Here is a 288,358-nt window from a genome sequence, read left to right as displayed (position 1 = left end):
GCAAGAAAGAGGACGCAGGGAACTACAAGCCGGTCAGCCTCACCTCCATCCTGGGAAAGGTGATGGAGCAGCTTATCCTGGAGGCCATCATCAAGCAAGTGGAAGAAAAGAAGGTTATCAGGAGTAGTCAGCATGGATTCACCAAGGGGAAATCATGCCTGACCAATCTAATAGATTTCTATGATGACATGACTGGCTGGGCAGATGAAGGGAGAGCCATGGTTGTTGTCTACCTAGACTTCAGCAAGGCTTTCGACACAGTCTCCCATAACATCCTCCTAGGGAAGCTCAGGAAGTGCGGGCTGCATGAGTGGTTAGTGAGATGGATTGAGAACTTGGCTGAATGGCAGAGCTCAGAGGGTTGTCATCAGCGGCGCTGAGTCTAGTTGGAGGCCGGTAGCTAGTGGTGTTCCCCCGGGGTCAGTACTGGGCCCAGTCTTGTTCAACTTCTTCATCAACGACCTGGATGAAGAGTTAGAGTGTACCCTCAGCAAGTTTGCTGATGACACCAAACTGGGAGGTGTGGTAGATACACCAGAAGGCTGTGCTGCCATTCAGCGTGACCTGGGCAGGCTGGAAAGTTGGGCAGAGAGGAACCTGATGAGGTTCAACAAAGCCAAATGCAGGGTCCTGCACCTGGGGAGGAACAACTCCATGCATCAGTACAGGCTTGGGGTGGACCTGCTGGAGAGCAGCTCTGCGGAGAGGGACCTGGGTGTCCTGGTGGACGACAGGTTAACCATGAGCCAGCAGTGTGCCCTGGCTGCCAAGAAAGCCAATGGAATCCTGGGGTGCATTAGGAGGAGTGTGACCAGCAGGACGAGGGAGGTTCTCCTTCCCATCTACACTGCCCTGGTGAGGCCTCATCTGCAGTACTGTGTCCAGTTCTGGGCTCCCCACTTCAAGAAAGATGAGGAGCTACTGGAGAGAGTCCAGTGGAGGGCTGCAAGGATGGTGAGGGGACTGGAGCATCTCTCCTACGAGGAGAGGCTGAGGGAGCTGGCCTTGCTCAGCCTGAAGAAGAGAAGGCTGCGAGGGGACCTTATAAATGCTTACAAATATCTGAAGGGTGGGTGTAACGAGGATGGGGCCAAGCTCTTTTCAGTGGTGCCCAGTGACAGGACAAGGGGCAATGGGCACAAACTGAGGCACAGGAAGTTCCGTCTGAACATGAGGAAGAACTTCTTCCCTCTGAGGGTGACGGAGCACTGGAACAGGCTGCCCAGGGAGGTTGTGGAGTCTCCTTCTCTGGAGCCCTCAAAAAAGCAGCGCTCTCATCACACGGCAGACCAGACCCTCCATCGTATCAGTTGCTATTTCCACATCTGTACCATTCATTCTGCTTTACTGGGATGCAGAGAAAGCAATGCTAACTCAAAGTAACCACAAGCTGTCATTCATGCCATTAACAAAGTGCGAGACAGGGGAGTCACCGAGGGCCATGGAGAGTCCCTCACAGGCGGAGAGCCTGAGGCGGGGGCTCAGCGCACTCCGTCCGTCCGGCTGACAGCGAGAGTATTGCCTGTCACCACCCCCAGCTGCTGCGTGGACAAAGTTCAGTAACTACTGACAGACCACGACGCCCTCCTGACAGCTCCTTGTTCCCAGAGCAGTCCCGAATCCGACGGCCCTTTCAGGGAGAGGTGGACTCTCCACCGCAGCCCTCCCTGCTCACAGGGCTCTTCGCCACCGCTGACTTTGTGTGAGCTGTGGCGCAGCTCAGCCGGCGCGCTCCGACAGCATTGGTTCTGGATGTTCTCAAGCAGGGATCTGAGCACAGCATCAACCCTTGTCAGTCACACATGACTTGACAGAGACGTGAGTGGGCATTCATCACAGGGAATTGTCCCAGTTAGGGGATAGTTTCATTTGCATGCACACACACACAGACACCCACAGGACTGTATTATGTCATGGTTTTGTGTGTCCAGCACACCCAACACTCAGTCCGGCCATTTCAATGGCAGGGCTCTTCCCACTGAGAAAATGCAGAACATAGTGTCGTTGTCTGCCATTACACTTTTGAACATTTTTCACAAAGGCATAAGATCTTTACCGACTATTTCCATTCCAGTCAAAAAAACAGATACATTTTTCTTTATCTTCCTTTGTCCGACGGTGACCCTGAAATGGATCTTAGAGAGTCCCATGAGTCAGAATAGCCAAACGATTAGCTTTCGTGCCCAGGGAAAAACTGACTAAGTGGTGCTCAGCTGGGAACCTGTTCAAAGCATTCTGGATCCGTCTATTGCTTATACTTGTTTGATTCTGTTAGACAGACACCACATCTCACCCACAGACACTGCCCCTCACTATCTTAAGCTTCTTGCTTAAAACTGTGTTTTCACTTTATTCTCATTAACGACCACATTTTCCACGGCACATACATTTTTCCATGTATTTGAAGTGTCATCTTGCTTTCAGCAACAACATGATGCATCATTTCTTCAGTTCTCACTAAAGGCCCCTGTAAATCAGGAAGGTCAATTTAACATTTTGTCACGTCCCTTTAGGCCATTCTCATTTCATTCTCTAAACGGTTCAAGTCTCTTGCATCATCAGCCTGTTCTTCAATTGAAGAGGGTAAAACACTTCCCAATTCACCACTCCATACTGGAAGATCTCTTCCCATCAGATTCACAAGCATAACAGCCTTGTTGAAAGGTCTCATTCAGCATTTCTGATTGGCAGGCTTGGAGCTTTCCCACATACAGTTAATCTGCAGCAGTGCTGTCTCAGGAGTAGACTGTAGAGAAAAATGTGGCTGCGTTTCTCTCACTTCCATACTCTACATCCTCTCCCAGGATGCTGCCGTGCCCACACCTGATGAATGGGAGTGATGAAGGGATACATCATCCATCCCGTGCTCTGCTTGTATGCCTGGAAGGCAAAGTCAGGGTCCTGTCCTGGTTCATTCTTCATCTGCACTGAAATCTGAAGAGTGTAGCATCTCCAGGTCGACCTCTGGACGAGCGACAGTGGGTGCTTCACTCACTCTTTTCCATCAAAGCCCAGAAAGCTAGTGACACCCTACATTAAAAAGGCTACAGATAGGACAATTGCCTCATAGAAGCCACAATTCACATTCCTAGGTGTCCTCCAAAACCAGAGTACAGTATCTGGGTCACAGCACTGTCTCAAGCACTTGTTCACAACAGCGGGTTCTTCACGGTTGCCACTCCCTGGTGTAACTGTGGCCTGTGGCAGACAGCACCATCCCAGGCACCAGCCAGGCTTTGTTCCAACGGCGAGGGCAGGGCAGCAGTTTGGAGACAGTCACCACGATCTGCAGGGGAGGGGGGTTCGGGTCAGCAGGGCTCAGCGGCACTGCTCTGCCTAGTGATGTTTTACCGGGTTTATTTATTTGCGTGCGGGGCCAGACTACCTCCCAGAAGGCACAAGCTCCTGCCTTGAACAAGACAGGACACCTAATCTTGCAGAACTAAAATTAGCATTCTCAGTGACTACAGCTATCGACTGAGAAAGAAACGCCACCACCACAATCCCATGCAGTAACATCGCACCGCACGGCAAAGTGGAGAAAGAGGCTTAAAGTGCTTGTGAAAGGCGGTCACCGAGGAAAAACGACGCTGGAAACGCTGGGATGTGCATGCACATTGTGATGATGAGACTTTCACACATATTTATCAGATCCTCTAAGAAAGGAGACAGAAACAACATCCAGAATAATTAACAAAGCAGCCATAACACTCCATATGCCAAGCAAGGGGGTGTAACCACTGCGATATTCTCCTCCTTTCAAGGAGAAGCAAAGATGCTCTAAAATGTTTCCATTTCCAGTGCACATAGGGAAAGAACACGTTGGATTTCAACCCAGTCTACGGTAAAAGTCCCATGCAAAAGAAAGTTCCCTTCCATTAAGCAATATTCAGAGAATCCAGCCTTAAGGTAGGTAACACTCTCTGATAGATGCAGCAATTAACTGAGATACAAAGGGGTGGTGGAGATAACACTGTGCTCTGAAAAAGCTTGGCTGATACAACAGAAATTCAAAATATGAGAGAATGGCTGGCCAAGAACATACACTGTAAAGAAACAGAGCTCTGCAAAGCAAAAGGTAAATTTGCACCTGAATGCGTACTTATATACATACCTAGAACACGACTGAGATATGAGAATGAATGGAAAAAAAGGCTTTGAAGAAAAAAAAGGTGCAAGACAGACAATTGCAAATATCTCATTTACTAGGTATCAATGAAACCTTTAGCCACAGGTGACAGAAGAAACAAGAGATCTACAAAACAACCAACTAAGTTAAACCCAAATTTGAAAGTGGAGTGAACGCATGAGTGTTTCTAAAGATGAATGGAAAACGCACACCACAAAGAATCCACAGGAATTATACCAAAGAGATTATATACACCCATAGGAACCCCTTACAGCCTCCCCTTCTGCAACACCACCATGGCCAGGAGCCCTGGGGCACTACTCTCCATATTTTCAATCAGTTTCCAAAATGAAATAATGCATTCCGAGTTCTGTCAACAGATACGGATATAAGCAGCACAGCCACGAACCATTTACCATATGTAGCCTTATAACAGTCAAAGAAATAAAGAAAAAAACAATTAGCTAACTAATACCTCTGCTTCAGGATGTCTGCTGCAAGAAGCTGCTCACAGGAGTATCACTGGATTATTTATTTGTTTATTCCCTCTCTTACTAATAAGCTACTGCTACCCATTTTACGTTTCCAGGAGCTCTAGTGTTATGTGACACTGAGGATCTTTAGTGGATAGTCCCTAGAAACGAGCTGAGTATCATCATAACCAAGGCTCCATTGCAGAAATTACAAAAAAGGTACACTGTTTTCTCTACTTTCTCTCCTCTGGGAGAGGGAGCATTTCTGCTTTCCATTGTGACCAACATCTCAGACGATAACATCAAAAAGAGTGTTCATAATTAGTGTTTTGCCCCCAAACAACTTCATATAAAATGTTCTAAGAGCCTCCTCAAACTATACTAAACTTAATTTTTGCAATGGTAAAAATAGATTTCATTTTTTAAGTCTCAAAATTTTTGTTTTGTTGCAATTGGAAGAAAGCCCGTGACCATTTCAGAAAGTCAGATGCCACTGCCCTGTCTTCTCCTCATTGCTAAATCAGTGCCAAGAAATTTAAGAAGATACTGATTTGGGATAGAGATGTGAAAATCTATTTTCCTGGAAACTTCTTTTTATACTGGCATGCAGTACTTTCAATCATCACTAGCATATTACAGTATCTCAGCTGAGTTCTGACAGCAATACCTTTTTCATGGCCAGATGTTAATTTACAGAAAAGTAAATGCAGGAAACGTTGAGCTGACCTCCTAAAGGATTGACTGTCATGACTGGGAAATGTGTCATGCGGCTGCAAATCTTTAATGGACAGTCACTTTAATTATTCAGACAGAAGTGTCAGCTGAGCAGGCCACACGGTGCCTGCTCCCAGTTTGAAGATAGAAATGTTCCCAGAATTATCTCACAGAATCAGATGAGACAAGAGCAAACAAGGAAGAAATGTAGGAGGGGAAGGATCAATAAACATGGAGACAGAACCCCAAATTTCAACCCCGGACTCCACACGTTTTGCTCCATGTTCCATTGTATCACACTGAGGATGGGTAACCAGATTTCACCAAAAGGTGGATTAAATCCTTTAGGAAAGTCTCTCTAAATATCAGACAATGGGAATACACTGAAGGAGACTATGGTGCCTAGCGTATTTGTTAATATCATTCACATTCTCCCTCTATCACTTTCTAAAAGCACTTGCTGTGGAACAAATAGGTTCAATCTCCAAGGTCCGGTAAGGACCCACACCAAAACAAACAAGGAAGAAAACAATGTATCCATATCTGGAAACATTGTAGCTGTTCTCAATTAGTTGTGTTAGGAACCTGCAGGTTCTCCCTTTCCCCGGATCCAAGCAGAAACCCTAATGCCCAGGCACAACTCGGCTATCAACCGAGTAAACCTGAATTTTATCTGGCATCGTTTCACTGCGCAGGTACACAGTGGCCATGGCACTGGCGGGTCTGACAAGCAAAATGTTGTTGGAGGGCTGTTCTAGCTGTTCATCTCCTGTCTTTTTTTCCAAGGGTGACCATTTAAAGTTCATTTTCACGCTTTCCCGGCTAGAAAGCCTCTGCCGTGCTGCAGACCCAGCCGGCGGCACAGAACCCCGTTGCTGCCCTCCCGCTCCTCCCGCCCTGCTGGGATGGGGAGGAGAGCTGGAAGAACATGGCAGAACGCTGGGGCTGGGACAAGGACAGCTTAACAGAGCAGCAGAGGATGAGAAAAGCACCAGCAGCAACACTGACAAAGGGAACACCCAAGCGTGGGGGACACACGGCGCACCTCCCTCTCTGCCGGATGCCCGCCTGCCCAGTGCCAGGTTCCCCTGCCAGCCGCGAGCACCACGGCCGGGCACCCCGCACCCTGCACCGGACGAACCCGGGACGCCTTCCTGCGCTGCCGGAGAAGAGCGGTACCCCCTGCCGCAGCGCCTGCCAACGCTGGTCTGCTTCCTGGGGTTGGCAGGGAGAACCCGTTATTCAGTTTGATCCACTCGGTGCTACAGCTCCCAAACTGAAAACACGAAGAGGATCAGGCGGGGAGTTACATTTTCTCTCCTCTCCTCTTCCTTTCTCTGTATTTCTTGCTCTTTACCCAGATGTGACGCAAACATATGAAGATGTGCAGGAGTTTATCCTCACCACGTGGCAGCTCAAAGCACAGAATTCCAAACCACGCAACACACCTCACCACCACCAGCAGGATTAGAACTTGCTACCTGAATTACAGATACTTGAATGGATATAATCTTTCAATACTTCGGATAAAATTCAATGAAAAATTCAGTTTGCTTAACATGGAGTTTAGTTTGAAATCTGAATTTTGTTACAGCAGATCTGATTGCCAGATGTCAGATACACAAAACTTTTTTAACTAGCTCCCCCCCTTTTCTTTTTTTAATTGCGTGTATCACAAATGCAGTTTAGGAAGGATGGATGAAATGTGTAAAGTTGTCATTCTCAGATAGTGGGATCCACACAGGGAACACGCACAAGATTTCAGCTTTTCTTGGTTCCTCTAGGCTGAACTGCAATCAAGGATTTTTCACATTTTAGTTTGTTTTGAGGGAGGTTCTTAGGAATAATTAATTCTGTAAAAGGCATGGGGTTTGCTGCTGTTAGAAATATAATAAAGTTTTGAGAAATTAAATCACATAAACAAAAAGGAAAACATATTTCCACTGCTTCTCCCACTCCCTGAGTTTCCAGTAAATTGTCTATTAAGACAGTTTTTAATGACCTTTTTATGCTGCTTTGTTAGCATTTTCTACACTTAACTTCATCATACCCCCTAATTTTACTGCAGCAACATCAAAATATAATGATCTTATTGCCATAAAGCAAAGTATTATCACAAAGACATCTCCTCACAATCCAAACATGTTTAAGTAGGGCAAGCCAAAAGGAGAAGCTTCCTTACCACTCAAAGGCAAGGCACAAACACGAAACGCACCAGCATAGCTAACAGCTTATACGTGACTGACCAAAACAGGGTGAAAAATTCAAAGGACTTACTTCTTTTCCCCCCTTTCCTTTATCTCCTTCTTCCCCCTTTTCCTAGACATCCAGGACATCTCTGTTTTCATAAAAATGAGTTGTAAGTCACAAATTAACATTAGAATTCACATTTCTGTTTCCCACAGTGGCCACGTACCTCACAGCAAATACAAAATAAAATGCTATGATAAAAACCTTTAAGTCTTGCATATTTGAAGTGGGAAGCAGAGTTAAAAATAAAACAGCCTTCTCACCACCATCATCACGAAAATAATGCGGAAAAGAAACGTGAATCTTTTAAATTCTACTTGCAACTGCGAGAAACTGCTGCTAATGTTGTGAAACCAAGAACCTTCCTTCCTGCTGTGATACCATACAAAGCATAAGACACATGAGAAACTGTGGTAAATTCAGTTTTGTTTCTTTTCCTTTTCTTTTTAAGGAAAAAATAGTTGTACAAGGATAAGCAATATCACCAGAAATTGCATTCTCTATATGACTTGCCAGTCAATCTAGACAAACCAAAAAGAGGAAAAAAGAATAAAAAAAAAGCTATGATTATCTGACAGTACTTCAGCCTGTGGCTTACTGTGTACTTCTTTCCAGAAACAATCACCAGCTGGTACCACATTAAGAACAACCTTCTCCTAAGGCGGTCCGGCAGGCTCCTCCCAGCTCTCTAACAGAACAATCCCAACACCAAATGAGTCTCTACCCTGGATCTCACCCCAGCCAGAAGAGACTCTGGATACAAGCCAGCCAGTGCCCAGTGGTGACCTCGTGCTCTCCCAGTCTTCGCTTTTCGTGAAGCACTACCAAGCACCAGCAGGAACAGCGGTACAGAAAGGCAGCCGCAGCAGCTTGGCAGCTCAGTCCCCAGCGCCCTGCTGGTGCACGTCTCTACAAACAGCTGTCTAGCTCTTTTGTTACTTGCTTTTGCTTAGCTTTGTATAGTTGTGTTATATATAGACTTCTCGAACTAACAGAAAATAATAACAGAGAATAAAATGCATCACACGAGGCTACAAGCACGCAATGACAGCAGATAACTTGAAAGTACAGCCACAGGATGATGCTGGGGGCCCCAGCACTATAAAAACTCATCACTGGTCACCACAGAAACACAGACTCCGGAGCTACATAAAACCAGCTTTAGGCGTAACAAAGTGACCAAAGAACAAGTCTCCAAAATCTGTAAATCACACTATGTAGTAAACTCCGACATACCACGGAACGGCAAACCAAGAGCAAGTAGCAGGTCTGCATTAGCAGCTGCGTAACAATTAACACCAGTGGACCCAAAAAGGCAGCGTAGGAAACACTCACCACCAGCAGGACACACCTCTGGCAAAGGACATCGGACGCTGGCAACTCACTGTAGCTCTCCAGTCCCCGGCTAAAACCATCAACCGCCGGAGTCACAGGGGCACTGAAAAGAGGAGCGTAACATCAGAGAAAGGGGTAAAGAAGTCATCTATCAGCTTTAATCATACATAAAGTGAACTTTCAGCGTTAGCTTCATCGCAACAATAACTCTTTGATTAGACTGTTAAGACTTCAATTAAGCTAACAGTAAATTGTTGGCTTTGTATATAAGGGGTATTCCTTCGGGCCACATTAACTTCCCAGGCAGTAATGCAAGAAATTGATGGAGAATTTGGGAAATCTAGTCTGTGAACTGGAGCAACGAGCTGGTAACAGGTTGGTAGACAATGCACCATTAACACAGTGTTATAGTTTGGCTGCGGCCAGCAACTAAAGCGCCACGCGGCCGCCCCTCCCTCCGCCGGGGTGCGGAGGAGAATAGAAAGAAACAGGCAGAAACTGGTTGGTCGGGATAAGGGCAGTTTAACAGAACAGCAAACAAAGGGAACAGGAACAACAATGATACTGATAAGGAGAATACACAACACAAACAGCAGGAACAGACAGAGCCACTCTCACCACCCGCCGCCACTGCGTGCTCCTGAGCCGCAACTGAGTTCCCGCCGTCTGCTCCCCCCCACCGGAACCCAGCGTGACGGCACATGGTATGGAATACCCTGCTCTGTTTGGCCAGGTGGGGTCAGCCCGCCCGGCTGTGTCCCTTCCTGGATGCTGGTGAAAATTAACCCTGTCCTGGCCGAACCCAGGACACAAAGACTGTTAAAATCAAAAACAACAAATTGGTAGAAGCAGATTTTCCTCCTTCCACACTGTCCCCTCATAGGTAAGACCCCATCCATGTCCTGAGCAGCAGTACAGAAGGTCCAGAAGGATGGTGAATTTACTGCTCATCCGGACTGAAATCCCAATGCAAGTAACTTCTTCAGTGAACCAGGGTCACCTCGGCCTCTACAAGGTTCAGTAACGAGATGGTTTCAGTTCTAGTCTAATATTAAGCACAAGCCTTCCTGAGCTGTTTTGGAATGGCCTTTGAAACTGTGCAAGATGGAGTTAAACTGGGGCATATTCTTCATTCTTCCTTTTCGGTTATGCTTTCACTTGACATCTAGCTACTTCTCCAGCTGCTTTCTAACTATGTACTGGATCTCCCAACAGCTTCTTTGGCTCTATTCATGCATATTTTTCTTCATTCTGTTATTAGAATAACCGAATTAAACTGTTTGCATTGTGTATGCTTCATGGTTTTGTGGGGTTTTTTGAGATAAGAGTGACAAACAGAGATGTTTAATGTTCTCAACTGAGAAGGACAACAAGAGTGGAAAATCACTTGTTCATACGTTGACCTTTACTCATTGTGATTTGTCACACTGAACAGGACTTTGGATGCTTTGCATTCTCTTCCTTCATTCAGACAATGCCTTTTACCGCAAGTTACAACACAACACAACTCCTTAGGGGTGAGGGGACTTCTTCCTTCCTTGTAGGGAATGATCAATTGCTTATACTCTGAAAGCAAAGACACGCCTCTTCCAAGACTCTGTATCACGTTACAGTACTTTTAAAATCAAGCAGCTTATTAACTTAATGACTGAAGTTATTTTTGTTGCTTTTTACCTATATTTCTAATCTTTTATTCTGAATCTCCCTGGGCACCCAAAATACTGATGATCAACAAGTTCTTCTTTTGCTTTCCATGTCATCTTCTGTGGTTGCTTCTGTAGGGCAAGGCGTTTCCTTCCCTCTCCCCACAACAGCCACCCTTCCAGGTCACCAGGCCATCCACACTTTTCCTTTGGTCAGAAGGGGTAACATCCGCACTTGCGTCTCGCTGTCTTCACTACCACCCGTATTTGTGCCATGCTCTTCTTCACTTGTCACTTGTGCCGCTCCTTATAAAGCAAGGAGTCTTCATCAAAAAACAAAGCAACGATCTTGCTTCACACGGCAGTTTCATACGCTCCTAATCAGTCGGAAAGATCTCACTGACAAGCGGGGAAGTTACAGGTCAGCAAAGCTAATGGTCTACTTTAAACTGCCGCCTGTGTTGTCAGTTGGCTGATTCGCGAGCATCTGAGCTGTCCGCGCACAGTCGGCACTACAGACAGACAGAGGTGATAACTTTGTCAGTCAGACAATATTATTCCATCTCTGTGTGTCAAGCAGAGCCCTGATTCATATCTCTAAATGTCTTTTACATCTCTTGACCAGTTTTGAGATGGAGAGGCCTGAACTGAATATAGCCATCCTAGGGCAGGCATACTTTTTATAACATTATTATAATACTATCATCTATACCACTTTTAATCCCATTTATTAAGGAGCTCAGCTTTGTGTCTGATTTTTAATCACAGCTGAAAAATTAGTAGATACCTTCAGAGATATCTCCACAAATGACTCTCTTGATTGCTTCCTGAATCTGGTCTCTGCACGCATGCTTGATGTCCGGAGTTTCATATCAGAGACAATTCGTCTCAGAACAAAGAGCAAATTTAGAAGCTACAAGTTCCATTTTTCCTTTCCCAAGCACACCAAGGTGGCGTTGGGTGAAGACTTCAGACATTTGATAAGGATCTCCGTTACCTCAGGAAGTCTGTAACCGACCACGAGAGACAAACAGCTTCCTACTGCCTGGCAGCGCGCTCGTTCCCCAGAACAGAGCTTCACCCTTCTCAGGCTGAAGCATCACTAATTGGGACGCTTCTGAAAGGCCACACAAAACCCTGAGGATAATTACTGCTGCGCTGATGGCATCTTCAGCAGCAACCTCTGGCAAGGCAGCAGTGCTACCCAGCTGGCTTTTTGAAATTGTAGATCCCTACTATAAGCCCTGTGTGATAAAGGGTGTAGCCTGAGTAGACTCACAGAACTGCTCTATTCTGAGGTTTAAAAATGGGCATTTAAAAAAAAAAAAAAATCACTAAATCCAGGAAGTGTCAGTTTCTTCTTCTTGGGCAAAGTCCAACTGGGTTAATTTCCAGTACTCAAAAAGATTACCTTAAAATGACTGAAATTGTATCTACCTATTTTAAAATATCATTATATTTTATTTTATTAATAATAATAGAAATAAAGATCTCATTTTATGCTGATAGATGTGCAAGCAGTTTCTTGCCTAAATACTTTTTTATAGAAAGTTTTGAGAATAAGGACTGCTACCTAGAAAGTGACAAGTCACACAAGATTACTGTAGCTGACAAAAAAAAAAAACCCTGGAATATCCCCCCCCTAAATTGAGTTAAAATTAATTTCACCTGAGAGCTGTGTATCTGAAAGCACAGAAAGTTGTTGTCAAAATATGCAAGACCCCCTCGCTCTGCCCCATTAGGCACAAAAACAGTTGTGGGTTTTTTTTTTCCTCCAGCTACTATAGAGTAGAATAATAGTCCTCACTGGGAAACTATTTATTTAAAAACACTTTTAAAGCACATTTGGAGTGGAGAAGGTATTTTCTCAGGGTTGATTTTTTTCATGATGAACGCATCAATATTCAGTCATTAGTAGTGTCAATACACATAAGTAGATCTTTAAGTTCTTGATAGTCATAGGGCTATTAAACGCTAAATAAGCATTAACTGTTACTTATTTCTTCAAGAGATCAAAAAAAATGCTTTAACTATGTGAGATTAACACTAGCACTCCCCTCTCCCCCCTTTCCCCCAAAAAAACTTACTGTTTTCTTATCACCCTTTCTTCAGAGAAAAAACTGATTAAAATGATGCCAGTAGGATGGTGTAAGAACTTAGTGTAGTATTCAAGGAAGTACTTTTCAAACTTGCAGAACTGTTTCCTTACAACGGATATCTGAATTCTGAATTTTGGTTTGCTATATTCAATTATTTAGAATAGATCGAATATTCAAGAAAAAAAAACCCAAAACAGTAAACACCTGTATCCAGTAAATTCCCTAAGATTATCTCACATAAATATTCACTTCACTAATAAACCCCATCATTAACTGTTTCACCCCAGCCGTATTCCCCTCTGAGACCACTGTGATGGGTATACAACTTACTGTAAAACTTTGTTCTGAAGGTCGGGATTGTTCCATTGGTAGCATCAGTGGAAGTTTGTCTTCTGCAAAATGCTTTCCTGCAAGAGAAGAGAAGCAAGTACAATATTTTATTTTTCAAGAAGCTTAAAATACAAAGTTGAAACAAAAGTAAAGCAGAAAACATTTATTATATGCAAAAAACTGCAAGAAAAGTCAAGACGTCAAAAGTCAAGACGTTCTGCTTTCCATGACCTAGCGTGCCTAGGAAGTGACAGCAGCCTTCAGAGAATTCAGCTCCCTGAAACGAATGGCTGTTGCAATGTAATTACTCCTCAAGCTCTTACAACAGAGACAAACAGCACACGCAACTCAAGAACCAGCGGTCTACTACTGTTCCCTTCTATGCCAGGAGTACACCAAGAACTGAAAATGAATACAGTGAAGATCTTGACATCAAATGTTCCATTACAGTTTAAATCGCTATCTCCGAGCCGTTTATGAAACTTTTTTCCCCCAGAAGTATTGTGCTAATATTCTTCTTCAGTTTCTGTCTCGAGCTAGATGCTGAAACGGGGTGGGTTACGTGTGGATAACGGCTCTGCAAAGAGAATGAGGGCAGGAACAGTCACTTTCTCAGGCTGACTTTTGGTCTACTTTTTCCCAGTTTATTCTGCCACTAGCGCTACCAGTGTTTCACCTGCATTCCATCAGATGGAGCCACAGTATTTTTTAGTCACGAAACAGCACAGCGCTGGCAGGCTCCAAGCTGTTTACTTGCTAAGGACAGGCATCAGCCAGCAGCTCTGGGGAGGAATGCACATGCTGCAAGGACCGAGCTGGATTTCCCTCCTGGTGACAACCGCTGGGTATTGCATCTCTCTCTCCTTTCTAACTCCCCAAACTTCAGCCCACACCCATGTCAGCTGCGGGAGACCTGGAAATACTGCAGGGCTTTACGCTACTTTCTGGACAAAAATACACTTTCCACCTCTTCTGGCAAGACCACCACAGAGCCCAGCACCTTCATCACCAGCCAACGCTGACTGGCACTTCACAGGCTCAGGTCATCAGACACTTCCTAGACATTAGAGCATGAAGTACACTAGTGAAATAATTAAAATAGAACATTTTGCTTCTCGTAATGCAAAAGCAAGCTTGGCTTTAGAAGGAGGAGTATTTTAATTATTTTTTATCGGTTACATCAGTAGCACTGTAAAATTTCAGTTTTCCCAGCAACAGAATCAATGGAGTATTACGTCTAAAATCTTTTCACAGAATCACAGAATGACACGGGCTGGAAGGGACCTCTGTGGGTCATCTAGTCCAACCCTCCTGCCGAAGCAGGGTCGCCTACAGCAGGCTGAACAGGACCTTGTCCAGGCGGGTCTTGAATATCTCCAGAGAAGGAGACTCCACAGCCTTCCTGGGCAGCCTGTTCCAGTGCTCCGTCACCCTCAGAGGGAAGAAGTTCTTCCTCATGTTCAGACGGAACTTCCTCTGCTTCAGTTTGTGCCCATTGCCCCTCGTCCTGTCGCTGGGCACTACTGAAAAGAGCTTGGCCCCATCCTCCTGACACCCACCCTTCAGATATTTGTAAGTATATATAAGGTCCCCTCGCAGCCTTCTCTTCTTCAGGCTGAACAAGCCCAGCTCCCTCAGCCTCTCCTCATAGGGCAGATGTTCCAGTCCCCTCACCATCCTTGTAGCCCTCCGCTGGACTCTCTCCAGTAGCTCTTCATCTTTCTTGAAGTGGGGAGCCCAGAACTGGACACAGTACTCCAGATGAGGCCTCACCAGGGCAGTGCAGAGGGGAAGGAGAACCTCCCTCGACCTGCTGGCCACACTCCTCCTAATGCACCCCAGAATACCATTGGCCTTCTTGGCAGCCAGGGCACACTGCTGGCTCATGGTTAACCTGTCATCCACCAGGACACCCAGGTCCCTCTCCGCAGAGCTGCTCTCCAGCAGGTCCACCCCAAGACTGTACTGATGCATGGGGTTGTTCCTCCCCAGGTGCAGGACCCTGCATTTGGCTTTATTGAACCTCATCAGGTTCCTCTCTGCCCAACTTTCGAGCCTGTCCAGGTCACGCTGAATGGCAGCACAGCCTTCTGGTGTATCTACCACTCCTCCCAGTTTGGTGTCGTCAGCAAACTTGCTGAGGGTACACTCTAACTCTTCATCCAGGTCACTGGTGAAGAAGTTGAACAAGACTGGGCCCAGTACTGACCCCTGGGGAATACCACTAGTTACCGGCCTCCAACTAGACTCAGCGCTGACTACATGCTGACTACTCCTGATAACCTTCTTTTCTTCCACTCGCTTGATGATGACCTCCAGGATAAGCTGCTCCATCACCTTTCCCGGGATGGAGGTGAGGCTGACCGGCCTGTAGTTCCCTGCGTCCTCTTTCTTGCCCTTTTTGAAGATTGGAGTGACATTGGCCTTTCTCCAGTCCTCGGGCACCTCTCCTGTCCTCCAGGACCTCTCAAAGATGATGGAGAGTGGCTCAACAATGACATCCACCAGCTCTCTCAGCACTCGTGGGTGCATTCCATCGGGGCCCATGGATTTGTGGACGTCCAGATCGCTTAAGCGATCCCTCACACAGTCCTCCTCGACCAAGGGAAAGTCATCCTCTCTGTGGGCTTCTTCTCTTACCTCCACGGCCTGGGATTCCTGAGGGCCTGCCTTGGCACTGAAGACTGAAGCAAAGAAGGCATTCAGTAGCTTTGCCTTCTCTGTATCCTCCGTCACCAGGACACTCGCCTCATTCAGCAGCAGCCCCACATTGTCCCTAGCCTTCCTTTTGCTGCTGATGTAGTTGAAGAAGCCCTTCTTGTTGTTTTTGACATCCCTTGCCAGCTTCAATTCCAGGTGGGCTTGGGCCTTCCTCGTCGCATCCCTGCATGCTCTGACCACATTCCTGTACTCTTCCCAAGTGGTCTGCCCCTCTTTCCACTTTCCATGGACCTTTCCCTTCCACCTGAGCTCTGCTAGAAGGTCCTTGTTTAACCATGCAGGTCTCCTGCCTCCTTTGCTCGATTTCTTTCTCAGGGGCATGCACCGCTCCTGAGCATGGAGGAAGTGACGTTTAAAGAGCGACCAGCACTCTTGGACCCTCCTGCCTTTGACAGCCCTGGCCACGGGATTCCTCCCAGTAGCTCCTTGAAGAGGCCAAAGTTAGCCCTCCTTAGGTCCAAGGTTTTGATCTTGCTTATCGCCCTGCTTCCTTAGGGGTGACTCTGTTCAGAAGGCGCAGCCACTAATCCTATCACTCTAATCCGTAATCCTATTAACCCTCAGGCTTTCTCGCTGTTTTGTAATTCTGCTTTTTGGTTTGGGAGTTTCAGTTTTTAAAATATATTATGAAGGCCCTGAACATTATTGCTTCTGCTGCTGTTACTGTTCTTATTCTGAGCTGGTTTTCCGCGGTGACTGTGGTGTGCAAATACAGACCAAAAATACTCCTGCTTTTCTGAATGCATCCTTTAAAGGATGTGCTTTATTCTTCTCTCTGCTCTTATTTTCTTTAAGTCTTGCCTTTACCCCCGCTAAACAGTAATTTTTAAAATTACACAGCTCCATGCCATCTCAGACACAAGGATTTTGACCCATTAATTTGGTTCTCACGGCTGCAAGAACTGTCCCTTTGATCTCATTAGTATACAAAGTACACCAGTGATCACAGTGACTGCAGGTAATTCTCTGTTTGTGTTTGAGAAATTTGCTACACCATTAATCATCGTCCATCAGTTTGTTTGCCCACTTTTGTTCTTTGGAACAATTCTGCTTTGCATAACCAGAGTTCTGGCAAAAGGGAAGCGTTCAGTGTAACAACAGCAGAGACTGCACTCAGGCAGATTCCAGCATGTTACTGCAAGTCTGAAAAGACACTTCAGTATCCAGATCAGTTGAAGCCTCCTGGGTGGCGTGTAACTTCCCAGTTTATGTCTGTCGAGGCACTGGACAGCGTACTTAAGAGTAGAACATGGCTCACTCTTGACCAAGTTGGGCTTAGCCAAAGAGAAATGGTGAAAAAAATTAGCAGAGACTTTGCACTGCCACAGAATTTTCAGGCTTCAAACCATTCTTGTGGGGAATGTCAGCCATCAGTCCATGCTTCTTTGTCAACTGATAGCATATTTTGATGATGCTAATGACAAAGCACGGTGACATCCATTTGAAGTTCAGGTTTATCTGATGTACAATACACCACAGCAGTATTTGTTCACAAAGCAAAACAGGCGTTGTTAGAACACCCAAACAGCATCGACAAAGCAAACAAACACACAAAATGACAAGAATGCTTCCACCCCCAGAGCAGAAGTACCATTTTTCTACACCCATGACCAACATCAGTGAAATACCACCCCATCTTGCTACATTTTTCATGACTTGCTTCTGGCTAGTGATTTCTTCTGACACACCATCCAGAAACAGGGAGGGAAAACAAATCAATATTCTAGCTAATCTGAGTTGCTGAAGGCAGTTTGCTTTTTCCACATCATTTTAATTCTCTCTTGATAATCCATACAGCAGATTAAAATATAAAATAAAAATCTAAAATCCCTAACAGCAAGAAAGGGAACATTTTGCCATCAAAAATTTTTCCTGGACTGAAAGAAGTGTTACCTATGCTACTGCAGGATTAGAAAAGTTTCCAGTTTGTTTACCACGAATATTAAAGTCTTCTAGAAAAGTGTGACAGCAGGAGCGACACCGCATACAATGATAACCCATTAAGCATGTAATTTCTTCCCTCTATTTTTAATTCTATCCAGCCATGAGCTGTCCACTGTTCAGTGCAAGATTAATGAATCACACTCTAATTGCTTTTCACATGTCAAGCTCTACTCCAAGTCTTAGGGTTTCAAGAACCTAATGTCAAAACACTTTTTCCTTTGGCTATATCACAGGAAGCTAACTCCATCAAATGTAGTGATGCATTAGGAATAATATTAATTACATAGTTTCTGAAGATTTCAGTCTGTTCTACAGTTTGAGTAGATTGCAACACTTCGCCAGTAGTTTGAACAACACAAACTGATTCAGCCTTGTGAAGCAGGAATGGTAGCACAACAGTAACGCTTCCTCGGATGAGACCAGTACGATCACCGTCTAATTGCCAAATCAGCTAACTTCTTGCATTAATCACTTCTGTTCAGCAGACAGGCTTCTGGTGCATGATCGCTCAGACCCAGTGTGTTGGGTCCCTGCACGCACAGTACCTGGGAGAGCTTGTTTTATGGGGTTGGATTGAATTCCAGGACTTTGCTACTCTTAATCTGAGAAAGTTTCCCCTGTTCCTCCCTCGTACTGACAATGAGCCAAGTCAGGAAGGAGGACGGGAGCTCGGTATCTTTATCATACTGATACCAACACGGGGTTTTGACGCTTTGCAGATGACAGCCAATCCTCTAAACCAAACCAGCTTTTTACATCTTTTACCATCCTTGCTTGCTGCACTGTCTAAATGCAAAGCCGAGCTGTCTGCCGCATCAGCACAGCCCTTCTGCTCCCGCCTTTCATACTTCTTCTCTGCATGTGCTATACAGCTAGAGACTTTAGAGAGGAATATGAAGCCAAAAAGGTGGAGGCTTTTTAGAATCCTTTTCCCATTTTGTAGGGGTGACCATACAGTACAGCCACATTCTAGTGACTGCATTTTGTCTTACAGGCAAATGCTATGGCAGTGACATAAACACGAAAAAGTGATGGCTAGTTTGTGGTGTATCAATTATATTAATTTGACCAGAAGACTATGGAGAGGGACTTGCACTGCCCACTCATCAATAATTTACTCTTTTTTCACTACAGCCTAGAATTAGACAAGTCCCTTAAAGAGCTTGTAATAAATGCACCTCAGGCTTCCAGAGACTCATTCCTGCCCAGGAGTTTGAAAATAACTATCTTCAACTCAATTAAAAATTTGTCTCAATACATCATGCCGTTCCAAAATATTGAGCTAATTCAGATATGCTTCTACAGTTACACGGCCCTGAATAACTCTTTTTGTCTAAAGGGTCTTCTAAGTTTATAGCAGGCTAATAATTTCAGCGTCAGAGCCATTAAAATATTAGCAGTATTTGTTCTGTAGAAAAGGAAATGCAGAGGTACGTCCTACTGAACTAACATCTCGCCGACATTTTTGCTGTGGCAAAGGAATGTGTATCGGGCTAACGAGCAGACGCTGCACGCCGTGTTGCGACAGGTAACGCTCTGTCAGTGCAAACCAGACACAGCAGAGACGCGGCAGCAGCCTGACCGCTGCCTGCACAAATGGGAGTCCCTTGTTCCCGCTACCTGACTCTCTGCTGTCTCCTTTCAAAGAGCTTCAAGCAATCAAATTATATCAAAAATGAGTGAAAATTGGGCAGTTATTCCACCACTTGTCTGGAAACCAAGGGCTTGTGCCTTGCACAATGCAGCAGAAGAGCATGTAAGCACTATGTGTGGTGCTCAAAGTACTGCAGTTCACACAAGAAAACATTTTGGCTGAGCTCAGGGTCCCAGAGTTTCTTTTCTTTCCACTTTCTAGGGCAATCTTGCAAGTGACAGGGTCAGCCGCTAGGATCTGCGAAGTACAATCTCATTCCATCAGCACACAATTTCCCTTCACTTTTCTCCTTGTCACACTGATTCACTAAATCCACATATGGATTCTAGCTGTTAACTTTGAATAAAACCATCTGTGATACATCTTGAGGTGTTGCACGATTTTCACGAGCACATGCAGCAATCACAGCAATCACTGGGTTCATTACACCACATCATTGATTCTTGTACCACACCACAGTAATTTATCACAGAAGCAAAAAGAAACAAACCTAGATCAATCTGTCTGACACAGTTTTAAACAAAAATGATGTCTTCTTACAGTAACTGCTCTTAGGATCATAACGTAGAAGGAATGACAAAAACATCTGGAGGAAACAAGGGCTGTACAGTTCAACAACCACTCAAAACACGGAACATACTATAAACAGAGTTCATTAGTTCACATTGCGACAGATTTTTCCCCGTCTCAAAAAAAATAATCTCTTAAAGTCTGTTACAGATGTATTGTTTACGGTTTTTATTGCTTTGATAACAGGGAGGATTCAACCGCTGCTGTGACTCACGCCTGTGGTATGCAACAGCATCTGAAATACCAACACTCCATCCCCAGCACCTACTGCCTGACCTGCTTCAAGGGTCTCCCTCTCCCCGCCACGTCACATCTCATCAGGCAGTCCCTGAGAAAATGGGAATTTGGTAACTGCAGTATGTATTTAATACCTGAGGCAGGTTTGAAAAGCAGATTAGTCAGGTAAAGTGATAAGAAGCAGAAAGAAAAGGTAGGCAGGGGTAAGACTATTTCAACATTAATGAAGGTAAAACCCAAGACACAACCTTATTAGCGAAAATCACTGCCCTACACCAAAATTCAGTTATTAAATAGAAGTGACCTCATCATCAGTTATTCCAGTATCAGCCCCGTTATCTCCTTTGAATGACACACCTCCAGTGAACTAAAAGGGACATCACCTTCATGCTTACTCCTCCATGCACATGCTGCTCAGATTACCAGTCTCAATGAAAGCAGCCCTCAGACCACTCCGTGGCTCTGCAGGTTTATTACAGTCGCCAGTGGTCTCTTCATCGTAGCCATACCCTCACATGAATTTGTTGCACATGTCATTCTCTGGCTGTTATAGGCCTGTTAAATGTAAGTAATTTCTTAATATTGGCTTTCAAGTTTTTGGCTACTTCTTCAAGCTCCTTCTTAATCCTGATAATTCCAGTTAGCATTCATATTCCCTAGTTTATGCTTCTCTTACTGTCTTCATTAATTTTATGACTTTGGTTTTGAAGCAACTACAAAATACTAATCAATTAAATATTTCATCACTTGTTTTCCCAAGAAATTATCCTCTCTTACTTTTTAAGACGAGAATGCTGTCTATGGAAAAATGATTTCTGATGTATAAAAGACAACTAACCTTTAACTTGGTACAAAACCTGGACTCTTTCTTTAGAGGAGTCCAGCATAATTGCCTGAACAGTGACTTAAGAGCTCAGACAATGAAATGGAGAGTACCGTGTAGGCGTGCAAAAAGCTCTCTGAAGAGTTGTAAAAATATATTGCCATTTGAGTGTCACTTGATCACAAAAACATTAAAGCAATTAGATGCCACTGAGTTGCACAAAAATGGATACAGGTAAAATATAACACACAGTTTAATTCCTCAATAAATTCTACTATTGTTTATTAAAGGCACTTTCAGACACAAAAAGTGACAATGTTTCTGGAATCTACGAAGACAGCGTTTGGTGACTGTCCACAAAGACATACCTAGGACAGCCTACTTGACTCAAAACAGCCCCTCCTTCAGCCTGTGGCTACTGAAGAGAGAGGAAGAGTCCAGGTTCTCGCTGACCTGTGGGACATAAGTCCGTCCAACGGCTTTAATACGCATAGCACGACAGCCAGAAGGAAGCACAAGCTTTTGCTAAGTCACCCCAGTTTTCTCGCAGTCCTGAGCTTCCTAGGGACCAAAGGGTGGAAAGGAAATTCTTTAAGACCTTGTTAAGGACAAAACGTGCAAGTTTCTATCACCCAATTTTTCTGTGTTTACCCTTCTTCTAGTTATTTCTATCAAATCAATAATCCTAAGATAAACATTATTTCATAAGCTTCTTAGGAAGGTTCAACATTACGCGGCCTGAAATACAAGCTTACAATTAATCTGTAGTGTCAGCTACCTTGTTTTTATCAGTAAGCATCCAGAAAAGTGATTGTATTTTTACTTCAGCTTTTTACAAAACACATGGTATTTTCTCTTCACTATTTTTCACTCATTGATTAAGCTGACACTTCCAAAACTAGTGTTAATTTAACTGTAATTTGAGAACTCATCTGTTCAGCTCGCCTATTTTAAATTAAGGTGACTAGACACCAAAGTAGCTTTCTACTTCTAGCAGAAAATGGAGTTTTCCCCTATGTACCACATGCAAAACATCACCCTTATGCAGAAATGTTCAGATTTGTTCACGGAAAGAAGTCTTTGCCCTCAAAACAACATTTGTGAGTCAAACACCAAGAAATCTTTATATCAGCTTCTGGCTTTGAGGGTTTTTTACTGTTGTTGGGTGCTGGTTTTTTAATAAAACCCAAGTATTTTCTACAAGGACACAAAAAAATGTCCAGGTAAAATAATTAGAAAGCGTTTAGGCTCAGATTATACCATGGTGTAAAAACAATCTACAAATGCAGGATACGGAACACGTATGTGGTGATTTTACCTTTGCTTTAGAGAAGTGTTACAGACTTGGACTCAATCTAACCAAGTCCCAGCTTGTTCTCCGCAAAGTTTTGAAACGCAGTTTTCATTAGGATCAGTTTGTATTTGCACCATCACATTTCATAGTTTTAGGACTCAATCTCCAGCTGGGATTGTCTCATGGTAGATATGTTTTACAGAAAACGGAAAGGCTACACAAGTCTCGGTTTGGTTATTTTCCTCCCACGAACACGTTTGAAGAAGAGTGAGGAGAGGAACGGGTTTGGGGTTTTGTTTTGGTTTTTTGCTTTGTTATTTTTGTGTGTTTGATCACCTGAGAAGCAACTCCAAAAGAAACTTGAATTGTTTTCCAGGCCAACAGACCTGTGAGCTGCACAGAAATCTAGCACATGGCAATGAAATCGATATATGCAATGGTGCTCATTTTTAGCTATAACGCACAAAGCTTCTTGGGAAATGAATCATGCTGAAGTACAGGTCTAATTTTAGCAGACTTGAGGAAATAAAGTAGTCCATTTGCTTTAGAACCATGCTGGGTGAAAGCAAGAAGTCATTGAAGTCGAAATTGTTATCTAAGTACTTTTATGGTGAAAAAACAAATCAAACAAAGAAGCGTGACAAAAACTGTCACCACAAAAAACGACCAGATTTTTTTTTTTTCAGTCAGCCTAGTTTCACACATATCTGTTTGGACACAAATGTATGCGTGTTGTACATGGAAGAGAAAAAAAGACAGGAGCGCAAGACGGACAGGTAGTTCTTCCTAATTAAGTTTCTAACCGGCAGCGCAACAGGCGCAAGCAGAGAGCTGCCATCAGCACGCCCTGGCAGTGCCCGCAGTCCTGCGGCAGTGGCTGACGTCAGGCATGCCAAGCTCCAAGCCTGACAACACACTCCCACACCCCAGTGCTAACGCAGGGACATGGCCCCTGCCAAAGCTCTCTACTCCATCAGATTAAGCAAACAAACAAGCAAAACAGTCTGATGAGCAGGTCCAGACTTGGGATTTTTCCTTAAATACTTCATCAAACCAAAGGGGATGCTTGCAAATTCTCTAGCATTTCAATACTGGGATGCCAATCAGAATTGAGGTTTATGCAGTGAAAAAGTATCTAAATCCCTTCATTACAAAGTCAATCTTAATATGGAAAAGTGCGAGTGCTCCATGTTAGACAGGGTTATAACAGTTCAGTTCCTATCATCATTAATGAGAATGTCATGGCTAAATGCCACCACACCGTTTTGGATCTCCTACAGCCTAACTCAATTCCCACTGAAAACAGCAGCGATCAGATCATTCCATTAACTTCTGTGGCCTTTGGACTGGACTTCAGACTCTACTCGCAACGAGATGAAGTTCTCCATCAAGAGACCAAGCACTCCCACCTCCTGTTGCTTTTGGCACCTGCTTCCTAAAGCTAAGTATCCAAAAAGAGAGTAGGAGGGCCTGCCTCTTCTACACTTCAAAGCAAATTGTGGACTTTCAAAGGACTCTAGGAGATTTTGCCACCTAACTGCAATCATTTCCTTTGAAATTCTTGAGTAAATGCTTTAAGTGAAAAAAAAATTAGCTTCTTTCTTAAAATGCAAGAAATTAATGGTTATTATAGACAGAATATAATACAACACACATGGTTTTCTATTCAGATTTTGCCTTTTTTCATGTAGCACCCTGGGAAAAATTAACAGGTTTTTTCTGTGGTTGTAATATTACGCAGGACAACAATATTACAAGTTAACTGTTACAATCCAAGTAATAGTTCCCAGCAAAAGTATGCTTTTTCCATACATTTCATGCTTGTTTATAGTTATGTAGTTAGTCCTAAAAAGGACATAATTCTGCTGTCATCTTCAGAGTTGTGGGAAACCAAGTAATTTGAGACAGAACAGCACCGTCTCGTGACCTGAAGGATCAGGGCATCCTGTGTCTCCCTTCTCTCTTCTCATGAGAGAAGCCGTTTTCACACATCCAGCTGTAAAAGACCCTGGAAAACAGCAACCGTGAACTGGCATTCGCAAAGCCACGAATCCAAAACTGATTGGCTCTAGTAACTGTTTTATTAGTATATAAGGTATTCACTTGAGCAACAAAATGATTCTGATCGACCACAAGATTGGGGTCCATGAAATCATTCACCACAAATGGAGCCCGAACGTGGGTATTCGGACATGAAGATATTCGGACATGAAGGTATTCAGAGTTGGAGATTATTACCGGTGGTGAACCGCAGCTGGGACCAAGAGGAGAGACATATGCACACGTGTGCACACACAAGAGGAGACATCACCCTTCACTGGAACGACCGAGGTGAGCAGCTGCGGATTTATAAGATGGGAGAGTCAGCTACAAAGGAGCAAAAGCTCCATCAAGAGATTTTACAGAGAATTTTGAAAGAACACGGGTTTGCAGTATCAGTTACAACGTCGGTTAAATTGTTAGTTTGGATAAGAGACTATTGCTCATGGTACCCTTCCTCAGGTTCGTATGACAGCTCGTTGTGGGCAAAGTTGGGGGAGGAACTGCAGACAAAAAAGGACTTGCAGCTCGAAGTCCCTGACGAAATCATTACAACTTGGAAAACAGTGTATACAGCTTTAAATGCTCTAAAACCCACAGAAACTATCTTACAAGCATCGGGTGCCCCTCCTCCGTTCTCGCAAAAGCAGGAACAGACCGAGCTGCAGTCTTCTGAAATATGTAGTCCTACGTACGACGAAACCCCTAACTCAACACAGGGAATGCGGGGGACAGATCCACCAGAATCTGACGACCCTTTTCATCCCAGAGAAATAGACACCTCACAGTCACAGGCCCTGGTTCTCATGGGGGACTTCAACCACCCTGACATCAGGTGGGAAGACCATACAGCTAGGCAGGCGCAATCCAGGAGGTTCCTACAGAGCATCGATGATAACTTTCTGATGCAAGTGGTGGAGGAACCAACAAGGAAAGGCGCGCTGCTGGACCTTGTGTTAACAAACAAGGAGGGACTGGTGGAGGATGTGAAGGCTGGAGGTAGACTCGGCTGCAGTGATCATGAAATGGTCGAGTTCAGGATCCTGCGTGGAGGAAGCAGGGCGATAAGCAGGATCAAAACCTTGGACCTCAGGAGGGCTGACTTTGGCCTCTTCAAGGAGCTACTGGGAGGAATCCCGTGGGCCAGGGCTCTCGAAGGCAGGGGGTCCATGAGTGCTGGTCGCTCTTTAAATGACACTTCTTCCATGCACAGGAGCAATGCATCCCCCTGAGAAAGAAATCGAGCAAAGGAGGCAGGAGACCTGCATGGTTAAACAAGGAGCTTCTAGCAGAGATCAGGCAGAAGAGAAAGGTCCATGGAATGTGGAAAGAGGGGCAGGCCACTTGGGAAGAGTACAGAAACGTGGTCAGAGCATGCAGGGATGTGACGAGGAAGGCCAAGGCCCACCTGGAATTGAAGCTGGCAAGGGATGTCAAAAACAACAAGAAGGGCTTCTTCAACTACATCAGCAGCAAAAGGAAGGCTAGGGACAATGTGGGGCCGCTGCTGAATGAGGCGGGTGTCGTGGTGACGGAGGATGCGGAGAAGGCAGAGCTACTGAATGCCTTCTTTGCTTCAGTCTTCAGTGCCAAGAAAGGCCCTCAGGAATCCCAGGCACCGGAGGTAAGAGAAGAAGCCCACAGAGAGGATGACTTTCCCTTGGTCAAGGAGGACTGTGTGAGGGATCGCTTAAGCGATCTGGACGTCCACAAATCCATGGGCCCCACTGGAATGCACCCACGAGTGCTAAGAGAGCTGGCGGATGTCATTGCTGAGCCACTCTCCATCATCTTTGAGAGGTCCTGGAGGACAGGAGAGGTGCCCGAGGACTGGAGAAAGGCCAATGTCACTCCAATCTTCAAAAAGGGCAAGAAGGAGGACCCAGGGAACTACAGGCTGGTCATCCTCACCTCCATCCTGGGAAAGGTGATGGAGCAGCTTATCCTGGAGGCCATCATCAAGCAAGTGGAAGAAAAGAAGGTTATCAGGAGTAGTCAGCATGGATTCACCAAGGGGAAATCATGCCTGACCAATCTAATAGATTTCTACGATGACATGACTGGCTGGGTAGATGAAGGGAGAGCCGTGGATGTTGTCTACCTAGACTTCAGCAAGGCTTTCGACACTGTCTCCCATAATATCCTCCTAGGGAAGCTCAGGAAGTGTGGGCTGCATGAGTGGTCGGTGAAGTGGATAGAGAACTGGCTGAATGGCAGAACTCAGAGGGTTGTCATCAGCGGCGCTGAGTCTAGTTGGAGGCCGGTAACTACTGGTGTCCCTCAGGGGTCAGTACTGGGCCCAGTCTTGTTTAACTTCTTCATCAACGACCTGGATGAAGAGTTAGAATGTACCCTCAGCAAGTTTGCTGATGACACCAAACTGGGAGGTGTGGTAGATACACCAGAAGGCTGTGCTGCCATGCAGCGTGACCTGGATAGGCTGAGAAGCTGGACAGAGAGGAACCTGATGAGGTTCAACAAAGCCAAATGCAGGGTCCTGCACCTGGGGAGGAACAACCCCATGCATCAGTACAGTCTTGGGGTGGACCTGCTGGAGAGCAGCTCTGCGGAGAGGGACCTGGGTGTCCTGGTGGATGACAGGTTGACCGTGAGCCAGCAGTGTGCCCTGGCTGCCAAGAAGGCCAGTGGGATCCTGGGATGCATTAGGAGGAGTTTGGCCAGCAGGTCAAGGGAGGTTCTCCTTCCCCTCTACACTGCCCTAGTGAGGCCTCATCTGGAGTACTGTGTCCAGTTCTGGGCTCCCCACTTCAAGAAAGATGAAGAGCTACTGGAGAGAGTCCAGCGGAGGGCTACAAGGATGGTGAGGGGACTGGAACATCTGCCCTATGAGGAGAGGCTGAGGGAGCTGGGCTTGTTCAGCCTGAAGAAGAGAAGGCTGCGAGGGGACCTAATAAATGCTTATAAATATCTGAAGGGTGGGTGTCAGGAGGATGGGGCCAAGCTCTTTTCAGTGGTGCCCAGTGACAGGACAAGGGGCAATGGGCACAAACTGAGGCACAGGAAGTTCCATCTGAACATGAGGAAGAACTTCTTCCCTCTGAGGGTGACGGAGCACTGGAACAGGCTGCCCAGGGAGGCTGTGGAGTCTCCTTCTCTGGAGATATTCAAGACCCGCCTGGACAACGTCCTCTGCAGCCTGCTGTAGGTGACCCTGCTTCGGCAGGAGGGTTGGACTAGATGACCCACAGAGGTCCCCTCCAACCCCTACTATTCTGTGATTCTGTGATTCTGTGAGGATGGACCTGATTTATACCCACCGCTAACTCCGGTGAAGGTTATGGCAACCCCCACCCCCACAGCAGATGAAATTTTACAGCCACAATGACAAAAATCAGTATCGCATATGTCACTTCTTAAACCCCCCCTTTTGCTCCTAATCCGCTCCCTTCTGCTCCTACACCCCTCCTCTGGCTCCTACACAGCCTCTAACTCGTACGGGACCACTGAATGCTGTCGGACAGCTGAACATATTGTTAGATAAATGGAGGATTAATGCACTCAACAAAGGAGATGTTTCTATCCTTCAAGCTATGCCTGTAGTATATAAGCCTAACCAAGCCCCAGAGTATGCTTATTTACCATACAAGGTTATTAAGGAAGTTCGGAAATCCATACGAGAATATGGTCTCCAGTCTTCGTTTACTGTGAACCTTATACAGGCGACAGGAGAATTATCTGTCATGACCCCTTCTGACTGGCGATCAGTACTTAGCATGGTTCTATCATCTGCACAATATACCATCTGGGCATCAGAATATAAGGAACTTGTAATTGTACAAGTTCTGGAGAAAATTTCTGCTGAACTAGGTATTGGAGAAAACAAGTTGCTGGGTCAAGAAAATTACGCCACGGGGGGAGTGCAAGCGGTGCTACCAAGAGCAGTATTTATGCAAACCGTGGATTTAACTCTCCAGGCCTTGCAAAAGGTGCCAGATCTTGGCCGGCGAGAAACGTCTTTCGTATCAATTCGACAGGGATCTCAGGAACCCTCTGTTCATTTTTTAGATCGGCTACAAACTGCTATTATGAGGCAAATTGAACAAGAAGAAGTCGCTGAGATCTTGCAATTTCAGCTTGCAACCGCAAAAGTACAACAGGGTCCCTCTACAACAGTTGACATATCCAACCTGAGATCAAAGCAAGGTGAATTCCAGCCTAAAACCGCGCAGTCCCTCCGACACAGCACAGCCTGCAGCACCAGCAGTCACCGCACCAGACGGGTCAGCAAACCTCACACCTGCTGGGGCACATGGCCCCCCACGCGTCGCCCCTTCCCACTGAGCTGGTGAGCTCCCCTTGATCAGCAACCAGCGGCACGGCCCAGCCCAGCCCCCCCTTCACTGCCCCCGGCGTGCCCGCCAGGCCCGGCCCGACCCAGAAACGGCACGGCCAGAACCGTTTTCCTTGCATCCAAGCCCTTGGTTGGAAAAAGTGTGTACAGTATCGTTGCTGCAGCAGAATTCCTTGTGGACAAAGAGCTGGCATTAGGTCACCTGGTACCATCTACTGGCCCACGGAACACCTCTGGATTTGTCATTCCAAAAAAGTCTGGTAAATGGAGATTATTACAAGATCTACGGGCTATAAATGCAGTAATGAGCACAATGCAGCCACTACAGCCTGGTGTCCCTAACCCGGCTATGATTCCAGAAGATTGGCCTCTTTTTGTTGTTGATTTAAAGGACTGGTTTTTTACAATTTTTTTACACCCTGATGATTGTGCTCATTTTGCATTTTCTGTGCCTTCAATTAACAACAGCAAACCTACACAGTGACACCATTGGGTCGTTCTGCCCCAAGGCACGATGAATAGCCCCACGATTTTCCAGATAGTCGTGGATGCAGCGCTAAAAGAAGTACGGCAATCTTTCAATCAGATCTACTTATACCATTATATGGATGACATCCTCCTTGCTGCTGAAACACAAAATGTGCTGCTCACTGCTTTTGCCAAATTAGAATCGTCATTAAAGATCTACAGGTTACAGACAGCCCCAGAAAAGGTGCAGAGCAGCCCTGGAAGTATCTAGGACAGAAACTTTTTACTTCACAAGTGTTCCCACAACCATTGCGTTTTGTTCATCAGGTCACCACTCTTCATGATTTACTGAAATTATTAGAAATAGCTAATTGGGTACGACCCCTTTTAGGCATCACAAATGAAGAGATGTCCACTCTATTTACCTTGTTGAAAGGGGACTCAGATTTGTTAGCTTCCAGGAGATTGACACCAGAAGCAAAAACTGTCTTGCAGAGTTTCGGATAAAATCGCAACTTCATTTGGCTCCAGAATCAATGTCACCTTACCAATACATTTGTATATAATTTATGCTTTTTTCCAGCCTTATGCTCTTTTAGGTCAGTGGTATGTTAACACGCAGGAGTTGAAGACTCTGGAACGGATCTTTTTGTCTCATACGCCCATGAAAACATTAACCACAAAGGCAGACACGATAGTGTCCTTAATTGCACAAGGTCGGAATCGTTGTCAGCTATTGACAGGACATGACCCTGCTACTATTTATCTGTCGCTGGCTAAAGATGACTTTGTGGTATTAAACAGGGAATCCTTATCGCTGCAAGCCGCTCTAGCTAATTATTTAAATAAGATACGTTACACCCTTCCACAACATAAGCTGTTACATTCCCTCTCTCAAATTCTATTGCAGCCAAAAAAACGATGTGTTCCTGTTCCTATTAAAGGAGCACAAACAGTGTTTCTGGACCGATCAGGGAAAACACATAAGGCTGTAGTTGTGTGGAAACAAACTGATTTGTCAGATTGGCAAACATCTATTTTAATCGTTGAAGGATCAACACAAATAGTTGTACTATCAGTGGCCTTGCATGCCTTTGAATTGTTTTAGACTGAACCACTCAATGTTGTCACAGATTCTGCATATATTGTGGGTATTGTTCAATGCACTGAAGATGCAATGATAAAAGAGGTCAGTAACAAACAACTTTTTTCCTCGCTATTGAAATTAGCTACACTACTTAAAAATCATGTACATGTATATTTCATAATGCATATACGGTCACACACTACTCTACCAGGACCAGTAACTGAAGGAAATGCTGTAGCAGACAAACTGACAATGGCAGCAGTACTGCCGCACAGTTTTGAGCAAGCCCGATTATCTCACGACTTCCTTCATCAAAATGCCTCTTCCTTGCGCAAACTATTTGCTTCGTCCCGAGGGCAAGCCACAGAAATTGTTCGTGCATGCCCTGATTGCCAACGTATTACACTCGTATCATCATATACAGGAGTGAACCCTCGTGGTTTACAAGCCAATGAGTTGTGGCAGAGTGATGTTACACATATATCAACATTTGGTCGATCGCGTTATGTACATGTTAGTGTGGATACTTTCTCAGGATTTCTGATAGCGACGGCACATACGGGAGAAAAGGCATGCAACGTGAAACGCCACTGGCTAAGATGTTTTGCCACTATGGGCATTCCAAAAACAATTAAAACTGATAGTAGTCCTGCTTATGTTTCACGGGCAATTTCTATCTTCCTACAAGACTGGGGTATACAACATGTTACAGGTATACCACATTCTCCCACTGCACAAGCCATTGTTGAACATGTCCATGGGACCCTCAAAGCTACGGTAAACAAAAAAAGGGGAATCCTATGGGCAGTGCTACCCCACAGGAACAGTTAGACAAAGCATTATATGTACTTAATTTTTTTAATTGTGCTGATCAACAGTTATTTACAACAGCAATTGACCACGAATTCGGGATGGTCCCTCCATTTGTGGCTCAGCCAAAAGTACTGTATAAAGAATTTGGGGAATCGCAATGGACAGGTCCTGTACAACTAATAACATGGGGAAGAGGGTACGCCTGCGTTCTTTCAACAGGCCCTCGATGGTTACCAGCAAAATATGTGAAAGCATATCATGAGCTGTAAGAACGTAGCACAGAATCTGATGCCAGAGATGACCACACTCAATTTCAAGAAGCAACCTCTGACGTGGAAGCAGAAGAGATCCACTCCGGATGATCCTATTACACGGGGAAAACTGAAAAAATTACAGCAAATGCAAGTACTCTGAAGGCTGCAGTGGGTGCACCACCCACTCCGATTAATACATTTCTTCTATGTTTGGCAATTATCTCCCACAACAGCTCTTCGTATAACGAAGCAATCTTGGAGGACACGGTATATGTGATTTTAGAACTGAGTTTGCGCAGAAGAAAAGGTCAACTAGCAGACACCATGAGGAAAAGTATGAACCTTCATCTGAGGGCTCCCAACAACTGCCCAGAGGTGCCAATCGACATGTACAAAGGATATTAATATATGAAAAAAAAAGAAGAAAAAAAAAGGGGGGGGGAAATGATAAGCACTTCTCGGAAATGTAACGATTATGTATGTTAACATGGCATAAATATCTCGTAGTTGTGTCTTTTTGGTACGCACATTTGGGTGGAACTATCCCCTGTGCGTCCAGCACTGCAGTAAAGAATGCCTGCTCTCTAGAACTCCAAAATTCAGTTTTAGAGAGTCAATTATTTTGCCGCTTTCCAGTAACAGATTTTGGCACCACAGATTGGACCCTGCTCCTGAACCTCCGTGATCCGAGGGATCGCAGGACCTCCAGCTGGCACCAAGGGATTCTTGGGGAGAACCTCCGATCCCTGGACCGAGAAGTTCTGAGCAAGGACCATCAATAAGGTAAAGGCATTCTTCTAGTATTATTTCTCGCTGCCTGCCTGCTAGTCGTAGTGAAAGCTTCACAGCATTGGGCTATATCCCTGGGGAGAAGCAAACGTACCCTTCCCAAAACAGAACTGAAACGAAAGTACTCTTCCTGAAACCGAGGCTCGGCAATTTGTCTTGTTAAATGTTGAATATTATTGTAAGTCTCTGTCTATTTGTAATACCTGGATTTATGCTGAAACTTGGTGTGCTTGTACGTGTCCAGTCCTGACTATGATTGTGTGTTTTCATGTGTTTGTTGTCATAGTGTTTGTATTTATGTGATCTGATGGATTTATTTAGTTTCTGCGATCTAACGGACTTGTCTGGACTGAGTAACTGCCTTTGCATCTTCTGGTTTGGTCAGTTCTGCAGGTATTGATTATTTCTGGTTCTTGACTTTAGATTGTTGTATCTGGATTCTGATTTCTCAGGCTTGCGGAAGCATTTGGTGCAGCAGGGAACAGATGGGGTGAACTCTGCAGATTTATGCTTTTATGTACACTGATTTTAGCTTATATAGTTAATGAGTTATGCCCTTAGATACATTGATCTTAGCCTAGGTGATTAATATGAATACCCAATACTAATTGTTATGGATGTTTGTATGTGTGATGAGTATACCTATAACCCAAACGCAAATTTACTGAGCTTATGTCATTGATCCACCATTATTTCAACTCCTGACATGGTGGGATGCATACCCTCCAATCGGCAATAATGATATGTTGTGGTCAGGCAGTGCTTGGATCCCACCATCCACACAGAAAGAAAACTGGATGCAAGTAAACCAATCTACGCCCATATGTTAGATAACAGATTTGCCATCAATATCACAGAATCACAGAATGGTAGGGGTTGGAAGGGACCTCTGTGAGTCATCTAGTCCAACCCTCCTGCCCAAACAGGGTCACCTACAGCAGCCTGCACAGGACCTTGTCCAGGCGGGTCTTGAATATCTCCAGAGAAGGAGACTCCACAACCTCCCTGGGCAGCCTGTCCCAGTGCTCCATCACGCTCAGAGTGAGGAAGTTCTTCCTCATGTTCAGGTGGAACTTCCTATGCTTCAGTTTGTACCCGTTGGCCCTTGTCCTGTTGCTGGGCACCACTGAAAAGAGCTTGGCCCCACCCTCCTGACACCCACCCTTAAGATATATACGTACCAGCCTCAGGCTAATTTGATCCTTCTTTACACCCAGCAGGTTATGGTGTGCACTTCACATCTCTATGTCTTTTTATTAGCATTTGTGTTCTTACGTCTGTTTTTAGTATTGGAGTTTGTGTGGGCCTCAATGAGAAGACTGTAGAAAGCTGAAGGCCGAACTATGTCAGCTCTTACTGTCAGCAGTGTCTGGCTAAACAAAAAAGGGGCAAATGTGGGAAACCATAGAACTTGAGACAGAACAGCACGGCCCCATCACCCTGAAGGATCAGCGCATCCTGTGTCTCCCTTCTCTCTTCTCATGAGAGAAGCTGTTTTCACACATCCAGCTGCAAAAGATCCTAGAAAACAGCAACCGTGAACTGGCATTCGCAAAGCCACGAGTCCAAAGCTGACTGGCCCTAGTAACTACTGCATTAGTTTATAAGGTATTCACTTGAGCAACAAAATGATTCTGGTCGAGCATAAGATTGGGGTCCACAAAGTCATTCACCACAATTGTGGCAGGTGTTACTTAAGGAAAGACACTAAAAATAATAAAAGGAAATGCTGTAAGGTACAACTATTTCGTGAAACTATTTTGTTAAGGTGTTGCTAGCAGCACTGTAACACCCTGGTCACTCAGACACCTTGATATAGATAAACTGAAAATACGCTTCACTAGGGATGTGGACTACTGGTCTGTGAGCAGCTCAAAGAATAAATGAAATACTGATGCATTTTTAGTTCAAAGTAACCCAAAATTTAATGGAACAAGAGAGCAGCTGTTCCTTCAAATCAAAACGAACTATGGACCCTCAGAGTCATTCCCTCTTTGAGCTTGACCACAAAATCTTTCCCATTTCCCAAGAACTATTTCCATAGTCAACAAAAGGACATTAAAGAAACCAGTCCCAAACAATCATGGACCAGAAAAAAAAAGTTCACAGATGGTAATATCAGTATTAAAAACACAAGAATTAATATTAATGAAAGTCCTGACTTTCTTTTTCCATTTAGCCCACATTTTAGAGCAGTTTACAATAGGCCATGACCTCCCTCCCAACTAGAATGGACAAGAAGCAAGAAGGAGAAAAGAAATCAACCAGCCAACAAGCTACTCACCAGATCCTCTGACAGGACACATCTCCAGAACAGACCCGAGGGCCCAGCACCGGTCAGACTCACAGCAGGACTGCCTTCTGGTGAACCTATCGAGAAGCTCCTGTGCACAGCTGCCATTCACTATGTTGGAGAAACACGTCCTTGCCCTCTGATCTGAAAGTCAATTGAAAAAGAAAACAAAAAACAGTAACACTGTAATAAACCAAAGCATATAAGATTTGTTCTCAACCCGGTTGGAAGGTGAAGGAGGCCCCCCCCTTCCCTCTTACCTTGGTATTTGCTGTATTGTTAATGTACAACCCTTGCATAACCACTTCCTTAATCATTGTCGAAAGAATAAAGCGGGGATTTCTATGTATTGGGTCAACATGACCAAATAAGGAAAGGAACTGATCCACAACGCGGAGGAAGACTACGGCCTTCATCCTCACGACCACCAGAGGGACCAGAGCGACCCCCTAGCAACAGCATGCGCAGCCACAGAAAGAGACCAGGATGTGCTACGTGGAACCGGAACTACTGAACTATAAAAAGGGACTCTGGGGGAGGTGCGGTGCGGACCGTTGGCGGAGCAAGAGACTCCCCGGCCGCCCAGCGCTGTTTTGCCTGCTTCATCGCTTGCTTAAATACATTCTATTGCTAATAAATTCACACTTGATTAATTAACAATTGGCTCCTCAATTTGGATTCATCACGGGAGGCGAGCATCTATAACAACACGAACTCTCAAAATTGCTTTCCCCTGTTCAACTCCTGTAACAACTAAAATGTTTAAGAAGTTGTAGTAAAAAAAAACCCTAAACAAACCCCAAAATATCCCAAAACACATCCAATAATTCTCTGAGGTGACCAGCACACACGCATTCCGCATTTGGTTTACTGCAGGATCACATATTTGCAGTGACACCAGCCTTGCATCAATCCAGCAGGCAATCTTCAAGTCTGCTCAAGCTAACAGGAAAGAAATACGGATGATACAAAAGATACAAAGCAATGTCAATAGAAACTAAATACAAATCTATCAATAGCCTACTACCGCAAAACCTGAGACATTTCATGTAATAGCTGCAACATCACTAAATTCATTTAATTCATTCTGCCTTGGTGTAGATGTATCTGACTGAAGAAACGCTATCCAGCCTGCTCTGCTCGGTAGACTGAATGTACAACAGTACTGTTAGTAGTGCCATGTGAAAACTACTCTACATAAATACGTCAGTGTTCATTACATTCTAGTTCCTTCAAGGACGCATCCTAGATCTTTTGTTGTTACACTCCTGAATGCTGACAAGGAGAAAAGCTCAATGAATTTGGAAAGACATGGGACTATGCACATCCTCATACTTGGATTAAAAGCAAATATTTATCTTAAACTGTGAAGAATAACGTAACTTGTATTCATACAAGGATTACATTCTTCACTCTTCTTCCTAGTAAAGGAGACATGATAATTCCAGAGTACACAAATTATACTCCAGTGCTATGAACATCTCAGAGCACAAAAACTTTCAGGCACATCTTCATTTCAGGGAAGGACACTCTGTGGCATAAGAGCCTGCCTCGGCAAACTAGGGCACGTGATTTGTGTGCAATTGGTTTGGGGACCTGACTTTACAAACCAGACTCTAAAACACGCCCAAAATCCATAGAAATACTGATCCTGTTGGAGATGATAGGTTCTCAGTACTCCTGAGGATAGCCACAACATATTTCAGGTTTGGCACTCCTCAGATGAACCTGGGTAACAAAAGCTGGCTACTTTCTGCAAAAAATTATCCATGTGAAATCACTTGTAGGTCTTGTGGTGCTACTGGCTTACATCATTTATCTGTAATTCCAAAATCCCTTTAGAATTCCCATCCCCTTCCCAACATGACAACACAGTGCTTCGAGATGTCTGAAATAAGAACCACGACAAGAAATCTACAAAACATACTATTCTTAGCAATTGTTAACGATTTTACACATGGTATGCAGGTATTTTTTAGTTAATTCCTCAGAATGGATTATGCCATCTATTTGGCATGTGCCGCTGCACAAAAGAAATTACCACATGTGAAAATGAGCATACACCTTTTTTAATACTATAGAAACAGGTTTGAAATAAGTTGTCCTGTAAAAGTTGCAATCTACTGAAATCTAATATTTGGTTTGTTTTATTATCTGCTCCAGTCAAACTAGCGGCACCTCAGCATACATTACTCAGTGCCTTCGCAGTTTGTATATGTGCCTTACATTGGTCTCCACAGGGTGAATTAACCTATGTGAGATGGAACTTGAAATACCAAGTAAGGATGTTTGCTCCTTTAGAACCAAAGACAGCTTAGCTTTTGGTTTCATCAGATGTGGATTAGAGAAACAAATATACTTAACACTTCCTATATTTGCCTAGACAACAAGGAGATATTCATTGCTTATTTCCTAACAAGATCCAGATCTCAGGCAGGAGTTCTCAGACTACAATAAACTCGACACAGAGGAATCCCCTCTCTCCACGAAGATGGCTGCACTGCCAATCATCATCGGAGGAGGATGTTATGAAGTTTAAGTAGCTGGATCAGAGACACGAGTGACTTAGCACATAGTGAGGTCCTGCGACGGGGCAGGGAGTGCTAGATGGCTGGGACAGGAGGTCTGCTGCCGCTGTGTGTAAATTGCCCTAGTAGCCTGGAGAGCTCTAAAAGCCTGCAGGGTGGAATACCTGCCAATACAGCGGGAGCCATCCACGGAGGTGACATAACCCTGCACGCAGACGCAGAAATAACTTCCCACGCTGTTGGAGCATTCGCTGCCTTCACAGGCTCCTGGATGCTGGTGCATTCATCAACACCTACCCAAAAAGGAAAGCACGTCAGATAATGAGCGCAGCACTTGAACACATTGTATTAAAAAGAGGAACAGACAGCTTCTCTGAAATAAAGCTATTACTCAACTCAGATTAAATAACATTTTGCTGGTATTTGCATACTGCAGATAATTTTGTTTCACATCTAATGGAGGCTTTCCTTATCCACTCAAGGGGTGCACCACTTCAAGTCACAGAGTACGTCAGAGCAGTTTCGGAATTGCTCTAAATGACACATACTGAGTGCCATCTCTAGGAAGCACACAACAGCAACAAGGCAATCTATAACAATCTGACTACTAAAACCAGCACGCACTTGAAAACTGGAAGTTTCCCATTGTTAAAAATTTTATCCTCACACGAGTGGGTTACACTAGGTTTTGCTTTATTCACAACTCAAGAGTTGGGCCATCACCTCAGTGAGTGGCAAAACTTAACTCGCTAGACCAGTTTATATACATTTATTAAACCGATTACATCAAGGCTAGAATCTTCATAAGTTTCCTAAGCAACCGTTCCGTTCCTTTGAGTACATCATTTATTAAGTTCTTTCTGTTCTTCTGTCTTCATAGAATTCTCCCTCGCTGGTTTCAGGGTCATCTTGGCTTCTTTAATTAATTCTATTAGATACAATCCATACAATTAATTTCTATCCCAATTGTAAGATACCAATTGTATGGTTTCTTAACACAGTTGTGTCTACACAGCTGAGTGTACGTTCTAGTTCTACGATTTTATTCTATTCTATAATCAATCTTTATAATCAATCTCTAACACCCTTCACTCCATTTGCCACAGGTACCTGCTACTTCAAAGGCAGTAATCTTAATTACAAGAACACAACACCTGGTCTTCTACCAAAGGAAATCAAATTCCAAACCAGCTGGTCAGACAGTAAAAAGCCCACTGAGGTCATGAGTAGCTGGAGTTTGTAGCTCTGGCAAGTGAAAGACAGAGGAAGGAAGTAGTCAGACGCTTCTGCAAAGCTGCAGGACATAGACCATCCTTCTCACCTGGCTACACGCACAGGAGTTTAACACTGTCTAAGACTCTTGTCCAAGAATGACAGGGAGATGGGAAGGGAGGAAGGACCTTCCCAAAATCCGGGCAGTGACCAGAGTGGAAGGAAGACTCCTCAGTCTTCTCCACGCGGATAGAAAACCATGGTTTTAACCAACTAATATGGAGAACCCTTGTGGAAGAATAATTTTCTTACTTACTGGAGCAGTATCAAGTCAGAGGCTTTTTTCTTCCGCTAGTTTTTCAGCTAAATCTCTGTCTCGCCTTCCCTCTCCCTGGTTCTTGCATGCGCAATTCTTTCAGCAAGATCTCTGTTCCCTCTCAATGGGAGTTCTGAGACTTTCCCTCAGGAGGAGCTATTTTTAGGACAGCTGACTGAAAAAGGTACTCAATTTCCTCCCTTCTCCCTCCCAAAATACATAAATTCAATGCTCCCGGGGAAAATGCTCCAGAGACAGGACGAGCAGATGCTGTCTTAAGGGTGAAGAAGACCGGGGGCATGAACGGCTGTAGTTCCAACCTTGCACACAAGATGAGAAAGCCAGTCTCAATGGCAGAACCAACTTAAATGTGTGGCATAAACTCTACAGGTGTGAGTATTAATAGGTGAGCTTCTGACAAAATACCCAGCCTGGCTACCACTCATCCAGAATTCATCACTTCTACTGCTACACTAACCAGCATTTTATGAATAACTGAATTCAAAGTACCAGAATAGGGCCACTCAGCTGCCGAGTTCTGAAAAAGGGTTCCCTGAAAATACCTTTAATCTCTAGTAATACCCGCTAGTATCAAAGCTGAGTAACACACAGAGTAGTGAAATTAGACATTAAAGCAGGAAAGCCAGAAATGGAACTGTCCTCTTTGAAAGGCTTCTTTGCATTTTGGTGCCACGATTTCAAAAACAAGGAGCCAGCCTGTACCATGGAGTCCTAGCCCTGGCAAGTCAATAATACACCAACATCTCTTTCTGGAAGAGCATCAGAGACATCCGACCTCCTAGAGTACCTTATACTGTAAAGGGTGTCATAACTCACTGCATTTAGTCAAGAAACATGATGCATTGTCAGTTTGAGAAGACTAATTGGAACACATCTATTAGATCCTTGAAGCACTACTAAGTAGTAGTCCACCTCTTATGTAAACCAGCAAGCACAACCGAAAGCTTACTTCACCTCTCAGTTTATCTATATACATTTCGTCTCTGAACAACCCATAGATCAAAGTTCCATTAATTCTGCAAGATAACATCCTAAAAATGTACAGAATTTCATTCTGAAAAAGACAATGAAAACTCAGTATGTTGTAGGTCAAAACTTTCAGGCCAAAAAAGAGAAGGGTTTGGGGTTTTCTTTCGTTTAGTTAAGATGTCACACCAGTGATAGCTGGAATTTGCTACAACCCTTGTAATGGCCTTTTCCACATTTTTTCAGCTCTGTGCCCATCCCTTGAGTCCTTCCAAGACCTGCCCAGCAGCAGAAGGAGTTGTCCTGACTACTGCGGAAAGTCTAGAGAGCAGCAATAAAGTAAAGCCAGTAAGTAAAATCAGTAATGTTGAACCCTGAGCTGGATTAATTTTAAATGTCATACTTTCCCAAAGAGCCTAAGCTGCCTAGTTACATTTCTATACATGAGGGCATGCACACAGCTGCACATAGCAGCTGCTCTCCTGTGCTTTGGAAATCCTTTAAACCCTCTTTACTGGTATACAATTGCCATTACCTTCTGCAAGGTCCGTGTCGGTAAGTTGTAATATGAGGCTCCAAATACATCCAATTAGCTGTGCCTTTTTACTCTTTCTTTCTCTCTTTCTTTCTCTCTTTCTTTCTCTCTTTCCTTCTCTCTTTCTTTCTCTCTTTCCTTCTCTCTCCCTTTCTTTCTCTCTCTCTCTCTTTCTTTCTTTCTCTGTTTCTTTCTTTCTCTCTCTTTCTCTTTCATTCTTTCTTTCTCTCTCTTTCTCTCTCTTTCTTTCTCTCTTTTTTCTTTCTCTCTTTCTCTCTCTTTTTCTTTCTTTCTCTCTCATTCTTTCTTTCTCTCTCTCTCTTTCTTTCTCTTTCTCTCTTTCCTTCTTTCTCTCTTTCTCTCTCTCTTTCTTTCTCTTTTTCTTTCTTTCTCCTTCTTTCCTTCTTTCTTTCTTCTTCCTTTCTTTCTTTCTTTCTTTCTGTCTTCTTCCTTTCTATCTTTCTTTCTTCTTCCTTTCTTCCTTCCTTCCTTCCTTCCTTCCTCAGAAAGAAACATGGGAATATCATGCAAGCACATAGCCTAGCAAAGCAGGGTTCATTGCTTAGCAAAATCCCTTATGGCACAAAAAGCACAACATGAATATTCCTACTTAGTGTAACAATAGTTTTTGTTTCCAGGAGGAACAACAGGAGAAAAAATCCTAACCCACAAAACACACTTGAATGTTAAGGGTAAAAGACATCGCAGGAGATCTCAAATCCCTCCTTCGTAAGCAGAAGACTTGCTGTTAAATAACGAAGCTCTGAACAGTTAGTGTAAATTTCCAGCCTCTGCCTCTGAACACTGGAGCCTTGCCTGGTTACCGACTCCAACTTGCATTTTGTCCTTTGTAGCCAGCAAGTCATATTTCATCTGGTTTTCCATACTTCAAGAAGAGAAAGGAGTCAGCAGGATACTCCATACTACATCACTTCTATAGAATATCTGAAATAAAAAACTTCATTAAAACCATGCAGTTTCTACTAAACCATTTCTCTGCGCACAGGTTCTAACTCACAGGAGACCAATTCCTTCTATCGTTCCCAGTCGCCCAATCCACATATAGAAACAGAATCACAGAATGTTAGGGGTTGGAAAGGACCTGTGTGGGTCGTCTAGTCCAACCCTCCTGTAACTCCACTCAAATGACCAGTCACACTAACTGGAAGTGTAACTGCTTGAAGGACTGGCTAGAGTTTTAGCCTATAAATCTTACACTGAGACATTATGAACTCTCAAAGCCTTTATTTTAAAAAAAATAAAAATAAAGCTGAATGAAACTATGGCTTGGCTTTCACTCTCTGCTCCATTCTTGGAATAATGTAAGCATGGTATTACGCTGGTATAATTTTGGCATTACCACCTTGGCTGTGAAGCATGGGGAAATGGACAAGTAATAGTTTCATTACTCTTTTTTTTTTTTCCAGAAAAAGCGGTACAAAGAGGGCACTGTGGGTTGTTACCTGCATAATCCCCTGGGAGGATCTATGTGACTAGGGAAGCTCCTGGGGAAGCTGAGAGCAGGGACTAATTAGTGCCTGATTTCTCCCACAGCCAGAAGCCGCAGAGGCTTAGAAGAAACAAAGCCAGAGCATATAACCTGTTCTGCAGTAGGCTGCCAACAAAGCAGGAAAGGAAAACCCCTTGACTACTGAACTATGAAGTATGCTGTGCACAGTGGCATACAAAGGTCTTCAAGATGTTCACTAAGTTTAATCTGTTTCTGAAAATGTGACAGTTGAAATTATTTTTACAGGCTATGTTTTAAGGCATAATTACCAATATGAGTAAACATTGCTAGTTTTACTTTGCAGTTTCAGAGGGCTTTTCATGTAAACAGCAATAGTAACGCATTCCTGAAAGTAACTGGTTTGGTGCAAAAGCCAAATCCTTAGATGGGTTAGCTGTTTGCCAGACATCTGGGGGCTCTGTCTGAGTTGGATCTTGAGATTTTGCCTTTTAGCAGGCCAGCAAAACTGTGCTATGAACTAAATGAACTTCACAACAAAACTTCCAGAATTAACTGAAATGGGGTTTCTGCTTTGCCCAAGGCAAAGCCAAAAAAATTTAAAAAAAAAAAAAAAAAAAAAAAAAAAAAAAAAAAATCATTCTCAAGCATCTTAAGACCCCAATATTCCCAGCAGGGGATCAGGCTAAGTGTCAGGCCCAACTAAAGGGAAAGACAAAGACATGCAGGAGGAGAAGAACATGGCCATGAGGGCAATACTTGGCTCATCCAGGACTGTTGTGGAACGACAGCCTCAGCACATTACCTCTTCCCTTTTCACTGGGGCTTCCCCAAAACAAACTACAAAGGCTGTTCTCTTAGTCCTTGCTTGCTCCACTCAGCAAGTCACAGATCCTAGGAAATATCTCATCATTCTACAATAAATACAGGGCTCCAAGAGATATTAACAGGTCCTGTGAGGTGTTAACTGCTCTTGGCTACTTGGCTGTTGATCCAGACTAGCCCACTGATAGCGGCTGCCCTAGGGCTTCCAGGGGGATAAAACCAGCAGTTTACTGAGGTAACCACACCCTGCACTCTACTGAAATCAACTACATAAAAGGCAAGACAGGAACTCTCATTTGTCACTAGACAAATTTTATATCCAAATGTAACCAGGGTGATAAAAATCAGTTGACCATAAACATGAACAGTGCTGCTATGTTCCTGGTACAGCCCTACCCACCTGGACATTAGGTCTGGGAACAGAGGGTCTAGTCTCTAGGTAACCATTAATGTTAAACAACAGTAGTGAAGGGGAATTTTAATAGAAATAGCATTACCTAATAGTTGCAGGTGCATTTATAGCACCTATCTATTGTGTAAATCAACTGAAGCAGAGAGTCTTGCATCTCCATACAAAGGGGTTAGTTTTTGATAGGGGCTAGAAGTCGCCTAGAACCGGTCAAGACGACCCCACTGTGTGGATGGGAGCCAGAAGAGAACTGAGTTTGCGCAGAAACTGTGATGAAGAGGATGAGCCTTCATCTTGGACCCCCGACGACCACCACTAGGAGGCACTACGCAAGCGCAGCTGGCAGGAGTCTATGGAAATGACTTCTTGGATTTTAATATGAAAGGGATAGGTTATGCATATGTATAGGTGGACTGGGAAACCTAATGAATATGTGCATTTTTGATCTATATAAACTGCATGGAAAAGGTATGAGGTATGCACGTTCGGTGGAATTATCCCCCGTGCATCCAGCGCCGCAATAAAGAATGCCTGCCTTTTAACACTACATTGGTGTTACGAGGTTTATTCCCGGATTTTCGGTGACAGTTTCTGGCGACCCAGATGGGACCCTGCTTGTGAATACTGATGGATCCGCGGGGCCTAAGGGGGGAGTCTTCAATGGGGAGGGGGTTGAAGTCTCCAAGATTCCAGCAGGGAGCTGGGATCCAAGAGGGAGCTCCCACAAGAGCTGGGGTCCCTCTGACTAGTGCCTGTGATATAGTGCACTATCACAACCACTGGTCGTTCGGGAAATGTGCACATTTCCGAGTAAAAAACCCATCCCAAGGGGTACACCTTTGGGATGTATTCTGAAACATTGGAAGGATCTGGGGGGTGATCCTTTGACTCGGAAGCAATTGATTGAATACTGCAATCATTGGTGGCCGATGTATACTCTGGATGGTGGGGAAAGATGGCCAGAGAATGGGACACTGCGTTATAACACCAGCTTGCAATTCATGTTGTTTTGTAAAAGGGAAGGTAAATGACATAATATACGCAGATCTGTTTTTCACACTGAGAAATCATCCACAGTGGCAGAAGCAGTGTGGGATACATCCACACGATTCTATGGTGATCGTTTTAAAGAAAGAGAAATCTGAAGAGGATTTTTAAAAGTGTTGTTCTGCTTGTAGTATTGGTAAAAGGTATTTAAAATACAAACTTGAGGAAGATGATGTTAAATTAATAGCTGTGCCTCACCGGAGATGGGGAGATAATCAGGAGGATCAAAATTTGGAAGCTGATAGTCCTTCTGCTTCTCCTATGGAAGGAGGGACAGGGGGATTCAGCCCGGTTTCAGGAAGGACACGGGGAAAGATGGGGGGGGGTGGCTGAACCAACTCCCCTCCAAGCCCCTCTCCGAGAAGCTCAGAAATGAGGAAAGAGAATTTTTAATAAATACAGGGACCACTTATTCGGTATTGAACACATGTAAAGGGAAATTTAGTCATAAATCAGTAGATGTTGTTGGTGCGACAGGGCAAAAAGAAAATTAACCTTTCTTAAAAGCTGTTGAAATTTAGATTGGGAAAACAGTGGGTAACTCACCAGTTTCTATATATGCCTGAATGTCCGTTGCCTTTGTAAGGACGAGATTTATTAAGCAAATTAGAGGCACAAATAACTATTAAAAATGGGGAAACTGAATTATTGATACCAGAATCAAAAGCTGTAGAGGCGAGAGTGTTTATGTTACAGGATTCTTTTAAGGAAGAGCAAATTCCAGAAGAGGTGGAAAACTCAGTAATCCCCTTGGTTTGGCCAAATGAAGTTCCGGGATGGTCCAAATTAGCAGAACCGGTAAAAGTGACCTTGAAACCTGGATCCAAACCGGTAAGACAAAAACAATACCCTATTAAGGGGGAGGCTCAAAAAGGATTGGAGGGGTTAATCACGAAATTTTTGGAATATGGACTTTTGGTAGAATGCGAGTCAGAATATAACACTCCTAAATTACCGGTAAGGAAATCTGGAGGAAAAGAATATCGACTAGTCCAAAATTTAAGAGCTATAAATCAGATAGTTCAAGATATACACCCAGTAGCAGCCAATCCCTATATTTTACTGACGTCTCTGAAAGAGAAACATAAATGGTTTACTGTAGTAGATTTAAAGAATGCCTTCTTTTGCATACCTCTGGATATACAAAGTCAAAGTATATTTGCTTTTGAATGGAAGAGCCCTGCTACAGGACAAAAGATGCAATTAACACAGATTGTACTTCCACAAGATTCAAAAATAGCCCAATATTTGGGAATCGGTTGGCAAAAGAATTAGAAATATGGAAGAAACAGAGCCAGGAAAGGGAACAGTGTTGAACTTAAAAAGGCATTGATGATGGTCCCTGCCTTGGGTTTACCTGATCTAACCAAACCTTTGAAGCTGTTTGTCCATGAGAGGCAACATCTGGCCCTTGGAGTGCTGGCACAACGTCTGGGATCCTGGAAGCGACCAGTAGGATACTTCTCTAAACAACTTGACAAAGTGAGTAAAGGATGGTCGGGATGTTTACGGGCTGTGGCAACAACGGTATTGCTGATTCAGGAAGCTCAAAAATTGACTATGGGCCAAAAGATGGTGGTATATGTACCACACATGGTAGTAACTGTTTTAGAACAAAAGGGGGGTCATTTGCTATCCCCCAGAAGAATGCTGAAATATCAGTTTGTCTTGCTGGAACAAGACGACGTGGAATTAAAACCACAGCTATTGTAAATCCAGCAATGTTTCTGTCGACGGAAAAACCAACAGAAAGTCTAGAACATGACTGCCTGCTAACTGTTGAACAAGTCTATTCCAGCAGATCAGACCTGAAAGATGAATCTCTGGAAAATCCTGATTTGGAGTTATTTACGGATGGGAGCAGCTTTGTGAGAAAAGGAAGACGAATGGCCGGATACGCTGTTGTCACCACCACCAAGGTACTGAAGTCAGGAACGCTGCCTGCAAATACCTCGGCACAGAAAGCAGAACTGGTGGCGTTAAAGTAAGCCTTGCCAATGGCAGAAGGAAAGAGGGTAAATATATGGACTGATTCCAAATATGCATTTGGTGTGATTCATGCTCATAGGGCTATCTGAAAAGAAAGAAGACTGCTCTCAGCCCAAGGATCATCGATAAAACATAAAGAAGAAATCCTCCAGCTCCTAGAAGAGGTGCAAAAGCCAAAGAAAGTGGCGGTGATGCATTGCAAAGCTCATCAATTTGGTCAGACAGCTGTAAACATAGGTAATAAATTGGCGGACAAAACGGCAAAGGAGGCTGCAGAACGAGGTATCCTTGCACTAGTACCAGTAAAACAGATAAAAATCCCGAATCTGAAACCAAAATATAATAAATTGGATGAACAATTGGTGGAACAATTAAAAGCATCACAAAATACAGAAGGGTGGTGGGTAACGCCAGACAAGCAGGTAATAGTAACCCCGCAAGTTATGCCAGAACTTGCGAAAGAAAAGCATGCACAGACACATTGGGGTGTAGATGCTATGGTCTTGAGTTTAAAATATTCTGTAGTGTGTGTAGGAATGACAGGAATAATTAAATCGATAGTAGCCAAGTGTCCAATTTGTCTCAAAAACAATCCCATCAGAAAAAGGCACCCTTAGGAGTTACGAAACAGGGTAACTCCCCAGGAGACTATTGACAGGTTGATTTTTCTGAATTACCTAGGCAAAATGGATTTAAGTATTTATTAGTATTAATCGATACATTTTCTGGATGGCCGGAAGCCTTTCCTTGTTGCACCAACAAAGCAAGAGAAGTGGTTAAAATATTGCTAAAAGAGATAATACCAAGGTTTGGGGTACCAATAGACATGTCTTCTGATAAAGGACCACATTTTGTAGCAGAAATAGTTCAACAAGTAAGTAAAGTTTTAAGAATACATTGAGACTTACATACCCCCTGAAGGCCGCAATCAAGTGGGAAAATTAAAAGGATGAACCAAACATTAAAAAGACAAATAAGTAAGATTTGTCAAGAAGTATCTTTAAAATGACCACAAGCTTTACCATTAGCACTCCTGGAATCAGAATTCAACCAAGATGTAAAGATGCTAGAAGTCCATACGAAATCTTGTATGGCAGACCTTACCAAACTCCTCTAATCCCAGGGGATATGGAAATAGCAGAGGAAACAGATTTAAAAAAGTATTTGATTTCTTTAGGAAGAACCCTCGAAGCACTCCGAATATACGTTGTGCTGACCAGATCACTTGCTTTGGATACGTCTGTGCATCAGTATCAACCAGGTGATTTTGTGTATATAAAGACTTGAAACTCTCAACCACTGCAGGAGAAGTGGAAGGGACCTTTCCAGGTACTGTTAACAACTTACACTGATCGCAGTAGTAGGGGTGGAACCATGGATACACTACACTCGAGTGAAGAAGGCCCCTTCATGGAGAATCATCAATAGAGATCCAGAGACTGCAAAACTGATCTTAAAATACGTCTAAAACGGGGGTTATCATTGCAAAATATGGAAAAAATGAATTCTAACCTGGAGACTGATGATGACGGGAGCATTGTTTAAAGTATTAAAAGTGAAAACAAGAAGTAAAAATCGGCCGTCAATAAAAGTAAAACAGTTAATATACTTCCCAAAAACTCTGGAAGAAAATTGGCTTGACAAAATTTTTAATGGATTGGAGTAGAATCTGAGTTCCTGGGTAAAATCCTTAATTAGTACTGAACTACATTTGTTAATCGTATTTTTAGTGATATTATTCATTTATTATTGTTTAAAAAAGGAACTCACCAATAAAACAGCCTTCAATCGAATGATTATTCAGACAGTAGCCAAAAGATAAAATTTAAGTCATTCGGTCACGACGCTCCCACCATCATATAGTGGATAGCGGATAATTAAATTGTTATAAAATCATTATTGACAGTAGAGTATTGAATTAGTGTATAACTAAAATATAATTTAATTTAGAATGGAAGTATTGAAAATATGATTATTTCAAAACTTCCAAAGCGGGGAAATGTAACCAGGGTGATAAAATCAGTTGACCATAAACATGAACAGTGCTGCTATGTTCCTGGTACAGCCCTACCCACCTGGACATTAGGTCTGGGAACAGAGGGTCTAGTCTCTAGGTAACCATTAATGTTAAACAACAGTAGTGAAGGGGAATTTTAACAGAAATAGCATTACCTAATAGTTGCAGGTGCATTTATAGCACCTATCTATTGTGTAAATCAACTGAAGCAGAGAGTCTTGCATCTCCATACAAAGGGGTTAGTTTTTGATAGGGGCTAGAAGTCGCCTAGAACCGGTCAAGACGACCCCACTGTGTGGATGGGAGCCAGAAGAGAACTGAGTTTGCGCAGAAACTGTGATGAAGAGGATGAGCCTTCATCTTGGACCCCTGACGACCACCACTAGGAGGCACTGTAATAAACCAAAAGCATGTAAGATTTGTTCTCAAACCGGTTGGAAGGTGAAGGAGGCCTCCCCCCCCCTTCCCTCTTACCTTGGTATTTGCTGTATTGTTAATGTACAACCCTTGCATAACCACTTCCTTAATCATTGTCGAAAGAATAAAGCGGGGATTTCTATGTATTGGGTCAACATGACCAAATAAGGAAAGGAACTGATCCACAACGCGGAGGAAGACTACGGCCTTCATCCTCACGACCACCAGAGGGACCAGAGCGACCCCCTAGCAACAGCATGCGCAGCCACAGAAAGAGACCAGGATGTGCTACGTGGAACCGGAACTACTGAACTATAAAAAGGGACTCTGGGGGAGGTGCGGTGCGGACCGTTGGCGGAGCAAGAGACTCCCCGGCCGCCCAGCGCTGTTTTGCCTGCTTCATGGCTTGCTTAAATACATTCTATTGCTAATAAATTCACACTTGATTAATTAACAATTGGCTCCTCAATTTGGATTCATCACGGGAGGCGAGCATCTATAACAGCACTGCGCAAGCGCAGCAGGCAGGAGTCTGTGGAAATGACTTCTTGGAACTGATTTTAATATGAAAGGGATAGGTTATGCATATGTATAGGTGGCTTGGGAAACCTAATGAATATGTATATTTTTGATCTATATAAACTGCACGGAAAAGGTACGAGGTATGCACGTTCGTGGAATTATCCCCCGTGCATCCAGCACTGCAATAAAGAACACCTGCCTTTTAACTCCACATTGGTGTTATGAGTTTTTATTCCCGGATTTTCGGTGACACAAAGACACTATTTCAATTCATAAATTCATTATATGCATCTAAAAATCTAGCTGTAGAATCTTGCCTAGTGTAATACAAAGCTCCCTCACAATTTCAGGTAAAGGCAAGAACCTCAGGGATGCAACGAACCACAGCCTTCTCATTTCCTCCCAGCCTCACCAATTCTTTTTATCCTCCCCAAGAAAACTACACAGCTTTTATTACATAAATTCTAGTCTGCAACAAACACTCCCTAAGAAGACATTTTCAAATAGGAATAGTTCCTTGACTGACATGTTCACTTCAACCATGCTTCCCCTGTTTTAGAGAGTCATATCTACAACAACTTCATCAACACCTCCTATGTTTACGGTAACTATCACTTTGTGATCAAGAAGCTCAAGGAGACTTGCATTCACAACAGTTGTAATCCAATAAATCATACAATAAAAGTGAAACTAAACTGATACTTGCGAATGCAGATGAGAAGTTATTAAGTTATTACAGAGATAAGCAAGGTGCAAGATGACTACAAGACTGGAACAAAACAACCTTGAAGGACACTGTACATGTGATCTTACAACTGAGTTTGCGCAGAAGTAAAGTTCAGCCAGCGGACACCGTGCCGAAGAGTACGAGCCTGCATCTGAAGACCCCTAACGACCACCCGGAGGTGCTAACACACATCCGCAAAGGACATCAACGTATGTTAAGAAGTCCCAGGGAAAACCATGAATATGATAATTACTTCTCATAAATATCATGAATATGTATGTTAACATAGCATAAATGCCACGTGGCTACGTATTTTCGGCACGCACATCTGGGCGGAGCTATTATCCTCTGTGCACCCAGCGCTTTAATAAAGAACGGCTGCTTTCTAAAACTTCAACTTCAGTGCTAGAGTCAATTATTTCGCCATTTTCCACTAACAAAGGGAAACAAGGCTTCTAGGCAGCATGAGAAATCTGCACACAGGGATCCTCCTTATTACCTTTATGGGTAGTTACACAGCAGCAGGTTCCGTCCACCTTCTCAGCAAGAGCTGTGTTGTATGTCTCTGCCTCTAACGCCCTCCCAGTTACAGTTTCAGTTGCCAAACATGAAATGCCTGAAAAAAAGACAGCTATTTTAAACCCTCACCATGGCTCTGTTACTGTCTTGTCCTCGTACAGATTCTTGCCTGATAACTGTAAATGTAACAAATGTAACATGTAGGGGATGTTATCACTTCAGGTGGTCAGAAACAAGTCTTGGTTCTTTGTGAATATTAGGACGGTTGCAAGACAAGGGACTCCTGAATAATCCCTTTAGGCGCCTGGGCCTTGGGAGAACAGGTACGCAAACTACAGAGATAAGGAGGCTGCAGGATAATCTGAAGACCCCTGCCGAGAGACGCCAAACAAACATGTGTGACGGACATTACCATATATTAATGAATTCTTGGAAAAGCCATTACTATGATAAACATTTCTTGGAAATGTAATTAATATGTATGTTAACATAGCATAAATACCTAGTAACTGTGTCTCTTCGGTGCACACGTTTGGAGGAGAGATCCCCCGTGTGCCAGGCGCCGTAATAAAGAATACCTGCTTAATAGTCTGCCGACTATTGAGTCTTCAATTCTGGCTTTTCACGGCATCATGCTCCTCACAGCTGCCCTCTGTAACTCCACCAGGACACATTCTAGAGCTGATTTCTAATCCGATCAAAACACACCCTTGTTTCTACAAGACATGACAGTCTTGGAAACGCTCGCAGACTAAAGCACAAATGCAATCGATTTCCAAATGCCCTCCCTCTTTTCCATTCTTGATTAGTATTAGAGAGATGACTTTGCCTTCCGCTTTACATACCGCATGGAAACTGCAAGGGTTCCAGTCCCATGCTGCAACAGGTTGAGGTGCGCCTTCCTGTATTACAATGGCAGTAGAAATTCATCACGACTAGCTGCTCTGAGCTCACAGTTTGGAGCTGGAAGTCAACAGCACCGTGTCAGTGCAATACACAGACTAGCAGAACTCAAGGTGGCCAAGAGCATCCTGGTGTTAAACACCCAGTAGCAGCTCTGTCAGCTAGACATTTCTCTGCTGCAAAGAGCCATGAAATCAGTGATCTGGGGGTCTGAAACAAACAGCCAGCAACCACCGTCCACGTTTCTAGGAGGATTTCTATAGCTAGGGCTTCTGTAACAGCTTCACTACAAACATGCAGTCAATTGTGTTTGGATTCAAAGACTATCCCGTACGATCATCACCCCTCCCTCCTCTCTCCCTAGCCAGTTTGGACTTGTGAGCTGGTCACTGTCTCTTTCTGCTAGAAAATACAAAGCCAGTCGTTGTGTTGCAAAAGTTTCAAAAAAAAGAGTTCATAACTCGTAAGATGAGAACCTCCTACACGCTTTCCTGACATTACATGGCATTTTTATATTTAGCAATCACCTCTGCACAGCACAACCATAACATGCAGCATGTGTGAAGGTTTTATGAAGATCACACAGAAAAGGAAATTTTCAGGGCAGTGAGAATACACACCCACTGGTTTTCCCACCCCACCCCCCACCTCCCCAGCACTCAGAACGCCTTCTATTACCCCGGCCCACACTCCGCGGAAGGAAAGGCAGAAGGAAAGAGAACAGAACTGAAGAATGAGGAAAGCAAAGCAAAGCAAAGTAGGGCAGCGCAGCGAAAAAGCAAAAGCAAAAGCAAAAGCAAAAGGGAATGGAAGCGAAGCAAAGCAAAGCAAAGCAAAAGCAAAAGCAAAAGCAAAAGGGAAGCGAAGCAAAGCAAAGCAGAGCAGAGCAAAGGAAAGAAAAAGAAATTAAAAGGAGAAAAAGGATTATTAAGGCAAGAAGACAGCCAAGTTCCACCTGCAATTCCAAAACGTACCCATCTCCACTGGCTAACAGAGGGGACCTGGCTTTTTGGAGGGGGCAGTCAGAGCCATTCTCAAGGAAGTTGAGACTTCCAGTCTGGACTGGGGCTAGATACTCAACTCGATGGCAATGCCATTAGTGGAGCCAGAGGGAGAGCGCTGGAGGGACTGAAAGACACTGGAGATGTGGTGCTTAGGGACACGGTGGAGTGGTGGCCTTGCACTTGCACCCACAGCCCCCGAGAGCTGCCTGTAGGGGCCGGGGGCACTCCAGCCCCCCTTAACCCTCTCCCTCCCCAACACGACCTGGGGAGCCTGCTGGAGTGGGACGGAACACGGGGAGCCCCCACATTCCTCCCTGGACATGCCACAGAGTCCTTAGCACCCAACAGCCACCACAGAACATGGCGCAGCCACCACTGCGGCTCCCACCCTGCGGCCCCCGCGCCCCTCCTGTGCCCTGGATCCTGCACACTTTTTTGCTCCCCGAAACCTTCTGCCCCCAGGTAGGCACACACCCCGACCCCTGCAGTCCGCGCACGCTCTCGGGGGCAAGAGCGGAGGTGACCGCCAGCCATCACTCCCAACTCTCATGCAGCCTCAGCCAACCTCTTACCAACTGCCCGCGCAGCAGCAGCAGCCCTTCCCTGCAGCCTGTGCACCCGCGCTCTGGGGAGCTCCCCCGGCCCCCAGCCACCACCACCAGGTATGGCAGCCCTGTCTGCTCTGGCACCCCAATACCTTCGCCACCCCCACCATCTCCAGACCCCGGGCACCTTCAGCACACCCAGACCCTGGGCACTCCCACCCCCCCCACCACCCCCGTCCCCACCGCACTTTTTGCACGGGGCTTCAGCAAGACCGGGTGAGTGGCCCTGCCCTCGCCTGCCTGATGCGCACCCAGGAAATCCCATTTCCAGACAATTTCACAAGCACTTGGGGCCATCTCTCCCATTTCACCTCCCAGAAGTGACTCTCCTCCCTGATTCCCAACCCCGTCCCACCAGCACAGCAGCTTGCCCCGCGGGGACCGACCTGGCCACCACCTCTCCACGTGCCTGGCGCAGAGCCGGGGGACGTCGGTGATGGAGGACAGCTCGGCAGGTGCCCATGGAGGGTCCCCCAGGCCCACCGCCACTTGCTCTCACCCACATAGGGCTGCAGATGGCTCCGTGTGGCTGCTGCTTCTACCCCCGCCTCTTCCACATGGAGTGGGCCAGCACCCACCTGCCTCCACCGCCCACCCCCACGCTTGCCCACGGCATCGCTTCCCTACCGCCTGTTGCCCTGTGGGGCCCCAGGGGCTACGGGATCCCCTCGGCCTGGGCAGCCCCTGGGACCCCGCAGGGCCAACCACCACACCTCACGCCCTCCACAAATCAGAGGACACCGCTGGCCCCAGCTCCCCTGGCGCTGCTGACATCCAGCCCCAGCTACCAGCAGCACCAGGGGCAGCCTATGCAGATGCACATCTCTGGCGTGGCCACCCTTGGGAGGGTAACCCCAGAAAGCCATATCTGCCCAGGCAGCAACATCCCCCACAGCCCCTCTCCTGCCCCCTACTCCGTTGGCGACACGGCCAGTGATCTCGCAGTGTCTCTGGAAAAGGCCCTCAGGATCTCCGAATGCTCCCTCGACACCCAGGGGCTCAGCCAGGACGGTCCCAAAAGCGGCCCCATGCCCGCGGACCCCGCTGACACCGGCGCTGCCGTACCCCCTTCCCCTTCACCTCGCTCACGCTGCCCCAGGAGCTGCTCACCCCCGACTACAGCATCCCCGAGATCACTAACGCCATCCTGGGCCTCGACCAATTCATGGGGCTGCAGCCCCACCAGCCCTGGGGGGATGCGGCCATGGATCTGCCCCCATCCCAGCCTGCCATTGTCACCGAAAATCCGGGAATAAAACCTCGTAACACCAATGTAGTGTTAAAAGGCAGGCATTCTTTATTGCGACGTCAGATGCACGGGGGATAATTCCGCCGAACGTGCATACCCCATACCCCTTCTGTGCAGCCTATATAGATCAAAATATACATATTCATCTGATTACATAAGCCCTTTCTTTCATAGTCAAATCAGTCCATTTTCATACACTCCTCCCACCCGCGCTTGCGCAGTGCCTCCTAGTGGTGGTCGTCGGGGGTCCTAAGATGAAGGCTTATCCTCTTCATCACAGTTTCTGCGCAAACTCAGTCCTCTTCTGGCTCTTGTCCCTGCGGCACGGGTCGTCTTGACCAGTTCTAGGCACCTGATGGTTTTAATTAAAACTAACTTCTTTGGAGGGAGATGTATGACTTTTTGCTTCAATTAATTCACACAATAGATAGGTACCACAAATACACCTGCAACCATTTGGTAACGCTATTTCTATTAAAAATCCCCCTTCACCATTATTGTTTAACATTAATGATTACCTAGGGACTAAATCCTCTGTTCCCAGACCTAATGTCCAGATGGGCAGGGCTGTACAAGGGACATAGCAGCATTGTTCGTGCTTTATGATTAACTAATTCCATCACCTTGGTTACACCCCGGTGCTAAGTTTACCTGATACCAAGAAACCTTTTTATCTATTCGTCAATACAGAAGAGGGAACGGCATATGGGGTTCTAACCCAAAAATGGGCAGACAGGAAAAAACTTCATTGTCCATTCAGCCTGGCCCATTGATAGGGCTTGCCCTAGAGCTTCCAGGGGGAGAAAACTAGCAGCTGACTGAGATAACCACACCCTGCGGAGTACTGAAATCAACTCCATCAAAAAGGCAACCTAGGAATTCTCATTTGTCACGAGAGAAATTTGATGTCCAAACACACTCTTTAAATTCATAAATTCATTATATGCATCTAAAAATCCAGTTGTAGAATCTTGCCTAGTGTACTACAAAGTTTCCTTACAATTTCATGCAAAGGCAAGAACCCCAGTGACGCAACCAGCCACAGCCTTCTCATTTCCTCCCAGCCTCACCAATTCTTTTTATCCTCCCCAAGGAAATCAGACAGCCATAAATTCTAGTGTGCAACAAAGTCTTATCAAGAAGACACTTTAAAACGGGAACACTACCTTCATTGACATGTTCACTTCAACCATACTTCATCTATTTTAGAGAGTAAAATCTGCAACAACTTCATCAACACCTCCTATGTTTACAGTAACTATGACTTTGTGGTCAAGAAGTTTAACCAGAGTTGCATTCACAACAGCTGTAATCCAATAAATCATACAACAACAGCGGAACTAAGGGAAACAAGGCTTCTAGGCAGCATCAGAAACCTGCATGGGGATCCTCCTTATTACCTTTATGGCAGCAGCAGGTCCCATCCCCCTTTTCAGCAGGAGTTACACTGTATGTCTCTGTCTCTAACGCCTTCCCAGTTACAGTTCCAGTTGCCAAAACGGGAAAGAGCTGAAAAGAAGACACGTATTTTAAACCCTCACCATGGCTCTGTTACTGCCACATCCTCCTACGGATTCTTGCCCCTCACAGCTGCCCTCTGTCACTCCACTATGACACATTCTAGGGCCTATTTCTAATCCTGTCAAAACACACCTTTGTTTCCACAAGAGGTGACACTCTGGGAAACGCTCGCAGACAAAAGTACCAAAGCGACCTATTTCCAAACTCTCTCCCTCTTTTCCATTCTTCATTAGCATTTAGAGATGACGTTGCCTTCCACTTGACACACGGCACAGAAACTGCAAGGGTTCCAATCCCGTGCTGCAAAATTTTGAGGTGTGCCTTCCTGTATCACCAGGCCAGGAGAAATTCATCATCACGACTAGCTGCTCCGAGCTTGCCCTTTCGAGCTGGAAGTCAACAGCACCGTGTCAGTGCAATACACGCACCAGTGGAGTGCAAGGTGGCAAAAGCATCCTGGTGTTAAACACCCAGTACCAGCGCTGTCAGCTAAACACTTGTCTGCTTAAAAAGAGCCATGAAATCAGTGATCCGGAGGTCTGAAACAAAGAGCCAGCAACAACTCGTCCACATTTCTAGGAGCACTTCTATAGCTAGGACTTCTGGAACAGTTTCTTCACTGCAAACATGCAATCAATTGTGTGTGAATGCAAATCTTTTCCTGTATAACCATCACCCCTCCCCTCCCTCCCTCCTCCCTCCCTACACACTTTTGACTCCTGGGCTGGTCACTCCCTCTTTCTGCTAAAAAACACAAAGCCAGTCCTTGTCTTGCAAAAGTCTCAAAAAAAGAGTTCGCAATTCATAAAGTGAGAACCTTCTCCATGCTTTCCTTACACTACATGGCTTTTTATACATTAGCAATCAGATCTGTATGGCATAGCCACAACGTACAGCACGCGCAAAGATTTTATGGTCACATGGAAAAGAAAATTTTCAGGGTAGTGAGAAAACACACCCGTCGGTCCTCCCACCCCCTTCTGCCCCGGCAGTCACAGCCCCCTCTATTATCCCGCCCTGCCCTCTGAAAAACAAAACACCAGCACATACCAGCTCCAGACCCAATTCCCTGACGGCGTTCTCTGCACGGGGGACCAACACCTCAGGGAGCGTCGCCGCTGAACTCCAGCAGCAACTCAGCCCCACGCGGCCGCTCGCCCGCTCCCCCGACGGCCAGAGGAACAGGCTCGGAAGGGCAAAAGGGAGAAAGAAAACCCCTGGGGCCGACGCGCTCCGTGCTGCTGCCGGGCCCCGCCCCGCCCGGCCCGGACGGGCGGCGCCGACACCCCAGGCCCGGCGAACCCCCGGCCCCAGCCCCCGGCCCCGGGACTGCGGCCCCGCCCGGACCCCCCCGGCCCGGCCACCTGCCGCTCCCGCCGCGCCGACGTCTCCTCCTTCCCCTCGGTCACGAACGGCCCCGGGGCCTCCCGTTGCCTCACGGCCCTGCCGCCCGCTCCCCCGCCCCGCCGGCACTGCGCCTGCGCCGCCCCGCGCGCGCCCTGCGCGGCGGGAAACGGAGCCCGGCGCCGCCCGCCCGCCCGCAGTGCGCGACGGCCGCGAGCGCCGGGGGGCAGCGGCGGGGACGCGGCCGACTCTCTCCGGCAGCGCGCGGCGAGGCGGCGGCTCCGCCGCTCCCCGGCCCGGCCCGGCCCTGGCTCCGTCAGGACAGCCGCCCGGGCTCCCCGCCTCGGGGTCCGACCGCGGAAAAGGGGCTGCGCTGAGCCCGGCTGCAGGCCCGGTGCCCGCCCGAGCCGCTCCAGCGCTGCCCTCCTCGGCTGGGCGGGGGAGAGAACGGGCAGCGACAGGGCCCTGGGCCGAGATGGGGGGGGGGGGGGGAGAGAGCACGCACCCCTCAGCCTCACGGGCAGCACGGACCGGGCCTGGGGAAACCGGTTTGTGGCCGGTGAAATCCGACTGTGGAGATGAGAAAGGAAACCTCAGTGTCAAAGCAATGTCAGCTTGAATGCTCAGGCTCACTCCCGGTTTCCCTCTGCCTCCTCCCTGGACACGGAGCAGCGCCTGCGCTCAGCTCGCCCCAGGCTGTCTCTGCCGCTCCTTCCTCCTCACGCTCCTCCCCTGCCCCGGCGTGGGGGTCACCAGCCCTGACAGCAAAGCTGCTCCGGCGTGGGGGCCCCCCCAGGCTGCGGGTGGGGATCTGCTCCGCCGCGGGCCTCCCTGGGCTGCAGGGGCACAGCCTGCCTCGCCATGGGCTGCTCACGGGCCGCAGGGGAACCTCTGCTCCGCACCTGTCTGCAGGGCAGTTTCTCCTCTGACAGAACAAGTTCTTCCCCTGGAAAGCAGAAAGGGGTGTGGTTGGTGTTTAGCACCGTCCCTTTGGCCAAGTAGCGCGTGGCCAGAATGATGTGAAGGTGTAACCCAAGCGTAGAGACAGCAGATCTTGGCTGTCTCCACTCTCCGATGAATCAAAGACAAATTCTCCTCCATGAAGGAACACAGGAAACGCAACAAAGAGGCCGGCCTTGCGTGCGCTCGATCTGTGGAAAGTCCACCGAGCACCCAGGCCCGAATAAAACCAGATCTCTGCTGAGTGCGTGAGGGTTGGCTCATTGCACAGCACGTAAAAGAAGCCGCTTTTCGGAGAACACTCTCACACATTCTCACTCCCCTCTCCCCGCTGCTGTTGCCCAGCAGTTTTTTATGCATTAAATACATGTATTTAATACATTTTTAAATACATTATCACAGAGGCGCTACCACCTCGCTGACGGGCTCAGCCTTGGCCAGCAGCTGGTCCGTCTCGGAGCCAGCTGGCGCTGGTTCTGTTGGACGTGGCGGAAGGTTCTAGCAGGTTCTCACAGAAGCCATCCCCTTAGCCCCACCGCTACCACCCCACCTTGCTACACCAACCCAAGGCAGAATTAAGTCTCGCTGAGCTCGCCTTCTTCTGTGCCGCGTTTGGGCACAGCTACACAGAACCCCTTTTCGGGTACCTCTGGGCAGAGTTCACACTTTCTTCCTCTGCCTGCTCCCTCCCACTGACAGTTCATTATTCACGGCCCTCATCTGCTTTCCTGAACTTTCCTTCCCCTGCGTGCCCCAGCCGGCTGCTGATCCTTCGGTTACAAACAGACCGACAGGCTCCTCGAGAGAGCCCCAGCGGCAGTTAACAGCTAACGGCGTACTGACAGGAAGCAGCCAGTTTCTCCAGCCACAGAGAGAGGTACCACAGGAAAGAACCACACTGGGCACAAGGGTTCTGGTTAAAAAGGTAGTCAGATGGGGTATCAAAGATTTGTTTCAAAGACCACAGTTCCTACGGCAAGAAGTTGGGGCTTATTTGTTCCATTTTATGTTAAAGAAACACCGGCATGAGAATCTCTTCCAAATGGTCTGATTTTCCGTACTTGACTTTGAAGCAATGGAGAGACAGGAAGATGTTCAAGTTGGACAGGTCACGTAGCACCAAGATGGCGGTGCCACCAGCTGCAGGAGCGGTTGAGAACTTTGGAACCATAACATTCTATACTGGCTAGCAACTGCCAATTGTTGATGCAACAAAGCTAGAGAAGGTAGGAGCTCCTCTGTTTAAGGGTGTTTGGCTGCCAGTTGGGGTTTTGTTTCACAAAAGTAGCAGAGCTAGGATTCTGAAGGTCCAGTTTTTGCAAGAAAATGACCGCTTTGAGGATGAGATTACAATTTGCCTGAATGTTGATGGCTTTAATATTTTCCCATCTGTTCTGCAGGTATTGAGAGAGTGATGGGGAATCCAAAAGGGTGAAAATGGCTGCAGTTGGGAAGGAGCGCTATTTCCATCTGCGTTCTCCCTATGCACAGGTAAGTGCTGTAGACTTCAGAGTGGTCGGTATCCTCACTTTTCTTGATGTACCCGTGTAGAAAGGGAGCTTTACTGTGTAAAGTCACAGACTGATACGTCACTCTGTCTGAGTCATGGCCACATCTGTAGACCAAATACGTGACTTTCAGAAGTGATGAGAAGAGCTATGGGTCGTGTACACTGTGGACAATTTCTCCTGTGAACTGGGCTCAGATAATCAAGGAACACAGGAGTTAAAATCACACATAAAGATCACTCATCACTTTCTGATTGAATCAACATTATATTGATTTGCAATAAATAGACCATGTTTATAATTTCTGCTTGTAGGGACTACCTGAATTTCTGTGAAATCAGTTATTTCAAACAAAGCCCTTCCAAATGGGTTTGTCCTTCCCAGAAATACTTAAATTCCATCTGGTGAAAATCCAGGGTGGCTGGAGGGCTTCTCATTATTGCACCCGTTCCAGCACTGGTGATTTAGGCGTTAGTGCCTGGGAGACGGGCTTTGGCTCCAGACCCCAGCGTGCCTGCAATATGACATCTCACAAGCTCCCCTGACCTAACTCAAGATATCTTTTGAGGTATCTGGAGCTTGAGACAACTGTAAAGATGTCTTTAAATGTTCTAAAATATCAGAACGTGGTCCCACAAAATCTTAGTCACATGTGCACAGCAGTACAGCGTGTGCTAATCCATTTAGTCCATTTTCATTCTTAATTTACAATATCAGAAACCTGTCTTCTCCTGCAGCAAAAGTACAGCAACATCCCCTGTTGGTGGGAAACACAACGCTCAGGCTGCGTGAGGATCAGCTGTGCCTTCCATCACAGCAAGCCTCGCAACATTAATGGACAGTTTTTGCCACCTAGTAACAGTGAGTAAAACTATTTTCTGAGCAATTTGTTCATTAGAGTAAGTAAATACACAAAAATGTCCCTCCGGTGCTTAGTCCCAGTGCTTATGTAATATATATTAAGGCCAAGAAGGGTGCCGTGGCAAACCAGTCAGGGGTGATCTGCTATCCCAGCAAGTCCAAGGCAAAGAAAGGAATTGTATTGGCATTTGAAGAGGGTTGCCATAGGTATTTTTTTAGCTGTCATGTTACTCATCTGTCAAGTGAAAGTGTTGTATCTTACTGTCTCTTGCGTGAGAGACAACCACTCTGGTCTGCAGGAGTGTTACTAAAACGGGTTTAGTATGAGACACGTGGTGCTCGTAGGCAAGCAAGAGATGCACAAGAATAACTACAAGTGGACTACAAGAAAATGCCCATGCTTCATCTTACTTCTTTAACACTGGAAAACATATCAAACTTCAATATTATTAGTTGAATAATGATTATATTATATAATCGGAATCCTGATTGTAGTTGCAAATTGGTCACCTCGAACCATACAAATAGACTCAGAATTCTTCATCATTTTTATTTTCAGTCACTTGCATTTCCTGGCTCTCCGAAAATGCTATCCCAGGTCTGGAATAGTTTTGCTGCAAACATTACGTGTAGATAGAAATTTTGATGGAAAAGAATATCTTTTCTGATTTTCTTCTCCTTAAGTGTCAATTATTTTCATGAACTTCGTCTTCTTTCTCAAAATCTACATTTTGTACTTTGTAGAGAGAGTTGTGATTCCGAAAATTGATGGTAAAAAGATGTCCACAAGCTCAGAATGGGTAATCCTGTGCTTAGCACTGCTAAATTCTTCAAAAGTGATGCCATGGGGAGGGATACCTGCCTGCCTACTCTTCAGCATGTTGACAGTATTTTCACAGGCGGGGTCCTCAACTCATTTACTCACTTCAGCCCAGGAATTCCTAATCACACCTTTCCCTGTGTTGTCAGTATCTATCTGTGTTTTCACGCTTTCTGTACTTGCAAGGTGCTCTTTTGCCAACCTCGGCAGAAGATTTGTCCTAAAAGGCACAATCGGTCTACTTAATGACTCCCTCAGCAGGATAACTATACCTGCTGCTCTGAACCTGGACTTGATATTCGAGTTCCCTCCCAACAAAATGAATCTAATGTCTTTTCTGCAGGTGCCCCAGTGCAACAGGTTGTCCAAGGGGGGACTCGGCCTCCAGCCCCCCATCTAGAATCACTCAGACATCAAGAGAATATTGTCCTACCAGTTCACCCTCCACTGATTATAAACCTCAACGACGACGAGGACGATGAAGAGGATGATGAGGAGGAAGAGAACGGTAAGCACTTTTTTTCTTTCTTTTACAAGGAAGTAGGATGGGTTTCTTTGACTCTTGCAATGTGCTTCACCACTGATTTCTTATAAGCACGCTTCCATTTTTAGAAAAGAGTTGTTGACAAGGTTTTGAAACAGTTCCCAGCTGTTCTGCAAAACACTGGAACTGGTAGCCACCAGATGTGAGTGAGGCAACATCTTCTAACTCCTGTGAAACGCCTAGCTGTGTATTTCAGCAGCGGTATAATGCACATACCTTTTGTTTGTTACATAGAGTTTAAAATGTGAGCCACAGTTCAGATGGTTGTCAAAGACTCTTTGAAATTTCTCAACATTTGGGGACAAAATTACGAGTTTAGGAGGCACTTCTTTTCTGGGAAACAAATTTCTGAACAGGGCCTGAACACACTCCTCGCTGAAGGAGAATTCTCAGGTCAGTGTACAAAAAGTAGTTGTGTGACTTTAACTTAAATAATTTGTTCTAGTCATTTCCTTAACTCTGTAGGCAGTCTCATTTTATTACAGAAAGTTCTTCTTAAATCTAGCAAAGGGAATCCATACAAAACTCTTACTAGCTTAACTGAATGTATGCGTTTATCTATTTATGTAGTTTCATTGTTTTTGTTTTTTTAAAATGTAGTTAATCCATTTCCTGTGTCTTACTTTGGGATGACCAGTCCATAGAGAAGGAATGAATTGCACGTTCCCGGAGAGTGAAAGTGAGAGAACAACCTACTCCCATGCGTGCACTCCGCCCATGATGGTGCAAGTTCTCAGGCAGCCCCAAGCTGCTTTTCACTTTCCCCCTGCCCTGCAGGCTGGCTGGCAGGGCTGCCTGTTAGTGCTCCCTACCTCAGCTTTAGTCGGAGTAAGCCAGAGTCACTGAAACAGGAAGTGCAGTCAGGAAAAACATGAATTGTGACCAAAAGGTTTGATTATTGAGAATTGTTGAAGGTCTTTCTGTAGCTGTCTATTAATCTTTTAAGTCTGTTTCCTACAGATGTTTCTAATTGGGTGCCTAGGCCTGCTGCAGATATTGAAGAGGAAAGAGCCGTAAAGGAAATATGCTATAAATCTGGTATGATGTTAGTCACTCTTTCCTAAAGAGCAGTGTTGCCAATATAGTAAACGTTGGGGGGGTTTTTCCCTCTTGGGGTATGTTTAGGAGAGTATTACAGGATTCAGCACCCCCACAACCAGCAATCACCAAAAGCTGTGTCTTCACCTTGGGGAAATCGGCTAGCACCCTTGGAAGCTACCAGACGAGACTTGCAGAAAGGCAAGTACTTTTCATCTTCCTGGACAATGTTTACCACTTTTAAAATTACCGTTTCAGGGAGAAAGAAATACACAGTTTGCCCCTCCTTCCCACTTTTTTAATTCCGGTACAATAAAGGATAACATATTACAAAGGGCATAAAAATTCTTCATTTATTTTTCCCCATATATATGTGTGTGTATATATATATATATATATATATATATATATATATATATGGTGTCCCACAGGTGGCGACTACCTGTGTCGATTGTAAATGGAAGGAAGAAACGGGCTATTAACCCTATGCATACTCTCCTGAGATACAACAAGTAGTTTATATAATTTTTATAATTTTTCTTCGAGATCAAGATATTTGTAGTCTAATTTTAACTATCCTAAGGTTAGAAATCTCATTTAAATTTCTCATCCAGAGCTTCTGCTGGAAATGGAGAGAGACAGGCACTCTTGTGGGGCTACTTATTGCATCATAAGATAGCGCCAAAGAAATGGGAGATGAATCCCTTTCCCAGAGGTGCTCCGCGCTCTCTGCTGGCTGTCTTGTGTGTCTAGATGACGACATGTAGTGATACATCAAGCTTTTCTATAACTAAACTTAGATTAAGTACATACGCCCTTGAAGTGTCCAGTAAAAGACATTAACAAAGGTGTTCCATTTTGTTTTGAATGTTGGGCTTTATCCAACATGATTAAGGTCAAAGAAATACTGATGAATAAATACTTACCTCCCTTATTATGTTTCCCCTTTGTTCTTGACCAAGTGGCACGACTTAAAAATTTCCGTATTAGTGTTTTTACTGACTAAGTAATAGCATAATTCCATTTTAGGAGAGAGAGTTATGCTCTTCCTGCAAGAACATGACAGAGTCATCTAAAAATCAGTCAGGAAGAACTGTTGGGCAGAAATATGACCTGCTACTTGTAATAAAAAAGAGTATTATTATTCAGGTTGTGTAAATGTCTGGGATAAACTTTTGATAATACCGTTTTATATAAAACACATTTGAGGTGGATGATATGTTAAGAAAACATGGGAATGGAGAAATTTTCTTTACTTTGGAGCCATAGTCTTCCTGAGCCTGTGTATTATGGTGTTTTCTTGGAGAGCATGAGGGTTAGACATCGGTTAACACTAGACAGGATCCAAATAACTAAGAAAAGAGAAAGAAGAATATAAAGCGAGAAGTTCCAGCAAATTGGCCTAAACTACTCCCCTGGCTCGTAGAGGTGGGAGGAAGAGAATGGCAGTGCCATTCACTGCGCTTGCACAAGGGCAGCTCAAACATTCTTTCTGTTGCCTTTGCAGCTGACAGTAACACAATTCCTGCAAAAGTGAATAATACAGAAAGAGAAGGAGAGAGTTCCGGAAGGAGAGGAACAACAGAGAGTATGCCCAGAACAGATCGTAGATCCTTTGCAAATGGAGGTAATCAATGGCTGGCTTATTAATTTTTCTGTACTGAGCTGTTAGGTGATTTAGCACTACCTAGTTAATTTCTGTTCTTCGTGTCAAACGGAAACGATCCATATTTGGATTGGATTATGCAATTTATTCTTTGGAATAATCACATAATAAATATGGAATAAAAGGATTTGTTCGCCCTGTGACACAGATAATTTGCATGCAACTTTGGATTCTTAGTTATTACAAATGTATATGTGGATTAAAGCAAACATTTGTAGTTTTAAACTGTCCGCCCTCAATACAGTATTCCTGAAGACTTTCTCATTGATAATGAGAAACATTCTGAGTGGAACTGGTCAAAGCAATTGTACGAGTTCAAAGTAGGGTGGTCTTTGTGTTTATAGTCCATTTTGAGATTGCAGTCAAGATTTTGCAACCATGAAATTTTCTAGAGTAAATATAGCCACTTCTTTTTCCTTTTGGGGAATGATGCTTTACGCAATAATGAACATGTAAACCCACATTCCACCCAAGAAGACCTGTGTATGCAGTGGGAGAACAGGCTTTGAAAACACCGTATAGCGTTTTTGGATCAGAAAATTTTGCGTGCTTTTTAAGAAAGTAACTATGTGTTATTTTAATCCCTTAGAAACAAACCCTACTGAGCTGGTAAAGAACCATCACGGCAAAGAAGTAGAGGAAAAGAAATGGATTTCTGAGGAGGCAAGAAATTCACCTGTTACAGGAACAGGCAAAGGTATTTTGAGAAAACAATCAGCTGATTCATCTTCCTCTACTAAAGTGTTACACAGTTTAGCTCTACCTAATGAAGTTGTGTTCTTAGTGTCAAATAGAAAATATCCATATTTGGATTGGATTATTTGATTTGTTCTTTGGAAAGAGTTATTACATCTCCAAATGGTCAGCTTCTAACTTCTCATTTTACTCTAGATATTGATAGTAGTAGAAGTGGTTTTGCAGTAGAGGGGTTTTTTTTGCAGTGGAGTTTTGATTGTGATGGATTTCGGATTGTTTTGGCTTTAAAGTACCCCATAAATGGAAGCAGCAGTACAGAATTTCTGCCACATTCTGGCTGGAACTGAGAGGAACCAAAAGTGCTTATTTGTAGAGATGTTTCTCCAAAACATTTCTTCAGTTGAGTTCTCTGAGGTTTTAGGTACCATGATGACATGTATCTTGAAAACACCATCTGATCTGATCAGACAGGATTCATAAATAGTGAGAAGCTAAAGAAGGAGCAGGTAATTTGTGGCTGGTGCTTTACTTTGGAGCCATAGTCTTCCTGAGCCTGTGTATTAAGGTATTTTCTTAGAGAGACTACTTCGGGAAAAAGAACCAACTGCATCAAAGTATTCCAATGGGAAAGGTACTTGATTATTGTACATTTCCTAATTTTTAGACGAGATATTGTTGTTCCTCTGCAAGTGTGGTGGATGTTATGTACTTGGCATAAACCCAACCTGAAGTGAAATTTTCCATTAACAGTGTGATTTCTTTCACTGCAACACGGCAGCAGTTGTTGGACGTTATAGTCCAGTTCTGCTTCTTTTACCCAGGTTGCATCATCTGTTAGATTCCCTGTGAGCAGGATCAGTTCCCGAGCACCCAAAATCTTTGACGCCCACACATTTGATCCTGTGGCGGCCCGTGCCCTTTCCACTTCCATCAAGTAAAACAGATTTGAATGTAGGGGGTATCTCACCAAACATGAGCCTAAATAGAACCAGTAAGAATTGGGTCAAGGAAAGAGCATGACACTTGATCAAGTTCACTTAAAAACTAGTCCCATACAGCAAATTAAAATACCTACACCTAATTACCATGATGCATAGACTTCATCTTTTTCACAAGAGAACTCTAGAATATATTTGGCGTGTCACAATTACTTTGCGGTTTTGGAGTAAAAAAGAAAAAAAGGACAGATTTTGGCTTTAAACTACCGCATTTCGGCCGCATTCTGGCCTGAACTGAGAGGAACCAAAAGTGCTTATTTACCTTAGCGGGAGAAAAGGCAGAGCAGGCAAAGCCACGTCTTCCTGCAGAGCAGAGGGGCCAGGAGAAGAGCGCTGTGGCTGCTTTATACTGCAAGTCGCCTTGTCAAGTTCTGTTTGTAGTGTGAAGTGTGCTTCCCTACGCAACCAATGCCATCCCAAATTTAGACTCACCATTTCCAGCATTTTGTTACGTTCACGCGCTGCCCATGTCCAGGATGTCCCTAGATGCTACAGACAGAAGAAGAAATTCATAGCACAGCCAGAAGGTGTACTTCAGAGTGCATTGGTCTACACGGGCTCAACCCTGGATGGCCCAGAGGTCCACACACCATCCACACATGGTAGAGGAAGAATGTATCTGGTCTCTGTGTGTCTATAGTCAATTTTTGAGATTGCTTTCAAGATTTCCTCTGCTAGAAGATATTTAGCCACTTTTGCTGTCCTTTTGGGAAGTGATACTTTTAGAATAATTAACATGTAAACCCACGTTCCACCCAAGAACACCTGTGCATGAAGTGGGAGACTAGGCTCGCGAAAAAGCTGTAGCATTTTGGAATCAGAAAATTTTGTGTGCTTTTTAAAAACATAACTATGTGTTATTGTAATCCCTCAGAAAGAAACCCGACTGAGCTGGCAAAGAGCCATCACAGTAAAGAAGTCAAGGAAAAGAAATGGATTTCTGAGGAGCCAAGAAACTCACCTAATACAGGAACAGGCAAAGCTATTTCAGGAAAGAAGTTGGCTTATTCATTTTTCTGTACTAAACTGTTAGATGATTTAGCACCACTGAGGTAACTTCTGTACTTAGGGTCAAATATGAACAATCCGTATTTGGATTGGACTATCCACAAAGAACAGTTTTTTAACCTTGTCTTCCAGCCTCCAGTCTCCTGCAGTGCGTCAAACGTTGAGTAACAGCACAACATTATTGTCTGTGTTTTCACTTTTAGGAATTCACACTTCAGACCCCAGGGGAAAACCACCTTACCAACCAAGGGGTCAAAGTGATGGTGATGACACTCTTTCTCTGAGAAAAACTGGAAGAAAGAGTTATTTTAATCCTTCAGAGCCTCGAAGATCCGTGTATGTTGTCTATCGCTCTGTCCCTGTCAACCAAGAGCCAAAGTTCAGTGGCTCTACAGGTGGGTTCCTGCATATGCAGGATTCTTAAAATGCCGCAGATATGCCTGTCTGTATTGTGTTGCTTTTGATTTTGTCCCTGTGGGTGAGTATTAAGTTATTTATGCCCAAATATAGGCAAGAATAAATTTGATCCAGCATTATATTCCTAAATAGATTGCAGCAATATCCATAAACAGAAAAGTAAACCTTTGTGAAGTACGCCATAAACAGAAGCAGAAGTACAGAATTTCGGCCACATTCTGACCTAGACTGAGAGGTCCACACACCACCCACGCAGTGTAGAGGAAGGATGTATCTGGTCTCTGTGTGTCTATAGTCAATTTTTGAGACTGCTTTCAAGATTTCTTCTGCTAGAGACAATATAGACACTCTTTTTGCTCTCCTTTTGGGGAATGATACTTTTAGAGTAATTAACATGTAAAACCACGTCCCACCCAAGAAGATCTGTGTATGAAGTGGGAGATCAGGTTTCCAACAGGATAGCAACGATTTTCAACACAAACAGAACATTCTTTCTGTTGCACTTCCAGGTGATGGTAATGCGATTCCTCCAAAATTTAAGAACACAAAAAGAGAAGGAGAGATTTCCAGAAGGAGAGGACCAGCAGAGAGTATTCCCAGAATAAATCGTAAATCCTTTCAAAATAGAGGTAATACGCTGTAACATCAGCTTGTCCTTGCTTAACATCATGTGGTAAATCAAATAACTGAAGATGCATGCATTAAACTCCACCATTTTGAGTTATTCTTTACTCTTCGTGTTCTAGAGGCTCTCACGCTGCAGCATGAACTATAACAATCAAAGCCATTGTTAAAGATTCTGCTTGCTTTAGGATTACACTAAAAAAAAAAAAAATGCCCCGTGCACATCCAATTGATTCTGCACTCAGAGGAGAGCAGTGGGTGAGGCAGTTGCGTTCACAGCTGCGAATGGGTCAGTCTGAAAATGCAGATACATTCAGAGAAAAGGATAGAGATTTTTCCCCAATTCATTTCTCCAGTGGAGTTCTCTGAGGTTTTAGGTACCACAATGACGTGTGTCTTGAAAACACCATATAATTTGGTCAGACGGGATTCATAAATATCATTTGTTACAAGTGAGAAGCTAAACAACGAGCAGGTAATTTGTAGCGGGTTCTTTACTTTGGAGCCATAGTCTTCCTGAGCCTGTGTATTAAGGTGTTTTGTTAGAGAGCATGAGAGTTAGACATCAGTTAACACTAGGCAGGATGCAAATATCTAACAAAAGAGAAAGAAGAGTATAAAGCGAGAAGTTCAAGCAAATTGCACTGAACTGCTCCCCCACTCATAGAGAAGAACAACAGAGAGCGTTCCCAGAAGAGATCGTAGACCCTTTGACAATGGAGGTAAGAATATATTTTGGCATCAGCTACTCATTGCTGAATGTCTTGTGGTAAATGATGTGTCGATGTGCACGAATATACTGATCCCCAAGTTTTACAGCGTCTTTAGTGTGATACATTTTTTTGAAATATTGACTAAATCTCAGAATAGTCTGCCTTCAACTTCTCATTTTACTCTAACTGTTGATAGCAATAGTAGTGGAGGTAGTTTTGCCTGAGAATTTCATTTTCCTCTCAAGAAGCATTTGCTGTTCAACTCTTTTCCTCCCAGCAGGGGAGGAAGGAATGACCTTGCTCTGCACCGTCTTTTTCCACAAGTAGGATTTCACCGGAGTTTTGATTGTGATGGATTTCTGAGTAGTTTCATTTTTTAGCATTATTTATATCTTGAATTAACAAGGGCTTGGATCTTCTTCAAACCTCCCTTATCGATTCAAATGGATTGTGACATTTTGTGATTTATAGTATTATTTTTGCACATTATTTAGGTTGGACAGAGGGCTGAATTCATTCTTCCTGCCATTCATCCAGGGTGATATTTTCCTTCACCTTTTTTCCATCTCCAGCATAGCCTACTGTCCCCTTGATAGTACGTCCCTTGTCATAAATTTGACAAGAAACCTACGGATGGGATTCCAAGTCTCATATCTTTCTTTTTGGCAACCTGTTTCAGGTGTAAGCATGATTTTACATCTTTCCCTTTATTTTTACCTTGCTAATAGAGCTTCCCACAGTCCAGCACAGAATTTGGGGTGTATTTGCCTTTCTACTTTCCGTTTCCATGGTTTCTGTGCATAATTGTGGTTCTCCATCTGTCACTTCATCAGAAATTTTGTGGCAAATAATTCAAAAGGTCTTAAGTGAAGAAAGTGGTTTTGTCTTGCCCACTTCTGTCGCCTCTCTTAAGCCGAGTTGAACCTCCGTCTCGAGGTGCCTCCCTGTCCTAATTTCCAATGAAAGGAACCTCCTTCAGACAGAGTAAACCCCACTTGCAGATGAATAAAGTTCAGTGGCATGAATCCCAACATCACTGCTTCGTCTCCGGGGACAAACAGTTGTGGGTTTCTTCTTCTACCTTTGAATGTTTGCTTTGATTAAATGTGGACAGATTGGTATAGAGATTACAGCGAGAACATTCTCAATGTGAAGAATACATCTTAGCAAATTCCCAGGTTCAAAAAGGATAGAGCATTTGAAAAAAAAAAGAGGATCGGCCTTTTTGTCGGAAGAGCAACCATTACCGCTTTCACTGCCTTTCTTTTCAGCAGTACCTGAGCCGTCTGGCAGGAAATGCTCTGAACAAAAGAGTTACCTTGACACAAACAGGAGATTTGGGACTCAAACGGAACGCTACGGTAATACTTACCTGTTGTATATAAACTGAAAATATAAGGATTCTTGTGGAATTAAGAATACAAATTTACAGAATTAAGCTGGAATTAACAGAAATCCAAAGTATTAATAATATTAATTTTTAACTAAATTTTACAGGAAATGCTTAGTCATTAGGCAGCACACTCTGATGCAAAATCATCTGCCCAGCCCTACAACAGACTGCTGCCTTGCACCTAGTACTCTCACAAGTAGGGGTAGAAGAGGAGACTGGATTATGCATTCCTTTGATCTAAAAGCAGCTGATGCCTTTGGGAAGATTTTCAACACAGGAACAGTCACTCGGCTCAAGTCAAGGATGTCCGTGGCAGAATCGCCTCATCTGGAACATCCTGTGAGCCCGATGGAAATGCTGCAAGATGGCAGATGATCTGCTAAGTGCTAGACAGAGAGAGTGTCTATTTCATAAAGCACTTGAGAGAATGTCTGTATTTCATACGAGCTTGTATCTCAGAGGTGGTGTACGATTCACCTGATGCATTCTTTGACACTTCAGCTACTGTAACTTTTAATTGCCATATCAGACTAAGACAGTCTTTCCTGAAACTGTAGCTGAAATGAAGAAACAATGTGTATGTTTTTTCTACAGACAAATATACTTCTGGTTTGTACAATGCAGCAACCTGGAAGAAAAGAAATCCACACGTGAAAACATTCTCCAGGTTCAAAACAACAATTCAGGTAACTGTTTGAGAGGCATTTTTACAATCTGATCTTTTTAGGAAAAGCATCCTTGTCTCTCCCCACCTCAGAAATGCAAAAGTGCTCTTAAAACCTCCCTGGCCCAAACCTGCCAGATCCTAAGCAATGCTGAGGAGTCTGAAAGAGCCTTTCATAGTTTTGTTTCTTTGACCACGTGTAATTTTGCCTGTAGATCTAACCCGTGGTTTCTAATTTTTCCCACTAGTACTGATATGAGAGCGAAATATGTAGCTGCCTTTCAAGTCAGGAGCTCCAAGCAGTGGGGTTTGGCTTGTAGCACCAGACAAAGCACAGCAGAGAGCATGGGAGTGTGATCTCGTTGCCTCTCTCTTTGATTGCTCGTGGCGCATCTGCCGTAGCTGAACGATGATCAGCCGAGGTCCAAATTCCTGAAAGGACTCAGGCTACAAAACATTCACAAGATACCCTAAGGACCATGACTACATTTTACAGCTGTTCTGAAAGCCGAGATTACAACCTCTACCTTTTGTTTCTCGTTGAAAGCTTACTTCTTCAGATGTTTCTGAAAGAGCACATAGTTCTGCTCTAATAAGTTGTGCACAAAATGTTCTGTATATCTCTTTTGACAACAGAGCCAAGAATATGTGGAAGTGAATAGGAGAATGCTATGCAGACAGGAGAAAGTGGTGAAGCGTGTCAGTCGACAAAAACAATCTAAATTGAAATAAGGAAATGATCAACTGTAGATCAATGGATAATTAAATTGCAAGGTCAAAAATAGGATGAAGGAAGTACACTATAACGTTTTGTTTTGGTTTCAGCTGCCGCCGGCAACAAAAGCGCCACGCGGCCGCCCCTCCCCCCGCTGGGGTGCGGAGGAGAATGGAAAGAAAGAGGCAGAAACCGGTGGGTCGGGATAAGGGCAGTTTAACTGAACAGCAAACAGAGGGAAACAGGAACAACAATGATACAGATAAGGAGAAAACACGACAAAAACAGACCCGCTCTCTCGGACCGCACCGGCGCCGCACGCTCCCGAGCCACGAGAGCGTTCCCGCCGCGCTGCCCCCCCCACCGGAACCCAGAATGAGGGCACATGGTATGGAATACCGGGCTCTGTTTGGCCAGGTGGGGTCAGCCCCCACCCCCCTGGCTGTGCCCCTTCCTGGAGTCCGGTGAAAATTAACCCTGTCCTGGCCAAACCCAGGACACGTTTCAAGACTGATAAAAAATGGAAATTTAAGAAGTATGCTATTTAATATGTTTCTGAAAATTTGACAGTTGAAATGGTTTTTATGAGCTATGTTTTAAGGCATAATTACCAATAAATCATAAAAATACATGTGTGTTTTCCAGATCTCAGCTGCATCCCCTGTTAGCTTACTTCATCCCCTGCAGCCTGGCTGTCTCTGTCCTCAGGGCCCCAAAGAGGGGCCAAAGGAAGTTGTGGATATTCAGCATTTCATGCAGTGAGGTCCTAAAGACTGCGTCTGTGCTTGCACATACTCGCTGCACGACGTGAAGCAGCGTGAGAAGCGGAAAAGGCCCTGACTCTGTGTGAGCACTGCTCCGTAGTAGCTACAACACCCCTGTGTTACCAACACTGTTTTCAGCACAAATCCAGACCACAGCCCCAGACCAGCTGCTGCAAAGCCAATTAACTCTCTCTGTTGTCCCAAAACCTGGGGTTCGTTTCCCTGGTGCACGGTACGCCAATATACACACAGAGCAGAGCTGTTTTATTGCAGGTTTGCGCAAATACGGGTCTCTGTCCCCAGACAGCACACCTCGTTCACAAATCGACAGTTGTTTATACGCTTCACATGACCATCTTCACCTTCCTAATACACATGCGTTGCTATTCAGTTAAATGATTGGTCAAAGTCTCTTCGTCCAGCATGTAATTTAGTACGCACGCTCAGTTTCTTCACCTTTTGAGTCTGGGGGATAACTGGGGCAGGTGGTCTGTGAGTCCGTGGTCACAGTCTTTCCCTGCCGGGATTACCCTAGTTACCCATTTCTTTCAGCAACCTCAGCAGCCTTTCACAGCTCGTTAGCTATTCTTAAGACTCCTCACTCTCTGGTTCATCCTTCAAAACCCTGTTTCTCTAAACCCAGTATAGTTAATATTAAACTTTTAACCATAATAGGGGCAGGGCTTCATTAATTTCAGTTTCATTTCTCATTTTGATTCCCTTTTTATTCCTTAGTTATAACAAAGGTACAATCTCCACTCTCTGCTCACCCTCCTCTTCCAGACCGTACGACACCATGCTCAGCAATACAAATGTGGGGGGAGAGGGAGGAAGGGGGGGTGCTGTGGAGTGATGGCATTTGTCTTCCCATGTAACACATGGTGAAGCCCTACTTTCCTGGAGATGGCTGAACATCTGCCTGTCATGGGAAAGTAGTGACAGAATTCCTTTTCTCGCTTTGCTTACCTGCGCAGCTGAGTGTCGCTGACTCTATAATATCGGAAATGCTGATTTCAATGCAGTCAGCAAGAGCAACAGTTATATTGCACAATACATCCATTAATTTCCTTTAACAAATTGTCAGAATTTTTACGGGGGGGGAGGGCAGGGGGAAGAAACGTGGGTTTGTATGTTCCTCTATTGTTTGCTTGGGTTTCTCGCTTGTTGAAACTAAAGGAAAAAAAACAGAAGACAGAGGGGAGGGGAGGGGAGGGGAGGGGAGGGGAGGGGAGAGGAGAGGAGAGGAGAGGAGAGGAGAGGAGAGGAGAGGAGAGGAGAGGAGAGGAGAGGAGAGGAGAGGAGAGGAGAGGAGAGGAGAGGAGAGGAGAGGAGAGGAGAGGAGAGGAGAGGAGAGGAGAGGAGAGGAGAGGAGAGGAGAGGAGAGGAGAGGAGAGGAGAGGAGTCGGAAGGGACCAACAATGATCATCTAGTCCAACTGCCCAACCACTCAAGGGCTGACCTAAAGTTAAAGCATGTTAAGAGCATTGTCCAAATGCCTCTGAAACACCGACAGGCATGGGGCATTGACCACCTCTCTAGGAAGGCTGTTCCAGTGTTTGACTGCCCAGGAAATGCTGAGCACAGCCCCAGGAAAAGGGGGAGCAAGCAGTACGGGTGGGGATAGCAACGCCACCGGCGCTGTCAACGACACTGAGACTTTTTCCACAGTTTTCAGGCCTTTATTTTCTTTTACTGTCTCTCATTCAACTCAGAGGGTCAGAAGCCCTTGAGGGCTGGCACGCGCCCCAGCTGCTGGCCCAGCCCTGGTTTTGGCAGCGCCTGGGCCGTTCTTCTAGTGCTGCCGGCGGGGTGGCCTCTTCTTGGCTGGAGAAGAGGCTTTGGGGCTGCCAGCCCTCCTCTTTGCGGGTCGCTGTGGCCGCCCAGGGGAGCGTTCCCTGCCACGGCTGGAAGTCGATGAACGTGCCGCGTCCTCCTCGGGCTCCTCCCGGGGCTCTTCTTGCTCCCTGGGGATAGGAACGGGGGAAGAGGGAGGGCTGCGGGACCCCCACGAAGGGCAGCTGCTGAGGTGATGGGGAGGTTGTCCATGTTGGCTCCCTCAGGGCTGTCAGAGGGGGCCAGGTGGGGGGAAGGAGACCTTCCTCGGGAGACAGCGGGGCCGGGAGCAGCCACAGAGCTGCCCTCCCACCCCCTGGCAGCATGGCTGTCCTCCAGGCCCAGCAGACGGTGGGCCTCCCCGCCCCACCGTTGCACAGCAACATCAATGAGCTGGTGCACAAATGTCGCCGCATGGTTTTGGAGGGTGACCCCCAGCAGCTGGACCAGCAGATCTTCATCCAGCCCGAACAGGACCAGCAGGGACATGACCATGTCCTCCACTATGTCTGCCCGTGAACGCCGATTCCCAAAGATCAGTCACAGCTCCTGACGCACCCAGGGCAGAAGGGACTGGAGGAGATCTGGGTGGCCCTGGAAAAGGGCTGCCCAGGTGTTAGGCCAGAGGCCGTTCAGAGGAGCCCTGGGCACCATCTCCACAGGCTGTCGTACTCTTGCTGCAGGGCTGTGGGCAGCTGGACGGCCATGAGCTCCTTCTGCCTGGCGGGTGCCAGCCAACGCCGATGCCAGCCCGGATGGTCTGACAACGACCTCTTCAAAGTCATTGACTGCCCGCACCGAGTGCACGATGGACTGGATCCCCCTCTTGCAGAGGGGGCACTCGGGCTTGCTGAGAAGCCCACCGCAGGATGCACCGGTAAGAGAAGCGGTGGAGGCACGGCATCACATAGGTGGCATCGTCCCAGCTGTCCAGGCACACTGGGCAGCGGTCTTCCACCTCTGTGGCCATGCTCTCCATCCGCTGCAGTGGGCTGGGTGGAGCTGGAGATGACAATAAGCTCCCTCTTACAGGCGCTGCAGCAGCTGCTATCACGCTAGAAAAGGAAGAGAGACCACGGTCACTGGCCTGGGGAGGGGTGGAAGAAGTGGCCAGGTCCCTCCAGAAGGAAACCTTCCCAGCTGCCCAGGGTGAGGTTTCCCCCCCAGCTCACCTCTGCTGCTGCGAGCGCGGCTCCTGGGTGCCCATGGCTGCCTGAAGCTGGCAGGGCCGGGGAAAATCCTTGAGGGGCTCTGGGGTCAGGCGTGGAGAGCTGAGCAGGACAGCTCCCCACACAGGACACTGGCATCAAAGGCTTCACTCAACACTCCAGCCTCACGAACTGCTCAGCTGGAGTGCAGGCTCGCGAGCCAGCCAGGGGGGCTCGGTGCATGGATGTAAGCAACGAGGGGCTCCTGGTCGCAATCCATTGCTAGGTGACATCACAGCCCATCCCTTGGTGACAACAGAACCTGTCACTTGGGGTCTCGAAGACATCAGAACCCATCACTCGAGGACATCCCAACAGGCCACCCTGGCCCACGACGCTCGCCCCGGCATCACCGCAGCCCCAGCACATGCATCGGGGGTTACCACAATGCCACAACCAACTCCGTCTCCTCACCTTTTGCCCTGGGCTCGGCATTGGTGTTTGCTGCCAGGCACTGAGGCTTTGGCCATGTCTTCCCAGGGCCCCGTCAGGTTGCTCTGGCCAGGGCAGACGTCTCCAGGCACGTATGGTAAAGAGTTCATTGGGTAACACCTCGTGCCTCCCTGGGGGGCTGCAGGACAAAGTCCCGCGGGTCTCCCCACACCCTAGCACTGCTGGCCAGCCCTTGGAGCTCCCCTGATTTGTCCCATGGGGAGTCACAAGCAACACTTGTCTTGGTCTCTTGCATTTTCTCGCATCTCTCTCCCCTAGCCAGAGGACACAAAGGTGATCTCCTCTGCTCAGCACCCACCAGGCCTCCTCCGGGCACTAGGACCCATTTGGGGTCCCGCAGACAGGCTGACAAACCAGAGGGGCTCAGGGCAGGCAAGGAGGCTCTGTGGGGATGGGTCTGGTTCAGCACGGAGCAGAGGAGGGGTCAGGGCACCTCACAGCACAGCCCCGTGACTGTGGGGAAGGCGTCAAGGGGATGGGGACAGGCTCTTCCCAGCACTGCCCGGAGGGAGGGTGACAGACAGTGGCACCTCCTGAAACGAGAGAAGTTCAGGCTGGAGATAAGGAATCAAAACCAAAATCTGTGAGGATCATGAAGCACTGGAGAGGTTTGCCCAGAGAGGAGGTGGGATCCCTCAGCCTGAGCTCAGCATTCAAGACCTGAGTGGCCACAACCCAGAGCACAACTGTCAGAAGCCCATGAAGAGATGCTCGCTGAAGTCCCAGAGGAGAAAGCTTTGCCAGTGGGAAATGTAACAAAGGTTTCCAAATGTGCAACATCTTCCAGAAGCTGCAATGTCAGAAGACCACTTTCTGGTTTGCTTTGGTTCAGCAGCTTTCACAAACATTGATATGGAATGGAATGGAATGGAATGGAATGGAATGGAATAGAATAGAATAGAATAGAATAGAATAGAATAGAATAGAATAGAATAGAATAGAATAGAATAGTTTGAGTTCAAGGGGACCTACAACGATCACCTAGTCTAACTCCCCGCCCACTGCAGTGCTGACCAAAAGTTAAAGCATGTTATTGAGGGCATTGTCCAAATGCCTCTGAAATACTGACAGCCATGGGGCACTGACCATCTTTCTAGGGAGCCTGTTCTAGAGTTAGACTACCCTCTTGGTAAAGAAATGATTCCTAATATCAAGTCTGAACCTCTCCTGATGCAGGCTTGAACCATTCCCACACACCCTGTCAGTGGATCCCAAGGACAAGAGATCAGCAGCTCTCTCTCTGCTTCCTCTCCTCAAGCAGTGGAGGCCTCACCAATGCTAAATGCAGCGGGATAATCGCCTCTTTTGACCGGCTGGTCATGCTGTGTTTGATTCACCCCAGGATGAGGTTTGCCCTCACGGCTGCCAGGGCACGCTGCTGGCTCTTGCTGAGCTTAGTGTCCACCAGCACCCCCAGACCCCTTTCTGCAAGGCTGCTCTCCAGTCACTCCTCTCCCGATTTATACTTGTGCTTCGTGTTCCTCCATCCAAGATGCAGAAGTTGTCATTAGTTCTTCTTGAATTTCATGCCATTGATGGCTGCCCAATGCTCCAATCTATCCAGATCCCTCTGCAAGGCCTCTTGTTCAAGAGAGTCAGCAGCACCTCCCAGTTAAGGATCATCTGCAAACTTACCAGCTATGCATTCAACTCTTGCCTCCAGATCATTAATAAAAATATTGAACAGAACAAGCCCTAGAATTGAGACCTGAGAGGCACTGCTGGTGACTTGGCTGCTACGCCCCCTTGAGCCCTGCCATTCAGGGCCATTATTTGAACTTCACATTTTAACAAGACCACAAAATTCACCTATCTCTCCCATCTTCATTCAGCAATTGAGTGCACCCTCAGCAAGTCTGCTAATAACACCAAGCTGTGTGGTGTGGTGTTGTCCACACGCTGGAGGGAAGGGGTGCCCCGGAACCAACATGGCCGTGGAGGAATGATACTTTTGGAATAATTAATATGACAGTAGCATTTCCTAAAATTGCTACTACTTTTCTGTTTTACAGTTTTGTTGTTAAAAATGTATTGTCTTGTGGTACAAGCAGTGGTCAATAAGCAAAAGCCCTAAAGTATGTGCAGTTCTGGTCTGTAACCTGCCATCCCATGTGTAATCGACGGCCTTGCTGGACTTGTCAAATGCAAGAGGAACAACGTGCTTGGACTGAAGAGTTAACAAAGGGAGCAATTAGCTGGTGCTTATCTTAACTTATCAGACAAAAGTAAGGGAGACAGCCCATCACTGTAAACCCAGTGATCTGTGGGGCGCCAGGGAGGCCTCGCAGCCAGAGATTGCTTCAGATAAAAAAGAGATGGCCCACGGTGACGGGGCGGGAGGGCCGCTGCGGCCTCCGCAAGCCCCCTCGGGCTCGTTCTCCCGCGGCCCGCGCAGCCACGGGGGACTCCGCAGGCGGCGAGAGGAAAGCTCGCTCCGCCGCTCCCCGGGTACCCCGCGGGGGCCCGGCGGCCGTCGGGGCTGGAGGCCGAGGGTGCCGGGAGCTGTGGGCGGGCCTGAGCCGGGCCGGCTGCCCCTCTCGGGTGTCCCTTCTCCCGGCGGCGGGAGGCGTCTGCGGGGAGCTCCGGGCTGTCTCCGACGAAAAGCGCTGGGCGGGACGGCCCTTTCCCGGCGGGCGCAGGCCGGCGGCCGGTCGGTACGGGGCAGAGGCTGCCGGGGCTGCGCGGGCACGGGCGGGCGGTGCCGGGGTGCCGGGGGCGGTGCCGGGGGCGGAGCAGGCGCAGTGCTGGGAGAGAGGCGGGACGGGGGCAATGTGGGGGCGGAGCGAGGCCGGGGCCGGTTCCGGGACCGAGGCGGGGGCGGTGCCTGGGGCGGTGCCGGCGAGAGCTGGGAGGGGAGGGGGCGGTGCCGGAGGCGGTGCGATAGCGGGGGCGAGGCCGGAGGCGGGGCAGTGCTGGGTGAGGGGCGGGGCCGGGGCGGGCACGATGCGGGGGCGGAGCAGGGGCGGGGCCGGGCTGCGGCGGGCGCAGTGCCGGGGGTCGGGGCGGGGGCGGCCGCCGCGGTTCGGCGCCTTGGCCACGCCCCTGGGCTCCTCCGTCCCGCGCCGGGTGAGCGGGCCGAGGCGGGGCGGGGGGCGGCGGCGGCCAGCGGGCTCCTGGCGGCGCTGCCGTTGTGCTGGGAGCCGCGGTCCCGCCTCGCCGGGGAGGGGAAGCGTCCCCGTTTCGTTCCCTCCGGAGAGAGCAGCTGTCTGCTGCCGGTGCTCGGCGCTCCCAGGGCACGGCCTGGGCCAGGCCGGAGTTCTGACGTCCGAATGCTCTCTCGGGGAGGGACCGGTGGGGTTCGGCCTCGATTATTCTGCCCTTTCCTTTTTGTGGGGGGGTTTGGGGCCTTTTTGGCGGCTCACACAGAAGTGCCTGTTTATGAGAAAGTCCTCCGCCTGGCCGTGTTTCCCCACACTGCGGCCACACGAAGCCAAGCGAGCGCCAGGGGCGTTCTGGAGGAGAAGGCGGCAGCCCTGTCTCGTCACATCGTCCCTTCCCGGAGTGCGAGAGACGAGCCCGGACTGTCGCGGCTGGATCTCTCTCTCTCCCTGGAGGTTCCCCGCAGCCGGCAGCAGAAGGGGCCCTGCAGAGCAGCGCAGTCACTGACACCGCCCCCGCAGCGGGCCCGTCGGGGCTCTGGCTCAAGCAGCGAGGAATTCTCCGAAGTGCGGGGGCCCCGCCCCCGGCCCGGCCCCGCCCCTCCCAGCTCTGCACCCGCCCATGGCTCCGCCCCCGCCCCAGAACTGCCCCGCCCCGGAATAAGCCCCGCCCCACCCCAAACACATGCTCCGCCCACGGCCCCGCCACGGCCCCGCCCTCTCCCCGCACTGGAGAGCCGGCTGATGCCACATTTTGACACTGACACAGGAGACGGATACTCAGGATCTTTCTGGGAACACCCGAGACCAACGCTCAAAGTGCCGGCGCCAAACAAAAGGACTGAGTGAGTCCGAGAGCTTTCGGTCTCGAGGGTGTTCAGACTGATTGCTGAGATTTTCTCTCGTGTTTAAATTTTGCTTGAAGTATTTGATACGGGAACTACACCCAGCGTGGAAAGGGGGACGCCCCTTGCTGAGGTTTTTGAAAATTGGAGTAAGATACCTTCGTCTCAGACTTTGCAGAAAAAGAAATTGATACTATTATGTCAGGAGGAATGGCCATTTCTCACTAGAACTAGAGGAGGTGGACCTATGGATGTGTGGCCCCTAGGGGAACTTTTAAGATACACAAGTTATAATTTTGACGAATAATTCCAGAGGATGCAGGCACTCAGGACATTGATTACTGGTATATTTGGTATAATTGGGCCCAGCAAAGAAGGAAACCTGGAGGTAATCATAACAATGCAGGTCGCTTATCAATGTATCCCGTGAAACTGGATTGCATTCCAAACCCGAGGGCTGGACCAGGAGCCCCGCCAGAGGTCCTTGCAGTCCAAGCCGTGGTAAGACATTGATGCCGTGAAAAGCCGGAATTGAAGACTCAATAGTCGGCAGACTATTAAGCAGGTATTCTTTATTACGGCGCCGGGCACACGGGGGATCTCTCCTCCAAACGTGTGCACCGAAGAGACACAGTTACTAGGTATTTATGCTATGTTAACATACATATTCATTACATTTCCAAGAAATGTTTATCATAGTAATGGCTTTTCCGAGAATTCATTCATATGTGGTAATGTCCGTCACACATGTTTGTTTGGCGTCTCTCGGCAGGGGTCTTCAGATTATCCTGCAGCCTCCTTATCTCTGTAGTTTGCGTACCTGTTCTCCCAAGGCCCAGGCGCCTAAAGGGATTATTCAGGAGTCCCTTGTCTTGCAACCGTTGGAATTATTCACAAAGAACCAAGACTTGTTTCTGACCACTTGAAGTGATAACATCCCCTACATGTTACATTTGTTACCTTTACAGTTATCAACATGAACCTTGGAAACAAGGAGATTTTCCTGAACTTTCTGAGTGCCACGGGGTGTGATATTCCCATCGTGTTCCCAGAGGATCCAAAGCTTCCCTAATAATCTTAGAGGTGAAGTGTGGTCCTCTGTCTGAATCTATTACAGCTATATTCCCATATCTTGGTACAATGTTTTCTAATAATGTTTTTACCAACCTGCCTAGGTCCCCTCAAGGCCTTCAAAGTTTGCCTTATTAAGGTTTCACGTACCAGATTCTTTCCTTGTGTATTTATTAGTCCCCGTTCTTCCCAGATCTTCCCTAAAGTACGGACCGCTCCATACGCGTATCTGCAATCAGTGAATGTAGACCCCACCTTTCCCTTTAGCAGCTGTAACGCCCTTAGGACCGCAAATAACTCGCATGCCTGGGCTGACCAGGTTGTGTCCAAATGGCCAGATTCTTTCACCTCTGAAGTGTTCCCATCTATTATGGCATATCCTGATTTTCGTTTCCCGTTTACTACTCCCGATGATCCATCTACAAATGATTTCTCTCCGCTGGGCAATTCCTCTTCCTCTAAATCTTCCCTTATTTTGGTCTGGGATTCTATAAATCGGACACAGTCGTGCGTCAGTTCTTCACTTGCTTCCCCATATAAAAATTTGGCTGGATTTTGTAGACCAGTTGTTTCAATTTCTAGTTTGGGAGAGTGTATTAATATAGCCTCATACTTTAATAGTCTAGCATCAGTAATCCACTTTCCTGCTTTTTGCTGTAATACCCCCCTTATATTATGAGGTGTATATACCTTTAATTCCCCCCCTAGGGTAACTTTCCCAGCTTCCTCAACTAGAAGGGCTGTAGGCACTATAGCCTGTAAGCAGGTGGGCCAGCCTCTACTAACAGGGTCCAACAACTTTGAAAAATAACCTATAGGTTTTTTCCTGTCTGCCCATTTTTGGGTTAGAACCCCATATGCCGTTCCCTCTTCTGTATTGACGAATAGATAAAAAGGTTTCTTGGTATCAGGTAAACTTAGCACCGGGGTGTAACCAAGGTGATGGAATTAGTTAATCATAAAGCATGAACAATGCTGCTATGTCCCTTGTACAGCCCTGCCCATCTGGACATTAGGTCTGGGAACAGAGGGTTTAGTCCCTAGGTAATCATTAATGTTAAACAATAATGGTGAAGGGGGATTTTTAATAGAAATAGCGTTACCAAATGGTTGCAGGTGTATTTGTGGTACCTATCTATTGTGTGAATTAATTGAAGCAAAAAGTCATACATCTCCCCCCAAAGAAGTTAGTTTTAATTAAAACCAGCAGGTGCCTAGAACTGGTCAAGACGACCCGTGCCGCAGGGACAAGAGCCAGAAGAAGACTGAGTTTGCGCAGAAACTGTGATGAAGAGGATAAGCCTTCATCTTAGGACCCCCGACGACCACCACTAGGAGGCACTGCGCAAGCGCGGGTGGGAGGAGTGTATGAAAATGGACTGATTTGACTATGAAAGAAAGGGCTTATGTAATCAGATGAATATGTATATTTTGATCTATATAAACTGCACGGAAAGGGTATGGGGTATGCACGTTCGGCGGAATTATCCCCCGTGCATCTGACGTCGCAATAAAGAATGCCTGCCTTTTAACACTACATTGGTGTTACCAGGTTTTATTCCCGGATTTTCGGTGACAGTTTCTGGCGACCCAGATGGGACCCTGCTTGTGAATACCAATGGATCCGCGGGATCACGGGACCTCCACGAGGGATTCTCGAGGAGAACCTCTGATCCCCGGACCGAAGGATTCCAAGTAAGTCCCCTGGAATTTAATTAAGGCATTCTTTAGGTATAATACACGCCTGCTCGTAAATCGTGGTGAAAACCTCATAGAGTTGGGCTAAAAGGTACCTTTGTGGAAAGTCTCTGCTCGGTGAAAGCCGGTGGAGCGGGGCCCAAGGGGGAGGTCTTCAACAGGGGGTTGAAGTCTCCAAGATCTCAGCAGGGGGCTGGGATCCCAAAGGGAGCTCCAACAAGGGTTGGGGTCCCTCTGATTAGTGTTTGTGATATAGTGCACAATCACTACCACTGGTCATTTGAAGGATGGGCACCTTTCCGAGTAAAAGCCCATCCCAAGGGGCATGCCTTTGGGATGTATTTTAAAACACTGGAAAGAGCTGCGGGGGGACCCTTTAACTCGGAAACAGTTAATTGAGTATTGTAATCATCGGTGGCCGTTATATACTCTGGATGACGGGGAGAAGTGGCCGGAGGATGGGACACTGTGTTATAATACCATTTTGCAATTAATGTTGTTTTGTAAAAGGGAAGGTAAATAGGAAGAAATGACATATGTAGATTTGTTTTTCTCGTTGAGAAATCATTCGGAATGGCAAAGGCAGTGTGGGATACATCCGCGCGGTTCTATGGTAATGGCTTTAAAGAAAGGAAACTGCGAAAAGGGTTCAAAGAAATGTTGCATCGCTTGTAGTGTTGGCAAAGAGTGTTTGAAATATGAGCCTGAGGAGGATGATGTTGAATTAATGGTTGCACCTTGTCGGAGATGGGTGAGGTGATGAGGAGGACCGAAAATCTGAGACAGACAGTCCTTCTGTTTCTCCTATGGGGGGGGGGCAGGAAGATTTAGCCTGGTTTCGGGAAGGACACGGGGAAGGACGGGGCGGGGGGGGTAGCAGAATCGGCTTCTCCCCTCCAAGCCCCTCTCTGAGAAGCTAGGGAATGAGGAAGTAAAATTTTTAATAAATACAAGGACCACTTATTTGGTATTAAACACATGTAAAGGGAAATGTAGTCATAAATCTGTAGATGTTGTTGGTGCGACAGGGTAAAAAGAAAATTAACCTTTCTTAGAGCTGTTGAAATTTAGATTGAGAAAACAGTGGGTAACTCACCAGTTTCTATATATGCCTGAATGTCCATTGCCTTTGTAAGGATGAGATTTATTAAGCAAATTAGAGGCACAAATAACTTTAAAAAAAAAAATGAAGAAATTGAATTATTGATACCAGAATCAAAAGCCGTAGAGGCAAGGGTGTTTATGTTACAGGATTCTTTTAAGGAGGAACAAATTCCAGAAGAGGTGGAAAACGCAGTAATCCCCTTGGTTTGGCCAAATGAAGTTCCGGGATGGTCCAAATTAGCAGAATCGGTAAAAGTGACCTTAAAACCTGGATCCAAACCGGTAAGACAAAAACAATATCCTATTAAGGGGGAGGCTCGAAAAGGATTGGAGGGGTTAATCACGAAATTTTTGGAATATGGACTTTTGGTAGAATGCGAGTCAGAATATAACACACCTATATTACCGGTAAGCATTGAATGTTGTGGCATTTGTCCTGATTTCTGACAGTTGAGATCGGAACGAAGACTTCACCCTTTTAAACACGAGCCTGTCCACCCTGCAGCTTACGTTGCTGCATGCTGTGATCCTGTGTTACATGTAGTTCAAAAAATCTGTTTATGCCGCAAGAAATTTAATTGCCAGTTGTGCCTGTACTACTTTTTCTTCTAAGCCGGTAGTCAGCCATCTGCACTGCTGTCTTTCAGACCAGATGCAGGAAACAAATTTGTGCAAAAAAATTATACGTTGTTTGAGTTGCAAACAGTATGGTAGACTGCCTGCGTGCTGGGATGCAGGAGTCATTTGCTCTCCTCCAAACTACAGTGGTGGTAGTCTGTCAGCAGATGATTGCCCTAGATGGTCTAGGAGGTGGCAGCCGTTCTGTGGGGAGTAGCGTATGCTTGTTCTGCACAATAGGGTCTCAGGGGTTGGCAAGAGAACTTGCCATCTAGTTGAAGATGTCCCTGCTCATTGCAGAGGTTTTGGACAAGAGGACCTTTAAAGGTCCCTTCCAGCCCAAACTATTCCGTGATTCTAGGTGAGTAAGGCTTGAGAGTTCAGGTATCACTTAATCTGCTTTTGTGAGAAATGGGATTAGCCCTAACAGGCTTTCAGAAAGGGAGTTGGACTAGATGATCTTTAAAAGTCCCTTCCAACCCAAACCATTCTATGATTCTATGAACGTCTTTTTCTTTGCCCATGTCTTCCTCATTCTGGGTTCTGCTGCCATGCTTATTTTGGGGAAGTTTGTGCTCTCTCTTCATGGGAAGCAGCAGAAAGCTTTTTATCAGATTCATGATAGTTAACATGCATTTAAAGCTCTTTGTAAGGTGAGAAGATGATAAGAACACGTTTTGCGGAGAGACTGCGGTGCAGACAAATTGAGTTGCCTGCTCAGACTCCTACTGCAAACAGGTGAAATAGCTGCAAGTGTGGCCTGGAATTCATGGCTCCCGTTCCCGTGACTGAGCCATCATGTCCACAGCAGAGAGTTCTGGCAGCTTCTTGGGAAATGATAGTGTACTAAGTGTAACTGTGCGTCCATCAATTTTGACTTGGTGATCGTTGCTGTTTCCTTAATTGCACAGGTTCTGATGAAAGAAAAAAGTCAGCTGTTAATGCTGGGACGGTCTGCTCCTTCAGCTGCTTTTGCTGTCACGGGTTACTGGCCTTGAATAGCACTTACCGGCATACCGGTGTACTACCAGCATTTTGGCTAGGTCTTTGACAGAGCGAATGCTTCCAAGAGCATGTCTTCGAATGGGCAGCGTTCCCCTGAGGGGAGGCTCGTGTGTCAGTCATGGGCTACTGCATTCAATTCCTGCTTGCTTGTGGCTTGAATCTGAGGTATTGGCTTGGATTGGTATGTAGTGCTGAGGTTTGTGTCTTGACACTATGAGTAAACTCATATTTAGCTGCAGGGACTGACTGTACTGTGGGAAAAGTGGGTTGTGGAAGAGGGGAGAGGACTGTCCCACGCACAATAGAATGAAGCCTTCTTACTGAGACCCCGTGAGTTGGGATTCACTGCTCAGTGTTTTCTTGGAACCTTTGAAAAGCTGAATAAAAATGATGGAAATGAGCAGTAGACAAAGTAGGTTTTGAGCTATTTGGTGCTGCTTAGAGCTGCTGAAGTTCACTGGCTATCCTAACTTCAGATGATCAGAAATCTGATATGTCACTGTATTATTAAATGTCATAGCCTCTGCCATTTAAAAGCACAGCATTTTAAGTCTCTCTCACTTGAATCCTCTCAACTTTGTAACTGTTGTCTAGTTGAGCTGGCAAGTCTTAAAGAACAACTCGGTTGAATTCTGTCAAAGCACGTACAGCATCCAGCGTGAGGGTGAGCGTCTCTGAGCCTAGAAGATATCTTCTACTGTAATGGGGAGAGAGAGGCAGTGCTGCAGTTCATGTGCCTTGTTGGGTGATTTGTCCCAGGGATTTTAGTCACTGTAGTTGCCTCTCTCCCTCTTCCCATGGAAAGGGGCTGTGTTAGAGGGATGCCTTTTTGGCAACGTCCTGATGTTCTGGTTGCAAGTCTTTACTCCAAGGACAAGTCTTGAGGCTTATTCCTACTTGAAAAGCAACTTGCTTGTGTGTTGTTGGCAGGGGACGATGTGGTATCTAATGTACGATGATGTCCCTGAAGTTTCATTTTGCTTCTGCTGGATTCTTTATGTTAACAAGTCACCTCACGCTTCCAGAGAAATTTCAGCAGAATTGGTACATGATGTAACTAAGTTTCTGAAAAATCCCTGCATTATATGTACACCCCATTCATCGCAATTGCTGAATTCGCTTCCCAGAGCACCAAAAGCTTCATTTGAAATGCAGACGAAAGATTTCAGGCTACCTCTGCCACTGCCACCCATGTCTCCTGCACATCCCGAGCCAAAGTCAACGAAGATGGCCCAAAAGAGACCCAGAAGTGAAAGCGGCGAGCTGCCTGGCGTGGATAACACTGCCAGGAGCAAGAGCAGCCACAAGGATCCTCTGTTCTCCAAGCACAAGAAAGTGGAGAGAAATCACTCTGAACTGTCCAAGGGCATCGAAGTAGGTATCCGTTCTAACTGGCAGGATGTTTCCTGGGACCCGTGGGTGCTGTGTGACTCTTTTTAGAAACGTGCTCTGAGGATATTAAAAAGGAAGGAAGATAAACCAGCCACCAGAGAAAGCTCTTGGAAGCATTTTTGCCCCTTTAAGGCTCTCTGTGACCGTGTGTTGCTAGCCCAAAAGCCTGCATTGTAACTTCTCTACTGACTTTCCATCATCCGTTTTCATCTCACCAATGAAAGGCAGTGAGAAGGGGTGGCAATGTAAACACCAAAGGCAACAGAATCATGTTTATGGCACTAACTGTTCCTGACTGTAGGCAACTGGAAGTAAAAAAAACCAATGTGTTTACCAAAGAAAGATTGGATTGCTTCAAGATAAGAAACAAGCAACCTGTGGTTTTCTCTGTCACCTGGGTACAAGGCTTTATAGCTTTCTTACAAAGTTGTTAATGATCCTTGCAGCTGGATTGTTGCATTTTTGGGTTGCAAAATTCAGTTATATTGCTGTTACTGGGTGTGTGTGGTCTAGGATGTTGGGAGGGGGGTGTTTGTTAAGCCAGACTGTGCATGCTGAATTAGCTGGCTTCTAACTGCTTGCTCTTTCCTGAGAATGTAGGTAGTAATGGAGAAAGAGCAATTGCTGTGTGCCTAAGCTGCAAGTAAGTGTGAATGAATATGTGTTCCTGCCTTGGCTAGTGGCCGTGAAAAGTGCGCCGCTTGCAGCCTTGCTGCTATCTTAGCCATAGAGGGAGAGCCTGGAGAACAGACTATTGCCTGGGGCAAGTAAACATTTTCTCTTGCGATTTAGGAAAGCCAGACTTTTCAGTGATTTAGATGTATCTCTCTAAGTAGCTTCATCTTGGCTCTGTGGTTTTTCAGGGATCTGCAGGGGATGTCACAGATCCTTTCCCAGTGCCTTCTTTGCCAAATGGTACCTCCAAGCCAAGGAGACCTCAATTGAAGTTTGAAGAGTAAGTTTTTGTTTTACACCCCGTGTCTGCACTTTCTGAAGACACCAGGCAAGGCTGGCCCTACAGCCACCCTGGCTTCTGCTTGTTAATGAGCACTTCTTCTGGGAGGAAAGAGTGAGGGAGAGATGTCTGTACTGCCTTCTGGTGTCTGGAACTTAGCCCACCCACCACAAAGCAAAGGTCTCATTACGAGAGTTCTTAGTTTGAGGAAAGCTACTCTAGAAATCAGGTGCTTTGTAACTCTGCGAGGAGGTGTCTCTTGTGCCTGTCTACAAGTGATGGGTTTTGATTTGTCTGATTCTTGACAAGCGGCAAACTCCTCTGTGACCAGGTGCTGGGCTGGCAACTGACTTTTTCTGAGAAGGCGTGACTCTCCACTTCTCAGTTTTGTTAGTGCACAGGTGGCTGTGTGCCATTTGCCTGGCGACTAGATTATCCCAGTGCACAGAAATGTGTGTGTTCCAACTTTATTGTCATTTTTGTGTTGATTGAGACCAAGACCTGTAGAAGCATTGGTGGCCATACCTCTTGTAAGCAGATAACTTGAATGCAAGCTCTTTGGGTTTGAGGTGAGTGTGTGGTACTGCAAAGTTTACTGTATGTTTCAATCAAAACGTATTTGTAGTATTGTACTTGTGGAATGATAGGAGATCCCCCGACTACTATTTTCCCGTGGGAGTGAAGAAGTCAACCTGGCCTCATAGTAGCCTAACCTCCACTGGTTTTTTATCTGGAAATGTAAGTTTTCAATGTTATTCCAACATACACTTTTCAAGAAATGAATTCAGTTTATCTGTGCATTCAGCTGCTGTGTATTTGTGAACATCCAGACAACATTCATTTAGTGAACTATCATAGCTGTAATGTGTTTGATAAGGCTGTAACAGGATATTGGACCAAAACAGGATATTTGGACTCACAGCATCCTCTAGAGATGAAGTAAAATCGATAATTACCCTGCCCTTTTTCTCTGTTTTTCCTCTCCCTGTCCCCAGTTCAGACAGCATCCGGTGGAATACTACGTAGAAGAGGCCAAGAGGCTGAAGCACAAAGCTGATGCAATGGTAAGCCTTGGCCCTGAGCCAGAAACGTTACCCAGCTCTGGCATTTGGACGTGATACCTGCATGCATGTGACTAAGATGCGCTGGCTAACGTTACTTCCGTACTCCATACCTGGCATCTGTTCAAGGCGTATGTGGGGCGGCTGTCTTTATCTGCCAAATGTTCAGACATTTCCCTTCGTTATAAAGACACCTAGAGAACAGGATTCAGAACTGATGTTGTCTGAGGTTAGCAGGCCTGCTGGCTTTGCAGAGCTGTCACAAAGACCTTGGAAGACAGGTGCAACAGTTAGTTTTAAGACATTTTCCTCTGAAACATCAGGATTCTGAGGGTAATTACGTTGCTGGTGAGCAAGACTTGGAAGTGTCCTTTGCAGATGTAACTGGCTTTCTCTGCTAGGTGCAGTTTTAACAGCGTGCATGAATGAACGTATTTTTTTGCTGATTATGACTCAGTTGGATGATGTACATTCACTGCTTGCCATTGACCTGTGAAAATGGAGTGAGGGAATAGTGTAGCAGCAAAGCCTCACCTGCCTCTCACAAGGCAGGCCTCCAAGACCAGACAATAATGTCCAAAAAACGTGAAGATAACAAATTACTCAAGGAAAACATTGAGCGAGAGGAAGAGATACAAATAGCCAGAGCACACAAAGCTGATGACTGGGACCACATTGGGGGTTCTGCTGAGAACCCCTGAATTATCCCCCAGAGGCCTGGCTTGCATCTTTTTCTTTCTTCAGATCCTGCCTAACTAGAGACAAAAAAGGAATTTAGGTACCCTTGAGAGAAGTAGGTTTCGTCTTAGTCTGAACATGGGAATTTTCTTCCCAATAGACTGACACGACTGGAAGTGCCTTTCAGTACCTAGGTGCTGCCCTTTCCTTCATTGAGTATGGGATCGCCTTGGAATCGGATTCAGCAGCACCAAAATCAGCTTCCAGCGTATTCAGCGGCACCATAGATCTCATCAAGTAAGCGGTTTTCAAAGCGTCATGGTTAGGCAGGACGTTTGGAGGGGAAGAGTTAGTTGCACCGCGCATTTGCAGCTGTGGCAGCTCTGGATTCCCGCCGTGGAGCAGAGTTGAGGTCACTGTACAAGCATGAGACAGACAGACCATCCCGAGGCACCAGAGACAAATCCTTTGAAATGTTTCAGCATTGCTTCTCAGGAGAAGTAGGCACCACATCCCCCTCTGCATCTGAGCCTTGCAGCTGAGGTACACCAGAGGACACTGATTATGACAATCAAGGACGTGAAGGAGTTTTTGCTTTATCCAGATCTGAAGCTGCTTTTGCATGCGAGTTCAGTAGTATTTCAGTTAAAAAAAGTGAAGCAACAGTATAGCGTGTGGCAGAACAGTTAGTGCCCCAAAGGTTTGCAGCTTGACTGAAGGCAGGTTTTACTGGTTTCTCCCATGTGTCTTTCTACCTGTACCCTTTCCTGGGGCTTCTTTTAGCAACCTTCCTCATTTAGTTTCACAGCCCTTGAAGATGTGTGTAGACAGTATGACGTACACAGGCAGTGCAACCCAAGGGACCATGGATTGGGTAGAAGAGAGACAGGTATTAGTTTATTCATGTTGAAATTACAGGTTACGTGAGTGTTTTCAAGAGCTGGTTTGACTTCTTGCCTTAGAGCTGAAAAAGCTGTCAGGGGTTTTTTTTGTGGTAGACTTCAAACTTTTTGAAATGTATTGTTTGCATTCTGGTCCTGATGGACTGTATTTCCAAGATGATGTTGTTGCTTTGTTTTCAAAACGGAGATTTGCTTGTTTGTTTGTTTGCCAAAAGAAACATTTCCACTAAGATGTCTGTCTTGTCTAGAAATAATTGAATTAGTAGTTTATCTTCAGTAGTGGGGATACCTTTTCTGGGCCCCAGGCTGACTGGTGGTCCACGGGAGGCATCTACTTGTAGGGATGTTGCCCATTAATCAGTGTAAGAGGAGAGTGGGTCGCATCAGGGGCCACATCTGTTCCCGCTGCGTGGAAAACAAGGTATTTTGAGACAGAGTCCTCTGCTCAAAAGCCTACAAAGCACTCTGGGTCAGGACTAAGGACTCAGGGCAGGTTTCCTGACCTTAGGACCGAAGTTTGAGATAACGGCGTGGACTGTTGTTTCATAAACAGTGGGAGTCCAGAGCACTGATGGCTGATAAGATTCTGTTATTTTGTTTCCTTAGATTCATCACGACATTGAAATCCTTTATGGACTCCTCAGCATCTTCACATGAAAAAGCCTTTGCTGTGTTATGGTGCGTAACTTTTTCCTGAGCCTTCAGAGTCTGTTTTTTGACTTGACAGAGCGAAAGGCCCATTGCTTTCAGAGGCGAATGAATGATTTAAATGGGAATAGAGTTCTGCAAGGGAAGAACCCACAATATCAAAACCAGAAGCCGGTGTTTGAGCCGTGTAAGTGAAGCTGTAGCTGAACATAGCTGAGGCGCGTCTGGGCCAGAGCTTCCTCAGCCCGTGGCACCTATGAAGAGGTTGGGAACCTGTTTATATAAAAGACCAGACATGGCCCTTCCTTCTTTGTTTTTTTTTTTCCCCTTGCGATGTTTTCACAGAGTCTTTTTTTAAGATGAGCGGAAGGAGAAGTTCTGAGCTTTCCTGACTTTGCAGTACAGTTGGGGTGTGCCTGCCTCTGTCCCACAAGGCTGATGGCTGCTTGGCAGGCAGCAGCGAGTGTCAACACCGATGCCTGGGTGTGTTTCTGTTCACAGCATGCGCTCCCAGTCCATTCTGCACATGGCAATGTTTCGTTATGAGAAAGACACTGCAATGAAGTATTCCAGGATCCTGAATGACCACTTCAGGGTACGGTATGCGTATTGCTAAGCTGCCAGCTGGATGGCTGCAGCAGTTACTGCTGTCAGCTGAATAGCCCAAACCTAGCAAGGGTTCTGTTCCCCGCTGCAGAGTTCTTCCAGAGCAACACAAGCACCTTCTCCATGCGTTGCAAGGTAAGATTTAAAAATACATACGTTGTAATGAGTCTCTAAGGGTGTGAGTGAAAACAGTAGCTGGAGTATTTGAGTGCAAGCTGCGTTTGAGAGTGCCTCACCACTTGCTCTTTCTTGCCACCTGAAATCATACTGTTAGGGGGCGTGAATATGTTTCTGCTCTCTCTTTCCTGTCTTTTCTCCTTGGAAAGGGTTTTTTTCTTTTGTTACGAGGTCCAGAGTTACCATGTCCCCAGCAAAGTAGTTTTCCACTAGAGAAGCAGGTCAGAGGAGCAAGAATGGTATTGTCACTGTGCTGTTTCAGAGCCCCTGTCGGTGCCATCTTTGTTCTGTTAGCGATCCATTGAGACTTAATGGGATACCATCCCCATCTCCCTGGCCGCTGCCCACTAGGATTATGCCTTCACCCTGTGGTAGCATAACTTTGAGGTGATACTTCAATATTTGTCTCTTTAGCTCAGTCACCAATTAAGAAAAAGAAACTCATTCTTCTAACTGGTGAGTTACTGAGCATTTTGTCCTTTCTGTCTATCTGCAGCAGTGTTGCTGTGTGTGTGGCAGCAAAAGTAGAAGGGAAGCTGTCACACAACAGTTTGAACCGACGCCCAGCAGACTGGGCCTGTGTTTTAATGACAATGAGTAAGGAAGAGTTTTTCTGTGTGCCGTGGTAATTGCATTTGGCACACAGCTACCCGGCTCCCCGTCTGCCCCTGCTAAACTCTGCGTTGGCGAGAGGGTTGTTTGGTCTGTAATAGCGATGCTGTAATTCCAGTGATTTTTCTGCCACCTTGCAGAGGATAGTTTATTGGGAAGTAAATGGTCTCCTGCGAGCGTGGTGGAAGCCCTCTCATACCAGTGACTAAAATTAGGTTGGTTGAGGTGGAGGAGGTCAAGTGATGTGATGAAGCCTGCCTGTGCCTGGAAGGCAGGCAGCTGCCCGCATTTAGGTTCCCTAGAGCTCTAAATGAGTTTGTGTAGGCTGAACTGGCTGCTTTGACCCGCTGTCAGAAAGCTCCAGCTTCTGTAGGCGGGGAGCTTCATCATGCCTGAACTGTAAGTCATGAGGAAAAAGCGCTATGCTGATCTGGTGAAAGTTTCCACAAGTAGGTGTAGATTTTGGAAGGTGGATTGGTGGCCCTTTCTGATGTCTGGTGCCGCAATTTCTATTGTCAAGAGAAGTTCTTAGAGTTGCAAATCACTTCAAAAACCTTGGCCTGGCACTCAAAGGGCAATTACTTGTTACGCAGCTGAACACATCTCAGTTTTCCACACTCCACTCCACACTGCAGGCCTGGATGATAGCAGAGAGCTCCTGCCATAAGATCGTCTGGCGGCAAGACTTTGACGTTAAACGTTCGTGACGGTGTTTCTTTCTCCTGCAGACCCACGGGCATGTCTTCCCCAAAGCCCTCTCCTGCCGGTTCTGTGAGATCTCAGCCGGGACGTATTGCTAACAGCTGTGGTGGGAACACCATCCCCTATAATATCCCAAGTATCACCTCTTCCTGTGTCAACATCACTGCTGGTATCCTCTCTGCATGTGCTCTGTGGGAACAGGCTGATGCACTGGCCAGGGAGAATTAGGGTAAGTTTGTGCCCTCTGGCTTTTCTGCCTTATGTGTTGTCGTTCTGTGTATGTACTTGCTTAAATCTGAACACTCGGTGTAGCAAACGCCAGACCTAAAGCTCAAAGCATGAGATATGTTGAAATAGACAGCTAGGGCATATTGGCAGAGATACTTGATGGTGATATATTGATGAGTGTTCCAATTAAAAGGTTGTCTTGGCATCCTCAAATGTCGAAGAGCTAAGGAATGAGGGTATCAAGTGCAGGAAAGCTGCCACCTTGCTTCATGGTAAGACAGGAAGCAGAGGAGGTTTTTTGCTGTTTGTTTTTCCCTTTGGGGCGCTTAGCTTTTCTGAGTTGGTTCACCTTCTTTAAGAACAGCTTTGTGGCCTGTAGCCTTGTGGTTTAGTTAGATTGTCAAACTTCCAGGTATTTTTGCCTTGCGAACAGTGAAGCCGGCTGCTCTGCGTAACAGAGAAGCTGAGCAGCATTTGAACTCAAGTCCTTGCTGGGCACGTGACCAGTACTTGCCAGCAGCATTTCCTAAAGTTGCTGCTACTTGTCTATTTTACCGTTTTGTTGTTAAAAAATGTATTGTTCTGTGGTACAAGCAGTGGTGAATAAGCAAAAGCCCTAGAGTATGTGCAGTTCAGTCTGTAACCTGCCATCCCATGTGGCATTTGCAGTGACATTTTTCACAAAACACAAAGTTTTGTGAGCTATTGTGGGCAAAGGGATATATTGCCACGATCTGTTGGCAAACTTGCAAAAGAGAATAAGCACCGTGTGCCTGGCTCAGCTGTTGGAAGGCTGTAAAAACACTCACGCTAATGAGGCAGGTGCTGAAATTCAAACGGCTTTGCAAGTCCCCTTTGAATAAAGAACCTCCAGTGGTTGGCTGTCCTCTGAGCAAATCTGTGCTCGCGGCAGCAATACACGTGTAGTGTTTCGGATTCTGTCCTCACAAGGCTGGTAAGAGACTGTCACACAGAAGGAGTGGTGGATGCTGCTGCTAAGCCAGAGGAAGGAGTCTTGGAGGGAAACCTGTGGGAGGGCAGCCTGAGCACAAGCTTGCTTCAGCCAAGGCCGAATTCAAAACCTGCTCTGTGTTGCCGTTGTCATGTAGGGGAATGATGGCTGGGGTAGTCAATACTCCCAAGGGAGTGGATCTGTGCGGTGGAACAGTAAATACTCACGTAGGCCTGGCAAGCTGTACAAATTTTTAAACCTGTTCAGCTGAGAAATCATGATGTCTCCAAGGTCTGAGGATGGATGATGGAAAGGCACCAGTCCCATTTCTGGGCATCGCTCAGGAAGACACTCGAATTTGGCTTGCTTCAAGTCTGGGGGAAGCCTGCGGCGGGGACTGGGCTGTGAACACCCAAACTTTTGCCCACCTACCAGGGAGTCTCGACGTCCTTTTAAAGCCAGCGCTTGGGGAGCCGGTTCAGTGCGTGTACGCGTGTGTGAGTGCGTTCTGCTCTCACGTGCCCTGCCTCGTGTGCTTGTTACGCTTCCCGGCCTTCCGATAGCGCTGGGCTCTCTGCGTCGACAATGTGTTTAACGGGACTTGCCGACGGACAGCGTGACGCTGTTGTTGCTCCTGGCAGCCCCCTCGCCTGTCAAACGTGCCTGCTGTGTGAAACCAACCAAATGTTTTCGCTCTGCCTCCTCTTTTTCCAGAGTTTTTTGCTGAACTCAGCACAGCGACGTGCGCTCTGGCATTGAACAGCAGCGTGGCCGAACTAGTCCATTACACTCGACAGGGTTTGCAGTGGCTGGGACTGGAGACCAATACACTTTAACTGGTCCTTTGGGAAGCCTCAGCAACAGCTTTTATACAAAAATGTGTACACATCTACATTAAGCACATTAAAATGTATCTGGGGAATGGAAAAGAAACACGACTGCGGTCAGATGACTATTTGTAGCCAGTAAATGAATAAGCCGATAACGTTACTGTCTGCAAAAAGGACAGCAGCATCTTTCACACAACGTATTTTTCTTCTCAGTAAATTTTCCTTTAAAGAGGAATTCCTCTCCCACATGCAGTAAGATGCATTTCTGTCATTGTATGATGTTAATAATTTCTTGGTGCTCTCAAAATATGTTTGTTAGAAATGAAGGTAGTGAAAGACTTGCTTCTGTTCAGCAAAGTCACTGGTCCTTCCAACAGCCAAACTGAACCACACTGTCTGCTAGAAAAGGCATGAGATAAAAACCACAGAAACAGACCCCAGGCCTGGAGCTGGGGCCATGGGCCGTGGCCCGCGGGGAGCGCCGGTACTCCATGGCTCAGCACTGGGTGCAAGCCTCCCTGTGCTCGACACCCTGCCCAGCAGCACCTGGGAGCCGCTGGAGGCCTCGGGCAACGACGCGGTGGTCATCGAGGACAGCATCCCTGGCACCAGCCCCCACCGGGCCACCCTGGTCGCCCCGGCCAGCTGACGGAACATGGTGAGTGTGGAGGGGGTGGCAGAGCCTGCAGGCGGGCGTCCCGTGCCCAGGAAAGCTCGCATTGCCCCGGGGCCGGGCGGTTGGGGTTGCTGTTTCAGCAGGGGTGGCCATCTCGGCAGGCACGGAGAAGTCCCTGGAGCTGCCCGACCTGGGGCCGGACACCTTCGCCGAGGCCTTTCCCGAGCGGGCAGGGGACAACCTGCAGTTTCCGGACGAGCAGACATTCACCACGGACATCTCTGACGCGCTCGCCTGGCTCGACACCATGGACAGCATGGACACTGTCCCCGATGTCCCCAGCGCGCCCCACAACCCCTACTTGAGCGCCTTCCTCAACCAGCCCCCTGACCTCTGCGAGCACGGGGCGGAAGGTGATCACTTCGAGGGCCGAGCAGCGGGGGCAATGCTGGGGGACGCCGACCCATTCTCAGGGGTGGCGATGTCCCCCTGGCCGGACCCCGAGCAGGAGCAGGGCCGGGGGGCAGCGGTCCTCCCCACCGGGCTGCCCGAGGGTCCCGTGGAGTCTCCTGCGGAGAGGAGTCTCGTGAGGGGTCGTCCAGAGGGTCCCCCGGAGAGTGCCCTGGAGGGTCCTCGGCAGAGTGCTCTGCCGAGCCCCGCGGCTGCCCCTCGTCGCCATCGGCCCCGCACAGCTGACCCACAGAATCACAGAATCACAGAATAGTAGGGGTTGGAAGGGACCTCTGTGGGTCATCTAGTCCAACCCTCCTGCCGAAGCAGGGTCACCTACAGCAGGCTGCACAGGACCTTGTCCAGGCGGGTCTTGAATATCTCCAGAGAAGGAGACTCCACAACCTCCCTGGGCAGCCTGTTCCAGTGCTCCGTCACCCTCAGAGGGAAGAAGTTCTTCCTCATATTCAGACGGAACTTCCTGTGCCTCAGTTTGTGCCCATTGCCCCTTGTCCTGTCACTGGGCACCACTGAAAAGAGCTTGGCCCCATCCTCCTGACACCCACCCTTCAGATATTTATAAGCATTTATAAGGTCCCCTCACAGCCTTCTCTTCTTCAGGCTGAACAAGCCCAGCTCCCTCAGCCTCTCCTCGTAGGAGAGATGTTCCAGTCCCCTCATCATCCTTGTAGCCCTCCACTGGACTCTCTCCAGTAGCTCTTCATCTTTCTTGAACTGGGGAGCCCAGAACTGGACACAGTACTCCAGATGAGGCCTCACCAGGGCAATGTAGATGGGAAGGAGAACCTCCCTCGTCCTGCTGGCCACACTCTTCTTGATGCACCCCAGGATTCCATTGGCTTTCTTGGCAGCCAGGGCACACTGCTGGCTCATGGTTAACTTGTCGTCCACCACGACACTCAGATCCCTCTCCGCAGAGCTGCTCTCCAGCAGGTCCACCCCAAGCCTGTACTGGTGCATGAGGTTGTTCCTCCCCAGGTGCAGGACCCTGCATTTGGCTTTGTTGAACCTCATCAGGTTCCTCTCTGCCCAGCTTTCCAGCCTATCCAGGTCACGCTGAATGGCAGCACAGCCTTCTGGTGTATCTACCACACCTCCCAGTTTGGTGTCATCAGCAAACTTGCTGAGGGTACATTCTAACTCTTCATCCAGGTCGTCGATGAAGAAGTTAAACAAGACTGGGCCCAGTACTGACCCCTGGGGGACACCACTAGTTACCAGCCTCCAACTAGACTCAGCGCCGCTGATGACAACCCTCTGAGTTCTGCCATTCAGCCAGTTCTCTATCCACTTCACCGACCACTCATCCAGCCCACACTTCCTCAGCTTCCCTAGGAGGATATCATGGGATATCCTCCCCGCTGGAGGAGGCTCTGCGGGGGCAGCCCCGGGTGGCTCTGACCCGCCTGACGCTGCCGCTGGGCATCGTCTCCTGCCGCGTGGTGCCCAGGGCGGGCAAGGTGGGCAGCAAGCAGGCCAAGTGCCCCACGCCAGCCGGCACCCCCGAGGCGCAGGAGACCTCCCCGCGGGACAGTGTCCCACCCAAGCAGAGGAGGAAGATGGGGGTGCTGCCCGTCAGCGGGTCAGATGAATCGTTAACGGTGCCTTAACCTTGCCTACGCGGCAAGCGAGATCTCCCGCTCTCTCCTTCGCTCGTGGTGAGATGACTCCTGCTCTGCTCTGGCTTAATGGGCGTGGCTGTCCACCTACATCACTGTACTCAGGTCGACCGGACATGGTCCGTGGACACTTGCCATTTTACCGTCCGATATCCAAAGACACCCAGAGAGCCCCTGCCGTGTGACGGACGCCCACCCCTGACGGAAGTTTTAAGCAATAGTCCGTGTCTGGCCAAGAGAGCCGGCGAGGGAAGCACCATGGGATCACAGAACCACAGAGTCGCTTCGGTCGGAGGAGACCTTCAGGACCACCGAGCCCAGCCATCAGCACGACGCTGTCCATGCCACCACCCAACCGCGTCCCCCAGCTCCGCGTCCTCACGTCTCCGAAACGCCCCAGGGACGGTGCCTCGGCCGCTTCCCCGGGCAGCCCGCCCCAGCGCCTCACAGCCCCCTCGGCCCCGAGCTCTTCCCTCGCCCCCAGCCCGACCCTTCCCTGGCGCCAGGACGCGCCCGCCCAGAGCCCCGCAGACGTTTCCTCGGCCCGTCTGGGAACCGCCGGGGCCACCTGAAACCGCCCCCCCCCGGCGGGGCTGGGCCCGCCCTCCGCGCGCCCCTTCCCGCCCAGGCCCCGGCGCGAGCCCGCGTCGCCCTCGCGCTCGCCGTTCCATAACGGTCTCCGGGCAGCACCCGCCGGAGCCAGCGGTGCCGGGGCGGCCTCTCCCCCGCGGCAGCTCCGCAGCCCGGGCCGCGGCGCCGTCGGCCGGCAGCGAGGAGGGAGCCGCCGCCGCGGAGCGGCCCCGGGCCAGCCCGGCTCTCCCGACCCCGCGGCCGCCCGCGGAGCGGACCCCCGCCGGCGAGCGGGGCCCGTCGGGCGGCGGAGCCCGGCCGCGGCGGGGCCATGGCGACGCGGAGCCCGGCCTCCCTGCGGCGCCGGCTGCAGAGCTCGCAGGAGGCGCGGCGCCGGCAGGCGGGGCTGGTGCGGCAGCTGCAGGCCAAGGTGCGGGGCGGGGGGTCGGGGCCCGGCGGGGATCCCGGCGCTGCGTCCGCTCGTCGTCACTCTGCGTGTCCGTCCAGGTGTGGCAGTACCGGGCTCGGTGCCGGGAGCGGGAGCGGCAGCTGGCGGCGGGAGCGGTGAGTGCGCGGCTAAAGCAAACCTAGGAGACGGAGGGCAGGAGAGGACTCCCAGGCTTCAGGTCTGCGGGAGCACTCGCGGTCATGAGCTGCGGGAGTGCAGCAGTGGGAGACCGAGGAGAGCTACTCCCACCGAGTAATCCCCGTCCCCTCCCTTGCTCTCCGTGGTCGTGACAGTGAAGGGAACACAAGAACTTGACAAAACGTTTCCTTTCTTCTCCAGGGATCCCTTCCAGGCAGGTGGGAAGCCAGAGGTGAGCACAGCCTGGAGAATGCGCTGCTTCAGCTGGAAGAGGAGCATCAAAGGTAAAAGGAAGCTGCGTTACCTCACACTGGGTGTCCTGGACACTCATGGAAGCGAGGGGAAACCTGTCAGCGCTGCCCGGCCTCCCCAAGGGAAGCAGCTGGGCAAGCCTCTTTGGAAGGAGAAAGGCCCACAGTCTGTTCTGGGCTGCAGTAACAGCGTTGTGCGCTGAACGGCTCCGTTTTGAGCGGGGGGTTGCTCCGGGTGACCTGCAAAGGTCCCTTTCCAGCCTAAATTCTTCCGCGATTCAGTAGGTGAGCTACTCAGCAGAGCCCCTGTTTGGGCTGAGAATCAAGAGAGGAGAGTGGAGGAAGAGAGGTGGCCAGGACAAGGACAGAGAAAGGTGATGCATCCAGTGATCAGGCAGCACAAAGGGGAGGCAGGACGTTAGTTGTGGGCATCCTCAGAGTTGAAGAGCAGGGGGGAACCAAAACTGTAGATGGAAATGGAAGGCTCAAAGCAAGGAGAAGCAGATGGGTTTGCTGTGACAGGGTGGTCTTACTTAATCCTAGAAAGCACTTTCGCTGCCTCTCAGTTTGACAAGAAGTCAGTGTTGAAGGAATTGGAAAATCACGGGGATGCTGCTTGTGGGTAGCAGTTGTTGAGCGACCTCCTTGCTGCTTCTCCCGTTCCAAGGTGTGAGGATCTGGCAGAAGCGAACACTCGTCTGCAGGAGCACCTCGATCAAGCGAACATGGTCAACTCAGCCCTCCAAGAAGACATTGGGAAGCTGGCGGCGGATTGGATGAGGGCCCAGAAGGAGCTGGAACTGAAGGAGAGCGAGTGGCGCACTGACCGTGAGGTAAGGACAGGCTACGGCAGTGATGCCAGAGCGGAGTGGGAATGCATTGTATTTCTGGCATAGAGGGCTTGCCGTGTGCGAGTTGTGGCTCTGTTGAGGACGTGTCGGTGTTGAGTAGCAGCAGAGAGGGGTGTGAGATGGAGGGGTGTCAGCAAATCTCGGTGAGGGAAGATGCCCACCTGCTGTGACCGTGCTGCTGGGTGTTAAAGGTGAGTGCTTGCTGTTTCTGGGCACTGCAGGGCAGTCACACATGAACGCTCGTCTTTTTAAGCGCTGCTAAATCTGCGTCGACAGCAGTGGAGACCAGAGAGGTCTGTGTGTTTTCCCACTCAGAGTAGCCAACAGGAGAACAAGACAGGCCTCCCTCACCAATAGCCTGTTGCAAGGAAATCTGACGCTGGTCTTGGAGGGGCTTGGTTTTGTCTTCCTCCCCCGAGAGTGCTGGACGCCTCTGCAAGGCGAGACGGTGGATCGGGATCCGTTTGCTTTGCTGATAGCCACTCCTGCAGGAGAAGCGTGGAGGTCCCCTGCTTTGAAGTCAGGCGGCAGGTCTGCAGAGGGTGCTTCTGTGGGGCCTGTGCAGTGCTTGGTGCCCCTGTTGGAGTTGTTACTGAAGGAGACCTGGTGATCGTGGTTGTGCTCTCTCCTATCGGAAGGACTTGTACAGCGACAGCGAAGGCTGAATTGGCTTTTTTTTTTTTGTCTTTGCATGTTTAGCTTTATGACAGCTACGTCAGGGGTGAACATAACCGTCTGCTCAGCCTCTGGCGTCAGGTGGTAACCTTGCGCCGTCGTTGCCTGGAAGTGAAGACTGCCACTGACCGGTGAGTAGAAGTGAGGGCTGGATCTCTTGCAGAAAAAAACGTAGCTTCCCTTCCCACCCGCTTTTTGAGCCTCGGTGTTGCGGTCGTTGCAGCTAAAGATCCGATTTCTCCTTGGGTAGTCTGAAGCAATGCCATTAAGCATGCTTTAGGCTATTTTCAGAATCCTTTTGTTTGATGCTGGTTTCAGATAAACCTGAGGGGCTCAGTCTGTGAGCTGTGCAGAGGCCCTGAACAGATGAACTTGGCTATGGTGATCTCTGGGCACATTAACACAGACACAGGCATACGTGGACACATGGGAAGAGACTCACTAAGGCTGTGCCTGCCGTGTGCAGAGCGGTCCGTTTTGTCGAGTGATTAAGATCTGCCTTAAATGTCACTGGGTTTCTTTTCCCACCGCTCCCAATGGAAATATCGTTCATGAATATACATATATGTTGTGGGTTTGCCTCAATTTGCAGCAAAGAACCTACGCAGTTACTCTCTCACTCATCCCCCCTCCCCGGAGGCATGGGGAGGAGAACCCGAAGGAAAAAAGGCAAAAACTTTGGGTTGGGTTGGGATGAGAACACTTTAACAGAATGGCAAAGGGAGGAGAAAACAGCAACCAACAATGCTGATAAAAAGCATGTACAACATGCAGTGTTCTCACCACCCAATGCTCAGCTCACTCCTGAGTAGCAAAAGCCCCTCCTTTAGCCAGCTCCCCACTTAAATACTGCGCATGACATCGCATGGTATAGAATACCCCATTTGGTTGGCTGTTTGGGTCAGCCCAGCCAGCTCCTTGTGAAAATTAACTCTATCCCAGCTGAAGCCAGGACTATATATATATATATATTTTTTTTTTTTTAAATTCTTTTACCCTTCTCATTTCCAGCTTACATTTATTCTGCTCAGTTTGCATCTGCTTGTTCCTGTATCAACATGGCTGAGAGAAAGAATGGCTTCTCTACCCTGTTACTGCATTTATCCAATGTATCTTGCTTAGTTTGATACCTCCTTTTTGTGATTGTTTTCTTGTTCTTGGGCTCTCTGAGATTCCTTTCTCACAGCTTCCTTCTATAAAATGAAAAAGAGCGTGGCTGTAACAGTACCTTCCTCTGGTGTCAACTTCAAACTCTGGGTTACCGTCAGCCATTTGCCTTCTTTGATTCTGAGCATTCCTAAATGTGTAGAGTGTGCCTGACCTCCTGGTTAATTCTTGAAGCCTTCTGGCTGTTGCATACATTTCTTCTCATCTCGGAGGAGAACATAGACTCATTCCTCAGCCATCAAAGAGACCCATTGCTCAGCTATCGAGATGTGTCCCAATCCCAAAGTGTCAGACGAATGGTTCGTCCCCAACGAAGATGTCACCTTTCCTGCCAGCTTTTACCGTTGCGCAATTACATGGTCAAAAGTGAGTCAGCTGATAAAGACAGTGGTGTGAACATTAGCTCGTTCTTTATTCTTCTGCAGAGATTTGTCCGAGCTGAAGGCAGAGCAAATGAGGCTTTCTGGATCTCTGCTTGTAAGCTGCTCCCACCTAAACTCTGGCACACAGCTCTGGGAGTCCGTCACTGCGCGTAGACCTGTCCCGAAGGAAGAGGCACAGCCGCAAGTGGAGCAGGACATAAGCCCGAAGACTTGGGAAGTGATGTGCTTACAAGTCACGGGGGACCTGGAGAAGCCAGAGCTTCAGCACAGGTAAACGTGCTTTAGACTTTGCTATTACCAACATTCTCTTTTGTGGGTGCTTCTTGGATTCCTAGATGGGCTGTGTCCGCACGTAAAACACACCCGTTCTCCACAGCCTTGTTTCTGTCCGTAGTCAAACCATTGCCTTCAACAGAACGGGTAGAAAGAACCGTCTGGCTGACGGAAGCTCTTCTGAGTAAGACAAGACTGGAGAAGAGATTGCACACGACAGTGTTTTTGTGGTTATCTGATTCTTGGTGAGAACTTGAGACCAGCACAAAGAGAGCTCTGTCTCTTGTGCAGCCCCAGGGCTGCGCTAAAGGAGTTGGGAGAAATTTGCACAGGACCATCATAAGCAAAGTAGCACCCCTGTGCTAATGTTTCCTTGCAAGAGTGAGCGCAGAAGGCCTCTGGGGCAAGAGTGCCATTTTGCAGCGTCACTGCTCGTAGTAATGTGAATGGTCCTTTGATCCTACGATTATTGGATTGGAAATTGATACACATCTCCCTCCCCAGGAGACTGCAAGCTCTTTCATCATTTCTCTGCTGCAGGGCAAAGAAATTGTGGGAATCGCAGTGTGGGCTTTAAAAGTCTGTCTTAGCCAGAGAAGAACTTTTGGGCAGTGTTGTATCCAGCGTATGAAAGAGGAGAGGGAGAACTAATGGGCAGGAAGCTGTTAGCTACCTGAAGGGAGGTTGCAGTGAGGTGCGTGTTGGCCTCTTTTCCCAAGTAACAAGGGATAGGATGAGAGGAGATGGCCTTGAGTTGCGCCAGGGGACATTTAGGTTGGATGTTAGGAAAAATTTCTTCCCTGAAAGGGTCATCAAGCGTTGGAACAGGCTGCCCAGGGAAGTGGTTGAGGCACCATCCCTGGAGGTGTTTAAAAGACATGTAGACGTGGTGCTCAGGGACATGAGTGAGTGGTGGACTTGGCAGTGTTAGGTTTACAGTTGGACTTGATGATCCTAAAGGTCTTTTTCAACCTCACGGGTCTATGATTCTCTACTCTTGGTTTTGCAAATGAGAATGTTTTTACATGAAAAGCTTGTTTATCTTTCCCCTTCTCATAGACTGAAAGACTTAGCTGCACTTGAAGGAAAACATTCCTCCTTCCAGAGCGAGCTGGTAGTCACAAGAGAGACACTGGAGGAATTGCACCTCCAGAGCGATCTGCTGAAGCAGGAGAAACATCAGCTTGCCCCAGCACTGGAAAAGGTATGGTCACCTTCTTCCTAGGCAGCACTTGTGGGAGAGGGAGCTGTGAGGGCAGGACCACCACAGACGCCGTTTCTGGTAGCAGAGGGCAGGGGCAACGTTGGTCTCCTACTCTCACGTGCGGCTAAAGAAGCAAACAGCGTAGCTCTTCACCCTTTTTCCAAGGCAAAAACAAACGAGGCTGCATGTTTCTATTTATGCTTTTTTTGTGGTGAAGCTTGCAACTTTCAAAACTCCATTTGTTCAAGGCCAGAGAGCGGGACAAAGCTCCAAGTCAAAGTGTGCTGTCTTGTACTGCTAAGAATGGGAATGACACCTTGCAGTTGTTGAAGTTGTATTTTAAGACCTACAGGCAGCTTTGACTTGCTGGAGCCTCTTTAGGCCTTGAGGAAGAGGATGAGAAACAGCTGATCCCACAAGACTCTTTCCTCTGGACTAGCTGATTTTGGTCCAGTGGAAAAAGGGCTTGGGAGAATCGCATCACTGCAGGAGACAAGGGAGTTTGCCATCACTTCAGTGTCAGTTTCATAACGTACCATCTTGGGTATTATGGGATAGCTTTGAGAGGAGAAGCGTTTGTTTCTGATGGTCTGTGGTCTGTTCGACAGTCTTAGTTTTGGAGTAGGTGGTATGTTTAGCAAATACCCAGCAGAGGTGTTACACTGAAGAAAAAAACTGAAAAATCACAGTCAATCTTCAAGCTTGAATGCCAGCGAGGTATATTAGACAACTTCCTTGTGCCAGACAAGTAAACAGTCTTGTTGCCATGACCTACTGTACAGAGTCCAGGAGCTCTTTCTCCTCCAGCTGACTGAGAAGCGGCACTGGGTGGCTCTGCACAGAGCTCCGGAGAAAGGGCTCTAGGGCTCTAACTGCATTTTGTCCCGCTTTCAGGTTTACCGCCAGCAAGGGTCAGCGAGCAGTGCTCGGGAGCAGCTGCACCAGGAGTCCTCTCACCAAGGGCACGCACTGGCCAAGGCATCCAAAGAGGAGGAGTTGCTGGTGCAGGAGAAGGCTGCCCTACAGCTGCGACTGGCAGCCATGGAGCGCGACAGGCAAGGCCTTTCCGAGCAGCTGGCAGAGGCCAGGTAAAGGCAGGGAGGAGACCCTAGGCAGGACGTTATTTCATGTCTGTAATTATAAGGTGGTAATCGTTACACGAGGATTTATGGCATCCTGAGTGCTTTTCACAGGTTTTCACCTACCATGGAGAGAAAATGGAAGAATCTTGGGCAAAAAACCCCCAGTATACCGTGATTTGGATGTTATTTTTCTGACAGCTAAAGCTAACAAAGCTCTCCTGAGCCTTGGGCTTGTGTTTATGCCCCCTTGCACGTTCCTGTGTGAAGTCCAAAGCAAGGCAATATCATTCCTCAGTATCTGGTACCTTGGCTCTGCATTGAGGAATAATTAAACCGTGCAGACGTGTACTGAAACCTGAAGCTTCTCTCTGGCTTTCGCTTCTTGTTCTGTGCATTTGAACATAGATCTTGCCTTATCAAGTAGTTTGACACAAGATCTTCAGAATTCAAGGCTGTTACGTACGGACATTGTGAGTAGGACACTGCCATTTCGGGTGAAGCTGGAGGCTCCCGCTGAAAATCTTGAGGGCCTTCTGTTTCTAAGCTAACTCTTGTTAGCTGTGGTGCCGGACCTAGAGTTGGTTACCCCAGCCGCAGGGAAGCGTCTTTTGAGTTCTGGCCAGTCTTTGGGAATTCTTGCCCATCAGTGGTGTCGGGGTCCTGTACTCCTTAGCACATGTTCTTTAGAGACAGATGTCGTGGTGATGTTGTACGGGGAAGGAACAAGATTCTGTCCTTCTGCTGTATCAGGTTTCTGAGATCAAATGCGACAAGTTCTGCTTTTCCAGAAAACCCCCAAGAAACAACTCAACGTGTCGAGATGTTTGTCCTCCTCTTAGATGTGTTTTCAGAAGACTCCTGAAGTTGCGGAGCTGTACGAGTGGTGTTTCAGAGACTGTTTGTCGTACTTCTTGACTTTTGTGCTTTACCGCTCCAGAGTAGGTTGTTAGCGAGGCCGATAAACACCGTTTTGACTCAGTCTGTCTCTTGAGAGCTGCTCCTTCTTCTGAGCTCCAGCTTCTCTGATTTAATCCTGCTGATTTATGTTTTGTCACTTACTGGGCTGTAGCAACTCTTCTTGCGGGATGTTGTTCTCCAGAGCCTTTTGCTGTCACACTTTGGAACTCTGTCTTTTCTGTTTGGTTTTAGAGCCCGACTTTGCTTTATGCTTAAAATGGAGCCTATTTACTTTGGCCTGCCAGAGACTGGCGTAATCAGAAATAGGTGCTTGTTCTCCTTCTGGAAGATACATCCTCCATTGTCCATGCAAGTCGTGAAATCCTGCGGTTGTGCATTTGATTGCTGTTCCACTCGGGTGCCCCTTTACATCCTGAAGGATGTTATCCTGATGGCATCCCTGTAGCAGTGAGGCAGTGCTGTGTGTTGTAGGAACCTGGCGCACAGACGCTGTCTGAGGTCAGGGAGGTAACTGCAGCTCCTGGTACCACAATCCCGTGTGTCATACGCAGCAGTTGCTTGAAGTCTGGGGATGTAACAGTTTGCCCCTGCAGGTCTACAGCTTCCATTCTAAGGAGTGACAAGCCATTTGGGCTACTGCCTACTTAGTTACCAACGCTTGAAGAAAAGTAGCACTTTTTTCTCTTGAACTTCCGACAGTTTAAACTGAAGGATGCCTGTCTCTGCTTTCAGGTAGTCCTTGTTCAGCTGAAATCGAGTTCAGATTTCTTACGGACTCTGCTACAAGCATGAGACTTTACTGTACCATCTGATGGATTTCTTTAGTCCCTTTGAAATTCAGGGAGTCTGGAAAATTCCCTACCTATACGAGCAGCGTTACAAAGTCACGAGTCAGCCAGGGAAATGCTCTTCTTCTGTCCCCCTGCAGAGCAAGGTGGAAGTGCTGATGAGATACGGGCTGTGAGCAGAGGCTGGGCATTTGCTTGCTGGCACAGACCTTGCGGGCACAGCTACCCGTGTGTCGTAGATCAGACAAGAGCAATTTAGGACTTGGCTCTTGAGGTCAAGTCTGCCTGGGCTTTCTGTGTTATGCTAGGTGAGAAGGAAAGCCTGGGCATTCCCTCGAAGGGGCCTGCATTGCTATCTGCAGTGGCAGTAATGCGCTTTCTGTATATATGAGTTCCCATGCAAACCATTTTCTGTACTCAGGGGTGGGGCTCTTGAGCCACTGCTTACTGGAATAACTCCCTGTGGGTGTCAGGGGCAAGAAACTCATTTCTCTCCGCATTTGCAACTTGCAGCTCAGTGAAGGAGACCCTGGAATCCAGCCTGTTTGAGGCTCAGCAGCACCTGTCTCAGCTGAAAATCCAGCTTGGCACAGTCACACAGGCCAAGGAGGCCATCCAAGGTGAGAGCGTCACGTGCTTTGTTTCTGGTGATCCCCTGCCTAGGCAAGGTGGTATAAAAACAGCTCTCTGTCTGCAGTGCTTCTGAGGAGTGAAGGGGCTGGAGACAGATCCCTCCTACACCGAAATTCAAATGGCTTGAGGTCAGTAAAGTCGGAACCACTGTCTGTGTAGACTCTGAATGTCGGCATTGGTTGTGTTTGCAGGGGAAGTGAAACGCCTTCAGTGTGAGCTGGAAGCAGAGAGATCTGTCATGAGGCAGGAACGGGAAAACACGGCACAACAGCTCTTGCGGACAAGACAGCAGTATGACAGTGCCCTCAGCCTTCGGCAAACTGATCATCAAGCGGCAATAAACAAGCTCCTGCAAGACCTGGTAGGAAACACTGTGCTTTTGAGTTCTTCAAGCAAGCTTTGTGGGCTGGCTTTAGAAGAAGAATAGCCTGAGCGGGTGAAATGGCAGCAGTCACCTGCCAGAGGCCACACGTTGCCAGGCCAGGCAGCAGAGCCAGCGGCTCGTACTTGCAGGCCGTGAAGACCCACGGGCTGTGTTCGGACAGTAAATACAGCCACAGACTTGGTGTGGGCCTAAGACGAGTTTAACAGGAGGTTGGGTGGTCCCCACTCAAAGCACGGCAGCAAAGGGGTAGGATCCTAGCAGACTCCCGTCTGCCGTGAAGCAGACTCCTCGCATTCCTGCCAGCTGCAGTCACGGGAACTTTGTTCCTTTCTCTCTGTCCTGTCAGGGTTGACAGAGGTGTTATCTTTGGGCTTGAGGCGTATGGAGCAGGCCCCTTGTTCCTGGGACTTCAGTTCGTGGCCTGTCTTGTGACTGGGGCATCAGGGCACTGGGCTCTTTCTCACCCTGCAGTCCGTCTGCAGCTTTTAATTGATGAGGATGGAGCTGAGCTTTGCAGGCAGAGACTCTGAGAATGGAGAGAAATCCCAAGGCGAGGGGTGCTAGGAAACAGGCGGCCATCAGAGACGGGAAGGTGACGTCTCCTTTTCTTCCACCTGCTGACCTTCCTTTTAAGTTCCTTGGTAGGACCTGACTTACGGAGGGCACAAAGGCATCACTGGGCACTGCTGAGGTGGGGGTTTGCGGGAGGGATGAAGCTTCACATGTGTTTGAGCAGCCTGGCTGGGACTCCATCGTGAAGTCTCTTCCTCCCCTCCTCAGGCAAGCGAGCGGGAAGGGCACCGTTCAGAGCTGCAGCAGCTGCTGGAGCAGTGGGAAAAGGAGAAGGCAGAGACAGAAAGGGAGCACGAGAAGCAGCTGTTTGAGATGAAGCAGGAAGTTGCTGCCGTGCGAGCTCAGCAAGAAGAGGAAAAAACTCGAGTCGAAAATGCCAAGCAAGAGGTAAAGACTGTGAAAGGAGAGCTGGTGTGGTGTTTTTGCTCTTCTGGGCTCCTCCTCGGCAGTGCCTCTCTGGACACTGTCCATCTGGGTAGAAGTGTCTCTCAGATGCCCCTCTGCAAATGGGAGCAGTGCCTTAGCAACCCAAAAATCCAGAGAGCACAAATCCAGAGAGCTTTGTGCCGTGAGGGACAGGGCCACTAATGAGAGAGGCTACCAGAGCGTAGGTTAAAGAAGGGCAGGAGGCACGTGGCAGGCCTGAAGAGAACGTGAGCACCATCGCTGTGTCTCCTGGTGAGCGAGCTGACAAAGGAAGCCACCTGCACAGCAAGGACAGAGCTGTGGGAGAAGGCTGGGTCCCGGGCTGCTCAGCAGATGCAAAAGTCGCTATCAAAAGACAAACAGGCCACAGCAGGAGACAAGGGATACCCTCACCAGCAAGGCGAGAGAGACCCTTGAGAGATGCCACACATTTTCCTCTTAGATGACTACAGCTTTGTTGGAGGTTCACTCACGGGTGGACCGTGTTTGTACTTCCAGTCTCACTTAGGAATCTGTGCCTCGGGGTGGGCAGATGCTGCCCTAGGAGAGCAGCAGCAGCGTAGTGCTTGGAGAACGTGTGAGCCCGTCAGTCCTTGAGTCTTGCCACACAGAGGTTGTATGGGAAGTCTAAATGCGTCTTCTCTTTGTTCCTGTGCAGGTCCTGCTAGAAAAGGAGCGTGAGAAGAATGCTTTATTAGAGACGCTGCTGCAGACTTGGGGAGAGCTAACAGAAGCCTGCCAGCAGCTAGAGCAGCTCAGGCGGGAGGTGGCAGAGCAGCGAGAGCATGGGCAGGTAAGGTCTGGATGCGCAAAAAGGGCTGAGAAGACAAAGTTTGCTGAGAATAGAAAGCTGTTCAATATTGCCCGTCTGAGAGCAGACAGTGGGGAAAAACTAGAGAAATTTGGGAAACAGAAGCACTGATTCAGATAAATAGGTACGCCTGCATGGGGGAAACTAGTCCAGATGTGGAAGACAGGATGACAGACCGTGATCTGACCCTTACTCCCTCAAGAGGGGACAAGTGGGGCTCTAGAGGATGGTACAGTGAAAACTCTAGACAGTAGAGGTCCAAAAAACCCACCCCAAACTCAGGAAATCAAATGCTGGGGTTGTTGTCTCCTGCCTTCCTTGCTAATGGAGAGAACATCGTCACGCCACATGCTCAGTCTGGACTGTGCTCATCTTGCTGACTGCAGTCGTCTCCATTTCTTGCTGCTACTCCAGGGCTCAGATTATCCTGGCTGCAGTTCTGGTGGATGCTCCCCAAAAGAAGTCACTAGAGCTCAGAGAGGTTCAGAGAAGGGCAACAAGGAAGATTGGACGGGCTGAGGAAGCTGGGAAGACGCAGCCTAAAGGGTGGCACAGGAAAGGTCCACAGCGTCCCAAGAGGCAGGGAGAGAGGGGGCAGCCCTTGACCGGCACTGAAGCAGGAGGTCAAATCTAGTATGAAAAGCAAACCTGTTGAGATGGAATGATTGAATCTTTTTCTCGCTGTTTTGCAGCATGAACGGGACAGAGTGGAAGCAGTGAAAGAAAAACTGGTACGGGAGATAAACCTTCTCCAGGAATCGGTCACAGCCTCCGAAAACCGAGCAAATACAGCAACAGAGATGAATCACTGCCTTGAACAAGAACTTCAGACTACGGTGTCTATCTTAAAAATCAAAAATGAGGAAGTGGAAACGCAGTGGGAGAAAATCCAGATGCTCCAGAAAGAGGCAGCACAGGCAAAAACTCTGCAGGAGACTGTCCCTCGTCTGAATGCTGTCCTGTTGGAGTGGGAGGGACAAAGGAAGTTGGACCAGGACCAGATGAGAATGCTGGAAAAGCAGAAAGAAACGTGTCAAACTACTCTCGATCAGGCTATTAAGGACATAGGAGAGAAAAAACAGAAGGTGGAATCCCAGCAAGAACAGATCCGGGAGCTGGAGAAGCAGCAAGAAGAACAAAGGATTGCTGTCAGCAAAATGAGCAAAGTGCTGGAGGAGAGAGAGCGGGAGATCAGATCCCAGCAAGAACAGATCCGAGCCCTGGAGCAGCAGCGAGAAATGGAGAGGACTGCAGTCAGCAAGATGAGCAAAGTGCTGGAGGAGAGAGACCAGGAGATCAAATTCCAGGAGGGGAAAATCATCATGCTGGAACAACACGGTGCATCACAAGTGAGAAATCTGCGGGTGGATCTTGATCATCTGAAAAGAGAACTGGAAATGGAGAGAGAACAGGTGAAATCTCTGCAGGCAAGCCTTGAACACTTGCGGGCAGTTCTTAAGGACAGAGAGCGGGAGTGTGATTCTCAAAGGGAGCAGTTAAGACTCTTGCAGCAGCACAAGGAAGAGCAAGAGGGGGACCTGCAAGAGCTTCAGGGTAAAGTAGCAAAGATGACCCTTTCTTTGTCTGAAAAAGATCAAGAGCTTGAGTCACAACAAAAGCAAATCCAGGAAGCTGAAGAAGTCATGCACATGCAGGTGAGGACTGTCCGTCACCAACTGGAGCAGACCCTAGAAACCTTAAAAGAAAAGGACAGACTCATAGACCTCCAAAAGCAACAGGCAAGGAGCTATGAGGAGAAAACAGAAGAACAGCGGAATGTTTTACAGAAAGACTTGGAATACTCTATGGCAATACTGAAAGAAAAGGACTTCATGATTGAATCTCAGAAGGAAGTGATTGAGACCTTCCAAAAACAAGAGCAAGACTCTGAACAGCAGAAGGAAATTCTGCATCATCTTCAAGCGGCGCTAAAGGAAAAAGAGCAAGAAATTTTATCCCTCAGAAAGCGCTGTGAGGCATGCAAGGAAAAGGAGGAAAAGCATGAAGCTGAGCAAAGACATCTCCAAGCAACAAAACGGACTCTGAAGGAAAGAGAGAAGAAGATAGCGGTTCTGGAGGAGGCTATCTCTAAGCTTCAACAGCAAAAGGAGGAGGCAGCGATGCCGACTAAAGCTATGCTGCAAAGGCTTGAATACGCTGAATCTTCTCTAGAAGCTAGAGATCAAGAGATAGCGTCTTTGCAAGAGCATGTCCAGGACCTTCGAGAGCAGAAGCAGTTGGAAGGCAAGCAGGCCAAGAGAGTAGAGCAGGATCCAGACAAAGCGAGCCAAATAACGAAGGAGAACCATTTGGAGTTCCTCAAGCAGCCAGAGCAAATGAACATGTTCCAGCTTCGTGGTGAAAGCATGAGAGTAGCCCTAACATCATGCCAGAAGCAAGTGAATCTGCTTGAGGAAGAGGTGAGGAAGAGAGACAAAGACAACAAAACTCTTATGCAAAAACTCCAGCGGCAAGAAGAAGAACTGAAGACCTTGCAGAATCTCCAGCTTAGGCTAGCCGAGAAGGGAGAGGGGGTTAGACACCCCAGAGAGCAAGAGAAGCTCCTGGAAGAAGCTCTTCATGAGAGGGAACGAGAGACCAAACCTCAAGGTGAGCAACAAGAACTAGAAGAGGAAATCAGGGCTCTTCGGGAAGATCTCCAGCATGTCCAGCAGACTCTGACCAAGAAGGATGAAGAGATCGAGTACCAGAGAGGCAGAGTCAGGTATTTAGAGGAGACTCTGACAGAGAGAGAACAAGAGCTAAGGAGGCAGAGTGGGCTCCTGAAACGGTTAGCATCAGCTTTGCGATGGAAAGATGGAGATGAGACCCTACAGAAACAAATCCGGAGACTCCAGAACTGGGAGGAAGAGGAAGCAGAGAAGAGGAGAGTTCTCCAGGAGCGAGACCGTTCCTTGCAAAGGCAGAAGGAGCTAACCCAACAACTGGAAGATGAGCGCAGAGCAAAGGGGAAAGAACTGGAGCATATGGTTGCTGTTTTGAGGCAGACTGAAAGCAGAGAAGTCAAATGGAGAGAGAAGGCACAAGCACTGGCTCTTGCCCTTGGCAAGAGTGAAACGGCTCACGGGACTCGGAGGGAAGAAACAGCCGTCCCGCAGAGTGTGGTTTCAGCGAGGGACACGGACCAGTGTCAGGTAGACAGCGTGACTGACCGTCAGCCAACGAAAAGGTCTATAAAGGAGTCTGATGATGTTCCCTTCAAGAGATGGGAATGTATTTTCCCACAAATAGTTGACCTGCTTGGCCAAAAAGCTGTGACTGCTGCCAGCAGGCTCGCCTGTCTGTGTGCTGCGGCCAGAGACCATCCACCTGCTGGAATGTTTTCTGCCAGGCCCAGAACTACAGAAGGAACTACGGAGCTTGCTGTTGAAATCAAGTCCAAAAAGCGGGGGTGGGTCATTGGCTCTCTCCTACCTCGGCAAGCTTAGCCAACACAGCGTGGGTGGGATTTGGCACGGGAGGGAAAGGGCACAGCTGACCAAACCAATGTGCTAAACTTAGCAGAATTGTGTAACGGTGGCTGAACAGCAGCTACACGGACGGTGCTTAGAGGATGCTCTCAGAGGTGTAGGTTTGTGAGGTACAGCTTCTCCAGTGTGTTAAAAATAACGGAATTCGTACCATTGCCTGATCAGGTTAAAGGCTTTCTTGGGCACTGGGGATGTCCTTGTGCCGCAGTCCAAAAAGCACGAAGGCAAATTTGTTTGGGTTTCTCCAAGGTGATCTGGAGGAGGGACCCTAGAAGGGAGAGTGTTGTTTTGGCCTGTGGACCAGGAGGAGAAGAAGGGACGTGGCGGCTGTCCGTTCCCGAGTCGGGTCACTCTCCCCGACGTGTTGGTTCTGGCCCTTCTCGCCTTTACGTGGCACCAGCTCACATCATCCCCTCTCTGCCTACCCAGCAGGCTCTTGCAGAAGGGGAGCAGCTGTCGTGGCTCTCGGAGAAGGGGCTCCTGTTGCAGCGGCTGGAAGTTCTGCAGGAAGCAGTTGCAAGGCTGGAAGATGAGAAGACGGAGCTGAAGCAACTCAATGCTGAGCTCCGGAGGACTCTTGAGCAGGTGAACCAGGCTTTCGCTGCCTCCGCACAGCCTCGCGGTCCCCTGGAGCACAGCACATTTCCACACACAGCGCTTTGGAGTCCTCTGCTCGTTTCCTTCCCTCTCCCACATCCCCCTGCGGACACAGGCTTTCATATTTTGTCTCTCTTCTGGCACCCCTTTGCCTTCGCAAATGCTCATTCGCTGCGGTACCGCCCTGCTTGCCCCAGTGTTGTCCCCCCACACACACACGTTTGACACTGCTGGGTCAGGAACTGTTTCCTCTTGTTCTTTCTCTTCCATAGTCTACTCCAAGTGCTTTTTGCCCCCAGCGTTGTCTGGTGCAATTAACAGGCTCTGAGCAGACATCTCCTTGCCATGATGTCCAGAGGCCCCTTTGCTCCTTGTCTGGAGGCCGGTTTCTGTGACCCTTTCTCCCACCCAACACGCAGGTGGAACGTGAGCGGAGGAGGCTGAAGAGGTGTTGCAGGGATCGGCCGCTGCCAGACGCGTGCGGATTTTCTCTCCCTGACCAGCACAGGACGCCTGCTTCCAGACAGGTGGGAGCAGAATCTTAGGTGGTGGGAGGAGGCTCTGGCCACGCAGAGGAACAACGGCCGGTCCCCGTGGCAGCAGCCCCCCAGTACAGGCCCTGTAGAAGTTGAATAGAGAGCGTGGCCCCGGCCAGGCTGGAGACCAAAAGGAAATCCTTGCACTTTCTTCACAGGAGGAGTCTCCCGTGTGCTGCAGTCACCGCTGAGCTGAGCTGCAGAGCCAGGTGAGCAGCAGGAAAGCTCTCGTGAAAAGCTGCTGTGGCCGCGCTGACGGGCAGAGCTCTGCACGACGCTGCAGCCCGAGTCTGGTGTGGCTGTCGGGGAGGGGGTGCGCCGGGCAGTGGAAATACCCAGCCAGACCCATCTGTTGGCCGCGGCCAGACAGCGCCGCTCACCCGGGTCTCGTCCCCCGCGTGCCTGAAGGTCTGGCCTGGGGGGAGAGGGGCTGGGGGAAATCCAGAACCCTGGAATGGCGTCTGTTAGGTGAGCTCCCTCGCCGAGGGAGAGCGTTTCCCTGTTCCCAGCCTGAGGCTGGGGCCTGCGTTCCCGTGTGGAGCAGAGCCCTTGGCAGAGCCCGTGTCCCTCTGGAAGCAGAGGCCGAGGGTGCGTCTGCCCAGACGGCCGGTGTCGGGAAGGGAGTGCAGCAGGCAGGGTGCGAGAGAGCGATTGTAGAGAAGCTTGATTATGACTACAGGACAGCATAAAATCATAGAACTAGAACATGGCCTCAGCCGTGTGAATACAGGTGTGTTAGGAAACCACACGGGGGTGGAATGCTGCTCTCAGCTGTGCCCTGAGTAGGCCTTGCCATGGTTGGGTTAAACACCAGCTGACCCAGCGTAAGATCAGAATGAGAAGGTGTAGCAAGATCAATGTCATAGGTCAGTAGGTTAAATTTCAGAAAGAGGAGTAAGTTTAACAGAACTTTTTGAAGTGTCTCAAAGTCTTTCTCAGGACTGTACGGAACAGAGTTCCCGGAAGAAGGTGAAGGAGAGACGAGGCCCCCGAGCCGCCCCCGAAAGCAGCGAGGGAGAGCTCTGCTGAGACAGAGGAACAGAGAGCGCTCAATAAATGACGTCCTCACAGAAACGGAGCGGTTGCTCGGAAGCTGATGCAGATTCCAGGCTCGATGCAGTGGGTTTCGGGGGTGTCCATGGAGTGCTCTGGCGAGCGGAGCTTTGCCCCTGACCGAGGTGACGGGGCGGGAGGGCCGCCACGGCCTCCGCAGCCCCCTCGGGCTCGTTCTCCCGCGGCCCACGCAGCCACGGGGGACTCCGCAGGCGGCGAGAGGAAAGCTCGCTCCGCCGCTCCCCGGGTACCCCGCGGGGGCCCGGCGGCCGTCGGGGCTGGCGGCCGAGGGTGCCGGGAGCTGCGGGCGGGCCTGAGCCGGGCCGGCTGCCCCTCTCGGGTGTCCCTTCTGCCGGCGGTGCCGGGGTGCCGGGGTGCCGGGGGCGGTGCCGGGGGCGGAGCAGGCGCAGTGCTGGGAGAGAGGCGGGACGGGGGCAATGTGGGGGCGGAGCGAGGCCGGGGCCGGTTCCGGGACCGGGGGGGGGCGGTGCCTGGGGCGTGGCAGGCGAGAGCTGGGAGGGGCGGGGGCGGTGCCGGAGGCGGTGCGAGGCCGGAGGCGGGGCAGTGCTGGGTGAGGGGCGGGGCCGGGGCTGGGGCCGGGGCGGGCACGATGCGGAGGCGGAGCAGGGGCGGGGCCGGGCTGCGGCGGGCGCAGTGCCGGGGGTCGGGGCGGGCACGATGCGGGGGCGGAGCAGGGGCGGGGCCGGGCTGCGGCGGGCGCAGTGCCGGGGGTCGGGGCGGGGGCGGCCGCCGCGGTTCGGCGCCTTGGCCACGCCCCTGGGCTCCTCCGTCCCGCGCCGGGTGAGCGGGCCGAGGCGGGGCGGGGGGCGGCGGCGGCCAGCGGGCTCCTGGCGGCGCTGCCGTTGTGCTGGGAGCCGCGGTCCCGCCTCGCCGGGGAGGGGAAGCATCCCCGTTTCGTTCCCTCCGGAGAGAGCAGCTGTCTGCTGCCGGTGCTCGGCGCTCCCAGGGCACGGCCTGGGCCAGGCCGGAGTTCTGACGTCCGAATGCTCTCTCGGGGAGGGACCGGTGGGGTTCGGCCTCGATTATTCTGCCCTTTCCTTTTTGTGGGGGGGTTTGGGGCCTTTTTGGCGGCTCACACAGAAGTGCCTGTTTATGAGAAAGTCCTCCGCCTGGCCGTGTTTCCCCACACTGCGGCCACACGAAGCCAAGCGAGCGCCAGGGGCGTTCTGGAGGAGAAGGCGGCAGCCCTGTCTCGTCACATCGTCCCTTCCCGGAGTGCGAGAGACGAGCCCGGACTGTCGCGGCTGGATCTCTCTCTCTCCCTGGAGGTTCCCCGCAGCCGGCAGCAGAAGGGGCCCTGCAGAGCAGCGCAGTCACTGACACCGCCCCCGCAGCGGGCCCGTCGGGGCTCTGGCTCAAGCAGCGAGGAATTCTCCGAGGCGCGGGGGCCCCGCCCCCGGCCCCGCCCCTCTCCCAGCACTGCTCACGCCCCGGCCCCGGCCACGCCCCTCCCAGCTCTGCACCCGCCCATGGCTCCGCCCCCGCCCCAGAACTGCCCCGCCCCGGAATAAGCCCCGCCCCACCCCAAACACATGCTCCGCCCACGGCCCCGCCCCGGCCCCGCCCTCTCCCCGCACTGGAGAGCCGGCTGATGCCACATTTTGACACTGACACAGGAGACGGATACTCAGGATCTTTCTGGGAACACCCGAGACCAACGCTCAAAGTGCCGGCGCCAAACAAAAGGACTGGGTGAGTCCGAGAGCTTTCGGTCTCGAGGGTGTTCAGACTGATTGCTGAGATTTTCTCTCGTGTTTAAATTTTGCTTGAAGTATTTGATACAGGAACTACACCCAGCGTGGAAAGGGGGACGCCCCTTGCTGAGGTTTTTGAAAATTGGAGTAAGATACCTTCGTCTCAGACTTTGCAGAAAAAGAAATTGATACTATTATGTCAGGAGGAATGGCCATTTCTCACTAGAACTAGAGGAGGTGGACCTATGGATGTGTGGCCCCTAGGGGAGCTTTTAAGATACACAAGTTATAATTTTGATGAATAATTCCAGAGGATGCAGGCACTCAAGACATTGATTACTAGTATATTTGGTATAATTGGGCCCAGCAAAGAAGGAAACCTGCAGGTAATCATAACAATGGAGGTCGCTTATCACCCTCTGCTCCCTTTGCTCCCTCTGCTCCGGAGGCAGACGATGATAATTCTACCTCAAAAGGGATTGGAATGTATCCCGTGAAACTGGATTGCATTCCAAACCCGAGGGCTGGACCAGGAGCCCCGCCAGAGGTCCTTGCAGTCCAAGCCGTGGTAAGACATGAACCTTGGAAACAAGGAAATTTAGTATCTTGGCAAGCAAAAATGCCGAGATGATGCCGAAAAATGTGCTCAATTATGACCTGGCATCATAAATGATTATTTTCCATATTGGAGTGATGTAAGAACTCTCCTCCGGGAACTATTCGAACCAGACGAAAGAGAAAAAATTTTACAAAAAGACAGGGAAATGGCTCAGAGGGGAAATGGACTTCATCCATGTCCTGAGAAAAATCCAGGCTGGGCTGTAACTACCACAGAAGGACTTCAAGCATATCAAACTGCTGCTCAACAATAGTTGAAGCAGTTTGGCGAACTGGAGAATGAGTCACAAATTGGACCAAAGTAATGGAATGTAGGCAAAAACCTAATGAACATCCCAGCGATTATTGGGGAATACTAAAAGCTACACTTTAAAAATATGGGGGAATGGCTTGTGAAAATTTGCAGGAACCGTTGGCCCTAAGTGTGTTTGTGGACCAATCTTCTCCTGACATTGATAAATATTTCCGAAAACACATGCCAGGCTGGCAACGCGAAACTTTGACTAAAATTCTGAGCATAGCAACTTTTGTTTTTGATGGAAGGAGTGAAGAACAACAGAAGCAAGAAGGGGAGAAACTGAAGGCAGAGAGGAAGAGAGAACGTAAAGAAAAAGAAAGAGAAATCAGCTTGCTCGATGCAGCAATTGCTCAGAATTGTAGCCAAAGAGGAAGATGCCAGGGATTTCCCCACAGAGGAATCAGAGGAAGAGGTCAAAGAGGCAGAGGTCTTCCTCCCTCTGTTTCCCCGTATTTTAACACTCCTGAACGTTTTCATTGTGGTAATTCAGGTCATATACAGCGCGCATGCCCCTTGAGACCAGTGACTTCGGCAGTCGAAGTTAGAAACTATGGAGAAAAACCTCCCAGACCTCACTCACAGTAACTGATGGAAGTGGTTGGAGTTAAGGTAGATCATAACGGTCACATCACAGCAAAGGTAAATGGTACTTTTGTCAATCTTCTAGTAGATACGGTAGCAACTATATCGTTATTAAGCTTTTTTGTTCCGCAATTATCAGGAGAAAAAAATCAAGGTAGATGGAGTGGTGGGAGGTAAGAAATTGCCCCTTTCGCTTCCCCTTCCAGTGATATTGGGAGGAAAAATGGCTTGGGGAAAGTTTGGCATCTCCCCTGAAACACCTGTGTCTTTGCTGGGACGGGATTTATTGCAAGAATTTGGCACTTGTATCTCTTAAACTCCAACTGGTATCCAACTAATAGTAACTGGGATGTCTTTAATCAAAATACCAGAAAATAAAAAGGAGGAAAAAAAGATCCCTGAGGAACTCTCTGATATTCCTCATGAATTATGGAGCACTTCTGGAGATGAAGCAGGGCTGTTAAAATCAGCTGAACCTGTGGTAATCCAAACAAAAGGAGGGACACCTCCTTCTATTCGACAATATCTAATAGTTTCAGAAGCAATTCCTAGTATTGGTAAACAAATTGATAAATTCTTAAAAGGGGGAATTCTAAAGGAATGTAGGAGCCCTTATAATACCCCAATTCTACCTGTAAGTAAAAACAGGTTGGACAACGACGGAGACCCTGAATATAGGTTTGTTCAAGATTTACGAGCAGTTAATGAGCATGTCATTGCACCCCATCCAGTTGCTCCAGACCCGAGTTTGATATTAACTGAAATACCACCTTGGGGCCAATATTACACTGTGCTTGATGTAACAGGAGCCTTTTTTAGTATACCAATAGCAGAACAAAGCCAACATATTTCTGCCTTCACCTGGCAAGGGAAACAGTTAACCTGGACACGATTGCCGCAAGGTTTTATCACCCACTATTTTCTCTCATATTTTGAGAAATGATTTACCAGATTTAAATCTTCCCTGTTTGCCTGTTCTTATACAATATGTGGATGATCTTTTACTTGTGAGTAAGACAAAAGAAAATTGTATACTTGATACTAAATATTTGTGTTGTCAATTGGTGCAGAAGGGTCTTCGAGTCTCTCCATCCAAACTGCAGTTTTGCCAGACTAAGGTAAAGTACCTGGGATTTTTATTAAGTCCGGGAAAAAGAGAAATTGATCCTGAAAGAGTTAAAATAATACAGGAACTGCCAAGACCTACCACTAAGAAGCAGTTAAGGGGATTTTTAGGGCAAGCTGGATTTTGCACACCTTGGATCCCTGGATTAAGTGAAATAACAAAACTGTTGCATGAAGCAACTAGGAATGAGGAGGTGGAACCTGTAGCATGGGGATCTGAAAGAGAAAAAGCTTTTCGGAATGCGTTATTGAATGCCCCAGCATTAGGACTCCCTGATTATACCAAACCCTTTAAACTTTATTGTGATGAGGTAAAGGGAACAGCCAGAGGAATTTTAGTCCAAACTTTAGGGCCTCATGAAAGACCAGTAGCTTATTTTTCAACTACGTTAGATCCTGTAGTAAAAGGAGCTCCGTTTTGTATTCGAAGACTTGAAGCTACAGCTGAGATAGTAGAAAAATCTTGGTCAATTGTTTTAGGACATGCACTAACCGTATGTGTACCCCATGAGGTGGAAATTTTGTTCACCCCAAAGAGCACATTGTTATGAACTGGTATTGTTATTAGCTGACAATTTGAAATTGGAAAGGTGCAACATGCTTAACCCTGCCACATTGTTATGCAAATTTTAACATTTACTAGCAAGTCACAAGACGACATAACAGATCAACCACTTGATAACCCAGAGGTGAGTCTTTTCACAGATGGATCATCATATTATGATAAAGGACGACGGGCTATGGGTTTTGCGGTGATGACAGACACAACGGTATTAATTGCTGGACCTCTACCTTTGTCTCTGGGAGCGCAAGGTGTGGAAGTTGTCGCACTGACAGAAGGAGCCAGGTATGCAAAAGGGAAAAAAGTGAGCATTTATACTGAGTCAAAATACGCTTTTGGAGTGTGTCATGCAACAGGTGCCCTCTGGAAAGAGAGAGGATTTCTAACTTCAGCAGGAAAAACGATTGCTCATGGAAAGCAGATAAAAGATTTACTGGAAGCGATTCAATTGCTGACAGCTTTAGCGGTAATATATATTAAAGCTCACACAGGAAAACAAGATGCCATCTCAAGAGGTAACCACTTGGCTGACCAAGCAGCCCGAGCAGTTGCTAGGCATTGCAACCATCTTATGGCTGCACTGCAAACGAAGGAAGAATGGACAAGCCCACTGGACGTGTGCCAACTCTATGAATCCTTAACCGAAGATGAACGATCCTTATGGGAACGACTAGGAGCTCAGAGACAAGGAGAGCAATGGATTTTGAACAACAAACCTCTGTTGCCAACAAGGTATTTATTACCCTTAACCCGTTGGTTCCATGAGAAACCTCATGGAGGACCGGAGAGCACAGCCTCCCAAATCCAAAGACTGTGGGCAGCACCAGGAATTTATGCTGCAGCACGAAGAGTTTGTGAGAATTGTAAACTCTTCAAGCAATATGCTACGTTGCGAATTAACCCGCCACAAGGTAAAAGGCCTCCGGCCACCTTTCCTTTTCAAAAGCTCCAAACTGATTATGCTGAGATGCCTAAGACTCTGGGTTATGCACACTTGTTAGTGACTGTAGATCAGTTATCTGGATGGGTAGAAGCTTTCCCAACAAGAAAGTATGATTCAAAATCAGCAGTTAAGATCTTCTTAAAAGAATTAATTCCATGATATGGCGTTCCAGAAATAATTGACTCAGACAGGGGAGCACACTTTACGGCAGCTATTTTGGTTCACATATATCATGCTTTAGGAATTAGACAACAATGACACACCCCATATCATCCAGAGTCCTCTGGACAAGTAGAAAGGATGAATAGAACCATTAAGGAGAAGTTAGTTAAGGTTTGTAAACAAATTGGATTAAAATGGCCAGAAGCTTTGAACTTAGTTTTATGGGATCTCAGAAACACTCCAAGACAACCTTTTGGTAGAATTCTTGCCATTCCAGGAACTTCTGTTCCAGCAAAAGCTAGCCTTTTGGATGGAGATGAGCAAATCACTCAATACCTTTTGTACCTCCAGGATTCTTTTTCCCAGATGAGAAATCATGCTCATTGGTATCAAGGTGTATCTCCTGAAGTCCAGCTACATGATATACAGTCAGGAGATAAAGTTTATGTGAAAAATTACAATCGGGAAAATAGATTGGAACCAAAGTGGTCATACACTGTACTATTAACCTCTTTTTATGCTGTTAAGGTTGCTGGGAAAGAGACCTGGATCCATCATTCTCACGTCCGGAAAGATACTGAAGAACAATGAATTGGGTACAAGTGTTGCTAATTTTTCGATGTAAAATACCTGTTAGCAGTCTCCACGGATTCTGGGTAAGATCAGCAATACACTATCAAGATGCCGGTGCCAATATCCCTAATGTCATGTACAGCAATTTGTCTTGCGAACTTAAGGGCCAAGCTGCAGGAATTCAGACAGACTCTGGGCGGTTCGTTCTTACGTCTGACTGTCCGAAGACTGAGATGAGAGACGCTATCAATCTATGTGGAGATTCTCTGCAATTCTGCGTCAACGTACAAACTCTGCTTGACGGTCGATGGGATACCTGGACCTCTGCCTATGGTTGCATGCGTACTGGGACTGGGACAGCGGCAAATTCTCTCTATTTGTATATCATATTCAGTTACAAGACCCCCTCTGGGTAAGAGGAACATGGTGCTACGATCATCACATGTGGGGAATTTATGGCCATGGAGATTGGTGCTGTCATAGATACGATATATCAGGCAATCGTTTTTATGGTGAATTTAGGATTGTGATTTATGATTATGCATGTACTAACCTTTTGAATGTGATGTCTGTCTTTAGGATTAATCGACCCACCATATATCGAAGCATGCAAACCCCTCAATGGTTAAGCAGACGCCTAAAAGGTCTGGAGGAAACAAACCACGGAGAACAGATTGAAAATGAATGGCATAATAACATGCATGTGTCACTCGAATTCCTTTATTAAGAATCTAAATCTAACCGAACGCTGGATTTGTGTCTTGTTGCCAAAAACTGTTGATCAGGGGTTCCAGCTAATAGGTACTCCTGTACCTAGAGCAGTAAATTGGAATCGATATTGGTATAATACTACATTCACTGACACCTACAAAGAGCAAATCTGGGCTATTCAATTACCCAAGCAATGGAACTATTCCCAAGTCCATTGTGTTCAAAGACGTTATCCTTCTACGTGTTCTAATCGATTCCTATGCCAAAATCACACAATTGTGGGAAATTGGACAAACTGCCAAAGCACAACCACAATAAGTTCTGGGTTGCAGTTAAGATGGCAAGCCCCTCCAGATTTAGGTATCTTTTGGCTTTGCGGAACAACAGCATATAAAGCTTTACCTCTAGCTTGGAGAGGAATTTGTGCTCTTGGAGTTCTCACTTCAGATTTGCAAATACATCCTGAAGTCTTACCCAAAGACACTTGGCACCGGACCTATATTAATCGTGTGAAAAGAAATCTTAATCCCCTGAGAGAAAGACCTGCAGGATTTCACTCTTTGCTCCGTTGCTTTATGCCTTCTTTAGGGGTAAGTGAATTGGAAAAAGCAATTCTGAACATTTCTGGAGAGACTGAAAAACTAGCAAATTCCACAGCACATGGACTGCTCACTTTGCAAAAAGAGGTTTCTGAATTCTCGAAAATTACTATACAAAATAGGATGGCATTGGATCTGATATTAGCTTCCCAAGGAGGGGTCTGCACCATTTTAAGTGTAAGTTGTTGTATGTACACCGATCATAGTGGAGAGCTAATTACTGATGTGCAGAAAATTTGGGAAATTGGTAAACAGATGCAACAAGTGCAAAAAGACACCTCGTGGGGATTCACTGATGCTGTTTCTTGGTTAACCTCTTGGTTCCCGAACCTAGCTACTTGGCTAAAGAAAGCTTTAGTGATCTTATTCTTTGTTGTAACAATAGTTGTTTGTCTGTTTGTGATTTTTCAATGTATACTAACGTGTTTAATGTCAATCACTAAGAAGTGTCAAAAAGAAGTTTGGAAATATAGTAATTAGTAATTGCAGGGATGCAATAAAAACAAAAGGAGGGAATGTTAGAGATGGATTATAAAGAAGACTGATTATAGAATAGAATAAAATCATAGAACTAGAACATAGGTTCAATGGTGTGAACACAGCTGCGTTAAGAAACCGTACAATCGGTATGTTGCAGTTGGGTTAGAAAACAACTGTATGGATTGTACCAAACAGAATTCACAGAAGAAGATGAAGGACAGATGACGACTCCGAGATGACCCTGAAACCAGCGAGGGAGAATTCTAGGAAGACAGAAGAATAGAAAGAACTTAATAAATGACGTACTTAAAGGAACAGAATGGTTGCTTAGAAACTTGTGAAGATTCTAGAGTTGATGTAATCGGTTTAATAAATGTATATCAACTAGTCTAGCGAGTTCAGCTTGGCCATTCACTGAGGTGATAGCCCAACTCTGAGTTGTGAATAAAGCAGTACCTAGTGTAACCCACTCGTGTGAGGATAAAATCTTTAACATTTTTCTCAGATGCAGCCTAAGCTGCTGTTGTCTGCTCAAAACAAAACTGTTTCGATGTCCTGCCATAAAATGGCACAGCCCTCTTGCCATTTGCAGAGCCTTGGTTTGATTTTTCTCCCACACCGCGAGCAATTTTAACAGGTGGCTCGCTACCATGCTTGTAAGCTTTTGTATTGGCAACAGAGGGTTCAGGAAACTCATGCTTTGAAGCTAAGTTGATTTTCTCACTGGCATCATCAGCAGAAAGTGGAAAGAAGATGCCGTTACGGGGTGACTTTTCAAATTTCATCTCACTTTTAGGGATTGGTATTGTCTTCACTGCTGAACGATGCTGTGAACCAGGCGCTTCACTGTTTCTAACAACGCTGCTGGAATCTGTGCTTTTTCCTGAGAGTCCACTGTCTCCTCCTCCAAGCCGATATCCTTTTCCCCTGCATGGCATTAGATCTTGCACATCATGCGTTTGCGTCTTCCCTGCAAAACAAGAAGGGAAGAAAGTAAGAAAAATTAGTAACTTTTTCATATAGAAATCACAGGTTTAGTACTTTATGTGCCTCGCCCAAAAAATCTGCTGCTTGAAAACAGCGTAGTAAACTAAACCTTTTGCAAACAAATAAGCTGAGGAGCCACCTAAAAATGCACAAATCAAATGGGCAGTTTCTTTCAGTAATAGCAGTAATATCATGATTAATTAATATCAGTAATACTATAATTAATGTTTGCAGTAATATCTAAACAAAGCTCATGTAGCGGTTGATCCGTATTTGGTCAATGGCCTGTTTGGACAAAAAGAGTCTGGCAAAGGAAAAACAGAATGATTTTAAACACCTTTGTTAGCCGAGTCAGAATTTGGAAGTTTTGCTGGCTGGGTTTTCCCCTGGGGTTTCTTGGAGAAGTTCTCCGTCTCCTTCACTTTTGGCAATGTACCTCCACACGTCTCTTGATGCTCAACCCACCAATGCTCTCGCACAGAGGGTGCTCTGTTCATTGAGCGTTTCATAGATCCAAAGTCAGGTTTGCTCTTCTGACAGGGGCCATTGCATCCCCACCAGTGCTGGCCGTACAAATCCACCTCATCACAAAAACTATGATGGATCTAGGTTTCAGAAAAAAGAAAAAAGGCAGTCAATCAGAAAGGTTCTAATTTTGTATCACTAGTTCCACAATGTATTTTTTTAAAATATATTACCATTCCTTCCGTTCCTGCTGTGATTTTTACATTACCAGCTAAAAGGACTGAACCTGGGTGAAATTTGATCAACATTTAGATGCTATTAAAACAAAGCTTCAAAAAAAAAAGAAGACAGGATCTATAGGAATATGTCCTGGCTATCTTGTTTGAATGGCAATAAAACCACTTTAAAAGCCTGTCTGCAGTTTCAGCCTAAATGACACACTGTTTAGCATGTACTGCAAACAACACCAGTTTTGTGCTCTTCCTCCAGCTGAAATGTTAATTTACCTTATCAGACAGATGATTTTTAAATAGCTTCAACTCATTAGCCTCTACTGATACAAATCTTAACTAAAACAGACTGGTCTTCCCCAGATCTCATTCTGACCATGGGGCTATTCTGTCCCTGGCATCACTTAAGTTGTTTGAAGTTTAAAACAAAAGCTCATAGGAAAATACTTGCAGAGAGTATACTCGAAAAATGAGACGACTGATAACGCATCACCTCTGCCTCAACCTGTTCCCACCCTCATCCCCAACAAAGTCACTGTGGAACTGGCACACACGTGGATGCAAATTTGTATCAGTGCCACCAGTGCCTAACAAGAACAAATATATTGCTCTTTATCCCACCAGGCATACGGAAAAACCTCATCAGGAAAAAAAATCTTTATTACTTTAGGTGAAGTGGATTACGCTTACTGTGACATTGGCTCCAGTCCAGCGAGTAACGCGACGCATGTGTTTGCGGAACTCTGGTCCATGATATTCATGAACTTTTCGTTATTAGTAACAAACAGCAGGGCATGGATCATTTCATGCAACAGTGCCTGAAACGATGCAAATCATTAGCTATTTACTGAAAAGCATTGCATATAGTTTCAAAATTACGCTGGAGATATTTTCCTCCTTTCCATTTGTCTTGGTACTGACTTTATTCTCATGCATTCACATGTTCACTCTGCGTCACAAAAGCATAATACTTCTGTCTGTCAAGCCGCATTCCCTCTATTCCCATACCACAAGAACAAGCTGGAGAACATTACTGTAACAAGCAACATTCCAAAAAGGAGAAATCATCCTCAAAATCAAGTCAGATCTTTAAAGAGAAGATCCCCTCTACAACCAAAGAAGGAGACGCTTGTGATAGGAGCGACGCCCTGCAGCATTTCTCTTCATTCAGCAAATCTGAACCTTGAGCAAACTCAAACAAGCAGCCCTGACAGAGGGACAAGAAGCCACACAAGCGATGTTTACAGCCATATCCTAGATCCTTGTTTTCTGCTGTTGGCCTTTTGACCTGGAAGATGAAACTACAGCCACTTTCTGATTGCGCTTACAGTCTCTGCTTGTTTTTAATATTAGAGGATAACTTAGGAGTAAAAAAGAGTTGGGTTTTTTCCCTTACAAAGTCAGTAAAACATGTGAGTTTAGACTCCTACTCAGCGCTGCCCATTTAGAAACATAAAACTGAAAGGTTGCCGCGATGTTGCAACACAAGGAACAAAAATGTAATAATAAAGCCACCCCTATTCTCTGATCTGTAAGTCACTGTGTGTACGAATCCCACTATGAAACGTAAAATGTGCGTATGGAGTGGGGACGAGGCACAATACGCTTTATGTGCAAATTCACAAGCAACCTTCAGATACCTCAGCAAGATCCTTTCTTGGTCTTAACTTCAGGAGCGGCTCGCTCAGACGAATGGAACACATTCCACCTGCTCCTTCATATACGCACGCTCCAGCAGAGCTGAAAGACACGGAAACAAAATATTGCAGCTACTTGTTTCGGTAGTCTGTGAAGAAAATTGAGAGTCGCAGTTAAAGTGCTGGCCCCTTCCAACACACTTCAGGTAACTCAGAACATGACAAAGAGCTTTTAGTAGTTACTTCAAAAATGCAACGTCAACAAGCAAAAAAAAAATTAAGCCAGTAGGTTCCTGAGAATAAACTGTGACTGAACTAGCAGAAGAAACACTATAAATTATCAGATCACTCGCAATCACTTAATTCAAAGCTAGCAATCCTGAAGAAAAGGAAAAAAAAGAATGGACAGAGGCTGGTTCCGAGCTAACCCATTCAGGAGGCAGAGGGCTGTTTCCACCAGAGCTCCCGACAGAGCGAAATACAGAAATCAGAGGCTGCGACCCACAGCCGCCAATGCCGACTGCACTGCCGGCCTCTGCCATCTCCCCCTTCGCCCTCCCCAGCCTCTGACGCCTGCCGAGCCTTTTCACGTCCTCACTCCTGCACAGTAAGCCACCAGGAACGCCTCAAAGTCCCTTCTTCCCTTTGTGTCCTCCACCAGCTCAGCACCCCAGTGCTGCCGAGGGCCTGGCGAGCGCTGCCGCCAGCAGAGGCCCAGCGGGGCCAGGCCCCAGCAGCCAGCACGGCCCCAGCTCCCCTGCGGCACGGCTGCGGCCTGCGCCTCTCAGCTCCGGCTCACAGCAGCCCCCGGCCCGTCCCCAGGCAGCGCTGCCCCGCCAGCCAGCCCGGCACCCCCACGGCGGCGTACAGGGCCATGTGCCGGCTCTACGACACCTCGACGGCGGCCAGGTGCCTCCAGAGGAGCTCCTCACTGAGCCGCACCAAGAGGCTGCGCACGTCGGGGCTGGGGTCCGGCAGCTCCCAGGCCTCGTCCACCACCAGCAGCGGGCGGAGGGCCAAGGGGGCCAGCAGAGCCATGGAGCCCACTGCTGCTGCTGCCATCGCCTCATCCTCCGCGTCCTGCCGCTCCTGGAGCTGCGCCGCCGGCACCGAGTCCTCCGCCATCCCGCCAACGGCCTGCTGAGCCTCGGCACGTCGAGCCACATCGCTGCGCTGATTTCAATAGAAAACTCTCAAAAAGAGGAGGCAGAGCGAAAACATTTGGTTGGTTTCACACAGCAGGCACGTTTGACAGGCGAGGGGGCTGCCAGGAGCAACAACAGCGTCACGCTGTCCGTCGGCAAGTCCCGTTAAACACATTGTCGACGCAGAGAGCCCAGCGCTATCGGAAGGCCGGGAAGCGTAACAAGCACACGAGGCAGGGCACGTGAGAGCAGAACGCACTCACACACGCGTACACGCACTGAACCGGCTCCCCAAGCGCTGGCTTTAAAAGGACGTCGAGACTCCCTGGTAGGTGGGCAAAAGTTTGGGTGTTCACAGCCCAGTCCCCGCCGCAGGCTTCCCCCAGACTTGAAGCAAGCCAAATTCGAGTGTCTTCCTGAGCGATGCCCAGAAATGGGACTGGTGCCTTTCCATCATCCATCCTCAGACCTTGGAGACATCATGATTTCTCAGCTGAACAGGTTTAAAAATTTGTACAGCTTGCCAGGCCTACGTGAGTATTTACTGTTCCACCGCACAGATCCACTCCCTTGGGAGTATTGACTACCCCAGCCATCATTCCCCTACATGACAACGGCAACACAGAGCAGGTTTTGAATTCGGCCTTGGCTGAAGCAAGCTTGTGCTCAGGCTGCCCTCCCACAGGTTTCCCTCCAAGACTCCTTCCTCTGGCTTAGCAGCAGCATCCACCACTCCTTCTGTGTGACAGTCTCTTACCAGCCTTGTGAGGACAGAATCCGAAACACTACACGTGTATTGCTGCCGTGAGCACAGATTTGCTCAGAGGACAGCCAACCACTGGAGGTTCTTTATTCAAAGGGGACTTGCAAAGCCGTTTGAATTTCAGCACCTGCCTCATTAGCGTGAGTGTTTTTACAGCCTTCCAACAGCTGAGCCAGGCACACGGTGCTTATTCTCTTTTGCAAGTTTGCCAACAGATCGTGGCAATATATCCCTTTGCCCACAGTAGCTCACAAAACTTTGTGTTTTGTGTAAAATGTCACTGCAAATGCCACATGGGATGGCAGGTTACAGACTGAACTGCACATACTCTAGGGCTTTTGCTTATTCACCACTGCTTGTACCACAGAACAATACATTTTTAACAACAAAACGGTAAAATAGACAAGTAGCAGCAACTTTAGGAAATGCTGCTGGCAAGTACTGGTCACGTGCCCAGCAAGGACTTGAGTTCAAATGCTGCTCAGCTTCTCTGTTACGCAGAGCAGCCGGCTTCACTGTTCGCAAGGCAAAAATACCTGGAAGTTTGACAATCTAACTAAACCACAAGGCTACAGGCCACAAAGCTGTTCTTAAAGAAGGTGAACCAACTCAGAAAAGCTAAGCGCCCCAAAGGGAAAAACAAACAGCAAAAAACCTCCTCTGCTTCCTGTCTTACCATGAAGCAAGGTGGCAGCTTTCCTGCACTTGATACCCTCATTCCTTAGCTCTTCGACATTTGAGGATGCCAAGACAACCTTTTAATTGGAACACTCATCAATATATCACCATCAAGTATCTCTGCCAATATGCCCTAGCTGTCTATTTCAACATATCTCATGCTTTGAGCTTTAGGTCTGGCGTTTGCTACACCGAGTGTTCAGATTTAAGCAAGTACATACACAGAACGACAACACATAAGGCAGAAAAGCCAGAGGGCACAAACTTACCCTAATTCTCCCTGGCCAGTGCATCAGCCTGTTCCCACAGAGCACATGCAGAGAGGATACCAGCAGTGATGTTGACACAGGAAGAGGTGATACTTGGGATATTATAGGGGATGGTGTTCCCACCACAGCTGTTAGCAATACGTCCCGGCTGAGATCTCACAGAACCGGCAGGAGAGGGCTTTGGGGAAGACATGCCCGTGGGTCTGCAGGAGAAAGAAACACCGTCACGAACGTTTAACGTCAAAGTCTTGCCGCCAGACGATCTTATGGCAGGAGCTCTCTGCTATCATCCAGGCCTGCAGCGTGGAGTGGAGTGTGGAAAACTGAGATGTGTTCAGCTGCATAACAAGTAATTGCCCTTTGAGTGCCAGGCCAAGGTTTTTGAAGTGATTTGCAACTCTAAGAACTTCTCTTGACAATAGAAATTGCGGCACCAGACATCAGAAAGGGCCACCAATCCACCTTCCAAAATCTACACCTACTTGTGGAAACTTTCACCAGATCAGCATAGCGCTTTTTCCTCATGACTTACAGTTCAGGCATGATGAAGCTCCCCGCCTACAGAAGCTGGAGCTTTCTGACAGTGGGTCAAAGCAGCCAGTTCAGCCTACACAAACTCATTTAGAGCTCTAGGGAACCTAAACGCGGGCAGCTGCCTGCCTTCCAGGCACAGGCAGGCTTCATCACATCACTTGACCTCCTCCACCTCAACCAACCTAATTTTAGTCACTGGTATGAGAGGGCTTCCACCACGCTCGCAGGAGACCATTTACTTCCCAATAAACTATCCTCTGCAAGGTGGCAGAAAAATCACTGGAATTACAGCATCGCTATTACAGACCAAACAACCCTCTCTCCAACGCAGAGTTTAGCAGGGGCAGACGGGGAGCCGGGTAGCTGTGTGCCAAATGCAATTACCACGGCACACAGAAAAACTCTTCCTTACTCATTGTCATTAAAACACAGGCCCAGTCTGCTGGGCGTCGGTTCAAACTGTTGTGTGACAGCTTCCCTTCTACTTTTGCTGCCATACACACAGCAACACTGCTGCAGATAGACAGAAAGGACAAAATGCTCAGTAACTCACCAGTTAGAAGAGTTTCTTTTTCTTAATTGGTGACTGAGCTAAAGAGACAAATATTGAAGTATCACCTCAAAGTTATGCTACCACAGGGTGAAGGCATAATCCTAGTGGGCAGCGGCCAGGGAGATGGGGATGGTATCCCATTAAGTCTCAAGGGATCGCTAACAGAACAAAGATGGCACCAACAGGGGCTCTGAAACAGCACAGTGACAATACCTTTCTTGCTCCTCTGACCTGCTTCTCTAGTGGAAAACTACTTTGCTCGGGACATGGTAACTCTGGACCTCGTAACAAAAGAAAAAAACCCTTTCCAAGGAGAAAAGACAGGAAAGAGAGAGCAGAAACATACTCACGCCCCCTAACAGTATGATTTCAGGTGGCAAGAAAGAGCAAGTGGTGAGGCACTCTCAAACGCAGCTTGCACTCAAATACTCCAGCTACTGTTTTCACTCACACCCTTAGAGACTCATTACAACGTATGTATTTTTAAATCTTACCTTGCAACGCATGGAGAAGGTGCTTGTGTTGCTCTGGAAGAACTCTGCAGCGAGGAACAGAACCCTTGCTAGGTTTGGGCTATTCAGCTGACAGCAGTAACTGCTGCAGCCATCCAGCTGGCAGCTTAGCAATACGCATACCGTACCCTGAAGTGGTCATTCAGGATCCTGGAATACTTCATTGCAGTGTCTTTCTCATAACGAAACATTGCCATGTGCAGAATGGACTGGGAGCGCATGCTGTGAACAGAAACACACCCAGGCATCGGTGTTGACACTCGCTGCTGCCTGCCAAGCAGCCATCAGCCTTGTGGGACAGAGGCAGGCACACCCCAACTGTACTGCAAAGTCAGGAAAGCTCAGAACTTCTCCTTTCACTCATCTTAAAAAAAGACTCTGTGAAAACATCACAAGGGAAAAAAAAAAACAAATAAGGAAGGGCCATGTCTGGTCTTTTATATAAACAGGTTCCCAACCTCTTCATAGGTGCCACGGGCTGAGGAAGCTCCGGCCCAGAAGCGCCTCAGCTATGTTCAGCAATGTGAGCAATGCCCTCCTCCTTCAGATTTCAAAGCAGGACAAATTATTATTCAGGAACAAAAAATTATGATCCATCTCCTAAACCGGTCACTCAAAGAGACACAAACAATAAACTTAAAAAACTGAAGATCATTTCTCCAAATTCCCAAGAAAACTGTTTCCAGGGTTTCTGTTCTTGTTTAAAATTATTTGAGAGAAACACAAATATAGTTCCCACAGACAAACCACAGAATCACAGAATCACAGAATGGTAGGGCTTGGAAGGGGCCTCTGTGGGTCATCTAGTCCAGCCCTCCTGCCCAAGCAGGGTCACCTACAGTAGGCTGTAGAGGACCTTGTCCAGGTGGGTCTTGAGTATCTCCAGAGAAGGAGACTCCACAACCTCCCTGGGCAGCCTGTTCCAGTGGTCCGTCACCCTCAGAGGGAAGAAGTTCTTCCTCATGTTCAGACGGAACTTCCTCTGCTTCAGTTTGTGTCTTTTGCCCCTTGTCCTGTCGCTGGGCACTACTGAAAAGAGCTTGGCCCCATCCTCCTGACACCCAGCCTTCAGATATTTGTAAGTATATATTAGGTCGCCTCGCAGCCTTCTCTTCTTCAGGCTGAACAAGCCCAGCTCCCTCAGCCTCTCCTCGTAGGAGAGATGTTCCAGTCCCCTCACCATCCTTGTAGCCCTCCACTGGACTCTCTCCAGTAGCTCCTCATCTTTCTTGAAGTGGGGAGCCCATAACTGGAAACAGTACTCCAGATGAGGCCTCACCAGGGCAGTGTAGAGGGGAAGGAGAACCTCCCTTGACCTGCTGGCCTCGACCTGCTGGCCAGACTCCTCCTAATGCATCCCAGGATCCCACTGGCCTTCTTGGCAGCCAGGGCACACTGCTGGCTCATGGTTAACCTGTCATCCACCAGGACACCCAGGTCCCTCTCCGCAGAGCTGCTCTCCAGCAGGTCCACCCCAAGCCTGTACTGATGCATGGGGTTGTTCCTCCCCAGGTGCCTTTGTTGAACCTCATCAGGTTCCTCTCTGCCCAGCTTTCCAGCCTGTCCAGGTCACGCTGAACGGCAGCACAGCCTTCTGGTGTATCTACCACTCCTCCCAGTTTGGTGTCATCAGCAAACTTGCTGAGGGTACATTCTAACTCTTCATCCAGGTCGTTGATGAAGAAGTTAAACAAGGCTGGGCCCACTACTGACCCCTGGGGGACACCACTAGTTACCAGCCTCCAACTAGACTGAGCGCCGCTGATGACGACCCTCTGAGTTCTGCCATTCAGCCAGCTCTCAATCCACCTCACCGACCACTCATCTAGCCCATAATTCCTGAGTTCCCTAGGAGAATATTATGGGAGACTATGTCGAAAGCCTTGCTGAAGTCTAGGTAGACAACATCCACGGCTCTCCCTTCATCTGCCCAGCCAGTCATGTCATCGTAGAAAGCTATCAGATTGGTCAGGCATGATTTCCCCTTGGTGAATCCATGCTGACTACTCCCGATAACCTTCTTCTCCTCCACTTGCTTGTTGATGACCTCCAGGATAAGCTGCTCCATCACCTTTCCCGGGATGGAGGTGAGGCTGACCAGCCTGTAGTTCCCTGGGTCCTCCTTCTTGCCCTTTTTGAAGACTGGAGTGACATTGGCCTTTCTCCAGTCCTTGGGCACCTCTCCTGTCCTCCAGGACCTCTCAAAGATGATGGAGAGTGGCTCAACAATGACATCCGCCAGCTCCCTCAGCACTCATGGGTGCATTCCATCGGGGCCCTTGGATTTGTGGACGTCCAGATCGCTTAAGCGATCCCTCACACAGTCCTCCTCGACCAAGGGAAAGTCATCCTCTCTGTAGGCTTTCTTTCTTACCTCCGGTGCCTGGGATTCCTGAGGGCCTGCCTTGGCACTGAAGACTGAAGCAAAGAAGGCATTCTGTAGCTCTGCCTTCTCTGTATCCTTCGTCACCAGGACACCCGCCTCATTCAGCAGCAGCCCCACATTGTCCCTAGCCTTCCTTTTGCTGCTGATGTCGTTGAAGAAGCCCTTCTTGTTGTTTTTGACATCCCCTGCCAGCTTCAGTTCCAGGTAGGCTTGGGCCTTCCTTGTCACATCCCTGCACGCTCTGACCACATTCCTGTACTCTTCCCAAGTGGCCTGCCCCTCTTTCCACATTCCATGGACCCTTCTCTTCCACCTGATCTCCGCTAGAAGCTCCTTGTTTAACCATGCAGGTCTTCTGCCTCCTTTGCTTGCTTTCTTTCTCAGGGGGATGCACCGCTCCTGACCATAGAGGAAGTGACGTTTAAACAGCAACCAGCAGTCTTGGACCCCCCTGCCTTCGAGAGCCCTGGCCCACGGGATTCCTCCCAGCAGCTCCTTGAAGAGGCCAAAGTTAGCCCTCCTGAGGTCCAAGGTTTTGATCCTGCTTATCGCCCTGCTTCCTCCACGCAGGATCTTGAACTTGACAATTTCATTGTCACTGCAGCCGAGTCTACCTCCAACCTTCACATCCTCCACCAGTCCCTCCTTGTTTGTTAATACAAGGTCTAGCAGAGCGCCTTTCCTTGTTGGTTCCTCCACCACTTGCATCAGAAAGTTATCATCGATGCTCTGTAGGAACCTCCTGGATTGCGCCTGCCTAGCTGTATGGTCTTCCCACCTGATGTCAGGGTGGTTGAAGTCCCCTATGAGAACCAGGGCCTGTGATTGTGAGGCTGCTTGCAGCTGCCTGTAGAAGGCCTCATCAATTTCCTGCTCCTGGTCAGGTGGCCTGTAGTACACACTCACAGTAATGTCACCCTTATGAGCCTGTCCCTTAATTCTAACCCATAAGCTCTCAACTCGTTCCTCATCTGCCCCCAGGCCAAGCTCAATGCATTCCAGTTGCTCCCTCACATATAGAGCAAGTCCACCACCTCTCCTTGTTGGCCTGTCTTTCCTAAAGAGTCTGTAGCCATCCATGACAGCATGCCAGTCATGTGAGTTGTCCCACCACGTTTCTGTGATGGCGACCAAGTCATAGCCGTCCTGCTGTATAATGGCTTCCAGCTCCTCCTGTTTATTGCCCATGCTACGTGCCTTGGTATAGACACACTTGAGCTGGGCTGTCAGTCTCACCCCTGACCCTGGCACGCCAAGCCTGGGCTCATCCCTAGTGAGCTGGGCGATGTCCCCTTCCCCCTTTGAACCTAGTTTAAAGACCTCTCAATGAGCCCCGCCAGCTCGTGGCCAAGAATCCTTTTTCCCCTTTGAGATAGCTGCGATCCGCCTGTTGCCAGCAGGCCCAGTGCTGTGTACACCTCCCTGTGATCAAAGAAGCCAAAATTTGACCGACGGCACCAGTCCCTGAGCCAAGGGGACTGGTGGAGCGGAGGGGCAAATCCTGGGAGTCCAAACCTTGGGGAACAAGGAGTGACCAGGCCCGTGAGCAGTCAATGTTCTGAACTCACCTTGGTGTGTTGAGGGCCACGGCAGTTACAGAGCTTAGGTCATACCATGAAATCGAAGAAATTCAGGGTGGAAGGTACCGCTGGAGATCACCTAACTCAACATCCTACACAAAGTAGGGTCAACTTTGAAGTTAAATTAAACTTTGAAGTCAGATGAAGTTACTTAGGACTGTGCAACCTTCATTCTGGCCTGTCTTGAATTTGTTAGTGATTATTTATCCTGTCTGCATGATTTTTCAAAGATATTTTTGTGCAGATTTTTATAGATAATAATATAGCCTTTGTCCTACAAGATCCCAAAGTGCTTCTCAAGTTATACACATAACTGGCCAAAGCCTACTCCTGCTGAGACCAATAGACATTTTGCCATTGATTTCATTTAGGCCAGGATTTGGCTGTGTAGAAACAGAATACAAGCAATTCTGTATGTCCGTACGGCCTTTAATAAATTCTGGTTTCCCATATGAGCAATAAATCTGCCAGCAGAAGAGTACTACAAAATTTGGTGTCACTAATGTTTCAATACAAACTTTGTGAAGTATCAGTAGGCCGTAACGACAGTTGCTCTAAAAGTATTAATAGCATAATTTAGAACCAGAGATGGATGATGTACTGTACCGTGTGTGTGGATGTGGATGCACGTGTAGAATCTCCATACACGCAGCAAATTATACACGTATTTTTACACCACTTAATAAAAGATCGGCTCTCGTTAGTCGCATAATCTAAAATTCTGGAACATTTTGTCCTACGTCCTACGTCTGCAAAAGTTTTTCATTTAGGAACACACACATTTCTTGTCAATGCTATTTCTACAATCACTTACTTAGAGCAGGGCATACTGTTCTCTGAATTTCTTGTTAAAATGTTTCACTTAATTAAACTTTTACAACCAGTTCTGCTCTATGTCTGATACTTGCTGTAAATTATAAAGAAAAGCCCCTCTGGCATTTATGAGAATTTGGCCGATGAAGACTATAGCAAAAAAGAAAAAGAAACAGTGTCACTAAGCCCGAGATAGTTGCTGATTCCCAGTTATCATCTCCCACACAATTAAATTTAATATAACATTTCTTAGTGTATAAAATAGACTGAAAAAGAGGCCAAAATAGAACTAATAATATTTTAAATGATTATATTGCAAATGTTTCATAAGTGGAGTGAATTGCAGCATCATTTGAGTAATTGTGGCTTTGTCGACATTTCTGTAACTTATTACATGGAAAACAAGGCTCAAATTTGCTGGAACCAGACAGAAAAACAAACCAATAAACAACCAACAGGAAAAGCCATGGGAATTGAAGTTACACCTGGTTGTATGTGCTGATGGGACGTACCTACGCACACATGCAAACACACACACCTTTCCTGTGTCAAAACATTGCCTGAGTTTCAAACGGGTGCTTGAGATGGCCTCTCTGGCGTGGAGATTTAACAACAGATAAGTGCCAGCAAGATCTCATTTCTGAGAGCAATGTTCTGCTTCCAGGCCCTCCCAAAACGTACTGTGGGATGACTGCAAGATGGCTGTCACACTGCTGACAGGATTGAGAGCTTTAATCCAATTGGCGGCGACACTGCTATGAGACTTGGAAATTTCCTCTAACCTCTAACCACAGTTTAGCGTGCAAACTATTGTGTTTGCTCTTGGGAAGCTCCACTCTTGCCAAAGAGAGCCTGTATTTATGCTATTTGGTGTATTTATTATTCAGTTAACCCATTCCTTATAAGTAAATCCTTTTTTAGAATTTATAACCCTCCCAAGAACTATGGATGATGGACAGAAATAAATAGCCATGAGGGAGAAAACAAAAGAAAACAAAACTTTAAATCTCTCTTCTCCCATAACTTTTGTAATTTCTATTGTCCTGCGTTTCACAGGGCTATTAGTCATGACGAAGGGAATCAAGAATCAGACAGTGTCTGAGAAATCTGGTTGTGCTTAAACATTTGTAAAATTCAGGGAAACGAGTTGTGCAATATGACATCAAATCAGGATCAGATGACCCACAGGCTTCAGCTTCCTGGTGAATGAAGGTGAAAGGGCTCTGCAGCCAACATCTTTATTTACCGGGATGCTCAGTAGGACATGTAAACAGGGTTTTTTTATACCTCTTGGTCCCCCGGGCAGGGTGACATACGGAGATTAGTTCTATTCAGAATGAAAACTCCTTATTTTACAGTTCACAGGGGACTGCTCCATCTCATTATCTGAGAATTATTGCTGTATTTGCGACGGCTGAAAGCTCTAAAGAGAAAATGGATTTACTTTACTTTCTAAGAGATACCCACTCTGCTGACAGCTAGACAGGTGTGTGTATACTACTGCACTTGGCAGATTCTGATTTTGGGGCTAATGTAGCTCATCCGAGAAAAATCATTACTGGCAGACCTACTTGGGTAATAGTATTATCTGGCACCAGGGATATCAAAGTTGTGTAGCCCAACTTGCTCTGAGATCTTGCTAGATTGGTGTGGACCAGCTGTGGAGGTGGAAGTGTTATTGCTGCACAAACTCAACACCGGCACTGGGCTCTCCTGTTTCCAGGACCTGAGCTAGCATCTTTGCATCGTGCTGCTCTGTGCTGTAAAAATGTACCTGCTGCCACAAAACTTCTTCGGGTATTTGTAAACTGGTGCTCCATTGCTTCCTGTATGTGCCCAATCATACCATGGGATGAAACCAGACTCTCTGTTTTCACATTAATGAACAAACAACAACCATATTACAGAGTGAACCGCCTGTACCAAAACAGACATGTACACAAAATACCTAGTGTTGTTTGTTAAAGAGTTTATTCTCAAAGAGGCAACATTACTTCAGCTTGAGCATGCCTTTCTCAAGGACTACCTACATAGTATTCCAACAGTTGAAAATAAACCGTAACAGGTGTGTGGACCTCAACAGGTTTTTGATTTTCCACTCAAAAGAAGTCCTGTTTCGTGAGTGAATTCTTCAACATTATTTAAATTCATCTTTAACATGACAATTCATTTAAATGAGGTCTAGGCTTCAGCCTAGGAGACTGAAGGGAAAACTTTTTGATTCCCATCATATTCAGTGATGTCAGTGAAACTTTGACAGTTAACTAAATTTGCAATAACTGAAAGTTAGACAATTTGATGTACAAACAGAAATATCATGGGGAAACAGGGAAGAAAACCCTGTATTTCTGACTCGTAAACTAGCCAGTAGAAAGAAAACCCATCTAAAGTACTTAGCACAGTTTTCTCAAAACTGATACATGCATAAATTTAATTTTCTTAACAGAACATTGGTATTATTACCTGCAGTATTCCAGGAGCCAGATTTCAATATATGTTTATATTTCTATGTTTTTTTTCACTTTTTGATGTTATTTTTCATAATTTATTACTTTTTTCCTTCATATTTTTCTACATGCTCCTTTCCTCTTCTTTTTCTCCCAAAGATATCTATGAAGGTCTTTCTATGTTGGGAAATAGATGTGTTTCCAAGCTATTCTTCAACTGGCTTATGAATGTGACCTGTATCTTAAAACCTGTTTATTCTATGCATTCCATAGCTTTTTTGACTATTTATAATATGTATTGCACATTATTGGCTTGATCCAACACACAGCGAAATCAAAGCAAAGACTTCCCACTGACCTTGACAACTTGCAATAAGCCCTATAGTCCAAGTAAAAGTAGCAGCTGACACAAAAATGCAATAAAGAACTCATTTATTGGCTTATTAAGTTTATTCAAATAACCTAATACAGATTATTTAGTTTTCACTTACAAATTCAGATTCAAACAGTATCTACCTGAAGCTCCAGTACACTGATTGCTGTTATTTTTAAATACATTGTGGTACAAACTTAGTATTTCTCCTCTTCTGCATGTCCATTCAGGTCTTCATGCGCTGCTGTATATTTTCCATAATCTGCTGAAGGCTCAGTTGCTCAGTGGCAAGTTGTTCGTCAATGAATCTTTGCATTTCTTCCCACTTCCTCGAGCCTTGCTCAATGCCTTGAGCATGCGTGTTGGTTCCACTTTTTTTCCGAGGGCTTCTCTGCTTTTTTGGGGCATTTGGTAAAAGGACTGCCAGTCAAACAGCTTGGGCACATCTGTTCTCAGCTCTCCTTGACGAACAGTTATATATGGCTTTATGGTCTCAGCTGTTTGCTCAAACCAACGAAGAAGCTCTGAGATATACTGCAGGAATGCAGTGCAATTTTCTATAGTTAGATCAATTAACCTTTTGGCCTCACTGATTAGCTTTTCTTGGGAATGACTAAGCTGCCCATAGATCTCCTGGAGTTTTTCTTTGACTTGCTTGTTATATTCATTGATTTTCCTCTTAGCAGCTGCAGACCAATATCGGATTTTTTCCTGAGCAGCAGATGAGAGCTCCATGACCTTCTGTTTTCCTTTTCCTTCAACATCAGTTATAAGGTCATCGTATTCCTGGCTGTAGTTTTCCACCAGCTCTCTTGCGTGGTCTGTTAGGCGTGTAACTGAGTCAGCAAGATCTCCAATATACTTGTTGTGCCAATCCACTAGTGCATCTATTAGATTCTTCAGCCATCCTAGTATCTTGTCTTCCACCTCGTAGTATTTCACCGAACATCCAAGTGTAGTTAGATCAAAATATTCCTCCCACAATGCCTTTACATAGAGGAGCAGCTGGCGCAGCTTTTCTGAGAGGTCCTGGAACGTCTTCTGACTAAAATCTTTAAACTGAGAAATGTATTTTTTAACATCTTCTGCCAAGGATCTCAGTTTCTGTGCATAGTCTGAAGCCATTGCATCTTTGTACAGCTGTTGTGTTTGGACTTTGATGTCTTCATCAACCTCATTATTTACAGTTCCAGTAATCCGCCCATTGAGCTGAGCATTATGAGAGCCTGTTAATTCTACTTTCATTCCTCCAAGCTGTGCTGTGCCTTTTATATTGAGAACACTACGTCCCACACGCTGAGACTCAATTTCAGACTGAATCTGAAGTGTTGTGTAACTTGGGAAAGCACATTCACATCTCATAGCTTGGCTGACTTTCAGGTACTTATCATTTCTTCTGCTGTTGGCAGAAAATGTAATAATGAGACCATCAAACCTGAAAATGACGAGAGAATCATGAGTGCCTTCATCGGAGAAACTAGGAGAAGCCCATTTCCAGTTTCCTTTACCAGTGCATGTAAGTGATATGAGTCCTGCATTTACTTCTGTTGTCACATTATTGACTAGATCAGCCTGGCTGAAGAAATCAGCTTGTGGAATATTCAGTCTGTGGGAATATGCCGTTCCACTCCATATCGAAATTTTTCTTTGCAGCTTGACCATTAAATTATTCTGTAGTTCTATTGAATTTTTCGTTGTATATAAGTTTGCTCTAGTTTCAGCTTCACCTTCTACCGAAGTCCCTAAAAATATCACTTCATTGGTGTGATCAACTTGAAGGAACCTGTGGTTGACCTTCATGGAATTTTTAAGGTTCAGCTGCTTCATCTCAGGGGCCAAGAGACATGAATCTGCAATAACACTAAAAACTAGGAAGTCTAATTTGGATGTTGTTTGAGCTGAAAGGGACGTCACAAATTCTGGACTGTTTACAGATGTTGTAGTATTATGAACCTCAGCTTGTGTAGACAGCGTAAAGAATGGAGAGATGACTTTGAAAGCACGAGACAATTTGCCAAACATAGGGACAGTCACAGTATGTGGGATACGTGGAAGCTGGAACTCTGGTATCTTCATGTTAGGAATCTGGAGCTCATTTAGATTTAGCTTTGGAACCAAGAATTCTGGTATTTGAAACTGAGGCATTTGTATTTCTGGGAAAGAAATGTTAGAAAAAGGCACATCTCTCATCTTCAGATCTTTACAATATAAATCAATTGCTGGCAACTGAAATTCACCAGACGTGAGTTTGTCTATTGTTCTCATAATCTGAAGTTTAATCTCATTCAAGTCAATTGTGCAGGAAGGAACTTTAAAGGTATTTAGAACGGTAAATTCTGGGGTAGTAAATTTCACTGGGATTTTCATGTCCTTTAGTCTCTTAATATTTATCTCATAGGAGGGGATATGCAGATCAGTCAGTGGAACAATGAAGTCTGGTGTTCTAAATGTTGCTTCCCGAAGACTTCGGAGACTAACCTCCAAGGCAGGTATAGTGACTATAACAGTTCTGATTTCAGGGACTTTAAATCCTGTTTCAACAAACTGGTTTAAATTTTCAGCCCAATTTTTCAGATCATACTCTTCAGCCAAAGCAACAATTTTCTTAAAAGCTATGTTCCACTGTTCAGAAATGTGTATTACAACAGAATTGTAGAATTGGCTTATCTTCTGAAGATACCACTGGAATTCTTGGGAAATATCCATTTCAGAAATCCTCTCTCGCAGGTCTTCCAGATGTTCATTTACCTTGGCTTTCAAATTAGCAAATGTTGTTGAGTTTATGAGCTCCTTGAACCAGTTAACTATTGCAGCAAGCTTGGTGTCCCTTAGTTGTTCCATGTACTTTGAAATAACGGCTCTAAAATCTCTCAGATACTGTTTCAGTGCTTCTGATTTCTGTGGAAGTTCTAGATTTCTGAGTTCCTCATTTATTTTCTGGGTCATTTCTCGGATTTTGTTATTTGTGTCATCAACAAACTGGCTATAGTCAAAAGACTTGAGCTTTTTAATAACCATGTCAAGGAACTTGTTGACTTCCTTTATCATAATTTCATAATCAAAGGTTTGCACTTTCTTGACAGCATCATCAATAAAAGCAACAGCTTTATCAAAGCATGACTTCACATCAATATTTTTCAGGTAGATGGTCAGTTTCTGTACAGTTTCTTTTATTCTGTACTGGTTAAGCAGGTCTATCACTCTGTCCATTAAAAAATATAACTGCTTATCAATTTCATAATTTACCATCAATTTGTGCATATGACCTCGGAAAGTAATGGAAAACAAATCATCACTGTATCTGCCAGATACCTGATTGGTAGCCTGTAGGTAAGAAGAATCCAACTTCAGATTTGATTTTCCTTCTAAAACTCGTCTCTTTTCATTGTACGAGCTTGACAGAGGGTCAATGCTTCTTGCAAAGACAGAAGCCACTTCCAGCTGTCCTTCCATCTTGACGTTATTGATAGTTACATTATTTGTCTTTTCAGAAACAATATCACCGGAAAATGAAAGCTGAGGACCCAGAGTACTGGATGCCATCAGTGACACGGTGTAGTTTGCAACTGGACTAGAATCATAACTCTTTGTCCTGGCCAACTTAAAATTTGATGTTAAGAGTCTGTGCTTCAGGTGATTTTCATATGCACAGGTGAATCCATTTCTACTGTATGATGCTTCTCCAGAACCTGAAATAGAAAAAAGAAGACAAAGGATAACAGTGTAATTTATACCTTTTTGTCTTTAAGACTTTGTCTGATGCCACTAAGCTTTTATCTTACTGCTTCAATTGCTATTACTGTTATACCATTTTGCTTTAGAGGCCAAAATATTTTGGTAAATCCTGAATATTTCTATAAAAATTGTTATTATTTTGATACTTGGGGTTAAAATTTTGAACTATGAATAAATTACATCTCTACACTACTCTACTGACCACACTTATGTGAAACAGCACGAAGTTACATTGTTATTTAAACTTCAATTGAGAAGATGGACTCTCAAAAATAACACATATCTAACATGCCTGTTTTTTAATGTTTTCTTTATCGTGCTTCATTTATGGTGGGGAGTTTAGGAAAGACTGAAGCTAGCTTCTCCTTTTGCAATTTGAGAACTCAAACTGCAATTTGAGAGGAACTAACTTAAAAATATCAGTTTTAAGACCTATCCAGTCTGAATCTGGGGTAACTGCTATGTAGTTATGGCAGTATATGGACATATATAAATGATAAAAAAAATTATTTATATATATATAAAAAGGCAAGAAATAACCTGTGGTCATACCTACACATACACCTGCACACTTGATTTTGAAAACACTTGACTTGTCAGATATAAATTGTTTACAGAATCACTCCTTCAGTTTTGAAGGACTTTTTCTTCAGTAGGGAATATCTAGGAAAATACGGACCTTAAAAGTCTTTATTGAATTAATTTGACTTCACTTTTTTTGCCTGAATAAACAGATTCACATAATATCTTTTAAAAAAAAGAAAGTGATTAGAATTATACAACACTTTAAATAAGGAACAGGAAAATGAATGTGCTGTACCTGATACATGGAAAATAAAGTCATTAAAATAATTTTGCCAACGTTGCAGTATTAGCACACATTCTTACCTTTCACACTGTAGGAAAGTAGCTCAAAAATCGAATCAGCTTTCGTGGTATAAGTAGTTCTTATGCTGGATGCCTTCTCTGTGGTGCTATTAGCCAAAGTGTACGCTGCGGTCCAGTTGTAGTAGTTGCTGTACACATTAGCAGCGACCTCTAAAGTGTCAAGTAAAGGCACATGTAGAGGATAGGATTCTGGAACAGTAAATGTTGGGATTCTGTGTTCCTGAGATGGCACACTTATTCCCATTGACTCCATTACCAGAGGAGGTGTTTTAACAGTCTGTGGCACCCTTCTGTCATGGGATGATCTTCCACCAAATGGCAATGGGATATTAATTAGAAAACTGTTTTTATTTAAGCTGTATCTGGTCCGGTCTTCACTAGAAAACAAAAGTGACTCTGTTAGAAACTCTAAGTCCAAGAAGCATATACAGAAATTTCCATGATTCCTACTATTCCCACGATACTGAGCTTACTTACATGCTTATATCAATGCCCTGATGTTAGGTTTAGAGAGAAATGTAATGACCATCTATTATTATCAGCATTTTTAAAGCACTCATCTACCAGAATTTACTGAAAGCACTTTGATATCAGTGAATTCTGTCAAAGTTTTTTCCCCTTATTTCATAATCAAAGAGATTCATAGGTCAAGTAGTCCAGAAACACATTCATTCTGTAAGACCTTGCCTTGGAATTCAAAGGTTCCTGATTCTTTGTTCAGAGCTTAACTTCAGCTCACAGGTGGAGAGTGCCATTCCAGGGGCTAATATACAATGGTTATGAATCTTGTATTTGATTTTCTACTCTGAAAATCCAAATCTGCTTTCTGAACATTAATGAAAAGATGTATTGACACGAAAATGATCCTCAAAATGAAGGAATCTGAATGAAAATAACTGACACATAGGAAAAAAAAATACTCCAAAAATACTGCTGCACTTGTGCAATGTGGCATGTCAAGTATCAGAAAAAGGGGATTATATTGTTCTTTAAAAAAGTGATGTAGTCTTATAGAAATGCAGAAGAAGTCTTATTAGCATTAGAAGTTATAAGAACCTGAATTATAAAGAATTTATCTTTATGATGATAAGTGTTTCAAAAGTTTCATCCAAATACTCAGGATTTGTTTTATTCTGAATAAAAATAAATACAATCTAACCATTTTAGCAGGAGCTAGGACTGGAAAAAACAGATCATCGGCTGAAAAGCTTGTGGGGGAAAAGTGTAATTATGAAAAGGCAAAACAGGAGGAAACGTGGCCTTAATTTGTGCATGAACAATAAGCTGGCAAAGATGCTTTTCTTGTTTGCCTAACCGGTCTTTTACATCACAAAATCTTCTTTTTTACACTTAGAGCTACATCCTAAGATGAAAATCATGGAAACACTTTTGAAATTTGTTCCTTTACATCAAATGGTTAAAAAAATCAACATCACAGAGCAGCAGAAATTCCTATTATTATTATTAAATGTGCAGTGCTGATAAGAACACAGAGGAAAAAGCAGTTTTTTCCTTGTTTATACTTAGCTTAGGAATACACTGGAAGCAATACAGTTGTGTGTCGTTAACATCCAGTTTCGTATTACCACAGTGAAAGACAATACATGGAAAAATAGCACTAAGAAAGATAAAATGCCAGACTGTTCTCCATCTGTTTTTGCAATCCAACCTTACACTAGCTTCTGCTGTCCTTTACATCTGTTTCAGCCATCGATGTGTCCCCAGCTCATGACTAAACTATACAGACATGTTTCTACTTATCACAGTGGTAGCTGTGGATATATTCTGAAGATACTACCAAACAACACTGTTCCTTGAATTCTTATGCATAGGCAGAGCAGCAATGTGCTATGAACACTAAATGGCAAGAACAATATGTGCTAGGAACTGTAATGAGAGCAAATCTTGGCAGGTGCACGAGTATTTTAGTCTAGATCTACTCTGGCTGACTTATCGTCTAATTTCCTAGAAATAGAAGAAATACACTATTTATCTGCCTTCCAGTATCCCTTTTTGCTTGTCAAATACTACTTTTTAGACATTTTTAACACATTGGATGATTTCTATCAAATTTGACAGAAGGCTAAAAGCCCCAGGGGTAACTACTTTCATGCAAGTTCTGTGAAACTCTCTATTAGCTGGAGGGGATGGGCCCAAACTAGTGCAAGCATCCAGTCCATATGTGTACAACCACGGCACGTGCTGCCTCTGAGCAGGTGACAGATGGAGTCAGACATGGGAAGAGGTCAGTGTACTATACTGGTGGAGGTCATCCAGTATGCGTAGGGGAACAGGAAGAAATGTCCAATAGGACTACACAGGAAAAAGTAGAGTTATTAGGATTATGGCCAAAGACAAAGTGTCTGTGGGGGTGCAGGACACAAATCTACGGGAAACCTGGCTTCATTAGTGGCTTAAAGTAAAGATTGTTGAACGCTGTATTTTTGTTCCGTTCTCATTACTACATAACACAATACTTCAGGATATATTCGTATACTGCAGGAGTGATTGCTGTAAAGTCCAATCTGTATTAAAGACACGCATTATTTCCTCCATATAATTTCATGTCTCTGGTCTTAAAATTCTTGGTTATGATTCCAATTTTAAGCTAATATTTATAGCAATTCCACGCTGTTTTATAAAACAAAGTAAATTAAAATAACACAAAAATACGAATAAATACCTATTTTCAGTTTCCTGTGTGACTATCCTAATTTATCTCCCTACCTTTTCAGGAAGAGTTCTTCAGGAATGGTGATAACAGGCAGGTTAATTTTCTGAATGTTCAGTTCCTGCAGTCCACTTAGTTTGTCTTGCAGAATCTGGGCATAGGGGACATCTCTTGATGCCTTTTGCAGCCAGGTGTTGGTTGCCTGCAATGAGGAGACAAGACTTTCAAAGTAAATAACAAGTTTTAGGACTTCCCAGGAAGTTATCTGAAAGCCATTGTAGCTATCCATATACTGAGCACTACGCATCTGATAAAGTGACTGGTTCAATCGAAGTTGGAAATATACATCTTATTCAATCTGATGAATGCTCTTACAAGTAGTTGCCATTTTGACACCCATGGGGGAGGTGAGAATTCACGAGAGCTATGTGGTCAAGCTGTAATATCTACTGTAGGCTGAAACATACCACAATAAATTGTGACACAATATGTCGCAGTGTCATATTAGTATGAGCCACCTTCTGATCCAGCAGTTCATTGGCATGCTTCTCTAAAGGTTTTGAGTAGTCTGAAAAGTCAACTGCAAAGCCAGAAGACATTTTTTTCACAGCAGCACTGGCACCTGAACGCCACTCTAGCTCAACTTTCTCAGAATCTGAAAAACATGAATTTAAAAGAAATGGGTAAAATTAGTAATATGCTTATTCTATTTAGGGATATACTACAAACTAATGCAATAAGATGTTTAAATTCATAGGATGTATGTGTGGATCACGTTTTTGCCCCTACCATATCTGACAAGAAGTCTTTCTGAAATTGAGTTTCCATGAGTTGTTGCAGCTGAGCTCAGCTGAAGATATCCTTCAGTTGGTGAATAATTAACCTTTGCTTCAGTTCTAAGTTCAGTTTGCAGGGGAGGAATAGAAATGGTGCCCCTTAACATTGCCTCTTCTATTCCAGCGTATCTGTGACAGCAGAAAGTAAATGTGAATACAAAACATCTCACTCTACTTTTTCACTTATGTTTCAGGAGAAATTTCAGCATTTAAATCTACAGTAAAGGCATAATAGATACTATAAAAAAATAGATTGAATCAAGCTTGTAAATTTGTTCCAATTCAATGAATGTTTTCAGCTTCTGCTAGTTACTTTGGGAAATCTATGGTAAATTATTATAACGTGCACAGATGCACACAATAATAATTCTGTATTAATTTCATAATACTGAAATGGATGAAAATATATACCTGTCTTGGTAAAGTTGTACCTGAACCAAATTCTGAACTACTGGCTCAAGCTGAATTGCCTACTAAGGATACGGCCTCTGACCACGAATCACACAGAAACAAAACACTTGATGAAACATATTATGCCATGGGGCTTCATTTTCCTTTATTCACATTTATTTTATATCTCTGCAACTTTGTTGACTTGAGCAAACTTCTAATATTATGTTAGTGCAAATCAAAGGGAATTCAGGTCCCTGATATCTGTCCAAAGCTCCCACTGATATCAGAGGCAATTCTGCATGAACAGCAAAGACAAAGACTCCCCGGGGCACCATCAAGATCACACAATTCCATGGAAGACTGAGGTTTATTAAAGAATGGGATCAGCTCATTTCACTATAGGCTTGTGAGGCAGTTTTAGAAACCCTGGCAGGCTGAACATTTTTGTTAGCTCCCCTGTAGATGTTCCCGGAAATATTCTCATCATGAAGCGTGGGAATTTTTACAGGAAGCTCTCAGTTATTTTTGGTTTTGTTGCTTATTGAGTGCCATTAGATTTCTTCATGGGGAGATGTAATAACTTTTTGTAGAGCTGAATATATCCACTAAAACATAACACTTCTCCGAACAAGCCTTGCCTTGTTTATATCCTTGGATTATCACACCTGCAATAGTACTACTACAACGTCATTTTTGTAGTCGTGTGTGTGCAAACAGGGAAGAACTAACTCAAGGAACCTGTAATACAAACTATATATATTCATATAGTAGGAAAGATCAGTTGATGTATTAGATGTATTTATTTGATGTATATGTGATGGATTACAAGTAAAGTATTTCAAGGGTTCTTAAAGAGGGTTTGAATGACAAGTTTGTATGTCTCTCTATATAAGCATTTTCTCCAAAATGGGATAGAATTTCCCAAAATTTTCAACCTTAAATAAAACCTTCAGCTACCTTATTCAAAGAGATCTGTAAAAGTCTAAGCGTCTTTCTGAGTTACCTGATCTGGCCAGTAAAAGTAACTTCAGAAATCTTCTTCTTGTTAAAGTCTAAGACAAAGGTATATGCTTTCTTCCCAGAAATGGATTCACCAGTAATTCTGAAGTTTGTACCAAATTCAACATCAACATCTGGAATGTGGACATCACTGGTCAAAGTCTTTCTGTCTCTGTTGTACCTGAAGGTCAATGTGGCCTCATGCTGCTTTACACCTGGAAAATATAATGTACTTTGGTTATTTACAACTATGGAATTTGTTCGGTACTACCTAAAACTGAAAAACAGAACATGCACAGGTCTTGAATGTTTCCAGGGATGGGGCCTCCACTACCTCTCTGGGCACTTTGCTAAGATTAATATGAATACAGAAAATCCATTAACCTTTAATTATATAAGCCATAGTTATTATATATATTATTTTGCATATATTCGGTTTATATTATATTATATACATTACATTATATATTACAGACCATGGACTTTTAGTCTGTTTGATGAGATAACAAAAATACTGCATAATGGATGAATGCCTGTATTTTGCTTTTTGTATATTTAAAGAAGGACAACTTTGAGAATACTACAATTCTCTGCTACTAAGTATTTTCTGATTATTGAGAGTTCATTCTTTGAAGGAAAAGAACACTGACTGGAAGCCTATTCAAGTCAGGAAGAATAATTTGCTCCAATCTGTCTTGGGTATGTCCCATATGAGTCTACTTAAAATAAAAGTCAAATCAAATCAAATCAAATCTAGTAAATTTGCTGCTTTCATCTGATGCTATGTCATTCTTTGGGATATTACACATGAATGCCATCACTTTTCACAACATTCTCTGCACACTTTCCAAGTTTTCACTCTGGGAATTCTAAGGTTGACCACTATATAGAAACAGAGTGTAACATCAGTTATAGTAACAGCAATAGCAACAGTAGTATAACTATTACAATAGTAACAGTAGTAACATCAATGACCAGTAGAAACAAAAGCATCCTTTAAAATTGTATGTCAACAACAGAATATTAGTTCAACAAAGGTGTATTTATGATGAATTCGATCTGCATATAAAACCAGACCTGCATAATTGGCCCTAGACTCACTTTCCTCCCTAAGGCTCCTGAAGTCTTAACTAACACTACAGTGTCATATTCTAAAAAGCCACTTCTTGGGAAGCAAGGATAGCTCACAGTCCACAGCACCACATTGATCTAGGCTGACTTTTCTGATCTTAGGAAAAAAAACTCTACTGGCCTACGTCTTTTACTACTACTACTGATGACTGTGTCCCTTTAACACAAAGTTCTATTTTAAATGTCAGTATTGCCTGCCTAATGCATTTTGCTTTACTGCTCTCCATCTTCACGCTCGCTGCAAAATAGGTTAGCAACAGCTGAGACAAGTCTGTGTGGTATCTCCAAGCTACATTAAATCTGATCAAAAGACCCCAGGCGACATTTGTGACTTTTTCTACGATTGTACAGCCTACAAAGTGAAGAGATTACATCTTTGCCACACTTACCCTCTCTAATTCTATAAGCCATTGTCCTGTTGATTTTTGTATTATTTTTGTTTTCACAGTGTTTTGGTTTCGGCTGCCGCTGGCAACAAAAGCGCCACGCGGCCGCCCCTCCCCCCGCCGGGGTGCGGAGGAGAATGGAAAGAAAACAGGCAGAAACTGGTGGGTCGGGATAAGGGCAGTTTAACAGAACAGCAAACAGAGGGAACAGTAACAACAACGATACAGATAAGGAGAAAAAAACACGACAAAATCAGACCCGCTCTCTCGGACCGCACCAGCGCCGCACGCTCCCGAGCCGAGAGAGCGTTCCCACCGCGCCGCCCCCCCCAACCGGAACCCAGCGTGATGGCACATGGTATGGAATACCGGGCTCTGTTTGGCCAGGTGGGGTCAGCCCCCACTCCCCGGCTGTGCCCCTTCCTGGAGTCCGGTGAAAATTAACCCTGTCCTGGCCAAACCCAGGACACACAGGTTCATAAATAAAGCAGCAAAAAGCACTAGCATAAAAGGCAGTACTTACGTGTGAGAACGCCACTGCTGGGCAGCAGCAAGAGCAGCAAGAGCAGCAAGAGCTGCGCAGGGCCCATGGTGAGCCCTGAACCCTCTTGCTACTCTTTCTCTTCCTGTTTTTCCTTCTCTCCCCTTTTCACCTCTTCCCTACCGCCTCAGAGGGAGAATGAGCCTTCTGATTTAGGCCTCCATTTATATAGTCTGTAGCAAGCAGCTGAGGCAAACGGTTTAGAACCTCAGAGCAAACTGCCAAAGGTGAGAGTTCCAGATCCTCACAGTGCTCCAGACAATGTTCTGCTTTGGTTGCTAGGACTCACAGAATCACAGAATCACGGAATGTTCGGGGTTGGAAGGGACCTCTGTGGGTCATCTAGTCCAACCCGCCTGCCCAAGCAGGGTCACCTACGGCAGGCTGCAGAGGACCTTGTCCAGGCAGCTCTTGAATATCTCCAGAGAAGGAGACTCCACAACCTCCCTGGGCAGCCTGTTCCAGGGCTCCATCACCCTCAGAGGGAAGAAGTTCTTCCTCATGTTCAGACGGAACTTCCTCTGCTTCAGTTTGTGTCCATTGCCCTTGTCCTGTGGCTGGGCACCACTGAAAAGAGTTTGGCCCCATCCTCCTGACACCCACCCTTCAGATATTTATAAGCATTTATATTTATAAGCTGCCTCAATATGTCTTGTAATATGTAAGAATGATTTTACTTTGTAGTATGATTCTACAAGAGACTGTACAAAAAGATCATATTTTTGCCCATAGCATTTGATCCCTTTCTGCATTCAAACATCAAGAGGTTTTGACTGTTGCTTAAAATCTATTTATTTGCTCACTTCAGCACTGCAGATAAATAGAGCTCTGGAGTCCCCAGCACTCAGAGATTTCTTAGCTATCTCCCTGTTTTGCCTGTGTCTCTTCGCTGCCTTCAGATGGTTACATGGGCTCAAGCTGAGGCTGACCAACTGCATTAATGTGACATTGCACGGGCATAAACAAATTACAGAAGTTATGACTCAACCCGTAAGCATGCAGATAACATGAGTGCACCACTCTGCTGTGACAGGTTTATATCGCTGTATTATCTAGTCAAGGGACAGCATTTTTTTCACAGCAGGTGCCACAAAATGCCACACACTACTTTTATACGTTCAGTCATCAAGAAACCCCCATGCTTTCAGCTCACTGGAAGAAGTCAGCACCCACACGGAGTTAGACAACATAAAGGTTTTCTCTTGGAAGTGAAATAAAGACTTTGGAGATGGAACCATTCTGAAGCCTGGTGACTCTCTTGCAGGGCTTACATCTTTGCATCTTTTGCAGTCTATACCACAAAGACAAGCAGCGAGTATTGGTGCACATTTGAGAAGAGAAAGGACGACTGAAACATCAAACTTTACTCCCTGATGTTCTACACTGGAAGTAGCTCCAATCTTTGGTATATGCTGCATATCTGTAATCTGCACAGATTTGGTCCTGTTCTAAAAACCAAACACCTAAATGGCAGTTCTCCAGCTGTCTTTGGATCAAGCCATCTGAGGTCAGTGCTGTGTTACATGTTTCTTTTCCCTTAAGATTTTTTTTTTTTCCTTTAGTCCACATTACTCAGAATTAGGACAGTTTGGGCCTTGGTGCTCACCATGGTAAGGCAGCACTGTTGAAGCACTAGGTACTACCAGAGACCACTAAGTTTGTTCACCATTCCCTTCAAAAAACCTAAATATCAGTATTAAAAACTATTAAAAAACAACGATGAAATTATATTTAAAAAGGAACTATTTCTGGGCATTTCAAATCTTTTTTCTTAGGAGAACCTAGCAAGGGGAAAATTCCCTAAAATAGATAAAAATGTCATCAGCGTCTGGTAACTAGCCATTCCTGTAATGAAGTTTCATGGGTTGTTGAGGAAAATGCAGGGCTTTTACTAATGCTGATGAAACAAGCTAGCTGGAACTGTCATATAGTTAATGAATTTTGCCAGTTATGCCTTCTTTCGTTACTAAAAATCTTGCCATTGCTTTAGGATGTTCTGCATGTTCATACATTGGTACTACCTAAAACTGAAAAACAGAACATGCACAGATCATTTGCAGAACACAAAGAAAGTGCAGCTCATATGTGTAAAGAATGGTAGGGGTTGGAAGGGACCTCTGTGGGTCACCTAGTCCAGCCCTCCTGCTGAAGCAGGGTCACCTACAGCAGGCTGCAGAGGACCTTGTCCAGGTGGGTCTTGAATATCTCCAGAGAAGGAGACTCCACAACCAAAGAACAACTGATAAACTGAAGGTGTACTGCCTCCTCACATGTCCAGGAAGAAGTTACGTATTTGGGTGCATTACTGTACTCTAAATCACTGGAACAGCTGCATTTCCACTGGAACTGCAGCACTTGCTTGAGAAGTAGATGACCAAGTTTCCTGATCCGTCATCACGAGAGAAGGTTTGATCCTATGTATCAGTGTCCTACGTATAATGCTACACGTGATTCTAGTTGGGAGCAGCCTTTCTGATGAACCTGCACTACTATGTAGCCACAAATTGAAGTCTGTAGAGCCAGAAAATAGAACAAGCAAATCATGAAACAACTCCTGTGCATGTTGGGACAGGTATCTGGGAGTACGAAGTCCTAGCTTCAGCTATGTATGTACTGCACATGTGGATTAAATGCAAACACAATACATATAGCAGGGACCAGGACTCAAGACTGAGTACAGGTATTGCTTACTTTCAGCTACTTAAACTCTCACTCATAAGCCATGGCACATCATACACATGAGTATATTGCTTATGATGAAAATAGATTTGATGGTCACAGTCACCCCTAGAACCCAGAAAAGCTAAGGAAACTGAGCACAGTAAATTAATGCCAGCATATAGCTGGGAGTCAGCAGAGGAAAGCATTTTTCATAGCTCCTATTCCGTAATGTGTGCTATGGTGTCCTGTATTTATGGTACATATGGCATGTCTTGGTGGTCTCCACAGTACTGTAGATCCCTTTCTTTTCAGTATGTGCGCACCTTTCTAACGTTTCTTCTGCTGCATTTAGGGACTGTCATATGAATACCACTAAACAGAAAACTCATCTAACAAACTTTAACTGAGCCTCTTAAACTAACAGGATTTGGGCTTTAAATTAGTTTCTTACCCATACTATGCATTAACATTTTATTTTTTGTAAAGTCTTTGTTGTAGGAGTTCTCCTGACATTCGAAGTCTAGATTTGATTCTAGAAAGAACAATTTATTTTATCAAATTTTGTCTTCAGACTTTGCTACACTTTTTTCCACAGCAGCACAGACAAAGCTGCATCAAGTCACTCATCTGAAACTGAACCCCCTCCTTCCTATGCTAGTCTTTTCCAGTGAGCAACTGGTTTTGCCGTGCCTGTTTTGGCAATGCCAACAAAGACTTTATAGAATCATAGAAAGTTTTGGGTCGGAAGGGACCCCTAGAGGTCATCTAGTCCAACCCCCCCGCAGCAAGCAGGGACACAGCTAACTAGATCAGGTTGCTCAGAGCCCTGTTCAGCCTGGTCTTGAATGTTTCCAGGGATGGGGCCTCCACTACCTCTCTGGGCACTTTGCTAAGATTAATATGAATACAGAAAATCCATTAACCTTTAATTATATAATGCATAGTTATTATATATATTATTTTGCATATATTCGGTTTATATTATATTATATACATTACATTATATATTACAGACCATGGACTTTTAGTCTGTTTGATGAGATAACAAAAATACTGCATAATGGATGAATGCCTGTATTTTGCTTTTTGTATATTTAAAGAAGGACAACTTTTTGAGAATACTACAATTCTCTGCTACTAAGTATTTTCTGATTATTGAGAGTTCATTCTTTGAAGGAAAAGAACACTGACTGGAAGCCTATTCAAGTCAGGAAGAATAATTTGCTCCAATCTGTCTTGGGTATGTCCCATATGAGTCTACTTAAAATAAAAGTCAAATCAAATCAAATCAAATCTAGTAAATTTGCTGCTTTCATCTGATGCTATGTCATTCTTTGGGATATTACACATGAATGCCATCACTTTTCACAACATTCTCTGCACACTTTCCAAGTTTTCACTCTGGGAATTCTAAGGTTGACCACTATATAGAAACAGAGTGTAACATCAGTTATAGTAACAGCAATAGCAACAGTAGTATAACTATTACAATAGTAACAGTAGTAACATCAATGACCAGTAGAAACAAAAGCATCCTTTAAAATTGTATGTCAACAACAGAATATTAGTTCAACAAAGGTGTATTTATGATGAATTCGATCTGCATATAAAACCAGACCTGCATAATTGGCCCTAGACTCACTTTCCTCCCTAAGGCTCCTGAAGTCTTAACTAACACTACAGTGTCATATTCTAAAAAGCCACTTCTTGGGAAGCAAGGATAGCTCACAGTCCACAGCACCACATTGATCTAGGCTGACTTTTCTGATCTTAGGAAAAAAAACTCTACTGGCCTACGTCTTTTACTACTACTACTGATGACTGTGTCCCTTTAACACAAAGTTCTATTTTAAATGTCAGTATTGCCTGCCTAATGCATTTTGCTTTACTGCTCTCCATCTTCACGCTCGCTGCAAAATAGGTTAGCAACAGCTGAGACAAGTCTGTGTGGTATCTCCAAGCTACATTAAATCTGATCAAAAGACCCCAGGCGACATTTGTGACTTTTTCTACGATTGTACAGCCTACAAAGTGAAGAGATTACATCTTTGCCACACTTACCCTCTCTAATTCTATAAGCCATTGTCCTGTTGATTTTTGTATTATTTTTGTTTTCACAGTGTTTTGGTTTCGGCTGCCGCTGGCAACAAAAGCGCCACGCGGCCGCCCCTCCCCCCGCCGGGGTGTGGAGGAGAATGGAAAGAAAACAGGCAGAAACTGGTGGGTCGGGATAAGGGCAGTTTAACAGAACAGCAAACAGAGGGAACAGTAACAACAACGATACAGATAAGGAGAAAAAAACACGACAAAATCAGACCCGCTCTCTCGGACCGCACCAGCGCCGCACGCTCCCGAGCCGAGAGAGCGTTCCCACCGCGCCGCCCCCCCCAACCGGAACCCAGCGTGATGGCACATGGTATGGAATACCGGGCTCTGTTTGGCCAGGTGGGGTCAGCCCCCACTCCCCGGCTGTGCCCCTTCCTGGAGTCCGGTGAAAATTAACCCTGTCCTGGCCAAACCCAGGACACACAGGTTCATAAATAAAGCAGCAAAAAGCACTAGCATAAAAGGCAGTACTTACGTGTGAGAACGCCACTGCTGGGCAGCAGCAAGAGCAGCAAGAGCAGCAAGAGCTGCGCAGGGCCCATGGTGAGCCCTGAACCCTCTTGCTACTCTTTCTCTTCCTGTTTTTCCTTCTCTCCCCTTTTCACCTCTTCCCTACCGCCTCAGAGGGAGAATGAGCCTTCTGATTTAGGCCTCCATTTATATAGTCTGTAGCAAGCAGCTGAGGCAAACGGTTTAGAACCTCAGAGCAAATTGCCAAAGGTGAGAGTTCCAGATCCTCACAGTGCTCCAGACAATGTTCTGCTTTGGTTGCTAGGACTCACAGAATCACAGAATCACGGAATGTTCGGGGTTGGAAGGGACCTCTGTGGGTCATCTAGTCCAACCCGCCTGCCCAAGCAGGGTCACCTACGGCAGGCTGCAGAGGACCTTGTCCAGGCAGCTCTTGAATATCTCCAGAGAAGGAGACTCCACAACCTCCCTGGGCAGCCTGTTCCAGGGCTCCATCACCCTCAGAGGGAAGAAGTTCTTCCTCATGTTCAGACGGAACTTCCTCTGCTTCAGTTTGTGTCCATTGCCCTTGTCCTGTGGCTGGGCACCACTGAAAAGAGTTTGGCCCCATCCTCCTGACACCCACCCTTCAGATATTTATAAGCATTTATATTTATAAGCTGCCTCAATATGTCTTGTAATATGTAAGAATGATTTTACTTTGTAGTATGATTCTACAAGAGACTGTACAAAAAGATCATATTTTTGCCCATAGCATTTGATCCCTTTCTGCATTCAAACATCAAGAGGTTTTGACTGTTGCTTAAAATCTATTTATTTGCTCACTTCAGCACTGCAGATAAATAGAGCTCTGGAGTCCCCAGCACTCAGAGATTTCTTAGCTATCTCCCTGTTTTGCCTGTGTCTCTTCGCTGCCTTCAGATGGTTACATGGGCTCAAGCTGAGGCTGACCAACTGCATTAATGTGACATTGCACGGGCATAAACAAATTACAGAAGTTATGACTCAACCCGTAAGCATGCAGATAACATGAGTGCACCACTCTGCTGTGACAGGTTTATATTGCTGTATTATCTAGTCAAGGGACAGCATTTTTTTCACAGCAGGTGCCACAAAATGCCACACACTACTTTTATACGTTCAGTCATCAAGAAACCCCCATGCTTTCAGCTCACTGGAAGAAGTCAGCACCCACACGGAGTTAGACAACATAAAGGTTTTCTCTTGGAAGTGAAATAAAGACTTTGGAGATGGAACCATTCTGAAGCCTGGTGACTCTCTTGCAGGGCTTACATCTTTGCATCTTTTGCAGTCTATACCACAAAGACAAGCAGCGAGTATTGGTGCACATTTGAGAAGAGAAAGGACGACTGAAACATCAAACTTTACTCCCTGATGTTCTACACTGGAAGTAGCTCCAATCTTTGGTATATGCTGCATATCTGTAATCTGCACAGATTTGGTCCTGTTCTAAAAACCAAACACCTAAATGGCAGTTCTCCAGCTGTCTTTGGATCAAGCCATCTGAGGTCAGTGCTGTGTTACATGTTTCTTTTCCCTTAAGATTTTTTTTTTTCCTTTAGTCCACATTACTCAGAATTAGGACAGTTTGGGCCTTGGTGCTCACCATGGTAAGGCAGCACTGTTGAAGCACTAGGTACTACCAGAGACCACTAAGTTTGTTCACCATTCCCTTCAAAAAACCTAAATATCAGTATTAAAAACTATTAAAAAACAATGATGAAATTATATTTAAAAAGGAACTATTTCTGGGCATTTCAAATCTTTTTTCTTAGGAGAACCTAGCAAGGGGAAAATTCCCTAAAACAGATAAAAATGTCATCAGCGTCTGGTAACTAGCCATTCCTGTAATGAAGTTTCATGGGTTGTTGAGGAAAATGCAGGGCTTTTACTAATGCTGATGAAACAAGCTAGCTGGAACTGTCATATAGTTAATGAATTTTGCCAGTTATGCCTTCTTTCGTTACTAAAAATCTTGCCATTGCTTTAGGATGTTCTGCATGTTCATACATTGGTACTACCTAAAACTGAAAAACAGAACATGCACAGATCATTTGCAGAACACAAAGAAAGTGCAGCTCATATGTGTAAAGAATGGTAGGGGTTGGAAGGGACCTCTGTGGGTCACCTAGTCCAGACCTCCTGCTGAAGCAGGGTCACCTACAGCAGGCTGCAGAGGACCTTGTCCAGGTGGGTCTTGAATATCTCCAGAGAAGGAGACTCCACAACCAAAGAACAACTGATAAACTGAAGGTGTACTGCCTCCTCACATGTCCAGGAAGAAGTTACGTATTTGGGTGCATTACTGTACTCTAAATCACTGGAACAGCTGCATTTCCACTGGAACTGCAGCACTTGCTTGAGAAGTAGATGACCAAGTTTCCTGATCCGTCATCACGAGAGAAGGTTTGATCCTATGTATCAGTGTCCTACGTATAATGCTACACGTGATTCTAGTTGGGAGCAGCCTTTCTGATGAACCTGCACTACTATGTAGCCACAAATTGAAGTCTGTAGAGCCAGAAAATAGAACAAGCAAATCATGAAACAACTCCTGTGCATGTTGGGACAGGTATCTGGGAGTACGAAGTCCTAGCTTCAGCTATGTATGTACTGCACATGTGGATTAAATGCAAACACAATACATATAGCAGGGACCAGGACTCAAGACTGAGTACAGGTATTGCTTACTTTCAGCTACTTAAACTCTCACTCATAAGCCATGGCACATCATACACATGAGTATATTGCTTATGATGAAAATAGATTTGATGGTCACAGTCACCCCTAGAACCCAGAAAAGCTAAGGAAACTGAGCACAGTAAATTAATGCCAGCATATAGCTGGGAGTCAGCAGAGGAAAGCATTTTTCATAGCTCCTATTCCGTAATGTGTGCTATGGTGTCCTGTATTTATGGTACATATGGCATGTCTTGGTGGTCTCCACAGTACTGTAGATCCCTTTCTTTTCAGTATGTGCGCACCTTTCTAACGTTTCTTCTGCTGCATTTAGGGACTGTCATATGAATACCACTAAACAGAAAACTCATCTAACAAACTTTAACTGAGCCTCTTAAACTAACAGGATTTGGGCTTTAAATTAGTTTCTTACCCATACTATGCATTAACATTTTATTTTTTGTAAAGTCTTTGTTGTAGGAGTTCTCCTGACATTCGAAGTCTAGATTTGATTCTAGAAAGAACAATTTATTTTATCAAATTTTGTCTTCAGACTTTGCTACACTTTTTTCCACAGCAGCACAGACAAAGCTGCATCAAGTCACTCATCTGAAACTGAACCCCCTCCTTCCTATGCTAGTCTTTTCCAGTGAGCAACTGGTTTTGCCGTGCCTGTTTTGGCAATGCCAACAAAGACTTTATAGAATCATAGAAAGTTTTGGGTCGGAAGGGACCCCTAGAGGTCATCTAGTCCAACCCCCCCGCAGCAAGCAGGGACACGGCTAACTAGATCAGGTTGCTCAGAGCCCTGTTCAGCCTGGTCTTGAATGTTTCCAGGGATGGGGCCTCCACTACCTCTCTGGGCACTTTGCTAAGATTAATATGAATACAGAAAATCCATTAACCTTTAATTATATAAGCCATAGTTATTATATATATTATTTTGCATATATTCGGTTTATATTATATTATATACATTACATTATATATTACAGACCATGGACTTTTAGTCTGTTTGATGAGATAACAAAAATACTGCATAATGGATGAATGCCTGTATTTTGCTTTTTGTATATTTAAAGAAGGACAACTTTGAGAATACTACAATTCTCTGCTACTAAATATTTTCTGATTATTGAGAGTTCATTCTTTGAAGGAAAAGAACACTGACTGGAAGCCTATTCAAGTCAGGAAGAATAATTTGCTCCAATCTGTCTTGGGTATGTCCCATATGAGTCTACTTAAAATAAAAGTCAAATCAAATCAAATCAAATCTAGTAAATTTGCTGCTTTCATCTGATGCTATGTCATTCTTTGGGATATTACACATGAATGCCATCACTTTTCACAACATTCTCTGCACACTTTCCAAGTTTTCACTCTGGGAATTCTAAGGTTGACCACTATATAGAAACAGAGTGTAACATCAGTTATAGTAACAGCAATAGCAACAGTAGTATAACTATTACAATAGTAACAGTAGTAACATCAATGACCAGTAGAAACAAAAGCATCCTTTAAAATTGTATGTCAACAACAGAATATTAGTTCAACAAAGGTGTATTTATGATGAATTCGATCTGCATATAAAACCAGACCTGCATAATTGGCCCTAGACTCACTTTCCTCCCTAAGGCTCCTGAAGTCTTAACTAACACTACAGTGTCATATTCTAAAAAGCCACTTCTTGGGAAGCAAGGATAGCTCACAGTCCACAGCACCACATTGATCTAGGCTGACTTTTCTGATCTTAGGAAAAAAAACTCTACTGGCCTACGTCTTTTACTACTACTACTGATGACTGTGTCCCTTTAACACAAAGTTCTATTTTAAATGTCAGTATTGCCTGCCTAATGCATTTTGCTTTACTGCTCTCCATCTTCACGCTCGCTGCAAAATAGGTTAGCAACAGCTGAGACAAGTCTGTGTGGTATCTCCAAGCTACATTAAATCTGATCAAAAGACCCCAGGCGACATTTGTGACTTTTTCTACGATTGTACAGCCTACAAAGTGAAGAGATTACATCTTTGCCACACTTACCCTCTCTAATTCTATAAGCCATTGTCCTGTTGATTTTTGTATTATTTTTGTTTTCACAGTGTTTTGGTTTCGGCTGCCGCTGGCAACAAAAGCGCCACGCGGCCGCCCCTCCCCCCGCCGGGGTGCGGAGGAGAATGGAAAGAAAACAGGCAGAAACTGGTGGGTCGGGATAAGGGCAGTTTAACAGAACAGCAAACAGAGGGAACAGTAACAACAACGATACAGATAAGGAGAAAAAAACACGACAAAATCAGACCCGCTCTCTCGGACCGCACCAGCGCCGCACGCTCCCGAGCCGAGAGAGCGTTCCCACCGCGCCGCCCCCCCCAACCGGAACCCAGCGTGATGGCACATGGTATGGAATACCGGGCTCTGTTTGGCCAGGTGGGGTCAGCCCCCACTCCCCGGCTGTGCCCCTTCCTGGAGTCCGGTGAAAATTAACCCTGTCCTGGCCAAACCCAGGACACACAGGTTCATAAATAAAGCAGCAAAAAGCACTAGCATAAAAGGCAGTACTTACGTGTGAGAACGCCACTGCAGGGCAGCAGCAAGAGCAGCAAGAGCAGCAAGAGCTGCGCAGGGCCCATGGTGAGCCCTGAACCCTCTTGCTACTCTTTCTCTTCCTGTTTTTCCTTCTCTCCCCTTTTCACCTCTTCCCTACCGCCTCAGAGGGAGAATGAGCCTTCTGATTTAGGCCTCCATTTATATAGTCTGTAGCAAGCAGCTGAGGCAAACGGTTTAGAACCTCAGAGCAAACTGCCAAAGGTGAGAGTTCCAGATCCTCACAGTGCTCCAGACAATGTTCTGCTTTGGTTGCTAGGACTCACAGAATCACAGAATCACGGAATGTTCGGGGTTGGAAGGGACCTCTGTGGGTCATCTAGTCCAACCCGCCTGCCCAAGCAGGGTCACCTACGGCAGGCTGCAGAGGACCTTGTCCAGGCAGCTCTTGAATATCTCCAGAGAAGGAGACTCCACAACCTCCCTGGGCAGCCTGTTCCAGGGCTCCATCACCCTCAGAGGGAAGAAGTTCTTCCTCATGTTCAGACGGAACTTCCTCTGCTTCAGTTTGTGTCCATTGCCCTTGTCCTGTGGCTGGGCACCACTGAAAAGAGTTTGGCCCCATCCTCCTGACACCCACCCTTCAGATATTTATAAGCATTTATATTTATAAGCTGCCTCAATATGTCTTGTAATATGTAAGAATGATTTTACTTTGTAGTATGATTCTACAAGAGACTGTACAAAAAGATCATATTTTTGCCCATAGCATTTGATCCCTTTCTGCATTCAAACATCAAGAGGTTTTGACTGTTGCTTAAAATCTATTTATTTGCTCACTTCAGCACTGCAGATAAATAGAGCTCTGGAGTCCCCAGCACTCAGAGATTTCTTAGCTATCTCCCTGTTTTGCCTGTGTCTCTTCGCTGCCTTCAGATGGTTACATGGGCTCAAGCTGAGGCTGACCAACTGCATTAATGTGACATTGCACGGGCATAAACAAATTACAGAAGTTATGACTCAACCCGTAAGCATGCAGATAACATGAGTGCACCACTCTGCTGTGACAGGTTTATATCGCTGTATTATCTAGTCAAGGGACAGCATTTTTTTCACAGCAGGTGCCACAAAATGCCACACACTACTTTTATACGTTCAGTCATCAAGAAACCCCCATGCTTTCAGCTCACTGGAAGAAGTCAGCACCCACACGGAGTTAGACAACATAAAGGTTTTCTCTTGGAAGTGAAATAAAGACTTTGGAGATGGAACCATTCTGAAGCCTGGTGACTCTCTTGCAGGGCTTACATCTTTGCATCTTTTGCAGTCTATACCACAAAGACAAGCAGCGAGTATTGGTGCACATTTGAGAAGAGAAAGGACGACTGAAACATCAAACTTTACTCCCTGATGTTCTACACTGGAAGTAGCTCCAATCTTTGGTATATGCTGCATATCTGTAATCTGCACAGATTTGGTCCTGTTCTAAAAACCAAACACCTAAATGGCAGTTCTCCAGCTGTCTTTGGATCAAGCCATCTGAGGTCAGTGCTGTGTTACATGTTTCTTTTCCCTTAAGATTTTTTTTTTTTCCTTTAGTCCACATTACTCAGAATTAGGACAGTTTGGGCCTTGGTGCTCACCATGGTAAGGCAGCACTGTTGAAGCACTAGGTACTACCAGAGACCACTAAGTTTGTTCACCATTCCCTTCAAAAAACCTAAATATCAGTATTAAAAACTATTAAAAAACAACGATGAAATTATATTTAAAAAGGAACTATTTCTGGGCATTTCAAATCTTTTTTCTTAGGAGAACCTAGCAAGGGGAAAATTCCCTAAAATAGATAAAAATGTCATCAGCGTCTGGTAACTAGCCATTCCTGTAATGAAGTTTCATGGGTTGTTGAGGAAAATGCAGGGCTTTTACTAATGCTGATGAAACAAGCTAGCTGGAACTGTCATATAGTTAATGAATTTTGCCAGTTATGCCTTCTTTCGTTACTAAAAATCTTGCCATTGCTTTAGGATGTTCTGCATGTTCATACATTGGTACTACCTAAAACTGAAAAACAGAACATGCACAGATCATTTGCAGAACACAAAGAAAGTGCAGCTCATATGTGTAAAGAATGGTAGGGGTTGGAAGGGACCTCTGTGGGTCACCTAGTCCAGACCTCCTGCTGAAGCAGGGTCACCTACAGCAGGCTGCAGAGGACCTTGTCCAGGTGGGTCTTGAATATCTCCAGAGAAGGAGACTCCACAACCAAAGAACAACTGATAAACTGAAGGCGTACTGCCTCCTCACATGTCCAGGAAGAAGTTACGTATTTGGGTGCATTACTGTACTCTAAATCACTGGAACAGCTGCATTTCCACTGGAACTGCAGCACTTGCTTGAGAAGTAGATGACCAAGTTTCCTGATCCGTCATCACGAGAGAAGGTTTGATCCTATGTATCAGTGTCCTACGTATAATGCTACACGTGATTCTAGTTGGGAGCAGCCTTTCTGATGAACCTGCACTACTATGTAGCCACAAATTGAAGTCTGTAGAGCCAGAAAATAGAACAAGCAAATCATGAAACAACTCCTGTGCATGTTGGGACAGGTATCTGGGAGTACGAAGTCCTAGCTTCAGCTATGTATGTACTGCACATGTGGATTAAATGCAAACACAATACATATAGCAGGGACCAGGACTCAAGACTGAGTACAGGTATTGCTTACTTTCAGCTACTTAAACTCTCACTCATAAGCCATGGCACATCATACACATGAGTATATTGCTTATGATGAAAATAGATTTGATGGTCACAGTCACCCCTAGAACCCAGAAAAGCTAAGGAAACTGAGCACAGTAAATTAATGCCAGCATATAGCTGGGAGTCAGCAGAGGAAAGCATTTTTCATAGCTCCTATTCCGTAATGTGTGCTATGGTGTCCTGTATTTATGGTACATATGGCATGTCTTGGTGGTCTCCACAGTACTGTAGATCCCTTTCTTTTCAGTATGTGCGCACCTTTCTAACGTTTCTTCTGCTGCATTTAGGGACTGTCATATGAATACCACTAAACAGAAAACTCATCTAACAAACTTTAACTGAGCCTCTTAAACTAACAGGATTTGGGCTTTAAATTAGTTTCTTACCCATACTATGCATTAACATTTTATTTTTTGTAAAGTCTTTGTTGTAGGAGTTCTCCTGACATTCGAAGTCTAGATTTGATTCTAGAAAGAACAATTTATTTTATCAAATTTTGTCTTCAGACTTTGCTACACTTTTTTCCACAGCAGCACAGACAAAGCTGCATCAAGTCACTCATCTGAAACTGAACCCCCTCCTTCCTATGCTAGTCTTTTCCAGTGAGCAACTGGTTTTGCCGTGCCTGTTTTGGCAATGCCAACAAAGACTTTATAGAATCATAGAAAGTTTTGGGTCGGAAGGGACCCCTAGAGGTCATCTAGTCCAACCCCCCCGCAGCAAGCAGGGACACGGCTAACTAGATCAGGTTGCTCAGAGCCCTGTTCAGCCTGGTCTTGAATGTTTCCAGGGATGGGGCCTCCACTACCTCTCTGGGCACTTTGCTAAGATTAATATGAATACAGAAAATCCATTAACCTTTAATTATATAATCCATAGTTATTATATATATTATTTTGCATATATTCGGTTTATATTATATTATATACATTACATTATATATTACAGACCATGGACTTTTAGTCTGTTTGATGAGATAACAAAAATACTGCATAATGGATGAATGCCTGTATTTTGCTTTTTGTATATTTAAAGAAGGACAACTTTGAGAATACTACAATTCTCTGCTACTAAGTATTTTCTGATTATTGAGAGTTCATTCTTTGAAGGAAAAGAACACTGACTGGAAGCCTATTCAAGTCAGGAAGAATAATTTGCTCCAATCTGTCTTGGGTATGTCCCATATGAGTCTACTTAAAATAAAAGTCAAATCAAATCAAATCAAATCTAGTAAATTTGCTGCTTTCATCTGATGCTATGTCATTCTTTGGGATATTACACATGAATGCCATCACTTTTCACAACATTCTCTGCACACTTTCCAAGTTTTCACTCTGGGAATTCTAAGGTTGACCACTATATAGAAACAGAGTGTAACATCAGTTATAGTAACAGCAATAGCAACAGTAGTATAACTATTACAATAGTAACAGTAGTAACATCAATGACCAGTAGAAACAAAAGCATCCTTTAAAATTGTATGTCAACAACAGAATATTAGTTCAACAAAGGTGTATTTATGATGAATTCGATCTGCATATAAAACCAGACCTGCATAATTGGCCCTAGACTCACTTTCCTCCCTAAGGCTCCTGAAGTCTTAACTAACACTACAGTGTCATATTCTAAAAAGCCACTTCTTGGGAAGCAAGGATAGCTCACAGTCCACAGCACCACATTGATCTAGGCTGACTTTTCTGATCTTAGGAAAAAAAACTCTACTGGCCTACGTCTTTTACTACTACTACTGATGACTGTGTCCCTTTAACACAAAGTTCTATTTTAAATGTCAGTATTGCCTGCCTAATGCATTTTGCTTTACTGCTCTCCATCTTCACGCTCGCTGCAAAATAGGTTAGCAACAGCTGAGACAAGTCTGTGTGGTATCTCCAAGCTACATTAAATCTGATCAAAAGACCCCAGGCGACATTTGTGACTTTTTCTACGATTGTACAGCCTACAAAGTGAAGAGATTACATCTTTGCCACACTTACCCTCTCTAATTCTATAAGCCATTGTCCTGTTGATTTTTGTATTATTTTTGTTTTCACAGTGTTTTGGTTTCGGCTGCCGCTGGCAACAAAAGCGCCACGCGGCCGCCCCTCCCCCCGCCGGGGTGCGGAGGAGAATGGAAAGAAAACAGGCAGAAACTGGTGGGTCGGGATAAGGGCAGTTTAACAGAACAGCAAACAGAGGGAACAGTAACAACAACGATACAGATAAGGAGAAAAAAACACGACAAAATCAGACCCGCTCTCTCGGACCGCACCAGCGCCGCACGCTCCCGAGCCGAGAGAGCGTTCCCACCGCGCCGCCCCCCCCAGCCGGAACCCAGCGTGATGGCACATGGTATGGAATACCGGGCTCTGTTTGGCCAGGTGGGGTCAGCCCCCACTCCCCGGCTGTGCCCCTTCCTGGAGTCCGGTGAAAATTAACCCTGTCCTGGCCAAACCCAGGACACACAGGTTCATAAATAAAGCAGCAAAAAGCACTAGCATAAAAGGCAGTACTTACGTGTGAGAACGCCACTGCAGGGCAGCAGCAAGAGCAGCAAGAGCAGCAAGAGCTGCGCAGGGCCCATGGTGAGCCCTGAACCCTCTTGCTACTCTTTCTCTTCCTGTTTTTCCTTCTCTCCCCTTTTCACCTCTTCCCTACCGCCTCAGAGGGAGAATGAGCCTTCTGATTTAGGCCTCCATTTATATAGTCTGTAGCAAGCAGCTGAGGCAAACGGTTTAGAACCTCAGAGCAAACTGCCAAAGGTGAGAGTTCCAGATCCTCACAGTGCTCCAGACAATGTTCTGCTTTGGTTGCTAGGACTCACAGAATCACAGAATCACGGAATGTTCGGGGTTGGAAGGGACCTCTGTGGGTCATCTAGTCCAACCCGCCTGCCCAAGCAGGGTCACCTACGGCAGGCTGCAGAGGACCTTGTCCAGGCAGCTCTTGAATATCTCCAGAGAAGGAGACTCCACAACCTCCCTGGGCAGCCTGTTCCAGGGCTCCATCACCCTCAGAGGGAAGAAGTTCTTCCTCATGTTCAGACGGAACTTCCTCTGCTTCAGTTTGTGTCCATTGCCCTTGTCCTGTGGCTGGGCACCACTGAAAAGAGTTTGGCCCCATCCTCCTGACACCCACCCTTCAGATATTTATAAGCATTTATATTTATAAGCTGCCTCAATATGTCTTGTAATATGTAAGAATGATTTTACTTTGTAGTATGATTCTACAAGAGACTGTACAAAAAGATCATATTTTTGCCCATAGCATTTGATCCCTTTCTGCATTCAAACATCAAGAGGTTTTGACTGTTGCTTAAAATCTATTTATTTGCTCACTTCAGCACTGCAGATAAATAGAGCTCTGGAGTCCCCAGCACTCAGAGATTTCTTAGCTATCTCCCTGTTTTGCCTGTGTCTCTTCGCTGCCTTCAGATGGTTACATGGGCTCAAGCTGAGGCTGACCAACTGCATTAATGTGACATTGCACGGGCATAAACAAATTACAGAAGTTATGACTCAACCCGTAAGCATGCAGATAACATGAGTGCACCACTCTGCTGTGACAGGTTTATATCGCTGTATTATCTAGTCAAGGGACAGCATTTTTTTCACAGCAGGTGCCACAAAATGCCACACACTACTTTTATACGTTCAGTCATCAAGAAACCCCCATGCTTTCAGCTCACTGGAAGAAGTCAGCACCCACACGGAGTTAGACAACATAAAGGTTTTCTCTTGGAAGTGAAATAAAGACTTTGGAGATGGAACCATTCTGAAGCCTGGTGACTCTCTTGCAGGGCTTACATCTTTGCATCTTTTGCAGTCTATACCACAAAGACAAGCAGCGAGTATTGGTGCACATTTGAGAAGAGAAAGGACGACTGAAACATCAAACTTTACTCCCTGATGTTCTACACTGGAAGTAGCTCCAATCTTTGGTATATGCTGCATATCTGTAATCTGCACAGATTTGGTCCTGTTCTAAAAACCAAACACCTAAATGGCAGTTCTCCAGCTGTCTTTGGATCAAGCCATCTGAGGTCAGTGCTGTGTTACATGTTTCTTTTCCCTTAAGATTTTTTTTTTTTCCTTTAGTCCACATTACTCAGAATTAGGACAGTTTGGGCCTTGGTGCTCACCATGGTAAGGCAGCACTGTTGAAGCACTAGGTACTACCAGAGACCACTAAGTTTGTTCACCATTCCCTTCAAAAAACCTAAATATCAGTATTAAAAACTATTAAAAAACAACGATGAAATTATATTTAAAAAGGAACTATTTCTGGGCATTTCAAATCTTTTTTCTTAGGAGAACCTAGCAAGGGGAAAATTCCCTAAAATAGATAAAAATGTCATCAGCGTCTGGTAACTAGCCATTCCTGTAATGAAGTTTCATGGGTTGTTGAGGAAAATGCAGGGCTTTTACTAATGCTGATGAAACAAGCTAGCTGGAACTGTCATATAGTTAATGAATTTTGCCAGTTATGCCTTCTTTCGTTACTAAAAATCTTGCCATTGCTTTAGGATGTTCTGCATGTTCATACATTGGTACTACCTAAAACTGAAAAACAGAACATGCACAGATCATTTGCAGAACACAAAGAAAGTGCAGCTCATATGTGTAAAGAATGGTAGGGGTTGGAAGGGACCTCTGTGGGTCACCTAGTCCAGCCCTCCTGCTGAAGCAGGGTCACCTACAGCAGGCTGCAGAGGACCTTGTCCAGGTGGGTCTTGAATATCTCCAGAGAAGGAGACTCCACAACCAAAGAACAACTGATAAACTGAAGGTGTACTGCCTCCTCACATGTCCAGGAAGAAGTTACGTATTTGGGTGCATTACTGTACTCTAAATCACTGGAACAGCTGCATTTCCACTGGAACTGCAGCACTTGCTTGAGAAGTAGATGACCAAGTTTCCTGATCCGTCATCACGAGAGAAGGTTTGATCCTATGTATCAGTGTCCTACGTATAATGCTACACGTGATTCTAGTTGGGAGCAGCCTTTCTGATGAACCTGCACTACTATGTAGCCACAAATTGAAGTCTGTAGAGCCAGAAAATAGAACAAGCAAATCATGAAACAACTCCTGTGCATGTTGGGACAGGTATCTGGGAGTACGAAGTCCTAGCTTCAGCTATGTATGTACTGCACATGTGGATTAAATGCAAACACAATACATATAGCAGGGACCAGGACTCAAGACTGAGTACAGGTATTGCTTACTTTCAGCTACTTAAACTCTCACTCATAAGCCATGGCACATCATACACATGAGTATATTGCTTATGATGAAAATAGATTTGATGGTCACAGTCACCCCTAGAACCCAGAAAAGCTAAGGAAACTGAGCACAGTAAATTAATGCCAGCATATAGCTGGGAGTCAGCAGAGGAAAGCATTTTTCATAGCTCCTATTCCGTAATGTGTGCTATGGTGTCCTGTATTTATGGTACATATGGCATGTCTTGGTGGTCTCCACAGTACTGTAGATCCCTTTCTTTTCAGTATGTGCGCACCTTTCTAACGTTTCTTCTGCTGCATTTAGGGACTGTCATATGAATACCACTAAACAGAAAACTCATCTAACAAACTTTAACTGAGCCTCTTAAACTAACAGGATTTGGGCTTTAAATTAGTTTCTTACCCATACTATGCATTAACATTTTATTTTTTGTAAAGTCTTTGTTGTAGGAGTTCTCCTGACATTCGAAGTCTAGATTTGATTCTAGAAAGAACAATTTATTTTATCAAATTTTGTCTTCAGACTTTGCTACACTTTTTTCCACAGCAGCACAGACAAAGCTGCATCAAGTCACTCATCTGAAACTGAACCCCCTCCTTCCTATGCTAGTCTTTTCCAGTGAGCAACTGGTTTTGCCGTGCCTGTTTTGGCAATGCCAACAAAGACTTTATAGAATCATAGAAAGTTTTGGGTCGGAAGGGACCCCTAGAGGTCATCTAGTCCAACCCCCCCGCAGCAAGCAGGGACACAGCTAACTAGATCAGGTTGCTCAGAGCCCTGTTCAGCCTGGTCTTGAATGTTTCCAGGGATGGGGCCTCCACTACCTCTCTGGGCACTTTGCTAAGATTAATATGAATACAGAAAATCCATTAACCTTTAATTATATAATGCATAGTTATTATATATATTATTTTGCATATATTCGGTTTATATTATATTATATACATTACATTATATATTACAGACCATGGACTTTTAGTCTGTTTGATGAGATAACAAAAATACTGCATAATGGATGAATGCCTGTATTTTGCTTTTTGTATATTTAAAGAAGGACAACTTTGAGAATACTACAATTCTCTGCTACTAAGTATTTTCTGATTATTGAGAGTTCATTCTTTGAAGGAAAAGAACACTGACTGGAAGCCTATTCAAGTCAGGAAGAATAATTTGCTCCAATCTGTCTTGGGTATGTCCCATATGAGTCTACTTAAAATAAAAGTCAAATCAAATCAAATCAAATCTAGTAAATTTGCTGCTTTCATCTGATGCTATGTCATTCTTTGGGATATTACACATGAATGCCATCACTTTTCACAACATTCTCTGCACACTTTCCAAGTTTTCACTCTGGGAATTCTAAGGTTGACCACTATATAGAAACAGAGTGTAACATCAGTTATAGTAACAGCAATAGCAACAGTAGTATAACTATTACAATAGTAACAGTAGTAACATCAATGACCAGTAGAAACAAAAGCATCCTTTAAAATTGTATGTCAACAACAGAATATTAGTTCAACAAAGGTGTATTTATGATGAATTCGATCTGCATATAAAACCAGACCTGCATAATTGGCCCTAGACTCACTTTCCTCCCTAAGGCTCCTGAAGTCTTAACTAACACTACAGTGTCATATTCTAAAAAGCCACTTCTTGGGAAGCAAGGATAGCTCACAGTCCACAGCACCACATTGATCTAGGCTGACTTTTCTGATCTTAGGAAAAAAAACTCTACTGGCCTACGTCTTTTACTACTACTACTGATGACTGTGTCCCTTTAACACAAAGTTCTATTTTAAATGTCAGTATTGCCTGCCTAATGCATTTTGCTTTACTGCTCTCCATCTTCACGCTCGCTGCAAAATAGGTTAGCAACAGCTGAGACAAGTCTGTGTGGTATCTCCAAGCTACATTAAATCTGATCAAAAGACCCCAGGCGACATTTGTGACTTTTTCTACGATTGTACAGCCTACAAAGTGAAGAGATTACATCTTTGCCACACTTACCCTCTCTAATTCTATAAGCCATTGTCCTGTTGATTTTTGTATTATTTTTGTTTTCACAGTGTTTTGGTTTCGGCTGCCGCTGGCAACAAAAGCGCCACGCGGCCGCCCCTCCCCCCGCCGGGGTGCGGAGGAGAATGGAAAGAAAACAGGCAGAAACTGGTGGGTCGGGATAAGGGCAGTTTAACAGAACAGCAAACAGAGGGAACAGTAACAACAACGATACAGATAAGGAGAAAAAAACACGACAAAATCAGACCCGCTCTCTCGGACCGCACCAGCGCCGCACGCTCCCGAGCCGAGAGAGCGTTCCCACCGCGCCGCCCCCCCCAACCGGAACCCAGCGTGATGGCACATGGTATGGAATACCGGGCTCTGTTTGGCCAGGTGGGGTCAGCCCCCACTCCCCGGCTGTGCCCCTTCCTGGAGTCCGGTGAAAATTAACCCTGTCCTGGCCAAACCCAGGACACACAGGTTCATAAATAAAGCAGCAAAAAGCACTAGCATAAAAGGCAGTACTTACGTGTGAGAACGCCACTGCTGGGCAGCAGCAAGAGCAGCAAGAGCAGCAAGAGCTGCGCAGGGCCCATGGTGAGCCCTGAACCCTCTTGCTACTCTTTCTCTTCCTGTTTTTCCTTCTCTCCCCTTTTCACCTCTTCCCTACCGCCTCAGAGGGAGAATGAGCCTTCTGATTTAGGCCTCCATTTATATAGTCTGTAGCAAGCAGCTGAGGCAAACGGTTTAGAACCTCAGAGCAAACTGCCAAAGGTGAGAGTTCCAGATCCTCACAGTGCTCCAGACAATGTTCTGCTTTGGTTGCTAGGACTCACAGAATCACAGAATCACGGAATGTTCGGGGTTGGAAGGGACCTCTGTGGGTCATCTAGTCCAACCCGCCTGCCCAAGCAGGGTCACCTACGGCAGGCTGCAGAGGACCTTGTCCAGGCAGCTCTTGAATATCTCCAGAGAAGGAGACTCCACAACCTCCCTGGGCAGCCTGTTCCAGGGCTCCATCACCCTCAGAGGGAAGAAGTTCTTCCTCATGTTCAGACGGAACTTCCTCTGCTTCAGTTTGTGTCCATTGCCCTTGTCCTGTGGCTGGGCACCACTGAAAAGAGTTTGGCCCCATCCTCCTGACACCCACCCTTCAGATATTTATAAGCATTTATATTTATAAGCTGCCTCAATATGTCTTGTAATATGTAAGAATGATTTTACTTTGTAGTATGATTCTACAAGAGACTGTACAAAAAGATCATATTTTTGCCCATAGCATTTGATCCCTTTCTGCATTCAAACATCAAGAGGTTTTGACTGTTGCTTAAAATCTATTTATTTGCTCACTTCAGCACTGCAGATAAATAGAGCTCTGGAGTCCCCAGCACTCAGAGATTTCTTAGCTATCTCCCTGTTTTGCCTGTGTCTCTTCGCTGCCTTCAGATGGTTACATGGGCTCAAGCTGAGGCTGACCAACTGCATTAATGTGACATTGCACGGGCATAAACAAATTACAGAAGTTATGACTCAACCCGTAAGCATGCAGATAACATGAGTGCACCACTCTGCTGTGACAGGTTTATATTGCTGTATTATCTAGTCAAGGGACAGCATTTTTTTCACAGCAGGTGCCACAAAATGCCACACACTACTTTTATACGTTCAGTCATCAAGAAACCCCCATGCTTTCAGCTCACTGGAAGAAGTCAGCACCCACACGGAGTTAGACAACATAAAGGTTTTCTCTTGGAAGTGAAATAAAGACTTTGGAGATGGAACCATTCTGAAGCCTGGTGACTCTCTTGCAGGGCTTACATCTTTGCATCTTTTGCAGTCTATACCACAAAGACAAGCAGCGAGTATTGGTGCACATTTGAGAAGAGAAAGGACGACTGAAACATCAAACTTTACTCCCTGATGTTCTACACTGGAAGTAGCTCCAATCTTTGGTATATGCTGCATATCTGTAATCTGCACAGATTTGGTCCTGTTCTAAAAACCAAACACCTAAATGGCAGTTCTCCAGCTGTCTTTGGATCAAGCCATCTGAGGTCAGTGCTGTGTTACATGTTTCTTTTCCCTTAAGATTTTTTTTTTTCCTTTAGTCCACATTACTCAGAATTAGGACAGTTTGGGCCTTGGTGCTCACCATGGTAAGGCAGCACTGTTGAAGCACTAGGTACTACCAGAGACCACTAAGTTTGTTCACCATTCCCTTCAAAAAACCTAAATATCAGTATTAAAAACTATTAAAAAACAATGATGAAATTATATTTAAAAAGGAACTATTTCTGGGCATTTCAAATCTTTTTTCTTAGGAGAACCTAGCAAGGGGAAAATTCCCTAAAACAGATAAAAATGTCATCAGCGTCTGGTAACTAGCCATTCCTGTAATGAAGTTTCATGGGTTGTTGAGGAAAATGCAGGGCTTTTACTAATGCTGATGAAACAAGCTAGCTGGAACTGTCATATAGTTAATGAATTTTGCCAGTTATGCCTTCTTTCGTTACTAAAAATCTTGCCATTGCTTTAGGATGTTCTGCATGTTCATACATTGGTACTACCTAAAACTGAAAAACAGAACATGCACAGATCATTTGCAGAACACAAAGAAAGTGCAGCTCATATGTGTAAAGAATGGTAGGGGTTGGAAGGGACCTCTGTGGGTCACCTAGTCCAGCCCTCCTGCTGAAGCAGGGTCACCTACAGCAGGCTGCAGAGGACCTTGTCCAGGTGGGTCTTGAATATCTCCAGAGAAGGAGACTCCACAACCAAAGAACAACTGATAAACTGAAGGTGTACTGCCTCCTCACATGTCCAGGAAGAAGTTACGTATTTGGGTGCATTACTGTACTCTAAATCACTGGAACAGCTGCATTTCCACTGGAACTGCAGCACTTGCTTGAGAAGTAGATGACCAAGTTTCCTGATCCGTCATCACGAGAGAAGGTTTGATCCTATGTATCAGTGTCCTACGTATAATGCTACACGTGATTCTAGTTGGGAGCAGCCTTTCTGATGAACCTGCACTACTATGTAGCCACAAATTGAAGTCTGTAGAGCCAGAAAATAGAACAAGCAAATCATGAAACAACTCCTGTGCATGTTGGGACAGGTATCTGGGAGTACGAAGTCCTAGCTTCAGCTATGTATGTACTGCACATGTGGATTAAATGCAAACACAATACATATAGCAGGGACCAGGACTCAAGACTGAGTACAGGTATTGCTTACTTTCAGCTACTTAAACTCTCACTCATAAGCCATGGCACATCATACACATGAGTATATTGCTTATGATGAAAATAGATTTGATGGTCACAGTCACCCCTAGAACCCAGAAAAGCTAAGGAAACTGAGCACAGTAAATTAATGCCAGCATATAGCTGGGAGTCAGCAGAGGAAAGCATTTTTCATAGCTCCTATTCCGTAATGTGTGCTATGGTGTCCTGTATTTATGGTACATATGGCATGTCTTGGTGGTCTCCACAGTACTGTAGATCCCTTTCTTTTCAGTATGTGCGCACCTTTCTAACGTTTCTTCTGCTGCATTTAGGGACTGTCATATGAATACCACTAAACAGAAAACTCATCTAACAAACTTTAACTGAGCCTCTTAAACTAACAGGATTTGGGCTTTAAATTAGTTTCTTACCCATACTATGCATTAACATTTTATTTTTTGTAAAGTCTTTGTTGTAGGAGTTCTCCTGACATTCGAAGTCTAGATTTGATTCTAGAAAGAACAATTTATTTTATCAAATTTTGTCTTCAGACTTTGCTACACTTTTTTCCACAGCAGCACAGACAAAGCTGCATCAAGTCACTCATCTGAAACTGAACCCCCTCCTTCCTATGCTAGTCTTTTCCAGTGAGCAACTGGTTTTGCCGTGCCTGTTTTGGCAATGCCAACAAAGACTTTATAGAATCATAGAAAGTTTTGGGTCGGAAGGGACCCCTAGAGGTCATCTAGTCCAACCCCCCCGCAGCAAGCAGGGACACGGCTAACTAGATCAGGTTGCTCAGAGCCCTGTTCAGCCTGGTCTTGAATGTTTCCAGGGATGGGGCCTCCACTACCTCTCTGGGCACTTTGCTAAGATTAATATGAATACAGAAAATCCATTAACCTTTAATTATATAAGCCATAGTTATTATATATATTATTTTGCATATATTCGGTTTATATTATATTATATACATTACATTATATATTACAGACCATGGACTTTTAGTCTGTTTGATGAGATAACAAAAATACTGCATAATGGATGAATGCCTGTATTTTGCTTTTTGTATATTTAAAGAAGGACAACTTTGAGAATACTACAATTCTCTGCTACTAAATATTTTCTGATTATTGAGAGTTCATTCTTTGAAGGAAAAGAACACTGACTGGAAGCCTATTCAAGTCAGGAAGAATAATTTGCTCCAATCTGTCTTGGGTATGTCCCATATGAGTCTACTTAAAATAAAAGTCAAATCAAATCAAATCAAATCTAGTAAATTTGCTGCTTTCATCTGATGCTATGTCATTCTTTGGGATATTACACATGAATGCCATCACTTTTCACAACATTCTCTGCACACTTTCCAAGTTTTCACTCTGGGAATTCTAAGGTTGACCACTATATAGAAACAGAGTGTAACATCAGTTATAGTAACAGCAATAGCAACAGTAGTATAACTATTACAATAGTAACAGTAGTAACATCAATGACCAGTAGAAACAAAAGCATCCTTTAAAATTGTATGTCAACAACAGAATATTAGTTCAACAAAGGTGTATTTATGATGAATTCGATCTGCATATAAAACCAGACCTGCATAATTGGCCCTAGACTCACTTTCCTCCCTAAGGCTCCTGAAGTCTTAACTAACACTACAGTGTCATATTCTAAAAAGCCACTTCTTGGGAAGCAAGGATAGCTCACAGTCCACAGCACCACATTGATCTAGGCTGACTTTTCTGATCTTAGGAAAAAAAACTCTACTGGCCTACGTCTTTTACTACTACTACTGATGACTGTGTCCCTTTAACACAAAGTTCTATTTTAAATGTCAGTATTGCCTGCCTAATGCATTTTGCTTTACTGCTCTCCATCTTCACGCTCGCTGCAAAATAGGTTAGCAACAGCTGAGACAAGTCTGTGTGGTATCTCCAAGCTACATTAAATCTGATCAAAAGACCCCAGGCGACATTTGTGACTTTTTCTACGATTGTACAGCCTACAAAGTGAAGAGATTACATCTTTGCCACACTTACCCTCTCTAATTCTATAAGCCATTGTCCTGTTGATTTTTGTATTATTTTTGTTTTCACAGTGTTTTGGTTTCGGCTGCCGCTGGCAACAAAAGCGCCACGCGGCCGCCCCTCCCCCCGCCGGGGTGCGGAGGAGAATGGAAAGAAAACAGGCAGAAACTGGTGGGTCGGGATAAGGGCAGTTTAACAGAACAGCAAACAGAGGGAACAGTAACAACAACGATACAGATAAGGAGAAAAAAACACGACAAAATCAGACCCGCTCTCTCGGACCGCACCAGCGCCGCACGCTCCCGAGCCGAGAGAGCGTTCCCACCGCGCCGCCCCCCCCAACCGGAACCCAGCGTGATGGCACATGGTATGGAATACCGGGCTCTGTTTGGCCAGGTGGGGTCAGCCCCCACTCCCCGGCTGTGCCCCTTCCTGGAGTCCGGTGAAAATTAACCCTGTCCTGGCCAAACCCAGGACACACAGGTTCATAAATAAAGCAGCAAAAAGCACTAGCATAAAAGGCAGTACTTACGTGTGAGAACGCCACTGCTGGGCAGCAGCAAGAGCAGCAAGAGCAGCAAGAGCTGCGCAGGGCCCATGGTGAGCCCTGAACCCTCTTGCTACTCTTTCTCTTCCTGTTTTTCCTTCTCTCCCCTTTTCACCTCTTCCCTACCGCCTCAGAGGGAGAATGAGCCTTCTGATTTAGGCCTCCATTTATATAGTCTGTAGCAAGCAGCTGAGGCAAACGGTTTAGAACCTCAGAGCAAACTGCCAAAGGTGAGAGTTCCAGATCCTCACAGTGCTCCAGACAATGTTCTGCTTTGGTTGCTAGGACTCACAGAATCACAGAATCACGGAATGTTCGGGGTTGGAAGGGACCTCTGTGGGTCATCTAGTCCAACCCGCCTGCCCAAGCAGGGTCACCTACGGCAGGCTGCAGAGGACCTTGTCCAGGCAGCTCTTGAATATCTCCAGAGAAGGAGACTCCACAACCTCCCTGGGCAGCCTGTTCCAGGGCTCCATCACCCTCAGAGGGAAGAAGTTCTTCCTCATGTTCAGACGGAACTTCCTCTGCTTCAGTTTGTGTCCATTGCCCTTGTCCTGTGGCTGGGCACCACTGAAAAGAGTTTGGCCCCATCCTCCTGACACCCACCCTTCAGATATTTATAAGCATTTATATTTATAAGCTGCCTCAATATGTCTTGTAATATGTAAGAATGATTTTACTTTGTAGTATGATTCTACAAGAGACTGTACAAAAAGATCATATTTTTGCCCATAGCATTTGATCCCTTTCTGCATTCAAACATCAAGAGGTTTTGACTGTTGCTTAAAATCTATTTATTTGCTCACTTCAGCACTGCAGATAAATAGAGCTCTGGAGTCCCCAGCACTCAGAGATTTCTTAGCTATCTCCCTGTTTTGCCTGTGTCTCTTCGCTGCCTTCAGATGGTTACATGGGCTCAAGCTGAGGCTGACCAACTGCATTAATGTGACATTGCACGGGCATAAACAAATTACAGAAGTTATGACTCAACCCGTAAGCATGCAGATAACATGAGTGCACCACTCTGCTGTGACAGGTTTATATCGCTGTATTATCTAGTCAAGGGACAGCATTTTTTTCACAGCAGGTGCCACAAAATGCCACACACTACTTTTATACGTTCAGTCATCAAGAAACCCCCATGCTTTCAGCTCACTGGAAGAAGTCAGCACCCACACGGAGTTAGACAACATAAAGGTTTTCTCTTGGAAGTGAAATAAAGACTTTGGAGATGGAACCATTCTGAAGCCTGGTGACTCTCTTGCAGGGCTTACATCTTTGCATCTTTTGCAGTCTATACCACAAAGACAAGCAGCGAGTATTGGTGCACATTTGAGAAGAGAAAGGACGACTGAAACATCAAACTTTACTCCCTGATGTTCTACACTGGAAGTAGCTCCAATCTTTGGTATATGCTGCATATCTGTAATCTGCACAGATTTGGTCCTGTTCTAAAAACCAAACACCTAAATGGCAGTTCTCCAGCTGTCTTTGGATCAAGCCATCTGAGGTCAGTGCTGTGTTACATGTTTCTTTTCCCTTAAGATTTTTTTTTTTTCCTTTAGTCCACATTACTCAGAATTAGGACAGTTTGGGCCTTGGTGCTCACCATGGTAAGGCAGCACTGTTGAAGCACTAGGTACTACCAGAGACCACTAAGTTTGTTCACCATTCCCTTCAAAAAACCTAAATATCAGTATTAAAAACTATTAAAAAACAACGATGAAATTATATTTAAAAAGGAACTATTTCTGGGCATTTCAAATCTTTTTTCTTAGGAGAACCTAGCAAGGGGAAAATTCCCTAAAATAGATAAAAATGTCATCAGCGTCTGGTAACTAGCCATTCCTGTAATGAAGTTTCATGGGTTGTTGAGGAAAATGCAGGGCTTTTACTAATGCTGATGAAACAAGCTAGCTGGAACTGTCATATAGTTAATGAATTTTGCCAGTTATGCCTTCTTTCGTTACTAAAAATCTTGCCATTGCTTTAGGATGTTCTGCATGTTCATACATTGGTACTACCTAAAACTGAAAAACAGAACATGCACAGATCATTTGCAGAACACAAAGAAAGTGCAGCTCATATGTGTAAAGAATGGTAGGGGTTGGAAGGGACCTCTGTGGGTCACCTAGTCCAGCCCTCCTGCTGAAGCAGGGTCACCTACAGCAGGCTGCAGAGGACCTTGTCCAGGTGGGTCTTGAATATCTCCAGAGAAGGAGACTCCACAACCAAAGAACAACTGATAAACTGAAGGTGTACTGCCTCCTCACATGTCCAGGAAGAAGTTACGTATTTGGGTGCATTACTGTACTCTAAATCACTGGAACAGCTGCATTTCCACTGGAACTGCAGCACTTGCTTGAGAAGTAGATGACCAAGTTTCCTGATCCGTCATCACGAGAGAAGGTTTGATCCTATGTATCAGTGTCCTACGTATAATGCTACACGTGATTCTAGTTGGGAGCAGCCTTTCTGATGAACCTGCACTACTATGTAGCCACAAATTGAAGTCTGTAGAGCCAGAAAATAGAACAAGCAAATCATGAAACAACTCCTGTGCATGTTGGGACAGGTATCTGGGAGTACGAAGTCCTAGCTTCAGCTATGTATGTACTGCACATGTGGATTAAATGCAAACACAATACATATAGCAGGGACCAGGACTCAAGACTGAGTACAGGTATTGCTTACTTTCAGCTACTTAAACTCTCACTCATAAGCCATGGCACATCATACACATGAGTATATTGCTTATGATGAAAATAGATTTGATGGTCACAGTCACCCCTAGAACCCAGAAAAGCTAAGGAAACTGAGCACAGTAAATTAATGCCAGCATATAGCTGGGAGTCAGCAGAGGAAAGCATTTTTCATAGCTCCTATTCCGTAATGTGTGCTATGGTGTCCTGTATTTATGGTACATATGGCATGTCTTGGTGGTCTCCACAGTACTGTAGATCCCTTTCTTTTCAGTATGTGCGCACCTTTCTAACGTTTCTTCTGCTGCATTTAGGGACTGTCATATGAATACCACTAAACAGAAAACTCATCTAACAAACTTTAACTGAGCCTCTTAAACTAACAGGATTTGGGCTTTAAATTAGTTTCTTACCCATACTATGCATTAACATTTTATTTTTTGTAAAGTCTTTGTTGTAGGAGTTCTCCTGACATTCGAAGTCTAGATTTGATTCTAGAAAGAACAATTTATTTTATCAAATTTTGTCTTCAGACTTTGCTACACTTTTTTCCACAGCAGCACAGACAAAGCTGCATCAAGTCACTCATCTGAAACTGAACCCCCTCCTTCCTATGCTAGTCTTTTCCAGTGAGCAACTGGTTTTGCCGTGCCTGTTTTGGCAATGCCAACAAAGACTTTATAGAATCATAGAAAGTTTTGGGTCGGAAGGGACCCCTAGAGGTCATCTAGTCCAACCCCCCCGCAGCAAGCAGGGACACGGCTAACTAGATCAGGTTGCTCAGAGCCCTGTTCAGCCTGGTCTTGAATGTTTCCAGGGATGGGGCCTCCACTACCTCTCTGGGCACTTTGCTAAGATTAATATGAATACAGAAAATCCATTAACCTTTAATTATATAAGCCATAGTTATTATATATATTATTTTGCATATATTCGGTTTATATTATATTATATACATTACATTATATATTACAGACCATGGACTTTTAGTCTGTTTGATGAGATAACAAAAATACTGCATAATGGATGAATGCCTGTATTTTGCTTTTTGTATATTTAAAGAAGGACAACTTTGAGAATACTACAATTCTCTGCTACTAAGTATTTTCTGATTATTGAGAGTTCATTCTTTGAAGGAAAAGAACACTGACTGGAAGCCTATTCAAGTCAGGAAGAATAATTTGCTCCAATCTGTCTTGGGTATGTCCCATATGAGTCTACTTAAAATAAAAGTCAAATCAAATCAAATCAAATCTAGTAAATTTGCTGCTTTCATCTGATGCTATGTCATTCTTTGGGATATTACACATGAATGCCATCACTTTTCACAACATTCTCTGCACACTTTCCAAGTTTTCACTCTGGGAATTCTAAGGTTGACCACTATATAGAAACAGAGTGTAACATCAGTTATAGTAACAGCAATAGCAACAGTAGTATAACTATTACAATAGTAACAGTAGTAACATCAATGACCAGTAGAAACAAAAGCATCCTTTAAAATTGTATGTCAACAACAGAATATTAGTTCAACAAAGGTGTATTTATGATGAATTCGATCTGCATATAAAACCAGACCTGCATAATTGGCCCTAGACTCACTTTCCTCCCTAAGGCTCCTGAAGTCTTAACTAACACTACAGTGTCATATTCTAAAAAGCCACTTCTTGGGAAGCAAGGATAGCTCACAGTCCACAGCACCACATTGATCTAGGCTGACTTTTCTGATCTTAGGAAAAAAAACTCTACTGGCCTACGTCTTTTACTACTACTACTGATGACTGTGTCCCTTTAACACAAAGTTCTATTTTAAATGTCAGTATTGCCTGCCTAATGCATTTTGCTTTACTGCTCTCCATCTTCACGCTCGCTGCAAAATAGGTTAGCAACAGCTGAGACAAGTCTGTGTGGTATCTCCAAGCTACATTAAATCTGATCAAAAGACCCCAGGCGACATTTGTGACTTTTTCTACGATTGTACAGCCTACAAAGTGAAGAGATTACATCTTTGCCACACTTACCCTCTCTAATTCTATAAGCCATTGTCCTGTTGATTTTTGTATTATTTTTGTTTTCACAGTGTTTTGGTTTCGGCTGCCGCTGGCAACAAAAGCGCCACGCGGCCGCCCCTCCCCCCGCCGGGGTGCGGAGGAGAATGGAAAGAAAACAGGCAGAAACTGGTGGGTCGGGATAAGGGCAGTTTAACAGAACAGCAAACAGAGGGAACAGTAACAACAACGATACAGATAAGGAGAAAAAAACACGACAAAATCAGACCCGCTCTCTCGGACCGCACCAGCGCCGCACGCTCCCGAGCCGAGAGAGCGTTCCCACCGCGCCGCCCCCCCCAACCGGAACCCAGCGTGATGGCACATGGTATGGAATACCGGGCTCTGTTTGGCCAGGTGGGGTCAGCCCCCACTCCCCGGCTGTGCCCCTTCCTGGAGTCCGGTGAAAATTAACCCTGTCCTGGCCAAACCCAGGACACACAGGTTCATAAATAAAGCAGCAAAAAGCACTAGCATAAAAGGCAGTACTTACGTGTGAGAACGCCACTGCTGGGCAGCAGCAAGAGCAGCAAGAGCAGCAAGAGCTGCGCAGGGCCCATGGTGAGCCCTGAACCCTCTTGCTACTCTTTCTCTTCCTGTTTTTCCTTCTCTCCCCTTTTCACCTCTTCCCTACCGCCTCAGAGGGAGAATGAGCCTTCTGATTTAGGCCTCCATTTATATAGTCTGTAGCAAGCAGCTGAGGCAAACGGTTTAGAACCTCAGAGCAAACTGCCAAAGGTGAGAGTTCCAGATCCTCACAGTGCTCCAGACAATGTTCTGCTTTGGTTGCTAGGACTCACAGAATCACAGAATCACGGAATGTTCGGGGTTGGAAGGGACCTCTGTGGGTCATCTAGTCCAACCCGCCTGCCCAAGCAGGGTCACCTACGGCAGGCTGCAGAGGACCTTGTCCAGGCAGCTCTTGAATATCTCCAGAGAAGGAGACTCCACAACCTCCCTGGGCAGCCTGTTCCAGGGCTCCATCACCCTCAGAGGGAAGAAGTTCTTCCTCATGTTCAGACGGAACTTCCTCTGCTTCAGTTTGTGTCCATTGCCCTTGTCCTGTGGCTGGGCACCACTGAAAAGAGTTTGGCCCCATCCTCCTGACACCCACCCTTCAGATATTTATAAGCATTTATATTTATAAGCTGCCTCAATATGTCTTGTAATATGTAAGAATGATTTTACTTTGTAGTATGATTCTACAAGAGACTGTACAAAAAGATCATATTTTTGCCCATAGCATTTGATCCCTTTCTGCATTCAAACATCAAGAGGTTTTGACTGTTGCTTAAAATCTATTTATTTGCTCACTTCAGCACTGCAGATAAATAGAGCTCTGGAGTCCCCAGCACTCAGAGATTTCTTAGCTATCTCCCTGTTTTGCCTGTGTCTCTTCGCTGCCTTCAGATGGTTACATGGGCTCAAGCTGAGGCTGACCAACTGCATTAATGTGACATTGCACGGGCATAAACAAATTACAGAAGTTATGACTCAACCCGTAAGCATGCAGATAACATGAGTGCACCACTCTGCTGTGACAGGTTTATATCGCTGTATTATCTAGTCAAGGGACAGCATTTTTTTCACAGCAGGTGCCACAAAATGCCACACACTACTTTTATACGTTCAGTCATCAAGAAACCCCCATGCTTTCAGCTCACTGGAAGAAGTCAGCACCCACACGGAGTTAGACAACATAAAGGTTTTCTCTTGGAAGTGAAATAAAGACTTTGGAGATGGAACCATTCTGAAGCCTGGTGACTCTCTTGCAGGGCTTACATCTTTGCATCTTTTGCAGTCTATACCACAAAGACAAGCAGCGAGTATTGGTGCACATTTGAGAAGAGAAAGGACGACTGAAACATCAAACTTTACTCCCTGATGTTCTACACTGGAAGTAGCTCCAATCTTTGGTATATGCTGCATATCTGTAATCTGCACAGATTTGGTCCTGTTCTAAAAACCAAACACCTAAATGGCAGTTCTCCAGCTGTCTTTGGATCAAGCCATCTGAGGTCAGTGCTGTGTTACATGTTTCTTTTCCCTTAAGATTTTTTTTTTTCCTTTAGTCCACATTACTCAGAATTAGGACAGTTTGGGCCTTGGTGCTCACCATGGTAAGGCAGCACTGTTGAAGCACTAGGTACTACCAGAGACCACTAAGTTTGTTCACCATTCCCTTCAAAAAACCTAAATATCAGTATTAAAAACTATTAAAAAACAATGATGAAATTATATTTAAAAAGGAACTATTTCTGGGCATTTCAAATCTTTTTTCTTAGGAGAACCTAGCAAGGGGAAAATTCCCTAAAACAGATAAAAATGTCATCAGCGTCTGGTAACTAGCCATTCCTGTAATGAAGTTTCATGGGTTGTTGAGGAAAATGCAGGGCTTTTACTAATGCTGATGAAACAAGCTAGCTGGAACTGTCATATAGTTAATGAATTTTGCCAGTTATGCCTTCTTTCGTTACTAAAAATCTTGCCATTGCTTTAGGATGTTCTGCATGTTCATACATTGGTACTACCTAAAACTGAAAAACAGAACATGCACAGATCATTTGCAGAACACAAAGAAAGTGCAGCTCATATGTGTAAAGAATGGTAGGGGTTGGAAGGGACCTCTGTGGGTCACCTAGTCCAGCCCTCCTGCTGAAGCAGGGTCACCTACAGCAGGCTGCAGAGGACCTTGTCCAGGTGGGTCTTGAATATCTCCAGAGAAGGAGACTCCACAACCAAAGAACAACTGATAAACTGAAGGTGTACTGCCTCCTCACATGTCCAGGAAGAAGTTACGTATTTGGGTGCATTACTGTACTCTAAATCACTGGAACAGCTGCATTTCCACTGGAACTGCAGCACTTGCTTGAGAAGTAGATGACCAAGTTTCCTGATCCGTCATCACGAGAGAAGGTTTGATCCTATGTATCAGTGTCCTACGTATAATGCTACACGTGATTCTAGTTGGGAGCAGCCTTTCTGATGAACCTGCACTACTATGTAGCCACAAATTGAAGTCTGTAGAGCCAGAAAATAGAACAAGCAAATCATGAAACAACTCCTGTGCATGTTGGGACAGGTATCTGGGAGTACGAAGTCCTAGCTTCAGCTATGTATGTACTGCACATGTGGATTAAATGCAAACACAATACATATAGCAGGGACCAGGACTCAAGACTGAGTACAGGTATTGCTTACTTTCAGCTACTTAAACTCTCACTCATAAGCCATGGCACATCATACACATGAGTATATTGCTTATGATGAAAATAGATTTGATGGTCACAGTCACCCCTAGAACCCAGAAAAGCTAAGGAAACTGAGCACAGTAAATTAATGCCAGCATATAGCTGGGAGTCAGCAGAGGAAAGCATTTTTCATAGCTCCTATTCCGTAATGTGTGCTATGGTGTCCTGTATTTATGGTACATATGGCATGTCTTGGTGGTCTCCACAGTACTGTAGATCCCTTTCTTTTCAGTATGTGCGCACCTTTCTAACGTTTCTTCTGCTGCATTTAGGGACTGTCATATGAATACCACTAAACAGAAAACTCATCTAACAAACTTTAACTGAGCCTCTTAAACTAACAGGATTTGGGCTTTAAATTAGTTTCTTACCCATACTATGCATTAACATTTTATTTTTTGTAAAGTCTTTGTTGTAGGAGTTCTCCTGACATTCGAAGTCTAGATTTGATTCTAGAAAGAACAATTTATTTTATCAAATTTTGTCTTCAGACTTTGCTACACTTTTTTCCACAGCAGCACAGACAAAGCTGCATCAAGTCACTCATCTGAAACTGAACCCCCTCCTTCCTATGCTAGTCTTTTCCAGTGAGCAACTGGTTTTGCCGTGCCTGTTTTGGCAATGCCAACAAAGACTTTATAGAATCATAGAAAGTTTTGGGTCGGAAGGGACCCCTAGAGGTCATCTAGTCCAACCCCCCCGCAGCAAGCAGGGACACGGCTAACTAGATCAGGTTGCTCAGAGCCCTGTTCAGCCTGGTCTTGAATGTTTCCAGGGATGGGGCCTCCACTACCTCTCTGGGCACTTTGCTAAGATTAATATGAATACAGAAAATCCATTAACCTTTAATTATATAAGCCATAGTTATTATATATTATTTTGCATATATTAGGTTTCTATTATAAAAAAAGAGAAAGATTGTTATCTCTTCTCCTTCCTTGTATGATTCAGAGCAACACAGGAGTTCTTGCATAACAACTACAGCAAAGTCGTGCCTTGATGAGAGAGGTCAGAGCCTCTGGAACACAGAAGAAAAAAACAGTAACTAGATCTATATCTGAAACAACAGCTGAAAAAAGTATTCAAAGGAAAGGTAAGTTCATAAATATTTTGTAAACTTTCTGTAAGCTTGATTAAGAACATGAAAGTGCCTTACTTTATTTAATATCCTGCCAACTTCAATCTCTCTTTCACCCTTCCAAAGATACCAAGATGAATGCACGAAGAGATGGAGCGGGTTTGCAAGTGTATTACTGTTCTTTAAATTATACTCACATCTGTGCTGAAACACTCTGCAGTTCCACTCTCTGAAAGTATTCCAGCACAGAGAAATGCCCCCCACTTTTTTTCTCTTCCTTTCGTACACAGCTGCGTCTCACAAGCAAAATGGTTTTTAGAGAGTGTATATGGCAATTATTTTATCCTTTATGGAAATATATCTAGCCGTAGCTCATCTTATAAGGTAGTAGAGAATGCCACTAAAGAGCAACACTAAAATGCAATGTAATTTTGTAGAGAGTAGTAGATAAAAATACTATTAAGGAAATGTGTTCCTTTTTTGTATTTCTGTGTAACTCCGAAATGTCGCCATCACTGGCAAAATAAATAGAGCATTTTTATATTTCTCAAAGTGATGGGAGTAAAACTCTAGCTGTAGAAATACGGAGATGAAGATCACAAACACAAATTTCGCAATTCTTGATATTTTGCAGATGGACTGTTTTTTTTTTAATTTTTTCATTGAATTTGCATCAAAAGTTTCTGTTGCCAAAGATGCCTCCATTCATTTATAACACATACGAATAAAGGACTGGGTTTGAATTTAAAATGTGTTGCTAAGAATACCATCTGTAGATAAAGCAATGTATTCACATATATCAGTAAGTGTATTTCCATCTTGTCTCTGCCGTATGTAACCTAACACATCTTTTTTCTACATAACCAAAGCTTTCATAGTTGCCATAAGGAACGTGTGACAAAACGCTCTGGGAATTGGAGAGAGAACCCATCCACCAGACAGTCTTTGTCTGTCTACACCACAGAAGTGTTTGCCATACAGTAGGCAGAAATGGGTAAACACAGCTGAGATAGCTGGAAGAGATGTCACACTGTGCTTCTGTATCTGTCGAATAAATCCACCATTATGTGTTTGGCATACCCTGTGCTATCTTACATCTGCAGCTCTAAGACTAGAAAACACACCATTATGGAAAGGTGGCTCTTCTGCTAGGGAGAGAGCAAGAGATTGCCCAGAAATTATCGTGAAGGTTGAAGGATGGAAAGAGAAAATTCTTTTACACATCACACCGCTCCCCCCACTCCCCCCCAGTAAAAAAGAGTAAAATTTGTGTTTTGTTTTAATATAAAAATTTGCTGGAGTACATAATTTGGCAAATATACATACTGCTTTATTGGTATGAATGGCTGTTGTCTACTTTAATATACCAGTCCGTATACCAATAAGGATACCAACAAGTCTGGTGTACCTAGTCTCTTCTCCGATGTAAACCCCAGGAATACACTACCTTGCTCCTGCATACTGCCATTAAATGGCTTTCTAAAGCTATTTATGTGTGTCTGTATGGAAACAAAGTAACAAAAAAAAGAATTAAAGAAGTCTTTCCACCCCTGCCTTTCTTTCAGTTATTTGCAAGGGAAGCTAAGGATGGAATACTGTGTTTTCCCCAGAAATATTCTCCTGAATGTAAAAGAAAGCCTGTTTCTTTAAACAGCCCATAGATATTTTTTAACAGAATCGTAAATTATGATCCTATTTTCATTTGAGACATCCTGCGTGTATGAGTATACTTATTTAGGTATGTGCAAAATATACAAAGAAAAAGCTATCCATAAATAAAATGTGTATGTAGGGGCCGCACACAATGAATTTATCTTTTACTCACTCTGAGTTTATTTATTACTGTAGTCTAATAAATGGTGGTACATTAACATTTATGTAGATTTTCACGCGATTCCTCATTTGCAATTTTCACAATTTAACCCTGCTGTTCCCTCAAAACACACAGAGATGTCAAACACCTATGAAGTTTATTACTCCTGCACTACAATGGCACATGGTTTTGTTTAGGTGTCTTCCCACTTGTAGAAGGATAAGGAAGTCAACCTACTATGAGCAAGCATTTAGATTTGTGAATACACCTGGCTGAATGCTGTTGTTTCTAGACTTCGGTATGGCTGGACCACTCACTGCGGAGATGCAAGCTGTTTGGAGCATGCCTAAACCCACGGGATTTTATGGGGTGGAAGCTTGGGAATCTAGGGCATATGGGGGCTTCAGGCAGGCAGGGAGATTAAACATCTCCACTCTGCACTTTCTAGCATTAAACATACATACTAGACACCACCCTACGCTTGGCCAACCAGAACCACAACCTGTGTGCGGCTTTGGATGAAGGGGTCCAGTTTTACGCCCCAGAGGAGACTTCCATCCCCAGCTGCATTTGTGGAGTGACCCTGAGGTCTGAGCCTTGCAGCACCTAACTGCCTGTGAGTCCAACCACAAAGCAATGTCTTCCCACCCCACTGTGGCACTCTGTGAATCACAGAATCCTTGAATCACAGAAGGCTGGAAAAGACCTCTAAGATCATCAAGCGCAACCACCAACCCAACACCAACATGCCTGCCAAACCACATCCCAAAGTGCCGTATCTACACGTTTTTTGAACCCCTCCAGGGATGGTGACTCCACCACTGCCGTGGGCAGCCTGTTCCGATGCTTGATCACTCTTTCAGTAAAGAAATTTTTCCTAATATCCAAGGGCCTGGCTGCATATTCTCACGTCCTCCCTGCAAGCAGGGTGGCTTCTGTGAGTCCCTCCCAAGCCTTTCCCGCCCCAGGCTGGCCAAGCCGTGCTCCTGTGGTCTCTCCTCCCAGGGCAGGTGCTCCAGCCCCGACTGCCCTGGGGACCTCCCTGACCTCACCCCAGTTTGTCGATGTCCAAGACTGAAGAGAGTATCTGGATATTTCCTAACGAGCACTGAAGAGAGAGGGATAATTACCACTCCTCTATCGCAGTCCAGAAAAGGTTCTGAATAAACATTTCATTGCATTTATTCGTCATCGCATTCCATACAAGTTAAGGTTTTCTTAAAAATCATAGCACTTTCCAGATTACAGCAATACTTTATAAATAATATCTCATAAGAACTTTCTAACTTTCATATTCCCTTTCCATGGTACATCGACCCTGAAGTACCTAATTAGCTTCTGAAAGGGGGAGTTGGGCCTCTTTGGAAAATACTATCCCAGCTTATATCAGGTTTAATCACACTCTCATTGCAAATATCTCAGTGCTTGAACAGGTTCATCCTGAATATTTAAGTTACGGAAGCAGACCGCTCTGTTGTTCCACTTTAGACACAGCTGAGATCTTACAAAAGTCCCTATTGGTCCCTACCAGTATATTTTTTCCACCATTTAAACACGGCAGAACGCCACAACTTTCCTTCCACGTGGAAACACAGCTAGGTGTTCAGTAAAACTGCTGCCCGCCTTTGAATGACAGCCCTTTGGTTCACTGCCAAAGCCTGTGTGTGTGCACAACGCTGACCTGGAAACGAAAATCGTCCTCATGGGTATGCGAGCAAAACGGTAAGTTGCATTTCTTCTCATTCCCCTTCCTCTCCTTTAACCCATCAGCAGCTCAGAGATTCCGAGCGGTGACCTGTGGATGTGCTTTCCCATCCCCCAGCTCCCAGCCCCAGCCCTGGCGCAGATGGCAGCACTCCCACATTCCCCAGGGAGAGCAATACCCCCGGTCCTGCGCAGCTTCAGCAACGTCCCGCAGGCAGTCAAGCAACCCTCGCATGTTGGAAGGGTGCAATCTTTTGTGAGCTTCCAAACATCGATACAATAGGTAGTTTTCCCATCATCTTTGTAAACATATGTCATATTAGGTCCCTTTAAAAATCTGTATATAATGGCTTCTTTCACCTGAATGCATTTCCCGTTTTCCCCTCTTTCCACCACAGGGACAGGAAGTACTTGTTTTGTTACAAAACATGTCGTTTCTCATAAGAAGTCAGTGGTTTATAGATAAAAACGTAAAATCTCATCAAATCTAGTAAAATCTGACAAGTTGTTAAAAACATAATAGGTTTGTTAACTACGGCCTTCCTGTGCTGAGGGAGGCTCCACCATTACGGGGTACGAACAAGGCATGCATTTCAGCTGCTCCGGTAACCAGCTGCTCAGCGGTAGGCCATGACAATCTTGCCCAATTAGAACAGCGGCAAGTATATAATCATTGGATTTTCAAGGGAAAAAACCCATGCCTTAGTAAACTCAAGCTAATTCAACCTTCACGCAAATTCACGCTTATAACTTAAGGTTTTCTTAGCAGTCATAGTAGTTTCTAGCTTACAGCAACTCTCTCCCGCACACCCCCTGTCCACTCCCTTGTGATTCACTGCACAGCAGAAAAACCGGACAATATCTGCAGTGGATAAACATAAACACACCGAAAAAAGAACAACAAGAATCCACTTGTAATACACACTTACAATATCTTAAGGCATTATTTGGCAAACGCATTCATATTATTCTTTATTTTGTTTGGTTTTGTTTTCCAGGGGGTTGATATTACAACACATGCATTTGTATAGTTGAACTTCTGATACATGGCATGGAGAAAGAAGTTCACAGACATATATTAATATGCATGTGTAGTGGATTAATTTATGCCAGTGCAAGGTCCTTTTTTATGCTATGAAACATCAACTGAATATATTTATTGAGAAAATGCTATTGAGAAACTGAAATGTATTCTTGAGTGACTAAACATTTCAAGAAATAAAATTTTCAGTTGTGAAAATGCTCGTACAACATGGACATCAAATCATGTTGGGACACATTCTTTGTCAGCTTTTAATGCATAAGTAATGTTCTGGTTTTGTTTCTTTGCTATCATTTGTTGTTAATTCTACCGTTATCCAGCAGCAGCAGATAGCACTATGTGTAGTAAACCCTTTTTTCTCTGCCTGTAACTTTCTAATTAACTGCTGATCCTTGCTGCTTTGTCATCAAAACTGATATTTCTGTTGAGACTGATGAAACAAGGGATTATCTTCCTGCCATTGGCTTTTTTTCTTTCTTTTTTTTAAGTAAACAGATCTAGGTAACACAAGCTGAAAACAAATCCTTCCTTTATTTGCCAAGTAGCTTCTTTTTGTTTCAACAGGAAGCCAGCAAATATTTTATAAACAGAAAATGTGCTTTGTGTGTGGAGAATTCATCAGAACCTAGAAAAAACTACCCTTCTGCACTGCACGTCAACTTACACAGCAACAGATTTTGACCACAAAAAAAAAAATATTAAACAAAACCCTAGACCACTAGCTAAATGCCCAAAGTCTCAACAACAAAGCCAGACTGCAAAGTCCTCAGACCCCCACCCACTCCCCGACTCGAGGAGTCTCCAGCTCCAAGCATGCAGCCTGCAGGCCCCTCCAGCAGCAGCAGGTTCACAGCTTCAGCCCTGCTCTCCTCTGCCTCGCTGACCAAGGAGACAGAGTACGTTCCTGCGGGCAGTCTGGGGCAGTATTTACCATCCCAGTCTTTGGCAGAGGGATTGAGTGCTCGTGATTCGTTTCATCTGCGAAAAGAAACACATTTTCATTGGGCACCCTCAGAAGCTGCCTCAGAAGCTGCTTAAAAATTATCCAGTAAATACATAAATATTTCTATGAATAAATGAGGCCCTCGGCTCCCGGCAACTAACAAAAATCCACTTCTCTTCGCTATGCCCCAAAACCAGTTTTTTTCATAAACCTTGACCTTTTGCTTCAGAACTTCTGAAACTGAGACAGAGCAACAAGTGCTTTCAGGAAAGCAGGAGAAGAACAAGGTAATGTCCTCGCAACTTCCACCGTCTCAGCGACCCCAACCCTGCAAAAACACCGTGCCAAAGTGAGCGCAGCAGACTGCGAGACACTGGCATTCAGTGTAGGACCCATTACGTTCCTATAGTCGAAATGGCCATTGCACCAGAAGGCTGACCCAGACGAGGGTAAAATAACAGCAAAAAAAGAAACAAACACATTTATTTTACTTTGCAATTTAACAGCTCTCCCAGCAGCTGAAGCTTGTCTCATTCACAACACTCGCTTTCTACAGTAATAACATTCTCATTAAAACAGCAGTTCACCAGACCTTAACTAAGTGCTTTTACTGAAAGTATAAGGATTAATCCTTTTTGCTATTACTTTCAATATTTCTTGTCAAAGAGCCACCCACATATGACATTTATAAATGTGTGTACACTACATGTTAATTCAAATTAAGCCCTGCAGTGAATAATGCTAAGGCCCTTGAATTAAGCTATTTAATTCCTTTCCTCATCTAATTGCTGAGACTATTATTTAATGTCCCTTGTTTTTCTCTCCACTAAACTGTTTGCTTTTCTAAATTGTATTCAGTTTTTCAGTTCAGAAACTGCAGAAACGAAGGGGAAAGTGAAGGTTTTAAGCAAAGGAGCGACGCATCTGTTTGGCAGCTGCAGCGAAAGGCGGCTGAGCAGACACCCAAGTCACAGGGCACCTGCGGCAAGGGGTCACCCAGAAAGCAGGGACGAGCTGGAAAGGCTGAGGGAGGCGAGTGGTCTGTTGGTAAGGTGGAGGCAGAGACCCGGGGCCCGGAGCTGCCCCCACAGACGCCGAGGGTGCTGGACCTGGCCGCCTGGGCTGAGGGTGCTGGGTCCAGCCCAGCCGGCGGACTGGAGCTGAGAGATGGCTGCAGCCCAGCGACGAAATACGGAGCTTAACATCTGCAGCACAGCACTGTCGCCAGGCCTTCCGCGTGCTGTTGTAACTAACGGCTATGAACCAGCACCGCGACAGAGAAAGCTCAAAAAGCCTTCTCCCCCTCGGTGCTGTCCACCCGGGCCATTCAGTTTGTGAATTATTGCAAGCATTCGGCATGCAGCGGGGTTTTTTCCTTCTTTCCCTTTCTCCTGAAGGAAAGGAGTGGAACAGGGCAGCACAGTTCTGTGGAACAAAGCCCCAGCGGGAGGCTCTGTGTCTCTCCGGCCACCGGCTGCCGGCGGGGCAGCCATTGCGTCCCATTGCGGGGCCAGGCGCTGCGCCATGTGCAGGCCAAGGGCCGGCTCCTGGCACCGCAGGGCGACGCGCCCGGGCGGAATTCCAGCAGGGACGGTTTGTTTCTGCGGCCCACACACCTCACCGGTCTGAAAGGTCGTCCTGTGACAGGGACAGCTGCTACAAGTACGACATCACAAGTTTTTGAAAAAGCCATTTAGCCAAGAAAACAGTAATTACATAAATTCACTGTAATACCAAAGGCTTTCATGTAGTCTGCAAGGGCTGACTTCAGTCGTCCTTTAGGTCTGTACACAAGGGACATGCTTGTGTTCCAAGCTGACGTTGTTCACAGTATGACTAAAATATTCTGTGCAATAGTAGGTAAAATTATTGTATCATTTCTGCAAATTAGTTTTATATTCTGGAACGAGCTATGCTGCTGCAGAGAGACTTGTATTATTTTTGGTATCCAGTTTCCCTTCGCTCTGACAATTGGATACACAGCTATCTCCACAGTATTTTCCCCACCAGCTCAGAAAGCAACTTACGTTTTTCCCATTACATCAGTCAGCACGGACATCTAGCGTGAAGGATGACAGAAAGAACATTGATCCCTGCCTTGAATTGCAATAGGTATGCGTGCTTTAGCGGTATCTGACTTCCTCAGGATCAACCAGCACCGCTCACAGCCTGAGCCAAAATAACGCACACTGCTGTTCTTTAATGTCATGCCAGTCACTGTGACAAAAGGGGGTAAAAAACTTCATCAAAAATATAGTTTTGATTTCAGATCCTTTCCACAAATTCTAACCTTGACAATAAGTTTTCGACTGATTTGCATCAATCTGCTATTTTAAAATTGAGAGACAGACTCTTCCGGCAAGCAAACAGTAGCACGCGAACAGCACAAAAGCTCTTTGCAACAACTGCTTTCTCTGTTGTCCATCACCTAAAACTTACTTGGGTACATTTTCTTAACACTGAGCTGATTATTCTACCTGTACAATGTCACCTTAGAGAGGATAGAGAGGAAGGAAAATAAAAAAGTATTTTTTCTTTCTACCCATTGCTGGATAGGATTTTCTTTTTTCTTAAATTAGTGCTGTGATCCAGGGTTACATACACGTCCTGTGCTGCATTTCCATGAGACGCTAGCCACAGCATCATCAACAAAATCACACACGCACATTTCAATAGCTAGAGAAAAGAGGCAGCTTTTTCGATCTTTGCCTACTTTTCTTAACCACCGTGGTGGTGGGAAGATCGGACATGCTGATTCAGCTTGCCCCAGAGAGAACTCTAACAACTTGGCAATTTGCCTTTTTGTGGGGTTTTTTGGACTTGTTTGGAGTCTTTTTTTCCTTTTCTCAATAAGCTCAGACTGTAACGTAACGTCTTCTTTCTGCCTGCAAGCTCCAGCACACACACGTGTCCGTCAGCAGCCGTACCCAGGCTGGGTAGCCTAGCAAAACCGTACCAACACACCTTCCCCTCAGGGGCTGCTTTCTAACACAAACAGATGGCTTTTTTCCTGGCAGCAGGAATGCTTGTCTCTGGGCATCAACAGTGTGGCCATTTTGGTCCTCCCCGTCTGCCTCTGCCATGACGTCACACGTGCTCCCACACAGGCCTGACACTAAGGCCCATTCGCCTCACAAGGACTGTCTTTTCTGTGTCGTGTACACACCCAAGGGTGGTCCCTGCCAGAGGGTTCCTGTCTTGTTTATGGTGACATCTGATCAGGCCACACAAGATATACCGGTTAAATTTGAAAGCCCTCGGCAATCCATCAGTAACTGCACAGCCACCCAAAAAGCCGGCCTCCACTTGGGATTCAACACCTTGTCACGCACGGTAACTTTGAGTATTTTTCTTTTCAGCCGCACGTATAAGCCATTGAATAGAAGAGGAGGGGTCAAATACCAATTCTTCCTCTGGCAGCAGCCACAGCCACGAGAGGGGATGCTGCCATCTAATCTCTGTCTGATCTCAACGTCTCCCTCAAAATTCTCAGATCTTGTTCTCAATAACAAAGTTCTTCGCAGGTCAAAAATCTTTTCATGATTAGTTGTGTGCCGCACCACGAATTGCTTTTTCTCCCTGAGCACCATGTGTCCACCTTAAAATATTCAGGTGTCAGATAGAGTTCTGCTTTGCAGTGCTGTTAAAAATAGAGAAAATAATCGTCTCTGAAGGATGAGCTATGCAGGGGGGAATGGGGACATAGAGCAATCTGTTACTTCTTGCTCTCTCTCCAAGTAGTCTTTTACTTCCAAAGCCTTCTGTTTGCATAGCTCTCAGCAGACCTTGGCTTTGCGTTAAAGAGACAAGCTGGTCGCCTCTTGTTTGAGCTATGATCTTCTCTGTATTCTTCCGAGATCGCAGTTACAGACTAACCTTGTAGCCAGAATCAATCTTTCACAAGCAGAAGACTACACTTACATGCAAAAGCTTTGGTTGTAGGATCTCACAGCTTTGCTCTCAGAGGTCTTATGAGTAATTCTGACTTCTAAACTTTCTCCACACATTTGCTATTCACTTCATGAATTTTCCTCTGGAGCATCCTCTGTTGTCCCTGAAAAGATACAAGACAGTGACTCTGATGGCCACTAATCTGAAAGAGTCACTGTTTCTTAGATTTTTGTTTTGTTCTTTTTTTTTTTTTTTGTCTCCTATACATGTCAGGTGAATCTTTAGCTGGAATCAGTGTCATCATAGAAAAGACAAATTTGGTCCACTGTATACTAAAAAGTGCTGTGCTTGCAAATCAAAAACCTCACGAAATAAAGTTAGAAACCAGTTGAATGTCTGTGAGCTGAAGCTCAGCTCAGCTAATTTAAACTCAGCTAATTCATTTCAGCAAAACCCTACCACTGACGGAGTTTCCTGGAGTGGCAGAGAAGGGTTTTATTACTGTTGACTTCAGTTAAGAGAATGCACAATGAGATTCTTTAAATTAGTTAAATGTGTTTGGGCAGCTAATATCTCAAAAAGTCTATTATCTGCATTGGCTACAACAACACAGAATGTTATAAAATTAATTATATTCTTCATAGCTTAACAATGATTGCCTCATTTAGAAATATAATTACCTACCCTTGAGGTTTTCAGCCAGAAGGGGTTCTTTAGCAGTGTACAACAGCTTTGTTTGCCAGGCTTCATTTAAATCCCTTGCTTCCACCTTCTTGCAAAAGCTTGGTCTTTTAGGTGACACTTTTTTTTTTTCATACCTAAGTATTATTCCAGGTATTTAATTTCATTACACACAAAGGACAGACTGACACTAAAATAGCAGCCTGGCTAATAAAACCAGAAGCCACCAAACGACAGCATGTTACGGGACGCTCTGTAATATAATAGGCTAGGGTGAGCAATGCCCTCCTCCTTCAGATCTCAAAGCAGGACAAATTATTATTCAGGAACAAAAAATTATGATCCATCTCCTAAACGGGTCACTCAAAGAGACACAAACAATAAACTTAAAAAACTGAAGATCATTTCACCAAATCCCCAAGAAAACTGTTTCCAGGGTTTCTGTTCTTGTTTAAAATTATTTGAGAGAAACACAAATATAGTTCCCACAGACAAACCACAGAATCACAGAATCACAGAATGGTAGGGCTTGGAAGGGACCTCTGTGGGTCATCTAGTCCAACCCCCCTGCCGAAGCAGGGTCACCTACAGTAGGCTGCAAAGGACCTTTTCCGGGCAGGTCTTGAATATCTCCAGAGAAGGAGACTCCACAGCCTCCCTGGGCAACCTGTTCCAGGGCTCCGTCACCCTCAGAGGGAAGAAGTTCTTCCTCATGTTCAGACGGAACTTCCTCTGCTTCAGTTTGTGCCCATTGCCCCTTGTGCTGTCTCTGGGCACTACTGAAAAGAGCTTGGCCCCATCCTCCTGACACCCACCCTTCAGATATTTGTAAGCATTTATAAGGTCCCCTCGCAGCCTTCTCTTCTTCAGGCTGAACAAGCCCAGCTCCCTCAGCCTCTCCTCGTAGGAGAGATGCTCCAGTCCCCTCATCATCCTTGTAGCCCTCCACTGGACTCTCTCCAGTAGCTCTTCATCTTTCTTGAACTGGGGAGCCCAGAACTGGACACAGTACTCCAGATGAGGCCTCACTAGGGCAGTGTAGAGGGGAAGGAGAACCTCCCTTGACCTGCTGGCCAAACTCCTCCTAATGCATCCCAGGATCCCACTGGCCTTCTTGGCAGCCAGGGCACACTGCTGGCTCATGGTTAACCTGTCATCCACCAGGACACCCAGGTCCCTCTCCGCAGAGCTGCTCTCCAGCAGGTCCACCCCAAGCCTGTACTGATACATGGGACTGTTCCTCCCCAGGTGCAGGACCCTGCATTTGGCTTTGTTGAACCTCATCAGGTTCCTCTCTGCCCAACTTTCCAGCCTGCCCAGGTCACGCTGAATGGCAGCACAGCCTTCTGGTGTATCTACCACTCCTCCCAGTTTGGTGTCATCAGCAAACTTGCTGAGGGTACACTCTAACTCTTCATCCAGGTCGTTGATGAAGAAGTTAAACAAGGCTGGGCCCAGTACTGACCGCTGGGGGACACCACTAGTTACCAGCCTCCAAACAGACTCAGCGCCGCTGATGACAACCCTCTGAGTTCTGCCATTCATCCAGCTCTCAATCCACCCCACCGACCACTCATCCAGCCCATACTTCCTGAGCTTCCCTAGGAGGATATTATGGGAGACTGTGTCGAAGGCCTTGCTGAAGTCTAGGTAGACAACATCCACGGCTCTCCCTTCATCTACCCAGCCAGTCATGTCATCATAGAAATCTATCAGATTGGTCAGGCATGATTTCCCCTTGGTGAATCCATGCTGACTACTCCTGATAACCTTCTTTTCTTCCACTTGCTTGATGATGGCCTCCAGGATAAGCTGCTCCATCATCTTTCCTGGGATGGAGGTGAGGTTGACCGGCCTGTAGTTCCCTGTGTCCTCCTTCTTGCCCTTTTTGAAGACTGGAGTGACACTGGCCTTTCTCCAGTCCTCGGGCACCTCTCTTGTCCTCCAGGACCTCTCAAAGATGATGGAGAGCGGCTCAGCAATGACATCCACCAGCTCCCTCAGCACTCGTGGGTGCATTCCATCGGGGCCCATGGATTTGTGGACGTCCAGATCGCTTAAGCGATCCCTCACACAGTCCTCCTTGACCAAGGGAAAGTCATCCTCTCTGTGGGCTTCTTCTCTTACCTCCGGGGCCTGGGACTCCTGAGGGCCTTTCTTGGCACTGAAGACTGAAGCAAAGAAAGCATTCAGTAGCTCTGCCTTCTCTGTATCCTTCGTCACCAGGACACCCGCCTCATTCAGCAGCAGCCCCACATTGTCCCTAGCCTTCCTTTTGCTGCTGATGTCGTTGAAGAAGCCCTTCTTGTTGTTTTTGACATCCCCTGCCAGCTTCAGTTCCAGGTAGGCTTGGGCCTTCCTTGTCGCATCCCTGCACACTCTGACCACATTCCTGAACTCTATCCAAGTGGCCTGCCCCTCTTTCCACATTCCATGGACCCTTCTCTTCCACCTGATCTCCACTAGAAGCTCCTTGTTTAACCATGCAGGTCTTCTGCCTCCTTTGCTCGATTTCTTTCTCAGGGGGATGCACCGCTCCTGAGCACAGAGGAAGTGACGTTTAAACAGCGACCAGCACTCTTGGACCGCCCTGCCTTCGAGAGCCCTGGCCCACGAGATTCCTCCCAGCAGCTCCTTGAAGAGGCCAAAGTTAGCCCTCCTGAGGTCCAAGGTTTTGATCCTGCTTATCGCCCTGCTTCCTCCACGCAGGATCCTGAACTCCACCATTTCATGGTCACTGCAGCCGAGTCTACCTCCAACCTTCACATCCTCCACCAGTCCCTCCTTGTTTGTTAACACAAGGTCTAGCAGAGCGCCTTTCCTTGTTGGTTCCTCCACCACTTGCATCAGAAAGTTATCATCGATGCTCTGTAGGAACCTCCTGGATTGCGCCTGCCTAGCTGTATGGTCTTCCCACCTGATGTCAGGGTGGTTGAAGTCCCCTATGAGAACCAGGGCCTGTGATTGTGAGGCTGCTTGCAGCTGCCTGTAGAAGGCCTCATCAATTTCCTGCTCCTGGTCAGGTGGCCTGTAGTACACACTCACAGTAATGTCATCCTTGTGAGCCTGTCCCTTAATTCTAACCCATAAGCTCTCAACTCGTTCCTCATTTGCCCCCAGGCCAAGCTCAATGCATTCCAGTTGCTCCCTCACATATAGAGCAACTCCACCACCTCTCCTTGTTGGCCTGTCTTTCCTAAAGAGTCTGTAGCCATCCATGACAGCACGCCAGTCATGCGAGTTGTCCCACCACGTTTCTGTGATGGCGACCAAGTCATAGCCGTCCTGCTGTATAATGGCTTCCAGCTCCTCCTGTTTATCGCCCATGCTACGTGCCTTGGTATAGACACACTTGAGCTGGGCCTGTCGATCTCACCCCTGACCCTGGCACGCCAAGCCTGGGCTCATCCCTAGTGAGCTGGGTGATGTCCCCTTCCCCCTTTGAACCTAGTTTAAAGACCTCTCAATGAGCCCCGCCAGCTCATGGCCAAGAATCCTTTTTCTCCTTTGAGATAGCTGCGATCCACCTGTTGCCAGCAGGCCCGGTGCTGTGTACACCTCCCCGTGATCAAAGAAGCCAAAATTTGACCGATGGCACCAGTCCCTGAGCCAGCTGTTAAGCAGGTGAGTTTTCCTGCCCCTCAACCAAAGCCACCAGGTTTATCCTGAGCTAAACCATAATTCCTATGCGCAGTTACAATGCATCGGTAAAGAATGTAATTGCTAAACATTGTCAAGCATAATTGGATGGTGTCCATCTTCTGTGGACTCGTCAGTTGCCCAAACTGTGTCAACCCTGCCGTCTTGTTCACAGGTTTGTACCTCCTCAACCAGTGAAGCACAAAGGAGTTGAGAAATACGGAAGAAAGGTAGAGAATACATATTGTTGCTATTATTCTTCCTGTAGACATTATTCTTTCTCCTTGATAGTATCAGAGATCATGATTCTCCAGAGCTATTAATCTGGCATGTGTGTTGACACTGTGATTGTAAAAGCTGCTATTTATTTCCTACTGCGTTACAGCTCAAACAGAAAAGAAATACTGAGATGCCCCAAAACTTAGGAACAAATTGAGAGGAAATGATGAAGTGTGATAATTTCAGTGCAAAGAGATCCGACCCTAATACTCAAGATATTGTTTTTGCTTAAAAACTTTTTTTTTTCAGGTTTAGCTTAAAATTATGATTTGGAATTTTATTTCAATTTCAGGAATATTTCAGCTTACTCAAGTATCAGCATTATTCAGAAAGCAAGTGCTCTTTAACTATGTAATGATATACAAACAGTAAAAAATAATAGTACGTAACTTAGAAATACATGAAAACCTGATGAATCTTGACAACTGTGCAGGTGCAAAACAAATTTTGCTTTACCTTTTTTCACATTCTTGACTTACTATAAGCTGTCCTTTGGAACATTTTTTTATCGTGCATTCAGAGTCATCAGGACCTCAGCACACAAAAACTGAAGCCTGTTATAGTCTGCCATAATATAAAGAAGAAGCTGCTGTATCTAGGCGTAGAAACAAAGAGTTACTAAGCACTGTGGGGCAAAGAACCCCAAACCCTCAGTTTTGAGACTAAGGGATAGTTTCCAAACTATGGTGTTGTGATTGACTCAACACAGGTAAGAAGAACCATTTTGAAAACCTCAGACCCTCTCCAAGGGCTTCTGAACGAAACCCCCAGGTACAGAGTGTGCCCATTTTATGGTGACGGTCGCATAGTTTTACCATTCTCTAATGGCGTTACAAACCTAGTCAATATGATTTTTAAATGAAGCTGTGTACAACGCGAGGAACAAAAGGCAATACAAACCATGGGTATGAAGAAGCCAGTAGAAGACATTCTTCAATTAGGAAAAGTCACACCGAGCATCCCTGCTCTTCCCTCGTGGACTTTGGCCTTTGTAGACCTTCCCTTCCATCCGACACATAGACTAAGGCACCTGGTTCAGACAACGACCCCAAGAACAGGTCTTTTCGGGGACTTTTTGCAGCAAAATGCCTATTGCATCAGGTCTTGGTAGCAACATACAGAACACTTTGTTGAAGAATTTTTCTGAAATGCAGATTTTCCATACAGCCTGGTGTTACACAATTTGAATAAAAGCTAATTAAACACAAAGAGAAGGCAAAGACCAGAGGAATGCAAGCAGGTGCAGGAAACTCAGTAACGTAACCACTGAACACAGCACACTGAGTGTGACGCTCCCAAACCCACCAGAGAAGATGAGCACTTCATCCCTAGCGTGAAACCAGGGAGGTGATGCAGCAGAAGGGCATCTCTGCGCATCAGGCAGGGCACAGGACCTGCGATGGGGTGCAGCAAGAAGAGAAGTTTGGTATGGAACCAAGGGAGCTTTGGCACTGCGTAAAGCTTCTTACGGGATATTTTAAGGGGACTGCAGAGATGTGCAAGACTTCATACTGGATGTTCAGGGAAGGACAAAGGCAGGAAAAAAGGAGGAATCAAGGTGAAAAACCAGAAGGAAAAAGGTATAAAAGGGGCCAGTCAAATGCAAACATGAGATCAGTCAGCATGCTCATCTGACTGAACCCAAGCTTGGTCACCACAGCCTGTCCCACGGCCCTATTAAATCTACTTCTAACTATTTTTTCTGTGTGGACGGTCCCTATCCTAGGGAGCGGGTGGGTGGGTGAGTGGGGGTGTGTGTTACTGTACTTCAGGCTGGGCTAACTTGCCAGTAGTGCGAAACCTCCGTCAGGAAAGAGCTGGCAGCTGAGTAACGGACTGATGTCCTGCTACGGATGCTGGGAGGACTCAAAGTCCCCCTCCTGTCTGAGGGATCAGTGACTTTGGTGTGCATCCAGAGAATGCGTACGCTCCACTGATGAGCTTCAGCGCTGATCAGGGCAGGGAGGGTCAGGTGTGGGCTGCCTGTGCTGCTCGTACTCTGGTGAGTGCAATGCGTGGGTGCCAGTATGGGCACTGCTCTCCCTGCAGTGACTCGTGAGAGCTGGCATGGATACCATGCGCAAACCGGTGTCGGGTGGGGGGACGTGCTCAGCCTCTCCCCAGAGCTCTCTCCCCGGGCTGGGAGCCCTCTGGGATTTGGCTGCAGCAGCCCGGGAAGGAGACCCGCTGGGTACCAAGGTCTGCTGGATTTGTCTGCTCCTAACGCTGGAGGGTAACTGGTTCTGCATCTGTCAAGTGAGAGCAAACGAGACGTGTTGGTAACTCTGCCTTTGGAAATGTCAGCACTGTCAGGTCTAAAGATCACCTAAACAAGAATTTAGGGGAATCTCTCTGATACCCATCTGGAAATACAGCTTTAGGAGAGTTTGACTCTTCTTGCCCTTTTTTGTAACCTTCTGTAAAGTTACTAGCAGCACTGCTCTGCCAGGCTTTCCCAAATGGATGCCTCGCTGCAGTAAATCGAGGATTGTCTCTACGTCGAGCAGAACAAAGTCTGTGCTGTTGAGAGGTGTATTTTGGAAGGGTTGTGACACGCATCTCTGAAGAAAACACAGGAAAGAATTCATTCTATGTACTAAGGGATTACAAACGCCTAAACATGTTCACGTAACTAATCCTCATCCTTTTGGCTTGTCAAAGAGCAGGGAATCTCGGGCCATTGCATTTCTACTTCACAAGCAGTGGAAGACATCCAGAATCACCATCCAGGGCATGGTACAAGACCTCCTCATCTCAAGCAAGAGCACTGCTCAATCTACCGGACCACTTAAAAACAGAAGTATATTGGTCAATATTTTATGGTCCTGGAAAATAAAACTCTTCATTTCACACTTTGAATATTTTCAGGTCCCATGCTTCTGGGACAACGGACAAAGCTTATGGTCTCCATCCGACGGATGTAAAATTTCAGTAACACTGCTGAAATCACGGGAAATACATTTCTGTAGCAGAAATAAGTATCGTATCAACATCTTAGTTACTCAGACTGCTGCATCTTTGGGGAAACTTTTTCAACTCCATTACAGAGCAATCTACAATTCAACATTTAAAACATTCATATGCATTATGGTTTATGTCAGTTGATACAGTCCTTCATTTGGGTGGCGTCAGACTAAGCAACGAAGGAAGTCTGACGGAAAAAGGGAAAAGACATTCCCTTTTCTTGAACTGAACTCCTATTTCATGGGAACATTCGCATGAATTCCTTCACCTCTGAAAAACATGACATAGCACTGAAGGTCCCTGCAACTGGTCCTCAGCCTCCCCCCTAATCTGAGACGTCCCACAAAACAAAGATTTTGAACAGCGTGGAGGATGATGGGAAGAAATAATTAAATATGTATATAAATTAAATATATTTAAAATATTTGGTAAAAAATACACAAATACCCACACTGCGTACAGCTAAAAGTCCTGTCAGGGGACATGTCACATGTTCTGGCTGGTGGCACATATGAGGTTATTGTAGCATGCAACTAGCACTGCACCTTCTAGGACTATCTTTTTTCCTACCTTGCAAGTTTTGCACTCTTCTGGCATGCCGAGCACACTGTCTGTCTGCTCCCTTCACCCTCTGAACGGAGTAAAAATTAATAAAAAACAAAAAAGCATGCTTTCAAACTGCTGAATTGGGACAATGTTTCTTCTCATCTAGTTTTATCAAAAATATATCAGAAAGTTCCCGAATCTTGACAGCATTTGTTCTCAAGCTTCTTGGGTTTGTTTGCAACTAGTCTTATTAATATTGTTTAGCAAGAATTATAGCTATTTATTTTTTCCTTTTATTGTAGAAACACCAAAAGTTTCAATCCTGGCCTGAAAGTTAGTCTTTTAGTAAATACACAAGTAAGGACAATTTAAACAGCTGTAAGAAGGTAAAATATGGAAATGGTAATTCAAGGGTCTTTCTTTTTTTCTACAAACACAAATCTTTCGCCACCTTACGCATCTGCATTCGTGTCAGGCAAGTCTGTGTCAGACAGACGGGGACTCCTCCCCAGGCCATGGTCACCACCGAGCTGTGTGCTTCAGCCTGTACCATGGTCTTTCAGCTCAAGCCTGTCCTCTGTGACACAGCGTGGCTACTCTGCTTCTGGACAGCAGAGCGCTTTAAGGTGTACAAACTTACCCTAGTTCATTCTGTGTCATTTTGGAATAGCATAGGAATTATATTTTCTTTAAGTATTTAGTGGAAGCTAAGTGCTCTTGCCTTACGATCATACCACACAGTCATATAGCCCAGGGCACAGAGTTTTTGTATGGCGATAGAGAAGTAGATTACTGATGCTCAAATATTTTCCTCTGAACTAATATATATATATATATATATCTGCGCACACGCACAATCACACACTCATTTAATGTTACAAGGAAATTACTCAAATGCCTGTTGCAGTTCTAAAACCAGAGGCTTCTCATTATGAACCACTGAACAAGAAAGCAAATGCTAGAAGTAATGACCGTATCTGAAGCTTATCACCCTGAGTCCTGGAAGCACTGTAAAAGCATAAAGTTGACAAAATAAAAGGGGAAATGAGCAGAGATAAAAGATCTCTAGATGTGCAGAAGCAACACTGTTATGTGTATTCTGTAAACTGAATTCAAACTTCATACTCTCCCAAAGTAACAAAAAAGAAAACATCTTTTAAGAACTCCATACAATGCAAGAAAAAAAGTAATTTAATCTTGGATCAATATTTGAAAGTGGTAAGTGGAAACTGCAGCTCAGCAAGAATTTCGCTCGCACAATTCCATTTCATTTTGCTTTTGTGTGGTGTAAGTCTGGGATGACATTCCAAATGTTGGATTGTATTTGCACTACTTACTCTTTGCTCTATGTTAAAATATAGTATTTACATACCAGATGCTATACATTCTATCTGATACATCATCTATACCTATAAAATACACAGTAATTGTTTGATATATTGAGATACCACACCATGGATTCACCTGTGAAATACAGCAGATCGCAAGCTTAGCCGATGCCAAACTTGTTTTGCCAGCTGGCAAACATGAATTTTGCCCTCACCTATATATGTATGTATATAGATATACGCTGCCATCAGTCAGCATCCCCCGGCATAACAGCGGCCCGGGCTCAGCGCTGCTGCCTGTGTGGCACTGCCAGAGGCAGAGGCAGGTTTCTGAGGCCGGGGAGGGGTCAGTCTCCATCATTCAGGTTAAAAGAGCTGCAGTTCTGCTCTCTCCCACGGGACATGGCAACAGCCCAGCTGTGGGCAGCGTGGGCAGCACTACGCCCAGCGGCTCTGCTTGCTCTGGCTCGATTCAGCCCCTCGCGCGTCACTGCCCACTGTCCGACCTCAGAGCAGGGCAAAGCAGGGGCTTCAGCAAGTGCTGCATATCCAAAGCCCCCCTGCATGCAGGCCTTTCCCTTCGGGAACTGGACCACAGCCCTCCAAGGCTGGTGGAACAAGCCCAGCGTCGGGGCTGTGTCGGGGTCTGGACAGCCTTGAAGGGTATCCGTAAGAGTTTTAAAATACGCTGCGAACAAACCCAAGAGGAGGCAGCGTCTCCTACCTGGCAATGCCGCGGAAGGAGAAGAGGACACTCCCATCTGCTGCTGCATGTCCCTGGCTTCACCTCCCCCTCTGGCCTCCTCTCCCATCCTTTGTCTGCCCTGTGCACGCAGACTGTAAGATTATCAATTTAACAGTGGTTTCTCAAAATAAACTGCTTTTCCTCTCCTAAGAATAGATTCTGGTGGAGATTGAACTCCGATTCTGAACTGAGAATCTGATACTGGTTATCGGTGACAGTGCTTTGCAAACAATCATAATGATAACAACAATAATCATTCTAACAATAGCAACTATTAAGTAAGCAGAAATATAAAAGATGTTTGATTTGGGGTTTTTTGTGTTTTATCGTTGGTTGGGTTTAGGTTTTTTTATGCTTCTGGCAGTTATGAAAGGGAAGTAACTAAACCCCAGACTGCTGTTTGGTTTGACTCGACTCACTCTACCCTGGCTTTCTTTGTCCCTCAGTTCAGAAAGAGGAAGACGGTTAGCAGTATACACGACAGTGTCAGCGGGCAACAGGTAAAAATCCAAATGTGAAAGTATAGGAAACGTACCTTGCAGCTACAGCACACGGAGGTGTCAGAGCTGTGCCAACAGTGACAGAATCTGCTTAATGAAAATTTTCCTCAGGCATCCAGTAATGTCGCTTGTGATTTCCACTGAAGATTACCCATCAGTTAGCACAAATTTGCTTTTTAATTGGCCTGTATTGCACCTGCCAGATTCTGACTCCCCAGTCTCTGAAGCACTGGCAAAAGAAGGAAGGTGGATATCTGGGGGGATTTAATGTTAAGACGTTACAGGAAGGCCATGCACAGCAACAACTAATGTTTAAAAGACAAGAATAATGTGCACTTGCATGAAGTGATGAGAAAGAGGGAATGGGACCTGGGGAGTAACTAATGAACAAGGTTAATTAGCTACAGCAGAAAGATCTAAAGCTCCAGCGAATTCAGTGGGAAGCTCTAATTCTGTTGACTTTTGTGGGTCCTGGGAATAGCCCAAGGAGGCCAGAAGTAGAAAATCCAGCAGCTAGGCTACATTTATCCAGGCTTATTTTTAAAAGAATGCCAAAGTTGGTGTGTGCTGAAGGTAACCTGTACACAGCTGGGCAACCTCAGTGACGAGCAGCGTGGGGCAGGAGCCTGACAAGCACATGGCACAGCAGCACCCACTGCAGCAGGCGTGCGGGAGACAGAACAACTCCACGCACTGTTTGACCACAACCCAACTGCTTGGTTTTGCTGCTTATGGTGGCGTTGCTGTTGTTGGCTTGCTTTAGGGAGCAGGAAAGAAAGAAAATAATTAAACTGAGAAACAGAGGATGTTTTCATCTAGACTTGCAATGGTGTAGAGGCTCTGCCTCACGTCACGTTCAACGTGCTGCGGAGCGTACAAGCATCTGGTAAGAGGTATCTTCCAACTTGGGAGGCTTAAATCTGAACGAAGGAAAGCAAGGGTGAGAAGGAAACAGGGCCACACCGAGCTGGTGGAGCTCAGAAGCAGGCTTCCAGGAATTGAGGTGCTGGTGACCATTCCAGGTACCGGACACTCCAGCTCGGTGTTGCCCATTGCGGGAGGAGCACCACGCAGCTGACTCGCGTTCAGGGGTGCTACCTGACACGCTGGCCTCCCACGAGCTCAGCCCATAGCAAAGGCAACCAGATCTGTACTTGGAAATCTCATGGCCCCAGGGATGGATGAGGGCAAAGAGGATGACCGTGGTGACCCAGGACCAGGGGGAGAGGGGACAAGTGTCCAGGAGGACAAGCAGTTAGTAGTTCTGAGTAAGCACTGTCCTGTGCTGAGGGCTCCAGAGCTGGACACAGGACTCCCAGGGCAGGTCTCAGCAGAGCAGGGCAGAGAGGCAGAATCCCCCCCCTCGCCCTGTGCCTACGCTGCTGGGGATGCAGCCCAGGGCACGCTTGGCCTTCTGGGCTGCCAGCGCACATTGACGGGTCAAATTGAGCTTCTCATAAACCAACAGCCCCAAGTCCTTCTCCTGAGGGCTGCTCTCAACCCACTCATCACCCAGTCTTTACCCATGTTTGAGACTGGCCCTGCCCAGGTGCAGACCTTGCACTTGGCCCTGGTGAACTTCATGAGGTTTGCACAGGCCGATGTCTCTAGCCTGTTAAGGTCCCACTGGAAGGCATCCCTTCCTTCTAGAGTATCAACTGCACCACTCAGCTTGGTGTCATCTGCAAGCTTGTTGAGGCTGCACTCAATCACACTGTCCATGTTCCCAACAACATTATTTAACAAGATGTTAAATAATACTGGTCCCAGTACGGACCTCTGAGTGACCCCGCTGGTCTCTGGCCTCCACCCAGACATCGAGCCGTCAACTGCAACCCTTTGAATGTAGCCATCCAGCCAATGCCTTATCCACCAAGCGGTCCACCTGTCAAATCCACGTCTCTCCACTTTGAAGACAACGATGTTGTACAGGACAGTACCAAATGCTCCGTACAAGTCCAGGTAGATGACATCAGTTGCTCTTCCCTTCTCCACCAATGCTGTAAGCTCACTGTAGCAGGCCACCAAATCTGCCATGCATGATCTGCCCTCAGTGAAGCCACTGGCTGTCACCAGTCACCTCTCTGTTTCCCATGTGCCTCAGCATTCATCTAGAAAAGGAACACAGGCAGGAAATGGAAGGATGAGATTGCAGATGGGACAAACAACTGGTTTCAGTATTGTCTCTCCACCTTTCCATCACCTTCCTGAAAAATTTCAGTCCTGATACAGCGCTCTGTCCAACAGCTACCACAATCCAAACAGAACGTCAGTTTTGTGAGTTTCATCATCAAAAAGCTACCACCATCATTTTCTGAGACTGATGATGGCTGGCCCTCCTTTAAAATCTGCAGGACTGTTTCATTGATGTGGCAACCACATGCACACATACTGGTGCCTCTGTGTGTGTGTGTGTGTGCACGCATACTGTCTGCAAGTGGTATTTTTTAAACTAAAATATCTTAAACTGACTGACATGGGTTATTTTGCTTTGTAAAAGGAGCAATTTGGCACGGACAAAAGCTACATTTCCCCATGCTGTTATCAACAATAAACAGCTCCATCGCTACCAAGGCTTCCACACTGTCAGCTGTTCTAACCCCAGTGTACAGATCCAGTGCAAGTACTCTGTCAGACTTTTTATTTTATATATCCGTGCTCGGGTATATCTCAGCTGTATCTCTCAGTACTCCCTTATTTCTGATACAGATTTATCTCTGTCCCCTCAGAACTGTCGCTTGCTCCCTTTTATCACTGTAAAATATTTGCAGGGCGATAGCTGAATCATACAGCACAGGCCAGGGAACAGTACCCTGCGTTCACAACATGCAAATCCAGTTCCTCCCCTTTCCCATCCTTTTCGGCTTTGTGGATTTACAGCAATGTCTTGTTTTCCTTTCTCTGGATCCTTGTGCTATGTGGTGTTTCTCACATTTAAAGCCTGGCAGGCTGAGAAATGTGATCTTGGTTCTAGCAACAGACTGCCGGGTCTTGGCATGACTGCCTACGCAGATGCAAACATACTGAAAGTGCTCATTATCGGAGAAACCCTTAGCTCTTCAAAGGCAAACAAACCTCTTTTTTTCTCCCCTTCTTCCCGTTGCACTACACTTCCATTTAAAAGTAAGGCAAGAATACCACTTTAGAAATACCATGCCTCACAAAAACACAGCAAGCTCGCAGCCTTTCATTCCCCTCCTAAACACACCATAAATCATACACAACCCCCACACGCTCTTCCCCCGCACCCCCCAATGATCCCGCGTCCCCAGGCAGTGATGCCCCTCACTCTGCCAGTGGGGACTCACCCCGCGGGTACCACCCAGCCTGTCGGGCAGACCGTCTCCCAGTATAGCTGGATCAGGGACCTGGTTACTGGGGTTCATCCCATCGCTCCCTTCCTGCCTTGTGCCTCCGTGCTCCTCAGTGTGCGTGGAGATCAGCCTGCTGTCACATCACCTAACAGTGACTGAAAACAACACCCAGGTCTGGAGGTATCTTTTGGCCTGAAAACGTTACTGAAGGTATTGCGCATAATCAACACTTCCTTTCAGGCAACTGCTGAAGCCCATTCGGAAGAGAAGAGCTGAAAAAAATCCCATTCACCAACCAGCATATGAATAACATCAGGACTGTCTAGGGGTAAAAGGACTGACAACATAAGAGATGGCTGATGATGTTGTCATCATAGCTCTGTGCTCTACCAAATAGACAAAAGCAGCATCCAGTCACAAACCAACAGACAGACAGACAGCAGGACCACAGAGCGCAGGAGGGGAAAGCAAAACTCCTGTAGGTCTTCTCTTTACAGTATAATGCAGAGAGAAAACAGACTAAAATGCTCCTAATGTCTCCAGGGCACGATTAAAGTCTTTGAATCCACTGCGATTTTTCAAGCGCAAGTTGAACTGAGCTGAAAGGACGTAACCCACGTGAGGCAGAAGACAGCTCAGGACCACACTCACAATTTGGTCTCTGACCACCTTTGCCATCACTGCTGACATGACCTAAGTGACATCAGTCTCCTAGGGACGCCAGAGGAAACAGGACATATTGTGCACGTTCTTCTTGCCGCCTTTTCTTATTTTGTTCTCCACCCAAGATGATCAAAGAAGAAAAGGGAATAGCAGTTAGGAACTGAAAATAGCATTAGCAACATTAGACTTCTCGACAGAAGACAGAACTTTGGGAGTACGACTTCAGGTATTTAGCCAGGTATTTCACTTCAAAGTATCTCACACATACTCAACAAAGAGAAGTTCTTTGAGCAAAATGAGGATCAGTGTGAGAGCACTGTTGTGCATCGTGGTTCCCAAACGGTTTGAGTCTGGGGATGATTTTCCTAGCCTTTGGCATGTACTGAAAGAAGTGTCTCTTTTACGGATAAAAGTTGACAGCTGTTTATGATGAAGCAGAAGGCTCTTTCCTTCAAGCCTACCAGGACACCTCGCCCAGTTAAACAATTTTTCCGCTGGCTCAAGGGCAGATTTATAGGCACCAGATGCAGAAAAACGCTAAGAGACCATTTTTTCCCTGCAAGAGGTCCCTCAAAGTTAAACAGTCAAGACCAAACAGGGCCTCAGCACACACAGATGCAGTGCTGGTGAAGCACAACATAATATTTAAAATTAAATACATCCAGGCATATGCAGAGACTCATTCACATAGATGACACTGCACATGCTGCCATCTGCACGAGTGTAGCTTAACAAGTAAGCAGACGCAGGCCTGGGGAGCACGGGTCAGTTTCTTTTCCAGGTTTTCTTACCCACATCCAAACTCCTGAAGGAACTTCAAGGCCAGTAACAGAACGGAGATCTGCACAGGAGGAACTCCTGCCAAGGTGACACATTAAAGCTGCTGCAGAGGTGTCCAACAACACTTAATTTTCCAACTGTACTTTTTTTTTGCTATTTGCAAAACCAAACAGTATGTTCTAGTGGTGACTAGACGGTAAGCAGGGGGTAAGCAGAAAGAAGCCGATGAGCTGAGGAGACCATAACCAGAATTGTAATGATCCACGGGAGCAGAGTAGGAAAGACCAAACTGGGAGGAATTTGCTGGACAAAATTCATGAATGCTCTGCAGAAAGATGACCCACAAAAGCCTGCCATGCACCAGATAAGGCAACCAAGCGCAAACAAAACAAAAAAAAACAAAAAAACCAAAACAAAACCCAGCCCAGCCCACCAGTCTGACAGAGGCTGAGGGCAAACTGCTCCCTCTCTTCTCAAGCCTCTTTGGCGATTCCAACGTGAGAGCTACTGACATACCACAAGCTTTGGGTTTTTTTCTTTGATTCTGTTATACACTCTCTGCCACAAAATTTTCAAACTCAGAAGATTTCTTTTTTTAAATCATTTCCTTAACAAAAAGAAAAGGAAAGGAATACAATCCAATTAAAAAAATAATACTTGCTGTTGAACGCTGTCAAAACTCAACTGAACTCTGTGTATCAACAGAGAATAAGCATCATTTAAGGGACTGGCCAACTTTATCTTGAACTCCCATTGCCCATCTGAACATTTGCTCTCCAGAAGATCCATGCAGTGCATTTAAAGTGTCTGTGCAATACAAGTCACTAGTCTTCCCTGTCAAAACTATGAGGACTGTAAATTTGTCAGCTAGGCTTAGAGAGATTTTTTTTTTCAGAGATTAAATCCCTTTCAGAAATACATTTGGCCACATGCATTTTGATAAGCCTAACTGATCAAAGGGTAGCTCTTCCAGAAATACCTACAGTGAATTTTGGTAGGACTTGAGTTCTTGTGTCAGTCTTGAACTGAGGACAGTAGGTGCAAAATTATTTGGGTACTTCTGAGCTTTAACTAACACCTTTTTTTATACCTCATCCAAAAGCTAACACTCCCAAACACACAGTCCGCCTGGACACAGCTCACGGCGTGCCATGCAACTGTGCTTGTAGGGGAACTTTATTTGCTGGCATTGGTTTGTGTGGGAGGGCCGCTCTTTCCGGTCCCTGTCGTGGTCTGCTGGATCCCAGACCTGTCATTCTTGAAAACAGGGTGTCTGTTTTGGGGTCTGGATGGGATATCTAATTACTGCAGGTTTGGGGATGTGTAATTACTGTAGTGTTGGGATCTCCAATTACTGCCGTGCCGGGATCTTTAACTACTGTCCTTCTTAACACTGTCTTTAAAATACTTGTTATTTCAGCTGCAGAAGGTGCAGTTGAATTCTGTATAACTCTGTGTTTCTGATAAATCCTTCACTGTTAGCATCAAGCTAATAGAATAGCATATTTCTCTTTCGAGAGGTTTGAGACGGAGTGTAATCTGTGGTTTAGAAATCAAGTTACATGTTTCATACATGAGTTCCTACATTGTTACACTATTTATCCACTCTAGCTGAACATAAGTAAACTTGTTAGTAAAACAATTTTGGTTTTGTGGTTTTATTGCTTTTGTCCCTTTTGTTCTAACAAAACCCCTGGAGATGTTTCACTTCAAACTGTATTTGAAGTGGTGTATCCAAGGGATCGCTTTTCAGACAAGACCATGACGACTCATCTACGTAGCAAGGCAACGGTGCGGGGGAAACGACCAAGGTAAAGCTCAGAGCTAGCTGCTGTACGGAGGAAAAAAACAACCTTTATCTAAATGCAGAACTGCACCTCTGGAATTTTAAGGAAACCTAACCAACAAAGAAAAAACAAACCAAAGCAGGGGCATCAGCTTTTCTTGGCTTTACACCAGTTTTACACTAGCGGTTAGTTCAGGGACTCTGGGAAGTCAAAGCCAATCCTAACAATTTCACTCCAGGTATGTCCTTTGATGGACTTCGCTACTGAATCCAGCAGTCATTCATGGCAATGGGTATCTTGGGAAGAAAATTTATGCTTAATTTACAGCATTTTTGCTTTCCTTCCTGAGGAAGAGAACCAGGAGATCACAAGGACGGAATTAAGATTTCTTTTCCCCCTGTTTACTGCAATTAACTGCTAGCTTTGCACTGAATTTGGTGAATCGGATGGGTGTCCACATCACCCAGCCATAGCTAAAGCCTAAAGGGACATTTTGTTTCATTGCTGAAAGCTGTCAGTACCTTCGGGCTAACGTGGCTTTCCCCTAAGCACAGCTACGCTGCTGCACTGTGCTGGCATTTCTGCCCAAGCGTGCACCTCTTCCCGCTGTGCCTGCTCAGTCGCTCCAGAAAAACTGCCGCTTCCATGGCGGAAGCAGAGCTGCCCAGGCAAAGCATCCCCTCATGGGCCTGGTTTGAGAATGAACAGGCCAAGGCTGATTTGCACCATATAATGATTACAGATTGCAAACAAGTCAACTTTTGTCTGTGTACAACATTTCTTTTTCTTTTAGTCTATACATTTGTTCCCATAGCTGAGCAGCAAATGGAAATGCCTCCAGAGATTCACCCCTTTCTCTAAACAGGGGGAATATCTTTCTGTTTTCTAGTTCTGAAAAACAAAATTGTTTAAAAGCAGTGCACGTGGACATGCTTTTGCTGATCTTGCCCACTATGGTATTTCTGTTACTCCGAAGCCAGGAATTTCAGGCCCCGAACATGGTCATGAAATACAGCAATGACCTCCTTCATCCCTGTAAATCCCACAAGCATCACTGTTGTCTGTTCTGCATGACTGGGGCTTTTAAAGCAGGAATTTATATTTAATGCAGAATATTGCATTTCATTGATATGTTTCCTGATTTTTCTACCTGAAACTAATTTTGTACTGACATACCATCCAAGTTTTAACTTCACATCTATTTCACCATTTCACTGCTGTGGCGGAAAAAAAAAATTCCTTGCATTTGGTTTGTTACCCAGTAAAGAAGATTGTGCCATGTGCGGTGAAAGCACAGGATTTTACATTCAGGTTGTCACATTCATAACAGCCAGCTGTCAGGATGCTAAATACTTATAAGCAAAAATTGAAATACGCTGAATCAAAAAAACAAACCAAACCAAAGCAAACCCGACATTTTGTTTGAGTTGGCCTTCTCTGTCCGCTGAGACAAAACAACAAGTGCCGTGAGCAAGGAGTTGCTCTGGTGTGGTGGGCTCTTAACGACACGGGGCTTTGTGCAAGCGGTCAGCAATCATTTAACGACCACGCCGAACCGTGGGCTTTGGGGTCCACAGCACCCCATGCAAAAGGCTCTAAGGTGCGGGGGGGGCAGGACCCACCATCGGGTGCCCACGGTGTGCGAGCAATCGCTGTGTTGTGTCCAGCTTGCGTCCTCATGGGAGGAGAAACGGTGGGGATGGAGGCCACAACTGCAGCAAATGTAACACATGTTCTCTTGACAAGAGTACCTGGCATTTGGGGTTTTCTCTTCTCCCCACAGAGATCTAGATATGGGAGACAGAATTTAGCTTGAATAATCTATCAGCAAAATAAAGTGGGGGAAAGAGAAGATGGGTTTTTGTCTTGCTGTCTCAATAGAGACTTTCATGTTGTGTAGTGCGACCTGTACCCCTGTACACCAGAGGGTGCAAAAACAGCAATTCTTTACCTGCTGTCTCTGCTTCATAAAGAAGTGTCCTGTATTATCTTTCCTGACTTGTACAGATAGAATTCTAATTTGAGACAACAACATTAACTGCTTCCCAGATCTTCATGTTTCTTCACAACAGAAGGCAGGAACATCACCTTAATTCGTGCAATCTTACAAAACCAGAGGAAATGCAAATATGAAACAGAATGAGAGTTAGACCAGTGGAAGCTCTTACATGTGCTCTCCCACTGAAGGAGTGCTTTCAAAACAGAATCCAACAGCATAAAATACTTTATAGCAACCGTCACTCTGCTTTACGCCCTCTGGAAAAGCATGTGTACACATCTCTTTCGCAGCATCTTCTCCTTCACTGTTCTGAGTATTTACTTCTTAATTCAGAAATACAAAATGACAAATACTTGTGAGCATTATACTATGTAGCAAATCCTATTTTATACACGCCCTTATGAAGTATCCTGAGTTTTCTTTCTTTCCTTCACATTTGAACTAAACATGAGAAGAGTACATTTCTCCACAGTGAAAAAAAACAAAATGATCAAAACTGTTCATTCAGACAAAATGAAAATTCTGATTTTAAATGCTAATGATATCAAAATGTTTCCAAGCAAAAATTGTTTTCCCATGAAAAAAACGCAACACAAGCCATATGACATACCATTTGACACTGTCAAATCTTCTTTTTTGTTTTTGGTACTTTATTACTTCTTAAATTAAGGTTTGCTAATTGAAATCCCACCAAAAACACAGAGAAAGTGAACTCAGCCTCACAGCCAATACTTACAAAGCCACCGATCTCTAACAACCGGTGCAGGTAAACTGAACAGAGCTACTTGCCGAGGGCTGTACGTGAAAACTGTGCTAGATTTGCTAATCCCACATGACAAGAGATCCATAGCAGAACAGGTTTTTGAGCCATTAAGCTTTTTTTCCCTACATTTGGCCTTTGCTTTTCACCTCTGCATTTTGTTCGACAAATACTTTATTTATCTTTATTGCACCATTATGCACAAGAAGAGATTGGCAACTTTGGTCCCTATCCTGTCAAAGAAAGGATATGTCATGTTGCCGTGTATGTTCAGAAACAGTGGCAAGAGTTAGAATTTTCAGTTCATTTTTCCTTACTCTGTGTAACACTGAGGATCCCTTAGGACACTTTAAGTCCCTCTGCATGATGTTTTACTACCCTTTTTTAAATTATTTTTTAATGCAGCCAATTTCTCCTGTATCTGGAACTACATCTTGCTTATTATATGCCATTTCCATATGCCAACATGGCTCCAGCCATTCGATTTCACACTGCACCCAGAGCCATGCCTATGAGATAAATTAATTGCCTGCCCTTTACAAATTCAACAAGACTTCTCTCCCCCAGTCTCTGGTTTTGTTCTCACATAGAGCTATTAACCCTCTCACAGAAAATATAACCTCCGTCACTAAGGTGGAATACAAATGAACAATTAACCAAAGCCATATACTTTTAGCACTGGTTTTCTACCACCTGATTCTCTAATGGGTCTTTGACTTGGCGATATATACGTCTTTACCCTCTATGGAGTAGAATTTTAAAACGAGTTGTAACAACTGGGAACAATATGAGAGCTTTCTCAGAAAGTAAATGGCAGAAAAAACTAACGTGCCGCTACCCGAAAGGCCACTGACGTCTGTCAGTAGAAGAAAGGTTATTTAACGCCAGAGGAACTGATACTGTACTTCGGCCAGCCCAAATGCTCAGCCCACTGGTGAGATAACCTTCTAGCCGGTGAATTAATTTATGAATTATCTTTGAAGCCAGAAAACTTCTCCAATTACTGTTTGTAGCCAGGCACCAGCAAACACTCCCTCATTTGAGAGGCTGCCTAGGACGAGAGAAGTTGGATAATTCCGGGTCACTGTCGGCTTTCATTTCTGGTTTTCTTATATTCCATACAAAAGTACATTTTAAGGTATTTTGGCTTTCTGGTGCTTCCTGAGGTATCACAGACACTGCTAAGGAAACATCTCAGCGCAGCTCCTGCAGACATTGCGTGCCACATGCTCAGCTGCCTACTGTGAACATGTCGATCCCATCATTATCAAAGTGCTGAGAAGTCAACACTTCAAAACTTTCACCCTAATTCTCACTGCTAGGTGTGCCCACGTACAGTGCCAAGCACGACGCAAAATTAAAAACTAAGATTACCCTTGAAGACAAGGCTGTGCTAAGCAAGCAATATCTCATTGGCAATATCAGACTATTTCAGAGCTGCAAAGTGCTCCTGTGGTGGCCTCAGTAATAACAATAAAACTGGATTAGTATCTGTACAGAGTATCAATACTGTAAAAGTGAAATATGCTGCCTGAGGCTGCTGTAACTGCATTTGCACTGAAGCCATCCAGCAACCCAGCCATGTCAGGGAGTCGCAGTTCTTCACACCTCTGACTGACTGAACCTATGCCAAAGAAATTCTGCACCGTAGCTGCATGCTCAGTAAAGACAACTATTGCATTTCTTGGCAAGCTACCGTGACTAAAATACACACTGAGTAGCCAGCGTATAGAAGATAAAGGGGAAAAGACGCTTCTGCCATTGCGATGGAGGCGCTCGACCCCTTGACCAGACTGGTGGTGGTTTGGTGCAGACACCCGTGCAGGTAAAAGGCCTGAGCCATAGCCAGGCCAGGAACTCCTCTGGTTCAACCTGTTCTCTGAAAACCCACGACAGAGCAGAGTGACTCAGCGAGCCTTGATGCAGATGAGCTTGGGACAGCGACCATGCCACCAACTCATGAATAGCAGGTGGCTTTTCCAAGACTCATTATGAAGGAACAAAGGAAGCTGTGGGTACCAGGAGCCTCCTGCATACCTGTCCATGGCGTGTAACTTGACTACAAGCCAACCACTTTATTCCATAAATATGACAGCCTAAGTGAGCCTTCTTTGGGCTCTCCCTGCTCGGCAGCGTGGCTGCATGGCGGTGATCTCCCCTCGAGCTGTGACATCCCTCAGGATACGCTGCTTGAGGCAGAGAGAACTTCCACCAACAGCAGAGCTTTTGGAAGCAACCTGTACCGTGCCTCTCTGTAGTATGGTAACTTTGATTTTGCCCTGATAACTTTGATTGCATGCTGGATTGATGCTAATGAAACATTCATATGTAATCCTGTAGACATAAACTGCGGACCAAGTCTGGGACTAGGTCTGGATCCAGCTGCACGCAGGCTCCTCTCTGAGAAGGAGTTTAGGAAACGAGGGGTCCATTCTGAACCTCGTGACTCAGTGGGAGGGCCTTCCATACCCTTTTGCCTCTGGCCTCTCTGCGAGTCATTCTAACTCAAGTGTAACTCAATTTTCCTTTGTATCTTCCCTCCATGTAGTAACCAACAGAGTGAACCTTGCCATCGAACTTCCTTGTTGCATTTTTACATCATCATATGACAACCACTTTTACTAATACTACGGTTCTTTAAGTGATCCTAAATCCCTCATTTGCGACAAATTGACATAGTCAGCAGGATCCTAAATCAGGATCCGCAACAGCTATCAACAGAAATGTGTCTGGTATTTAAACCTTTTTCAAAGACTACTGAAGGCAAACAGAGTTTTCCCCAAACTTAACCTACGTGTATCAATACAAATCATACTTAGCTGAAATCAGACAGGTCAACAAGGAGAGGTGGTGGAGTTGCTCTATATGTGAGGGAGCAACTGGAATGCATTGATCTTGGCCTGGGGGCAGATGAGGAACGAGTTGAGAGCTTATGGGTTAGAGTTAAGGGACAGGCTCACAAGGGTGACATTACTGTGGGTGTCTACTACAGGCCACCTGACCAGGAGGAGGAAGTTGATGAGGCCTTCTACAGGCAGCTGCAAGCAGCCTCACAATCACAGGCCCTGGTTCTCATAGGGGAATTCAACCACCCTGACAGCAGCTGGGAAGACCATACAGCTAGGCAGGCGCAATCCAGGAGGTTCCTACAGAGCATCGATGATAACTTTCTGATGCAAGTGGTGGAGGAACCAACAAGGAAAGGCGCTCTGCTGGACCTTGTATTAACAAACAAGGAGGGACCGGTGGGGGATGTGAAGGTTGGAGGTAGACTTGGCTGCAGTGACCATGAAATGGTGGAGTTCAGGATCCTGCGTGGAGGAAGCAGGGCGATAAGCAGGATCAAAACCTTGGACCTCAGGAGGGCTAACTTTGGCCTCTTCAAGGAGCTGCTGGGAGGAATCCCATGGGCCAGGGCTCTCGAAGGCAGGGGGGTCCAAGAGTGCTGGTCGCTGTTTAAACGTCACTTCCTGCACGCTCAGGAGCGGTGCATCCCCCTGAGAAAGAAAGCAAGGAAATGAGGCAGGAGACCTGCACGGTTAAACAAGGAGCTTCTAGCGGAGCTCAGGTGGAAGAGAAAGGTCCATGGAAAGTGGAAAGAGGGGCAGGCCACTTGGGAAGAGTACAGGAATGTGGTCAGAGTGTGCAGGGATGCGACGAGGAAGGCCAAGGCCCACCTGGAATTGAAGCTGGCAAGGGATGTCAAAAACAACAAGAGGGGCTTCTTCAACTACATCAGCAGCAAAAGGAAGGCTAGGGACAATGTGGGGCCGCTGCTGAATGAGGCGGGTGTCCTGGTGACGAAAGATGCAGAGAAGGCAGAGCTACTGAATGACTTCTTTGCTTCAGTCTTCAGTGCCAAGGCAGGCCCTCAGGAATCCCAGGCACCAAAGCTAAGAGAAGAAGCCCACAGAGAGGATGACTTTCCCTTGGTCGAGGAGGACTGTGTGAGGAATCGCTTAAGCTATCTGGACATCCACAAATCCAAGGGTCCCGATGGAATGCACCCATGAGTGCTAAGAGAGCTGGCGGATGTCATTGCTGAGCCACTCTCCATCATCTCTGAGAGGTCCTGGAGGACAGGAGAGGTGCCCGAGGACTGGAGAAAGGCCAATGTCACTCCAATCTTCAAAAAGGGCAAGAAAGAGGACGCAGGGAACTACAAGCCGGTCAGCCTCACCTCCATCCCGGGAAAGGTGATGGAGCAGCTTATCCTGGAGGCCATCATCAAGCAAGTGGAAGAAAAGAAGGTTATCAGGAGTAGTCAGCATGGATTCACCAAAGGGAAATCATGCCTGACCAATCTAATAGATTTCTATGATGACATGACTGGCTGGGCAGATGAAGGGAGAGCCATGGTTGTTGTCTACCTAGACTTCAGCAAGGCTTTCGACACAGTCTCCCATAACATCCTCCTAGGGAAGCTCAGGAAGTGCGGGCTGCATGAGTGGTTAGTGAGATGGATTGAGAACTTGGCTGAATGGCAGAGCTCAGAGGGTTGTCATCAGCGGCGCTGAGTCTAGTTGGAGGCCGGTAACTAATGGTGTTCCCCAGGGGTCAGTACTGGGCCCAGTCTTGTTCAACTTCTCCATCAACGACCTGGATGAAGAGTTAGAGTGTACCCTCAGCAAGTTTGCTGATGACACCAAACTGGGAGGAGTGGTAGATACACCAGAAGGCTGTGCTGCCATTCAGCGTGACCTGGGCAGGCTGGAAAGTTGGGCAGAGAGGAACCTGATGAGGTTCAACAAAGCCAAATGCAGGGTCCTGCACCTGGGGAGGAACAACTCCATGCATCAGTACAGGCTTGGGGTGGACCTGCTGGAGAGCAGCTCTGCGGAGAGGGACCTGGGTGTCCTGGTGGACGACAGGTTAACCATGAGCCAGCAGTGTGCCCTGGCTGCCAAGAAAGCCAATGGAATCCTGGGGTGCATTAGGAGGAGTGTGACCAGCAGGACGAGGGAGGTTCTCCTTCCCATCTACACTGCCCTGGTGAGGCCTCATCTGCAGTACTGTGTCCAGTTCTGGGCTCCCCAGTTCAAGAAAGATGAGGAGCTACTGGAGAGAGTCCAGTGGAGGGCTGCAAGGATGGTGAGGGGACTGGAGCATCTCTCCTATGAGGAGAGGCTGAGGGAGCTGGCCTTGTTCAGCCTGAAGAAGAGAAGGCTGCGAGGGGACCTTATAAATGCTTACAAATATCTGAAGGGTGGGTGTAACGAGGATGGGGCCAAGCTCTTTTCAGTGGTGCCCAGTGACAGGACAAGGGGCAATGGGCACAAACTGAGGCACAGGAAGTTCCGTCTGAACATGAGGAAGAACTTCTTCCCTCTGAGGGTGATGGAGCACTGGAACAGGCTGCCCAGGGAGGTTGTGGAGTCTCCTTCTCTGGAGCCCTCAAAAAAGCAGCGCTCTCATCACACGGCAGACCAGACCCTCCATCGTATCAGTTGCTATTTCCACATCTGTACCATTCATTCTGCTTTACTGGGATGCAGAGAAAGCAATGCTAACTCAAAGTAACCACAAGCTGTCATTCATGCCATTAACAAAGTGCGAGACAGGGGAGTCACCGAGGGCCATGGAGAGTCCCTCACAGGCGGAGAGCCTGAGGCGGGGGCTCAGCGCACTCCGTCCGTCCGGCTGACAGCGAGAGTATTGCCTGTCACCACCCCCAGCTGCTGCGTGGACAAAGTTCAGTAACTACTGACAGACCACGACGCCCTCCTGACAGCTCCTTGTTCCCAGAGCAGTCCCGAATCCGACGGCCCTTTCAGGGAGAGGTGGACTCTCCACCGCAGCCCTCCCTGCTCACAGGGCTCTTCGCCACCGCTGACTTTGTGTGAGCTGTGGCACAGCTCAGCCGGCGCGCTCCGACAGCATTGGTTCTGGATGTTCTCAAGCAGGGATCTGAGCACAGCATCAACCCTTGTCAGTCACACATGACTTGACAGAGACGTGAGTGGGCATTCATCACAGGGAATTGTCCCAGTTAGGGGATAGTTTCATTTGCATGCACACACACACAGACACCCACAGGACTGTATTATGTCATGGTTTTGTGTGTCCAGCACACCCAACACTCAGTCCGGCCATTTCAATGGCAGGGCTCTTCCCACTGAGAAAATGCAGAACATAGTGTCGTTGTCTGCCATTACACTTTTGAACATTTTTCACAAAGGCATAAGATCTTTACCGACTATTTCCATTCCAGTCAAAAAAACAGATACATTTTTCTTTATCTTCCTTTGTCCGACGGTGACCCTGAAATGGATCTTAGAGAGTCCCATGAGTCAGAATAGCCAAACGATTAGCTTTCGTGCCCAGGGAAAAACTGACTAAGTGGTGCTCAGCTGGGAACCTGTTCAAAGCATTCTGGATCCGTCTATTGCTTATACTTGTTTGATTCTGTTAGACAGACACCACATCTCACCCACAGACACTGCCCCTCACTATCTTAAGCTTCTTGCTTAAAACTGTGTTTTCACTTTATTCTCATTAACGACCACATTTTCCACGGCACATACATTTTTCCATGTATTTGAAGTGTCATCTTGCTTTCAGCAACAACATGATGCATCATTTCTTCAGTTCTCACTAAAGGCCCCTGTAAATCAGGAAGGTCAATTTAACATTTTGTCACGTCCCTTTAGGCCATTCTCATTTCATTCTCTAAACGGTTCAAGTCTCTTGCATCATCAGCCTGTTCTTCAATTGAAGAGGGTAAAACACTTCCCAATTCACCACTCCATACTGGAAGATCTCTTCCCATCAGATTCACAAGCATAACAGCCTTGTTGAAAGGTCTCATTCAGCATTTCTGATTGGCAGGCTTGGAGCTTTCCCACATACAGTTAATCTGCAGCAGTGCTGTCTCAGGAGTAGACTGTAGAGAAAAATGTGGCTGCGTTTCTCTCACTTCCATACTCTACATCCTCTCCCAGGATGCTGCCGTGCCCACACCTGATGAATGGGAGTGATGAAGGGATACATCATCCATCCCGTGCTCTGCTTGTATGCCTGGAAGGCAAAGTCAGGGTCCTGTCCTGGTTCATTCTTCATCTGCACTGAAATCTGAAGAGTGTAGCATCTCCAGGTCGACCTCTGGACGAGCGACAGTGGGTGCTTCACTCACTCTTTTCCATCAAAGCCCAGAAAGCTAGTGACACCCTACATTAAAACGGCTACAGATAGGACAATTGCCTCATAGAAGCCACAATTCACATTCCTAGGTGTCCTCCAAAACCAGAGTACAGTATCTGGGTCACAGCACTGTCTCAAGCACTTGTTCACAACAGCGGGTTCTTCACGGTTGCCACTCCCTGGTGTAACTGTGGCCTGTGGCAGACAGCACCATCCCAGGCACCAGCCAGGCTTTGTTCCAACGGCTAGGGCAGGGCAGCAGTTTGGAGACAGTCACCACGATCTGCAGGGGAGGGGGGTTCGGGTCAGCAGGGCTCAGCGGCACTGCTCTGCCTAGTGATGTTTTACCGGGTTTATTTATTTGCGTGCGGGGCCAGACTACCTCCCAGAAGGCACAAGCTCCTGCCTTGAACAAGACAGGACACCTAATCTTGCAGAACTAAAATTAGCATTCTCAGTGACTACAACTATCGACTGAGAAAGAAACGCCACCACCACAATCCCATGCAGTAACCTCGCACCGCACGGCAAAGTGGAGAAAGAGGCTTAAAGTGCTTGTGAAAGGCGGTCACCGAGGAAAAACGACGCTGGAAACGCTGGGATGTGCATGCACATTGTGATGATGAGACTTTCACACATATTTATCAGATCCTCTAAGAAAGGAGACAGAAACAACATCCAGAATAATTAACAAAGCAGCCATAACACTCCATATGCCAAGCAAGGGGGTGTAACCACTGCGATATTCTCCTCCTTTCAAGGAGAAGCAAAGATGCTCTAAAATGTTTCCATTTCCAGTGCACATAGGGAAAGAACACGTTGGATTTCAACCCAGTCTACGGTAAAAGTCCCATGCAAAAGAAAGTTCCCTTCCATTAAGCAATATTCAGAGAATCCAGCCTTAAGGTAGGTAACACTCTCTGATAGATGCAGCAATTAACTGAGATACAAAGGGGTGGTGGAGATAACACTGTGCTCTGAAAAAGCTTGGCTGATACAACAGAAATTCAAAATATGAGAGAATGGCTGGCCAAGAACATACACTGTAAAGAAACAGAGCTCTGCAAAGCAAAAGGTAAATTTGCACCTGAATGCGTACTTATATACATACCTAGAACACGACTGAGATATGAGAATGAATGGAAAAAAAGGCTTTGAAGAAAAAAAAGGTGCAAGACAGACAATTGCAAATATCTCATTTACTAGGTATCAATGAAACCTTTAGCCACAGGTGACAGAAGAAACAAGAGATCTACAAAACAACCAACTAAGTTAAACCCAAATTTGAAAGTGGAGTGAACGCATGAGTGTTTCTAAAGATGAATGGAAAACGCACACCACAAAGAATCCACAGGAATTATACCAAAGAGATTATATACACCCATAGGAACCCCTTACAGCCTCCCCTTCTGCAACACCACCATGGCCAGGAGCCCTGGGGCACTACTCTCCATATTTTCAATCAGTTTCCAAAATGAAATAATGCATTCCGAGTTCTGTCAACAGATACGGATATAAGCAGCACAGCCACGAACCATTTACCATATGTAGCCTTATAACAGTCAAAGAAATAAAGAAAAAAACAATTAGCTAACTAATACCTCTGCTTCAGGATGTCTGCTGCAAGAAGCTGCTCACAGGAGTATCACTGGATTATTTATTTGTTTATTCCCTCTCTTACTAATAAGCTACTGCTACCCATTTTACGTTTCCAGGAGCTCTAGTGTTATGTGACACTGAGGATCTTTAGTGGATAGTCCCTAGAAACGAGCTGAGTATCATCATAACCAAGGCTCCATTGCAGAAATTACAAAAAAGGTACACTGTTTTCTCTACTTTCTCTCCTCTGGGAGAGGGAGCATTTCTGCTTTCCATTGTGACCAACATCTCAGACGATAACATCAAAAAGAGTGTTCATAATTAGTGTTTTGCCCCCAAACAACTTCATATAAAATGTTCTAAGAGCCTCCTCAAACTATACTAAACTTAATTTTTGCAATGGTAAAAATAGATTTCATTTTTTAAGTCTCAAAATTTTTGTTTTGTTGCAATTGGAAGAAAGCCCGTGACCATTTCAGAAAGTCAGATGCCACTGCCCTGTCTTCTCCTCATTGCTAAATCAGTGCCAAGAAATTTAAGAAGATACTGATTTGGGATAGAGATGTGAAAATCTATTTTCCTGGAAACTTCTTTTTATACTGGCATGCAGTACTTTCAATCATCACTAGCATATTACAGTATCTCAGCTGAGTTCTGATAGCAATACCTTTTTCATGGCCAGATGTTAATTTACAGAAAAGTAAATGCAGGAAACGTTGAGCTGACCTCCTAAAGGATTGACTGTCACAACTGGGAAATGTGTCATGCGGCTGCAAACCTTTAATGGACAGTCACTTTAATTATTCAGACAGAAGTGTCAGCTGAGCAGGCCACACGGTGCCTGCTCCCAGTTTGAAGATAGAAATGTTCCCAGAATTATCTCACAGAATCAGATGAGACAAGAGCAAACAAGGAAGAAATGTAGGAGGGGAAGGATCAATAAACGTGGAGACAGAACCCCAAATTTCAACCCCGGACTCCACACGTTTTGCTCCATGTTCCATTGTATCACACTGAGGATGGGTAACCAGATTTCACCAAAAGGTGGATTAAATCCTTTAGGAAAGTCTCTCTAAATATCAGACAATGGGAATACACTGAAGGAGACTATGGTGCCTAGCGTATTTGTTAATATCATTCACATTCTCCCTCTATCACTTTCTAAAAGCACTTGCTGTGGAACAAATAGGTTCAATCTCCAAGGTCCGGTAAGGACCCACACCAAAACAAACAAGGAAGAAAACAATGTATCCATATCTGGAAACATTGTAGCTGTTCTCAATTAGTTGTGTTAGGAACCTGCAGGTTCTCCCTTTCCCCGGATCCAAGCAGAAACCCTAATGCCCAGGCACAACTCGGCTATCAACCGAGTAAACCTGAATTTTATCTGGCATCGTTTCACTGCGCAGGTACACAGTGGCCATGGCACTGGCGGGTCTGACAAGCAAAATGTTGTTGGAGGGCTGTTCTAGCTGTTCATCTCCTGTCTTTTTTTCCAAGGGTGACCATTTAAAGTTCATTTTCACGCTTTCCCGGCTAGAAAGCCTCTGCCGTGCTGCAGACCCAGCCGGCGGCACAGAACCCCGTTGCTGCCCTCCCGCTCCTCCCGCCCTGCTGGGATGGGGAGGAGAGCTGGAAGAACATGGCAGAACGCTGGGGCTGGGACAAGGACAGCTTAACAGAGCAGCAGAGGATGAGAAAAGCACCAGCAGCAACACTGACAAAGGGAACACCCAAGCGTGGGGGACGCACGGCGCACCTCCCTCTCTGCCGGATGCCCGCCTGCCCAGTGCCAGGTTCCCCTGCCAGCCGCGAGCACCACGGCCGGGCACCCCGCACCCTGCACCGGACGAACCCGGGACGCCTTCCTGCGCTGCCGGAGAAGAGCGGTACCCCCTGCCGCAGCGCCTGCCAACGCTGGTCTGCTTCCTGGGGTTGGCAAGGAGAACCCGTTATTCAGTTTGATCCACTCGGTGCTACAGCTCCCAAACTGAAAACACGAAGAGGATCAGGCGGGGAGTTACATTTTCTCTCCTCTCCTCTTCCTTTCTCTGTATTTCTTGCTCTTTACCCAGATGTGACGCAAACATATGAAGATGTGCAGGAGTTTATCCTCACCACGTGGCAGCTCAAAGCACAGAATTCCAAACCACGCAACACACCTCACCACCACCAGCAGGATTAGAACTTGCTACCTGAATTACAGATACTTGAATGGATATAATCTTTCAATACTTCGGATAAAATTCAATGAAAAATTCAGTTTGCTTAACATGGAGTTTAGTTTGAAATCTGAATTTTGTTACAGCAGATCTGATTGCCAGATGTCAGATACACAAAACTTTTTTAACTAGCTCCCCCCCTTTTCTTTTTTTAATTGCGTGTATCACAAATGCAGTTTAGGAAGGATGGATGAAATGTGTAAAGTTGTCATTCTCAGATAGTGGGATCCACACAGGGAACACGCACAAGATTTCAGCTTTTCTTGGTTCCTCTAGGCTGAACTGCAATCAAGAATTTTTCACATTTTAGTTTGTTTTGAGGGAGGTTCTTAGGAATAATTAATTCTGTAAAAGGCATGGGGTTTGCTGCTGTTAGAAATATAATAAAGTTTTGAGAAATTAAATCACATAAACAAAAAGGAAAACATATTTCCACTGCTTCTCCCACTCCCTGAGTTTCCAGTAAATTGTCTATTAAGACAGTTTTTAATGACCTTTTTATGCTGCTTTGTTAGCATTTTCTACACTTAACTTCATCATACCCCCTAATTTTACTGCAGCAACATCAAAATATAATGATCTTATTGCCATAAAGCAAAGTATTATCACAAAGACATCTCCTCACAATCCAAACATGTTTAAGTAGGGCAAGCCAAAAGGAGAAGCTTCCTTACCACTCAAAGGCAAGGCACAAACACGAAACGCACCAGCATAGCTAACAGCTTATACGTGACTGACCAAAACAGGGTGAAAAATTCAAAGGACTTACTTCTTTTCCCCCCTTTCCTTTATCTCCTTCTTCCCCCTTTTCCTAGACATCCAGGACATCTCTGTTTTCATAAAAATGAGTTGTAAGTCACAAATTAACATTAGAATTCACATTTCTGTTTCCCACAGTGGCCACGTACCTCACAGCAAATACAAAATAAAATGCTATGATAAAAACCTTTAAGTCTTGCATATTTGAAGTGGGAAGCAGAGTTAAAAATAAAACAGCCTTCTCACCACCATCATCACGAAAATAATGCGGAAAAGAAACGTGAATCTTTTAAATTCTACTTGCAACTGCGAGAAACTGCTGCTAATGTTGTGAAACCAAGAACCTTCCTTCCTGCTGTGATACCATACAAAGCATAAGACACATGAGAAACTGTGGTAAATTCAGTTTTGTTTCTTTTCCTTTTCTTTTTAAGGAAAAAATAGTTGTACAAGGATAAGCAATATTACCAGAAATTGCATTCTCTATATGACTTGCCAGTCAATCTAGACAAACCAAAAAGAGGAAAAAAGAATAAAAAAAAAGCTATGATTATCTGACAGTACTTCAGCCTGTGGCTTACTGTGTACTTCTTTCCAGAAACAATCACCAGCTGGTACCACATTAAGAACAACCTTCTCCTAAGGCGGTCCGGCAGGCTCCTCCCAGCTCTCTAACAGAACAATCCCAACACCAAATGAGTCTCTACCCTGGATCTCACCCCAGCCAGAAGAGACTCTGGATACAAGCCAGCCAGTGCCCAGTGGTGACCTCGTGCTCTCCCAGTCTTCGCTTTTCGTGAAGCACTACCAAGCACCAGCAGGAACAGCGGTACAGAAAGGCAGCCGCAGCAGCTTGGCAGCTCAGTCCCCAGCGCCCTGCTGGTGCACGTCTCTACAAACAGCTGTCTAGCTCTTTTGTTACTTGCTTTTGCTTAGCTTTGTATAGTTGTGTTATATATAGACTTCTCGAACTAACAGAAAATAATAACAGAGAATAAAATGCATCACACGAGGCTACAAGCACGCAATGACAGCAGATAACTTGAAAGTACAGCCACAGGATGATGCTGGGGGCCCCAGCACTATAAAAACTCATCACTGGTCACCACAGAAACACAGACTCCGGAGCTACATAAAACCAGCTTTAGGCGTAACAAAGTGACCAAAGAACAAGTCTCCAAAATCTGTAAATCACACTATGTAGTAAACTCCGACATACCACGGAACGGCAAACCAAGAGCAAGTAGCAGGTCTGCATTAGCAGCTGCGTAACAATTAACACCAGTGGACCCAAAAAGGCAGCGTAGGAAACACTCACCACCAGCAGGACACACCTCTGGCAAAGGACATCGGACGCTGGCAACTCACTGTAGCTCTCCAGTCCCCGGCTAAAACCATCAACCGCCGGAGTCACAGGGGCACTGAAAAGAGGAGCATAACATCAGAGAAAGGGGTAAAGAAGTCATCTATCAGCTTTAATCATACATAAAGTGAACTTTCAGCGTTAGCTTCATCGCAACAATAACTCTTTGATTAGACTGTTAAGACTTCAATTAAGCTAACAGTAAATTGTTGGCTTTGTATATAAGGGGTATTCCTTCGGGCCACATTAACTTCCCAGGCAGTAATGCAAGAAATTGATGGAGAATTTGGGAAATCTAGTCTGTGAACTGGAGCAACGAGCTGGTAACAGGTTGGTAGACAATGCACCATTAACACAGTGTTATAGTTTGGCTGCGGCCAGCAACTAAAGCGCCACGCGGCCGCCCCTCCCTCCGCCGGGGTGCGGAGGAGAATAGAAAGAAACAGGCAGAAACTGGTTGGTCGGGATAAGGGCAGTTTAACAGAACAGCAAACAAAGGGAACAGGAACAACAATGATACTGATAAGGAGAATACACAACACAAACAGCAGGAACAGACAGAGCCACTCTCACCACCCGCCGCCACTGCGTGCTCCTGAGCCGCAACTGAGTTCCCGCCGTCTGCTCCCCCCCACCGGAACCCAGCATGACGGCACATGGTATGGAATACCCTGCTCTGTTTGGCCAGGTGGGGTCAGCCCGCCCGGCTGTGTCCCTTCCTGGATGCTGGTGAAAATTAACCCTGTCCTGGCCGAACCCAGGACACAAAGACTGTTAAAATCAAAAACAACAAATTGGTAGAAGCAGATTTTCCTCCTTCCACACTGTCCCCTCATAGGTAAGACCCCATCCATGTCCTGAGCAGCAGTACAGAAGGTCCAGAAGGATGGTGAATTTACTGCTCATCCGGACTGAAATCCCAATGCAAGTAACTTCTTCAGTGAACCAGGGTCACCTCGGCCTCTACAAGGTTCAGTAACGAGATGGTTTCAGTTCTAGTCTAATATTAAGCACAAGCCTTCCTGAGCTGTTTTGGAATGGCCTTTGAAACTGTGCAAGATGGAGTTAAACTGGGGCATATTCTTCATTCTTCCTTTTCGGTTATGCTTTCACTTGACATCTAGCTACTTCTCCAGCTGCTTTCTAACTATGTACTGGATCTCCCAACAGCTTCTTTGGCTCTATTCATGCATATTTTTCTTCATTCTGTTATTAGAATAACCGAATTAAACTGTTTGCATTGTGTATGCTTCATGGTTTTGTGGGGTTTTTTGAGATAAGAGTGACAAACAGAGATGTTTAATGTTCTCAACTGAGAAGGACAACAAGAGTGGAAAATCACTTGTTCATACGTTGACCTTTACTCATTGTGATTTGTCACACTGAACAGGACTTTGGATGCTTTGCATTCTCTTCCTTCATTCAGACAATGCCTTTTACCGCAAGTTACAACACAACACAACTCCTTAGGGGTGAGGGGACTTCTTCCTTCCTTGTAGGGAATGATCAATTGCTTATACTCTGAAAGCAAAGACACGCCTCTTCCAAGACTCTGTATCACGTTACAGTACTTTTAAAATCAAGCAGCTTATTAACTTAATGACTGAAGTTATTTTTGTTGCTTTTTACCTATATTTCTAATCTTTCATTCTGAATCTCCCTGGGCACCCAAAATACTGATGATCAACAAGTTCTTCTTTTGCTTTCCATGTCATCTTCTGTGGTTGCTTCTGTAGGGCAAGGCGTTTCCTTCCCTCTCCCCACAACAGCCACCCTTCCAGGTCACCAGGCCATCCGCACTTTTCCTTTGGTCAGAAGGGGTAACATCCGCGCTTGCGTCTCGCTGTCTTCACTACCACCCGTATTTGTGCCATGCTCTTCTTCACTTGTCACTTGTGCCGCTCCTTATAAAGCAAGGAGTCTTCATCAAAAAATAAAGCAACGATCTTGCTTCACACGGCAGTTTCATACGCTCCTAATCAGTCGGAAAGATCTCACTGACAAGCGGGGAAGTTACAGGTCAGCAAAGCTAATGGTCTACTTTAAACTGCCGCCTGTGTTGTCAGTCGGCTGATTCGCGAGCATCTGAGCTGTCCGCGCACAGTCGGCACTACAGACAGACAGAGGTGATAACTTTGTCAGTCAGACAATATTATTCCATCTCTGTGTGTCAAGCAGAGCCCTGATTCATATCTCTAAATGTCTTTTACATCTCTTGACCAGTTTTGAGATGGAGAGGCCTGAACTGAATATAGCCATCCTAGGGCAGGCATACTTTTTATAACATTATTATAATACTATCATCTATACCACTTTTAATCCCATTTATTAAGGAGCTCAGCTTTGTGTCTGATTTTTAATCACAGCTGAAAAATTAGTAGATACCTTCAGAGATATCTCCACAAATGACTCTCTTGATTGCTTCCTGAATCTGGTCTCTGCACGCATGCTTGATGTCCGGAGTTTCATATCAGAGACAATTCGTCTCAGAACAAAGAGCAAATTTAGAAGCTACAAGTTCCATTTTTCCTTTCCCAAGCACACCAAGGTGGCGTTGGGTGAAGACTTCAGACATTTGATAAGGATCTCCGTTACCTCAGGAAGTCTGTAACCGACCACGAGAGACAAACAGCTTCCTACTGCCTGGCAGCGCGCTCGTTCCCCAGAACAGAGCTTCACCCTTCTCAGGCTGAAGCATCACTAATTGGGACGCTTCTGAAAGGCCACACAAAACCCTGAGGATAATTACTGCTGCGCTGATGGCATCTTCAGCAGCAACCTCTGGCAAGGCAGCAGTGCTACCCAGCTGGCTTTTTGAAATTGTAGATCCCTACTATAAGCCCTGTGTGATAAAGGGTGTAGCCTGAGTAGACTCACAGAACTGCTCTATTCTGAGGTTTAAAAATGGGCATTTAAAAAAAAAAAAAAATCACTAAATCCAGGAAGTGTCAGTTTCTTCTTCTTGGGCAAAGTCCAACTGGGTTAATTTCCAGTACTCAAAAAGATTACCTTAAAATGACTGAAATTGTATCTACCTATTTTAAAATATCATTATATTTTATTTTATTAATAATAATAGAAATAAAGATCTCATTTTATGCTGATAGATGTGCAAGCAGTTTCTTGCCTAAATACTTTTTTATAGAAAGTTTTGAGAATAAGGACTGCTACCTAGAAAGTGACAAGTCACACAAGATTACTGTAGCTGACAAAAAAAAAAAACCCTGGAATATCCCCCCCCTAAATTGAGTTAAAATTAATTTCACCTGAGAGCTGTGTATCTGAAAGCACAGAAAGTTGTTGTCAAAATATGCAAGACCCCCTCGCTCTGCCCCATTAGGCACAAAAACAGTTGTGGGTTTTTTTTTTCCTCCAGCTACTATAGAGTAGAATAATAGTCCTCACTGGGAAACTATTTATTTAAAAACACTTTTAAAGCACATTTGGAGTGGAGAAGGTATTTTCTCAGGGTTGATTTTTTTCATGATGAACGCATCAATATTCAGTCATTAGTAGTGTCAATACACATAAGTAGATCTTTAAGTTCTTGATAGTCATAGGGCTATTAAACGCTAAATAAGCATTAACTGTTACTTATTTCTTCAAGAGATCAAAAAAAATGCTTTAACTATGTGAGATTAACACTAGCACTCCCCTCTCCCCCCTTTCCCCCAAAAAAACTTACTGTTTTCTTATCACCCTTTCTTCAGAGAAAAAACTGATTAAAATGATGCCAGTAGGATGGTGTAAGAACTTAGTGTAGTATTCAAGGAAGTACTTTTCAAACTTGCAGAACTGTTTCCTTACAACGGAGATCTGAATTCTGAATTTTGGTTTGCTATATTCAATTATTTAGAATAGATCGAATATTCAAGAAAAAAAAACCCAAAACAGTAAACACCTGTATCCAGTAAATTCCCTAAGATTATCTCACATAAATATTCACTTCACTAATAAACCCCATCATTAACTGTTTCACCCCAGCCGTATTCCCCTCTGAGACCACTGTGATGGGTATACAACTTACTGTAAAACTTTGTTCTGAAGGTCGGGATTGTTCCATTGGTAGCATCAGTGGAAGTTTGTCTTCTGCAAAATGCTTTCCTGCAAGAGAAGAGAAGCAAGTACAATATTTTATTTTTCAAGAAGCTTAAAATACAAAGTTGAAACAAAAGTAAAGCAGAAAACATTTATTATATGCAAAAAACTGCAAGAAAAGTCAAGACGTCAAAAGTCAAGACGTTCTGCTTTCCATGACCTAGCGTGCCTAGGAAGTGACAGCAGCCTTCAGAGAATTCAGCTCCCTGAAACGAATGGCTGTTGCAATGTAATTACTCCTCAAGCTCTTACAACAGAGACAAACAGCACACGCAACTCAAGAACCAGCGGTCTACTACTGTTCCCTTCTATGCCAGGAGTACACCAAGAACTGAAAATGAATACAGTGAAGATCTTGACATCAAATGTTCCATTACAGTTTAAATCGCTATCTCCGAGCCGTTTATGAAACTTTTTTCCCCCAGAAGTATTGTGCTAATATTCTTCTTCAGTTTCTGTCTCGAGCTAGATGCTGAAACGGGGTGGGTTACGTGTGGATAACGGCTCTGCAAAGAGAATGAGGGCAGGAACAGTCACTTTCTCAGGCTGACTTTTGGTCTACTTTTTCCCAGTTTATTCTGCCACTAGCGCTACCAGTGTTTCACCTGCATTCCATCAGATGGAGCCACAGTATTTTTTAGTCACGAAACAGCACAGCGCTGGCAGGCTCCAAGCTGTTTACTTGCTAAGGACAGGCATCAGCCAGCAGCTCTGGGGAGGAATGCACATGCTGCAAGGACCGAGCTGGATTTCCCTCCTGGTGACAACCGCTGGGTATTGCATCTCTCTCTCCTTTCTAACTCCCCAAACTTCAGCCCACACCCATGTCAGCTGCGGGAGACCTGGAAATACTGCAGGGCTTTACGCTACTTTCTGGACAAAAATACACTTTCCACCTCTTCTGGCAAGACCACCACAGAGCCCAGCACCTTCATCACCAGCCAACGCTGACTGGCACTTCACAGGCTCAGGTCATCAGACACTTCCTAGACATTAGAGCATGAAGTACACTAGTGAAATAATTAAAATAGAACATTTTGCTTCTCGTAATGCAAAAGCAAGCTTGGCTTTAGAAGGAGGAGTATTTTAATTATTTTTTATCGGTTACATCAGTAGCACTGTAAAATTTCAGTTTTCCCAGCAACAGAATCAATGGAGTATTACGTCTAAAATCTTTTCACAGAATCACAGAATGACACGGGCTGGAAGGGACCTCTGTGGGTCATCTAGTCCAACCCTCCTGCCGAAGCAGGGTCGCCTACAGCAGGCTGAACAGGACCTTGTCCAGGCGGGTCTTGAATATCTCCAGAGAAGGAGACTCCACAGCCTCCCTGGGCAGCCTGTTCCAGTGCTCCGTCACCCTCAGAGGGAAGAAGTTCTTCCTCATGTTCAGACGGAACTTCCTCTGCTTCAGTTTGTGCCCATTGCCCCTCGTCCTGTCTCTGGGCACTACTGAAAAGAGCTTGGCCCCATCCTCCTGACACCCACCCTTCAGATATTTGTAAGTATATATAAGGTCCCCTCGCAGCCTTCTCTTCTTCAGGCTGAACAAGCCCAGCTCCCTCAGCCTCTCCTCATAGGGCAGATGTTCCAGTCCCCTCACCATCCTTGTAGCCCTCCGCTGGACTCTCTCCAGTAGCTCTTCATCTTTCTTGAAGTGGGGAGCCCAGAACTGGACACAGTACTCCAGATGAGGCCTCACCAGGGCAGTGCAGAGGGGAAGGAGAACCTCCCTCGACCTGCTGGCCACACTCCTCCTAATGCACCCCAGAATACCATTGGCCTTCTTGGCAGCCAGGGCACACTGCTGGCTCATGGTTAACCTGTCGTCCACCAGGACACCCAGGTCCCTCTCCGCAGAGCTGCTCTCCAGCAGGTCCACCCCAAGACTGTACTGATGCATGGGGTTGTTCCTCCCCAGGTGCAGGACCCTGCATTTGGCTTTATTGAACCTCATCAGGTTCCTCTCTGCCCAACTTTCGAGCCTATCCAGGTCACGCTGAATGGCAGCACAGCCTTCTGGTGTATCTACCACTCCTCCCAGTTTGGTGTCGTCAGCAAACTTGCTGAGGGTACACTCTAACTCTTCATCCAGGTCACTGGTGAAGAAGTTGAACAAGACTGGGCCCAGTACTGACCCCTGGGGAATACCACTAGTTACCGGCCTCCAACTAGACTCAGCGCTGACTACATGCTGACTACTCCTGATAACCTTCTTTTCTTCCACTCGCTTGATGATGACCTCCAGGATAAGCTGCTCCATCACCTTTCCCGGGATGGAGGTGAGGCTGACCGGCCTGTAGTTCCCTGCGTCCTCTTTCTTGCCCTTTTTGAAGATTGGAGTGACATTGGCCTTTCTCCAGTCCTCGGGCACCTCTCCTGTCCTCCAGGACCTCTCAAAGATGATGGAGAGTGGCTCAGCAATGACATCCACCAGCTCTCTCAGCACTCGTGGGTGCATTCCATCGGGGCCCATGGATTTGTGGACGTCCAGATCGCTTAAGCGATCCCTCACACAGTCCTCCTCGACCAAGGGAAAGTCATCCTCTCTGTGGGCTTCTTCTCTTACCTCCACGGCCTGGGATTCCTGAGGGCCTGCCTTGGCACTGAAGACTGAAGCAAAGAAGGCATTCAGTAGCTTTGCCTTCTCTGTATCCTCCGTCACCAGGACACTCGCCTCATTCAGCAGCAGCCCCACATTGTCCCTAGCCTTCCTTTTGCTGCTGATGTAGTTGAAGAAGCCCTTCTTGTTGTTTTTGACATCCCTTGCCAGCTTCAATTCCAGGTGGGCTTGGGCCTTCCTCGTCGCATCCCTGCATGCTCTGACCACATTCCTGTACTCTTCCCAAGTGGTCTGCCCCTCTTTCCACTTTCCATGGACCTTTCCCTTCCACCTGAGCTCTGCTAGAAGGTCCTTGTTTAACCATGCAGGTCTCCTGCCTCCTTTGCTCGATTTCTTTCTCAGGGGCATGCACCGCTCCTGAGCATGGAGGAAGTGACGTTTAAAGAGCGACCAGCACTCTTGGACCCTCCTGCCTTTGACAGCCCTGGCCACGGGATTCCTCCCAGTAGCTCCTTGAAGAGGCCAAAGTTAGCCCTCCTTAGGTCCAAGGTTTTGATCTTGCTTATCGCCCTGCTTCCTTAGGGGTGACTCTGTTCAGAAGGTGCAGCCACTAATCCTATCACTCTAATCCGTAATCCAATTAACCCTCAGGCTTTCTCGCTGTTTTGTAATTCTGCTTTTTGGTTTGGGAGTTTCAGTTTTTAAAATATATTATGAAGGCCCTGAACATTATTGCTTCTGCTGCTGTTACTGTTCTTATTCTGAGCTGGTTTTCCGCGGTGACTGTGGTGTGCAAATACAGACCAAAAATACTCCTGCTTTTCTGAATGCATCCTTTAAAGGATGTGCTTTATTCTTCTCTCTGCTCTTATTTTCTTTAAGTCTTGCCTTTACCCCCGCTAAACAGTAATTTTTAAAATTACACAGCTCCATGCCATCTCAGACACAAGGATTTTGACCCATTAATTTGGTTCTCACGGCTGCAAGAACTGTCCCTTTGATCTCATTAGTATACAAAGTACACCAGTGATCACAGTGACTGCAGGTAATTCTCTGTTTGTGTTTGAGAAATTTGCTACACCATTAATCATCGTCCATCAGTTTGTTTGCCCACTTTTGTTCTTTGGAACAATTCTGCTTTGCATAACCAGAGTTCTGGCAAAAGGGAAGCGTTCAGTGTAACAACAGCAGAGACTGCACTCAGGCAGATTCCAGCATGTTACTGCAAGTCTGAAAAGACACTTCAGTATCCAGATCAGTTGAAGCCTCCTGGGTGGCGTGTAACTTCCCAGTTTATGTCTGTCGAGGCACTGGACAGCGTACTTAAGAGTAGAACATGGCTCACTCTTGACCAAGTTGGGCTTAGCCAAAGAGAAATGGTGAAAAAAATTAGCAGAGACTTTGCACTGCCACAGAATTTTCAGGCTTCAAACCATTCTTGTGGGGAATGTCAGCCATCAGTCCATGCTTCTTTGTCAACTGATAGCATATTTTGATGATGCTAATGACAAAGCACGGTGACATCCATTTGAAGTTCAGGTTTATCTGATGTACAATACACCACAGCAGTATTTGTTCACAAAGCAAAACAGGCGTTGTTAGAACACCCAAACAGCATCGACAAAGCAAACAAACACACAAAATGACAAGAATGCTTCCACCCCCAGAGCAGAAGTACCATTTTTCTACACCCATGACCAACATCAGTGAAATACCACCCCATCTTGCTACATTTTTCATGACTTGCTTCTGGCTAGTGATTTCTTCTGACACACCATCCAGAAACAGGGAGGGAAAACAAATCAATATTCTAGCTAATCTGAGTTGCTGAAGGCAGTTTGCTTTTTCCACATCATTTTAATTCTCTCTTGATAATCCATACAGCAGATTAAAATATAAAATAAAAATCTAAAATCCCTAACAGCAAGAAAGGGAACATTTTGCCATCAAAAATTTTTCCTGGACTGAAAGAAGTGTTACCTATGCTACTGCAGGATTAGAAAAGTTTCCAGTTTGTTTACCACGAATATTAAAGTCTTCTAGAAAAGTGTGACAGCAGGAGCGACACCGCATACAATGATAACCCATTAAGCATGTAATTTCTTCCCTCTATTTTTAATTCTATCCAGCCATGAGCTGTCCACTGTTCAGTGCAAGATTAATGAATCACACTCTAATTGCTTTTCACATGTCAAGCTCTACTCCAAGTCTTAGGGTTTCAAGAACCTAATGTCAAAACACTTTTTCCTTTGGCTATATCACAGGAAGCTAACTCCATCAAATGTAGTGATGCATTAGGAATAATATTAATTACATAGTTTCTGAAGATTTCAGTCTGTTCTACAGTTTGAGTAGATTGCAACACTTCGCCAGTAGTTTGAACAACACAAACTGATTCAGCCTTGTGAAGCAGGAATGGTAGCACAACAGTAACGCTTCCTCGGATGAGACCAGTACGATCACCGTCTAATTGCCAAATCAGCTAACTTCTTGCATTAATCACTTCTGTTCAGCAGACAGGCTTCTGGTGCATGATCGCTCAGACCCAGTGTGTTGGGTCCCTGCACGCACAGTACCTGGGAGAGCTTGTTTTATGGGGTTGGATTGAATTCCAGGACTTTGCTACTCTTAATCTGAGAAAGTTTCCCCTGTTCCTCCCTCGTACTGACAATGAGCCAAGTCAGGAAGGAGGACGGGAGCTCGGTATCTTTATCATACTGATACCAACACGGGGTTTTGACGCTTTGCAGATGACAGCCAATCCTCTAAACCAAACCAGCTTTTTACATCTTTTACCATCCTTGCTTGCTGCACTGTCTAAATGCAAAGCCGAGCTGTCTGCCGCATCAGCACAGCCCTTCTGCTCCCGCCTTTCATACTTCTTCTCTGCATGTGCTATACAGCTAGAGACTTTAGAGAGGAATATGAAGCCAAAAAGGTGGAGGCTTTTTAGAATCCTTTTCCCATTTTGTAGGGGTGACCATACAGTACAGCCACATTCTAGTGACTGCATTTTGTCTTACAGGCAAATGCTATGGCAGTGACATAAACACGAAAAAGTGATGGCTAGTTTGTGGTGTATCAATTATATTAATTTGACCAGAAGACTATGGAGAGGGACTTGCACTGCCCACTCATCAATAATTTACTCTTTTTTCACTACAGCCTAGAATTAGACAAGTCCCTTAAAGAGCTTGTAATAAATGCACCTCAGGCTTCCAGAGACTCATTCCTGCCCAGGAGTTTGAAAATAACTATCTTCAACTCAATTAAAAATTTGTCTCAATACATCATGCCGTTCCAAAATATTGAGCTAATTCAGATATGCTTCTACAGTTACACGGCCCTGAATAACTCTTTTTGTCTAAAGGGTCTTCTAAGTTTATAGCAGGCTAATAATTTCAGCGTCAGAGCCATTAAAATATTAGCAGTATTTGTTCTGTAGAAAAGGAAATGCAGAGGTACGTCCTACTGAACTAACATCTCGCCGACATTTTTGCTGTGGCAAAGGAATGTGTATCGGGCTAACGAGCAGACGCTGCACGCCGTGTTGCGACAGGTAACGCTCTGTCAGTGCAAACCAGACACAGCAGAGACGCGGCAGCAGCCTGACCGCTGCCTGCACAAATGGCAGTCCCTTGTTCCCGCTACCTGACTCTCTGCTGTCTCCTTTCAAAGAGCTTCAAGCAATCAAATTATATCAAAAATGAGTGAAAATTGGGCAGTTATTCCACCACTTGTCTGGAAACCAAGGGCTTGTGCCTTGCACAATGCAGCAGAAGAGCATGTAAGCACTATGTGTGGTGCTCAAAGTACTGCAGTTCACACAAGAAAACATTTTGGCTGAGCTCAGGGTCCCAGAGTTTCTTTTCTTTCCACTTTCTAGGGCAATCTTGCAAGTGACAGGGTCAGCCGCTAGGATCTGCGAAGTACAATCTCATTCCATCAGCACACAATTTCCCTTCACTTTTCTCCTTGTCACACTGATTCACTAAATCCACATATGGATTCTAGCTGTTAACTTTGAATAAAACCATCTGTGATACATCTTGAGGTGTTGCACGATTTTCACGAGCACATGCAGCAATCACAGCAATCACTGGGTTCATTACACCACATCATTGATTCTTGTACCACACCACAGTAATTTATCACAGAAGCAAAAAGAAACAAACCTAGATCAATCTGTCTGACACAGTTTTAAACAAAAATGATGTCTTCTTACAGTAACTGCTCTTAGGATCATAACGTAGAAGGAATGACAAAAACATCTGGAGGAAACAAGGGCTGTACAGTTCAACAACCACTCAAAACACGGAACATACTATAAACAGAGTTCATTAGTTCACATTGCGACAGATTTTTCCCCGTCTCAAAAAAAATAATCTCTTAAAGTCTGTTACAGATGTATTGTTTACGGTTTTTATTGCTTTGATAACAGGGAGGATTCAACCGCTGCTGTGACTCACGCCTGTGGTATGCAACAGCATCTGAAATACCAACACTCCATCCCCAGCACCTACTGCCTGACCTGCTTCAAGGGTCTCCCTCTCCCCGCCACGTCACATCTCATCAGGCAGTCCCTGAGAAAATGGGAATTTGGTAACTGCAGTATGTATTTAATACCTGAGGCAGGTTTGAAAAGCAGATTAGTCAGGTAAAGTGATAAGAAGCAGAAAGAAAAGGTAGGCAGGGGTAAGACTATTTCAACATTAATGAAGGTAAAACCCAAGACACAACCTTATTAGCGAAAATCACTGCCCTACACCAAAATTCAGTTATTAAATAGAAGTGACCTCATCATCAGTTATTCCAGTATCAGCCCCGTTATCTCCTTTGAATGACACACCTCCAGTGAACTAAAAGGGACATCACCTTCATGCTTACTCCTCCATGCACATGCTGCTCAGATTACCAGTCTCAATGAAAGCAGCCCTCAGACCACTCCGTGGCTCTGCAGGTTTATTACAGTCGCCAGTGGTCTCTTCATCGTAGCCATACCCTCACATGAATTTGTTGCACATGTCATTCTCTGGCTGTTATAGGCCTGTTAAATGTAAGTAATTTCTTAATATTGGCTTTCAAGTTTTTGGCTACTTCTTCAAGCTCCTTCTTAATCCTGATAATTCCAGTTAGCATTCATATTCCCTAGTTTATGCTTCTCTTACTGTCTTCATTAATTTTATGACTTTGGTTTTGAAGCAACTACAAAATACTAATCAATTAAATATTTCATCACTTGTTTTCCCAAGAAATTATCCTCTCTTACTTTTTAAGACGAGAATGCTGTCTATGGAAAAATGATTTCTGATGTATAAAAGACAACTAACCTTTAACTTGGTACAAAACCTGGACTCTTTCTTTAGAGGAGTCCAGCATAATTGCCTGAACAGTGACTTAAGAGCTCAGACAATGAAATGGAGAGTACCGTGTAGGCGTGCAAAAAGCTCTCTGAAGAGTTGTAAAAATATATTGCCATTTGAGTGTCACTTGATCACAAAAACATTAAAGCAATTAGATGCCACTGAGTTGCACAAAAATGGATACAGGTATAATATAACACACAGTTTAATTCCTCAATAAATTCTACTATTGTTTATTAAAGGCACTTTCAGACACAAAAAGTGACAATGTTTCTGGATCTACGAAGACAGCGTTTGGTGACTGTCCACAAAGACATACCTAGGACAGCCTACTTGACTCAAAACAGCCCCTCCTTCAGCCTGTGGCTACTGAAGAGAGAGGAAGAGTCCAGGTTCTCGCTGACCTGTGGGACATAAGTCCGTCCAACGGCTTTAATACGCATAGCACGACAGCCAGAAGGAAGCACAAGCTTTTGCTAAGTCACCCCAGTTTTCTCGCAGTCCTGAGCTTCCTAGGGACCAAAGGGTGGAAAGGAAATTCTTTAAGACCTTGTTAAGGACAAAACGTGCAAGTTTCTATCACCCAATTTTTCTGTGTTTACCCTTCTTCTAGTTATTTCTATCAAATCAATAATCCTAAGATAAACAAACATTATTTCATAAGCTTCTTAGGAAGGTTCAACATTACGCGGCCTGAAATACAAGCTTACAATTAATCTGTAGTGTCAGCTACCTTGTTTTTATCAGTAAGCATCCAGAAAAGTGATCGTATTTTTACTTCAGCTTTTTACAAAACACATGGTATTTTCTCTTCACTATTTTTCACTCATTGATTAAGCTGACACTTCCAAAACTAGTGTTAATTTAACTGTAATTTGAGAACTCATCTGTTCAGCTCGCCTATTTTAAATTAAGGTGACTAGACACCAAAGTAGCTTTCTACTTCTAGCAGAAAATGGAGTTTTCCCCTATGTACCACATGCAAAACATCACCCTTATGCAGAAATGTTCAGATTTGTTCACGGAAAGAAGTCTTTGCCCTCAAAACAACATTTGTGAGTCAAACACCAAGAAATCTTTATATCAGCTTCTGGCTTTGAGGGTTTTTTACTGTTGTTGGGTGCTGGTTTTTTAATAAAACCCAAGTATTTTCTACAAGGACACAAAAAAATGTCCAGGTAAAATAATTAGAAAGCGTTTAGGCTCAGATTATACCATGGTGTAAAAACAATCTACAAATGCAGGATACGGAACACGTATGTGGTGATTTTACCTTTGCTTTAGAGAAGTGTTACAGACTTGGACTCAATCTAACCAAGTCCCAGCTTGTTCTCCGCAAAGTTTTGAAACGCAGTTTTCATTAGGATCAGTTTGTATTTGCACCATCACATTTCATAGTTTTAGGACTCAATATCCAGCTGGGATTGTCTCATGGTAGATATGTTTTACAGAAAACGGAAAGGCTACACAAGTCTCGGTTTGGTTATTTTCCTCCCACGAACACGTTTGAAGAAGAGTGAGGAGAGGAACGGGTTTGGGGTTTTGTTTTGGTTTTTTGCTTTGTTATTTTTGTGTGTTTGATCACCTGAGAAGCAACTCCAAAAGAAACTTGAATTGTTTTCCAGGCCAACAGACCTGTGAGCTGCACAGAAATCTAGCACATGGCAATGAAATCGATATATGCAATGGTGCTCATTTTTAGCTATAACGCACAAAGCTTCTTGGGAAATGAATCATGCTGAAGTACAGGTCTAATTTTAGCAGACTTGAGGAAATAAAGTAGTCCATTTGCTTTAGAACCATGCTGGGTGAAAGCAAGAAGTCATTGAAGTCGAAATTGTTATCTAAGTACTTTTATGGTGAAAAAACAAATCAAACAAAGAAGCGTGACAAAAACTGTCACCACAAAAAACGACCAGATTTTTTTTTTTTCAGTCAGCCTAGTTTCACACATATCTGTTTGGACACAAATGTATGCGTGTTGTACATGGAAGAGAAAAAAAGACAGGAGCGCAAGACGGACAGGTAGTTCTTCCTAATTAAGTTTCTAACCGGCAGCGCAACAGGCGCAAGCAGAGAGCTGCCATCAGCACGCCCTGGCAGTGCCCGCAGTCCTGCGGCAGTGGCTGACGTCAGGCATGCCAAGCTCCAAGCCTGACAACACACTCCCACACCCCAGTGCTAACGCAGGGACATGGCCCCTGCCAAAGCTCTCTACTCCATCAGATTAAGCAAACAAACAAGCAAAACAGTCTGATGAGCAGGTCCAGACTTGGGATTTTTCCTTAAATACTTCATCAAACCAAAGGGGATGCTTGCAAATTCTCTAGCATTTCAATACTGGGATGCCAATCAGAATTGAGGTTTATGCAGTGAAAAAGTATCTAAATCCCTTCATTACAAAGTCAATCTTAATATGGAAAAGTGCGAGTGCTCCATGTTAGACAGGGTTATAACAGTTCAGTTCCTATCATCATTAATGAGAATGTCATGGCTAAATGCCACCACACCGTTTTGGATCTCCTACAGCCTAACTCAATTCCCACTGAAAACAGCAGCGATCAGATCATTCCATTAACTTCTGTGGCCTTTGGACTGGACTTCAGACTCTACTCGCAACGAGATGAAGTTCTCCATCAAGAGACCAAGCACTCCCACCTCCTGTTGCTTTTGGCACCTGCTTCCTAAAGCTAAGTATCCAAAAAGAGAGTAGGAGGGCCTGCCTCTTCTACACTTCAAAGCAAATTGTGGACTTTCAAAGGACTCTAGGAGATTTTGCCACCTAACTGCAATCATTTCCTTTGAAATTCTTGAGTAAATGCTTTAAGTGAAAAAAAAATTAGCTTCTTTCTTAAAATGCAAGAAATTAATGGTTATTATAGACAGAATATAATACAACACACATGGTTTTCTATTCAGATTTTGCCTTTTTTCATGTAGCACCCTGGGAAAAATTAACAGGTTTTTTCTGTGGTTGTAATATTACGCAGGACAACAATATTACAAGTTAACTGTTACAATCCAAGTAATAGTTCCCAGCAAAAGTATGCTTTTTCCATACATTTCATGCTTGTTTATAGTTATGTAGTTAGTCCTAAAAAGGACATAATTCTGCTGTCATCTTCAGAGTTGTGGGAAACCAAGTAATTTGAGACAGAACAGCACCGTCTCGTGACCTGAAGGATCAGGGCATCCTGTGTCTCCCTTCTCTCTTCTCATGAGAGAAGCCGTTTTCACACATCCAGCTGTAAAAGACCCTGGAAAACAGCAACCGTGAACTGGCATTCGCAAAGCCACGAATCCAAAACTGATTGGCTCTAGTAACTGTTTTATTAGTATATAAGGTATTCACTTGAGCAACAAAATGATTCTGATCGAGCACAAGATTGGGGTCCATGAAATCATTCACCACAAATGGAGCCCGAACGTGGGTATTCGGACATGAAGATATTCGGACATGAAGGTATTCAGAGTTGGAGATTATTACCGGTGGTGAACCGCAGCTGGGACCAAGAGGAGAGACATATGCACACGTGTGCACACACAAGAGGAGACATCACCCTTCACTGGAACGACCGAGGTGAGCAGCTGCGGATTTATAAGATGGGAGAGTCAGCTACAAAGGAGCAAAAGCTCCATCAAGAGATTTTACAGAGAATTTTGAAAGAACACGGGTTTGCAGTATCAGTTACAACGTTGGTTAAATTGTTAGTTTGGATAAGAGACTATTGCTCATGGTACCCTTCCTCAGGTTCGTATGATAGCTCGTTGTGGGCAAAGTTGGGGGAGGAACTGCAGACAAAAAAGGACTTGCAGCTCGAAGTCCCTGACGAAATCATTACAACTTGGAAAACAGTGTATACAGCTTTAAATGCTCTAAAACCCACAGAAACTATCTTACAAGCATCGGCTGCCCCTCCTCCGTTCTCGCAAAAGCAGGAACAGACCGAGCTGCAGTCTTCTGAAATATGTAGTCCTACGTACGACGAAACCCCTAACTCAACACAGGGAATGCGGGGGACAGATCCACCAGAATCTGACGACCCTTTTCATCCCAGAGAAATAGACACCTCACAGTCACAGGCCCTGGTTCTCATGGGGGACTTCAACCACCCTGACATCAGGTGGGAAGACCATACAGCTAGGCAGGCGCAATCCAGGAGGTTCCTACAGAGCATCGATGATAACTTTCTGATGCAAGTGGTGGAAGAACCAACAAGGAAAGGCGCGCTGCTGGACCTTGTGTTAACAAACAAGGAGGGACTGGTGGAGGATGTGAAGGCTGGAGGTAGACTCGGCTGCAGTGATCATGAAATGGTCGAGTTCAGGATCCTGCGTGGAGGAAGCAGGGCGATAAGCAGGATCAAAACCTTGGACCTCAGGAGGGCTGACTTTGGCCTCTTCAAGGAGCTACTGGGAGGAATCCCGTGGGCCAGGGCTCTCGAAGGCAGGGGGTCCATGAGTGCTGGTCGCTCTTTAAATGACACTTCTTCCATGCACAGGAGCAATGCATCCCCCTGAGAAAGAAATCGAGCAAAGGAGGCAGGAGACCTGCATGGTTAAACAAGGAGCTTCTAGCAGAGATCAGGCAGAAGAGAAAGGTCCATGGAATGTGGAAAGAGGGGCAGGCCACTTGGGAAGAGTACAGAAACGTGGTGAGAGCATGCAGGGATGTGACAAGGAAGGCCAAGGCCCACCTGGAATTGAAGCTGGCAAGGGATGTCAAAAACAACAAGAAGGGCTTCTTCAACTACATCAGCAGCAAAAGGAAGGCTAGGGACAATGTGGGGCCGCTGCTGAATGAGGCGGGTGTCCTGGTGACGGAGGATGCGGAGAAGGCAGAGCTACTGAATGCCTTCTTTGCTTCAGTCTTCAGTGCCAAGAAAGGCCCTCAGGAATCCCAGGCACCGGAGGTAAGAGAAGAAGCCCACAGAGAGGATGACTTTCCCTTGGTCGAGGAGGACTGTGTGAGGGATCGCTTAAGCTATCTGGACGTCCACAAATCCATGGGCCCCACTGGAATGCACCCACGAGTGCTAAGAGAGCTGGCGGATGTCATTGCTGAGCCACTCTCCATCATCTTTGAGAGGTCCTGGAGGACAGGAGAGGTGCCCGAGGACTGGAGAAAGGCCAATGTCACTCCAATCTTCAAAAAGGGCAAGAAGGAGGACCCAGGGAACTACAGGCTGGTCATCCTCACCTCCATCCTGGGAAAGGTGATGGAGCAGCTTATCCTGGAGGCCATCATCAAGCAAGTGGAAGAAAAGAAGGTTATCAGGAGTAGTCAGCATGGATTCACCAAGGGGAAATCATGCCTGACCAATCTAATAGATTTCTACGATGACATGACTGGCTGGGTAGATGAAGGGAGAGCCGTGGATGTTGTCTACCTAGACTTCAGCAAGGCTTTCGACACTGTCTCCCATAATATCCTCCTAGGGAAGCTCAGGAAGTGTGGGCTGCATGAGTGGTCGGTGAAGTGGATTGAGAACTGGCTGAATGGCAGAACTCAGAGCGTTGTCATCAGCGGCGCTGAGTCTAGTTGGAGGCTGGTAACTACTGGTGTCCCTCAGGGGTCAGTACTGGGCCCAGTCTTGTTTAACTTCTTCATCAACGACCTGGATGAAGAGTTAGAATGTACCCTCAGCAAGTTTGCTGATGACACCAAACTGGGAGGTGTGGTAGATACACCAGAAGGCTGTGCTGCCATGCAGCATGACCTGGATAGGCTGAGAAGCTGGACAGAGAGGAACCTGATGAGGTTCAACAAAGCCAAATGCAGGGTCCTGCACCTGGGGAGGAACAACCCCATGCATCAGTACAGGCTTGGGGTGGACCTGCTGGAGAGCAGCTCTGCGGAGAGGGACCTGGGTGTCCTGGTGGATGACAGGTTGACCGTGAGCCAGCAGTGTGCCCTGGCTGCCAAGAAGGCCAGTGGGATCCTGGGATGCATTAGGAGGAGTTTGGCCAGCAGGTCAAGGGAGGTTCTCCTTCCCCTCTACACTGCCCTAGTGAGGCCTCATCTGGAGTACTGTGTCCAGTTCTGGGCTCCCCACTTCAAGAAAGATGAAGAGCTACTGGAGAGAGTCCAGCGGAGGGCTACAAGGATGGTGAGGGGACTGGAACATCTGCCCTATGAGGAGAGGCTGAGGGAGCTGGGCTTGTTCAGCCTGAAGAAGAGAAGGCTGCGAGGGGACCTAATAAATGCTTATAAATATCTGAAGGGTGGGTGTCAGGAGGATGGGGCCAAGCTCTTTTCAGTGGTGCCCAGTGACAGGACAAGGGGCAATGGGCACAAACTGAGGCACAGGAAGTTCCATCTGAACATGAGGAAGAACTTCTTCCCTCTGAGGGTGACGGAGCACTGGAACAGGCTGCCCAGGGAGGCTGTGGAGTCTCCTTCTCTGGAGATATTCAAGACCCGCCTGGACAACGTCCTCTGCAGCCTGCTGTAGGTGACCCTGCTTCGGCAGGAGGGTTGGACTAGATGACCCACAGAGGTCCCCTCCAACCCCTACTATTCTGTGATTCTGTGATTCTGTGAGGATGGACCTGATTTATACCCACCGCTAACTCCGGTGAAGGTTATGGCAACCCCCACCCCCACAGCAGATGAAATTTTACAGCCACAATGACAAAAATCAGTATCGCGTATGTCACTTCTTAAACCCCCCCTTTTGCTCCTAATCCGCTCCCTTCTGCTCCTACACCCCTCCTCTGGCTCCTACACAGCCTCTAACTCGTACGGGACCACTGAATGCTGTCGGACAGCTGAACATATTGTTAGATAAATGGAGGATTAATGCACTCAACAAAGGAGATGTTTCTATCCTTCAAGCTATGCCTGTAGTATATAAGCCTAACCAAGCCCCAGAGTATGCTTATTTACCATACAAGGTTATTAAGGAAGTTCGGAAATCCATACGAGAATATGGTCTCCAGTCTTCGTTTACTGTGAACCTTATACAGGCGACAGGAGAATTACCTGTCATGACCCCTTCTGACTGGTGATCAGTACTTAGCATGGTTCTATCATCTGCACAATATACCATCTGGGCATCAGAATATAAGGAACTTGTAATTGTACAAGTTCTGGAGAAAATTTCTGCTGAACTAGGTATTGGAGAAAACAAGTTGCTGGGTCAAGAAAATTACGCCACGGGGGGAGTGCAAGCGGTGCTACCAAGAGCAGTATTTATGCAAACCGTGGATTTAACTCTCCAGGCCTTGCAAAAGGTGCCAGATCTTGGCCGGCGAGAAACGTCTTTCGTATCAATTCGACAGGGATCTCAGGAACCCTCTGTTCATTTTTTAGATCGGCTACAAACTGCTATTATGAGGCAAATTGAACAAGAAGAAGTCGCTGAGATCTTGCAATTTCAGCTTGCAACCGCAAAAGTACAACAGGGTCCCTCTACAACAGTTGACATATCCAACCTGAGATCAAAGCAAGGTGAATTCCAGCCTAAAACCGCGCAGTCCCTCCGACACAGCACAGCCTGCAGCACCAGCAGTCACCGCACCAGACGGGTCAGCAAACCTCACACCTGCTGGGGCACATGGCCCCCCACGCGTCGCCCCTTCCCACTGAGCTGGTGAGCTCCCCTTGATCAGCAACCAGCGGCACGGCCCAGCCCAGCCCCCCCTTCACTGCCCCCGGCGTGCCCGCCAGGCCCGGCCCGACCCAGAAACGGCACGGCCAGAACCGTTTTCCTTGCATCCAAGCCCTTGGTTGGAAAAAGTGTGTACAGTATCGTTGCTGCAGCAGAATTCCTTGTGGACAAAGAGCTGGCATTAGGTCACCTGGTACCATCTACTGGCCCACGGAACACCTCTGGATTTGTCATTCCAAAAAAGTCTGGTAAATGGAGATTATTACAAGATCTACGGGCTATAAATGCAGTAATGAGCACAATGCAGCCACTACAGCCTGGTGTCCCTAACCCGGCTATGATTCCAGAAGATTGGCCTCTTTTTGTTGTTGATTTAAAGGACTGGTTTTTTACAATTTTTTTACACCCTGATGATTGTGCTCATTTTGCATTTTCTGTGCCTTCAATTAACAACAGCAAACCTACACAGTGACACCATTGGGTCGTTCTGCCCCAAGGCACGATGAATAGCCCCACGATTTTCCAGATAGTCGTGGATGCAGCGCTAAAAGAAGTACGGCAATCTTTCAATCAGATCTACTTATACCATTATATGGATGACATCCTCCTTGCTGCTGAAACACAAAATGTGCTGCTCACTGCTTTTGCCAAATTAGAATCGTCATTAAAGATCTACAGGTTACAGACAGCCCCAGAAAAGGTGCAGAGCAGCCCTGGAAGTATCTAGGACAGAAACTTTTTACTTCACAAGTGTTCCCACAACCATTGCGTTTTGTTCATCAGGTCACCACTCTTCATGATTTACTGAAATTATTAGAAATAGCTAATTGGGTACGACCCCTTTTAGGCATCACAAATGAAGAGATGTCCACTCTATTTACCTTGTTGAAAGGGGACTCAGATTTGTTAGCTTCCAGGAGATTGACACCAGAAGCAAAAACTGTCTTGCAGAAAGTTTCGGATAAAATCGCAACTTCATTTGGCTCCAGAATCAATGTCACCTTACCAATACATTTGTATATAATTTATGCTTTTTTCCAGCCTTATGCTCTTTTAGGTCAGTGGTATGTTAACACGCAGGAGTTGAAGACTCTGGAATGGATCTTTTTGTCTCATACGCCCATGAAAACATTAACCACAAAGGCAGACACGATAGTGTCCTTAATTGCACAAGGTCGGAATCGTTGTCAGCTATTGACAGGACATGACCCTGCTACTATTTATCTGTCGCTGGCTAAAGATGACTTTGTGGTATTAAACAGGGAATCCTTATTGCTGCAAGCCGCTCTAGCTAATTATTTAAATAAGATACGTTACACCCTTCCACAACATAAGCTGTTACATTCCCTCTCTCAAATTCTATTGCAGCCAAAAAAACGATGTGTTCCTGTTCCTATTAAAGGAGCACAAACAGTGTTTCTGGACCGATCAGGGAAAACACATAAGGCTGTAGTTGTGTGGAAACAAACTGATTTGTCAGATTGGCAAACATCTATTTTAATCGTTGAAGGATCAACACAAATAGTTGTACTATCAGCGGCCTTGCATGCCTTTGAATTGTTTTAGACTGAACCACTCAATGTTGTCACAGATTCTGCATATATTGTGGGTATTGTTCAATGCACTGAAGATGCAATGATAAAAGAGGTCAGTAACAAACAACTTTTTTCCTCGCTATTGAAATTAGCTACACTACTTAAAAATCATGTACATGTATATTTCATAATGCATATACGGTCACACACTACTCTACCAGGACCAGTAACTGAAGGAAATGCTGTAGCAGACAAACTGACAATGGCAGCAGTACTGCCGCACAGTTTTGAGCAAGCCCGATTATCTCACGACTTCCTTCATCAAAATGCCTCTTCCTTGCGCAAACTATTTGCTTCGTCCCGAGGGCAAGCCACAGAAATTGTTCGTGCATGCCCTGATTGCCAACGTATTACACTCGTATCATCATATACAGGAGTGAACCCTCGTGGTTTACAAGCCAATGAGTTGTGGCAGAGTGATGTTACACATATATCAACATTTGGTCGATCGCGTTATGTACATGTTAGTGTGGATACTTTCTCAGGATTTCTGATAGCGACGGCACATACGGGAGAAAAGGCATGCAACGTGAAACGCCACTGGCTAAGATGTTTTGCCACTATGGGCATTCCAAAAACAATTAAAACTGATAGTAGTCCTGCTTATGTTTCACGGGCAATTTCTATCTTCCTACAAGACTGGGGTATACAACATGTTACAGGTATACCACATTCTCCCACTGCACAAGCCATTGTTGAACATGTCCATGGGACCCTCAAAGCTACGGTAAACAAAAAAAGGGGAATCCTATGGGCAGTGCTACCCCACAGGAACAGTTAGACAAAGCATTATATGTACTTAATTTTTTTAATTGTGCTGATCAACAGTTATTTACAACAGCAATTGACCACGAATTCGGGATGGTCCCTCCATTTGTGGCTCAGCCAAAAGTACTGTATAAAGAATTTGGGGAATCGCAATGGACAGGTCCTGTACAACTAATAACATGGGGAAGAGGGTACGCCTGCGTTCTTTCAACAGGCCCTCGATGGTTACCAGCAAAATATGTGAAAGCATATCATGAGCTGTAAGAACGTAGCACAGAATCTGATGCCAGAGATGACCACACTCAATTTCAAGAAGCAACCTCTGACGTGGAAGCAGAAGAGATCCACTCCGGATGATCCTATTACACGGGGAAAACTGAAAAAATTACAGCAAATGCAAGTACTCTGAAGGCTGCAGTGGGTGCACCACCCACTCCGATTAATACATTTCTTCTATGTTTGGCAATTATCTCCCACAACAGCTCTTTGTATAACGAAGCAATCTTGGAGGACACGGTATATGTGATTTTAGAACTGAGTTTGCGCAGAAGAAAAGGTCAACTAGCAGACACCATGAGGAAAAGTATGAACCTTCATCTGAGGGCTCCCAACAACTGCCCAGAGGTGCCAATCGACATGTACAAAGGATATTAATATATGAAAAAAAAAGAAGAAAAAAAAAGGGGGGGGGGAAATGATAAGCACTTCTCGGAAATGTAACGATTATGTATGTTAACATGGCATAAATATCTCGTAGTTGTGTCTTTTTGGTACGCACATTTGGGTGGAACTATCCCCTGTGCGTCCAGCACTGCAGTAAAGAATGCCTGCTCTCTAGAACTCCAAAATTCAGTTTTAGAGAGTCAATTATTTTGCCGCTTTCCGGTAACAGATTTTGGCACCACAGATTGGACCCTGCTCCTGAACCTCCGTGATCCGAGGGATCGCAGGACCTCCAGCTGGCACCAAGGGATTCTTGGGGAGAACCTCCGATCCCTGGACCGAGAAGTTCTGAGCAAGGACCATCAATAAGGTAAAGGCATTCTTCTAGTATTATTTCTCGCTGCCTGCCTGCTAGTCGTAGTGAAAGCTTCACAGCATTGGGCTATATCCCTGGGGAGAAGCAAACGTACCCTTCCCAAAACAGAACTGAAATGAAAGTACTCTTCCTGAAACCGAGGCTCGGCAATTTGTCTGTTAAATGTTGAATATTATTGTAAGTCTCTGTCTATTTGTAATACCTGGATTTATGCTGAAACTTGGTGTGCTTGTGCGTGTCCAGTCCTGACTATGATTGTGTGTTTTCATGTGTTTGTTGTCATAGTGTTTGTATTTATGTGATCTGATGGATTTATTTAGTTTCTGCGATCTAACGGACTTGTCTGGACTGAGTAACTGCCTTTGCATCTTCTGGTTTGGTCAGTTCTGCAGGTATTGATTATTTCTGGTTCTTGACTTTAGATTGTTGTATCTGGATTCTGATTTCTCAGGCTTGCGGAAGCATTTGGTGCAGCAGGGAACAGATGGGGTGAACTCTGCAGATTTATGCTTTTATGTACACTGATTTTAGCTTATATAGTTAATGAGTTATGCCCTTAGATACATTGATCTTAGCCTAGGTGATTAATATGAATACCCAATACTAATTGTTATGGATGTTTGTATGTGTGATGAGTATACCTATAACCCAAACGCAAATTTACTGAGCTTATATCATTGATCCACCATTATTTCAACTCCTGACATGGTGGGATGCATACCCTCCAATCGGCAATAATGATATGTTGTGGTCAGGCAGTGCTTGGATCCCACCATCCACACAGAAAGAAAACTGGATGCAAGTAAACCAATCTACGCCCATATGTTAGATAACAGATTTGCCATCAATATCACAGAATCACAGAATGGTAGGGGTTGGAAGGGACCTCTGTGAGTCATCTAGTCCAACCCTCCTGCCCAAACAGGGTCACCTACAGCAGCCTGCACAGGACCTTGTCCAGGCGGGTCTTGAATATCTCCAGAGAAGGAGACTCCACAACCTCCCTGGGCAGCCTGTCCCAGTGCTCCATCACGCTCAGAGTGAGGAAGTTCTTCCTCATGTTCAGGTGGAACTTCCTATGCTTCAGTTTGTGCCCGTTGGCCCTTGTCCTGTTGCTGGGCACCACTGAAAAGAGCTTGGCCCCATCCTCCTGACACCCACCCTTAAGATATATACGTACCAGCCTCAGGCTAATTTGATCCTTCTTTACACCCAGCAGGTTATGGTGTGCACTTCACATCTCTATGTCTTTTTATTAGCATTTGTGTTCTTACGTCTGTTTTTAGTATTGGAGTTTGTGTGGGCCTCAATGAGAAGACTGTAGAAAGCTGAAGGCCGAACTATGTCAGCTCTTACTGTCAGCAGTGTCTGGCTAAACAAAAAAGGGGCAAATGTGGGAAACCATAGAACTTGAGACAGAACAGCACGGCCCCATCACCCTGAAGGATCAGCGCATCCTGTGTCTCCCTTCTCTCTTCTCATGAGAGAAGCTGTTTTCACACATCCAGCTGCAAAAGATCCTAGAAAACAGCAACCGTGAACTGGCATTCGCAAAGCCACGAGTCCAAAGCTGACTGGCCCTAGTAACTACTGCATTAGTTTATAAGGTATTCACTTGAGCAACAAAATGATTCTGGTCGAGCATAAGATTGGGGTCCACAAAGTCATTCACCACAATTGTGGCAGGTGTTACTTAAGGAAAGACACTAAAAATAATAAAAGGAAATGCTGTAAGGTACAACTATTTTGTGAAACTATTTTGTTAAGGTGTTGCTAGCAGCACTGTAACACCCTGGTCACTCAGACACCTTGATATAGATAAACTGAAAATACGCTTCACTAGGGATGTGGACTACTGGTCTGTGAGCAGCTCAAAGAATAAATGAAATACTGATGCATTTTTAGTTCAAAGTAACCCAAAATTTAATGGAACAAGAGAGCAGCTGTTCCTTCAAATCAAAACGAACTATGGACCCTCAGAGTCATTCCCTCTTTGAGCTTGACCACAAAATCTTTCCCATTTCCCAAGAACTATTTCCATAGTCAACAAAAGGACATTAAAGAAACCAGTCCCAAACAATCATGGACCAGAAAAAAAAAGTTCACAGATGGTAATATCAGTATTAAAAACACAAGAATTAATATTAATGAAAGTCCTGACTTTCTTTTTCCATTTAGCCCACATTTTAGAGCAGTTTACAATAGGCCATGACCTCCCTCCCAACTAGAATGGACAAGAAGCAAGAAGGAGAAAAGAAATCAACCAGCCAACAAGCTACTCACCAGATCCTCTGACAGGACACATCTCCAGAACAGACCCGAGGGCCCAGCACCGGTCAGACTCACAGCAGGACTGCCTTCTGGTGAACCTATCGAGAAGCTCCTGTGCACAGCTGCCATTCACTATGTTGGAGAAACACGTCCTTGCCCTCTGATCTGAAAGTCAATTGAAAAAGAAAACAAAAAACAGTAACACTGTAATAAACCAAAGCATATAAGATTTGTTCTCAACCCGGTTGGAAGGTGAAGGAGGCCCCCCCCTTCCCTCTTACCTTGGTATTTGCTGTATTGTTAATGTACAACCCTTGCATAACCACTTCCTTAATCATTGTCGAAAGAATAAAGCGGGGATTTCTATGTATTGGGTCAACATGACCAAATAAGGAAAGGAACTGATCCACAACGCGGAGGAAGACTACGGCCTTCATCCTCACGACCACCAGAGGGACCAGAGCGACCCCCTAGCAACAGCATGCGCAGCCACAGAAAGAGACCAGGATGTGCTACGTGGAACCGGAACTACTGAACTATAAAAAGGGACTCTGGGGGAGGTGCGGTGCGGACCGTTGGCGGAGCAAGAGACTCCCCGGCCGCCCAGCGCTGTTTTGCCTGCTTCATGGCTTGCTTAAATACATTCTATTGCTAATAAATTCACACTTGATTAATTAACAATTGGCTCCTCAATTTGGATTCATCACGGGAGGCGAGCATCTATAACAACACGAACTCTCAAAATTGCTTTCCCCTGTTCAACTCCTGTAACAACTAAAATGTTTAAGAAGTTGTAGTAAAAAAAAACCCTAAACAAACCCCAAAATATCCCAAAACACATCCAATAATTCTCTGAGGTGACCAGCACACACGCATTCCGCATTTGGTTTACTGCAGGATCACATATTTGCAGTGACACCAGCCTTGCATCAATCCAGCAGGCAATCTTCAAGTCTGCTCAAGCTAACAGGAAAGAAATACGGATGATACAAAAGATACAAAGCAATGTCAATAGAAACTAAATACAAATCTATCAATAGCCTACTACCGCAAAACCTGAGACATTTCATGTAATAGCTGCAACATCACTAAATTCATTTAATTCATTCTGCCTTGGTGTAGATGTATCTGACTGAAGAAACGCTATCCAGCCTGCTCTGCTCGGTAGACTGAATGTACAACAGTACTGTTAGTAGTGCCATGTGAAAACTACTCTACATAAATACGTCAGTGTTCATTACATTCTAGTTCCTTCAAGGACGCATCCTAGATCTTTTGTTGTTACACTCCTGAATGCTGACAAGGAGAAAAGCTCAATGAATTTGGAAAGACATGGGACTATGCACATCCTCATACTTGGATTAAAAGCAAATATTTATCTTAAACTGTGAAGAATAACGTAACTTGTATTCATACAAGGATTACATTCTTCACTCTTCTTCCTAGTAAAGGAGACATGATAATTCCAGAGTACACAAATTATACTCCAGTGCTATGAACATCTCAGAGCACAAAAACTTTCAGGCACATCTTCATTTCAGGGAAGGACACTCTGTGGCATAAGAGCCTGCCTCGGCAAACTAGGGCACGTGATTTGTGTGCAATTGGTTTGGGGACCTGACTTTACAAACCAGACTCTAAAACACGCCCAAAATCCATAGAAATACTGATCCTGTTGGAGATGATAGGTTCTCAGTACTCCTGAGGATAGCCACAACATATTTCAGGTTTGGCACTCCTCAGATGAACCTGGGTAACAAAAGCTGGCTACTTTCTGCAAAAAATTATCCATGTGAAATCACTTGTAGGTCTTGTGGTGCTACTGGCTTACATCATTTATCTGTAATTCCAAAATCCCTTTAGAATTCCCATCCCCTTCCCAACATGACAACACAGTGCTTCGAGATGTCTGAAATAAGAACCACGACAAGAAATCTACAAAACATACTATTCTTAGCAATTGTTAACGATTTTACACATGGTATGCAGGTATTTTTTAGTTAATTCCTCAGAATGGATTATGCCATCTATTTGGCATGTGCCGCTGCACAAAAGAAATTACCACATGTGAAAATGAGCATACACCTTTTTTAATACTATAGAAACAGGTTTGAAATAAGTTGTCCTGTAAAAGTTGCAATCTACTGAAATCTAATATTTGGTTTGTTTTATTATCTGCTCCAGTCAAACTAGCGGCACCTCAGCATACATTACTCAGTGCCTTCGCAGTTTGTATATGTGCCTTACATTGGTCTCCACAGGGTGAATTAACCTATGTGAGATGGAACTTGAAATACCAAGTAAGGATGTTTGCTCCTTTAGAACCAAAGACAGCTTAGCTTTTGGTTTCATCAGATGTGGATTAGAGAAACAAATATACTTAACACTTCCTATATTTGCCTAGACAACAAGGAGATATTCATTGCTTATTTCCTAACAAGATCCAGATCTCAGGCAGGAGTTCTCAGACTACAATAAACTCGACACAGAGGAATCCCCTCTCTCCACGAAGATGGCTGCACTGCCAATCATCATCGGAGGAGGATGTTATGAAGTTTAAGTAGCTGGATCAGAGACACGAGTGACTTAGCACATAGTGAGGTCCTGCGACGGGGCAGGGAGTGCTAGATGGCTGGGACAGGAGGTCTGCTGCCGCTGTGTGTAAATTGCCCTAGTAGCCTGGAGAGCTCTAAAAGCCTGCAGGGTGGAATACCTGCCAATACAGCGGGAGCCATCCACGGAGGTGACATAACCCTGCACGCAGACGCAGAAATAACTTCCCACGCTGTTGGAGCATTCGCTGCCTTCACAGGCTCCTGGATGCTGGTGCATTCATCAACACCTACCCAAAAAGGAAAGCACGTCAGATAATGAGCGCAGCACTTGAACACATTGTATTAAAAAGAGGAACAGACAGCTTCTCTGAAATAAAGCTATTACTCAACTCAGATTAAATAACATTTTGCTGGTATTTGCATACTGCAGATAATTTTGTTTCACATCTAATGGAGGCTTTCCTTATCCACTCAAGGGGTGCACCACTTCAAGTCACAGAGTACGTCAGAGCAGTTTCGGAATTGCTCTAAATGACACATACTGAGTGCCATCTCTAGGAAGCACACAACAGCAACAAGGCAATCTATAACAATCTGACTACTAAAACCAGCACGCACTTGAAAACTGGAAGTTTCCCATTGTTAAAAATTTTATCCTCACACGAGTGGGTTACACTAGGTTTTGCTTTATTCACAACTCAGAGTTGGGCCATCACCTCAGTGAGTGGCAAAACTTAACTCGCTAGACCAGTTTATATACATTTATTAAACCGATTACATCAAGGCTAGAATCTTCATAAGTTTCCTAAGCAACCGTTCCGTTCCTTTGAGTACATCATTTATTAAGTTCTTTCTGTTCTTCTGTCTTCATAGAATTCTCCCTCGCTGGTTTCAGGGTCATCTTGGCTTCTTTAATTAATTCTATTAGATACAATCCATACAATTAATTTCTATCCCAATTGTAAGATACCAATTGTATGGTTTCTTAACACAGTTGTGTCTACACAGCTGAGTGTACGTTCTAGTTCTACGATTTTATTCTATTCTATAATCAATCTTTATAATCAATCTCTAACACCCTTCACTCCATTTGCCACAGGTACCTGCTACTTCAAAGGCAGTAATCTTAATTACAAGAACACAACACCTGGTCTTCTACCAAAGGAAATCAAATTCCAAACTAGCTGGTCAGACAGTAAAAAGCCCACTGAGGTCATGAGTAGCTGGAGTTTGTAGCTCTGGCAAGTGAAAGACAGAGGAAGGAAGTAGTCAGACGCTTCTGCAAAGCTGCAGGACATAGACCATCCTTCTCACCTGGCTACACGCACAGGAGTTTAACACTGTCTAAGGCTCTTGTCCAAGAATGACAGGGAGATGGGAAGGGAGGAAGGACCTTCCCAAAATCCGGGCAGTGACCAGAGTGGAAGGAAGACTCCTCAGTCTTCTCCACGCGGATAGAAAACCATGGTTTTAACCAACTAATATGGAGAACCCTTGTGGAAGAATAATTTTCTTACTTACTGGAGCAGTATCAAGTCAGAGGCTTTTTTCTTCCGCTAGTTTTTCAGCTAAATCTCTGTCTCGCCTTCCCTCTCCCTGGTTCTTGCATGCGCAATTCTTTCAGCAAGATCTCTGTTCCCTCTCAATGGGAGTTCTGAGACTTTCCCTCAGGAGGAGCTATTTTTAGGACAGCTGACTGAAAAAGGTACTCAATTTCCTCCCTTCTCCCTCCCAAAATACATAAATTCAATGCTCCCGGGGAAAATGCTCCAGAGACAGGACGAGCAGATGCTGTCTTAAGGGTGAAGAAGACCGGGGGCATGAACGGCTGTAGTTCCAACCTTGCACACAAGATGAGAAAGCCAGTCTCAATGGCAGAACCAACTTAAATGTGTGGCATAAACTCTACAGGTGTGAGTATTAATAGGTGAGCTTCTGACAAAATACCCAGCCTGGCTACCACTCATCCAGAATTCATCACTTCTACTGCTACACTAACCAGCATTTTATGAATAACTGAATTCAAAGTACCAGAATAGGGCCACTCAGCTGCCGAGTTCTGAAAAAGGGTTCCCTGAAAATACCTTTAATCTCTAGTAATACCCGCTAGTATCAAAGCTGAGTAACACACAGAGTAGTGAAATTAGACATTAAAGCAGGAAAGCCAGAAATGGAACTGTCCTCTTTGAAAGGCTTCTTTGCATTTTGGTGCCACGATTTCAAAAACAAGGAGCCAGCCTGTACCATGGAGTCCTAGCCCTGGCAAGTCAATAATACACCAACATCTCTTTCTGGAAGAGCATCAGAGACATCCGACCTCCTAGAGTACCTTATACTGTAAAGGGTGTCATAACTCACTGCATTTAGTCAAGAAACATGATGCATTGTCAGTTTGAGAAGACTAATTGGAACACATCTATTAGATCCTTGAAGCACTACTAAGTAGTAGTCCACCTCTTATGTAAACCAGCAAGCACAACCGAAAGCTTACTTCACCTCTCAGTTTATCTATATACATTTCGTCTCTGAACAACCCATAGATCAAAGTTCCATTAATTCTGCAAGATAACATCCTAAAAATGTACAGAATTTCATTCTGAAAAAGACAATGAAAACTCAGTATGTTGTAGGTCAAAACTTTCAGGCCAAAAAAGAGAAGGGTTTGGGGTTTTCTTTCGTTTAGTTAAGATGTCACACCAGTGATAGCTGGAATTTGCTACAACCCTTGTAATGGCCTTTTCCACATTTTTTCAGCTCTGTGCCCATCCCTTGAGTCCTTCCAAGACCTGCCCAGCAGCAGAAGGAGTTGTCCTGACTACTGCGGAAAGTCTAGAGAGCAGCAATAAAGTAAAGCCAGTAAGTAAAATCAGTAATGTTGAACCCTGAGCTGGATTAATTTTAAATGTCATACTTTCCCAAAGAGCCTAAGCTGCCTAGTTACATTTCTATACATGAGGGCATGCACACAGCTGCACATAGCAGCTGCTCTCCTGTGCTTTGGAAATCCTTTAAACCCTCTTTACTGGTATACAATTGCCATTACCTTCTGCAAGGTCCGTGTCGGTAAGTTGTAATATGAGGCTCCAAATACATCCAATTAGCTGTGCCTTTTTACTCTTTCCTTCTCTCTTTCTTTCTCTCTTTCCTTCTCTCTTTCTTTCTCTCTTTCCTTCTCTCTCCCTTTCTTTCTCTCTCTCTCTCTTTCTTTCTTTCTCTGTTTCTTTCTTTCTCTCTCTTTCTCTTTCATTCTTTCTTTCTCTCTCTTTCTCTCTCTTTCTTTCTCTCTTTTTTCTTTCTCTCTTTCTCTCTCTTTTTCTTTCTTTCTCTCTCATTCTTTCTTTCTCTCTCTCTCTTTCTTTCTCTTTCTCTCTTTCCTTCTTTCTCTCTTTCTCTCTCTCTTTCTTTCTCTTTTTCTTTCTTTCTCCTTCTTTCCTTCTTTCTTTCTTCTTCCTTTCTTTCTTTCTGTCTTCTTCCTTTCTATCTTTCTTTCTTCTTCCTTTCTTCCTTCCTTCCTTCCTTCCTTCCTCAGAAAGAAACATGGGAATATCATGCAAGCACATAGCCTAGCAAAGCAGGGTTCATTGCTTAGCAAAATCCCTTATGGCACAAAAAGCACAACATGAATATTCCTACTTAGTGTAACAATAGTTTTTGTTTCCAGGAGGAACAACAGGAGAAAAAATCCTAACCCACAAAACACACTTGAATGTTAAGGGTAAAAGACATCGCAGGAGATCTCAAATCCCTCCTTCGTAAGCAGAAGACTTGCTGTTAAATAACGAAGCTCTGAACAGTTAGTGTAAATTTCCAGCCTCTGCCTCTGAACACTGGAGCCTTGCCTGGTTACCGACTCCAACTTGCATTTTGTCCTTTGTAGCCAGCAAGTCATATTTCATCTGGTTTTCCATACTTCAAGAAGAGAAAGGAGTCAGCAGGATACTCCATACTACATCACTTCTATAGAATATCTGAAATAAAAAACTTCATTAAAACCATGCAGTTTCTACTAAACCATTTCTCTGCGCACAGGTTCTAACTCACAGGAGACCAATTCCTTCTATCGTTCCCAGTCGCCCAATCCACATATAGAAACAGAATCACAGAATGTTAGGGGTTGGAAAGGACCTGTGTGGGTCGTCTAGTCCAACCCTCCTGTAACTCCACTCAAATGACCAGTCACACTAACTGGAAGTGTAACTGCTTGAAGGACTGGCTAGAGTTTTAGCCTATAAATCTTACACTGAGACATTATGAACTCTCAAAGCCTTTATTTTAAAAAAAATAAAAATAAAGCTGAATGAAACTATGGCTTGGCTTTCACTCTCTGCTCCATTCTTGGAATAATGTAAGCATGGTATTACGCTGGTATAATTTTGGCATTACCACCTTGGCTGTGAAGCATGGGGAAATGGACAAGTAATAGTTTCATTACTCTTTTTTTTTTTTCCAGAAAAAGCGGTACAAAGAGGGCACTGTGGGTTGTTACCTGCATAATCCCCTGGGAGGATCTATGTGACTAGGGAAGCTCCTGGGGAAGCTGAGAGCAGGGACTAATTAGTGCCTGATTTCTCCCACAGCCAGAAGCCGCAGAGGCTTAGAAGAAACAAAGCCAGAGCATATAACCTGTTCTGCAGTAGGCTGCCAACAAAGCAGGAAAGGAAAACCCCTTGACTACTGAACTATGAAGTATGCTGTGCACAGTGGCATACAAAGGTCTTCAAGATGTTCACTAAGTTTAATCTGTTTCTGAAAATGTGACAGTTGAAATTATTTTTACAGGCTATGTTTTAAGGCATAATTACCAATACGAGTAAACATTGCTAGTTTTACTTTGCAGTTTCAGAGGGCTTTTCATGTAAACAGCAATAGTAACGCATTCCTGAAAGTAACTGGTTTGGTGCAAAAGCCAAATCCTTAGATGGGTTAGCTGTTTGCCAGACATCTGGGGGCTCTGTCTGAGTTGGATCTTGAGATTTTGCCTTTTAGCAGGCCAGCAAAACTGTGCTATGAACTAAATGAACTTCACAACAAAACTTCCAGAATTAACTGAAATGGGGTTTCTGCTTTGCCCAAGGCAAAGCCAAAAAAATTTAAAAAAAAAAAAAAAAAAAAAAAAAAAAAAATCATTCTCAAGCATCTTAAGACCCCAATATTCCCAGCAGGGGATCAGGCTAAGTGTCAGGCCCAACTAAAGGGAAAGACAAAGACATGCAGGAGGAGAAGAACATGGCCATGAGGGCAATACTTGGCTCATCCAGGACTGTTGTGGAACGACAGCCTCAGCACATTACCTCTTCCCTTTTCACTGGGGCTTCCCCAAAACAAACTACAAAGGCTGTTCTCTTAGTCCTTGCTTGCTCCACTCAGCAAGTCACAGATCCTAGGAAATATCTCATCATTCTACAATAAATACAGGGCTCCAAGAGATATTAACAGGTCCTGTGAGGTGTTAACTGCTCTTGGCTACTTGGCTGTTGATCCAGACTAGCCCACTGATAGCGGCTGCCCTAGGGCTTCCAGGGGGATAAAACCAGCAGTTTACTGAGGTAACCACACCCTGCACTCTACTGAAATCAACTACATAAAAGGCAAGACAGGAACTCTCATTTGTCACTAGACAAATTTTATATCCAAATGTAACCAGGGTGATAAAAATCAGTTGACCATAAACATGAACAGTGCTGCTATGTTCCTGGTACAGCCCTACCCACCTGGACATTAGGTCTGGGAACAGAGGGTCTAGTCTCTAGGTAACCATTAATGTTAAACAACAGTAGTGAAGGGGAATTTTAATAGAAATAGCATTACCTAATAGTTGCAGGTGCATTTATAGCACCTATCTATTGTGTAAATCAACTGAAGCAGAGAGTCTTGCATCTCCATACAAAGGGGTTAGTTTTTGATAGGGGCTAGAAGTCGCCTAGAACCGGTCAAGACGACCCCACTGTGTGGATGGGAGCCAGAAGAGAACTGAGTTTGCGCAGAAACTGTGATGAAGAGGATGAGCCTTCATCTTGGACCCCCGACGACCACCACTAGGAGGCACTGCGCAAGCGCAGCTGGCAGGAGTCTATGGAAATGACTTCTTGGATTTTAATATGAAAGGGATAGGTTATGCATATGTATAGGTGGACTGGGAAACCTAATGAATATGTGCATTTTTGATCTATATAAACTGCATGGAAAAGGTATGAGGTATGCACGTTCGGTGGAATTATCCCCCGTGCATCCAGCGCCGCAATAAAGAATGCCTGCCTTTTAACACTACATTGGTGTTACGAGGTTTATTCCCGGATTTTCGGTGACAGTTTCTGGCGACCCAGATGGGACCCTGCTTGTGAATACTGATGGATCCGCGGGGCCTAAGGGGGGAGTCTTCAATGGGGAGGGGGTTGAAGTCTCCAAGATTCCAGCAGGGAGCTGGGATCCAAGAGGGAGCTCCCACAAGAGCTGGGGTCCCTCTGACTAGTGCCTGTGATATAGTGCACTATCACAACCACTGGTCGTTCGGGAAATGTGCACATTTCCGAGTAAAAAACCCATCCCAAGGGGTACACCTTTGGGATGTATTCTGAAACATTGGAAGGATCTGGGGGGTGATCCTTTGACTCGGAAGCAATTGATTGAATACTGCAATCATTGGTGGCCGATGTATACTCTGGATGGTGGGGAAAGATGGCCAGAGAATGGGACACTGCGTTATAACACCAGCTTGCAATTCATGTTGTTTTGTAAAAGGGAAGGTAAATGACATAATATACGCAGATCTGTTTTTCACACTGAGAAATCATCCACAGTGGCAGAAGCAGTGTGGGATACATCCACACGATTCTATGGTGATCGTTTTAAAGAAAGAGAAATCTGAAGAGGATTTTTAAAAGTGTTGTTCTGCTTGTAGTATTGGTAAAAGGTATTTAAAATACAAACTTGAGGAAGATGATGTTAAATTAATAGCTGTGCCTCACCGGAGATGGGGAGATAATCAGGAGGATCAAAATTTGGAAGCTGATAGTCCTTCTGCTTCTCCTATGGAAGGAGGGACAGGGGGATTCAGCCCGGTTTCAGGAAGGACACGGGGAAAGATGGGGGGGGGTGGCTGAACCAACTCCCCTCCAAGCCCCTCTCCGAGAAGCTCAGAAATGAGGAAAGAGAATTTTTAATAAATACAGGGACCACTTATTCGGTATTGAACACATGTAAAGGGAAATTTAGTCATAAATCAGTAGATGTTGTTGGTGCGACAGGGCAAAAAGAAAATTAACCTTTCTTAAAAGCTGTTGAAATTTAGATTGGGAAAACAGTGGGTAACTCACCAGTTTCTATATATGCCTGAATGTCCGTTGCCTTTGTAAGGACGAGATTTATTAAGCAAATTAGAGGCACAAATAACTATTAAAAATGGGGAAACTGAATTATTGATACCAGAATCAAAAGCTGTAGAGGCGAGAGTGTTTATGTTACAGGATTCTTTTAAGGAAGAGCAAATTCCAGAAGAGGTGGAAAACTCAGTAATCCCCTTGGTTTGGCCAAATGAAGTTCCGGGATGGTCCAAATTAGCAGAACCGGTAAAAGTGACCTTGAAACCTGGATCCAAACCGGTAAGACAAAAACAATACCCTATTAAGGGGGAGGCTCAAAAAGGATTGGAGGGGTTAATCACGAAATTTTTGGAATATGGACTTTTGGTAGAATGCGAGTCAGAATATAACACTCCTAAATTACCGGTAAGGAAATCTGGAGGAAAAGAATATCGACTAGTCCAAAATTTAAGAGCTATAAATCAGATAGTTCAAGATATACACCCAGTAGCAGCCAATCCCTATATTTTACTGACGTCTCTGAAAGAGAAACATAAATGGTTTACTGTAGTAGATTTAAAGAATGCCTTCTTTTGCATACCTCTGGATATACAAAGTCAAAGTATATTTGCTTTTGAATGGAAGAGCCCTGCTACAGGACAAAAGATGCAATTAACACAGATTGTACTTCCACAAGATTCAAAAATAGCCCAATATTTGGGAATCGGTTGGCAAAAGAATTAGAAATATGGAAGAAACAGAGCCAGGAAAGGGAACAGTGTTGAACTTAAAAAGGCATTGATGATGGTCCCTGCCTTGGGTTTACCTGATCTAACCAAACCTTTGAAGCTGTTTGTCCATGAGAGGCAACATCTGGCCCTTGGAGTGCTGGCACAACGTCTGGGATCCTGGAAGCGACCAGTAGGATACTTCTCTAAACAACTTGACAAAGTGAGTAAAGGATGGTCGGGATGTTTACGGGCTGTGGCAACAACGGTATTGCTGATTCAGGAAGCTCAAAAATTGACTATGGGCCAAAAGATGGTGGTATATGTACCACACGTGGTAGTAACTGTTTTAGAACAAAAGGGGGGTCATTGGCTATCCCCCAGAAGAATGCTGAAATATCAGTTTGTCTTGCTGGAACAAGACGACGTGGAATTAAAACCACAGCTATTGTAAATCCAGCAATGTTTCTGTCGACGGAAAAACCAACAGAAAGTCTAGAACATGACTGCCTGCTAACTGTTGAACAAGTCTATTCCAGCAGATCAGACCTGAAAGATGAATCTCTGGAAAATCCTGATTTGGAGTTATTTACGGATGGGAGCAGCTTTGTGAGAAAAGGAAGACGAATGGCCGGATACGCTGTTGTCACCACCACCAAGGTACTGAAGTCAGGAACGCTGCCTGCAAATACCTCGGCACAGAAAGCAGAACTGGTGGCGTTAAAGTAAGCCTTGCCAATGGCAGAAGGAAAGAGGGTAAATATATGGACTGATTCCAAATATGCATTTGGTGTGATTCATGCTCATAGGGCTATCTGAAAAGAAAGAAGACTGCTCTCAGCCCAAGGATCATCGATAAAACATAAAGAAGAAATCCTCCAGCTCCTAGAAGAGGTGCAAAAGCCAAAGAAAGTGGCGGTGATGCATTGCAAAGCTCATCAATTTGGTCAGACAGCTGTAAACATAGGTAATAAATTGGCGGACAAAACGGCAAAGGAGGCTGCAGAACGAGGTATCCTTGCACTAGTACCAGTAAAACAGATAAAAATCCCGAATCTGAAACCAAAATATAATAAATTGGATGAACAATTGGTGGAACAATTAAAAGCATCACAAAATACAGAAGGGTGGTGGGTAACGCCAGACAAGCAGGTAATAGTAACCCCGCAAGTTATGTCAGAACTTGCGAAAGAAAAGCATGCACAGACACATTGGGGTGTAGATGCTATGGTCTTGAGTTTAAAATATTCTGTAGTGTGTGTAGGAATGACAGGAATAATTAAATCGATAGTAGCCAAGTGTCCAATTTGTCTCAAAAACAATCCCATCAGAAAAAGGCACCCTTAGGAGTTACGAAACAGGGTAACTCCCCAGGAGACTATTGACAGGTTGATTTTTCTGAATTACCTAGGCAAAATGGATTTAAGTATTTATTAGTATTAATCGATACATTTTCTGGATGGCCGGAAGCCTTTCCTTGTTGCACCAACAAAGCAAGAGAAGTGGTTAAAATATTGCTAAAAGAGATAATACCAAGGTTTGGGGTACCAATAGACATGTCTTCTGATAAAGGACCACATTTTGTAGCAGAAATAGTTCAACAAGTAAGTAAAGTTTTAAGAATACATTGAGACTTACATACCCCCTGAAGGCCGCAATCAAGTGGGAAAATTAAAAGGATGAACCAAACATTAAAAAGACAAATAAGTAAGATTTGTCAAGAAGTATCTTTAAAATGACCACAAGCTTTACCATTAGCACTCCTGGAATCAGAATTCAACCAAGATGTAAAGATGCTAGAAGTCCATACGAAATCTTGTATGGCAGACCTTACCAAACTCCTCTAATCCCAGGGGATATGGAAATAGCAGAGGAAACAGATTTAAAAAAGTATTTGATTTCTTTAGGAAGAACCCTCGAAGCACTCCGAATATACGTTGTGCTGACCAGATCACTTGCTTTGGATACGTCTGTGCATCAGTATCAACCAGGTGATTTTGTGTATATAAAGACTTGAAACTCTCAACCACTGCAGGAGAAGTGGAAGGGACCTTTCCAGGTACTGTTAACAACTTACACTGATCGCAGTAGTAGGGGTGGAACCATGGATACACTACACTCGAGTGAAGAAGGCCCCTTCATGGAGAATCATCAATAGAGATCCAGAGACTGCAAAACTGATCTTAAAATACGTCTAAAACGGGGGTTATCATTGCAAAATATGGAAAAAATGAATTCTAACCTGGAGACTGATGATGACGGGAGCATTGTTTAAAGTATTAAAAGTGAAAACAAGAAGTAAAAATCGGCCGTCAATAAAAGTAAAACAGTTAATATACTTCCCAAAAACTCTGGAAGAAAATTGGCTTGACAAAATTTTTAATGGATTGGAGTAGAATCTGAGTTCCTGGGTAAAATCCTTAATTAGTACTGAACTACATTTGTTAATCGTATTTTTAGTGATATTATTCATTTATTATTGTTTAAAAAAGGAACTCACCAATAAAACAGCCTTCAATCGAATGATTATTCAGACAGTAGCCAAAAGATAAAATTTAAGTCATTCGGTCACGACGCTCCCACCATCATATAGTGGATAGCGGATAATTAAATTGTTATAAAATCATTATTGACAGTAGAGTATTGAATTAGTGTATAACTAAAATATAATTTAATTTAGAATGGAAGTATTGAAAATATGATTATTTCAAAACTTCCAAAGCGGGGAAATGTAACCAGGGTGATAAAATCAGTTGACCATAAACATGAACAGTGCTGCTATGTTCCTGGTACAGCCCTACCCACCTGGACATTAGGTCTGGGAACAGAGGGTCTAGTCTCTAGGTAACCATTAATGTTAAACAACAGTAGTGAAGGGGAATTTTAACAGAAATAGCATTACCTAATAGTTGCAGGTGCATTTATAGCACCTATCTATTGTGTAAATCAACTGAAGCAGAGAGTCTTGCATCTCCATACAAAGGGGTTAGTTTTTGATAGGGGCTAGAAGTCGCCTAGAACCGGTCAAGACGACCCCACTGTGTGGATGGGAGCCAGAAGAGAACTGAGTTTGCGCAGAAACTGTGATGAAGAGGATGAGCCTTCATCTTGGACCCCTGACGACCACCACTAGGAGGCACTGTAATAAACCAAAAGCATGTAAGATTTGTTCTCAAACCGGTTGGAAGGTGAAGGAGGCCTCCCCCCCCCTTCCCTCTTACCTTGGTATTTGCTGTATTGTTAATGTACAACCCTTGCATAACCACTTCCTTAATCATTGTCGAAAGAATAAAGCGGGGATTTCTATGTATTGGGTCAACATGACCAAATAAGGAAAGGAACTGATCCACAACGCGGAGGAAGACTACGGCCTTCATCCTCACGACCACCAGAGGGACCAGAGCGACCCCCTAGCAACAGCATGCGCAGCCACAGAAAGAGACCAGGATGTGCTACGTGGAACCGGAACTACTGAACTATAAAAAGGGACTCTGGGGGAGGTGCGGTGCGGACCGTTGGCGGAGCAAGAGACTCCCCGGCCGCCCAGCGCTGTTTTGCCTGCTTCATGGCTTGCTTAAATACATTCTATTGCTAATAAATTCACACTTGATTAATTAACAATTGGCTCCTCAATTTGGATTCATCACGGGAGGCGAGCATCTATAACAGCACTGCGCAAGCGCAGCAGGCAGGAGTCTGTGGAAATGACTTCTTGGAACTGATTTTAATATGAAAGGGATAGGTTATGCATATGTATAGGTGGCTTGGGAAACCTAATGAATATGTATATTTTTGATCTATATAAACTGCACGGAAAAGGTACGAGGTATGCACGTTCGTGGAATTATCCCCCGTGCATCCAGCACTGCAATAAAGAACACCTGCCTTTTAACTCCACATTGGTGTTATGAGTTTTTATTCCCGGATTTTCGGTGACACAAAGACACTATTTCAATTCATAAATTCATTATATGCATCTAAAAATCTAGCTGTAGAATCTTGCCTAGTGTAATACAAAGCTCCCTCACAATTTCAGGTAAAGGCAAGAACCTCAGGGATGCAACGAACCACAGCCTTCTCATTTCCTCCCAGCCTCACCAATTCTTTTTATCCTCCCCAAGAAAACTACACAGCTTTTATTACATAAATTCTAGTCTGCAACAAACACTCCCTAAGAAGACATTTTCAAATAGGAATAGTTCCTTGACTGACATGTTCACTTCAACCATGCTTCCCCTGTTTTAGAGAGTAATATCTACAACAACTTCATCAACACCTCCTATGTTTACGGTAACTATCACTTTGTGATCAAGAAGCTCAAGGAGACTTGCATTCACAACAGTTGTAATCCAATAAATCACACAATAAAAGTGAAACTAAACTGATACTTGCGAATGCAGATGAGAAGTTATTAAGTTATTACAGAGATAAGCAAGGTGCAAGATGACTACAAGACTGGAACAAAACAACCTTGAAGGACACTGTACATGTGATCTTACAACTGAGTTTGCGCAGAAGTAAAGTTCAGCCAGCGGACACCGTGCCGAAGAGTACGAGCCTGCATCTGAAGACCCCTAACGACCACCCGGAGGTGCTAACACACATCCGCAAAGGACATCAACGTATGTTAAGAAGTCCCAGGGAAAACCATGAATATGATAATTACTTCTCATAAATATCATGAATATGTATGTTAACATAGCATAAATGCCACGTGGCTACGTATTTTCGGCACGCACATCTGGGCGGAGCTATTATCCTCTGTGCACCCAGCGCTTTAATAAAGAACGGCTGCTTTCTAAAACTTCAACTTCAGTGCTAGAGTCAATTATTTCGCCATTTTCCACTAACAAAGGGAAACAAGGCTTCTAGGCAGCATGAGAAATCTGCACACAGGGATCCTCCTTATTACCTTTATGGGTAGTTACACAGCAGCAGGTTCCGTCCACCTTCTCAGCAAGAGCTGTGTTGTATGTCTCTGCCTCTAACGCCCTCCCAGTTACAGTTTCAGTTGCCAAACATGAAATGCCTGAAAAAAAGACAGCTATTTTAAACCCTCACCATGGCTCTGTTACTGTCTTGTCCTCGTACAGATTCTTGCCTGATAACTGTAAATGTAACAAATGTAACATGTAGGGGATGTTATCACTTCAGGTGGTCAGAAACAAGTCTTGGTTCTTTGTGAATATTAGGACGGTTGCAAGACAAGGGACTCCTGAATAATCCCTTTAGGCGCCTGGGCCTTGGGAGAACAGGTACGCAAACTACAGAGATAAGGAGGCTGCAGGATAATCTGAAGACCCCTGCCGAGAGACGCCAAACAAACATGTGTGACGGACATTACCATATATTAATGAATTCTTGGAAAAGCCATTACTATGATAAACATTTCTTGGAAATGTAATTAATATGTATGTTAACATAGCATAAATACCTAGTAACTGTGTCTCTTCGGTGCACACGTTTGGAGGAGAGATCCCCCGTGTGCCAGGCGCCGTAATAAAGAATACCTGCTTAATAGTCTGCCGACTATTGAGTCTTCAATTCTGGCTTTTCACGGCATCATGCTCCTCACAGCTGCCCTCTGTAACTCCACCAGGACACATTCTAGAGCTGATTTCTAATCCGATCAAAACACACCCTTGTTTCTACAAGACATGACAGTCTTGGAAACGCTCGCAGACTAAAGCACAAATGCAATCGATTTCCAAATGCCCTCCCTCTTTTCCATTCTTGATTAGTATTAGAGAGATGACTTTGCCTTCCGCTTTACATACCGCATGGAAACTGCAAGGGTTCCAGTCCCATGCTGCAACAGGTTGAGGTGCGCCTTCCTGTATTACAATGGCAGTAGAAATTCATCACGACTAGCTGCTCTGAGCTCACAGTTTGGAGCTGGAAGTCAACAGCACCGTGTCAGTGCAATACACAGACTAGCAGAACTCAAGGTGGCCAAGAGCATCCTGGTGTTAAACACCCAGTAGCAGCTCTGTCAGCTAGACATTTCTCTGCTGCAAAGAGCCATGAAATCAGTGATCTGGGGGTCTGAAACAAACAGCCAGCAACCACCGTCCACGTTTCTAGGAGGATTTCTATAGCTAGGGCTTCTGTAACAGCTTCACTACAAACATGCAGTCAATTGTGTTTGGATTCAAAGACTATCCCGTACGATCATCACCCCTCCCTCCTCTCTCCCTAGCCAGTTTGGACTTGTGAGCTGGTCACTGTCTCTTTCTGCTAGAAAATACAAAGCCAGTCGTTGTGTTGCAAAAGTTTCAAAAAAAAGAGTTCATAACTCGTAAGATGAGAACCTCCTACACGCTTTCCTGACATTACATGGCATTTTTATATTTAGCAATCACCTCTGCACAGCACAACCATAACATGCAGCATGTGTGAAGGTTTTATGAAGATCACACAGAAAAGGAAATTTTCAGGGCAGTGAGAATACACACCCACTGGTTTTCCCACCCCACCCCCCACCTCCCCAGCACTCAGAACGCCTTCTATTACCCCGGCCCACACTCCGCGGAAGGAAAGGCAGAAGGAAAGAGAACAGAACTGAAGAATGAGGAAAGCAAAGCAAAGCAAAGTAGGGCAGCGCAGCGAAAAAGCAAAAGCAAAAGCAAAAGCAAAAGCAAAAGGGAATGGAAGCGAAGCAAAGCAAAGCAAAGCAAAAGCAAAAGCAAAAGCAAAAGGGAAGCGAAGCAAAGCAAAGCAGAGCAGAGCAAAGGAAAGAAAAAGAAATTAAAAGGAGAAAAAGGATTATTAAGGCAAGAAGACAGCCAAGTTCCACCTGCAATTCCAAAACGTACCCATCTCCACTGGCTAACAGAGGGGACCTGGCTTTTTGGAGGGGGCAGTCAGAGCCATTCTCAAGGAAGTTGAGACTTCCAGTCTGGACTGGGGCTAGATACTCAACTCGATGGCAATGCCATTAGTGGAGCCAGAGGGAGAGCGCTGGAGGGACTGAAAGACACTGGAGATGTGGTGCTTAGGGACACGGTGGAGTGGTGGCCTTGCACTTGCACCCACAGCCCCCGAGAGCTGCCTGTAGGGGCCGGGGGCACTCCAGCCCCCCTTAACCCTCTCCCTCCCCAACACGACCTGGGGAGCCTGCTGGAGTGGGACGGAACACGGGGAGCCCCCACATTCCTCCCTGGACATGCCACAGAGTCCTTAGCACCCAACAGCCACCACAGAACATGGCGCAGCCACCACTGCGGCTCCCACCCTGCGGCCCCCGCGCCCCTCCTGTGCCCTGGATCCTGCACACTTTTTTGCTCCCCGAAACCTTCTGCCCCCAGGTAGGCACACACCCCGACCCCTGCAGTCCGCGCACGCTCTCGGGGGCAAGAGCGGAGGTGACCGCCAGCCATCACTCCCAACTCTCATGCAGCCTCAGCCAACCTCTTACCAACTGCCCGCGCAGCAGCAGCAGCCCTTCCCTGCAGCCTGTGCACCCGCGCTCTGGGGAGCTCCCCCGGCCCCCAGCCACCACCACCAGGTATGGCAGCCCTGTCTGCTCTGGCACCCCAATACCTTCGCCACCCCCACCATCTCCAGACCCCGGGCACCTTCAGCACACCCAGACCCTGGGCACTCCCACCCCCCCCACCACCCCCGTCCCCACCGCACTTTTTGCACGGGGCTTCAGCAAGACCGGGTGAGTGGCCCTGCCCTCGCCTGCCTGATGCGCACCCAGGAAATCCCATTTCCAGACAATTTCACAAGCACTTGGGGCCATCTCTCCCATTTCACCTCCCAGAAGTGACTCTCCTCCCTGATTCCCAACCCCGTCCCACCAGCACAGCAGCTTGCCCCGCGGGGACCGACCTGGCCACCACCTCTCCACGTGCCTGGCGCAGAGCCGGGGGACGTCGGTGATGGAGGACAGCTCGGCAGGTGCCCATGGAGGGTCCCCCAGGCCCACCGCCACTTGCTCTCACCCACATAGGGCTGCAGATGGCTCCGTGTGGCTGCTGCTTCTACCCCCGCCTCTTCCACATGGAGTGGGCCAGCACCCACCTGCCTCCACCGCCCACCCCCACGCTTGCCCACGGCATCGCTTCTCTACCGCCTGTTGCCCTGTGGGGCCCCAGGGGCTACGGGATCCCCTCGGCCTGGGCAGCCCCTGGGACCCCGCAGGGCCAACCACCACACCTCACGCCCTCCACAAATCAGAGGACACCGCTGGCCCCAGCTCCCCTGGCGCTGCTGACATCCAGCCCCAGCTACCAGCAGCACCAGGGGCAGCCTATGCAGATGCACATCTCTGGCGTGGCCACCCTTGGGAGGGTAACCCCAGAAAGCCATATCTGCCCAGGCAGCAACATCCCCCACAGCCCCTCTCCTGCCCCCTACTCCGTTGGCGACACGGCCAGTGATCTCGCAGTGTCTCTGGAAAAGGCCCTCAGGATCTCCGAATGCTCCCTCGACACCCAGGGGCTCAGCCAGGACGGTCCCAAAAGCGGCCCCATGCCCGCGGACCCCGCTGACACCGGCGCTGCCGTACCCCCTTCCCCTTCACCTCGCTCACGCTGCCCCAGGAGCTGCTCACCCCCGACTACAGCATCCCCGAGATCACTAACGCCATCCTGGGCCTCGACCAATTCATGGGGCTGCAGCCCCACCAGCCCTGGGGGGATGCGGCCATGGATCTGCCCCCATCCCAGCCTGCCATTGTCACCGAAAATCCGGGAATAAAACCTCGTAACACCAATGTAGTGTTAAAAGGCAGGCATTCTTTATTGCGACGTCAGATGCACGGGGGATAATTCCGCCGAACGTGCATACCCCATACCCCTTCTGTGCAGCCTATATAGATCAAAATATACATATTCATCTGATTACATAAGCCCTTCCTTTCATAGTCAAATCAGTCCATTTTCATACACTCCTCCCACCCGCGCTTGCGCAGTGCCTCCTAGTGGTGGTCGTCGGGGGTCCTAAGATGAAGGCTTATCCTCTTCATCACAGTTTCTGCGCAAACTCAGTCCTCTTCTGGCTCTTGTCCCTGCGGCACGGGTCGTCTTGACCAGTTCTAGGCACCTGATGGTTTTAATTAAAACTAACTTCTTTGGAGGGAGATGTATGACTTTTTGCTTCAATTAATTCACACAATAGATAGGTACCACAAATACACCTGCAACCATTTGGTAACGCTATTTCTATTAAAAATCCCCCTTCACCATTATTGTTTAACATTAATGATTACCTAGGGACTAAACCCTCTGTTCCCAGACCTAATGTCCAGATGGGCAGGGCTGTACAAGGGACATAGCAGCATTGTTCGTGCTTTATGATTAACTAATTCCATCACCTTGGTTACACCCCGGTGCTAAGTTTACCTGATACCAAGAAACCTTTTTATCTATTCGTAAATACAGAAGAGGGAACGGCATATGGGGTTCTAACCCAAAAATGGGCAGACAGGAAAAAACTTCATTGTCCATTCAGCCTGGCCCATTGATAGGGCTTGCCCTAGAGCTTCCAGGGGGAGAAAACTAGCAGCTGACTGAGATAACCACACCCTGCGGAGTACTGAAATCAACTCCATCAAAAAGGCAACCTAGGAATTCTCATTTGTCACGAGAGAAATTTGATGTCCAAACACACTCTTTAAATTCATAAATTCATTATATGCATCTAAAAATCCAGTTGTAGAATCTTGCCTAGTGTACTACAAAGTTTCCTTACAATTTCATGCAAAGGCAAGAACCCCAGTGACGCAACCAGCCACAGCCTTCTCATTTCCTCCCAGCCTCACCAATTCTTTTTATCCTCCCCAAGGAAATCAGACAGCCATAAATTCTAGTGTGCAACAAAGTCTTATCAAGAAGACACTTTAAAACGGGAACACTACCTTCATTGACATGTTCACTTCAACCATACTTCATCTATTTTAGAGAGTAAAATCTGCAACAACTTCATCAACACCTCCTATGTTTACAGTAACTATGACTTTGTGGTCAAGAAGTTTAACCAGAGTTGCGTTAGAGATGACGTTGCCTTCCACTTGACACACGGCACAGAAACTGCAAGGGTTCCAATCCCGTGCTGCAAAATTTTGAGGTGTGCCTTCCTGTATCACCAGGCCAGGAGAAATTCATCATCACGACTAGCTGCTCCGAGCTTGCCCTTTCGAGCTGGAAGTCAACAGCACCGTGTCAGTGCAATACACGCACCAGTGGAGTGCAAGGTGGCAAAAGCATCCTGGTGTTAAACACCCAGTACCAGCGCTGTCAGCTAAACACTTGTCTGCTTAAAAAGAGCCATGAAATCAGTGATCCGGAGGTCTGAAACAAAGAGCCAGCAACAACTCGTCCACATTTCTAGGAGCACTTCTATAGCTAGGACTTCTGGAACAGTTTCTTCACTGCAAACATGCAATCAATTGTGTGTGAATGCAAATCTTTTCCTGTATAACCATCACCCCTCCCCTCCCTCCCTCCTCCCTCCCTACACACTTTTGACTCCTGGGCTGGTCACTCCCTCTTTCTGCTAAAAAACACAAAGCCAGTCCTTGTCTTGCAAAAGTCTCAAAAAAAGAGTTCGCAATTCATAAAGTGAGAACCTTCTCCATGCTTTCCTTACACTACATGGCTTTTTATACATTAGCAATCAGATCTGTATGGCATAGCCACAACGTACAGCACGCGCAAAGATTTTATGGTCACATGGAAAAGAAAATTTTCAGGGCAGTGAGAAAACACACCCGTCGGTCCTCCCACCCCCTTCTGCCCCGGCAGTCACAGCCCCCTCTATTATCCCGCCCTGCCCTCTGAAAAACAAAACACCAGCACATACCAGCTCCAGACCCAATTCCCTGACGGCGTTCTCTGCACGGGGGACCAACACCTCAGGGAGCGTCGCCGCTGAACTCCAGCAGCAACTCAGCCCCACGCGGCCGCTCGCCCGCTCCCCCGACGGCCAGAGGAACAGGCTCGGAAGGGCAAAAGGGAGAAAGAAAACCCCTGGGGCCGACGCGCTCCGTGCTGCTGCCGGGCCCCGCCCCGCCCGGCCCGGACGGGCGGCGCCGACACCCCAGGCCCGGCGAACCCCCGGCCCCAGCCCCCGGCCCCGGGACTGCGGCCCCGCCCGGACCCCCCCGGCCCGGCCACCTGCCGCTCCCGCCGCGCCGACGTCTCCTCCTTCCCCTCGGTCACGAACGGCCCCGGGGCCTCCCGTTGCCTCACGGCCCTGCCGCCCGCTCCCCCGCCCCGCCGGCACTGCGCCTGCGCCGCCCCGCGCGCGCCCTGCGCGGCGGGAAACGGAGCCCGGCGCCGCCCGCCCGCCCGCAGTGCGCGACGGCCGCGAGCGCCGGGGGGCAGCGGCGGGGACGCGGCCGACTCTCTCCGGCAGCGCGCGGCGAGGCGGCGGCTCCGCCGCTCCCCGGCCCGGCCCGGCCCTGGCTCCGTCAGGACAGCCGCCCGGGCTCCCCGCCTCGGGGTCCGACCGCGGAAAAGGGGCTGCGCTGAGCCCGGCTGCAGGCCCGGTGCCCGCCCGAGCCGCTCCAGCGCTGCCCTCCTCGGCTGGGCGGGGGAGAGAACGGGCAGCGACAGGGCCCTGGGCCGAGATGGGGGGGGGGGGGGAGAGAGCACGCACCCCTCAGCCTCACGGGCAGCACGGACCGGGCTTGGGGAAACCGGTTTGTGGCCGGTGAAATCCGACTGTGGAGATGAGAAAGGAAACCTCAGTGTCAAAGCAATGTCAGCTTGAATGCTCAGGCTCACTCCCGGTTTCCCTCTGCCTCCTCCCTGGACACGGAGCGGCGCCTGCGCTCAGCTCGCCCCAGGCTGTCTCTGCCGCTCCTTCCTCCTCACGCTCCTCCCCTGCCCCGGCGTGGGGGTCACCAGCCCTGACAGCAAAGCTGCTCCGGCGTGGGGGCCCCCCCAGGCTGCGGGTGGGGATCTGCTCCGCCGCGGGCCTCCCTGGGCTGCAGGGGCACAGCCTGCCTCGCCATGGGCTGCTCACGGGCCGCAGGGGAACCTCTGCTCCGCACCTGTCTGCAGGGCAGTTTCTCCTCTGACAGAACAAGTTCTTCCCCTGGAAAGCAGAAAGGGGTGTGGTTGGTGTTTAGCACCGTCCCTTTGGCCAAGTAGCGCGTGGCCAGAATGATGTGAAGGTGTAACCCAAGCGTAGAGACAGCAGATCTTGGCTGTCTCCACTCTCCGATGAATCAAAGACAAATTCTCCTCCATGAAGGAACACAGGAAACGCAACAAAGAGGCCGGCCTTGCGTGCGCTCGATCTGTGGAAAGTCCACCGAGCACCCAGGCCCGAATAAAACCAGATCTCTGCTGAGTGCGTGAGGGTTGGCTCATTGCACAGCACGTAAAAGAAGCCGCTTTTCGGAGAACACTCTCACACATTCTCACTCCCCTCTCCCCGCTGCTGTTGCCCAGCAGTTTTTTATGCATTAAATACATGTATTTAATACATTTTTAAATACATTATCACAGAGGCGCTACCACCTCGCTGACGGGCTCAGCCTTGGCCAGCAGCTGGTCCGTCTCGGAGCCAGCTGGCGCTGGTTCTGTTGGACGTGGCGGAAGGTTCTAGCAGGTTCTCACAGAAGCCATCCCCTTAGCCCCACCGCTACCACCCCACCTTGCTACACCAACCCAAGGCAGAATTAAGTCTCGCTGAGCTCGCCTTCTTCTGTGCCGCGTTTGGGCACAGCTACACAGAACCCCTTTTCGGGTACCTCTGGGCAGAGTTCACACTTTCTTCCTCTGCCTGCTCCCTCCCACTGACAGTTCATTATTCACGGCCCTCATCTGCTTTCCTGAACTTTCCTTCCCCTGCGTGCCCCAGCCGGCTGCTGATCCTTCGGTTACAAACAGACCGACAGGCTCCTCGAGAGAGCCCCAGCGGCAGTTAACAGCTAACGGCGTACTGACAGGAAGCAGCCAGTTTCTCCAGCCACAGAGAGAGGTACCACAGGAAAGAACCACACTGGGCACAAGGGTTCTGGTTAAAAAGGTAGTCAGATGGGGTATCAAAGATTTGTTTCAAAGACCACAGTTCCTACGGCAAGAAGTTGGGGCTTATTTGTTCCATTTTATGTTAAAGAAACACCGGCATGAGAATCTCTTCCAAATGGTCTGATTTTCCGTACTTGACTTTGAAGCAATGGAGAGACAGGAAGATGTTCAAGCTGGACAGGTCACGTAGCACCAAGATGGCGGTGCCACCAGCTGCAGGAGCGGTTGAGAACTTTGGAACCATAACATTCTATACTGGCTAGCAACTGCCAATTGTTGATGCAACAAAGCTAGAGAAGGTAGGAGCTCCTCTGTTTAAGGGTGTTTGGCTGCCAGTTGGGGTTTTGTTTCACAAAAGTAGCAGAGCTAGGATTCTGAAGGTCCAGTTTTTGCAAGAAAATGACCGCTTTGAGGATGAGATTACAATTTGCCTGAATGTTGATGGCTTTAATATTTTCCCATCTGTTCTGCAGGTATTGAGAGAGTGATGGGGAATCCAAAAGGGTGAAAATGGCTGCAGTTGGGAAGGAGCGCTATTTCCATCTGCGTTCTCCCTATGCACAGGTAAGTGCTGTAGACTTCAGAGTGGTCGGTATCCTCACTTTTCTTGATGTATCCGTGTAGAAAGGGAGCTTTACTGTGTAAAGTCACAGACTGATACGTCACTCTGTCTGAGTCATGGCCACATCTGTAGACCAAATACGTGACTTTCAGAAGTGATGAGAAGAGCTATGGGTCGTGTACACTGTGGACAATTTCTCCTGTGAACTGGGCTCAGATAATCAAGGAACACAGGAGTTAAAATCACACATAAAGATCACTCATCACTTTCTGATTGAATCAACATTATATTGATTTGCAATAAATAGACCATGTTTATCATTTCTGCTTGTAGGGACTACCTGAATTTCTGTGAAATCAGTTATTTCAAACAAAGCCCTTCCAAATGGGTTTGTCCTTCCCAGAAATACTTAAATTCCATCTGGTGAAAATCCAGGGTGGCTGGAGGGCTTCTCATTATTGCACCCGTTCCAGCACTGGTGATTTAGGCGTTAGTGCCTGGGAGACGGGCTTTGGCTCCAGACCCCAGCGTGCCTGCAATATGACATCTCACAAGCTCCCCTGACCTAACTCAAGATATCTTTTGAGGTATCTGGAGCTTGAGACAACTGTAAAGATGTCTTTAAATGTTCTAAAATATCAGAACGTGGTCCCACAAAATCTTAGTCACATGTGCACAGCAGTACAGCGTGTGCTAATCCATTTAGTCCATTTTCATTCTTAATTTACAATATCAGAAACCTGTCTTCTCCTGCAGCAAAAGTACAGCAACATCCCCTGTTGGTGGGAAACACAACGCTCAGGCTGCGTGAGGATCAGCTGTGCCTTCCATCACAGCAAGCCTCGCAACATTAATGGACAGTTTTTGCCACCTAGTAACAGTGAGTAAAACTATTTTCTGAGCAATTTGTTCATTAGAGTAAGTAAATACACAAAAATGTCCCTCCGGTGCTTAGTCCCAGTGCTTATGTAATATATATTAAGGCCAAGAAGGGTGCCGTGGCAAACCAGTCAGGGGTGATCTGCTATCCCAGCAAGTCCAAGGCAAAGAAAGGAATTGTATTGGCATTTGAAGAGGGTTGCCATAGGTATTTTTTTAGCTGTCATGTTACTAATCTGTCAAGTGAAAGTGTTGTATCTTACTGTCTCTTGCGTGAGAGACAACCACTCTGGTCTGCAGGAGTGTTACTAAAACGGGTTTAGTATGAGACACGTGGTGCTCGTAGGCAAGCAAGAGATGCACAAGAATAACTACAAGTGGACTACAAGAAAATGCCCATGCTTCATCTTACTTCTTTAACACTGGAAAACATATCAAACTTCAATATTATTAGTTGAATAATGATTATATTATATAATCGGAATCCTGATTGTAGTTGCAAATTGGTCACCTCGAACCATACAAATAGACTCAGAATTCTTCATCATTTTTATTTTCAGTCACTTGCATTTCCTGGCTCTCCGAAAATGCTATCCCAGGTCTGGAATAGTTTTGCTGCAAACATTACGTGTAGATAGAAATTTTGATGGAAAAGAATATCTTTTCTGATTTTCTTCTCCTTAAGTGTCAATTATTTTCATGAACTTCGTCTTCTTTCTCAAAATCTACATTTTGTACTTTGTAGAGAGAGTTGTGATTCCGAAAATTGATGGTAAAAAGATGTCCACAAGCTCAGAATGGGTAATCCTGTGCTTAGCACTGCTAAATTCTTCAAAAGTGATGCCATGGGGAGGGATACCTGCCTGCCTACTCTTCAGCATGTTGACAGTATTTTCACAGGCGGGGTCCTCAACTCATTTACTCACTTCAGCCCAGGAATTCCTAATCACACCTTTCCCTGTGTTGTCAGTATCTATCTGTGTTTTCACGCTTTCTGTACTTGCAAGGTGCTCTTTTGCCAACCTCGGCAGAAGATTTGTCCTAAAAGGCACAATCGGTCTACTTAATGACTCCCTCAGCAGGATAACTATACCTGCTGCTCTGAACCTGGACTTGATATTCGAGTTCCCTCCCAACAAAATGAATCTAATGTCTTTTCTGCAGGTGCCCCAGTGCAACAGGTTGTCCAAGGGGGGACTCGGCCTCCAGCCCCCCATCTAGAATCACTCAGACATCAAGAGAATATTGTCCTACCAGTTCACCCTCCACTGATTATAAACCTCAACGACGACGAGGACGATGAAGAGGATGATGAGGAGGAAGAGAACGGTAAGCACTTTTTTTCTTTCTTTTACAAGGAAGTAGGATGGGTTTCTTTGACTCTTGCAATGTGCTTCACCACTGATTTCTTATAAGCACGCTTCCATTTTTAGAAAAGAGTTGTTGACAAGGTTTTGAAACAGTTCCCAGCTGTTCTGCAAAACACTGGAACTGGTAGCCACCAGATGTGAGTGAGGCAACATCTTCTAACTCCTGTGAAACGCCTAGCTGTGTATTTCAGCAGCGGTATAATGCACATACCTTTTGTTTGTTACATAGAGTTTAAAATGTGAGCCACAGTTCAGATGGTTGTCAAAGACTCTTTGAAATTTCTCAACATTTGGGGACAAAATTACGAGTTTAGGAGGCACTTCTTTTCTGGGAAACAAATTTCTGAACAGGGCCTGAACACACTCCTCGCTGAAGGAGAATTCTCAGGTCAGTGTACAAAAAGTAGTTGTGTGACTTTAACTTAAATAATTTGTTCTAGTCATTTCCTTAACTCTGTAGGCAGTCTCATTTTATTACAGAAAGTTCTTCTTAAATCTAGCAAAGGGAATCCATACAAAACTCTTACTAGCTTAACTGAATGTATGCGTTTATCTATTTATGTAGTTTCATTGTTTTTGTTTTTTTAAAATGTAGTTAATCCATTTCCTGTGTCTTACTTTGGGATGACCAGTCCATAGAGAAGGAATGAATTGCACGTTCCCGGAGAGTGAAAGTGAGAGAACAACCTACTCCCATGCGTGCACTCCGCCCATGATGGTGCAAGTTCTCAGGCAGCCCCAAGCTGCTTTTCACTTTCCCCCTGCCCTGCAGGCTGGCTGGCAGGGCTGCCTGTTAGTGCTCCCTACCTCAGCTTTAGTCGGAGTAAGCCAGAGTCACTGAAACAGGAAGTGCAGTCAGGAAAAACATGAATTGTGACCAAAAGGTTTGATTATTGAGAATTGTTGAAGGTCTTTCTGTAGCTGTCTATTAATCTTTTAAGTCTGTTTCCTACAGATGTTTCTAATTGGGTGCCTAGGCCTGCTGCAGATATTGAAGAGGAAAGAGCCGTAAAGGAAATATGCTATAAATCTGGTATGATGTTAGTCACTCTTTCCTAAAGAGCAGTGTTGCCAATATAGTAAACGTTGGGGGGGTTTTTCCCTCTTGGGGTATGTTTAGGAGAGTATTACAGGATTCAGCACCCCCACAACCAGCAATCACCAAAAGCTGTGTCTTCACCTTGGGGAAATCGGCTAGCACCCTTGGAAGCTACCAGACGAGACTTGCAGAAAGGCAAGTACTTTTCATCTTCCTGGACAATGTTTACCACTTTTAAAATTACCGTTTCAGGGAGAAAGAAATACACAGTTTGCCCCTCCTTCCCACTTTTTTAATTCCGGTACAATAAAGGATAACATATTACAAAGGGCATAAAAATTCTTCATTTATTTTTCCCCATATATATGTGTGTGTATATATATATATATATATATATATATATATATGGTGTCCCACAGGTGGCGACTACCTGTGTCGATTGTAAATGGAAGGAAGAAACGGGCTATTAACCCTATGCATACTCTCCTGAGATACAACAAGTAGTTTATATAATTTTTATAATTTTTCTTCGAGATCAAGATATTTGTAGTCTAATTTTAACTATCCTAAGGTTAGAAATCTCATTTAAATTTCTCATCCAGAGCTTCTGCTGGAAATGGAGAGAGACAGGCACTCTTGTGGGGCTACTTATTGCATCATAAGATAGCGCCAAAGAAATGGGAGATGAATCCCTTTCCCAGAGGTGCTCCGCGCTCTCTGCTGGCTGTCTTGTGTGTCTAGATGACGACATGTAGTGATACATCAAGCTTTTCTATAACTAAACTTAGATTAAGTACATACGCCCTTGAAGTGTCCAGTAAAAGACATTAACAAAGGTGTTCCATTTTGTTTTGAATGTTGGGCTTTATCCAACATGATTAAGGTCAAAGAAATACTGATGAATAAATACTTACCTCCCTTATTATGTTTCCCCTTTGTTCTTGACCAAGTGGCACGACTTAAAAATTTCCGTATTAGTGTTTTTACTGACTAAGTAATAGCATAATTCCATTTTAGGAGAGAGAGTTATGCTCTTCCTGCAAGAACATGACAGAGTCATCTAAAAATCAGTCAGGAAGAACTGTTGGGCAGAAATATGACCTGCTACTTGTAATAAAAAAGAGTATTATTATTCAGGTTGTGTAAATGTCTGGGATAAACTTTTGATAATACCGTTTTATATAAAACACATTTGAGGTGGATGATATGTTAAGAAAACATGGGAATGGAGAAATTTTCTTTACTTTGGAGCCATAGTCTTCCTGAGCCTGTGTATTATGGTATTTTCTTGGAGAGCATGAGGGTTAGACATCGGTTAACACTAGACAGGATCCAAATAACTAAGAAAAGAGAAAGAAGAATATAAAGCGAGAAGTTCCAGCAAATTGGCCTAAACTACTCCCCTGGCTCGTAGAGGTGGGAGGAAGAGAATGGCAGTGCCATTCACTGCGCTTGCACAAGGGCAGCTCAAACATTCTTTCTGTTGCCTTTGCAGCTGACAGTAACACAATTCCTGCAAAAGTGAATAATACAGAAAGAGAAGGAGAGAGTTCCGGAAGGAGAGGAACAACAGAGAGTATGCCCAGAACAGATCGTAGATCCTTTGCAAATGGAGGTAATCAATGGCTGGCTTATTAATTTTTCTGTACTGAGCTGTTAGGTGATTTAGCACTACCTAGTTAATTTCTGTTCTTCGTGTCAAACGGAAACGATCCATATTTGGATTGGATTATGCAATTTATTCTTTGGAATAATCACATAATAAATATGGAATAAAAGGATTTGTTCGCCCTGTGACACAGATAATTTGCATGCAACTTTGGATTCTTAGTTATTACAAATGTATATGTGGATTAAAGCAAACATTTGTAGTTTTAAACTGTCCGCCCTCAATACAGTATTCCTGAAGACTTTCTCATTGATAATGAGAAACATTCTGAGTGGAACTGGTCAAAGCAATTGTACGAGTTCAAAGTAGGGTGGTCTTTGTGTTTATAGTCCATTTTGAGATTGCAGTCAAGATTTTGCAACCATGAAATTTTCTAGAGCAAATATAGCCACTTCTTTTTCCTTTTGGGGAATGATGCTTTACGCAATAATGAACATGTAAACCCACATTCCACCCAAGAAGACCTGTGTATGCAGTGGGAGAACAGGCTTTGAAAACACCGTATAGCGTTTTTGGATCAGAAAATTTTGCGTGCTTTTTAAGAAAGTAACTATGTGTTATTTTAATCCCTTAGAAACAAACCCTACTGAGCTGGTAAAGAACCATCACGGCAAAGAAGTAGAGGAAAAGAAATGGATTTCTGAGGAGGCAAGAAATTCACCTGTTACAGGAACAGGCAAAGGTATTTTGAGAAAACAATCAGCTGATTCATCTTCCTCTACTAAAGTGTTACACAGTTTAGCTCTACCTAATGAAGTTGTGTTCTTAGTGTCAAATAGAAAATATCCATATTTGGATTGGATTATTTGATTTGTTCTTTGGAAAGAGTTATTACATCTCCAAATGGTCAGCTTCTAACTTCTCATTTTACTCTAGATATTGATAGTAGTAGAAGTGGTTTTGCAGTAGAGGGTTTTTTTTTGCAGTGGAGTTTTGATTGTGATGGATTTCGGATTGTTTTGGCTTTAAAGTACCCCATAAATGGAAGCAGCAGTACAGAATTTCTGCCACATTCTGGCTGGAACTGAGAGGAACCAAAAGTGCTTATTTGTAGAGATGTTTCTCCAAAACATTTCTTCAGTTGAGTTCTCTGAGGTTTTAGGTACCATGATGACATGTATCTTGAAAACACCATCTGATCTGATCAGACAGGATTCATAAATAGTGAGAAGCTAAAGAAGGAGCAGGTAATTTGTGGCTGGTGCTTTACTTTGGAGCCATAGTCTTCCTGAGCCTGTGTATTAAGGTATTTTCTTAGAGAGACTACTTCGGGAAAAAGAACCAACTGCATCAAAGTATTCCAATGGGAAAGGTACTTGATTATTGTACATTTCCTAATTTTTAGACGAGATATTGTTGTTCCTCTGCAAGTGTGGTGGATGTTATGTACTTGGCATAAACCCAACCTGAAGTGAAATTTTCCATTAACAGTGTGATTTCTTTCACTGCAACACGGCAGCAGTTGTTGGACGTTATAGTCCAGTTCTGCTTCTTTTACCCAGGTTGCATCATCTGTTAGATTCCCTGTGAGCAGGATCAGTTCCCGAGCACCCAAAATCTTTGACGCCCACACATTTGATCCTGTGGCGGCCCGTGCCCTTTCCACTTCCATCAAGTAAAACAGATTTGAATGTAGGGGGTATCTCACCAAACATGAGCCTAAATAGAACCAGTAAGAATTGGGTCAAGGAAAGAGCATGACACTTGATCAAGTTCACTTAAAAACTAGTCCCATACAGCAAATTAAAATACCTACACCTAATTACCATGATGCATAGACTTCATCTTTTTCACAAGAGAACTCTAGAATATATTTGTCATGTCACAATTACTTTGCGGTTTTGGAGTAAAAAAGAAAAAAAGGACAGATTTTGGCTTTAAACTACCGCATTTCGGCCGCATTCTGGCCTGAACTGAGAGGAACCAAAAGTGCTTATTTACCTTAGCGGGAGAAAAGGCAGAGCAGGCAAAGCCACGTCTTCCTGCAGAGCAGAGGGGCCAGGAGAAGAGCGCTGTGGCTGCTTTATACTGCAAGTCGCCTTGTCAAGTTCTGTTTGTAGTGTGAAGTGTGCTTCCCTACGCAACCAATGCCATCCCAAATTTAGACTCACCATTTCCAGCATTTTGTTACGTTCACGCGCTGCCCATGTCCAGGATGTCCCTAGATGCTACAGACAGAAGAAGAAATTCATAGCACAGCCAGAAGGTGTACTTCAGAGTGCATTGGTCTACACGGGCTCAACCCTGGATGGCCCAGAGGTCCACACACCATCCACACATGGTAGAGGAAGAATGTATCTGGTCTCTGTGTGTCTATAGTCAATTTTTGAGATTGCTTTCAAGATTTCCTCTGCTAGAAGATATTTAGCCACTTTTGCTGTCCTTTTGGGAAGTGATACTTTTAGAGTAATTAACATGTAAACCCACGTTCCACCCAAGAACACCTGTGCATGAAGTGGGAGACTAGGCTCGCGAAAAAGCTGTAGCATTTTGGAATCAGAAAATTTTGTGTGCTTTTTAAAAACATAACTATGTGTTATTGTAATCCCTCAGAAAGAAACCCGACTGAGCTGGCAAAGAGCCATCACAGTAAAGAAGTCAAGGAAAAGAAATGGATTTCTGAGGAGCCAAGAAACTCACCTAATACAGGAACAGGCAAAGCTATTTCAGGAAAGAAGTTGGCTTATTCATTTTTCTGTACTAAACTGTTAGATGATTTAGCACCACTGAGGTAACTTCTGTACTTAGGGTCAAATATGAACAATCCGTATTTGGATTGGACTATCCACAAAGAACAGTTTTTTAACCTTGTCTTCCAGCCTCCAGTCTCCTGCAGTGCGTCAAACGTTGAGTAACAGCACAACATTATTGTCTGTGTTTTCACTTTTAGGAATTCACACTTCAGACCCCAGGGGAAAACCACCTTACCAACCAAGGGGTCAAAGTGATGGTGATGACACTCTTTCTCTGAGAAAAACTGGAAGAAAGAGTTATTTTAATCCTTCAGAGCCTCGAAGATCCGTGTATGTTGTCTATCGCTCTGTCCCTGTCAACCAAGAGCCAAAGTTCAGTGGCTCTACAGGTGGGTTCCTGCATATGCAGGATTCTTAAAATGCCGCAGATATGCCTGTCTGTATTGTGTTGCTTTTGATTTTGTCCCTGTGGGTGAGTATTAAGTTATTTATGCCCAAATATAGGCAAGAATAAATTTGATCCAGCATTATATTCCTAAATAGATTGCAGCAATATCCATAAACAGAAAAGTAAACCTTTGTGAAGTACGCCATAAACAGAAGCAGAAGTACAGAATTTCGGCCACATTCTGACCTAGACTGAGAGGTCCACACACCACCCACGCAGTGTAGAGGAAGGATGTATCTGGTCTCTGTGTGTCTATAGTCAATTTTTGAGACTGCTTTCAAGATTTCTTCTGCTAGAGACAATATAGACACTCTTTTTGCTCTCCTTTTGGGGAATGATACTTTTAGAGTAATTAACATGTAAAACCACGTCCCACCCAAGAAGATCTGTGTATGAAGTGGGAGATCAGGTTTCCAACAGGATAGCAACGATTTTCAACACAAACAGAACATTCTTTCTGTTGCACTTCCAGGTGATGGTAATGCGATTCCTCCAAAATTTAAGAACACAAAAAGAGAAGGAGAGATTTCCAGAAGGAGAGGACCAGCAGAGAGTATTCCCAGAATAAATCGTAAATCCTTTCAAAATAGAGGTAATACGCTGTAACATCAGCTTGTCCTTGCTTAACATCATGTGGTAAATCAAATAACTGAAGATGCATGCATTAAACTCCACCATTTTGAGTTATTCTTTACTCTTCGTGTTCTAGAGGCTCTCACGCTGCAGCATGAACTATAACAATCAAAGCCATTGTTAAAGATTCTGCTTGCTTTAGGATTACACTAAAAAAAAAAAAAATGCCCCGTGCACATCCAATTGATTCTGCACTCAGAGGAGAGCAGTGGGTGAGGCAGTTGCGTTCACAGCTGCGAATGGGTCAGTCTGAAAATGCAGATACATTCAGAGAAAAGGATAGAGATTTTTCCCCAATTCATTTCTCCAGTGGAGTTCTCTGAGGTTTTAGGTACCACAATGACGTGTGTCTTGAAAACACCATATAATTTGGTCAGACGGGATTCATAAATATCATTTGTTACAAGTGAGAAGCTAAACAACGAGCAGGTAATTTGTAGCGGGTTCTTTACTTTGGAGCCATAGTCTTCCTGAGCCTGTGTATTAAGGTGTTTTGTTAGAGAGCATGAGAGTTAGACATCAGTTAACACTAGGCAGGATGCAAATATCTAACAAAAGAGAAAGAAGAGTATAAAGCGAGAAGTTCAAGCAAATTGCACTGAACTGCTCCCCCACTCATAGAGAAGAACAACAGAGAGCGTTCCCAGAAGAGATCGTAGACCCTTTGACAATGGAGGTAAGAATATATTTTGGCATCAGCTACTCATTGCTGAATGTCTTGTGGTAAATGATGTGTCGATGTGCACGAATATACTGATCCCCAAGTTTTACAGCGTCTTTAGTGTGATACATTTTTTTGAAATATTGACTAAATCTCAGAATAGTCTGCCTTCAACTTCTCATTTTACTCTAACTGTTGATAGCAATAGTAGTGGAGGTAGTTTTGCCTGAGAATTTCATTTTCCTCTCAAGAAGCATTTGCTGTTCAACTCTTTTCCTCCCAGCAGGGGAGGAAGGAATGACCTTGCTCTGCACCGTCTTTTTCCACAAGTAGGATTTCACCGGAGTTTTGATTGTGATGGATTTCTGAGTAGTTTCATTTTTTAGCATTATTTATATCTTGAATTAACAAGGGCTTGGATCTTCTTCAAACCTCCCTTATCGATTCAAATGGATTGTGACATTTTGTGATTTATAGTATTATTTTTGCACATTATTTAGGTTGGACAGAGGGCTGAATTCATTCTTCCTGCCATTCATCCAGGGTGATATTTTCCTTCACCTTTTTTCCATCTCCAGCATAGCCTACTGTCCCCTTGATAGTACGTCCCTTGTCATAAATTTGACAAGAAACCTACGGATGGGATTCCAAGTCTCATATCTTTCTTTTTGGCAACCTGTTTCAGGTGTAAGCATGATTTTACATCTTTCCCTTTATTTTTACCTTGCTAATAGAGCTTCCCACAGTCCAGCACAGAATTTGGGGTGTATTTGCCTTTCTACTTTCCGTTTCCATGGTTTCTGTGCATAATTGTGGTTCTCCATCTGTCACTTCATCAGAAATTTTGTGGCAAATAATTCAAAAGGTCTTAAGTGAAGAAAGTGGTTTTGTCTTGCCCACTTCTGTCGCCTCTCTTAAGCCGAGTTGAACCTCCGTCTCGAGGTGCCTCCCTGTCCTAATTTCCAATGAAAGGAACCTCCTTCAGACAGAGTAAACCCCACTTGCAGATGAATAAAGTTCAGTGGCATGAATCCCAACATCACTGCTTCGTCTCCGGGGACAAACAGTTGTGGGTTTCTTCTTCTACCTTTGAATGTTTGCTTTGATTAAATGTGGACAGATTGGTATAGAGATTACAGCGAGAACATTCTCAATGTGAAGAATACATCTTAGCAAATTCCCAGGTTCAAAAAGGATAGAGCATTTGAAAAAAAAAAGAGGATCGGCCTTTTTGTCGGAAGAGCAACCATTACCGCTTTCACTGCCTTTCTTTTCAGCAGTACCTGAGCCGTCTGGCAGGAAATGCTCTGAACAAAAGAGTTACCTTGACACAAACAGGAGATTTGGGACTCAAACGGAACGCTACGGTAATACTTACCTGTTGTATATAAACTGAAAATATAAGGATTCTTGTGGAATTAAGAATACAAATTTACAGAATTAAGCTGGAATTAACAGAAATCCAAAGTATTAATAATATTAATTTTTAACTAAATTTTACAGAAAATGCTTAGTCATTAGGCAGCACACTCTGATGCAAAATCATCTGCCCAGCCCTACAACAGACTGCTGCCTTGCACCTAGTACTCTCACAAGTAGGGGTAGAAGAGGAGACTGGATTATGCATTCCTTTGATCTAAAAGCAGCTGATGCCTTTGGGAAGATTTTCAACACAGGAACAGTCACTCGGCTCAAGTCAAGGATGTCCGTGGCAGAATCGCCTCATCTGGAACATCCTGTGAACCCGATGGAAATGCTGCAAGATGGCAGATGATCTGCTAAGTGCTAGACAGAGAGAGTGTCTATTTCATAAAGCACTTGAGAGAATGTCTGTATTTCATACGAGCTTGTATCTCAGAGGTGGTGTACGATTCACCTGATGCATTCTTTGACACTTCAGCTACTGTAACTTTTAATTGCCATATCAGACTAAGACA

At 45.4% G+C, this 288,358-nt stretch overlaps 5 protein-coding genes, 1 long non-coding RNA gene and 1 pseudogene across 8 annotated transcripts; 4 read left to right on the top strand and 3 right to left on the bottom strand.

Moving 5' to 3' along the window:
* Positions 1-88,094: 88,094 nt before the first annotated feature.
* On the top strand, positions 88,095-90,931 carry LOC142365440 (uncharacterized). Its single transcript, XR_012766474.1, has 3 exons — positions 88,095-88,149; positions 90,333-90,404; positions 90,876-90,931. It is a non-coding gene; the product is annotated as an uncharacterized LOC142365440 (long non-coding RNA).
* Positions 90,932-91,094: 163 nt separating this feature from the next.
* Positions 91,095-114,445, top strand: LOC142360513 (uncharacterized). Of its 3 annotated transcripts, none has more exons than XM_075413443.1 (18): positions 91,095-91,115; positions 92,498-92,700; positions 98,265-98,321; positions 98,545-98,627; positions 99,262-99,427; positions 100,145-100,251; positions 101,713-101,940; positions 103,003-103,147; positions 104,042-104,235; positions 106,449-106,555; positions 106,760-106,929; positions 107,734-107,913; positions 108,611-108,745; positions 109,456-111,918; positions 112,684-112,839; positions 113,271-113,378; positions 113,546-113,596; positions 114,327-114,445. In XM_075413443.1, the coding sequence occupies exons 2-17, from the start codon at positions 92,677-92,679 to the stop codon at positions 113,576-113,578; spliced, it is 4,356 nt and encodes a 1,451-aa protein (XP_075269558.1). In that variant the 5' UTR covers positions 91,095-91,115; positions 92,498-92,676; the 3' UTR covers positions 113,579-113,596; positions 114,327-114,445. The 3 variants fall into 3 exon arrangements, with proteins under 3 accessions (XP_075269558.1, XP_075269559.1, XP_075269560.1); XM_075413444.1 differs by having other exon boundaries at positions 114,317-114,445; XM_075413445.1 differs by having other exon boundaries at positions 114,307-114,445.
* Positions 114,446-116,045: 1,600 nt separating this feature from the next.
* Positions 116,046-121,026, top strand: LOC142364614 (uncharacterized). Its single transcript, XM_075444516.1, has 3 exons — positions 116,046-116,153; positions 117,562-120,251; positions 120,974-121,026. Exons 2-3 carry the CDS (start codon positions 119,399-119,401, stop codon positions 121,024-121,026), a joined length of 906 nt encoding a protein of 301 aa, XP_075300631.1. The 5' UTR covers positions 116,046-116,153; positions 117,562-119,398.
* A 2,206-nt stretch (positions 121,027-123,232) lies between these two features.
* LOC142360515 (DNA-dependent metalloprotease SPRTN-like) lies at positions 123,233-127,252 on the bottom strand (annotated as a pseudogene).
* A 10,069-nt stretch (positions 127,253-137,321) lies between these two features.
* On the bottom strand, positions 137,322-227,574 carry LOC142364612 (apolipoprotein B-100-like). The gene is given in 12 exon segments (XM_075444490.1): positions 137,322-138,537; positions 138,540-141,869; positions 142,804-143,180; positions 145,531-145,676; positions 145,942-146,129; positions 146,264-146,439; positions 147,707-147,917; positions 225,414-225,438; positions 226,471-226,579; positions 226,944-227,028; positions 227,444-227,488; positions 227,559-227,574. Coding segments are annotated over 12 exon segments (4,839 nt in total). The 3' UTR covers positions 137,322-138,406.
* On the bottom strand, positions 226,239-274,441 carry LOC142360516 (fibrillin-2-like). The gene is made up of 6 exons (XM_075413448.1): positions 274,288-274,441; positions 255,611-255,739; positions 252,910-253,062; positions 231,615-231,691; positions 227,543-227,645; positions 226,239-226,295 (listed from the first exon to the last, which is right to left on the bottom strand). The coding sequence occupies exons 2-5, from the start codon at positions 255,645-255,647 to the stop codon at positions 227,622-227,624; spliced, it is 291 nt and encodes a 96-aa protein (XP_075269563.1). The 5' UTR covers positions 255,648-255,739; positions 274,288-274,441; the 3' UTR covers positions 226,239-226,295; positions 227,543-227,621.
* A 2,536-nt stretch (positions 274,442-276,977) lies between these two features.
* Positions 276,978-285,865, top strand: LOC142364610 (uncharacterized). The gene is made up of 9 exons (XM_075444477.1): positions 276,978-277,059; positions 277,766-277,909; positions 279,073-279,237; positions 280,234-280,311; positions 280,399-280,512; positions 282,561-282,668; positions 284,877-285,068; positions 285,600-285,719; positions 285,837-285,865. Exons 1-9 carry the CDS (start codon positions 276,978-276,980, stop codon positions 285,863-285,865), a joined length of 1,032 nt encoding a protein of 343 aa, XP_075300592.1.
* Positions 285,866-288,358: the final 2,493 nt, after the last annotated feature.

Source organism: Opisthocomus hoazin, chromosome 2 (assembly GCF_030867145.1).
Source record: "Opisthocomus hoazin isolate bOpiHoa1 chromosome 2, bOpiHoa1.hap1, whole genome shotgun sequence".
NCBI classification, from domain to species: Eukaryota; Metazoa; Chordata; class Aves; order Opisthocomiformes; family Opisthocomidae; genus Opisthocomus; species Opisthocomus hoazin.
Note: the sequence above shows the minus strand (reverse complement) of the source record. Positions and strands in the feature narration are given on the sequence as shown.

What these genes read in the sequence shown, in the direction of transcription:
- LOC142360513 (XM_075413443.1), top strand. Translation starts at nt 92,677, where the DNA reads ATGCACTGGCCAGGGAGAATTAGG. An exon ending in GGCAGCTGGCGGCGGGAGCG is followed by an intron (nt 98,322 to 98,544) that starts GTGAGTGCGCGG and finishes TTTCTTCTCCAG; the next exon opens with GGATCCCTTCCAGGCAGGTG. An exon ending in TCGAAAATGCCAAGCAAGAG is followed by an intron (nt 107,914 to 108,610) that starts GTAAAGACTGTG and finishes GTTCCTGTGCAG; the next exon opens with GTCCTGCTAGAAAAGGAGCG.
- LOC142364614 (XM_075444516.1), top strand. Translation starts at nt 119,399, where the DNA reads ATGCAAATTTTAACATTTACTAGCAAGTCACAAGACGACATAACAGAT. An exon ending in GCGAATTAACCCGCCACAAG is followed by an intron (nt 120,252 to 120,973) that starts GTAAAAGGCCTC and finishes TATGCTGTTAAG; the next exon opens with GTTGCTGGGAAAGAGACCTG.
- LOC142360516 (XM_075413448.1), bottom strand. Translation starts at nt 255,647, where the DNA reads ATGTCACCTCCGTGGATGGCTCCCGCTGTATTGGCAG. An exon ending in GGCTCCCGCTGTATTGGCAG is followed by an intron (nt 253,063 to 255,610) that starts GTATTCCACCCT and finishes ATTGACTTTCAG; the next exon opens with ATCAGAGGGCAAGGACGTGT. An exon ending in GTGTCCTGTCAGAGGATCTG is followed by an intron (nt 231,692 to 252,909) that starts GTGAGTAGCTTG and finishes CTTCTCTTGCAG; the next exon opens with GAAAGCATTTTGCAGAAGAC.
- LOC142364610 (XM_075444477.1), top strand. Translation starts at nt 276,978, where the DNA reads ATGGCTGCAGTTGGGAAGGAGCGCTATTTCCATCTGCGTTCTCCCTAT. An exon ending in GTTTTTGCCACCTAGTAACA is followed by an intron (nt 277,910 to 279,072) that starts GTGAGTAAAACT and finishes TCTTTTCTGCAG; the next exon opens with GTGCCCCAGTGCAACAGGTT. An exon ending in TGATGAGGAGGAAGAGAACG is followed by an intron (nt 279,238 to 280,233) that starts GTAAGCACTTTT and finishes TGTTTCCTACAG; the next exon opens with ATGTTTCTAATTGGGTGCCT.